General features: G+C 39.9%; 11 protein-coding genes and 1 long non-coding RNA gene across 18 annotated transcripts; 8 read left to right on the top strand and 4 right to left on the bottom strand.

The window, feature by feature from the left end:
* Positions 1-22199: 22199 nt before the first annotated feature.
* Positions 22200-25050, top strand: slc32a1 (solute carrier family 32 member 1). The gene is made up of 2 exons (XM_028576675.1): positions 22200-22586; positions 23714-25050. The coding sequence occupies exons 1-2, from the start codon at positions 22200-22202 to the stop codon at positions 24899-24901; spliced, it is 1575 nt and encodes a 524-aa protein (XP_028432476.1). The 3' UTR covers positions 24902-25050.
* Positions 25051-27175: 2125 nt separating this feature from the next.
* On the bottom strand, positions 27176-33648 carry aurka (aurora kinase A). Of its 2 annotated transcripts, none has more exons than XM_028575526.1 (9): positions 33355-33648; positions 32619-32705; positions 31006-31339; positions 30886-30928; positions 30599-30790; positions 29555-29693; positions 29141-29289; positions 28389-28563; positions 27176-28215 (listed from the first exon to the last, which is right to left on the bottom strand). In XM_028575526.1, the coding sequence occupies exons 2-9, from the start codon at positions 32679-32681 to the stop codon at positions 28033-28035; spliced, it is 1278 nt and encodes a 425-aa protein (XP_028431327.1). In that variant the 5' UTR covers positions 32682-32705; positions 33355-33648; the 3' UTR covers positions 27176-28032. The 2 variants fall into 2 exon arrangements, with proteins under 2 accessions (XP_028431327.1, XP_028431326.1); XM_028575525.1 differs by having other exon boundaries at positions 32619-32684.
* Positions 33649-34766: 1118 nt separating this feature from the next.
* prelid3b (PRELI domain containing 3) lies at positions 34767-42232 on the bottom strand. Its single transcript, XM_028576696.1, has 6 exons — positions 42050-42232; positions 39965-40133; positions 38422-38511; positions 37993-38063; positions 37787-37889; positions 34767-36073 (listed from the first exon to the last, which is right to left on the bottom strand). Exons 1-6 carry the CDS (start codon positions 42079-42081, stop codon positions 35957-35959), a joined length of 582 nt encoding a protein of 193 aa, XP_028432497.1. The 5' UTR covers positions 42082-42232; the 3' UTR covers positions 34767-35956.
* Positions 42233-43569: 1337 nt separating this feature from the next.
* On the bottom strand, positions 43570-47016 carry tubb1 (tubulin, beta 1 class VI). The gene is made up of 4 exons (XM_028576644.1): positions 46933-47016; positions 45928-46036; positions 45610-45720; positions 43570-45146 (listed from the first exon to the last, which is right to left on the bottom strand). The coding sequence occupies exons 1-4, from the start codon at positions 46987-46989 to the stop codon at positions 44008-44010; spliced, it is 1416 nt and encodes a 471-aa protein (XP_028432445.1). The 5' UTR covers positions 46990-47016; the 3' UTR covers positions 43570-44007.
* A 5115-nt stretch (positions 47017-52131) lies between these two features.
* On the top strand, positions 52132-84795 carry LOC114554090 (guanine nucleotide-binding protein G(s) subunit alpha). The gene is made up of 12 exons (XM_028575685.1): positions 52132-52879; positions 55715-55787; positions 61471-61525; positions 61723-61842; positions 66329-66426; positions 79880-79934; positions 80896-80969; positions 81272-81330; positions 81589-81709; positions 82531-82661; positions 83093-83160; positions 83743-84795. Exons 1-12 carry the CDS (start codon positions 52741-52743, stop codon positions 83887-83889), a joined length of 1140 nt encoding a protein of 379 aa, XP_028431486.1. The 5' UTR covers positions 52132-52740; the 3' UTR covers positions 83890-84795.
* A 3932-nt stretch (positions 84796-88727) lies between these two features.
* Positions 88728-106921, bottom strand: LOC114553559 (NLR family CARD domain-containing protein 3). 4 transcript variants are annotated; one of them, XM_028574766.1, is made up of 16 exons: positions 106828-106921; positions 106561-106701; positions 105670-105875; positions 102336-104145; positions 101346-101519; positions 100691-100864; positions 99584-99757; positions 98538-98711; positions 94618-94673; positions 94366-94421; positions 94146-94192; positions 92581-92798; positions 91204-91469; positions 90768-90884; positions 90485-90626; positions 88728-90255 (listed from the first exon to the last, which is right to left on the bottom strand). In XM_028574766.1, the coding sequence occupies exons 4-16, from the start codon at positions 103946-103948 to the stop codon at positions 90152-90154; spliced, it is 3315 nt and encodes a 1104-aa protein (XP_028430567.1). In that variant the 5' UTR covers positions 103949-104145; positions 105670-105875; positions 106561-106701; positions 106828-106921; the 3' UTR covers positions 88728-90151. The 4 variants fall into 4 exon arrangements, with proteins under 4 accessions (XP_028430567.1, XP_028430568.1, XP_028430569.1 ...); XM_028574767.1 differs by having other exon boundaries at positions 102336-104142; positions 106561-106891; XM_028574768.1 differs by having other exon boundaries at positions 90167-90255; positions 90408-90626; positions 106561-106895.
* Positions 106922-107250: 329 nt separating this feature from the next.
* On the top strand, positions 107251-108090 carry LOC114553558 (uncharacterized). Its single transcript, XR_003692345.1, has 2 exons — positions 107251-107602; positions 107818-108090. It is a non-coding gene; the product is annotated as an uncharacterized LOC114553558 (long non-coding RNA).
* A 938-nt stretch (positions 108091-109028) lies between these two features.
* On the top strand, positions 109029-129140 carry ipo9 (importin 9). Its single transcript, XM_028576527.1, has 24 exons — positions 109029-109358; positions 111578-111639; positions 111862-111948; positions 112117-112318; positions 112757-112845; positions 113105-113191; positions 113519-113638; positions 113854-113954; positions 114295-114353; positions 114476-114627; positions 114743-114841; positions 115438-115544; positions 116206-116345; positions 116590-116752; positions 118330-118556; positions 118899-119047; positions 119169-119297; positions 119471-119746; positions 121619-121785; positions 124945-125078; positions 125217-125336; positions 125939-126046; positions 126180-126256; positions 128269-129140. The coding sequence occupies exons 1-24, from the start codon at positions 109199-109201 to the stop codon at positions 128377-128379; spliced, it is 3126 nt and encodes a 1041-aa protein (XP_028432328.1). The 5' UTR covers positions 109029-109198; the 3' UTR covers positions 128380-129140.
* Positions 129141-131367: 2227 nt separating this feature from the next.
* On the top strand, positions 131368-140932 carry shisa4 (shisa family member 4). Its single transcript, XM_028576945.1, has 5 exons — positions 131368-131690; positions 134370-134547; positions 137514-137650; positions 137742-137933; positions 138714-140932. Exons 1-5 carry the CDS (start codon positions 131612-131614, stop codon positions 138752-138754), a joined length of 627 nt encoding a protein of 208 aa, XP_028432746.1. The 5' UTR covers positions 131368-131611; the 3' UTR covers positions 138755-140932.
* Positions 140933-141915: 983 nt separating this feature from the next.
* lmod1b (leiomodin 1b (smooth muscle)) lies at positions 141916-146561 on the top strand. Its single transcript, XM_028576880.1, has 4 exons — positions 141916-142022; positions 142209-142512; positions 143586-145346; positions 145436-146561. The coding sequence occupies exons 2-4, from the start codon at positions 142225-142227 to the stop codon at positions 145460-145462; spliced, it is 2076 nt and encodes a 691-aa protein (XP_028432681.1). The 5' UTR covers positions 141916-142022; positions 142209-142224; the 3' UTR covers positions 145463-146561.
* A 2337-nt stretch (positions 146562-148898) lies between these two features.
* On the top strand, positions 148899-155255 carry timm17a (translocase of inner mitochondrial membrane 17 homolog A (yeast)). The gene is made up of 6 exons (XM_028575743.1): positions 148899-148985; positions 150157-150256; positions 150869-150932; positions 151220-151348; positions 152515-152625; positions 154334-155255. Exons 1-6 carry the CDS (start codon positions 148960-148962, stop codon positions 154408-154410), a joined length of 507 nt encoding a protein of 168 aa, XP_028431544.1. The 5' UTR covers positions 148899-148959; the 3' UTR covers positions 154411-155255.
* Positions 155256-156417: 1162 nt separating this feature from the next.
* LOC114553888 (ras-related protein Rap-1A) lies at positions 156418-181241 on the top strand. Of its 3 annotated transcripts, none has more exons than XM_028575325.1 (8): positions 156418-156525; positions 163830-163923; positions 166459-166527; positions 166870-166926; positions 167858-167998; positions 172834-172977; positions 173058-173184; positions 180126-181241. In XM_028575325.1, exons 2-7 carry the CDS (start codon positions 163867-163869, stop codon positions 173145-173147), a joined length of 558 nt encoding a protein of 185 aa, XP_028431126.1. In that variant the 5' UTR covers positions 156418-156525; positions 163830-163866; the 3' UTR covers positions 173148-173184; positions 180126-181241. The 3 variants fall into 3 exon arrangements, with proteins under 3 accessions (XP_028431126.1, XP_028431127.1, XP_028431128.1); XM_028575326.1 differs by having other exon boundaries at positions 156419-156525; positions 163835-163923; XM_028575327.1 differs by lacking the exon at positions 156418-156525 and adding an exon at positions 156590-156737.
* The last annotated feature ends 22176 nt before the right edge of the window (positions 181242-203417 follow it).

The raw sequence follows: 203417 nt of genomic DNA, 5'->3' as shown, positions 1-203417 counted from the left end.
ATGTTTGTGAACGAAGCGTTTCAATCCAAAATGAGATGTTCATTATTATTAAAAACATGATTACAAAATGAATGCATGATGGATTTAATATCATCAGACTTAAAAACGGATCTGCATTATTTCAAACATTGACAGATGGTTTTTCATGCATAATTTGAAAAGAAAATCCTTCAAATAGTTTATCATGTTCTCCCTCAATTAAAGCACAGATATTTATGCCTTTATCATACCTCCAAGACTTTCTCTCAGCACAGGAGACATAAATCACACCTTTTTTCAACATGGCTGTTGTGTTTTTCTGAGTAAATACTGTATGTTTGATTCAGCCTCATTCACTCTTTTGTGAAAACAAAAAAAATCACTGAGCAAACCAAACTGCAGCCCCACCAGACAGAGCAGCAGCAGCAGCCAGCCTGCCAGACGCAGGCCCCTTTGGCCTGCTGCAGATCTAAATTACTGTAATCAGTGGATGAAAAGCAATCAGCAGCCTTGTATGAGCTGCTGGCAGAACGCCTGACCCCCGGCTCTCTCCACCAATCAGACCGCTGCGTCCCATTCACAACTAATCACGATGTGCACTCAGAGCTCACCTCACATTTGATGGAGGAAGCGCTCTTCTCCTGCTTTAGTCTTTGTGCCAGGCTGACCGGAGTCGAACGGATTGATGGGGGATGACGGTGCGAGCTGAAGCCTTTTCCGGTGCTCACATGTTGGCAGCCACGGTTCCCCTCCTGGCACTAGCTATAGAGGCTCCACCAGCGATGAGACAGTTTGCACAAAAGTAAAGTTCCAAATTTAGACTCTAATCTGCTGCTAATGATGTGTTCGGGTGAGGCAGGAAACGGATGAAAAACCATGTTCTGGTGTTATTTGAACAGATTTACAGGACTGTTCTGAGGTAATCACTGATGGAATAATAAGTGTCTGAGTGACTGGAGGGTTTGTGCCAGAAGGTAAAGCTCACAGGCTTGATTACCAGGTTCAAACCAGTACTAGTTTCTGGTAATGCGGGGGCTTTAATCAGCTGAGGAGGACTAATTGGTGCACAGGAGTACATACATCACCTTTTTCCAACTGAGCTACGCCCACTTCAAATGAGCAGAAAGAAAAAAAGGAATACAAAAATCTCTCGTGAAATAACCAAATCTGTTTTAACTTTGGCAGAAAATAGACTCCAACACTCACTGTATTGAGAAAATATGTTTCCAGGGCCTTTAACTGTACCCAGGAGAGCTCTAGTTGGGCAGTAACTCTGTATGCCAAAGAGCCATTTCTTTATTGATAAAGAGTGTGTGTGTGTGTGTGTGTGTGTGGGGGGGGTTAAGGTCATCAGTCTGATGACCTTAACCTGGTCATCAGACTGAATTGCAATTTAATTTTACTTCATTATTCATATCTGAAAAAAAATTCTGAGATGGACAGCAATTCAGAGACCTGGAGCCAGACAGATAGCCTAGAAATCTAGACGCACCAGCAAATTTATTTTGCAGCCAGGGGGGTCTAGGCACTCTCCGTTGGCATTCGAGCTGGAAAAACCAAACTCTGGTTAGGCCAATCACATCATGTATAGAGTCGGTGGGCGGGCTTATGGCTGCTGCTGCTGGGAACAGCGGTCTTCTGGAAGACTTGGAGTTAAGCTTTTCTTTGAGAAAAGAACAAAGAACGGCACAGAAATCATTCTTAAAAAAGGAAGGAAAAGGAAGAGAGTGTTCGGAGTTTTGCCGACCGGATACGGCAAACGTTTAATCTATCTAAAATATCTCTTCCTTCTTCATTGCTCTGCCTGGTTGTAGCGCTATCCTATTGCGTGCAGAGGGAATTTGAAAGACAACCATTTATTCCGCCCCTCGGATTGAGCCCTGTCAATGGTTCCCAGAGCCAACATCTTGATGTGGGTCTGGCTGGTCAGGCTACAGACAGGTGAAGGTTTTGAAACCACCAAAGATCCCTTCAATTCCACCCTTCTACTCAATAATCGTGTTTTGCTCAATGTCACTTCACTCAGATGTTTGAGCTTCACTGTGCAGAATTCAATATGTGCAGAGTTTGACAATAGAACATTGTTTTACATATTCATCCGACTAAATGGTCCAATGTGCAATATACACCAGTGTGAGGTGGAAACTTGAAAGCATAAGAAAACATCATGTGTCTGCAGATAAAACTTTTGAAATGAACAAACGTTGCACATTTACAGTATATATTCTGGATTTTGCAGGAAGGAAGGAAGGATGAATAGATGTATTTTGTTTTTGTGGAAAAACTGTACAGATTATTATTCAAAGCATGTAGTATGTTATGTCATAAAACACGTCTGGATGGGATCTTTAAATAACTGAATGATTAAAATGTGTAAAAGCTGATGTACAAAGGATGGAGGTCTCTGAAGAAAACAACTAAACAACTTTTGTGAATAACAGACGAGAAGACAAGAAAGAAGATGGGGGATGGCGGGAGCGCTTATCTGCCATGAACGAGGATGCCTCTGTCTTTGTCACATAACTCACCCCCCTCCTCTCTTATCTAGACTCTCCCTTTCTTACCCTCTGCGTCCTCCCCCCCTCACTCTTTCCCACCCTCTGCTCTCCGCCAGGGGTGTATCCCAACGTTTATCTCTACCATCCAGCCCCGGTGTCTCCTAGCAACGCAGCACGGATCATTTAACTGCCCCTGCATCCTCTGTTTTATCCACCCAGTTTCATACAATATGCCAACTGCCTTTATTCACATTTTCTGTGCTTTTATGGCCCTGAAACGACCCTCTGAGCCTGGTTGTTGGTGTGCGTGTGTTTTGTGTGTGTGTGTGTGTGTGTGTGTGTGTGTTTTAGAGTGTAGTTCTTGTCTCTCTGGCTTGAAGCACTCAAACCATATCAGTGCCACACTTGAGGCAGGCAGACAGGCAGGAGAGGCTGTTCTGTCAGGACGTGTCACTCCAGGATCCAGCAGGTGCACAAAACACACGCTAATACACACACACACACACACACACACACACACACACACACACACACACACACACACACACAATCAATGTGGGAAGACAGGACTTGGCCCTCGGTCTGAAAGGCCCTCGCAGAATCAATTAGCATTTAAATTAATGAAGCGCGTAATGAAGAGAGCACTATCTCCCCTGCAGAAAGCCGACAGACAGGCGGAGAACTGATTGTGAATCTGCATCAGGAAGACACACTGAAAGGAACATCAAAGATATTTAAATAGCCACTTCGTTCTTTTATTTTCAAAAGAAAAGTGTCAAATTAAAAGCAGAGCTGCTTTAAATAAACCTACAATATGTATGTTGTGTTAATATAATCACATTTCCATATAAAAAGTGCCATTACAATAACGCACATAATTAAAGATAAAATGATTGCATGGAAAAGGCCGTCTTTATCTTTCAATATCCATCAGTACAAATATGCTTAAAGGAGGCTGCTTCCGGTGCAGATAACCCTAAACTGATCTACTCAGGCAGATGGGAATTTGAGCTCATTTCAGCAATTCACAATGTATTTCTCACTTTAGTATAGACTATTTTTGATTTTTACTACAAAATTTATATTGTGTTGAAGAAATGAGGGAAACCAGCCCTGAAAGTGACAAAAAAGAGTAAAAGATTATCAGAGAGAAACATTAATATATCAGTAAATAATAGTTAGTTTAACCGGCAAGCTAACACTTACAATGTCAGCTATGATGAAAGTTAGTTGGTTTAATTTTAATAATTTAATTCTTCAGTTGGGTGCCATTAAACCATTGCAGAGGAGGAAGCTGGAATAAGATGTTACAATTAAAAGAACACCAGTCAAACATCAAGCAATGTTGTTGTTATCAAAAATGAGCATAAAAATAGTTAAATGGAAACTAGTGTTTCAAAATAACGTATTTAATGTTAAAGAAAACATATATTTATATTTCTTCTCACACTGAATTGTAATTATTTAACTAACTGTATTATTTATTGATGTATTCAGCTTCATTTGTGACTTGTCTTTTTACCTTTTACTGTCTATAGTCAGTTTCAGGGATCTATAGCAGCACCGTATTGTGGCTGAAAATGGTTGGTGTGTTTGCAGCTGCAGCAGCTTTTGTGTTTGTGGCAGCTGATGATATTTGTGACATACACACACAGACACACACACACAGACACACACACACACACACACACACACACACACACACACACACACACACACACACACACACACACACACACACTGGCATCACTGCCTCACTGACCCAGACAGACGCTCCATCCCCTGGGTCACTGCCAACATGTACATATAGAGACAAACAGTGACACTTCAGACTGACAGCCTGTCTCACAGTGAACAAATCTGACTGTATGTAACACAGACTGATGCTTGTGCTGTGTGTGTACGTGTGTGCGTGCATGCCTGCGTACACATGCTGACAGCAGCTACTGAGTGGCGCACAAACCTTATCGCTACAACACAGTGACAATGGAGAGCTTTTTGCCTGGAGCGTCAAAAGCCCCACTGAGGGAGGGAGGAGGGCTGTGCTTCCCTTCTTCTACGTGACTCATGGATCAAGGACCCCCACACACACACACACATGCGTCACTTGCCATCAAGACCCCCCCAGCACCTTACACACATATCAAACACACCCGTTTGCTCCAAATACTGTACGCCATCATATAAGATGACAATTGTTTTCTTTGAATTGCTTGTTACCATGGCATCTTCATCTGTCACCTCTATCCACCCTTTGTGTCCTCAACATCTGAGGAGAGGAAACAAGAAGAGAGGAAGAGAAGAAAGTTCAGGAGAGAGGAGGAGAGGAGGAGACAAAAGGAAAGAAGGAATTAGAGAAAGAAAAGAGAGGAGAGAAGAGGATGAAAGGAGAGGAAGAGAAGAAGGGAAACAAGAAGGAAGGGAGAAATAAAGAATAACGAAAGGAGAGTAGGAAAAGAGAGAAGAGGAAAGGAAATAAAGAAAAGAGAGTAGGAAAAGAGAGGAGAGGAAAGGGAATCAAAAAGGAGAGGAAATAAAGAAAGGAGAGGAGAAGACAAGAGATGAGAAAAGGAGAGGAAAGCAGAGCAGAGGAAATGAAGTACAGGGTGAGGAGAAGAGTGAAGGAAAGTAAAGAAAGGAGAGGAAAAGACAAGAGAAGAATAGCTGTACATGCTGCTCTGTCCTTCAGATGTGCCCTCAGATGTCTAACAGCTCCTTTGCACCAGAGTCAGAGTTGTTCCAATGTCCAATACAGAGCCACAAACTCAGCACACACCCTCCGACACACACCACGTCATCCCTGCATTGTCCCGGCTGCTTTAGTGAACAGCATGCATAGTGTAGAGAAACACACACGCTGCACCACTCCTTCCAGGGGGCTTCTCCTGACCACAGCATGGGGAAGGAGAGAGAGAGGGAGGGAGAGAGAGAGAGAGAGAGAGAGATATGTTGGCGGATAGTGGTAATGATGACAGTGGGATGCCAGAGTGTGTGTGTGTGTGTGTGTGTGTGTGTGTGTGTGTGTGTGTGTGTGTGTGTGTGTGTGTATCAGGGCATGGGACACCCCTGTGATCTCAGTGGATCTCAGAGGATGATGATGATGATGATGATAATGATGCTGTGAGTGCTTCATTCAGCCTCAGACAGCCTGCGACAGGGCCGACAGCAGACACAGAGGGTTACACACAGTGCTGTGAGATGCTGGGAGAAAACACAACTCAGCCACAGTATCTTTTATATATATTACTTATAAATAATTTCAGAATGGGGAGAATTATATTTATCCAACTTAAAGGATAAGTCTGGCAACAAATCACACTAAAAGACCAAAAACTTGATCCTGCTGACAAGTATTGTCTGTGTCTGTCAATCTGTGGCTGAAAAAAGTCCCCAACAAATCTAGCTACAACAGTGAACACATTTTTCTGAACCCCAAAAACACCCCCAAATGACCCTTTGTGTAATCAGAATTTGATCCATGCAGTCCAATAATCATTAAAAGGCAACTTAACGAACTTGTCTGTACTGACCTCCCATAGTTTGATTTCTCACCTGGCTGCAGTGATATAAAGGTGGACCACCCCATGATATCATTGAGATATAACAGAGCACATTTCTGAGGTGAAACAGGCTTGAAACCTTCAATCAGAGAGGGAAATAAAACACTGCTTCTCAGGCTGGTATTCAGTCACTATTTAAATGTTACGTTTTATATATATCCATGCCATTTATGCGTCCGAGGAGCAAACAGGAATTTAGCCAGAGAAATGTAGTACCGCTTCCTGCTGCTAGTCTGCAGTGTTGCCTCAAGCCTCCTTTTCCCAAAGTCAATCATTGCCTCTTTCTTTCTTTGTCTGTCTGTCTGTATACCCGAGACAATCTCACACGCACGCACACACACACACACACACACACACACACACACACACACACACACACACACACACACACACACACACACACACACACACACACACACACACACACACACACACTCCTCTTTCGCAGCTCTGCCTCCCAATTATTGTGACCCTAACAGCTACCTTTGAATATGGCCTGTGGATGAATTCACTATTACCAGGTCACTGCCTTGCAGCATATCCCCCTCTTGACACACACACACACACACACACACACACACACACACACACACACACACACACACACACACACACACACACACACACAGTCTCTCCACATCCAGACTCTTTCTAGCCACTGTCGACTCTAATCATCGGCCACCAAGGAGGCACAAAGCTTTAAAAAGAGAAGAAAAAAATAACCATGGCAACAAATTTGAGGCAATTTCAGTAATGATATGAATTAGACGCCAAGCTGAATTACAGTATGTTGGGCAGGGAAGAAAAAGCTCTCAGTTCTTCTTTTGAAGTGCCAGAAATAAGAACATGCTGCAGTTTGTGTTTACATTTACAGCAAAAAAATGACTTTTATTCTGTTTCGAAGAGGATCTGGTGATCATGCTTTGCTACGAAGACACTGTTTCTATTTTAAGCTGGATGCCACATTATGCTGGCCAAAATAGGACACACAGTCACTCACACAGAATGAATGTCTGAGCATAAATGGCAGCTGGCAAAACAGGCTTAGCCAAGCATGAAAATCAACATGAATCCCCACTCAGCTGGAGCTCAATGCCGTGATGCGGCGCTGCCTGCGACCCATGTCCACGTCCCCAGACACCCCTTCACACAGTGGAGTGGAGAGCCATGCCACTCCATGAGGCGGAAATAATGTCAGAGTATTTGAGAACAGAGCGGATCTTAGATGATCTACTAACTAACACTGTGAGCAGAGATACTGAGATAATCTCCGATACCATGTTATCTGTTGGGTGTGTTTTTATTACCTGAAATACCTTTTTTCCTTTTTTTTTTTTTGAATTGTTACACATTTATTACTCTATATAACTGTGTAGTTGTCTTTCACATAGTTAGCAAACATCACTAAATAAGCAAATGTTTCAAGTTTAAAAAAAAAAAAAAATAATAATAATATTTGTCCATTTAATCATTTGCATGTGTCAAGGAGGAACCTATTTAGTATTTTTTGAAAATACCAAATTATCAAAAATATCATGCATGTACACAAACACCCTAAAATATGATGTATGTACACATACAAACAGACCTTTATTTTGTTCTTTTGTTGAATGATGCAGGTGAACAAAGGGGGGGGGGGGGGGGGGGGTTAAACTAGTCAGTCAGGAGCAGAAGAAAACAACACTTATGTACTCAGTTCACGTCAGTAAGTGATTTGTTGTCACAGACATGAGCAGCCACATTGTAATCTAAGCACATTGAAAGCTGCTGTGCTGTTGGTTGGACGGGGAGTAACCAAACCTACCCAAAATTGTAACGGATTCTGTGAAAGGTATCTTCTCTACATAAGTTACAATTTTTGAAACACCAGTAAAGTAGGTATTAAATTATAAAAAAACATTCTTCAAGCAGGGACATCTGAATAAACTCCACCATCACATTGTCCAGTGAAAACCATACATCTCCAAATTTGATGAAACTGAAGGATTAAATAACCTATTTGCTCCTAGTTTGGACCCCAAAAGCAGATTCAGACTCAGGCACAATGGGTTGGAGTTAGTAGTTTTATTTTGTCTCAGTACTTGCAAGTGAAGAGAGTAAAACAAGGTGGTGAGGTGGCAATCCTGGTGAAAGCAGATGGTATCTGGTGATGGGGAATTTGTGGCAGGCAATGGCAAAGGATCAGCAGGAAGGTAGGCTCAGCTTAGGCAGGTGCTGGAGACGGAAGAGACACAGGTGAGGTTATTTTCAGCCGAGTCACAACAACGGGTCAAAATCAGATTCTTCACTGGAGTTTTAAGCCTGAGGAGTTACCACATGGAGAGCAGGAAAACAATCTGGCAATGAGCGAGTGGAGAGCCGGGTTTCTTATATTGGAAGTCAGGTGTGCCTGGTAACGACTGTAGAGTTACGCCCCTGCTGATGAGCACACACACACACACACACACACACACACACACACACACACACACACACACACACACACACACACAGGGGAGGAGACACAGGGAAAGACAGGGAAACAAACAGGAAACACAGGGGAATCCAGAGGTCACAGACCTTTTTCACAGGACAACAATGATATGCAACGTTTGATGGTTGCAGGAAAGGACAGGGAGTCAGTAAAGGTTATAGCCTGGATCAGTTTTGTCCCCCTTTCTTGTCTGGGCCAAAGCAAAGTGTTTTAGTTCATCCTGTCAGTGTGCCATTTTACACAGAGCCCTGCAAACTACTGCTCCCCTGCGCCATTTAAATCACGTTGTGCACTGCACTGCCTTGGGGTCAAAATTGTCCTTTTTGTAATTGCAAGAGCAAACGGTTGTTTTTAATAGCACCTTGCTTCTCTCACCATCCCTTTAACTGGCTTTAAACACACAGCGGTTTTATTTAGTCTGTAAACAAGTAGTTTTACAGGTTAATGTTAATATTTTAGAAATAGTAGAATTCTAACTCCCTAAGACCACATAATTGTGTAAATAAATATATTATATTATAAATCCAGTGTGCAACTTAATCTCTAACATGATCATCTTCTCCTAAAACATCCTATAATTTACAGTTGCTGTTCTGCAAAATCAAAATGGGGCATTCAAATCGAGATGGGTCTTTTCACTGTTTAGAAAGCACCAGCTGTACGAGACAGCATTGAAAGAAAGTGGGGAAAAGGAAAAAAGAAGAGAAGGAGAGAGTGAGGGGGGTGCTATTAAACTATTCACCACTCTACAATGAATTGCAGCTGTGGCTGCAGATAAAAAAACTGAGATTTTTTTTCCTTCTTTCTACGGGTGATTATCTGCAGTCAGGTGCCTGGGTGGAGGTATGATAACAAAAGAGTAGAGGGAGAGAGGACATGGTGGAAAAAAGAAAAGAAGAAAGGATAGAGGAGAAGAAAGAGGAAATATGAAGGAGACAATGAGAGTTAAGGACACAAGAGGCAAATGGTAGCAAGGATACCTCAAAGAGAGAAATAAAAAGCACAGGGAGGTCACTAAACTAACTAGTGCTGCAACTGATCATTATTTTCATTGTTGATTATTCTGACAATTGTTTTGATTAAACGATAAATCGTAGATTAGAAAATCCATCACAATTTATTAAATCCAACAGTCCAAAAGCCAAAAATATTCAATTTATGATGTAAAACAAGTGGAATGGACTTAAACTTAAACTTACATAATAGTATTATCAGAATAATTGCTGAATAGTTTTCTGTTGATCAAACTCTAACACTAATAGAGTAAAGGAGCAGACCGTGCAAATGAAAGCTGTTTCAATAAACATAACAAGACCAAGAGTTTACAGCTACGCTAACGGCTCTGTGGGGCTGCACAGCAGGGCTTAGAGCTAAATGGTAATCTCAGCATGCATCATGCTCGCAATGACTATGCTAACATGCTGATATTTAGCAGGTATAATGTTTACCATGACAACTGTCTTATTAGTTTAGCACATTAGCATGCTAACATTGACTAATTAGCAGTAAACCCAAAGTACAGCCGAGGCTGATGGGAATGTCATTAGTTTTGCAGGTATTTGGTCATAAACCAAAGTACTGGACAAATTTAAAAAAAGAAAGAAAGATGAAAAGTGGAAAAGTATAGAGACTACCAAAGTTATTACAATTCATCGTGAGGGAAACATGAATGTCTCAAACATTCTTCTAAAAAAAGACAAATATCAAGTTGGTGCTAAATTAAACATCACAGGATCATGAAAGTCATTGGGATTCATCCTCTGGGGACTGTGAATGTCTGGACAAACTTTCCATTAGTTGTTGGACCAGTCAACCACATCTAGAAAGTGCCCCCAGCTTGGCTAAAAACAAAGAGCAAGAAACTGGAAGTACATATTGACTGGAAATAAAAACTACAGCAACACCGCTGGGAGATACCACTACATAGAGAACTGTAAGATTGAAATGCAATAAGGCAGCAGTGGGAGTGAGAACTGGATCGTGCGAGGGGAGAGAAGAGTGCAGATATGAAGGTGTTTAATATTGTTTGCTGTTTATCTCAACTAAACCCAGCCGCACAATAGAGAAGATGTTATCTCGCCCACCTAAAGGGGGAGAAACATTTCAGATCATGGTGGAAACGTGATAAACTAGATTGAAGATTGAATTAGGGAGAGGTGTGATCTAATAGCTTGACTTCTGTTGCTGCAGATATGACCAGAAGAATATTTACTTCTTTTTACAGGAATGCCAAAGACGGGGCAGAACTGACTGGATGAAAGAGTAATATTCTAAACAGTGAATTAATGTCAACTAAAGAGGATTATAAAGAGGACCACTGTTTGCCAAGAGTTTTGGATGTACCGGAGTAGAACATGTGAACATTTTGCATTAAAAGTGACCATTTACAACGTGAGACTGTCCTTACAAAAAAAAAAAAAAAACATCAGTGGCTTCAGCAAATCCTCAAAAACGGCCGTTAAAAGCAAATAAGGACGTTGTGTAAGGTTGTTTTAGAACCACAAAGTGTACAGAGAGAGGAGGTCGAGGTGGATGGATGTGCCAACAAAACATTGGCCTTTAACACAGCAGACGGCTGTTCATTTCAGTCAACGTTTGTTTCTTTAAAACATGACCATGATCGTTCCCTTACCAAGTACTTAGGTAAAGAGAATATAAAGATATGTCTTTCCTTATACCTAACCAAGTCATATTGTGCCTAAACCTAACCTAATCTTAACCAGTGTGGATAGAAGTAGAAGTATTTCCTCATATAATTTGGAGGACTTGAGATTTTAGGTATAACATAGGTTTTGAGATCCTTCATTACAGGTAGCCACTGGTTTCAGATCATTTCAGCATGTACCACATTTAGAGATAAGTAACACATGTTTGAAAGTTTTAATCCAACAAAGGGAACATTGAGTTATGTTGTTGAGTTACATCTGTTTTGCAAATCATTCGGGGTGCGTTAAAACTGACACTTCTCTGCAAGTTGATTTTCATACCATACTGGTATGAACTGAAACTAATGGCTCCCTGGATGTTAGGAAACTAATTTGAAAAGAAGTAGTCTGCTTGTGGAAAATAGGTGGCAGTAATGCAGTATAAAGTATGCAAAAGATAGTTAATGGGCTAAAATGTGCAAACCCACCACCATAGTACGGTCCTTCATGTTTTATCGAATTAGGCCCTTGACACTCCCGTGGGAATTAAACCTAACCCTGTTTCCACTAAAACCACATTCAAGGGGCAAATGTGGAAATGTGTGTGCATACAGTTCTGCTCAGCTTTGTTAAACGTGAGCACAGTGTGCCCACTGGAGACCAAAACAAGAGGCTGTGGTCAGACAGCAGGGAGCCTGCTGATTTGTGTTTCTGTCAAACACCCAAAGATAGAGGCGATGAAGAAAAATGAGCGTGGAAATGGAGACGTCCTGCTTTGCATATCACAGGTTGCAGTTATTTTGAGCCAACATCTTTCTCTACAAATATGACATATATACACATAATATTAAACCATGGTCATCTTGTTGTTAATGTCAGGTGAGAATGTCTGCAGTATAACAATGGTTGCAACCAAAGGTGAGAGGAGAAAATGTTGCTGTAATAACCTGGCTAACATTAATCCTTTATATTGCATGGTTGTATTTGTTTGTTTATTAAGATCGCCATTAGCTTCTGTCTGTCTTAAACAGAAGCTACTCTTCCTGGGGTCTCGCACGGTAACGCTTGCAAATTAAGAAATATTCACTGATTATAGTACAAATAATGCCAAATGATTTTTCTGATATTAACTTTTAACATGGCTGTTTCTTCTAGGGCTACATACAAACATACACCAAAACGTGTACATTTTTTTTTTAAAAAGGGCTCCATGAGCTCCTCCTGCATCACTCCTGTTTACATGGCTAACATCTTATAATCATGAAAACTTGACTTTGAAAGGACTCTTCTGAGATGTAGCAAATCCCTGAATATCTGCGTGTTTCCTGCCTGGCTAGCTTGCCCTCTGCAGCTGTGCCTGTGTTCCTCAATGTTCTGCTTAAACAGTACAAGAGGGAGATCAGAAAGCAATCAGTGTTGAATTGTAGACACACAAGGAGAGAGCCTGAGGGCCGGTGTTGAGAGGAGTGAGAGAACTTGAGTATATTGACAGGTTTGTATGAGATGTGTTACTGCAGTTGCCCTCAGGGACGCAGCTCACACAACTCAGGCAGAAAAAAACAGGCTAGATTAACCTCTAGTCTGTCAATAGAAGTGAATGAGAGATGCTTTTGACAGAGTAACAGAAACATGTGAGTGATGTGTAGGACATTAGTCTGTTTTGATAATATTTTAAAGGCCCTGAAAATGTATTTTCCCAATTAGCTTTTAGGGGTAATTGTTTTCTTAATGAACATACAATTGTTTTTGCAAAAGTTTGAACAGTTTTGGTTATTTCACATGACAGATTTGTGTATTTGTTTTCTCTGAGCCCTTCTCACTGGCTTGAAGTGGGTGGGGCAATAATGGAAAAAGGTGATGTCACGTAATTCAGTAAACCAATCAGAATAAAGCAACATTTGAATCCAAATCTGACAACAGTTGGTTGGCTAATTTTGTAAATAGTGTATTTGTTTGGGGACTACTTTTACCTGCGGAATTAATACACATTTGGTGCTTTAGTGAATATTTAAAGCACCAGGAGGTGTGAGGGATATAATCAGACATAAACTACAGTGCCCAAGTTCTTTGCAATTAAGGTAAAATGTCACCAAGTGCAACAGTGCAGCTCATTGATGTGTTTTTATAGTTTTTTGGACAACAATAGAGGTCTATGGCATATAAGAACAAGCTGTATCAGACTTTGGATACAAGGGAACATTGTTCACTTGTTAGAAGGATCAATTCATTGTTGGTTTTGGATTTGTTGATAACAAGAACAATAAAGTGACATTGATTGAGAACACAAGCATTTCAGCACATTGCTTTTGTCATTTTATTTTATTACATATTTACTTACTGGGCTCCTATATCTCTTCTCAAAGCCATGTGAAGAAGTCGGCTCTATAAGAAGATTTGCAGGGACGAGGGGTTTAGATTAAACCAAGATTGTAGCGACGAAGCATTTCTGTCTGTTCCACAGCTGTATTGACCTGCTGTCTAAATATAGAGCCAGTCATTGGCCTGGTGTTGCAGAACAATTATAGCTCTTGAAAGACAAAAACACCTTTTGTAGCCGGGCTTCAGTATTTGTGCAATGCCTCGCACATCAGCCCAGAAATCAATAGTAACATCTATTCTCCTGCTGTGTTCCTGTTCCTGTGTGTGTGTGTGTGTGTGTGTGTGTGTGTGTGTGTGTGTGTGTGTGTGTGTGTGTGTGTGTGTGTGTGTGTGTGTGTGTGAGTGAGTGTGTGTGTGTGTGTGTGTGTGTGTGTGTGTGTGTGTGTGTGTGTGTGTGTGTGTGTGTGTGTGTGTGTGTGTGTGTGTGTGTGTGTGTGTGTGTGTGTGTGTGTGTGTGGGTCCTGTGGCTGAGCTCATGATAAGTGCTGGAGTATTTTTTTTATCCTGCTCTTGATTGTGCCGCTGACAATAGCAGTTAATGACAGCCCAGAGTGGCTGCACTGTTCGACTGTGGGGGGATGGGAGGACTCTGAGCGAAAAAAAAACCATTTTAAAAAGCATACATGGTTTTTAATCATAAACCTGTATGCAACATGGCCAGAGGTTGCCTTTATTAAGCTCTGAGCACTTTCAATGAGCGCTGCAAGTTTCAATTAAATCAAAGCTTTTTGAAGGCCTGCCGACACCATAGGGAGAGAACAAAAAGCTTTCAGCAGGTTGTGAACGTAGTCAATTGCAAACAAGATGTGCATTTCAATGAATCATTCAGGCTGAATGGGGAGAGGAAATGGATGGGTTATACTAATAAAAACACAGGGGTGCGTTAGATTTATGCTCCTAGAAAGAAACACTTAAGTAGCCTAAGTGAAATGTTTTTTTAAGAAACATGAAGGGAACTGAATGCAAGTGCCTCAAGGACATTACATATTGATTTTTGAAAGATATGAAAATATATCCTCAAATATATATTTTTGCTGATTTATTGCTGTAATCAGTAAACTGTTGTTCGGAAACACTTAAAGAGATATGTCTGTCTGTTCTATGATAGACAACAGCCAGCATCCGGCTTGCTTAGCTTAGCTTATCTTATCACAAAGACTGGTAACCGGGGAACCAGTTAGCCTGGCTCTGTCAAAAGTTAACAACATTTGTCTACCAGCACCTCTAAAGCATAGTAATAAATAAATAAATAAAACACACTGTTTTTACACCTCTGTTTTTGTACGGATTAAACAAACAAGATATCATCTGTTAGTGAACATTAGAGGTGCTAGTAGACAGATTTGGTTACCATTGGACAGAAACAGGCTAGCTGTTTCCAGTCTTTGTGCTAAGCTAACTAGCTGCTGGCTGCAGCTTCATATTTATGGCAACAGACATGAGAGTGGTGTCAATCTTCACATCTAACTCTCAGCAAGAAAGCAAATGAGCATATTTCACAACATGTCGAAATATTCCTTTCAGAGCTCAGCAGTTCAGTATGAAAGTTTGTCAAGTCAATATACATTTTGATACACATCTACAGTGGTGGAAGAAGTATTCATTCAGACCCCTTACTTAAGTAAAGGTAGAAATACCACACTGTAAAAAAATACTCCATCACAGGTAAAGTTCCTGAATTACAGAAATATTATCAGCAACATATACCTAAAGTTTTAAAAGTAAAGTTACTCCTTATGCAAAATGGCTCCTTTTAAAGTGTTACAGAATATTATTCCATGTAAGTTTTTCAATGCGGAGTCGATTTGAGATACTTTGTGTACTACTGGGTAGAATAGTAGCATAGCACTGCATCATATGTCATCATATGTTTTTTGATGTATAAAGTAACCAGTAACTATGAAGTAAAAAGTGCAATATTTCCCTTTGAAGTATAAAGTAGCATGAATGGAAATACTCAAGTATGTCAAAATTATACTTAGGTACAGAAATGAATAAATATTGTACTTAGTTACTTTCCACAAGTTTTGCTAGCTCTGTTTATGTTTTTTCCTCGTCTCTGTATGTAATTTAAGGAGTGTCTGTATGGAGGGTGTATGAATAAAAAAATTGTCTCTTAAAAGAGACTACCAAAAAGGAGAGACTATTTGAACAACTAGTCAGTAATTCACTTACACTATGAACTCGATAGTCTACATTACATGGATTGAAGTAATACATGGATTGGAAGCACAGGCTTCTATTATATGATACACACTTGAAAACACTCAGCTCATCTGGCAGGTCGTCCTGATGGCAAACTCTCCCTGTCATGTGTTATTGTGATTGTGTCAAGTACTGCAGGATGAAACACTGTGAACCTTTTAGCTCTCTCAGTAACAGTGCAGCCTGAGTCAAACATGGGGGAATCCCTGGGAGAGCTGACCAACATGTCGCTGCTCTCATGACATAAAACTTTAATGAGAACAAAACTATTACACATCAGCTAACCAGCCACTGAGGTCTGCTCCTTTATTGACTTGGCTCTGGGTGACAAGACCACACACACACACACACACACACACACACACACAATGAAAACACACACACACACACACACACACACACACACACACACACACACACACACACACAATGAAAGGAGTGCTTACTGTAGTGGTAGTAGATTAAGTGTGATAGATATTGATGGTTTTCCAACACTTTAACATACTCGATGCAGAAGACATGTTGCGTTACTACTCACTTGCACTTACAAATTAGGCCTATGTCTGACATAAATGATAGAACTGAGAATATTAGCGTTGTAGCCTATGTCATTAGTAGGCCATTTAAAACAATAATTAGGTCTGTTATTCCACATTGTATTTTATGTGCCCTGAGGGGATATGTGCACACCAGATAGGCCACCCTACATCATCTGCAGAATTTCAACATGAATTAAAAAAAGAAGAAAAAAAAGTGCATATCCAGGTCCATGTTTGTTGATGGCTCGAGATTTATTTATTTATTTTACTGTCAGTGTGTGAAAAATCGATGGCATAGCTTTGTGCCAGCCCCGGGCCGTGCAGGTCCCCGCGGACTGGCTCAGTTTATTGTGCTCAAAAAAAGGCAATTACAATGTTAATGTGTCGCAGCAGGAGAGTGAACCCGAGAAGCAGCACGTCAAAAGGTTGATGGAGAGAGCGGAGTCACCGTGGGTTAACAGCAAAACGGCGTCTGGGGAGCGTTTCATATCAAACACACGGAGGCAGAGAGGAATAAACTCACCTACAGATACAGTTTAGACTCTTTATTTGGCTAATACAAATCATTTGAGTATTGCTATTAATTAAATTGCCTAGTATTGGTCTTGAGATAGGCCTAAACGATAGATAGATAGATAGATAGATAGATAGATAGATAGATAGATAGATAGATAGATAGATAGATAGAGTAGAAGAATTTCTCATGCCATTTGTCACTGTTGTTCAGACAGACGCCATCATGCAGGACTAATACAAACCCCTCTCAGAGGAAGTCTCTCGGGAGCCCATAATAAGCCATTAAACAGGCGCATTAGGAGTAATGAAAAGGCTCTTAGTGGTTTATGTGTTGCGGGCCACCTGGATTTTTCTCTCTGTGGAAGAGGGCGGTGGCTGTGGTTGCCTGGTGCCTCGGGCTACAGCACCGTAGTGAGGGGAGGACAAACATTGGAGATAGGAATATGATGATGGCTGCATGTATAACAGGCTGTTTTCAGTTATGATTTCCAAGCACGATGCTATTTGTTCCAAAAAAAATGGACAATAACAGTCGGTAAAACGTCCATTGGTTATACAACTTTAGATGAGTAAATAAGAGGTTGCCTGATTTGGTACAGACAATTTTATATGGGATGGGGTTGGGTGAAAATTGTTTACAATTTCTTAATATAGCCCCATTTTGATCTCGTCTCTACTGTGCTTTCTCTAAAATGTTTCAACTCAAGTCTGGCTCCTCTGACTTCCTGTCGCGTCTATGTTTGTAGAGATTGAATAGCCTATACAGCACACAATCACTGTTATAACAGATTTTAATAATAAAAAAATAATAATCTCCAAGACAACTGAGCAACTCATTCCACCGAGGAAGGTCTGAAAGTGTGACTGAAAGTCTCACTAAACACCTAACAAGTGGACTTCGTGTTGTTTGTCTGTTCAAGAATGAACCTCCAAATGTAGTATAGCCTAAATCTGGTTTTGGGTGGAATTCCCTTTAAAGCTGCTGACTAAAAACAAACGCTGTCCGTGGTCCTGAAGTCTGGACTCCATCATGCCTCTGAAATGTTTCTCTCTCTCTCTCTCTCTCTCTCTCTGATTTCTAAACGATTTGCACAAAAGTGCTCAGCGCAGACAACGCATAATCTAGTCGATAACAGAGACTAGTGTGCTACCTGTGATTGTGATGCAAATGTTAATGGACTCTGAGGTCCTCTGATTAGCCTGATGTGGGCTAATTTCCCTCTACAGTCCCCAGAGAGCCCAGAGAGCCTTTTCACTGTCTCTTATTAATTGCTGAGTGTTGGGTGGTATGTTTCTGCCTCTCTGGGCTGGCAGACAGACGCAGCAGCCAGGCAGTCATAGGTTAAATGACAGGTGATGCCGCACAGGATGAATGCATAATAGTATATATATATTCTTTACCAAACATCTATTTGTAACATCGCAGCATTCGCAGCTCTTTCTCTTCCTCAAATACTCTTATCTTGGCGCAATCTGGGTCGTGCGTCAGACGATTCATGTAACACACATCCACCCACTCTTTCTTTGCCTGTGTCTCTCTCTCTCTCTCTAACACACACACACACACACACACACACACACACACACACACACACACACACACACACACACACACACACACACACACACACACACACACACACACACACACGGCATTAGCTTGTCTCACTGAAAACATTTAAGGATGAGGTAATGATAGTCTACAATGAAAGTCATTCTAGACATACACATAATTGCAGTCAAAGCCATGGAAAACATAAAATCCCGTTTACTCTGCTTTGTGCAGTGAAATATATTAGACTACACATTGCAGCAACACACCAACATGTCAACGGGCATATGTGTGGATCAGGTTTGTTTTTGTTTTATACGATTTGGGTTCATTTACGATCATCAATAATAGGTGAGTGTCGCAGTTTCTGCAGATACAGGCTGTGTAATCAGAATACTGATCCAGGATACATTATCCCCCATAATCGCGAAAATTAGGCCATTATTTTCGTGATTCGAGGAAAAGATGGGGGGTTGGTGTCGGCGGAGGCGGGGGGAGGGAGGGGTTACATGAAGGCGGAGAACCTTGTGCCAGCTCACCCATGTGTGTAATGTGAAAAAGGAGAGCCGGGGGTGAAATACGGAGGAGGGAGAGGAGGTGGGGGGAAATGTGGGTGGGAGTGGGTATACTGGATAAAATGGATTTGAGGACACGGTGGGATCACAATGCCATTTTGTATTTGACTTTTTAAAAATCAAGAAAGAAAGAATCCGGTGGATATCGAACATGCAGGTCAAACACAAAGCAGCGCGAACTCGGACAACACAGCTTTGATCTGTTATCTGTACACCGACAGAGAAGAAGACTCTCGTGGGACGTGGCACCCTGACCTTCTGATGACTCTCACAATGATGGGTGATAAACTGAGAAAATCACTTTCCTCCTCTCTGCAGGCGGATAACCACGCCGCTCCCAGAGATCAGAGACACCGTGCGTGGATGCAGATGACGTAGTAACTGTGATCAAACGTGTGACATCTTTAATTTAGGTCTGCGGAGAATCTGAAAGCTTATTGTTACATTTGTGTGTGAGGACGGTCTGAGACCTCCAAACCTGTTTAATCCATCAGTGTGAGACACTTATCCCACAATAATATATGGCGAAAGTTGACACGGTGTAACAGAGGCCTCAAACGAGCACTTATAAGATATATGTGTCTTCGTGCTGTGCTCGCGCATGTACGGGATTCATTACAATAAGACTAAATCTCATTGTAGCCAAACCTGATAACTAATAAATATTTTTTTTCCAGTATTATTATAATAATTATTATTATCATCTGTACACCAGGTCGTGAAAAGGTGTGCGCTGGTTGTAACCTGCTGGCCGCTGGTGTCAGGGCTGCTCTTTTCATCTTGCAGCACACTCCATCAGACAGCGCAGATCAGAGAGGGCTGCAGCCCGCTGATAACAGCCTCTGTCATTAACTCTTTCATTCTGAGCTGGTGCAGCCATTTTCGTTCCCACAACTGAAAATTACAACAGAAACACACACACACACACACACACACACACACACACAAAACGCACGCAGCAGGAGCAAGACAGAGCGATTTATTTTATGATTCACGAGATGCACAGGCCTGATACAGCTCGGCCTGCATTCCCTCATCAGAAACTGGGAGTGAAATCATCGTGGTGCAGCTTTGTTTCATAAAGAGTAGGCTATTACATAAATAAACGAACAATGAAGCCTTTGCCAGTAGCACCAAATCTTAGTTTGCACCAAAGGGGGGTTATTTATTCTACTTTTAAGAGGATTTTAGAATAATTAGGCCTATACTATTTTACAATACCAGTACAGACAGACGTATCTGTGGTGTTTTATCCTTCTTTAAATCTCTGTCACACATTCATATTAGGCCTCTCAAACTGATTTGTACCCTGGGCAAAAATAACGGCAGACTTTTGTTTATGAAAGTTTAGTCACATGACGATCACCGGTCAGATTATTCTTTTTGTTGTTCCGCTGCCTCACTGCTCTTATCAGGTTGCAACCTATTCAAGTAAACCAGGTACAGAGCTTTTTAATAGGCCATATCACTCTTTTATTCTCAAGTAGAAAGCAAATAGCCTGGATACAGCCACAGACCGGGTTACAGTATAGCTACTTACTGTATGTTAGTTGAGGCTATTTTAGTGCGCAGAGCAAGGCCGCGGCTTTGTATCATGGTGATGAACTCTGATACTGCAGCCTGAGGAAACAGGGAACAATGGCGGACACAAAGCACTAGTGACAAGCCAATGTCAACAATCTGTTTACAGCACTTTGGGCCTCGGCTATAATCACTTAGGCTACATTAACTAGAAACAAAATCACTGCAATTAAAGATTTTTATGACTTTTTAGAATGTGTTAACAAGACAAAAAAAGACAGTGAAAAGAAAGAGTCTAATCACCGTGTTACTTGAATTTATGAGATTTTTCTTTAGCCAGGCTCGATTAAAGATTTGTTTTTGTATGAAGCAGGAAATTATACATTCTATATTTGGGGTACGATTCGTTAGACTGTAAAATGGTGCAGTAGCCTACACTCGATTCCAAAGAAAAAAATAAATGCTAAATAAATAGTTTCACGTGAGTTATTCTCTGTCAACCTTTCTTTTCAAACAGGCGTTACCAGATTTGCAATTAACAAATCTCGTAGCATATAAACCTTCGTAGGCTATATGCATTTTTCGCAACGGAAACACCACCATGGCTCAGACTACCTCATCACGGGCACTCAATGAATGAGTGCATGAATGAATGAATGTCCTGATTGAAGACTTCAGCCTGAAAATCAAACTCCGTTTAAATTTGTGAAAAGTTAAATTGTATCCACTTTGAAAAGCTATTTTAAAATATGTGCGATCTCAAGTTATCTTACCATCAATTAGCAAAGACCAAATACACAAAATATAGTTTTTCCTCAACAAACGCAACACGGTTTTTAAACCCGATCCATGTAATCCCAGAAGCAACTTGGGTTACTATTTTTATGCTCCACGTCCTCTTCTCATTACAAAGAATAACTAATAAAAAAAATAATTAGGCTATATTTCTTAAAAATAAATTCCTAGTTTTGTATTTTATCTGGTCCAAAGAGTTGGGGTTTTCGTCAAATTCCACCCTTCTTTTATATGCGTAAAGTTATGCAGGATGTAAGGCCCCCGCAATGTCATTGGATGTCAGGATGAGGTATTATAGATTATGGGTTGGGGAAGGGATGGTGGGGGTTCTGCAAGCACCTCCCCTAGAAATGCAGCAAATCTCTCCCGTTTTCTCCTGGTGGGGCACTGGGAGGGCTGGAGACGTGCTTTGCATTGGCAGGCTGATGAGGACACGTGTCTCCTCCCTGCCTCCCCCCCGGGCTCCACGGTACCGCATTGGCATCAGTAAAGACACCTGAAAACCGGCAACCAACTCCTGGAAACGCTGCCTGCCACCTTAAAACCCAAAAGAAAACGATATTATAGGCCCTACAGAAACCTGTGGCTCGCCTTTCTTCGTGCGTAAAGCTTTTGCGCACACCGCCGAACTGCCTCAGAGACTGCCTCAGAGACTGAATAGGTGCGCTACTCGTCAAGCATCAGAGCGCAGTGCCAAAATGCAGAAACGGAGCAGCGACGTCTGAAGGTGACATGAACCTGGGGATAACCAAGAGCAGCAGGCGTACCTTGAACAATAAGTGGAGATAGCAACTGAAACCCGTCGGTGTCTTGAAACAAAACTTGCGCTTTTCCTCGTGGCTTTATCTAATGCAGAAAATCGAGAGCTGTCATCCAAAGTAGCATCACATTTTGACTGACTGGAGGAGAAAAAAAACACTAATTAAGCTGCAGACAGTTGCAATTTAGGAGAGGAGCGAAAAATGGCGACGTTAATCAGAAGCAAGCTTTCTAATAAATTGTCAAATGCAGCCACCACTGTCTCCAACAAATCCCAGGCGAAGGTGAGCGGGATGTTCGCCAGGATGGGCTTCCAGGCCGCCACCGACGAGGAGGGTCTGGGCTTCGCCGCCTGTGATGACCTGGACTACGACCACCGGCAAGGCATGCAGATGGACATTTTGACAACCGATGAGATGGGAGGAGAGGGGAGCGGAGAAGCGCTGGATGGGGACAGCCACTACCAGAGGGACGGCACCGGTCCACCAAACTCAGCCTCAAAAGACGGAGATCTGGTGAACGAGTTGACTGAAGCCAAACCAAAAATCACCGCTTGGGAGGCGGGCTGGAACGTCACGAATGCAATCCAGGTAAAGACGCACTTCACGGATTATAAACGGGCGGTTCCGGTGCTCTGTTCTAATTGGCTGAGGCATCACCAGAACAGCTGTGAAATTTGAGATAAACGCACACCTGCGACCGTATAAAAGGTTTATTAAAATATGCATGTTTAAAACACCAGATTCTATCCCTTTGAAGCAACTTCGTCTAGTTTTTAATAATGCTGTAAAAAAGATTAACCGGAATTACTTTTAGTTTAAGAATAAAAGATTTCTTGAACCCCAACTTATTTTATTTTTATATATTTTTATTTGAGCAATGCAGAGATTTCAGAGCAGCTAAGGCGTTAAGATGCGCTGAAAAAGGGAGAGTTGATGCCCTGTGACTGCCCCCCCCCTACTCCTCCTCCTCCCCTCAACACACACATTCTTTGTCTGCATAGTGATGTCCAGTGATACCTGCTCACCTTATACTCTGCATGGCAACGAGTAAATTAATCTATAAAAAAACACCATAATTTTTTTAGACTTTGAGCGTAGATATCTTGATCCTATTTCCCCCATCTTTTCGGATTACATTGGGGCTATTTTAAATGAATTGCAGCTATAACATGAAGCCCATGTACCAAATGAAGTTACGATGTCTGGACATACAGGCCTACAGCTTTACGCAACATATGAAGTGTAGGCTAATGAGTCACAATATTGTCTTGGAAATTGCATTTGCAGACAGAAATAAGTAGCATGAAGATTAGTATGTGTGGAGCAAATTTAATTTCAGAAAATACTGACCATCATTTAAAGTGCGAGGATATACTCGAAAGTGGAGTCTTCGTGTGTAGGCTATGCGACATAAATCCCTCGACCCAATGCCTTATCATGGCTGTGGTCATGGCGGTAACCATGACGTCAGAGTGTGTCTCCTCCAGTTCGTGGTGACGTCAGAGGCGGGCGGATGCGCTCAAAGCAAAGTGGAAAACCCACAACATGAAAACGGGAGTGACATCCACCAAGGCCCACGTTTTTATTAAGATTAGATTAATTAAAATATATATATGTTCAGGAATTCATAAATTATTAGGCCTACTACTTGGTGACCAAACCTTAACAGTTTAAGCCATTAACAATGTTTTGTGTCCTTTTTTTTATGGTTATAGGGGATGTTTGTTCTTGGGTTGCCCTACGCCATCCTGCACGGAGGATACCTCGGACTCTTTCTCATTATTTTCGCCGCCGTAGTGTGTTGTTACACGGGGAAAATCCTAATTGCCTGCCTGTATGAGGAGGACGAAGACGGGCAGCTCGTCCGTGTGAGGGACTCCTATGTGGACATTGCCAACGCCTGCTGCGCGCCCAGATTCCCATCATTAGGTGGCCATGTCGTGAATGTAGCCCAAATCATAGAGCTAGTGATGACTTGCATCCTGTATGTGGTGGTCAGTGGCAATCTCATGTACAACAGCTTCCCCAACATGCCTATTTCCCAGAAGTCGTGGGCCATCATCGCCACCATCGCTCTCCTCCCCTGCGCCTTCCTCAGGAGCTTGAAAGCCGTCTCCAAGTTCAGCTTGCTGTGCACGATAGCCCACTTTGTCATCAACGTCCTGGTGATAGCCTACTGCCTCTCCAGAGCGAGGGACTGGGCCTGGGACAAAGTCAAGTTTTACATCGATGTCAAGAAGTTCCCTATCTCCATTGGGATTATCGTGTTCAGCTACACCTCGCAGATCTTCCTGCCGTCTCTGGAGGGGAACATGCAGAAACCGAGCGAGTTCCACTGCATGATGAACTGGACTCACATCGCTGCCTGCATCCTCAAGGGCCTGTTCGCCCTAGTGGCCTACTTGACCTGGGCTGATGCAACCAAGGAGGTCATCACGGACAACCTGCCCCCAACCATCAGAGCTGTCGTCAACATCTTTCTAGTGGCCAAAGCTTTGCTGTCGTATCCGCTGCCGTTTTTCGCTGCTGTCGAGGTATTAGAGAAATCGTTTTTCCAGGACGGAGGACGTGCGATCTTTCCAGATTGCTACAGAGGCGATGGACGCATTAAACCCTGGGGGCTCAGTCTCCGATGTATCCTTGTTGTGTTCACCTTGCTCATGGCGGTCTTTGTGCCACATTTTGCCCTCCTTATGGGTCTCACCGGCAGCCTGACAGGTGCAGGCCTGTGCTTTCTGCTTCCCAGTCTCTTCCACCTGAGGCTTTTATGGAGAAAGCTGCTATGGCACCAGGTTTTCTTTGATGTCGCCATCTTTGTAATAGGAGGAATATGCAGCATATCTGGGTTTATCCACTCGATGGAAGGGCTCGTAGAGGCCTTCAGATATAACATACAAGAGTAAATGCAAGCCATTGCTGGAAGTAGATGTTAACTGCAAACCCCACCATTTAGTGAACAATTTAAACACGACTTGTCGGCAAGCGCAGCTCTCTGCTTTATTCATGCGTAAAAAGCGCGCGCACAACACACGCGGACATTTTCGCACTCATACAGTCTTGCATCAAGTCAGAAAAAAATGCGCGCATACACAGAAATAGATCCCGTGGTAGTGAAGGAATCCAATGCACCCACAACACACTATATGGACGATACATGTTGTAAAAAAAACAAATATGCGAACAAACGTACATATACATATTTTCCAGTGGAGTGAACGTTTACAATATTGACCTTAAACAAAATTGCAAAAAGGGCAGTTTTTTTTTTTCCCGTCGCTCTTGTGGTGCTTCCCCACATGAGTCTTCACTTGTATGTAACGCTATACGAGTTTGTGACGGACAGACTTTCGACAGCATAATGTGATTCAAGACGAGTTTTAAAAGGAAAAAAAATAGAAATGCTACTTTCTTCTATAGGTCATTTTCAATATGATTATGGGCAGTGAATGTGGTGTTAAGTCCAGAAAAAGCCTGTGGACACACAAGACGGAAAAATAACACAATGGCAATAACCAGCAGTAGAAACACATATGAGTGCATATAGAATATGTAAAAGAATAGCGAAGTTTCGTTAGAAATTAGGAAATTGGACCTTCCCCGAGCAGTTTAAAATACTGGAAATGCAAAATATCAAAGTACACAGCAGCTATAAAAACTATGCATTGAATGTACGATCGGCCTATTTCAGACACACAAAACATAATAAAACTGGGATATGGAAATGAAAAATTCCTTCAAATTTAGATTATCCTGCGTGAAAGTATTAATGCTTTGATATTTTTTTCTCCCATATTTTATTGAGCTTTTAAATAACAACATTCACCTGACCTGAGATACACATTCAAAGCCCACACCCTGGCCCAAATTTCAGCTAGATGGGGAACCCATATTGAAACCCTACACACTCAATTTGCCATAATGCTTTTTTTCCTCCCCATTACATTTGACAACACACGAAAATTCGGTGTCTGAAAATCTAAAAAAGAAAAAGATTGAAGAGGAAAATGTGCATACAGACATTTTTCATTCCGTGCAATCCAATGGGTCCTGTGGAAATGTTATAAAACCGTATGTGTAGTGTGTTATTGTGGTTACAAAAAGATGGAATGTATATCTCAAAGTCGTTATCATATATCGTGAAATTAATATTAAAGAATAAAGAAATAAGTGAAATTATATTGTAAAAATGTGTGTGGTTTTATGTAAAACGAAAAACGTTCAGAACATGTATTTTTTTCTCTATAATAAAAGACAGAAAATGATGAAGAATATAGTCGTATTTACATTTTTGATTTAATCGAAATTGAGAAGGCCAAGTGGCTTAGAAACAAATAACCATACAGTGTCCCAGTGATGGTGAGAGGGGGGCGAGAGTCGACAGGCCTCCTCTGTCTAATCAAATCCTAACATCTTTTTCTAGGCTATATATTCTAGAGTTCTGGCTATATATGAAGTGAAAGCACACGTTTTCCACCGGGCCTTGCATCCCTGCATGTTCAAATTAAAAAGTCATCTCAACAGACTTTCTGCTGCAGGCAGCATCAGGCCTTATGGTCGACCTGTTCATCCACAGTGTTGATTTTTTTTTTTTTGCCCAGACATCTGGACACACCATCATTCTCTGAGTGGGCTAATCTCCAGATGTTGAAACATCAAGCTCCCGGGTGCAAACAAATAGCGCGGATGGAATATCCAATTTAAACTACTAGCATCTTAAAAAAGAGCCAGCTCATATGCAACGAAAGGGAAACGTGATAACATATTTCTAATGTGATCACCGGATTAACAGCCTAGAAGCACAGTGAGGCCATTAGTAGATCAACATATTCGATAGTTTTGTTAGACGGTACCCAGACTTTAGTTCAATATACTAAATCAAGCCTATCTGAAATAATTATGCCAATTTCATAATAAAAAGCCAACAATTTATAGTCAACATATCCGTAACATCTTGGAGCCCAAGGAGAAACTAGCCACACACACGCAAATTCATAAATTCTAAAGATCACTAACAAAGTTATTAGACGAATTTCCTCCTATAATCAACTCCGACAGTTTTACTAAACATGATCATGCCGGGAGAGCCACCTACCGGACAGGAGAGCTATTGCTTCCAAACAGAAACAGTACAGCAGTAGGCCTCTCAGCATTATGGACATTAGAGAGATACCATGTAGTCGTTTTAACGAGATATCTTTATTTCATTATTTGTTAGTTTTGTTCAAATCTTAACACAAATTTCAGTCCCTGCCTCTAATTAAGTTGATCACGAACATTCCCTTCGACTTGTTTAAAAATATCAATGTCTATTCCTCACTTATCTGTAATGCAATCTTATGGATACAAGTCTTTAATTATTCAATTGCCAACTTTATAGTTCAACATTTTATTGTAGCAGAAATTTAACTGAGTGAAAGAGGTGACCCTGGAATTAATACTAACCAACAATCTAACTCCACTAGTATCCTGGCGCCATCTGCTGGCTGCATGACACTGGAAGAGCATAAAAAAGGTGGTGGTGGGGGAGATGGAAGCATGCTGCTCATTGGACATAATAGTACAAAGTCTTGCTTATCAAGTATTGAAGACAATTTACAAGAGCTTGAAATGCACATAAGACAAACATACTTAAATATATATATACACACACACACACACTGCTTAATTTCCCCAAGATATATATCCACGAAAGTTAGTTCTTTTATTTCAAGTAATACCATTTTTGAAAAATGTCAATAAAATTCTCATAATTACACAAAAATAGTGAAATATTTACAGGCAATAGAATGCCACTGTTAAGAAAAGAAAAGGATAAGAAGATTTAAAAAAAACAACAACCACAAAGTGGCTTAAGATGCCTGCAGACAAACATCCACATGCAGTGATTTTGTAGTCAATATAGTGAGACAAGCAGCTTCTGATAAACAGTTGCACACTGGTGTTCATGTTTCACACTTTGTACAGCATGTGTTCCGCACTACTCCGCCCTCGCACGTACAGACCTCAGGTGTTGGGTGGAGGGGAACAAAGTGGCTCACTGGGGGGATTCTTGCTTGTTCAGGGTGGTGGGTTTCTTGGTGGCGCTCTCAACCAACCAGGGGTGGGACAGGACTCCCTGGATGGACAGTCTGTGCATGGGGTTGTGCTTCAGCAGCCTGGCAACCAAGTCTTTGGCTCCCGCACTAATAGTGGACTGTGCAGGGTAAGTGTACTCCACCTGGATGATAAAGACAAAAAAACGGCACAAAGATTAAACAGCAATTATAAAACAAAATTGTAGTGCAGGCCTCCAAACTCAAGTGGGATGAAAAAGGGGACAGTTCTGAAACTTTGCGGCTCAACAATATACAGTATTTCAGTTGTTGGGGTGTCTAGCCATCTATGCTTTACCCTTGATATTTTGCGGTAGGTCTCCTCATGACTTTTCGTTTCAAAGGGGGGACTTCCAACCAGGAACTCGTAGCAAAGGACGCCCAGACTCCACAGGTCCACTTTCTCATCATGAGTTTTCCCCTCAATCATCTCAGGAGGCAAGTAGTCCAGCGTTCCACACAGCGTGGATCTCCTGAACACGGGAAGAGAAATGGATGAAGAAAAACAGAGTCTAGACAAAAGTGCACCGTGATATGACTTCGCGTAAACATGTACGCCACTTTCCTAAAGCAAAGCGGAGGGTTATCTGTACGCATTTTGAGCTATCCGCATGTATGTCTACGCTGTATATACAGCCGAAGGCAGTCTGCAATGTCACAGAGTAAACATACACGCCACATTCTAAAGCCACGTGGAGTGTTATCGCGAGGCTACAGTTTGGTTTAGGAAACGCCACACTTGGGTTGGGTTTAGGAAGTCAACGGAGGACAAACTGCGTTGATAAACACTAAAAAGAGAGTATGCATCTCGATAACACGCCAGTAACGGCATACGAATTGGCATGTCATACATACGCCACTTCATGAGATCAGTCTGAAAAGTCTAACATGAGCACAGACACTGATGCCAAACAAGTCAATTGCAAATGCAACACAAAACACATTACAATACTACAGTTTCACTACTACTAGGCTCTACGGATTCAATACTTCATTAAAAAAAAAGGTTAAAAACAAAAAAGGTGTTGTTTGTACAAAAGCACATATTACCTGGAGGAGGGTGTGTGAACAGACCAGCCAAAATCGGCAATCTTCAGCTCCCCGTTGGCCCCAAGTAACAGGTTCTCTGGTTTGATGTCCCTGTGGATCACCTTCTTGGAGTGGCAATAGTTGAGGGCATCGGCCAGCTCCATGATGTACTAGAACAGCACGTAACCATGGTGAATACAACATGCCTCACAGGTCAAATGTATTTGACAGCATCCTCTCAAACTTTGAAACGTTCAATAAACTCAACCACTGAACATGACTTTACTGGTATATGGAATTAGTATACAACTTAAATGAATGCATTAGTTTCCCTGAATAAAAATATACATGCGTTTAAGTTGGTGATGTCAATTGCTCGTTTGATAGCAAAAGTATATATTTGACAACTCAAATTTTACTTTAAGTGGCACTTACTGTGGCACTTCTGGCCTCATCAAAACATCCACAGCGCTGCAGCTCACTGTACAGTTCCCCCTTGGGTGCAAACTCCAGGATAAGATACACACGAGACGCATCATGGAAGTAACCGTAGAGGCGCAAGATATTCGGGTGCCTGCAGGACAGCGAGGCAGAGGAGCATTCTGGGTATCAAACTATTTCAAAAGAGCAAAGGCGAACTAAATGAAGCCAGCGGCTTCACAGAAGCTTTTACACATCAAACCAACATATTTATAAAAGACACATAATTTACCCTCCCCCCACAAAAAACAACCACAACTTCAGTTTGATTGAACATTAGTCTGGGGGGGTCTGCTCTGTATTTTCTACTGCACGAGAGGCGTGATCAACGGGTATAGTTCAAATGACTGTACGCAATTGGATAGTCCTTCAACCAATCAGACCAACGATCCGGGTGACGTAGCAGCGACAGCAGCATCAACAGATTGCTGGCATAGGGTGCTGTGCGTCGGTGGACAGCTTGTTGAATGTAAACAAGAAGCTGCTTGCAGTCGCTTCTCTATCGTCATCGTGTTAAACCCGCCAACAGCGTGCCCGGTGGATAAGCCAGTTTGTGATTGGTTCCTGCAAATTTGTAACGGAAGCAGTATATATAAAACATACAGGTTTCCAGCCTGAGCTGCAGGGAGAAATCAAATCGCCGGCAGATTGGGCTGGGTTTACCCAGTCTAGGATATTTCAGTATTTAGCATCAACTCCATGTGGCAATTACTGTCAATATTGCAAAGTTCTCTGCTACTATGTAGCAGTGGTTGCCGAGAGCTGAGTTGACTAGACCTTTCCATTTTTTCCCCTCTCCATATCATTTGAGTTGGTTTGTAACCGACCTCGTACCGGCCAACAAAACTAAGCAGGTTTGCCTTGCCGGCGATTCAGATATCAGGTTAGCAGCAACCAAACTCCCTTTAAAATGTAATAATTAAGATGACCTCTGGTCAGCCCAACTACAGTCAGGATTCATATTTGACATTACATCACATAATTTAAACAAAACATTACCTGAGGTGAGACTGGATCTCCACTTCCCTCCTCAGCTGGTGCTCCACCCCGGCCTTCTCTAGCTGCTTCTTGAAGAGCACCTTCAGGGCCAAGATGAACCTACTTTGTCGCTCTCTGGCCATGTAGACATTGCCAAATTTACCCTTTCCTAGGGGACGGCCAATGTCAAAATTCTCCAGGCTCCACCGCTTGCTGTGTGAGCAGAAATGTGCATAGTTAAACACAATTTCTAACCTTACCAAAGACTACATATGTAAAGAAGTATAGTGAATCACACTTAGACATACTCTGATGAAGAGGTGTTTGCAGAATCCTTCACAGCAGGTTTGTCTAACAAAAAATAAATAAATCACATTTTAGGATCCAACACCCACAATTGGTTTGTCCACATTTTGTATTATGCTTACTTTGGGGCTTCTCCAGCTTTGCCGGTTCTGTTGGTGGTTTGGCCGGCTCCAGGTTAACCTTGCGCACGTCATGAGTTTTTGGTTGGTTTTGTTGAGAAACACGTTTGGGCTGCGGTGAATCATGAGGAGTCGAAGGGTTCACATTCTGATTAGCGGGGTGTGTGGACTTGATAGCAACAGAAGTATGGGATGCTGGTTTCTGGTGGCTCATAGGCCGTTGAATGCGCTGAGGTCCATTTGACACACCTAGAACCCGATGATGTGGAGTTGGTGTAACTACAGCAATCTGTGACTGCTGTGACACTGGAATCCGCTTAGGCCCATCACCGTTTGTCTGCAATCAAAGATAATCAAACACTAAATAAACTGGCTCTTAAAAAAAAAAAAATCCAATATACTTGAGTATCGCAATATTTTATTTTGCAATACTGTATTGATTTTCAAAAATGCCATATTGATTTTTTTTAGTTTACTTGCAAAAATATTCATGTAAGACAGTGGTTCACATTTATGTTGTGTTTCCTGAGACCCAGCCCATTGACTTATGTCCACTGTAGTGGACATTTGAGTTTCATTCCTCTCCTTGGAATCTTTTGTGCAAGTCTCTTAATTCCTGCTGTACTGTACAGAGGACATCCTGGGCTTTTCAGTGATGTGTTATTTGATTGGCTGGGAGGCCGGGAACCGCCTCTATCTTTCAATCCAAAATGGACAGCATAGGAACAAGCACATTTTATGGAAAGATAAGAGATGAGTCAAATATTGTTTGTCTATGGTTTTGTTACTATGATAATCATACATTTTCTTGTTCATTACGGTGTTAGGAATCATATATTGAGTTCTGATAGAAACTACATTATGTATCTTTTGAAAAATTTGCCATTTTATGAATGTCAATTATAGTGGACATCAGGACTATCTTCATGTAAATAATGACTCCACTTCTACCAAAATTGTCTGTTTTTGTACTCAAATGATCCTGTTGTCCACTACAGTGGACATTCTTTAAATAAATAAAAAAATTTAAATTGCAAGTGTGGTCTGATTAAAAAAAAATCTCTAGTTTTTCTAAAATGATACTTTAAAAAAAAAAAAAAAAAAAAAAATCCAAATATATCACCTTACGCACAGTATTGAAATATATTGCAATATATTGAATCGTGATACACATCGTATCGCCAGATTCTTGCCAATACACAGCCCTAATAACAATGAAGCCTCCCATCTTTTCTCTATGTGCTTTGGTCCCTAACCATTTTATTAGCTGGTTAAAACACTCAATGGATTCTTCTTTGACAAGTAGTTAACCCAATCCCGGTAACATTTGTATTGGCTCTTAAATCCTAAACCCCCAATTCTGTTCTATTAACACTCAACTGTATAGCTATACGTTTGGGTTTCTGCCTGTATGTGCATGCCTGCTCATAGCCATGGATCTGGTGTTTATCATTTTATACCTGTAAAGTGTGCAGAGACTGTGGTGTGCACTATAATTTTAAGTTGGAAGCTTAACGTATCAACGTCAACATACAATGACAAAAGCTCAGAAAAGTCAGCAGTGATTTTACATTTTTCCCACAATTGTATAGTTATGGTAATATGGTATGCCTCACCTTCACTTCGGGCCTTGGAATTTTCATGTCCTTTGTCAGTTTAAACCTGGCAGAAGACTCCATTTTCTGGAAGAATTTGTAAGGTTGCTTCAATTGGAATCAAGCAAATCATAAACACTTAGTATAGGGTTTAGAGCAACAACAACAACAACAACCAACCAAAAGGTCAAGTCACTAACACAAATATAGTAACGTTAGTTATTAAACCGTAGTTAGACACTCTAGGATAATTTTTTCTTCAGCTACATCGTTTCAATGTACGAAATGAACATTAACTGCTGGTGTTATTATCACAATGGTTCCCACACATTTTCCATTTAAAAATGTCATACTTTTCAAACTTTACTAGTACTTTACTAGCTAGACTTCTCGGTAACGTTAGAAGACGAAATAGATTTTGCCCTTCAAGGTTATGGCTCACAATTGCCGCCTGCTCCATGCTGTAGCAATAGTCTGGAAACAAATATGTATTATTATTTTTTTTTTCATACGGTCTTTTCTATAACGTAGCTAGCTAACATATCCAGACCTGGAAATTCACGCTGCCGGAGACGTTAAATGTTACGTTAGCATGGGGCATCGCGTGGCTAACTTTACCCATATAGCTATGAACTTTACCGTGCGTTATAGACTAGCTAGCTAGAACGTGAAATTAAGAGCTAAGCTAACATTCGCTTTTTGCTAACCATAGCATCCAAAACAATACTATTGATAAGTATAAGATAACTTTACTTACCTAAATATGCTATTGTACAACGACCGAGAGCAACGTCCCCGTTAGCTCTCAAGCAGAAAGCTTCACCCTCGCTAGCTAACGTTAGTGGTTAAAGTTACCTCGGTTAATTGTTATTTGTGGCAAACGTTACAAAAATATTCAGCGCAACGTTAACAGGAGACTCCTTTCAAAAGCCGGTTCAATGTTGTGCGGAGCTAAAATCAGATAAACACGGATCGAACTATAAAGTCATTCGTATGCAACTTCAAATATGGGTGGCTAACACTTCCCCAAACACTGCTTGTTTGATTTCAAACGTCCCTCTGTTCAAAACCTTTAAGTACACCACCGCCTCCGATTGGCTGAGAGAATGCTCTGTGCTCGCTCACCATTGGCTTACGCGGGCTGTAGCGTCACGTCAGAGGGAATCCTCCCAAACAGCAGAGGGCAGCAGCAGACAAGGCTGAGCTCTAGCCAAGGACCCTTTAACTGAACGAAAGACGGAGCAGGGACCTATTATGCTATGGGGACCCCCCTACTACATGTATTGTATAAAATTAACTGGGCCTAAAATAACGTGTAGGGTGGCCTAAAGCCTTTATACATACCTTTTTAGTTAATTCAAAGTGGGCTATAGTCACATTAAGAGACTGATACAGCTGCTGCAAACTGGCCAACACCTGGATAATGTCCAATCCATAAGTATGCGCCGTAATGTAGGCTAAGCTAACGTAAGGTAACGTTTCAGGAGGTGTGTGTATTTCAGTAGTCATATTTTTATACAAAATGCACTTAACACAAATAAAGAAAAAGGAATGGCACACATCGTACAGTTAATAATTCAAATAACTATATTTTCAACCATTCACATGACATCACACTTTTGTTTTTCTCCTGCCAGTAACTTTAAAACAGCAACATATAATCGGCATTATACAATTTTTTACACTACTTCTCGATATGAAATTGCAAGTCTAGCATTTGGCCACAGCGTGGCAGCATGTAACAATTCATAGAAAGTGACTAACATTAGATGAGTGCAGATGTACTGGCCGACACCTACTGTAGGTTTGTAGACTAATAATATAGAGGAGCACCTGAGGAGCATACCTTCACACCCCTCAGTTAATAATGACTTTTGGAATGCATTTATTGAGAATCTCTTGACTGAGCCTCCCAAAGGCAACTACTGAAGCTATTATTTCACAGAATCATATGCAGTTGACATACTATGTTTTCACATAGACCATATTGCTACTTGAAAATAATATTTTTTTTTATGAATATCCACTCCATGTTAAATATTTCTTACATTAAATGCTAACTCAAAAACGGAACATTTAATTTTCTGAAATTATTTGATTTCCTCCTTAACAGTAACCAGGCCTTTTTATTGTAGGACCTAATTTGAAGAATTACTGGCAAAGATCTTCTATTAAACAGGTTAAAATATTTTCATTTTATTGCCACATTCTGCCGTTGGTAACACCATTTGTTTTTCAGTGGGCACCTAGACAAAAATGCACAAATTACAATTCCTAACTAAGCATGATATGATATTTTTTTCAACTCACTACTTCTCTTAATAAATATTCCTGTTACAGGTAAAAAAATATATATTAAAGAAACTAAATCTTTCTCCATCACCACACTGCTGTCACATTTAGAAAGACCTTCTCAAATGCCAATTGTCTCTCAAACAGCGATACCAAAACATTCAGCATCATCAGCATATGTGGCAGCTTTTCTTAGTTAAAATAACTATTTTGTAAGTGCACATAAAAGTAAAAGCCATGGTTTCAGCCTTCACACTGACAGGACGTGCTGAGAGGACTGTGTTATTAAGAACAGTCTCGTGCGTATTGATAAAACTGTTGGAGTTATACTAACACAGCATTTGAGAAGGTCTTCTCCATTACTTAAAAAACATAAATATGGTAAATATATTGATCCTACATTTCACTTAAATACCAACAATATTAGTTATCACATAATTACAAAATACAGTTTATATTCAGGCTTACATACGTTGCCTGGTGCAGTGTCTTGTTTTAACTGAGGTCCCAGTAGAAAACGTTGTTTGGCGATGGCTCCTTAACAGAACTAAACCTGACATTGAAACATTTTATTGGCGTGTCACTGTCGATGTTCATTTACAATCTTGACACCCGAAACCCCTTCCATGTACCCCATTACACTCGACTCCTGCCTAAACCACACATTGTTTTCTGCCATTGTGTCTCAACAGTAACGCCTATACATCTCTCCATAACTTTGTTTTCTTATGACTCTATCGCTGTAATAAGAGAGTTAATGTCAGTGGACACTTCTGAGGTCATTTGCAAGATGAAAACACAGCTGGCAAAGGGTGCTGGACCAAAAGTGAGGTGTCTGCTTTGGCACTTTTCTTGTGTTTTCAATTCATCCAGTGCCTTGAATACCTCTTTGCTATATGTTTCTAACCCCACAGATAACAGTGGTGTTTAAACTTCAGTCAATCTAATGTAGATAGTAAAGTATATAAGATCCAGAGCACCAAAACGGCATCAGAGCATCATAAAGAGAGGCTGGTTGGACTGTTGTGAAGTTTCTCTCAGACGCTGCTGCAAAAGAAAGGCAGGTGTCATTTCTCAGTGACTGCAGCGGCCATAGGGGTCCGTATGGTCCCGCGTGCTGCGGCTGCCAGCTCCTCGATCTCTGCATTTAGGCGCCTGATTACCCACTCCATGGCTTCACGGCCCTGATCAAGAACAAATAAAGCATTAGTCCATAGGAGTGACTATAAAGAGAATTACATCAAACTGAATAGACAAATGACTAAAATAATAAACAGGATGATTTAAGGGGTAAAGGGCAAAGTGCTTGTGGGATTGTCGAACAGCATATGCAACCCACCTCCACCTCCCACCTTTTAGATGTCAAATTTGTGAGGACAAAGTCCAACAATTTCTGAAACTTTCTGTAATCAAACAAGCACGTACACTTCATGCAGTAATTGCAGTGTGGAGATGAGAAAGTATCCAGGGTTTGGACATGTCGTTTTCTCATATTTCACACTACTTCCATCACTTTTTGTATGTACAAACAAAGTGCAACCCCATAAAGCCATTTTAGGAAAGATTCTTTATAATTATGCTCCTTAATCCCTGTAGTCATCTTTCCATCAACGTATTTTTATGTGCATTTTGAAGTATCGCATTACAAAATGTTGACGGAAACGGTAAAATTCTGAAAAATTTGTCCTCAAATTCGCAAAATAAGTTTTTACGCTCGCTTGAGGTGGTTTAAGAGTTTTAAGAGTTAATGCGCAAAATGGGAGATGGAAACAGTTTTGACGAATAACTTGTGTTGTAGCGAACATCAACTCCAATGATAATAGTCCCGGTATCCATCGGATGGGGGAAGGATCGGAATACACAGTACGCCGTACACTTGAGGCACAAGAAGCGTAGTGGAGTTGCGGTGCGCTATAGCCGGTGCCTCAGCCACGTCGGGTAAATGGACGAATTGGTTCAACAGCTTGAATCGTATGGCCTTGCACACCGCGTATACAGCGGTGTACGGTTGTCTTATTGACACCAAATGTCTCTGCCACAACCCTGTATTCTGCACAGGTAGCCAACTTGTACAATGCTACCTCTCTCCATTTAGCCAAAGAACTTAGCTTCTAAACTCTTTGATTTAGCAAGCCGGTTTGCAATCTACAAACATGCGTAACGTCAACTAGTTTATTCGCTCTAAACCAACTGATTGAAACGCTTCTAATTACCTTTTTCCTTTTTTTTTTAAAGTTTGCTTTAAATTCGCTTGACAATTAGATGGAAACATGACTAGTGTGTTGTACTCAATAATGATATAAGTTTTCTTGTTAATACTAAGTTCCGGTACACAATTACTGACAATCTTTAAGGTTTATGTGTGTGTGTTATCCCTTTTTGAATGATTATTGTGTGGTCTCTATGATAGCATGATAGCTGGCTTTTCTTTTGCCTTCACATGTGGACGGACAAAACATTGTATGAACTAGTTTGTTAGGAGCGTACGTCAGCCTTGTAAAAAAAATATAATTCTGTTACACAAAATTCTGTTTATTTTTTCAGACTTTTTTCAAATTGTCTGTTTTTTCTTGTGAAATATTATTTATGTTTTTTTTTTACAATTTGAGGGCGTGTAAACATCCATTAAAATAAAACAATCTGAAAAGGACAAGTTACTCCTTGGCTGAACTGCTCACAACTGACACTTAAAAAGTAAGTAAATAAAAAAAAAAACAGGCCTGTCTTAAGCCACATTTGTCAATTGGGCAAAGATGATAATTAATGTAATTTAAAGTGCAGGACCCAAAAAATAATCAGTCAGATATTTAGTTTAACATTTGTCATATTGGGAACTACCAGAAAAGGGCCTCATGCATTGGGTCCTACCTGTAAGACAGTTTTAAGAGATCTCTTACCTTTCCAGCGTTAACAGAGATTGTGCTCGCCATAACTCCCTCCAAGTAACTGCTGAGACTGACTCCTTTTACAGAGATGATCGCCTCCTGGGTCAGTATTGTTCTAGTGTTAAAAGAGGGTTACAAAAAAATCATGGTCAAAATGGTCAAATGGCTTCAGAAATCCATGATTCTTCAGTAAAAATAACCGCTATGTAAAAACGTACTTGTCTTTATCCTCAGGATGTGGTTTGTATGTTAACTTTTCATCCACAGACACCAGGTTTGTGAAATTAATCTGCAGAGGAAATAGTAATATTGTTAAGATACTGTATAAAATGTTTGTACAGTACCACAGCCTACAGCAAGAGCTGTCAGACAAGTCTCAAAACAGCATTACAAACCTCAATTGTTGAAACGTAAGTTATCGACCGGTGGAACAACCAAGGCTTCATTCCAGAGAGATTTCAGCATTAATATTAAGCTTATGTGTGTTCAGACTTAGATGGGTGTGTTTGGTTGACATATTAAAAAAAGGGTTTTGTGGACAGATAAAAAGGTTTCATGAGCCACACTACCAGATTGATTGATTTCAACATTAACCCAAAGGTGCCAGAGGAGGGTGTTGATGGATGTGTTGTGTCATTAGTACTCACATTTGAGGACTGAAGTTCAAAAATCTTCTCTTTGGGATCCACAACCGTGTGCTCCTGAACATACGTGTATGTTCGAGAGTTACCAATGATCTGAAGACAAAGAAAGAAGCACACTTTACTACAAAGTGAAATGAACTGCTAAAAATTGTAGATGTTACTCAATCAATGTTCTTTTTTTGTGCAGCATTTTCATTTTTTCAAAATGGTAACTTTATTTATTCATTTATTTATTGAGTTACTCATTTGTTTATTGTTGTGACACAAGTAGACAAAGCGTTTTGTCCTGTATGCAGTTCATACACAAATCATCTGTTTACCTTTATGAAAGGTAAAATTAAAAAAAATAAAGATTTCTGTATCTGTATGAATCTGATGTACTACCCCACTTATAGACAAGCATCTGTGCTAGCTTGAGTTGCAATGTAATACAGGGGTTTCTGTCATTTATCAATGATAAAAGAGTGATTTTTTTTTTCCTTCACAAAGAGTACAGAGGGAAATTGGCGCTGCAGAAAGACACGCTGCATCTAGTTTACACTCACACACTGAGGCTCAGGAGTGATTTGCTTTGAGACAATCTGATTAAGGGTTGCGCTCTGTGTTATAGACTGTCCTTGGAATTAAAGGGGCTGCTATTCATAGATGTCACTGACGACGAGCCCTTTCTCAGACACTGATTAGCCAACGTTTACATAGGCTAACACATGATGTAAGTTCAAATGGCCTGTTGCAGAAATCCAGAGGCCTCCGTCACTGCTTTCTATTCTAGTGACCTCTAGTGATAACCCAGCAGACAGAGATGGAAAGTTACATCACATGCTGTTGTAGGTTACATTTCAGCAATGACAAAAATGGCACTACCGTGTCTTGTACAACACGAGCCATAGCAATGACAAAAATGGCACTAGCGTGTCCTGGACAACACGAGCCATGGCACACAGCCATGAACTCGCCTCTGAGCTCGTCACCAACCAAGTCTGCTGCCGCTGCCCCTGGACAGGAATAGCCTTGGGACTATAGGTCACGGAAGGCTGGAAAGCATTAACCTGCACTATCTCCCACGTCAAGTCATGTGTTTTTTATTTAGAGTCATGTGTATATTTCAAGTGTGACCAAAGCAGTTAAACTACAAGGTTACTGCTAGGGCTTCACGATATGAGGAAAATATCTAATTGCGATTACGTTGACTGATATTAAGATTGCGATATGATTCACGATATAAGAGGGAATGATCATTTTTGTATCGTTATTGTCATTTTCACCCAAAAATAATATTTAAAAAAAGGATATTTTCTTTAGTCCGTAGGATAGGGATGTGTAGGCCGAGACGGCTCTGCAGCACCACAACACTTCATTCAGAATGGTTTGACACATATTTTGCCTTTAACAAATATTGCACCTCTCTGCAATTTGGATATTGCAGTAGTCCATATTGCGATTTCGATACAATTGCAATTAATTGTGCAGCCCTAGCTACTGCAGAGGTTTTTAAGACTAGACTGCAGACCTATACTGCTGACACAGTTTGGGATTTGAAACTCACAGATTTGACTATGGATGGAAGACCCCACTCTGTGCTAAGCAGTCTTTTACTGTGGAGGCGTCCCTGTTTGTCGATGCCTCTGTCCAAAACGTCCACTCCGATCACACTGGGGTTCATGGGGTTGGGATACTTCTGCATAGCAGCCTTGGTCACTGTCTCCCAAGGATGGCTGTGGAAGAAAAGTAATATAGTAGTATACAAATGCACAGACTGACTAACTGACAATCTGACATTGAGTTAAAGCGTTTATAGACATGTCTTTACGATTAAAAGTGACAAAAGTGAAAACAAAAAAAACTGTGATATCCAACTGGACTTCTTATTTTCATGATAAAAACTGAATACCCTACAATCTTAGTTAATAATACTGATGTACTGTACGTATTTCAAGTACAGTTTCAAAGTAGGCATATTTGTCCTTTACTTAAGTCTTTCCATTTCATAGTACTTTGAACTTCTTCTCCACTACATTTCAGAGGGAAATTTGGTAATTTTGGCTCCATTACATTTATCTGAGGGCTGTAGTTACTAGATACTTTACAAATTCAAACTTTACATACAATCATCTCATAAAATATGATGCATTGGTAGAGATTAAACTATCCTATGGCATATGAAATAGTAGAAAAAAATTTGACCAACCACTACAACAGTAAAATGCATTAATGTGGCAGTGGTAATAATCCATTAATATGCATAACTTAGCGAATACCAGCCTACATGTTGGGCCATTTTTCTCAGGTAACATTACTCAATGCAGGACTTTATCTTATGATGGAGTATTATTACAGATATTAAGATAAGATAAGATACACCTTTACTGATCCCCATTGGGGGAATTTGGTAAAAATTACAATTTTTCACAAGGATTTGAACTCATTAACTTCCACTTTTGTGACAATTTTAGCAAATTAACCGAGCTGAGGGCACAACAATTCATTCAACAATCTCATTACTATCAGGCAATTTTTTTTTAAATAGCAATGTAATGTAAAGATGAGTCGAATGCAATGATGTATTATTATTACATCATCCATGCATTCGACTCATCTAAAATGATTATTCGGTAGTGGCATTGAGAGGTGGAAGGTTGCCACGGAGACGCGTGAACCGCGTGAACGCGCCAATGTAAGTGACGCAAGCAGACCGAAGCAGTCACGGCAAAAGGAATGTAGGGGAAAGGTCGCGCGCTGGGATTAAATGCTAGATCGCACCCGATACATGTGTCGACGTCATCACGTGAGCATACTGCGCAGGCGTCAATTTCCCGTCCGTCTTTGCAGGCAGACTGTACGGAGTATATAGCGGCAAATTCTACCGTAAGAAATCACCAATTAAGGCTTCTAAACCGAAAACTACACACCTGGGCATGTTCCTGAAGAAATGTTATCCGAAATGGAAGAGACAGAAACAACATCGGCAATCAAGATTACAGGTTTCCATGACCGCTCTAACATATAGCAGTGGAAAGATTGTTAGCATAGCAGCAAAATCACCAATGAGGCTTCTAAATCAGAAACTACACAATTTAATGTGATCCGAAATTGGGGAGAAATGATTAACAACATCGGCTACCAAGAGTGTATGTAAAATATAAACTGACTGGTGTTGAAGTTAAAGTGTGACCGCAGTTGGGTGCGATCTAGCATCTACCCGCGCGAGGGGTTGGCCCTGACCGGCTGGTTACACAATTTGACAACGCTTTTCTGGAACGACAGTCGTGCATCCCTGATTCACATTTCATACGCTTTTACATTTATTTAAAAAAAATAAAAGTACGTTACTGCGTGCCTCATACAATATTTCGTTGAAAGAAAAAGCCACTGACTGGAGGGAAATCTGGCTACCGTATGTGACGTTATAGTTAGTAAGCTTCTACTACTAACGTTAGCATACTAACATATGTATAGTAGTTAGCAGCGTTTTCTTGTTAAAGTTTTCTGTCATAAACCATGTGTGTGTTCACCGGATTAAACACGAAGCCTGCAGAACCAGACAATGAACCGCCGGACCATCTCTAACACATCACCGGACTAAAACGAAATTTACCTATCTTAATAATAGACTTAACGTTAGGCTACTTACTTAAATGTGTGCTCTGATGCCCAGATCTTCATGGTTTAACTAGCTAGTTGACAGATGCTACTGATGCCGGAGTCGAGGCGCAGATAAGCCGGGAGGTAGACTCAATCACACTGACTGAAATCAGTGTACCAGGACAACTGCAAGTCCCCTCCCACTGTACCACAGCAGTCACATGGGGAGTGTTTTATAGTTACGCATTTCCGCTAGTCTACATCATGCCGCATTAGTCCACTGACGCTGTGTGGACAGCTGAGAGAAATATAGGCCTATTTTATATTTAATTCGTCACTTGACGAACGACTAAAACTAGATATGAACATCGCTCTTCTAATTAACCTACAGCATGCAGTAATATGTCCTATTCACTAACCCACTACAGTATGGGGATATCAGCCATTTACTATGTTGCACAATTCAGCTCAGTGAAGGTTGAACGTTCTCTGCAACCTTGAATGAAGGAGAGACAGCGGGCTGTTGACGCAACAGCATCAACTCAATGGTCAAATCTTTATGCATAATAGCAAATGTGGGTATTTCTCTAATATATGTAGTCAATGTGGGATATTTAGGTGCAATATTTAATGGGTTATTCATTTTTACTCACCACTGCTGTTAACACCCGCCTGTAGAGAATAACGTTAGGCTAAGATTTCTATAATATAATTTACAGAAACCAGCCTTGATGATTTTCCAACATTGTCAACAGCGAGTCGGGACATCATGAATCAGAGAGGTCTTGAGATGATTGACAGGATAGGGAGGACAAGCAGGAAAAAAAACATGTGTCTGCTTTAGTTATGCTTGCTTTATCAGACTTTCTTTTAATCTTAGCTTTTCCTTGTGATGTACTTAATTAAAAAAAAGATACAATAGAAGTAGCCTATATTCTGTTTATCTGAGAATGACAGCTCATATATAATAATCTGTGGTTACACTTGATACAGCATTATTAATGCTGTCTGTCTGGATCAAGTGAGTATTGGCAAAAGTGATAACTATTTTTTTAGTCACATTTTGTTGCATATTATCCTGGCATATATAATATTAGAGTTTAGAGCTTCTATCCCCTTTTGACCTCATTGCCACATTGTAACTTTAAGCAGATTGGCCTCGGTGAGCCAATACTGCATGAGTCACCATAACCAATATTCAGATGTGGGTTACATGCAGTACATTATCTTTATTTGTGTATATGTGTGAGTAGTTGATTTAAGAGCAGTTGTGCAGACATACCCACGTCATGTGTGCTTATCTCAGATTGCAGACACTCTGGCCAAGTTATGTGTAATCTCTATGTCCCAGACTCGTAACAGTTGTAGGAAACTGCGTGACGGCCTTGAACGGCTGTCACTGTCACTGTGCTGTCAGAAACTACTGCCTATCACTGGAGCAGAGTTTAGTTACTTTTAGTCCAGTTTAAGTTCAAATGATAATACTCAATGAAAGAGAAAGTATTTTGGTAGTGTTTTAGTGTTATATTAAATGTACGCTCAATCCTTAGAAATCATTTTTGTTTTTACTGTTTTTAATGTCTGTCGTAACTTAAGATAAACTCAATGCAACATTTACTGTAGGTCTGAAAGAAAATATTGGACAAACAGTGTTAACATCACAATTTCATTTTTATGGCTGTGGATTATATAAAGTTTGCGTAACATAAAAAAAATCTATATATACATGCACAATGTCCACAATTTTCAAATATTTAATATAAAAGAAAAAACTTCTCAAAAGCAAAGCGTACAAGTCATTTGAAGAATATAAAAGACAACAAGCACTATTGTTTAAATATGTCACAGCATCTTTTATCAAGTAAAGGCTGTCTAAATCAACCATATATACCTAAATTAAACTAAAAAATAAAATTTCCTTTTCAGACTAACAATCCCACATATTATCCATATCCTTTCCGACAAGGTGTCAAACATACACACCACACTGTATGCCCTATACGTCTTCTACTCAGCATCTTTGCTCATTTCAGTCACTGTTTCCAGTTTAACTTCCATCTTAGACTGAACCATTGCTGTAGCTGGTAATGCAGGTCCCTCCACTTCTTCCTCCTCCACTTCCCAATCTAGATCAGCGGTGGCATCTTGGTACTGCTGGTACTCTGACACCAGGTCGTTGAGGTTGCTCTCTGCCTCAGTGAACTCCATTTCATCCATACCTTCCCCTGTATACCAGTGGAGAAAAGCCTTCCGTTTGAACATCAGGGAGAACTGCTCGCCCACACGCCGGAATATCTCCTGAATGGCTGTGTTGTTGCCGATGAAAGTGGAGGACATTTTGAGGCCTCGGGGTGGGATGTCACACACGGCAACCTTGACGTTATGTGGGATCCAGTCCACAAAGTAATTGCTATTTTTCAGCTGCATTGCAAGCATCTGTTCTTCTACCTGTTTGGTGGACATCCGACCACGGAAGATGGCAGCAACTGTGAGGTACCGCCCCCTCCTTGGGTCGCACGCCGTCATCATGTTACGGGCATCAAATATCTGCTGGGTGAGCTCAGGCACCGTGAGGGCTCGATACTGCTGGCTGCCACGGGGCGTCAGGGGGGCAAAGCCTGGCATGAAGAAGTGGAGGCGAGGGAAAGGCACCATGTTGACAGCCAGCTTTCTCAGGTCTGCGTTGAGCTGTCCAGGGAATCTCAGAGAGGTCGTGACCCCGCTCATGGTCATGCAGACCAGGTGGTTGAGGTCCCCGTAGGTCGGCGTGGTCAGTTTTAGCGTGCGGAAACAGATGTCATAGAGGGCTTCATTGTCTATGCAGAAGGTCTCGTCTGTGTTCTCCAGGAGCTGGTGGACTGACAGGGTGGCATTGTAGGGTTCCACCACTGTGTCAGAGACTTTAGGGGAGGGCATGACACTGAAGGTGTTCATGATGCGGTCAGGGTACTCCTCTCGGATCTTGTTGATGATGAGGGTTCCCATGCCAGAGCCGGTGCCACCCCCCAGTGAGTGAACCAGCTGGAAGCCCTGCAGGCAATCACAGCTTTCACTCTCGTTCCTCACTCTGTCAATCACCTGCTCCACCAGCTCCGCTCCCTCTGTGTAGTGGCCCTTTGCCCAGTTATTCCCAGCTCCTGAGTTCCCTGTTACACCAAAATAAATAAAAATCCTCTCACTTTTCAATAAAATTAGACATATAAACACCTATTGCAAAAATGAAAATATAAAAGAAAGTTGCGCCTCTTCTTTATAAGTGGAATGTTGCGTTGAATTAAGATCTCAATTGTATGTTGCCAGTTAATATGTTTCCTCTTCTCTTTGGTTAAATACTTGCAAGTCCAAATTAGGTGATGTTTTTTTTTTTCAATTTGACACATTATGTGTTCTTTTACGTGTTGACATTATCCTCCGCTCTGAGATTTATGAAACATTTTACACCAGTTCAGAGGCACCAAAGCATCAAATACAGCTCTACCGCGAGTGTTTATAGTTTAGTTGTGTCTTTCCTTTTTCACATATTAATAAAAAATGCCTTCAAATAAGCCATAAAAGCAAGACAGTTGTAGCAGGTATTCCCCAGTATGACTGTTTCGTTATTTGTCTCACCGTGGATGAAGTTGTCTGGCCTAAAAAGAGCCCCGATGCGGCTTCCTCTTACACTGTCCATCGTACCAGGCTCCAGGTCAACAAGCAGGGCCCTGGGGACATATTTACCGCCTGCAAACAGAATGTAAATTAATTACTTAAATATCTGGAAATGTGCATCCTGAACTTACGTAGGTCCTCACTCTTTTGTGTCAAAGTTTAAAAACAGTATTATTTAAAAATAAGAATTGGTAAGTGATAAACCACTATGCTCATGGAATAAACTGAATAAGTGTCGGCTGTTAAATGAACAGTGTATGTACAGTAACCTCTTCTTACCATGTGCCTCATTGAAGTAGACATTGACCCTCTCCAGTTGGAGGTTGCTGTCTCCCTCATAGATGCCTGTTTCATTGAGCCCATGTTCTTCACTGATTACTTCCCAAAACTAGAAAGACAAAGTGGGAAATCAACATAATAACATCAACAGATTAACGTAAAATAACAATAATAATAAGATATAACTGTAAGAGTTTAGCTGTTTAAGAGATGAAAGAATTTTTCAGATTATTAATGCACAGCAAATATCAGACAATTATCTTTCTGTGGTTTCACACTTTTCACCTCTATGTGTTTATATGGTTGCTTATATGGAGATTTTATATGCAGTTGGGCATAAGTATAATTGTTTTATCTGTGTGTACCTATTCAGTCAGTGTATGGCGGCAAAAACTATGCTTACCCTGACTCTTTCTCAGATAAATACATGTTAAAATGCATCCCAATTTATTAATCTGTGGCACTTGTTCTGACCAGATTAAGAATATCTGATGTGCATGATAAAATAATAAATATACTTCACAGAATAACTACTTGATTACTGATTCTCATACAATGTCAAGCAGCATAATATGTTACTTTCTGTATTATCTTGTAGTTCCTCTCTCTTGCTTTGTGTTAGCAATGATAAAAAATGTCCCACCCATGCCAGCCTCGCTTTTGCCCTTATCTTTTCCTTGAATGCTTGACAGTGTACACCCTGTCAATCATCCCTGTGTCACTCACAACTGTTTGTGGCACCATGCAAAGGAACAGTGCATGTCAAAAATATGCAGCATCTTTTTAAAAAGTAATAAATAAAAAAAATAAGAATATATATAATTTTAGACATACTGTACATTAAATATAATCTTAAATACTTACATTAAAACATTTCCTCATTTTATCTCAGCTAGCGTAACAAAAAAGGTAATTGTCTTTCTAACAATTCACAATTCAATAACGTTCAATCACCCACATTATAACTTTAACAGTGAAGAAGTATTTTATTTATTTATTTTTTACCTTTGAGCCGATCTGGTTGCCGCATTGTCCAATTTGCAGATGTACAATTTCACGCATGATGATCGGGCTACAGTATAAAGAGCGTCTGAGGGTCTCTGATAGGCTTTGGTCTTCGAACCAGTCTTTTATACAGCACCAGGAATGATGTCATCAGTGATGTCAGGGAGTCACCTTAGTCAATAATATTTTACTAACTATGAACTTAGCAGAATAATAATAAACAAATAAATTATTTTTAGGGGGGTCTGCCATACTTTTATACTCTTTAGGCTAGATAGGCCTAAGGAATGGAAAAGACCTGGTAATTGTGTAAAACTGTGCAAACTTTAACAAACTTCATATTATCTCTTTTGTTAATACTGTATATCATACATTAATGAATTATCAACTGCTGCAGAAGAAAACAGTTGGAGCAATAATGACAAAACAACATTATTATATTGGCTTTATGTGGCTCAAACACATCTGTGAGCTGTACCAGTGAGCAAAAACAGGAAGGAAGTGAAGAGAAGATGAATGGAAGCAGTGAGTTTCTCTGGCTAGTGTCAGATAACATCCATTTGTGCTACATTACTGTAATATTAGGCCATATACCTGATATTAATGGAGCTAAAACAAATGGATGTTATCTGACACTAGCCAGATAAACCCACTACTATATACACACAAATACAAACATGTTATACCATGTCTGACACAAAGGAATAGTGTTAAACAAAAATATAGAAACAATTCACTGCCTTTTCATAACAGACTTTTGATAATGGATCCCATCCATTTTCCTTTCTTAAAGGATCTGGACGTTACAAAACGTAAGTTTCCATATTCACCTACTATGTCTGCATTGGTGCAACAATAATGAAGTAAACAGATAAGAAAGATGCTACCATCTAGAGGGCTATCACAGGCATAACAAGATACCATTCGAAGCAGGTATTGTCTTACAGACAGACGAGTTGATTTACACAGCATTTTGTCATGTCAGGATTTATTAAAGGATTCAGACTCCAGTCCACCTTTTCTCTAAAGTCTTTTAGATCCAACACGTGAATAAAGGGACTGATAACAAATGTCTGATTGTCACAATAATGCGTTAACATGTGGTTCAGATTGTTATATTTTAGATCAAATAATAAGAATATAAATCAATCTTAGCAGGATGATTAGACAGTTGATTATTATGCCTTGTTTTTAAGCTGAATTTTTGGTCTTATGAACTTAGAAATAGGCTCTTTTTTTATGAAACATATGTTTGACATGTCACAGTATGAAGCACAGGGTTACCATTACAAAGTGACATCAGAAAAACCCAAATACATAAAATTGTCTTATATTATTGTAAGGTTATTTTTAAGTGAAACGTTTATTTGGATGGTAGATAGTAGTAAATAGATCGATAGATCGATAGATAGATAGATTCCAGTGTCCTGTAGCTCAGACATTTAACATTAATTTTAAAGCAAAGTCATAAAAATAAACAAAGAGATAAGGTGCAAATAATAAGTACAAATGATAAAATGTGCCAATAAAAGAAAAAGTACAAAGAGATCTAATGTGGCAGTAAAAAGCACAAAGAAATACACAGAGAGAGAGAGAGAGAGAGAGAGAGAGAGAGAGAGAAGCCCAGGTCATAAGCCCCCTCTATTGGCTGTATTGTTAAAAAGTCTGATGGCTGATGAAGTATCTCCAACATTCAGTCCTGCAATACAACCAGATGAGCCGTCCGCTGCAGTTGTTTCTCTGGCCTAGGATGTTGTAGAGGGGGTGGCTGACATTGTCCAGGATGGTCTGCACCTTGCACCGTATTCATCTCTCCACCACAGTCCCCGTGAGTCCAACCTCCTGCCAAGCTGAGTCAGTCTTTTTTCACCAACTAGTCCAGCCACCTAGATGTCAACACTGACTGTTAAAACCTGTAGCGTTCCTCTGCATACGTCAAAGGACCGAAGCCTCCGTAGGAAAAACAGCTGACTCTGCCCCTTTCAATAGAGGGCATCCGTCTAATTAACTTCAAGATAATGCATCGCTTCTATTGGACTCCCTCCAGATTGTTTAGACTTGGATTAAAAGACACACCAAATTGTTGGAAATGTAAGTCAGTGGACGGCCAACAACTTTCATGTCCTATGGTCCTGTAATAAGGTCCAGGAATTTTGGACCGGGATGCATGATATACAACTGTATACCGGGCTGTCGGACTGCAGGGACCCAGGTTCCATTCAGCCCAAGATTATTTGTTCTGGGAGATGGGTCAAACTGCGTGTCAATCACTGCTCATGCACACGCATTCATTCTCCCTTGTGGGGGAAGGGGCTTAGGAGACCGTTTGGGCTTCAGCATAAAGGGGGGGAGGGACTGAGAAGTTGTAGATGTTCAAATTCTTTGGCTAAATCCTGGATCTTCACAATCCTACCTACAGCACCTTTAACTTGCTTCTAAGATCTATGTAATTACTACTTTTACTTCAGTTGTCTGTTGGGGTTTATTAGAGAGCCACAGTAGCATTTAGTGGTCATTGATGACCTTTATGTGTTTTGCCCTGAGCTTCTTTTCCTTGCCTTTTGGGCATACCATGCACAGTGTTTGCATGCTTCTGAGAATTAAAGAGGAAGAATCCAGGGAGTCATTCAACAATTCAGATCACCATTAGGTTAAGATGGATTTTATTCTAATATTCTATAACTGAATTGGTCAATTTAATTAATGTTGTGACTGTTTTGAATGATAGTTCTTGCAAACTCTCCAGTCATTTCAACCCAAATTTAGCGACTAAAATGACTAAGACGTCAAGGTTTATCACTATTTCTCTCATCAATAAAGTATTCTGATATCCAACCAAAGATATTGGAGTCCAGATCTCAAATCTGAGTTTTTAGTTATTCTTAACTTTTGTTACATTATGTAGAAAGCTGGAGAAATTGATTCAATAAGGGATTCAAACCCAAATTAAGATTTGATCAAGTGTTATCAAACCCCAACATAAATAATAAACACACCTAATAATTTTGCTTTTAAATGTTCTAATAGTTATTTTAAAGTAATAGCCTATAAATAAGAAAATTAAAACGCCTTAATTATTTCTGTACTTTGACCGTTACTCTGTCTAGAAGTCCTGTTTACTTTTAGTATCAATGGGCCTATTCTATAATTTATTGGTTTTAAATGTTATTGATGAATGCATTTTGGGTTGATAATCATTTTGCTTCAAAGAGGGCGCCTCTTCCCTTTCTGTAGCTCTGCTTCACGCTCCGGGCAATCATGTGATCCGACCCTGCTTCATTCCAGATGCGTCAAGCTGCAGCAAGGAGGAAATAGGAAATACTTCAATCTAAACTTCTTAAACTAAAAGCACAAAATTTCTTTTGCCTCGATGAGACCAGTTACTGTAATGGAAGAGGGAAGAAGAAAAAGAAAGTTCCGCTACACAAATCTGTACTCATTATTCAGACTTTTTTCATAGTCTTTAATTATTATAATTGAATATAATTTTTATTTAAATGAAACCGTCTGCAATGTTTAAAGGGGAAATTTATTTTTGTTGGACCTAACAACTCACATCTGAAACATGACAAGAGACCCTGACCCCCACCTAGACACTGTTTTTTTCTTTTGTAAGCGGCCAAAGACCAAAAAGGTTTGGAACCACTGGCTTCATCTTGAACAATGTATTTGAGGATTGGGACATTGTTTTTAATAATTAGAAAAGTAACTAACTGTGAAGTACAATATTTGCCCTTTTAATAGTAGTGGAGTAAAAGTACAAATGTATTTAGTTACTTTCTTCCGTTGCTTTAACTTAAATTAAGGATCAGGGTATTTCTACCGCTGTCAGGAAGTCCATGAATGAATCCCATCTTTTCGTGACTTATCGGTATTTAATCAAATCAATCAATTCAAGTTTAATTGTCACATACAATTTATTTACAGTGATGTAGAGTGACATTTTCAGATGCCTTCCTCAATAATCCAACTTCATAGTTGTATGAGAGTTGGATTTTTTTTTTTTTTAAGATTATTTTTTGGGGCTTTTTAGGCCTTTATTTCCACAGAACAGATGAAGACATAAAAGGGGAAAGTTAGGGGGAACGACATGCAGCAAAGGGCCGCAGGTCGGAGCCGAACCCGCAGCCGCTGCGCCGAGGAGCACATATGCGAGAGAGTTGGATTTTTTTGTATTCCAACCATTGACATATGATTCCAACAGAGTAATTCTGTATATTATTGTGAAAGTTCCAACCGGAAGTTGAAATTCTCGTCACGCGAAGCTTGACCACGGTCCTTCGTTCCCAGGGTTCCGTGAGAGCCGTTTGCCCCACCCCGCCTCAACGCTATCTCTCTCAATATACAATCCTCAGAGAAAAAAGGGGGCAAAAATAATTTAGAGTAACACCGCAAAGAAAACCATTCTTGTTTCCCCGAGCGGTTCACCGGAGCAGACGCGGCCTCTCGGCGGTGAAACGTAAACGTGTCGCCGCTGGACCAGTGATTGAAAACACCGCGGTACGTTCATGTATCATGCACATGTAACCCTAATCTACCACACGGATTCAGAGGGAATACAAAAAACTGAGAGACTTGACAGCGGGCTGTACCTGCGCCAAACGACAATATAGCGGAGGATTTTTTTTTTCCCACGAATATCACCTGAATGTTGAGGTATATTCAAGGACATCCAACTGCCAAAAAAAAGAAGCTTTACGATGTGAGGAGAAATACAAATTAACGTTACAGAAAGAGGACGGCCGTTTTTTGGGGTTTGGTCAAACCCTCCGAAAAAGCAAGCTCCAGCATCTGTTGACTGGGAGAGGAAATCATTTTGACATCGGCTAAAAACTGGATATTATTGATAAGGTTGCTAACATCAACGACTACAACTCCCCCCCTCCCTCCCCTCCCCTCCCCTCTCCTCTCCTCTCCTCTCCTCTCCTCTCCTCTCCTCTCCTCTCATCTCCTCTCCTCTCCCCTCCTCTCCTCTCCTCCCAAAAGAAAACCGTGTACAATGTGACGGACTTGCAAGACGGTTGTGATAGAGAAAGAAGCCCCATTGTAGCCTGATGATTCACATGCCGTCATTTTAAAAGGAAATATTTATTTTTTATTCCCCCCCCCACCCGCCCTCTGATGTGCTTTGATTAGTTGGATTGCCAACAACATCTAAAGATAATAACATAAAATATATATCTGGGGGGGGGGGGGGTGGGGGAGGTCGAGAAGAATATGATATTGTGAGTGGAAATGAATTGAATGGCAGTGTGAAATAACTGCCGAAGATGGGCTCCAGAGGAGACATTTGCTAAGATAATTAAATAAAATAGCGTGAATATATGTATATGTGTTTTTAAAGACAAATTGAAAACACATTTAAACAAACAGGAACACCGACGTTCATTCATGTACATTGCAAGGTTGGAAATTTCACATCCACTCATTAATGTTGATGACTTCATTGCGGATTTACAGCGAAAAACACAAGAATCAAGCGTCTGAGAGGGCGGCATCGTTGCTCCGCTCCTTTTTTGAGTGATCTCATGTTGATAAATTGCCAGTAAATAGCCACATCCATCCATAAATATTGTGCCAAAGCCTGGTGGAGCCCACTGTCTACTAACGGGTTTACATCTTGTTTCATCTGGCAACATAAATGCCACCCATTTTGAGACGGGTGTTCCTCTGTTGGGCCAGTCTAGGAATTTAGGTTTGATTGATTTGCTTCTGATCAACACCCTCCCTCCTTCCTCGCTCCCTACACCTACCTACCTACCCACCCACCCGGCATCCCCCTGAATCTATTACTGGGGTTTTGGGAAGATGGGCTGTCTTGGCAATAGTAAGACTGAAGACCAACGAAATGAGGAGAAGTCACAGAGGGAAGCCAACAAAAAGATAGAGAAGCAGCTCCAAAAAGACAAACAGATATACCGGGCAACTCACCGGCTACTACTATTAGGTAGGTTTTGTGTGTGTGTGTGTGTGTGTTTTCTTCTGTTAATACAAATGTAATAGCGATTGTTTCAGATTGTACCCGTTACTTTTTTCCCCCAGTGAAGCATCAATATATGATGCAATGACATGATGTCACTACACCAGGTTTTACAGTGACACAGGACAGTTGAAAAGCTGCTGCATTCATGGGTTAATATGGAGCATGATTACAGAACATGTGAGAGATGGTGGACAGACAGATGGACAGCATTTGTGTGAAGGCAGCATGCAGAGGCTGGGAGGTCTTTTCAGACGTACATGACAGCACAGGCTAACTGTGTGTTTGTGTGTTCAGTGTGGATTCACCTTGAGTCATTTAGGCCTATAGACTTAATGTTTGATGCTATGTTTCAGACTCTACACTCTTCTTTGCTTAATCCTGTCTACACCAGCTACTGGACAATGGGTATTCTAATCAGTCGTTAACTATTATTAATTTTAAAACATGCCTGTTCGGAATGGGACGATTGCTTGGCCTGTGGTATTGCTGCTAGCAGCTTTCTTGAGAACCGCTCATCCACAACTACAAACACCTGCCATGACATAGTTGCATCACATACCCAAGTCGCAGCTACTCAGTCAGAAACACCGGTGAAATGCACTCTGCTTCACAGAAAAAAACCACCAAGAGCAGCCTTCATCATTAACCAAGGTAGGCAACTGCCTGGGGGCCCGAGGTAAAAGGGCCCCAAACCGCTTTAGATTTATTATGTTTAGTCATAAAAATATTGAATATGTTACTAATCTAAGTCTAGGGTTGGGCATCGTTTGGATATTAACGATTCTGATTCCAATTCCGATTCTTCCTTTCGATTCCGGTTCTTATCGATTCTCGATTCCGATTCTTTGAGGGGTGGAGTTGAAATGGGTCACATGCTTATTTTCACAAATAAGAGGAAAGTTTTATTTTGATTAAATGGTGGTTTGCATTTTTACGGGGCTTTTTCAATGTAAAGTAAAGCCACACTAGAGCACTGCTTACTGTGCTCCATGGCTGCAACACAACAAGCGCCTGGCCACTACAGAAACCAAAACTTGCGCATGTTAAATTGGGAACCCATGATCAGATTTGAAACCAAATCTTCCAAACAATTCCAATAAAGAAACGATTCCGATGGAATCGTAATTTTTAAACGATTCCAAGTAGGAATCGGAAGGGCCCAAAGAAGTTAAAATACTGCATACTGTGGCCGGTTGGCTCAGTGGGTAGAGCAGGCGCACATATACTGAGAGGTTTATGCCTCGACACAGAGGTCTGGGGTTCGAATCCGACCTGTGACGATTTCCTGCATGTCTTTCCACTTTCTCACCTAGCTGTCCTGTCAAATTAAAGGCGAAAAAGAATAAAGGCAGAAATGCCCCCCAAAAAAAAAAACCACAACTGTATACTAATAACAGGAAAACAATGTACTACTACATTAACTTGACAGAGAAATGTTACTGGTTACGTTGCAGATTCAGATTTTACTCAAAAAAATGTAACAATTAAAGCTTTTGTGCATAGTTTCTGTCGCCCCCATGAGGAATTCCAAGTAATGACAACAACACTGTCAGCGCGTCCACATGATACAAGCCTTCCGTGATCGTGCACGCGCCCCCACCCCTCCTCCACGCAGTTGCTAATAGCCAAGGAGGACAAGGCGGATAAAAAAAACAAAACATGATGAACTCTTCAGAAGTAATTATTTACGCTCAAGCTTCTTCATTTGGCAATAGCTTGAATGTAACGGACGTTCATTAATATCAAAATGTACGCACTAAAGCTTTAATATAAAATGCAATATTATTTATTAAACTATCCAGCATTTTTTAGAGTTGAAAGCTCCACCTTGACCCAACGGTAAATACTTTTAGGTACATTGTGCTGATAATGCCTCTCTTTCACTCTTCACTTGAAGTAAACATTTAAATAAAAGTTTTACTTCAGAAAAAAAGTTTTGAGTTGCCAAGCCTCTTGAAGTACAGTGAGCAAATTAGGATTACTATTAGGATTACTATCTTCCCTTGAAAGACTTACACCCAGGCTCTAAATTGCAGGCCTGTAGCCTAGCTCCTTGTGTCCAGTCTAGGCTTTCTCTTTTTAACTGTAAACATGTGTGACCGTCCAACACATTTTATCATGCCGGTATCATGGAAAATGACATTTTCTTGATTCTTAAAAGTATTTCTCCAACACTTCTCCTACCTACAATCTCTTACCTAAGTGAAAGAACAGATGTATTATCAGCAAAATGTTACTAAAAAGTATTAAAAGTACTCATTCTACAGAAAATACATCATCTTTTAGATTGTTAGCACTGATGCAACAATGCATAAGTAGCATTTTGCTGTTGTGGCTGGTCGAGGTAGTTTTCCTTTTTTTGTATTCCTTTTTTTGACTTTTCTCTTGTCTTTGCTACTTTTATGAAATAATGGATTAAGGTCATTTTGGAGGATAAATGTCTTTTTGGTGGAACTGCTAATAATTCAATCAATGCTAATGTGACAAGGGACCCCAACTACACAGTTTTTTGTAAGGGGACACAAGCTAAATAGGTTGGGAACTAATGTTACTTAATATTCAACAATGCATTTTATAAGCTTATCATGTAAAATCTTAACCTGAAAAGTAACTACTAGTAACTAAGACCCCAAAATGCCTAAACCTTCACAGATCCAGTACCCAACAACAAGCTTAAAAACATAATCCACTAGTTTTAGATGGATCCCCATTCTGTATGTTTTAGTCTGTGCCCTTTTGAAGAGGTTTTGTACTCTAACTCTTAAGAAACATTTTTCTGTCCTCTTTTTTTGCTTTCAGGGGCTGGTGAATCTGGGAAAAGCACGATAGTTAAACAGATGCGAATATTGCACGTTAATGGCTTCAACGCAGAGTAAGTGTTGGTTTCCCTCCATGTTTTATTCTATATCTCTGTCGTCAATCACACACACTCATACAGAGCACTTCATCACTGGACCACTATAGACCGTTCTGGTGGTTTTATTTACAGAATGTACCTGAGAAACTGATAATTAGGATTTATTGGGTGATATGTGCGGGATCCGATGTGAAAATATTTTGTTGAGCAAATACCTTGATGATGTGGTGATGTTTTGGGGAGGACTACTGGTGCATTCACAAGATACAAATGATAGACAGGTCTATTTTACTCAACTAGAACAGTAAAATGAGTTGGTTAATTTGGAACTTTAGTGTCAGCAAATCGTCAAACAAAATGCCAATTAATGAAGAAACATCAGGACACAGTTTCAACAAACAGCATGACTTTTAAAAGACATAGATATTAGGGGTGTGCAAAAAAATCAATTCACATTCAAATCGCGATTCAAGCTTTACCGATTCAAAATCGATTCATAGAATTCCAAAAATCGATGCATATTTTTTAATTAAAAAAAAAATTGTATCTCTACTGCAATCACATGGGAAAAGTAACTACATTTACATACTGTGAATCGTGAATCGTTTTTGTTTTTTTTAACCGAGAACTGTTTTTGAATTGAATCTTGAGCATGAAAATCAATATCGAATCGTGACATTTTCTGAATTGTGCACCCCTAATAGATATTGTTATAGATCATTGGATAGAAAATAATCAATTGATCATTTGAGTTATTTCTCAAGCAATCATGGAAAATATTCCCTGGTTTCAACTTCTCAAATGGGAGAATTTGCTGTTTTTATTGTGTTTTTAAATATCATATTCATTCAATTAATATTACAGTTAACTAAATGTCTTTGGGTTTGGACTGTTGGACAAAACAAGACATTTGAAGAACTTGTGATGAGCTTTTTTTTTCACTATTTCACTCTTGAGAAAATAATCAGTAGATGAATCAATAATGGGAATAACAATATTACAATGTTCCAATCCTAGACAATATTATATCCTCATATTCATAATATCCATAACACTTACCTTTTATCCTTTACAACACATGCATACAGCCAGCTCCAATACTAAACATAGAACTAACAATAATCCAAGTATAAAACATCTCACCATTCTTGTAGCTAGAAAAAAACGTGTCCTCTTAACGTTATTAGCAGGAAAACATCAGATGAATTTCTACACATAAAAGGATCTTCATTGACTGAAACTGATCGCCTGGCTAGTTAACAAATGTTTGTTTTTTCCAATTCTATTGACATGAAGGGATAGACTCTTTCTTAGTTTTTATTTTTTATTTTTTTTTAACTATCTGATATGAAGTTAAATATTTTGGGCAGATTTCTGTAATGTTTTGGAGTAAATACTCCCAAGTTTGCATGACACAAGACGAATGCTTTATCCGTTTCAAGTTTTCATGGAAACCTTTCCCTGGATGTTTTCAAGCCCCCCTATCTTGTGAATTTCCGAAAACTCAATCCCAAGTTGATGCAATGGAAACAATTGTCCCATTTTTCTATTCTTAATCATCTGTTTCCTAGAAAGGGGTTTTAGGGTAGGAGCATCATCATGTGCTTATTTTTGGGTCATGTTGAACAGATGCTCCTCACAGACCCAGACGCTCTGGTGTAATGACAAATCCACAGTTGGCTGTCACTCCCCAGAAGCGTTAAGCTCCAGGGTTGTTTGTGCTCTTTGGGCCCGGGGGAGTTCACCTTGCTGGGTTTCCCCTCTGGGTGCAGGGCTGGCAGCGCCAGGTGCTGGGAGGATGAGGAGGATAAGGACAGGGAGAGATGATGGGGAGTGACACAGTAATAGGAGAGATGAAGGTGAGAGAGGGGCAGTGTTTTTTTGTTTTGTTGTGAAGGTCCAATGTGAGGAATGTATTCTTTCTCTCTCTGTCATAATGTGGTCGCTCTGAGTGAAAGAAAGGAACGAGGAACCGAGAGAAGCTCTCTAAAACCACTCTTACAAAGTTCAAACATCTCCTTCCTTTAAGGGAATAATCAGACTGAGGGTGTTTCTTAGCCATTTTGTTTAGTAATCTAAAATGTTAAAGGGGCTGTACTTGATATTCAGAACAAATGCAGCAGTAAACAACTCTTTGCTATATAAAGATATAGTGGAGTAGTAGCGTCCTGAGCAGAGAATGAAGTCACACTCCCTCTGTGTGTGTTGCAATCAGTGCTTCTCTGTTCTTTGTTTTTGATAGCCGGTCCGGTCTTGTTAGTGCATGTGAGTGCCTTGTGCGTTGGTGTCAGATGCCGAGGGCTGTGACAAAGAGTCGGTATTTGACGAGCTTGGGAATGGTCTGTGAGAGTCATGTGGAGGCAGTCCCAGAACCCTTTTTTTCCCCCCCTAAATATCGAGTACAGCCCGTCCAATCATTAGTTCCCCTGACTTTGAGAACTTTTTGCAGTGGAGTCAGAACTAATACATTAAAAAAGTTGCAAGAAACTGTTGTGTTAGAGGATCTCTATTTATTGTGAGAAAAATATATATTGTATAATAGGGCTGCAGGTAACGATTATTTTCATTATCTGCTGATTATTTTCTCAATTAATCATTTGGTTTACAAAATGTCATAAAATGGTGAAAAATGCCCGTCAAATTTTTCCGGAGCCCAAGGTGACATCCTCAGATCTTGTTTTGTCCGACCAGCAGTGTAAAACCTGAAGATATTCCGTTTATTATCATAAAAAAAAGAAAAAGAAAACCAGATGACATTCACATTTCAGACCCTGAAACAAGGAAATGTTTGACAGTTAATTCAGTTGTTTATCAAAAAACATTTTCTGTCAATCTACTAATAGATTAATTGACAAATCCTTTTGTGAAAGGAGTTGTCTGAAATGTTCTTTCCTGAAGAGTTTATTCCAAAACACTGTAGCAGTATTATCAGTTCAAAATGTTTATTTCCTTTATCTTATCTCATCACAGGTCATAATTTTTCAGACTTTAAACTTTAGTTTAGTCTCCATTTTAGTTTGACTGATCTCTTGCTTATATAACAGCTAAACCAGAGTAATGTATATAAATATACCGTCATGTGTCACAATCCAGCACCAAATGTCTGATGGGATTTTGGCTTTATTAAATTATGCTGTAGCTTGGTTGTATTTGGTGGTATTATTAGAGTTGTGATGCCGTTTTTAACCCTGATAATCAGATTGAAAGGTTATTCAGATTCATATAATTTAGGGCTGTGCAATTAATCAAAATTTAATCGTGATTATGATTTTGGCTCCCAATGATCACAAAAACAGAATAATCGAGAAAAACAATTATTTAGCTCATTACGTTTTGCAAGTAAACTCTTATTTTCTCTTGTGTTCTGAATGAAAAAATAAAGTTTAAATAGGAAAAGTATTTAGGTAAATTTCCCAGTTGTATGTGTTTTTTTTTTTTTTTTTACTGTTGATTTATTTAACTTTTTCCACTGTTTTTTAAGCTCAATAATTGCAACATCTTTCCAGAAGTCAACAAGTAATCGTGTTAAATTATCGTGATTTCAATATTGACCGAAATAATCGTGATTATATTTTCTTCCGTAATCGAGCAGCCCTAACATAATGTTCATTTTCTATTTGAGAAGGGAGGTTATTTTGTTTTGATTTGCTTGAACCAATCACAAGCCTGTGACATATCTGTCCCACTGACGACTTTTTAACATTGGGAGCGGTGGCCGGGTTGGGTCAGTGGGTAGAGCAGGCGCACATATACTTAGAGGTTTATGCCTCGACGCAGAGGTCCAGGGTTCGAATCCGACCTGTGATGATTTCCTGCATGTCTTCCCCCTCTCTCTCCCCTTTGTCACCTAGCTGTCCTGTCAATTAAAGGCTGAAAAGCCCCCAAAAAATAAAAATAAGACAGTTGGGAGCGACCAATACTGTTTTTTTCAGGGCTGATACCGATTGTTATTAGTTAATGACCGATTAACAATATTTGAAACCGATATGCATTTCCAGTGAAAATGTCAAAATTAAGATTTTGGAATGTCACAAACTCCAACACAAAACTTAGTTTAAATGCTTTAAGCAATTATTTAATAAATTAGAACTTTCAACATAATACCCAGTAAAAGATAGTCAGACAGTGTTGTGGGCGGCGCATTAAGTCAGACTCAGTGGTGAGTGAAACCGTAGCAGAGGGACAGACACAGAGCTGTAGCGCAGCCAAAGTAGCACACTTTTTAATCAATTACCTTTATCAGTTATCAAGCAGATAAAACGCCGATATAGATAATCTGCAAACTGCCAAAAAACGGGCTGATAATCTATCCCCAATTAAAGCTGTGGTAGCAATTATTAGGAGCAGTTAACATAACGTTTTTCACATCAAAACAAGAAATACGTAGATACAGCAGTTGCTTTTATATCTTCTGAAAGCACCAATCGTCATCCCACAAACATTTTTATATGATTTGATATTGAAGTATTAGGTTATAGATATCATGACAGTATCACCCAATACTAAAAGACAACCAAGATGCTCACTAAGAAAAGAGAGAATTGTCCTTAAGAAATATATATTTCTCCATTTCAAGGATGAAACTTTGTTGTCCTCCACAACATCCTAAGTCAGGGTAAAGTTTCGATTACAGCAGCATGCAGCGATGCAGCAACACTGATGGTGTTACTATTTCACAAAAGTAATTTAAAACGGAACACATTCATCCATGCTCTTAATTTGAAGTCCTCCTGCTCAACATGAGTATTACAGGCTGCTCTTGTCGACAACATATACTGCACAGCCCTCAAATGTAACACACATGGGTATGCTTAGTGTTGCTCTGATAAACTGAGTTATTTTGCTTTGGGTCATTCAGAAGAAATCGCACTATGCAGTTACTTAATTGTGTAAGCAGCTCTAAGGTTTGGGGAATTTCAGTATCAAATCTGACTTGTCAAACTTGTCTTTTGTCTGGCTTCTGAAAGACCTGTGTGATGTTAGACCTTTACTGCTGGTATCAGTGAAGCCCACAGATTGCATAAACTTGAGTGCCATGCTGTGTGTATATGTGTTTGTCTTTAAGATAAAAAGTGGACGACAATACGGAGCATATCGTATTTGCTAATACTTTGGATCCTACGTTTTGCTCATGGTAGTCTGTAGTTAATATTGGACTTAAAAACACCCTACAATGTACAGTAACAGTCCGTGTTGTCCTCCACATCCCCACTCTGCTGTTTTCTGTTTAATAATGTCATTGCCAGAGTGAAGACAAGTTCTGCTGTTCTCATTCGGTATCAGCAAGTAAACAAAATTCAGGAGTTGCACTCGGTCAGCCAAATAAAGGTATCTGTGCATCTGGAGCAGCCATAATACTGATGTCGGATAAAATTCACCTCCAGGCTGACAAAGAGAGGTTTATGTTAGACAGCAAATCCCTACCAAAACCTGCTGGCACTAACACAGAAAAATAACTGTTTCTTCTAAATAAAAACATATTTTAACTTGTACAGCTACGTTATCCATATTTGGATTTACAGCTGATATACTGTATATCTCCATGGAGCCATATTTTGGAAATAATAGAAATATGTTTTTATTAGCATCAAAGTGATTGACCTTTTTGACTGTTGATATTCGACTCGAGGTGATAGTGCTTAATTCTTGTAATTTATGCTTTTGTATAATAACATGAACCCTTCTTTGTTCTTTACAGGGAGAAAAAACAGAAAATACATGATATTAAAAACAACATTAAAGAAGCTATAGAGGTAAGAATGTTTTGTAGTGCTTTTCCCTCCATATTGGGAGCAATGATGACAGATTTGCTAAAAGGTTACAACCTGGAGTCCACAATGCAGTCTGTAAGACGTAAATGTAAACTAAAAAGGGTTGAATATTAACCCTGTTGTGGATTTTTCTAACAAATTATTGTATTAAGTTTTCTTCTTCTCTTTCCACCATCCAGACGATTGTGGCTGCCATGACTACGCTCACACCGCCATGCCAGTTAGCCTGTCCTGCAAACAAATGCCGAATCGATTATGTCCTGAACAAAGTAAACCAGAAGGATTTTGAGTTTCCTTCGGTAAGTTGCACCTTCAGTCCTTGGGATCTATTGACTCTCTGACTTCTGCACTACTTTGTTTCCTTTTTTCAACTGCAAGTCCCATTTTATACTAATAATCTCTTAGTCTAATGTCATCTGGATGCCTATTCAAGTGTAGTATCATTAAAGTATCTCATCCTATTACCAAAGGCAGTATTTGGCAACAATTTTGATAGTCAACTAATTATTTAAGTAATGCTTTTAAAACAAAAATCCCAAAACATCTATGGTTTCATCTATGATATTTAACTGAACTGGATTTTGGACTGCTGGTTGGACAAAACCATACATTTTCCACTATTTTCTTTTAAACATTAAATAGACCATATCATCTATTTGTTAAAATAATGGGTAGATTAATTGATAATGAAAATAATGCTCAGCTAGTTGAAGCCCTAAATTTATATCCCTTTCCTACTTGCCAAAAAAAAACCAAACACCCACTAACATCTGGCTTTTTTCTTTAGTGGGAAAGATTACAAGCGGCATTCACTCCTGGAGACAAATGACTGCACTAGTCACAGTATTTATCGGCTCCAGCTTCTATCTGCAGTGATGAAAACATGACACCGGGGTGGATATGCAAATTTTCGCCCCTTTTCCGACGTGATGCTGTGATGTGCGTCGTCTCCAGTGGGAACCTTTGTTATCTCAGCCACAAATTCTGTCCGTCTCCCTCCAAGCAGCGCTCACACATCGTCCTAAATTAGTCGGCCAGGAGTTTAAAAGAGAGACTGAATAAGTGAGTAGATATAAAAAAAAAAAAAAAAAAAGTTTTCCGGCGCGTATGTGACGTTGAACGTGACACACCAGAAAGAAAAACAGATAGGCATACTCATCTGCTAGCTATTGCCTATTTTTGCCTGTATACAACCCACATATACACGCTTATTTTGGTGGGAAAATGTTTTAGAATTGAGGCTTTTAACGGTTGCTTAATCACAGTCTAAATACTAATTTTCAGATTCCATTTTTATACATGTTTTTATTTTTTCAGATGTTTGTTGTGAAATTGGTCTCAATGTCTCATTATGACTGCTTTTAAACGTCATGGAGTTACCATATCTAGCCTGCTAAATAGGTCCCCCGGCAATTTGTGCTATAGATGAGTATGGTACCTCCCACGGCAGCCTTTATGAGTCCGCCCTGTGTGTTTGCACAGTGATTAGGTAATTCGCAGGTGTGCTTCCGCTTGGGAGGCTGTCATTGAATGAGCCTCTCACCTGAGAGATCCACACTGCCTATTAACACTGATTGTCTGTAATAACCCTAAATGTGTCTAGAGGGACCTGTCCTCCAGAAACACTGAGACTCAGAGGGATTTCCCCCCCCCCCTGAGCTGCAGTCTGCTCCCGGCGGCCTCTCAGAGATTCACTGCATTGTCAGAAATGGTAATAAGACCATAACCGATTTATGATCAAACTTTTCGATTTAGCTGAAACAATCAGTCGAGTAATGGATTAGTTGATTGACAGCAAACAAACTGTGACAGTTTTGATGATTTAGTTAACATTCCCCCTTCTTAAAAGTGATATTTCTCTGCTTTTCTCTGTTTTTATATATTTGAAAATGTAATATTTTGGGGTTTGGGACTGCTGGTCGAACAAAACAAGACATTTGAACACGCCATGTTGTGCTTTAGGAAATTGTGATAAACCAAGTAATTGAGAAAATAATCAGCAGATTAATAGATAATGAAAAAGATCATTAGTTGCAGCTCTATTTAAAAAAACAACAACAACATAATGTTCGGTATATTTCAGTATATCAATAAAAGATCATGACCAGCAATTCAAAACCCCAATAAATCAAACTATGATGATTTATTTGAAATCTTAGTCAACATCAAAGGATTTTCAAAGATAAAAGCATGCACATGTGGAAACTTTGATTTGATATGTTGGTCTAAAAGAAGCATGTTTCTAAAATGTAAAGAGTGATATGTAGCTTTAATCAATCAGTGGAACAAACATTTAGAGACTAGAAATTACATTTAAGCTGTGTTTTTTTAATATGGGAAAGGTTACGTATAGAGGAAGAAGAACACTGTGTCCTCCCTGTGTTTTTCCCAGCAGGATAGCTTCAGTGTTTAAACTGGTTGTTTCCACCATATAGCTTTGTCTTTAGCAGCTGAGTTTACAGTAAAAAGTGAGTGTATTTGCGTGTAAGCAAATACAGGTCTCCTGATATTGTCTCTGCAACTTCATGGCAAATTTATTATGCGGGCCTATTTCAAGCTGACCCTTCCCTCAGGCTGTCAGTCAGTCACTTCCACTGAAGAGGGAAAGACCAGCACTCACTTTGATCTGAAACTGAGTTTTTCATGTGGGGTTTGGAGGGTTACAGCACGGTAACAGTTGTTATTTTAGATAGTGATTTCAGCACAATGATGGCTGGTTACCTAAAGCAACGTTTAATAGAGCATCGGTTCCCAGAAGCAAAAGGTTTGGCTTTCGATTCTGCCCGTGGATGGGTGGTTGTTCAGGAAAGAGAATACAGTATAAAACTAGTTTATAGGCTCAGCCTCTCCTCCAACTCTTCCACCCGCCTCCTTCTCAGCCCGCTCCCCCTCGCCTGGCCTTAGGGCCCACTTGAAACCAGTTGAACTGGTTGACTCTGCCTTTAGCAGAGGAGAAAGAGAGAGGAAGAGAAAATAAGCACCAAGGCCAAGATTGAATCTCCAAAGTCTTGATTTCCTTTCAAGCTTCATTTCTAATCAGTAATCCTTGTTGTTATTATTCATAAAAAAAAGTCTCCTTAAATGTTAATAATGAAATGGATTATGGCCTTTATGCAAGATACATTTTTTTAACTCGGACCGATTGCTGCCATGCCCACCTACAATGCTCCCAGTGTAGTGCAGTGACAAGTCATCGTAGTCAAGTTAGAAGTTAGTCAAGTGAATTGTATTTATTGTGAATAGCTGGAAATCACAAATTTGGCTTTTATTTTTTTTGTTATTATTTTTTTACAACATAACTGTTCATAAAAATCCTTGATATGGATCAGGAGAAACCACAAAAAATCCTTCAACAGGGAAAAAAAGACATGAAGTAGATGTTGTATAAACAGAATCACTCTCTGAACCAACGTCATGCTGTAGCAATGTTTTGAACGTTGCTTCAAAACTATGAAGGGCATTTCTTTATGCATTTCCTATGTCTGAAAGAGTTGAAAAGAGTGAGATTTGCCCCCCAAAACTTTGAATATCTCATAAAAAATTTTAAATTTTAAAACCTCAATCCCTACATACAATATCGGGGATAGCAACCTCTAATATATCACCTGGTAGATTACTCAAATGACATTTTCCTCAGCTTCATTTTATTAATGCAGTTTAATTCAAATTGAAGCGTATAATTCTGCAGCGTGTTTTTGTCTGTCTTTTTTCACACAGGATCTCAAAGTAGCTATACATAGGTAATTGGTTAACTCATTGATCAACTTGCATTTCCTCAGCTTGTATACTAAGTTATACCACTCTGTCTGTAAACCAAACCCCCTTGTACCTCCTCTTGTTTTGTAATATGATAAGAAAATATAACTGACAAACAACTCTGCTAGTTTTAAACCTCGTCCCATTTATCCACCTCAGACATCACATCTGCTTTTCCAAACTTGTTTATATCTGTCGGTAACATGGTTGTCACTGCAAAACCTGCATACTCTCAGTTACATCAAGTATTTTAAGGGTATGCAGTAAAACTCTATAACTCCTAATGGCTTGTTTGTGCTTGAGCAGGTTGTATGTGACCAAGTGCAGGTCGTAGTGAAGGGATAGGCCCCTGTGTAGTGACAGCCAAGCCTTGTGTCCTTACAAAGCTCTCCATTTCTTCATGAACTCGGTGAACTGTTCTGGTTCCTGCCTCTGTCAGAGCCCGCTCATCTGCTGCTCCTCTCCGAGTCGGCCTTAACTAAAAACTGAGTATCACTGCCTCCCTTCATCTGTCCTTAACGTTTTCACCAACTGAGACTCGGACAGGAAATACCGTTTTAAGCCAGGGACACAGATATCATCCAAAGATACCAACCAGCAACAACGTTTTCCTATATTGCCATCCACCAATGTGTAAAGTCGATCATTTGTTGTGTGCTGCATTCGGTATAGTTTATGTATGATAATGAACAACTTTTTAACACCATTTCTCTTCACACGTGTGAATGAGCAACCTGCAGTTTTACACTTGGTTTTTTTTCGTATCTGTAAGTTTGAAGGCCAGGGACGGCGGGCGAACTTTGCGTCGTGTTCAGTGGGTCTTCACTGTAACAGCATTTCTTCTTCTCTTTTCTTTTCTCTTCTCTCTCAAAAACCTAGAGAATAATGCTTTGCAAGATTCTTGTTTTACTGACACAGCTCTTTTTGTGATATCTTATCTTTATTTCAGGGATCCTAAAACGAGAGCCTGACTCGCAGTTATTTCTGTTGTGGTATGCTGTTGATATAAACCCCTCTTTCTCTTTCCAGGAGTTTTATGACCATGCAAAGATCCTCTGGCAGGACATGGGTGTGCGGTCCTGCTGGGAAAGGTCCAACGAATATCAACTCATCGACTGCGCACAATAGTAAGTCTCTTTTTTTATCATCAATCAATCAACATTTATTTATATAGCAATTTACAGCAACCAGCAGGTATCCAAAGTGCTTTACATCAAGGACCAAGAATAAAACAACATAACATACAATAAAAAGAATGAAACAACGAAAACTAAAATCAGAACAGGAGGAGGAGAGAGAAATTGTCACACCACTACTACATTCTAAAAGCCATTCTAAATAAATAAGGTTTGCGTTTTGATCCAAAAAGAGTTACATTTGTAATAGTGCGAATGTCAGGGAGTAACTTGTTCCAGAGTTATATCCCCTTTTTTTTTTTTTTTTTTTTAACCTTCATACATACATGTTAGCCTGGTGGTCTTTGAATTCAGAACAGGATTATAATTAGGCTATATGTTGTTTGTAAAGCAGCAACAGTAATGTTTACAACAGCAAAGTCGCAATAAAAAAACTCTAACCCTCACTGGAAACATTCTAAAATGTCAATAACATAAATAATATTCTTGACATCAAAATACTGAGTCAAGTTCAGAAAGAATGCAGATTCAAGAGATTTATGTGTCACAGACATCAGTCAGTATCAGTTATTCATCCTGTCCGGTGACATCATCGACGTGCATAATAATTAGCCATGTGAAATTACCGCTGAAGGAGGGAGAAGGGGCAGGTTTGTCTCAATTTATAAGAATTTGCAAAGATAAACAGTTAGACTTTTGTGAAAAGCTTTTGTTTTAGCTTGTCACAATTCGTTATTAGCCAAGCTAGCGCGCTGTGCTTGTGTAAAACATAACGACAGTGGATTAAAAATATCCCTTTAAATATGTCTACATGTTTATACAGGTGTATTGACTTTTTACTCGTGAAGGTTTTATTGCACTTAATTAGGCTACGCTCAGCCCCGACAGAGAGCAGGGTGAGGCTGCAGCGTGATAACAAATACTACAGTTTTGGTACCCATCCCTAAATAAAATGATTTTCCTTATTCGTTGCGTCCATGTGTTCATCGCACATATTCAAATCGCGCTGATGATAAAAATACGATTTATCTGGCAGCACGCTGTGGGGTGTTTGGTCGTTTTAGCATGTGGTGAGGGCAAAGTGTCAGTGCATGCTGTGCTGCACACACAGTGTGTCTGTTGTAACTAGTGCATAGTGCGATTGTTATGTACAAACATGTAATCCAGTGCAACAGTGTGGCTCATTGATGTGCTTTTAATAGTTATTAGCCATGCTGGAGGCTTGGCACTAGGGATGGCAATGTTGGTCTGTCAGTCTACCACTTTGGTCCAGACCGAAATATCTCAACAACTATTGGATGGACTGCCATGGAATTTGGTACACAGGATCTTTTCATGGGATCTATTGACAATAAGAAAAATATAGATTATCACCAGATTTATCCTTATCTATTTTGTAATGCTTGATAGGGGTGGGGATCACCAGAGGCCTGACGATACGATATCATCACAATACTTATGTCACGATACAATATTATTCCGATTTTAAACATATTGCATCATTCTGCAATAAATTGCAATTTCTTACCCTTTTCCAACTTCTGATTTTTCCCAATTATGTCCCCAAAAGGAAACCTTGTCAACATTTGTTTTATCCAAAAAGATACATTTCCCTGTTTGTTCATCTCACTTCAATTGTATTGCTGCAAAATGGGATTGTCAAGCAGACAAACTGACCAACAAATATATAATAATAGAGAGATACTTGGCGTCTGTGTATTTGTACAGTTTTGCCAGGGAAAATATCGCCATACTATACTGCATTGATTGTCCCTCCCCCCCCTCCTCCAGTGCTTGATTGCAGATTGTTCCACTATGTGTTGAACAGCTGTAAAGTTCCACTGTTTTGCACTGGAAAAAAAGAAGACCTTTTTATCAGGTTGCAGTGTAGTTAGCAGTCTTGCCGAACATCTAAGACAGTGGAGTTTGTATATGTGTCTTTGATTTGTGACAGAGATGTCGTCCTAGCCCTGCTGACTCTTGTCGGTGTTTTGCTTATTGAAATTATTTGTCACAAAGGCTGAGACATGTTATTTTTTTCCCCAAAAATCTTCAGCTTCCCAAATCTTCCTCGACCCGGCACTCCCTCCTTTATTTAAAAACTCTTGCGTTCTTTCTTTTCTGGTATTTTTTTTTATCCGCCTTTTGATCTCAGTCAGGCCTGCCTCTGTTATAAGGCATGCAGTGGTCACAAGAAGCCAGAGCTCTTGGAGGGCTAAGGCTTGCCGACTCTCTCTCTCTCTCTCTCTCTCTCTCTCTCTCTCTCTCTCTCTCTCTCTCGTGTGTGTGTGTGTGTGTGTGCGCCTTTGTGTACAGTATGTGCTAGTGCTTCAGCATGCATGTGTGCTTTTTTGGTCTATTTAACTTCATGCAGGTAGAAGAATTTTTAATATCCTTTAAATAGTAATTAGTAAAAGTATCCATAAGAAGTAAAAGTCCTGCATTCAAACTCATTCTTAAGTGCAAGCAGACTAATAGTAACAGGAAAATGTACTTAAAGTATCAAAAGTAAAAGTACTTATTCTGCTGAAACATTTCCCCTGTGAGTGGCATATTATAACATTATGAAATTATAATACTGAGCTATCAATTTGTAAGTAACATTACACTGTCCTAACTGGTCGAGGCGGAGATGGTTTTGACTACGTTATGTAAAGTTAGGAAGTTTAGTCCAGTTGTTCCCAACCTAGGGGTTGGGCCCCTCCAAAGGATCACAAAATAAATCTGGGTGGTCATGAGATGATTAATGGGGGTTGGAAAAATAGAGAGGACTAAGTTCTGCCATAGAACTTTGTTTTCTTAATTGGGACTTTTCTGTAGTATTTTTCATTTTTTTTTTGGTGAATTATTGAGTCCGACGAAAATTTAAATGAAACCACCTGAGAAATCATTGTGTAATGTGAAATCATTCTTTGGTGAAGCTGCTGCTAACTAGTTAGCTGAAAACTAACTGGTAGCTACAGCTCTCAAATAATGTTAGTGGAATAAAAAGTAGAATACTTCCCTCTAAAAATGTAGCGGAGTTGTAGTATGAAGTACACTTAAACTGCACACATGGCCACAGGTGTTTGGTCACTTATGTGCATGTTACATAGGTTTTATGTCGGGAGGTGGGGGGGGGTCAGTGCAGAAAGTACAGGTAAAATGATGAAGAAATGTGATTGTTGACAGAGAGAATTGCGAGCTAACAGAGACAAGGATTGAAGAGACGTATTGAAATAGAGAAAGAGAGGGCTTCCCTGCATTGCGGGATCTCTCCTCTCCTCTCCTCTCCTCTCCTCTCCTCTCTCCCACACCCAGCAGCCCCAGTGTTATGGATGAGATGCTGGGCTGGGTGGCCAGACCGGAAGTGCTCCCCTCCCCCCTCTGTGTGCTTATGTAAACGGAGAAGCAGAGAAAGAGAGAGGGGAGAGCTATTTTTAACCCAGGCAGGCTGCAGAAGGAGAAAGAATGAGCGAGTGTGTTAGGAGAGAGACAACTTCAGCATTGTTGATGAAGGTTGTTAGCATTAAATGAAAATGTCAGCCTTAGATAGCGCAGGAAACGTCAGGGCCACCCCATCCACCCCCGCCTCTTTAAAAAAAACTAAAAAACACTGAATTATATCATCCGATTCATGTCATGATAAAAAATAAAAGGGAAGAAGAAGTTGCCGTGCCGGTCATGCTTTGTTGTCTCTGTCTGATGAGAAGGAAGTCATTGGCTGTGTTTTTGCCTCGTCATGCTCCTTTTATGATGTGTTATTGTTGTTTTCTATCAACACTTCCTGACACCTTGTATGGTCACGCACTTTGTTTGCTAGGATGTTGTTCTCCTTGATTACATGAGGATGTGTTGTGTTCAGTTGACTGTAGGCAGTTCACATATAAAGTCCAAACAGCGTGACTGTGTACCCTAACAGGACAGAGGCAAAGGGCTTTGTTTAGTCGCAGAGGAGGAGGCCTGTTTGTAACGTTTCTGTTGTTTTATCCATTCTGAGATCATAGCATTGCAAACTTATCCTAAAATATTCTGTCTTTTTCCCCTGATCGTAAATCACTACTGAGATCCTAAGAAGAAAATAGTTTCTTTTCAAGAAGCCATGCACAATTGAAAAAAAATTAAAAACATTTACATGTAAATTAAAGTCTTACAATCTTTTCTTTTTGTATTTTTAATGTTTAGACATTTGATTAATACTCATTTTTCATTCATTGAATACATGCACTACTAAATACCTATTTTAAAATGACATACTGCCGTAGTTGGCATAATCAGGATTATAATAGCATAATTGGTTATTACATATTTAGCAATAACAGATTCTGACCTGGTTGACAAATGTGATTTTATATAATAAATAGTATAATTAATTATAATTATATACAATTGTATATATGCTTTTTGTCCTAAAGATGTTATATTGTATTATGTAATTGGCAACTATTGGTAATTGATTAATTGTTTGCACAAATGCAAAACCGTCCCTCAGTCCCTGGACTCTTGTTGTCACTGTGAGGTTTCCAGCAGAGGCTTCAGGAAGTTATAGTGTCTGGCCAAAATTTAGTCTGGCACATAACCTCCTCGCAATACCAAAACCACATTTAGTTTTTTGTAAGAATTAAAGAAACTAATGGAATGTGAAAATCTGTGAGCTTTTAGAGGTAGATGGGTAGGCTGGTAGGCAGATTTTGTCCAGAGCCTGTTTCCAGTCTTCATGCTAAAGCATTGCTAACTAGGCCTGCACGATTAATCGTTATAAAATCGCTCTGTTCGCGATTTTATTTTTAAATGACTTAGAGTTAAAAAAATTTGATTGGACAGCTGAAGAGATGAAAGGCAAGCAGTTAAAGAGTATGATAAGAAATCATCGTTTTTGATACTGTACTTAAATTGGCAATTGACAAACTCCATTTCTCTAGAGACTGAAGCTGTAGCTGCAGCATGTTTATAGACATGTTTTAATTATGTTAAGACATGTTCAAGGAGTTCTATGTCACTATTTTTGGTAGCCTACTGTACTTAAATGGCCAGTATGTACTTTATTTATTGAAGCCTCTATGTTTACAGGCTTGTGGTGATGCGCAATGTGCTATAGGTGCCAAAAAAATGTTTTGTCATGGTTCATGTGTGCAACAAACATTACACTTCATGAGAAAAAAATCGTGGCAGAGAATCATGATATCAATTCTAAGCTAAAAAATCGTGATTCATATTTTTCCCCGAATCGTGCCGGCCTAATGCTAACCAGCCACTGGCTGTAGCTTCATGTTTACTGTAGACATGAGCCTGGTATGATATCTTTTTTTTTTTTGCCTTTTTGAACTATCTACCTGTAATATGTTCTTAAATATGCAGTGAACAGTAACACATTGTATATTTGTTTAATGTGCAACGTATATGACATTTAAGGTGTCAGAGCAATTTATTGTTTCATTTGATTATATGAAGGACTTTTTGTCATGAGTTGGTAGCTTCTCTGGCCTGTTTAATGGCTTTGTAGCAGGTGTGGATTATAGTGAGATGTCCTACCTAGTCAGCCTTACTTTGCTTTATTAAGACTTAATGAAGCTATATTCAATAATTTTACAACACATTTTATTTTGTATCACAAACAGTACAATATACAGTATATTGTTATACTTTTTTCCCCAACCCTACAATTTATAAATAGTAGGGTTGACAAAAAATAAATAAAAAATGCCAAATATTATTTGGTTCCAGCTTCTTAAATGTGAGAATTTGAGAGTAAATTATTATTTAATAATACAAATAACCATTAGTTGTCAGTTATATGGATACTTGTCTTACTCTTATTATGCACCCAGCTTTGGGAAAAACGAGCTGTGGATTTTCTTGATTGTAATTTTTAGGCCTTATTCCGAGATTTTATTAAAGGCTTCAAACCAACTTTATCAGAATAAATAGATTCATATATGGTATGAATATATTTGGCAGAACTCTCCCTCACCAGATGTTTAGAGAAAATTGAGAATTGTGTATCTTGTGTAGCACGAGAGGAGGAACGTGACTGAACGTCCCCATAAATTCACTATCGGAGTCTGTTTGTGTTATGTGTCGCCTGGCTGTGATACCAGCCGGTGTTTATTATCCGTCGATTATCTGAAATCTCGTCCCAGCGATAATGTGCCGGAGTCCCCCTGATTTACTTCTCTGGCATCCTCGCTCTCCGTTCTCCCTTCACTTCTCTCGTTTCTCCTTCCTCCCCCGTCTTTCTCTCTTTCTGTGAAGTGTAGTTGTGTTTCTGCAGGGACAGAAAATGCCTCGGATTGAGCCTCTGACTCATCGCGAGGATGTATGGAGCGAGTGAGGGGAAGAAAGAGAGAGAGAGAGAGAGAGAGGGGAGAATGCGGGATGGGCAAAGACAAACCGTTTTTTTGGGGGGGTTGTAGTGTCATAACTTTAGCGTGGCGTGATTCTGAAATGGTTTGAAGCAGCAGACGTGCTCTTGTTGAGCTGGTGTGTAGCATGAGTCAGGTACATTTTGAAGTGTTTCAGGCGAGCGAGATGGTTCAGACAAACTGCTGCTGTAATCTCACTCTATTGTGATTTTCTGAATGCTGTGTGTGTGTTCAGTGATTGGGCCGCTCCCAATGTGCGAGTTTTCCTAGTATTAGTTTTACTCCTTTCTCCTCTTACTGTATTTGTCTCTTTTTCAAACACTATTTGCCTGTTTTTCTTTTCTCTTTCATGTAGCTGTTCTGCCTGGTCTTATGTTCTTCCCTTATTTTTTGTCTTTTTGTCTGTTTCATTCAGTCTTTTTTTTCTCTCCGACTTTCTTTCCGTCTTGTCTTTTTTTTGTTGTTAATTCTTAAAAAAAAAAAATCATCAAAAATGTGTCACTTATTCTTCTTTTTTCCATCAATTCTTGACTTGATTAACCTGTTCTTTCTTTTTGGTTTCTGTCTCTTTCTGTTTGTCTTCCATTCTGTCCGTCTTTCTTTCTGTCTTTTCTTTCGTTAAGTCTTTGATTCTTTGTTCATTTTTCCCCTTCTTTTCTTAACTTCTTTGATTTGTTCTTTTCATTCTTTTGTTCCTTTTTTTTCTTTCTTTCTTGCACTTCTTCCTCCTCTGCATTTCTTTCTGTATCTCTTTTTTTCTCGCTCGGTTTCTCTCCCCCAATCATTCTTTCTTTTTCTCTTCTGTCTGTCTGTTGTTCGTTCTTTCTTCTTCTCTTCTCTCCCTGTCTGTCTCTCCCTCTTTCTGGCCTCACTCCAGTCAGCACAAGATTTGGAGCCGATTGTCTATTTATAGCGCCTGTGGTTCTGTCGCCATGACAACCAAGCTGGAGGCCAGGGTGCCAGGGAGCTATTTTTGGAGCAGCGCTGTAATGTCAGACACAGCCTTCTCTCTCTTTTCTTTCCTCCTCTTTCTCTTTCTGTGTGTGTGTGTGTGTGTGTGGATCGGCTAGTGAAGCTTTTGGTTTGGTCGGCTCTCAGTGTGAAGCGTTAACATACAAAGAAGCAGTAAAGCCCCTCGACTCGTTCCGCTTGGCGGGCTGTGCACGATCTTTTCCCTTCTTGAGAAAGTGCCAAGACCATTTTCTGACTTTTCTGACGTAGTGATTCTGAGGCTTGTGAAGCTTCAGTTTTCTCTTGTGCAGAGTCCGATTTCAGTATCATGAAAAGACAGATTCAAGTGTTTTTAAAGTCACTGTTTGCAGTGCTTAAACTGGAATTTGCTTTGAATTTCCAAGTTGTGCAATTTAGCTTCACTACTTTATGATAATGGTACAGTTTAATGAACTTCTTGTTGAGGAAGAATTAGTTAAAGCTGCTCTTTTTAGGGCATTTAGTTACACGTTTCCTTTTACTTTTTACATGTAGGCTTATGGTCTTAACAAGGGTAAGGGCTAAATGAAATAAATTAATTAAACTATTTTGGATTTAATAATGACTCATCGCAGATGTATCTAAGGACAATCTATATTGTCCTTTTCTATTTTTTAATCCTCCTACCTGTTACTTAGTTTTCTTTATGTAACATGAACAATTGCACTTTTTATGCTGAGCTTCTTAGCCAAATTTGACTGGGTTCGCTTTTTGACAGAAATATTACATTTGTTTTCTTTGTTGATGAGCAAGCCTTTGTTTAAGATGATTTTAGTGTTCTTTTAAAAGGAGATGATGTGAACGTAAGAATAATTTACTTGTTGAACTTTGAAAATCTGGGAGACATAAATGGATATTGGCAGATGTAGAAAGAGAAACTTTTTAGGGAGTTAATTGTGTGTGTGTGTGTGTGTGTGTGTGTGTGTGTGTGTGTGTGTGTGTGTCACATTAAACCCTGCAAGACACATTTACACTAAATATTGTTATTCCAATTAATTTCTTGTTTAATGGTAAATGCCGTGTTTTTAAATCAATGACATTGCCAAAAGCTTTTAGAATATGTTCACATGAAGTGGATATTAAATTAAACGGTCAGTAACTTAAAACATTCCTCTTAAACATGCTCAGGTTATCTTATTTATAAAGTGTATGATTTTTTTTTTTTTTTATCCAAGCAAATTAAGGATCCCTAACTCAGCATATTTTCCAGTCCAGCTGTTGGTGTGGAGGCCAGACGTGTCGACCCTGTTGTGCGGCTCAGAGTAGCCTAATCCCCGTGTAGAGCTGAAGATGTATACTAGCTCATAATCAGGGTAATCCTTTGTCCTAATACTGCCACTTTAACCAGATGAATACATTATAGGATAGGGTAGGATAGGTAGCCTGTTATGTCCTTCAACATGGAAAGATCTCAGATTGATATTTGATTGTTGGTGAATTATTGCCACAGAAAAAAAATCCCATATTTACTTGCAACCTAATGCTGTTATTGAGGTGAAGACGACTTGTTTCAGTACATAAATTCCTTTTTTAATTTTCGAGTTTGTGAAGGGGATATATTTAAAAAATGTTGCTGTTTGTGGAAGTGTAGTAGTAGTAGTGGATATTTTCAGAAGAAGCTTTAGCGTCTACATAAATAAAGAAAAGAAAAAAGTTGTGAAATTACATTTTGTAGGCTTTTTATTTTTTCGGAAATTGTTAAGTCAGAATTTTGAGTTAAGTCTAAACTTGTGAGAAAAGAAAAGTGTCCATGGTTGTTTATGTTTATACACCAATAAAATCATTACATTCAAATTTTTTTTTTTATGTATATAAAAATGTGTCCATTTTTGTTTGTCCTACATTAAACCCCCCAACTATTGTATTACCTGCAGACCAGCAAAAATGATGCCAAAGTTAAAAAAGGAGTAAAAAGTTATAAAAAGAGTAAAAAGTTATAAAAAGGTACTTTATCTTTTCTTGTAAATATGCTGGGTTATTTTCACTCACCAGACAAGAGTCCTGTTTATATTTACAGAGTTTAAGTCAGCCTGTCTGCCACCCCAGAATAACCCTGAAAGGTTATTCATAACACAGCAGACCTCTATGTTACTGGGGCAGCCACTATTTTTTAGTTCAACTTACTAGGCACGGTTATTATTGGCACTTCTCTGAATTGCTAAAAACTGAGCGATGTGTTTGTCCTGGGCGTGTTGCCGCCTCAGACCGGAGCTGTAGATAAACAAGAGTTTGGCCTCGGCAGATGTCGGTCGTAGCCAGGTTGTGTGTGTGTATGTTCGTGTGTGTGTTCTATATGAATATCTGTGTCGGTGTGCATTTGTGTAGAGATATGCACATGGGCATATCTTTGTTCCCCAAACTGTTTGTCCTCTTCTGTTTCTCTTTCAGCCTCATACGGCTCTCTTCTTCCTGACTCAAGTGTCTTTTCCCTTTGTCTGTCCATCTGTCTGTCCTGTACTGTAACGTCCACAGACCCAGCCCCCTGTTCCTCTGTGTGTTACCTGCAGCCCTCCTGTCACATTTCACCCCTGCCTGCCACATTCCTAGTTATCTCAGAGGGGGTTACATACCTTTGCCCTGAGAGGCAGCTACCATTAAGCGTCTTGCCTTTCTAGTTATAAGAACGGTGGGCAGACGATGAGTCACACCAGACAGCCGTGCAGAAATCAAACAGGGTGGGAAATATGTAAGTTTGTCTGTTAGCAGCCAACTAAAAAAAAGTGGTTCCCAGCCTGTTTAGTTTTTGTGTTTAGGTTTTTTTTTTTTTTTAGGAAATGGAGTTGGTAAGCGTTGCCCTGGTGTATCTTGTCTTGTCAGTTTAGTTATTGCCACGTAAACAATCACTTCACTCATTATTATCATTATTATAATTATTATTATTACAATATTTTTCCTTTTTTGGTGCAAATGAGCGCCTCTGCTTTGTGATCCTGAAGCTTAATATTATATTTCATAAAAATGTAAACTTAAATAATTTTCTGACATTAGTAGAGGCATTCTGTATTTCAGTTGAGGCGGTGCACCTCGGCTATAATAAACTGCCGGAAACCTTGCATTAAACATAAAGCAATGTATTACTACTGTTATATCTACTTGTTTTGATCCGTTTACCAGAAAGTATTTTACCTTTTTACCTTTTTTTTTTTATTTGAAATCATTTTTAGAGGCCCGTCGAAAATGTTAGATATGTAGTAATATCACAAGGAAATACAACAAAGATTACAGGCAATTCTGAAAAATAATAATAATAGTGTTGTGAAGAAAAATTTGTTTTTTTTCTGCTTTTCTATCACTTTAATTGTCATTGCAAGTAATCAGGCACTTGTTGTCATTGGACGATATTCTTTACAAAGAGTATGACTTAAACAGTGGTTGGTAAATTAACCGAAATTGTTAAATAGGAAAAGCAAATAAATAAAATGTAACTCAATCATGTTTCCACCATGGCCTGCCAGTCAGTCTGCTGTAGTTTATGTTCCTGTTTATCCCCAAAACTGACTTGAGATGGCACTTTTGATCACAATGGAATTGAAAATGCAGTCAGGCAGGTAGTTTACCTATCAATAACACGTTTGTGATTTTTACTTTGTTGTTCATGTTTTAATGTTCTGTGTCTTAGTGTTTTTTGAAATGTGGAATTGTAAAAAAGGAATTGTATTGGTCTTCATATTGCAATAGTTGTGGGCCTGTGTAAGACATGACCAAATTGAATTCAGGGACTTTTGACGTGCGGAGTTCCCCAAGGCTCAGTTCTGGGGCCTCTTCTGTTCAACATCTACATGCTTCCACTGGCTCAGATTATGGAAAACAACAAAATAAGTTACCATAGTTATGTGGATGACACACAAATTTACATAACCTTATCGCCAGGGAACTATAGCCCAATACAACAATTAAATATGTGCATTGAACCGATTAATGATTGGATGTGCCAGAACTTTCTTAAATTAAATGAAGAAAAAACGGAGGTGGTTGTTTTTGGAGCAAAAGAGGAACGATTGAAAGTCAGCGCTCAGCTTCAAACGACAATGTTAAAAACAACAGACAAAGCAAGAAATCTTGGTGTAGTCATGGACTCAGACCTAAATTTTAAAAGCCACATTAACATCATTAAAACATCAGCCTATTATCACCTTAAAAATATATCAAGGGTTAAAGGACTTATGTCTCAGCAGGATCTGGAAAAACTTGTCCATGCTTTTATCTTCAGTAGACTTGACTACTGTAACGGTGTCTTTACAGGTCTCCCTAAAAAATCAATCAGACAGCTGCAGCTGATTCAGAACGCTGCTGCTCGAGTCCTCACTAAAACCAAGAAAGTGGATCACATCACTCCAGTTCTGAAGTCTTTACACTGGCTCCCTGTGCCTCAAATAATTGATTTCAAAATACTTTTACTGGTTTATAAATCACTAAACGGTTTAGGGCCAAAATACATTTCTGATCTGTTACTACATTATGACCCACCCAGACCTCTCAGGTCGTCTGGGACAGGTCTACTTGTTGTCCCCAGAGTCAGAACTAAACAGGGGGAAGCAGCGTTCAGTTTTTATGCTCCACATATTTGGATTAAAACTCCCAGAAACCTGTAGGTCCGCTGCAACTCTCAGTTCTTTTAAATCTAAGCTAAAGACCTATCTCTTTGATGTTGCTTTTCTTAAAATAATCTATTTTATTAACTTTAATTTCTTATACTGCACTGTAACTTTTATTCTTATACTGCACTATCCATTTTATTCTTGTCTTTTAATGTTTTTAATTTGTTTATTATTGTTTTTAATTGTTTTCTAACTGCTCTTTAATGTTTTATGTAAAGCACTTTGAATTGCCCTGTTGCTGAAATGTGCTATACAAATAAAGCTGCCTTGCCTCGAATGATATTAACACTATAAGACTTATTTAAAATCCGCCGTGTAAGTGCTTCTGTAGATGGTTCTCTTTGCTGCTAACATGTAGTTGCTTCACCCTTCATACAATAGTTGCCACTTTAGCTTAAAGATGATCACCAAATTCCTCTGAGTGTTGCAGCATTCACCCGAGTTCAGCCCACTCCTCTTTCCACTATCGTAGCGAAGCAATTCCTCTTCTTCTTCCTACACAATGTTTCTTCTGTACATCTGAAAGTACTGTCAGGACTTCAGGGACATTAAAAACTCTGGCTTTTTTGTCTTTATTTGTGTATATCTTGTAACATAATCCAGCAATCTCAGTCTGCTCGTCTAACGTATTGGACATGAGGAAGAATGTTTAGACAGTTGGTTTAACAAAGACTTTAACAAAAACTCACTTCTTCATCCCGGGATGACATGACAGAAATGCTGTGTTTCCTTGACAGATACTCATATAAACGTTTCTTTCTTTGGGCCTGTTTTGAGTCCTGACTTGTTGCAGCAGACACCCCCCAGTAGGTAACCCTGATACAGTCATTACGAAAGCTTTAGGGAAGCTAACACACACCTTGAAAAGCAGTAGTTATGTAGGCCAGTTCATCGGAATAATTAACATTCATTTGGGTAGGAGCTCTGCAAATCTGATCTCACCGTAGTAGGCCTGCCTTCACACACACGCGCGCGCGCACACACACACACACACACACACACACACACACACACACACACACACACACACACACACACACACACACACACACACACACACCGATGTGCACATACAAACACCTCTCCTCCTGTGGAAGTATTACTACAGCAGCTCCATTGATGAAGCTCCTCTGGTCTGACAGAGCAAACGGCTGCTGGTGACTCAGACCGGCTGCTTCTGATGTCAGTGTGAATTAAAACACACGCCACCTGGTGGCTGCTCAGGGACTGCTGTCCTCCATCTTTCTCTTGCTCCCACTTGTGTGTGTGTGTCTCTGTGTGTGTGTGTGTGTCTGTGTGTGTCAAAAGTGTCCAGTGTGGTTGCATCCACAACATAAATATATTGCAAAGTTGCATTTGGCCAGTTGAAATGTTGACATGTTTTACTCTGTTAGTATGTATATACTATTTTATAGTATTATTGTATTATTATATTGTTATTATTGTATTGTTATTATTTGTCTGCAGCACAGCAGCTAAGATCTAACCGGCTGTATTTCTCCGTTCTTTTCGCAGCTTCTTAGACCGGGTCGATGTGGTCAGGCAGAATGACTACACACCCACTGATCAGGTGACATGTTCAACACACCAAACACTTGCAATGTTATATTGAAGCACTCTGCCTACATCTGTGCTCTATAGTGCTAAAACAATAACGTCAATTAATTGTTTTGTAGATTGACAGTTGTTGTTTTTTTTAACCAGTTTTTAGAATCGATTAATCATTTATTAATGTATCAAGATAGTTTGACATGTCACAGCACAAAGACCACGGGTGTAGAGCTGTAACAATTCCAAATTTGACTGAACATTTAATTGTCTCAGAAATAATTGCGATTAACAATATAATTGTCAATGTTAGTCAAATTTAAAAATTATTTATGGGTTACTTTTTCAAACAATAAGTTTTGAGTGAATCTCAGGATACATATTTTAGTTGTATCACTGTAATTTGACCCAATAATGTAATAACACATTTAAAGTACACAGCCTATGAAGTCTGTTTATTATCATAAAACATCATATTTATTTTCTTAGATGAACATAAAATTGACTATTACCATCAACAGTTAAACCCCTTAAGGCTAATGTTAGCAATTAATTGCAGTTAAACAAAGAAATGGCGATTATGTAAAATAATTAGACAATTATGTAATAATTGTTACAGGCCTACACGGGTGTAGATCATAAAATGAATGATGGTTATACAAAGCTGGGAAATTGTGATGGCCATTTTTAACTGTTATCTGACATTTAAAGTCTGCTTTCTTTATACAATAGATGAACGATCTATAAATTTAAGTTTAATCTGTAAATCATAACAGTACTTGTTGTCCATGAGTTTATTTTCTCCATATTCTTTCTTTTCCTGTTAATAATCCTGTCTTTAATACCTTGTTATCCTCCTCTCTTGACACTCTTATATCTACCTTCCTGACATCCCTCTTCTACATCTTCTGTTTTTAAAGCCTTTTTCTTTCTATATATTCTTTAACTATCTAACGCTGTTCTGTTCTGCCGCTATTTTTCAGGACCTGTTGAGATGCAGAGTACTGACATCTGGGATCTTCGAGACACGATTTCAAATAGACAAAGTCAATTTCCAGTGAGTTACCACAGCGTTTTCTTTATTGCCACGTGAGAAACGTAACTGTCAAACAAGAAGTAGTTGAAGTATATCCACAGATTATAAAGAAAAAACACCTACTCTGCAAGAAAAACATGGGAAGAGTAAATAATAAACCTCATGAATTCGTGTTTTTACGAAATGTTTAACTTTGATTTGATTGCGAAGGTCTTGTTTCTCTTCACTATGCATCGTTGTCATGTGATTCACGTCCCTTATTCAGTATTCAAAGTACTTTCTTTAAAATGCAAATTCAACTTTTCACTTCATCCGTCTTACAGTATGTTCGATGTTGGCGGTCAGAGAGATGAACGTCGAAAATGGATCCAGTGTTTTAACGGTACAGCGTTTGTAGCTTGGACTGCTTTATTGTATGGATGAAATTATTCATGAATTACTGAAAAATAATCAGTGAACAGCAGTCATTGACTGATTCTTCTTTTATTATTATTAATTTGTGTCCATTTGTTTTCTAGTTTTTGCCAGATGCATGTGTCTGTGTTTATTTAAATCTAAAGGTGTGGAGAGTGTTTGGTAGTTTCAACTCGTCTTTGTTGTGTTAATGGTAGCCTATGGTGTTTTGGTGTGTGTGGCACAGATGTGACAGCTATCATCTTTGTGGTGGCGAGTAGCAGCTATAACATGGTGATCAGAGAAGACAATCAGACCAACAGACTACAGGAAGCCCTCAACCTTTTCAAGAACATTTGGAACAACAGGTGAGAATCGTAGAAACTAGTAGTTTCTACTGTAGCGATGGAGACATGAAGGAATGACTGTTGGTTTGGTTTTTGATGATGTGCGTGATGTTTTTTTTAATTTTTTTTGCCACACTGATGATCGTTAACAACAAACCCAAGTAGATGTCAGTTCAGTTTCTCCTGTCTGACACTGGTTGACATGCTGTTGATGAGTGGCACTGTGGCACTTTCTATAAGTGTGTTATACCTTTTTATACCATCTTTTTCCTCTATTCGTCTTTTGAACCAAATTTTAGTTCTGTACTTTTTTTTGTTGTTAGTTGTTTGTAAAAATAAATATTAAATGCCTTGTCTTAAAAATAAAGCCACACATGCTTCAACTTGTACAACTGGGACCTTTAATGGCTGTTAATTTTACTCTGTTTAGATAGACTTCAAAAGTCTATTTCTTTGGTCACAGATTAAGACATTTCTGTTCAGTTTAAGTGTGCACCTTAATACCACAGTATCACTTCAGTGCTATTCAGTGGCGGTTCTAGACCATTTCAAATGAAGGGGGCCAGGCTGGGCGATTTTAGGGGTACCAAATATATTAAGCACAAGTGCTTAATATATTTAAGATTATATCTTTGGGGATAAAGGTGGGGTTAAAAATGTATGAAAATATTTGCCACAGTTAGGGGGGCCAGATAGGGGTCTCTACGACTCAAAGCCTATTAAAACATAATGCCACTTGAAAAGCAGGGACTCTCCAGCAAGTGACCTGTAATGTATTTTGTGTCCGAAACGAAGGTCCAAAGAAATCTGGCACTGAACTCGTTCTTCATTTCCCTCCACAGGTGGCTACGGACCATTTCGGTAATCCTCTTCCTGAACAAACAGGACCTGCTTGCTGAGAAGGTTTTGGCAGGGAAATCTAAAATTGAAGAGTATTTCCCGGAGTTTGCACGCTACACTACACCTGATGATGGTAAGAGTTGGACACTGATTTCTGTGGGTGTCCAATACATAACATATCCATTTTTCTGTGGTTGTAGCCGACCCATTGAAATGGTTTAGTGTGGATGATGAGCCCCATTGTGTCAAAATACAATAATCTAGTTAGAAATAAGCTCAGGATTAAACTGCATTTAGCGGTTTAATAAGTGTAGTATAATAGCACATTACATCAGCTATCTGCCCATATTGTAAATGAAGGGCAGGATTAACCTATAGAGAATACATTTTTTTCCTTTTTATAAACAAAAAGTCATGACAAATAATGTTGGTCACAAGGTTTCATTAAGTAATCCTCATCATTGCCAGCTTTACCAGTAGCTCCTGTTCAGCAAGAGGAGCGATGTGTTTAATAGCTCAGTGCAAAAATGACTTTATTGTGACTCATTTCTTCTTCTCCAACAGCAATACCAGAGCCAGGTGAGGATCCCCGCGTCACAAGGGCAAAGTACTTCATTCGGGATGAGTTTCTGGTATGTACAAAGCTTGTGTTTTACCTGTTTGTATTTGATCAATTTCATCATGTATGTTTCACATTTCCTGTTCACAGAACAGTGTATGTAACACAAGGACAAAAACCTAAACTGACACATTTCGGTTGTGTTGTGTTTTCTATGTCCTAGTATGGCTATTTTACAGCTGATTTATACATTTATGTGGTGTCACTTCATTCCTTTTTCACACTGACTGACTCTTTCAAAAAAGGATTTCCTTCTTAATTTTGTTACATCAGTTAAGATGAGTTGGAAGATGTTTCACCAGCAATAGACTGAAACCAGAGTGGATGAAGTAAACGAAGATGTTAGGTTTACTGTCGGCAGCTTTTCCAAACCTATATGAAAATTTTAATCTTTTGATACATTTAGATTTTTTTTTTTTGGGAATTTAGACTTGATCAAACCGACTTAACAGTTGAATTGTAAGAAAAAATATTGCAGTATTACAGTATTCACTTTTATATAATTAACAGGGCTGTTGGCGTGAATCAGACATATAAAGGTTTGGAGCCACTGATCTACACCACTAACTTGTCTGTACTGTTGTGTCTTTTTCAGAGGATCAGCACAGCCAGCGGGGACGGACGGCATTACTGTTACCCCCATTTCACCTGCGCTGTCGACACAGAAAACATCCGCCGTGTCTTCAGTGACTGTCGCGACATCATACAGAGGATGCACCTACGGCAGTACGAGCTCTTGTGATGGGCAGTGGCGTCCGGCCTACTTATCTACCTACCAACCTACCGATCTACCCGGCCCCACGGCCACTTAGCCAATCACGCCCCTCCACTTCCACCAACTTCACCAAACAACTGAGCCCTCCCCTCCATCCTGATACAACTCCTATTTCTCCCGGTTACACGACTTCAGAAAAACAGAACAGTGGAAAGACTTTTTTTTATGTTTAAAAAAAGGAAACGCCGTAAAGGATACACCAACATTAGCCAGGACTGACTGCTGTACTTACAGACTGGAATCCCTCAGTGCAGACTATCCCTTATTTTATCTCTTTCTCTCTCTCAGATATATGAACACGCACACACTCGCAGGTACACACACGCACACTACAGAATAAGACATTCAGAGCCCTTGGGTTTTAATGTCTCCTATCGCACACACACTCAGACCAAGTTGTCCTGCTTTTACCAGTTGGCAGAGGCCGAATAAAAATAATGCTTTCTGAGAGAGGAGGAGTTCATTATTATTCACTGCGTGCTGAAGACGACGAAAGAGGAGTCGGAGGAGAAGAAGAGAACAATGGACGTGGAGGGAGGCAAACTGATACAGAGGAGGACTGTGAGCCTTTTTGTTGTCCGAACAGATGGACTAATTGACTAACGGTTGCCTGTGGACGTGAGCGTGACACGAACATAAGACCACACGGCTCACATGACCTGCTCTTCAAGAAACCAATGGAGGAAAAAAAAAAGGAGGAAGAAAAAAAAATAACATTCAATGCATACCAGTGAACTTCATGCAGTGCAAAAAATCCAAGCTATATATATAGATATTTATATATGTGTGTATATAAATATATATACATATATATAAAAATATAAATATTATATATTCCTGTAATAACACAAATCAACTTTTAAGTTTTTGTTAGTTTTACCCCATGTTGTGTGTTGGTGTACACTGTGTGTGTGATCTGCCTTTGTGCACCATTTTAACCCCCCCCCCCCACACACACACACACACACACACACACACACCACCACCCCCGTGACCCTGCTGCTATTTGACAACCACATATGGAAAATAAAGTTTAATTTAAAAAGGAAAAAAACAACACTAGGAAAGCATGAAGAAAAAAGTAATGACTTATCAAGACTGGATGCAACATTTTTACCTGGGAACACACACACACGAACACACACACACACACACACACACACACACAGACACAGAGTAACAAACACACACAGTAACAAACACACACACACACACACACACGCTCCAGCCCTTATCAGTACCCTCTCTGACGACGCCCCCCAGCACACACCTTTGGTCCTATTCTCTCACCTCTCCAGTCCCACTTCCCGTCCCTCCCGGCTTTAAGTATGTCTGTCTTTATTTTACTGCTGGACTATTATTCTTGTACAGACTGTAAAATGTATTATTTTGTACAACTTTATTGAAGAAGAAAAAAATAACTTGTAGAAGATCCCTGTGCCTTGATCACGACTGTACGTGTACAAATGAGCTAATATGTAAGTTATGTTTCACTGCGCTGTACAGCTGGACGGGTCCGTCCCACCTCGTCTGTGCTGGCTCACCCCTCCGCTGGAGGCTGGGGGGAGGGGCATCGGGGCGGAGGCCTTTTTTGTCGGTTGCTTAGTTTCCTTTTTCCCCACATTTGTTTATTTGTTTTGCTTTGACTGTCCTCTGGTTTATATTATAGGATTTTTAAAAAAAGAAGAAAAAAAGATAATCCGACACACCACCTTAATGCTGTGTAGTGATAGATACTGAACCCTAACACAATTTAATATATATAAAATATATTTTATGTGTGTGTGTGTGTGTGTGTATATATATATATATATATATATATATATATATATACACTATACACGTATATCTATCTCCCTTGTAAGCTGTCCCCCAGGTTTCCTTTGCTTTCTGTCAGTAACATCTGCATACATTTTTGGAAGGTGGCGATTCTGGGTGCAATGTGATGGGTATTAATTTTTTTTTTTTTTTTTTTTTTTTAGCTTGAACTCTTTTGAAGGAGAGGGAAATATCCAGTTGCAAAACATTGCTTGTTTCTACATAAACCAAATTCTTTTTGCTTAAACAAGAAGAAACGGTTTTATTAGTGTTTGGTTCATTCTGAGGCTGAGTGTACTAGAGCCTCTCTACATCTACATCACAGGAACTCAGCTGCCAGTTTATTCGGAACACCTGTCTTAAAGTATCGTGCAGTAAATCCTCTCTTTATGAAGGTTATAATGTTCTGTAAGAGGTGTTAGACACACCTCTCAGCAAAACTTGATACAATTGATAACAATAAAGTTTCTTTATATAGCACTTATCCAAACTACATAGTCCTATACAAATACAATGTGAGAAAAGTAGACACAATTTAGATCAATTAATACAAGCAAAATTTTCTTACCTGTATACACAAATAAATGGACAAATTAAATAAGGTAATGAATACGTGTTAAGTGATTTTAAAATGGGATACAGATTTTCGCAAATCTGAGTTTAACTGCAGCCTCCAAAATGACAAAGTTGAATCAACATCTCTCTAAACCGTTTTAACAAAAAGCTTCATGAAAGTTGGATTTATTGGCGTACTGTGTAGACTGCTTTAGTTTTAGCTATGTATACCTAATAAACTGGCAACTGAGTGTAATCTAATGTGTTTTTGACACCCATCAGTCTTTAGGAATATTAACTTTTGCCAAAGTCACATCCTGCACAACTCACTTTTCACCACACATGGGATGTATTGTACTGGAGCACGTAGACGTTTTCATCATTTCTGATGATTCTTCTGTTCCATAAACTGACTGAGGATTTTTGTCAGAGATACAAATATGGCCTCCACCATGGCCTTGCTATGCAGATGACTTTAGGGCCTTATTTCTCAAGTCTCACAGAGTTGGATTGTTTACGATTATACACTTATTAATCACTATAGTTTGAAAGACAAAACTGAGTCAGAGTATTGTAGGTCTTGATATCTTGATATACTGAGGACATCAGGCAAGGAAATGGGACATAATCAAAGAATTTTAAGTTTTAAGGGCTACATAGGATGTACTGTATGAGGTTGTAGACCAGATTTATATAAAACAAAACACACTGACTGGCTTTCCTGGAACATGTTATTGTTGTAATATCCAACTCTATAATTATTTGACTTCTTAGAGAATTGAGTTCCCAGGTTTGCTTCTCTTGCTTAGTCAGTAAAATAACTCTGAAAGACACACAGGTGCATAAATATCAGGGCACAGGTTATTAGATACAGTTAAATTGACCATTAGTTCAGTCTTATTGCACATTTGGCAGGTGTGTTTAACATATCTAGGAAACAATAGTCCTATTACAACCAGGCCTGTACATGCACTTCTTATTATGGCACATTGTGTATTGCGAAAGGATGTTACATGTTATACAAATGCCATCCAAACCATATCATGATCTGATGATTGGCTGACAAGCTCCTGGATGAAGAAAATTCAACACCTGAGAAGAAGATCCCTCCTAAGATTAGAAAATGTAAGAAATGAAACTATGGAACACTATGACCTATGGTCATGAAGGCTGGGTCATGACCGAAAGAACGAGATCCAGGGTACAAGCGGCCGAAATGGGTTTCCTCAGGAGGGTGGCTGGCGTCTCCCTTAGAGATAGGGTGAGAGCTCAGTCAAGGAGCTCGGAGTAGAGCCGCTGCTCTTTGCGTCGAAAGGAGCCAGTTGATGAAGAAAAGGCACGTCCACCTGGGAGGAGGCCTCGGGGAAGACCCAGGACTAGGTGAGGGATTATATCTCCAACCTGGCCTGGGAACGCCTCGGGATCCCCAGTCGGAGCTGGTTAATGTTGCTCGGGAAAAAGTTTGGGGTCCCCTGCTGGAGCTGCTCCCCCCGCGACCCGACACCGGATAAGCGGACGAAGATGGATGGATGGAGAAATGAAACTAGAAATATTTGCAGCACACTGAAAAGACCCAGAGACGTCTTGACCATGACAGTTGAAGAGGAAACAGTGTGTGGAATGCTCGTCTCCCGTTGGCGGAAACCTTGCTGATACTCCCATCTGTTTCCTTGTTGGAGCAACAGGATTATGAGGTGAAGCTGGTAATTCCTCCTTCAGTAACAAGACCCACTTCCAGAGTGACAATGTGTGCAGGCTGACAGTCACGCCTCACAAAGAATGGCACTGTTGTTTCACAATGGTTTCAAGCCATTTGTGTGATGTTGAGAAAATCAGGACTAATCTATCCACAGGGTAGAAAACAGTCTGTTTTCTGTTGACTTAAACTTTGAAATACACTACATAGTCAAAGTTATGGGGACACCTGAACATTACGTGATTGAACATCTCACTCTTAAACCATGGGCATTAACATGTTGCTATAATAATCTACACTTTTCTGAGAAGGATTTTGGAGCCTGGCTGCAGGAATTTGCGCCCATTGAGGTCAGCCACTGATGTTGGGCGATAAGGCCTGGCTCACAGCCTGCTTCCTTATTCATCCCAAAGTGTTGAATGGGGGTAACGTTAGGGCTCTGTAAAGGCTAGACAAGTTCTTCCATATGGGATGAATGTCATAGTTCAAAACTATAAAAACAAACAAAAACTTTGTAGCTTGAAATCTTATAAAGGTTTTGTAAGATTGAAACTGAAGGCTTGCATAATGTTTTGATAGGCTGAGAAACATTTTGCATTTGAGTTTTCCTTCTTCACAACTGCAGCACCCTGTTTACAGTGATTTTCAGACTTTCAAAATGGGTATTAAGGTTTGAAACCTTGTAAAAGGTGATCTGAAAGCTGGTGCGCATACGTTGGAAAAAAATAAATTCAGAAACATTGACCGGAAATCTTTATTTGTGGATGTACATTTGCTCTCATATTGCAGACTGTTCTTACAGAACAGTTAACTCTGAAACAGTTGGAATACATTCGCTCTTGACCCATTGTTTGCTCTCTTGAGTGCAAAGTAGGAAAACTGAAATACAAAATATTTTTGCAGTGATTTTAATTAGAAAAATGTTTATTAGAAATGTATATAAATAAAGATTATTATTATTAATAATAGGATTTGATATTGAATGAGAGGATGAATCAAGACATCTACACTCCACTGGACATTGCCTGTCAGTCTTTACCCTACTACAACTTTTCAGAACAAAGTTACAAAGTGCTTAACAGCTAAATAAAGACAGAATCCAAAACAAAACTACTAATAAAAGAATAAAATAAAAAGGGATAAACTTAAAGTATATAAGATATCAAAACAATGGAATTGATAATTAGTTTTCTATCTAGATCTTGGAATCTGTAAAATGGGAGGCATCGGAGGATCTCAGGAAACACTAGGCTCATATGGAATTGAACAATAACTGATATACTCAGGGTTTAGTCCCATCCGGGGCTTAAAGGCATAATATGTAGTGAGTATCGAGTTTGCAAACACACATGGTTCAAAGTTGGCCCCTCCTCCCTGGCTCAACAGCCCAGGTAGAGAGAGAGCGCAGTGGTGGTGGTAGTGTCGTACAAAGCAGTGAATCAAAGGAATACAAAGTTATTTTCTGATTGTCTCGCAGCGCTTAGGTTCTAAAGCACAAATAAACACACCCACACCTCCGTGGGAAGGTGCAGCATTGTAGGATTAGTGTAGTGAATGGAGAGCTTCAGATTCTTCAATCCATTACATATACCTTTAAAAAAGGGATAATTCAAATCTTTAAATCGATTTGAAAACGCAAAATGTAGCCATGAAGCTAAAATTGGAAGTGTAGGTAGTCTTTTGTTAGAGTTAGTAAGGAGTCTAGCACCAGCATTTTGAAAGGTTGTGTTTGATTAAGCATGAGATGGGTGAGTTACAGTAGTCTAAACCAGTGGTTCTCAACCTGGGGATCCTGAACCCCAAAGGTGTCACAAGATCATTTCTGGGGGTGGTTGTGGATGAAAAAAAATTAAATGACATTAAAAACGAGGCTTTCCCGGCCAAACAGACAGCAGTTTATAGAGATTCATCATCATCAACATCACACTCCACGGTTTCTTGCTTTTGCTTCAGCTTAAGTTCAGCGCTGTGGAAAGGCCTGGATCCACCTCACGGAGATCAGCGATCAGAACAGAGCAGGCTTCAGCTCCCTTTCTTTCCACCGTGTCCATCACTTCTACTGCTTTTTCTGCTTTGGCTTTTGTTCTGGCTGACTGCATTTCAGCATCATTCATCACGTGAAGCTCAAGAAGTTTATCCAGAAGCTTGTCCAGAACAGGTTCAGACACTGTCAAGAAACTGTATTGGACTGGTGTGCAGCTTCTTGTCACTTGGGACGCCGTCCAATGCTGGGACCGTTCTCTGTGGAATTTCCCCTCTTGGACCTCAAAGATAACCAAGGGAAAATACTTTTACACAGAGATCTCTTAGAAATTTCAAAATTGTAAAATAACCTGAAATTAAAAGGTCATGTTTTTATCTGCTACAGCAACATATCTGCTCTCTAAGTCCCTGAATGTGCAGAAGAGCTACATACTGTATCTATTCTCTTCCGGTATATGGCTGAACTCTGACATCAGGTGGAGTGCTGCTGCAGGAGGGTGACGTCTTTACCTTTCAGTAACACTTGACGTTTCCAGATTACTTTCCTCTCCTGGTCCTGAACCATTAAAGTCACTTTCTCCGTGTTTGTAGTCAGGAAAACTTCAAACGTCGGATGCAAATTTGGTCCATACTTGGAGTGAAAGGGTGCAGACTGAAAACCAGTAGCAATAACTCATTTTCAAGCCAGTCGTAAACATTTTCATCTGGTAATTCCCCGATTGTGAATCTACATGCAGCCAAAATTGTATTATTGATGATTATGTTTATAAGAATTAAAAGTGACTTGACTCACATCAGGCTGTATCGTGAAGCTGTCCGGTTCACAGTGGACACTGTAACTTTGACCGAAGCCGAGGTAACATTTGGAAACGGCTGTGACATACTCCGCACCTCGTCGTTTCTTTTCAACCTTTAAGGAAATTTTTTATTAGTTTAGTTTATGCTCAGATAGTAAAGACAATTTTATGTATAGAGCATTTAAAAACAACAAATGTTGACCAACGTGCTTTGCAGATTGAGAATCACAGTCAATTAAAAACATAATGAGGACATTTACAAAAAACAGGAAGTATCACAAATGAAACTGGCAGACAGAAAAAAAAAAAAAAAAAAAAAAAAAAAAAGAGCCTACAAACTAAAGATTTACAGTTCAGATTGATTTACATTTTTACCACAACACGAGAAGCAAAGTGTGAATCACCTCTGTGGAAACTGCCAGATAGCTTTACCTCATCTAGAAGGACATTGTTGGGCAGCAGCAACACATCGAGTACTTGATGCCCTGCGTACAGGGGTCGGAGGAACAGCAGAACTTGGCCCTCTATTGGCAGGGTCATGTTCAGAAACCTTTTAACGAAATCCCAGACCAGGCCAAAGGCAGCGAGGTGAGGGACCTTTACGACAGCATGAGTTACTGTAATCTCCAGCGGCTTCAAGATGCTCATTCCGTCATCGGTGATGTGGACGACAGACAACAGGCCGTCAACAAGCAGCGCTGGAAAAGCAAAGAGCTGAAGTTGAACCTTTACATTACTGCTAAAACAGTAGCATCTCTACCTAAACCATTTCTTACCACTTATCAACACTGGAGCCTCCCAATGATGTACCAATTTGCCTCTATCCTTTACCTATTATTTTTAAATTTATTATTATTTTTCTGTCCCACATGTGGTGTGTCTGGATGTGTGCATTTAGTGATAAGCTCCATTATAATTTTATATACAATACCGTTTGTATTCTCCTGCCACGAGAGCTTGATTACAGTCAGATGTCTGAGAGCACTACTCTATGTCTGAATGGTCTTTGGTGCTTTTAGGTTGGAGAAAGTCCTCTTTACAAATGGATGTTATTGAGTGAAGGGTTTGTTTTGTACATGGAGAACCAAGCGATGTACAATGGTTTAACCAGACTGGCAACTGAAAGGGCAAAAAGACAAAGATAGCTCTGAGCAACAGTTAAATGAAAACTGCAAGCCATTGGTTAAAGAAACTGGAAGCTTACCATCAAAATGTGTGCAGACTTAAATAGAAACAGGTTCCTGTTTCGGTGTGCATAAAGTGCACAATAATGCAGCCTATGACAAGTTGGAATTAAGCTCTTCTTCAAACTACAATAGAAATAGAAGGTTAGTCTAGGGTTCGCACTATTGGGACATCAGCTGTGACATACTGTGGACTGAAAAATCTGTTTAAACCTCTTCAATCTAACCTCTGAGTAGACTGCAGAGGACCCAAAGAAAAACCGACTCAACTTGATATTTAGAGCACAGCTGTGTTTCAATAATAATTTGCCTTTCTGGCATTTATCACTTAGCCTTTCTGGACTGGAAAACAAATTCAAAACCCAAGGTCCAACAGTATTTTCCCATCCCGCAACACTGTGGGGACATCAACTAAATGGAAGTTTGAATCATTTCTTTCAAAAACTAAATTTCAAATGTAAATAATACATGTTGTGTCTGATTTATGTATTTATCTCTGTTCAAAGAGTTATTATTGAAGGAAAGAAGAACATCAATATGACAGCTATGTATGTTTTTCAATGCTACAGATTAATATAACATAAACTAATTTATGTTTTGACGCTGTATACAGCTATGTCTTTACCATCCTTTGTTTCACAGTGTGGGAGGTGGAGCTGAAGGACAGCAGCATCCTCCGAACACTTGATGTTGAACAGCGGCCCTGCAGCCTTCTTGCCAGCTGGTTGGAGGAGGCTCTGATCCCATTGGACAGTCCTGTACAGCAGCTCCGCCTCCTGAGCCATAACAAACACCAGTCTAGTCAAACTACACTGGAACACACCTGGACCAGGACACCTGAACCTGTAGGACACCGAAGGGACAAATGAATATAACAAGCATATATTGAAGCCGTGCACCTGATAGCCATTGCTAACTCCGCCCATACAGTTGACAAATTCATGCAACGCTTCAGAGGAAAAGGCCGTCTCACCGTGCGTTCGTGGGCATCGGAAAAACATTCTTCCCAGTGAAAACGTCATCATTCACGTCACTTTCATGTGGGGATCAGAGGTGGGAAACTGGGGCTAGATTTTGCTAACAGAGTTTCCCAGTTGGTGACGCGTTGTTGACAATTCACGTACCGAAACATGGCTGACGATCGTTCAAATGGCCCAACAGTTGTTATGCCAAACGCCAATATAAAAGAAGAACACGCATCCCGACCATAGACCGTAAAGAAGCACATGAACGCTGGCAGTCGGAAAAAACAACGTAATCACGGGGGCGGTCCTGATATTCCCAGGTGGCATGAACGGACCATCTTCCCTCTAAAAACACATTTCAATATAAAAGGGAAACGAGAGGGACCCAAATCTCCGGACCCCTTCGTTGCCATATTCCATCCATCCACCAGATGCCCTCGGACATTCCCCCCTTTCCCCATCACCTCACTGCCCCGGCCATCTTCACACCTGTTGTCACTTCCCTCATCTGCTCTGCCGTCGCCGCCCTCCTCCTCACCTGCATCTCATTTCCTCGTCAGCCACCCTCAGGTCATCATAGCTGCAATGTTGCCTCTTCGGGTTTTGCGTTTAACCCACCTGAACCAGTACGGGAAACCCAAGTTTCTCCTGATTGTGTGGCCAGCACCTTGCGTGGTAGCTCGCTGCCATTAGTGTGTGAATGAATGAGAGGCAAAATATATAAAGGCTATATAAATGCAGCCATGGTGTCTGCATGCCGCCACCAGTTCATCATCTGGTGTCGAGCTGGCTGCAAAGCCTTTAAAGCATCCACCTCCATGTCTGACCCGTTTGTTCAGTTTGTTGAACTGCCTGCATTAACAGCTGCTGCAGCCATCAGCCTCTCACTATTTGTTTTGTTTGAAGAAGAACAACATGTATTGTGTTCATTGACCGCTGATGGTTAACGGACACGGGCAGAATGAGGCTCTTCAATGAGTTGAAGGGAAATAAAGAGAAATTAGTGTGCATGGTGTGTGCACAGTTTAATGAATCAGATTATTTTATATGGACTTTACACAGTTTTATAAATAAGGTCCATACTGCTGTGACTGCTGGGTGCGTTCTGATTATTCAACCTATAGTGTTCAGCTTTGACTAGCTCGCCACAGACAACAGACCCTTCACACAACTTGACAGACCATGAAAGACGTTGGAATAGTGTTTTGTCATATTATAGGATTACCTGTATGAACATTCAGTTGTGTGTTCAGGTGAGAAGGATAATGGAGCCTGGAATTAACGAAAGGAACAAAGTGAGTTATTTTAATAGAAGTCAAGTTAAAAATTAAATGAAAACAAACCACAACTACTCGCCCTCTGCTCACTTGGTACAAATTCCTTACATTTTGTCAGTGGTGAAATCTCAATAAATATACTTCACGCTGTACAACTGCTCCTCTCACCTTTCTGTAATCCTCAGGCAGTATGGTTTTCACATCCAGTTTGACACTGGAGTCATCTGATGGAGAGAAGTGAAGGAGAAAGAACAATGAACACATGAATCAGGGTCAGAAACATTAGCAGGCAAAATTCTTAAATATTTTCAGCTCGAACAAAAATGGAATTGACAAATATTTTTGTTATAAATGGAGGACGTACTCATTTTAAAGTAAAATAGTTTGATGAATGGGGAAATTTTTTTTTTCAATACTCACTTTTTTTGTGTTTCTCAGCTGAACTTGTCATCTGTCTAATTATCTTGCCATTGATCCTGTAGAGATGAACACAATCCCAAAGGTTATAGCTCAAGTTTAAAATAATTGTTTGTTCTTTGAGTAAGCCAGCTTCAGAGTCCTGACATGAGCCAACTGATCTAATGCTTTGTATTGCATCACATCTTTTCTGCAAAAACTACAACTGACTGCAGCCAACGTTCTGAGCCTGATTAGAGGAAGTAACTAGTCCGTCTAGATCCAAAACCATAGGAAAACAAACTTTTTCACTCGCTGTAAAATCCCACTTGTCGGTTTAAAAGTGGCAACCGACTGTAAAATGTTGCTTGGCTTTGCATTGTCAGTTTGCATTTTATGGTTTGTGGAAGAATGAAAGAAACGAAACATAAGATGAAAGAAAAGGAGAAACTGCACTCAATGGGTAAAATCACCGATTTGTTGTGCTGAAGGTAGAAATGGAGGGATACCCTACTGTTAGAAACACATTAGGCCGGCTGCACACTGGCTGCGTGGCGTGAGTGTGTCAGCTGCGTGGCGTGTCCGTTTTTATTTTGGCTCCCATGTTAACAGGTTAGAGCTTGCACACTGTCTGTGTGACATGCATGTCTCAGGCGCAGCTTGAGGCCTAGGTCTCCAGGTTTTTACATACAGTAAATGTAATTTAAAAAAAATAAAAAATAATTATCGATTTTCAAATAGCCTATTGCACCTGTCAATGCTGAACGAAATATTCTGTAGCATATTTTGCCGTCAATAGCCTACTGCTGACGTTGTCTTTGCTGTAATCAAGTATGTATGTATGTATGTATGTATGTATGTATGTATGTAGTCAGTGAAATGCGTTAACGGCATTAACGCAAACCCATTTTAACGGCGTCAATTTTTTTATCGTGAGATTAACGTTTGGACACTCGGGTGAAGAGAGGGGCAGAGCTGTCAACCGATCACCATCTGGTGGTGAGTTGGGTCAGGGGGTGGGGGAAGACTCTGTACAGACCTGGTAAGCCCAAACGTGTAGTGCGGGTAAATTGGGAGCGTCTGGAGGAGGCCCCTGTCCAACAGACTTTCAACTCACACCTCCGGCGGAGCTTTTCGTGCATCCCTGTGGAGGCTGGGGGCATTGAACCCGAGTGGACAATGTTCAAAGTTTCCATTGCTGAAGCTGCGGCGAGGAGCTGTGGTCTTAGGGTCTTAGGTGCCTCAAGGGGCGGTAACCCACGAACACCGTGGTGGACACCGGTGGTCAGGGAAGCCGTCCGACTGAAGAAGGAGTCTTTCCGGGATATGTTATCCCGGAGGACTCGGAGGCAGTTGCAGGGTACCGAAGGGCCCGAAGGGCTGCAGCCTCTGCCATGAAAGAGGCAAAGCAGCGGGTGTGGGAGAAGTTTGGAGAAGACATGGAGAAGGACTTTCGGTCGGCACCAAAGTGCTTCTGGAAAACTGTTCGCCACCTCAGGAGGGGAAGGGGAACCATCCAAGCTGTGTACAGTAAGGATGGGACACTGTTGACCTCAACTGAGGAGGTAATAGGGCGGTGGAAGGAGCACTTTGAGGAACTCCTGAATCCGACTAATACGCCCTCTATGTTAGAGGCAGAGCTGGAGGATAATGGGGGATTGTCGTCGATTTCCCAGGCGGAAGTCACTGATGTAGTCAAACAACTACACAGTGGCAAAGCTTCGGGGATTGATGAGATCCGTCCAGAAATGCTCAAGGCTCTGGGTGTGGAGGGGCTGTCCTGGTTGACACGCCTCTTCAACATTGCGTGGAAGTCTGGGACGGTGCCAAAGGAGTGGCAGACTGGGGTGGTGGTTCCCCTTTTTAAAAAGGGGGACCAGAGGGTGTGTGCCAATTCTAGGGGTATCACACTTCTCAGCCTCCCTGGTAAAGTCTACTCCAAGGTGCTGGAAAGGAGGGTTCGGCCGATAGTCGAACCTTGGGTTGAGGAGGAACAATGCGGATTCCGTCCTGGTCGTGGAACAACGGACCAGCTCTTCACTCTCGCAAGGATCCTGGAGGGAGCCTGGGAGTATGCCCAACCGGTCTACATGTGTTTTGTGGATTTGGAGAAGGCGTATGACCGGGTCCCCGGGAGATACTGTGGGAGGTGCTGCGGGAGTATGGGGTGAGGGGGTCTACTCAGGGCCATCCAATCTCTGTATGACCAAAGCGAGAGCTGTGTCCGGGTTCTCGTAGTAAGTCGGACTCGTTTCAGGTGAGGGTTGGCCTCCGCCAGGGCTGCGCTTTGTCACCAATCCTGTTTGTAATATTTATGGACAGGATATCGAGGCGTAGTCGGGGTGGGGAGGGGTTGCAGTTTTGTGGGCTGGGGATCTCATCGCTGCTCTTTGCAGATGATGTGGTCCTGATGGCATCATCGGCCTGCGACCTTCAGCACTCACTGGATCGGTTCGCAACCGAGTGTGAAGCGGTTGGGATGAGGATCAGCACCTCCAAATCTGAGGCCATGGTTCTCAGCAGGAAACCGATGGAATGCCTTCTCCAGGTAGGGAATGAGTCCTTACCCCAAGTGAAGGAGTTCAAGTACCTTGGGGTTTTGTTCGCGAGTGAGGGACAATGGAGCGGGAGATTGGTCGGAGAATCGGGCGCAGCGGGTGCGGTATTGCATTCAATCTATCGCACCGTTAGAAGAAAAGAGAGCTTAGCCAGAAGGCAAAGCTCTCGATCTACCGGTCAGTTTTTAGTTCCTACCCTCACCTATGGTCATGAAGGCTGGGTCATGACCGAAAGAACGAGATCCAGGGTACAAGCGGCTGAAATGAGTTTCCTCAGGAGGGTGGCTGGCGTCTCCCTTAGAGATAGGGTGAGAAGCTCAGTCATCCGTGAGGAGCTCGGAGTAGAGCCGCTGCTCCTTTGCGTTGAAAGGAGCCAGTTGAGGTGGTTCGGGCATCTGGTAAGGATGCCCCCTGGGCGCCTCCCTAGGGAGGTGTTCCAGGCACGTCCAGCTGGGAGGAGGCCTCGGGGAAGACCCAGGACTAGGTGGAGGGATTATATCTCCAACCTGGCCTGGGAACGCCGAGGATCCCCAGTCGGAGCTGGTTAATGTTGCTCGGGAAAGGGAAGTTTGGGGTCCCCTGCTGGAGCTGCTCCCCCCGCGACCCGACACCGGATAAGCGGACGAAGATGGATGGATGGATGGTGAGATTAACGTTCTTTTTGGCCCAGCAAACTTTGTAGTTTACACCGGATCTAGCTAGACTGGAAACAAAACAACATGCACGCTGCACACACTTGTTTGCACTTGCTTGCAAGCCGGCCAAAGAGTAGGACATACCAGTCGCCGTTTTGAATGGGGTCCGAGGTCCGGTGCTAATATAGCACCGGTGCCTTAACGACAGTTATCTACCGGACCAAATAGCAACGTGGATTTCGGTGCCTTATTTAGGTGCCACTTAGATGCCTGCGCTTCTTTCCTGATGCTCCGAAAATGGACGTTAGAGGGAACTGAAACATTGCCGCACAGGAGGCCAGTCAACACTACACTTAGCAGTAGGTAACTTTAGCCTACAGTTAGCTAGCAGCTGGATTAAACACGGTTAAAATGTTTACAGCTAAACGGTGTAAAGTGTCTGTATTTCACTGGAGAGGACTCCAACACCCTTTTCCCATCCAGTGGTTGTTTTCACCGTTTGGGGTCCTTTTTTTTTTTTTTTTTTTTTTTTTTTTTTTTTTTTTTTAGATCCTTTCACTCACTCACACACGTGTACAGACAAGGCTAGCAGCAGCGCTGCGTCAGACACATTTCTGGTGTGCAAAGACAAAAAAAGCCACGCAGCCGCCACGCAACAGAAACGCCACAAGTGTGCAGCCGGCCTTAATTGCCATGTGTTTATTAAAATACAACTGAACCAGCATGGACTGAGTTGGACCCCCTCACTGACCTCAGAGTTTCCAGTCTACAGCGTGGACTCTCCACAAGAGCAGACAGCAGCTTCAACCCAGAATCCTGCAGCCTGTTGAGACTCAGCTCCAGCTCTCTCAGACTGGAGGGGTTGGACCTCAGAGCTGAGGCCAAAGAAGCACAGCTGATCTCTGACAAACTGCAGTGCCACAATCTGAATAGAAAAAAATTAAATAAAAATCAATGAAATGGATTTATTATTCGATCAGATGTGTTCAGGTTTTAAATGTGTAGCTTGACATTACTATGTCCTTAGTTAATTTATCAATTAACTTGTCCATAAAATTAGTAGAGGGACTTTGCCATTGTGGATCATCATTACATCAGACTAACCTGACTCCACCAGATGGATTGCTTCGCATTTGCTCGGCATATCCATCTGGGAACTTTCCGTTGGAGAACTTTTGGGAACGGGCGAAAATCCTGGTTAGCTGATTGGATAAACCATCTGTCTATCACCACCTTTGTTAGACGGGCCAAATCAAACAATCAGATCAAACTCTTGCCGAAACCAGTCGGGAGAAGAGCAAAAACAATTTCCTCAGAGAAAAGCCTCCAGTGGCGTTTTTTTTTCCCTCTTTTTTCAATGAAGGAATAATTTCTAATTCGGATAAAATATGCGCGATAGCTACGCTCATCTCATCCGTGGAAGCTGCCATGTTGTTTAGACTAACAGAAACTTCGTTGCGTCACACCTAAACCCGCCTCAAAACCAACGCTGATTGGTCGGTCATTTGGCGAACGGCTCCAAATTTTCTCTACCTCAAGATGCCAGACTGATCTGAGAGTAGAAAACTGGAGCTCGCGAGATCAGGACGGTCTCACGAGGATAACATCAGACTCCTATTTTATTATTTAAGAAAACACATTGAAATGGATGGAAACCAAAGAAATATTTCTACTTCAGAAAGTTAACTTCATCACATTAAAACAAACAGTTCAGATGATCGTCTGTATGCAGACTTACATTGTGTTCAAATATTAAAGATAAGATCTCAATACTAACAAAAGAGTCAGTGAACTGACCTCAGAGTGTCCAGTCTACATTGTTGATTCTTTAGAAAATCACACAGCAGCTTTACTCCCGCGTCCTCCAGCTTGTTGTTCTCCAGGTCCAGCTCTCTCAGATGGGAGGCATTGGACTTCAGAGCCGAGGCCAGAGAACTACAGCTAATCTTTGACAAATTGCACCTCCTCAATCTGAATAAAGAATAAATGATTTAACTTTAGAAAACAATTTTCCTGCTTTACAATCTTACAATGTTTGAGTATCTGTTCAAAGCAGAAGAAGGTTTCGAAGGTTGAAGTTTAAAAAAGGGAAAATCCAAACACCTGAACCCAACAGAATGCAGGTTAAAAACTGTAAAATAAAAAAAATAAGAGAAAAAGAGGTCTCCGTAATATAAATTGAACACTGTCGTAAAATCCTATCAGTGTTTAGATTCTTCTGATGTCCTGATGTTTAATCAGAAATGGAGGAACAAATTATCCTAGCAGTCTTTGGGCTTCCAGAGCTCGGTAGTACCTCATTGTTTGTACAAAGCCTGGAAGCTGCAGTACGAACACACAATTATAGTCTAGCTAGCGGTCTCGATTTACCCTATGGGTGGGAATCACGATACAATATTACTGCGTTTTTAAACATATTGTGATATATTGCAATTCATTACCTTTTTACCAACTTCAAATTATGTCCCCAAAGCAAAACTTTGTCAACATCCGTTTTGTCTAAAAAAATAAATATCTCTGGTTTGTTCATCTCACTTCAATTTTCCCTCTAGTAGACTGAAAAAGCAATTGATCTTATTATTTTAGTACCAAAAGGTTAAATTCTCATGTGCAATTTATATATTAAAAAGATCCATACTTTGTGTCTGTGTATCAATACAGCATTGATTTCCCCCCACTCCTAATTTACCCTGCAGAGATCTAAGGAGCAGTTACCCATAGTCCTCATAAATCCACCGGAGTTTGAAATGACAACACAAAAGGAAGGGGAAGGTGAAGGACATCCGGCGGAATTTCCGGCGGCACCGGAGCAATCCCGAAGTGAAACATCGTTGATATAGTGTAGTGTCACCACAACTTTCACAAACTATAATCTCAACCCCGAAGTAAAAAATGATGTCTGACCTCAGAGTCTCCAGTCTACAGTGTATACTCTCCAGAAAACCACACAGCAGCTTCACTCCAGAATCCTGTAGCTTGTTGTTGCTCAGCTCCAGCTCTCTCAAACTGGAGGGGTTGGTCTTCAGAGCTAGGGCCAGAGAAGCACAGCTGATCTCTGACAAACTGCAGCCCATCATTCTGGATAAAGAATGATGTAGATAGAAATGCATTTATAGTCCGATCAGATCTCTTCAGTGTAGTGTGTAGCTCAACATTACTATGCCCTAATCAATATGCTTTTTCCTAACTAGTAACTTTGTCATTCTGTTATTGTGGACCACCATAATGTCAGCAATGGTGTAGATACAAATAAATTAATGATCCAAGCTCAAACTGTTTGCAGCCTGTTTTATCTGCTATCATCAGCTCTCAAACAACGTTTATTACTGTCAGCCTCATCAGTACGGATATCATGTTCACTGACTGATGGGACCACAATGTAAGTATGTGAACACTAAAAAACTCAATTTCCTTTCTCAACTTTTCGTTACTTTATAAATTGTTTAGCCATCCTGAAAGACAGAACATGTTGCAGGAAGTTATATTTCTTTGTGCTCAGGCAAACCCAGAAAATGTATGAACCAAGTATGTGAAACTAAGTCAAGGATTTGAAATGGACCTTAGTGTCTCCAGTTTACAGTTGGGACTCTCCAGACCAGCACACAGAAGCGTTACTCCTGATTGCTTTAGGATGTTGTCAGTCAGGTCCAGCTCCCTCAGATGGGAGGGGTTGGACTTCAGAGCAGAGGCCACAACTTCACAGTTAGTATCTGTGATTCCACAGCCAGAAAATCTGTTATGATACAAATTACAAAATATGTAACTATAAAAGAGGACACTTTATATTTAATTCATGCACTGGATGACAAAACAGTTCAACATATCTGGTTTTGGTTAACATTGGCTCTCCATGTCAGTGGTTCAGCTGAGCTTCTATATTTGTTTCACATGAAACAATAATGATGTATTTTTTACACCTGCAGACTTGTAATTTTTTTTTCTTGAATCTTAAAAGATGAAGAGAGAGAGTAGTAATGTCCACAGTCGGTCAGTGTGATCTGATCCCATGTCAGTCTCCACAAAGTTAACATGAGGTCATGTTGACTGGAAAACCATGTTTACAGCTCAGTGAACAGTTACAGTTGGAAAGAGGATCTCTCTTTGTCGGCTACCTGCTCCAATAAAGTTTTTATTATTTATTTCAACATAATATCATCAGAAAGAGGTAAGTGTATCAGCATCTTTTTTTTTTTTTATTCTATATTTCTGTGTCCTTAGTTTAGCCAGGAAGGGCCCATTGAGATATTCTTCATCCAGGGAGTCCTGCTCTTAAGCATAGTGGTAAAAAATAATAAAGGACTATGTGTATGTCTGATTATTAAAAGAAACCGTGCTGAAAGTACTCATGTAATGACAAGATGCTAATGACAACTTAACTGATAACTGTAAAATGTTGCATTTGAAACAGCTTTATGACAAAATACAACGGACATATTTTGCAAAAAAACGGAAGGAAGACAATTTAAAGTATAATACGAATTTTAAAGTTTTTAGTGGAAGAAGTTAAATAATCTACACCAATTTAAAAATTTATTATATATGGACTTACACAGCCTTTCTGCAGTTTGTCACAGCTGGAATCAGTCTCTCTCGTCCCCAAAGTGTTGTGGTGTACTGGTGCAGGTTCAACTCATCCAGAACCTCCTCCGACAGCTGCAGCATGTAGACCAGAGCTGAGCAGTGGATCTCAGAGAGTTTCTTCTGTGATCTGCTCTTTGACTTCAGGAACTCCAGGATCTCTTGATGTAACGAGTGGTCGTTCATCTCCATCAGACATTGGAAGATGTTGATGTTTTTGTTAGGAGGCATCTCATCACTTTTCATCTCCTTTAGGTTGTTGATGGCTTTCTGGATGGTTTCTGGACTGCTTTCTGTCTGACCCAGCAGGCCTCCTAAGGATCTCCGGTTGGACTCCAGACAGAGGCCGTGGAGAAAGCGGGCAAACATGTCCATGTGGCCATTTTCAACTTCGAGGCATTTCTTCATTGCTCTTATCAGGAAGTCATTCAGGGATGGGTAATCATGATCATTGCCATCACTGTTGTCATTGTCCCAGTCTTTTCCCAGAAAGTTCTTCAGTACCTCCGTGTTCCTGTTGGTATAACAGTAGAATATGTAGATTGCGGCCAGAAACTCCTGAACGCTCAGATGAACGAAGCAGTAGGCGGTTTTGTTGAAGACCACATGCTCTTTTTTGAGAAACGTTGTACAAACTCTTGAGTACAGAGAGGACTCTGCCAAATCAAGACCACACCGTTCCACTTCTTCTTGGTAGAACATGGGGTTTCTTTTCTCCAGCTGTTCAAACGCCAGCCTCCCCAGCTTCAAAATAACTTCCCAGTCCGCCTCCGTCAGCTCATGTGGGCTTGTCTCCTGTTCTTCATCATTCTTCCGCTTTGTCTGAACCAGCACAAAGTGAGAGTACATGTCAGTCATGGTCGTGGGCGGCACTTCTTTGTGGTCTTTGGTAAACAACTCTTCCAGAACTGTAGCAGTGATCCAGCAGAAGACTGGGATCAGACACATGATGTTGAGTTTCCTGGATGCCTTGACATGTGAGATGACTCTACTGGCCATCTCTTCATCAGTGACTTTCCTCCTGAAGTACTCGTCCTTCTTGGCCTCAACGAAGCCTCGTACTTCTGTTACCCTGTCAATACATGCAGGAGGGATCTGACCTGCTGTTTCAGGTCTGGAAGTTATCCAGATGAGAGCCGTGGGAAGCAGATTCCCCTGGATGATGTTAGTCAACAGCACGTTGATTGAGGACATCTGTGTGACATCAGAAACAACCTCATTGTTCTGGAAATCCAGTAAGAATTTGCTTTCATCCAGGCCGTCAAAGATGAACATAATTTGACAGGTGCTAAGCTTGTCTGGTTCAATCTGTTCTAATGTGGGATGGAAAAGCTGGATCAGCGTGAGAAGACTGTACTCCTCATCTTTGATCAAGTTCAGCTCCCTGAATGGAAGCGGAATCATCAGACTGACATTTTGGTTTTCCAAGCCCTCTGCCCAATCCAGAGTGAACTTCTGCACCGCAAAGGACTTTCCAACGCCAGAGATGCCGTTCGTCAGGACGACTCGGATGCTTGGCGGTAGGTCACGTTCGGAATTAAATACGTCGCGGAACATGATTGGAGTGTCTTGGATGGTCTTCATCTTGGAAGCTGTCTCAAGCTGCCTTACATCATGTTGGGTATTAATGTCGTCACTATGTCCCTCGGTGATGTAGAGCGTAGTGTAGATCCTGTTGAGGGTTTCACTTCTCGTTTTATCAGTTCCTTCAGTCACACATTTGCATCTCCTCTTCAGACTGATCTCATGTTCGTCTAAAACCTCCTGCAGACTGCCATCTGCTAAAACAAAATGTTTCACCAAAGAAGAACATTTAGAGAATCTGGGGATTATTTTTATGACCAAAATTACAAACAAAACAACAAAAGCCTCTTTTTTATTTCATGAGGTTTATAAAAATCTTAAAAGGGGTGATAGAATGCAAAACTGATTTCACAACGGGTAAATAGGACATACATAGAAGCTCAAAGTCCCATTGACACCCCTTTACTATGAAAATCTCATATTTTGAAACTGCCGCTGAAAAACGGGCGAATCTCAACAAAGCTGGAAGTTGACAACCTCCCAAAAACCGGAACCTTTGTCAGCCCATGGGTGTATTAAGAGAACGGTCACATTTACATAGGCTACACAACTGACCTGAGATCAGGTAGTCTTCTGAATCTAGGTCGCGCAGATCTCTGCTATTCCATTACAAAATTCACTTCTGAAACTTTTGTAAAGCTCAAATATGGGCCACTTTACGAAAATGGATGGCTAATTGCAAATTTTGTCCGACTTTGTGTCGGAGTTCAGCGCCGGTGCTGCCTGTGTTGCTGCCTCGCCGCCCAGCCTGCCTTCCTTCACAGACCCCGGCCTGCTATGAGGTACTTGGAGCTCCGTCACGACTGGCAGCCCACAGCACTCCATACCCGTGCAAAGTCACCGTCTCTTGGGCTAATAGACAACTAAACGCTGGTGCTCTGACAGAGCTCCAGGGCCTGCAACTCCCCTCTTCCTGCTAGCCAAATTCCCAGTGTATGTGAGTGAGAGCGCGGTCAGCGAGCTTGTTACACCAGCAATCTCTTACCACAGGTTTCAGTTAATCTTTTAATGTGTGTAATTATAATGTGTTGAGTTATTTAAACAAAACGATTGGGGAAATAAACGCCGCTTGTCCGCGAGTCTCATTGAGAGAGCCTGCAGGCCGGGCGGCGAGGCAGCAACACAGGCAAAACAAGTCTCAGAAGTGAGTTTAATAACGTAATAGCCCGATAAACAATGTATAACTTTGCAGTGTCTGAAATATGAGACCTGCTGTCGAGTCTCCCATGTGTTTCTATGTAGTTTGCTCAAACCAATCAGCATGTAGCTCATTCTGAATATTCATCAGCATACCATATTTGGAAGAAAAGCTCTTGTTCCAAATAGAGCCATATTCACAGGGTAGTTAAGGGCATAATAAAATAGCATTTGGGCAATTTTTAGCCCAACCAATGTTACATACCCCATTAGGAGACCTCAAGGAACAGTGTAAAATACCCTATATAATCATTTTATCACCCCTTTAAAAAAGGGAAAATTAGGTTGTTTTTTTCAACCCGGACCGTATTTCACCATGCATTTGTGTCTAAGTGACTAATGGGAACAAAAACCTTTGAAATTGGTCCAGTATTGAGCGAGAACGTAAGACACAAATGCATAAGAAAATAGGGTTTAGGTAATAGAATACAGAAATTTCCCTTTATTGACTGTGCTGAAAAACACAACAAGGAGAATCCGGTTTTCAGACATAATGCCATCAGCAGACAGAAGTACAGTCTTACTTTGTACAGTGCCGTTTGTTTGGGATCTTCTTCCACACTGGGGACAGGTGGATTCTGCTGATGAAGCAGACTGGTCCCAGTATGTGATGCACTGTCTGCCGAACCAGTGTCGACAGCTGGTAGAGACTGGATCCTTCAGGACATCCTGACACAGAGCACAGCAGGACAGCAGCTCCTCCACAGAACCATGAGTCCTCTTCTTTTCTCTATGGAAAAACAAACACATTCTTTCTCAGCTCAAAAGTTGCCTGCAGCTCTTTCCCTACATATACACTACAGTTTGGAATCAGCTGCTCATATTGATCCTCTTCTTTCCTTCAATAATAAACTATTTGAACAAAGATAAACACTATAACTAATGAAATTATTCAAACGTCCATGTACCTATACAGTGTTACTGATGGACCTTGGATATGTTTTCCAGTCCAGAAAAAGCTAAGGGACCCTGCACCATTATTGATCCACAATGGTGCACTAAATATTGCGTTAGTCAGTTTTCTTTGGGCCCTCTGCCGACTACCCAGTGGTTAGATTGAAGAGGTTAAAACTGTGATTTGACAGTTACACTATGTTCAGCTGATATTTCAACAGTGCCTAATCTGGACTACAACCTTCTATTTCTTTAGGAGTTTGAAGAGCTTTTGCTAAAGCAAACGCTGCCTGTTAACTCCAACTCTCCACTTAGGCGTGCCACAAGCATGCTGTGATGTCTCATCAACCAGGAAATGAAAAAAGGAAGAAGAATACGTCGCCTTGGACTCTAGGCCGCCGATGTTTTATTTTATTTAGGTATTTTTTGACATACAGTACAACAGACTAAACAATGAATCGGAAAATAAACAGCAGCTTAAGCAATAATGAGAGTAATCTTTATTTGCTAGGAACACTCACCTTGCCTCAGCCAGTCTGTTTTCCTCCCAGTGCTCTCTATCGAGTGTAAAATGGAGTCTGGCAGTCTGACTTCATATTTTCACTAGTTTGCTCCTCCTCCCTTCGGATCATAATCAGCTCTATTGGCCAGGTGTGGGAATACTGAGAGGAAGTTAAACAGTTTCAAGAATACTTTAGAGGACAACAGAAAACAGACACAGCCAAAAACAAGGAAAACAAAGCTGAACAAATGTAGGTAAAATGAACATTTAACCATAATGTTCATACAAGTAGGTTCAAAAATTGCGTTGTCTAGCAGCTCCGAAACTCTGAAACAGACGATCTTGCAGGGACATGTTTGCTCTCTGAGTGCTGCAGTGGTGAAAAAGGAAAACTCAAAGGATTATTTTTTTTTCAGCCTTTTAAAAACAGTATGCAAGTATGGAAGAAAATAATGACCATAAATATTTGGATTTTATAGGCAAGTGAATACTAAATCCAACCACTGAATACTTGATGTTAAAATGGAAACACCGGTGCATTGATAACACTGAAATGTTTTATTTTTCAGACAGCAGTTGAAAGCAACATTCCCCGCTCCACAAGAGGGAGCCAGAGTTTAAAAACAAAAACGTACGATATTACGAATAACCCTATGGCCACGCCAAGACCCGCCCTTCAATAGCATTTATTGGCCAGGCGTCCATGACCCGAGGTGAAATGCCTAAACCCAACCAATCGAGCTGCTTCGTAGGGCGGGTCTTGGCGTGGCCATAGTGGGATCCGTAATGTCGCGGGTCGAACGCATGGATGTGTAACAAGCGAGAAAAACAGCAGTGAGAGAAACAAATCAAGATGTTGAGGAGCAGGAAGAAGAGGGAGAGCCAGAGGAGTCGGTGGAGGTTGGAGAGAGGGCATGTGATGAAAGTAAGGGCTCTGACACAAAGAGGGAAATTCCAGAGGGTGAGGAGGATGAAGAAGAGGGTGAGGAGGAAGAAAACTACAGGGACAGAGAGAGGAACAGCCAGAGTGGATTTATGTGGATCAAGTACTGCACCATGAGGTTTGTGATAAAGAAGGTTCTTACTATTTTCAAAGCAGTGCAATTACAATTTCATTGTAGGCCTACTGTGTGTCCTTAAAATGGTGCTTTCTGCTGTAAATAATTTTTTGTGTCAATATGGCTCTAATTTTTTAAGTAAATAATTGGCCTACATTTTGAAATGAGTAAATAAATATTGTAGTTGTGCCTTATGTTTACTGTACATCTTTCTACAGATATCAGCAAGTCCAAGAATGATGTACCAGTACAGCCCAACTTGAATATATTCCCAACCATTTTGATCAGGGACAGAAGACGGAGCTTCAGGCCAAACTGCTATAATCTTCATCCATGGCTTGAGTATTCTGTCATGATGGACTCTACATATTGCTATGCATGTAGACATTTTTCATTTTTTATGGCCCTACCTCTCTTGCACCTGCACTCACGCTTGTACAAAATAAATGTTTATATGATTTTAAAGTAAAATAAAGTTTATACTCTTTAAATATGATTTGTTGCCATTTTTTAATGTGCCCCTCTGGTTAAACACTGGCCCCTCCTTGCCCCCCCCAGTAAAATTTGTCTAGAACCACCACTGGATGTGTTATAACAAAGATTATCTATGAACTCTGATCTAAAACGTCTTTCTTTTTTTATAAGCAGAGACTATTTAGAACCAGTAATTATTATTAGTAATAATAAAGAATCTTTGATTATAAACTGGCCAAACGCAAGTATTTTTTCCCAGGATGGTAAAGGCATATCCCGCCCTACTCTGCATTTGATTGGCTGTGTCTGACTCACTGACATTACCCTAACCCCAGCCCTCCACTTGTCTAAACCTAACCAGACTTCGTTATGGAGAATCTGTGACCTAACCAACCCAACCAATGAAGGCAACGAGTACTAGCCTCAGAGGGAGAGTTTAGGGTTAGAGTTAATGAGAACATTTTCATTTTTCATGAATGGGATCAATTTGGGTGTTCATAAGGAGCAAGCTTACCTCCCCTTTCTCTGCTTTGCCTGCCCAGAGAATTTGGCCTGCCCATTAGAAAGAGAGACATCATGGCTTTCAAACGAGCAAAGTGGCTGTTGGTCAAGGCCACCCCCCCCCACCCCCCCTCCCCCTTTTCTCCTCCTCAATAGCTACAGACACAGAAATGGCACATAGCCTACCAAAGAATTTCTAATATAGCCGTAGACCGGTTTTGCACATACTAAGGAAAGCTCATCGTTGGACTGGCTCTAGTGGCTGTAATTCTGAACCAAGGCTGAATTTCGGGAAAGAGACTTCAGATACAGTATTAGGGGACCACTGAGGTCTATATAAAAGCATCCAAAGAGCACCATGTCATGGGACCTTTAATAAAACTCACTAGAAGTTGGTGTCATAGTAAAAGACTAGTTCCAGAAGGGGGCAGCATTGCAACATTCAGGATACAGGCTGCCATAAAACTCCAAAGAAGAAGAAGACAACGTTTGTGCTTCCTCCCGCAAAACCCCGCCTCCATGCATTGGCGCGCTTCACCTCAGGCTCTGGCTCTCTGCTCCTCCCCGGGTGGCTGTGGTGGTGGACTGACTCTGTAGCGGGCTCCGGGTAAAAACACAGCAGGCATGAGTGCGGCGGGTAGTGCTCGGTCCGGTTCGGCCGCTGGCCCGGTACAGCAGGGACTAAAAGAGGCTCTGATAGAAACGCTGACGGCCATCCTGTCCCCGGTTCAAGAAGTGCGCGCCGCCGCGGAGGAGCAGATCAAAGTGCTGGAAGTGACAGAGGGTGAGTGGTAGCCAGTTTCTGAACGCTAGTTTGAGGGAGTTAACAGGGGCTAGCTATCCGGTGTTGTCACTGATTAACGGCGTGGGCCTTTTCAAGCACCATGCGGACAGCTATTTGCTGCTTTTACCAGTGCTAACTTTGGTTGTATTTTGCTAGGATGAGAAGTAGCTAACAGTCGAAACGTTAGCCGGGAACTGTCTTGGCCCCCGGGAGGCCATATTTTCAGAAGTTACTTATGATGACCAAGTTAGCCTCAAAGCTCGTGAAAAAACGTGCTATCCTTTCCTGAGCTTCTAGGTGGTTGCCTTTCCGTGCTCAGACTGACGCGATCGGACAAGTCACAGCTAACCGTGCCAAAAGTGCTAATCGTTAACGTTAGCTCGTAAGTTAGTTACATTAAGCACATGGGGGACTGTGAGGACCCCGGCCTCAACAGCACAGCAAAAGTGTGGACGCTGGTTTATTCTTCTGCTCCAGTAAAAACATTCAGTGAAGTTACCTTCTCTTGCCCGTTAACATAATGTGTCGGAAACTAGTTAAAATATTGTCATATTGTAATATAACGTTAATTATACACAGTAACTGGTCTCGAGCGCATTGGAATCTGATAACGTCACCTGGAAACGGGGGAATGACAGCAACAGATCCGTTAGCCACCTGAACTGTTGCTGTCATTTTATCATTTATTCAACGTTTATACATCTTTTTAAGGGCGACAGCATTCATGTAACAACCGACTTCCAGATGTCCCAGAAGTAATGTTACTCCCAAACTGCATCTTATTCATTAAGTCCACAATTGCTATGGCAACCCACGAATGCCCGACGATGACAGTTTTTTCCGCGAAAATGTCTCCCAGGGGTTTCTCCCGCGTACCCCCCCTCCCCTGCATCACCATTAGGATGCACATTAAAGAGAGGGAGAGCTAAAGAAGACTAATGTCCCAGAGCCCATGCGTACATACATCAAGTCCATACTACTGAATATAAGAAATTCCTACATAAACATAAAAGTGCCTGATTTGTGCATTACTGCAGTAACTGCCCAAATGAGCTTTCTTGTTCAAGTTGTGTGTGGATTGAGTTAAAATGAATGTTTCCACCTGTATTCATCCATCTTTTAAATGATTGATGTATGAAAATTTAAATGTAAAATTATACCAGCATGGGGGCACCTTGTGTCTCAGGTTTATAATTATTTAAAATCAATGTAAAAGTGTTAGGACCGAAGGTGTCAGAAAGCCCTGAAAAGATCTGGATCCTAGAATAGTGTGATTTCTCTTATCACACTCTAAGAAATTAAACCAGTTAAGAATCCGCTGGCAGGCAAATAAACAATTGCACAAACCCTTTTCCTATTCTATTATTTAGTAGCAACACAATTGGTGTTATTTCAGTTGTAATTGCCAATAAAATGGTTGTAAAAGGTCTCAATACAGTTTTCACTAGAATTTACAAGCACCTTGTACATGAACTGGTGATTGGTTGTTGTATTTTTATTTTGATAAAGATCTCAATTGGGGCAGATGGATACAGTACCTAGTAGCTGTCGCTTATACGCACTAGACTTTACATTGTCTGTCCTGTGATCCTCGCGTCACTGGTGAAAGGCTAATGGTGCACACTGTCTGTTGGCTGTACTGCAGTGTCGCAGCGAGGTCGACCCTTTCCGCTGGCCCCTCTCTAAGGCAGACGCTCTGTAGAATCGTCAGCACTAACATTGTCTTCTGGCGCCTGATGTCACTCTTAGTAAAACCCAGTGAGAGCGTGCTGGATCAGGGCTGAGGTTGATGCTGATCCTGAACTGTATTTATCGCTCACACTGTGCATGCCTGTCAGCCCAGGTTCAAACCATTGTGCTCTGTTACCTTTTTTATATAGCTCATGGGTTGTTGCAATGTTGTTAGCCTTGGAACCAGTTAATATCAATGTTGTCATTTATTGTAGTTACCAGGCTCACAACAACATACCTAGACGTATGTCCTATTTAATTCCAGCTAACAGACCAGGAATATATCGTTTAAATGTCAAAGTGAAAACAAATGATTGAAAAAAACTTAAGCAATGAACACCTACCCCTACAGAAGATCATTGTATCCACACAAAATGTATTCAAATTAGTATTGAGTCGAGGCATCTTTGGCAGGGATTATAGCCTTGAGTCTGTTTTTAAATGTATTATTAATTAATTTAGTCTTTTTCGATATGTTCATGTTGTAGAGTTTGGTGTCCATCTGGCAGAACTCACAGTTGATCCTCAGGGAGCGCTTGCAATCCGTCAGGTGAGTATAAAAAGACATTTGCAAGGGAGCAAATGATGTCCAGCCCCGACATATGCATGTCAAATAAAGGTCCCAGTTATTGATTATGATCTGCATGTGTGTTTTTATTTATAATTTTATCCCTATCTTTGTATACATGTACAACCTTTATCACTATGTGCATCTTAACAAATATATATAATATAATAATAATAATAATATCTGTCTCATTTGTCTTTGCAGTTAGCATCAGTCATCCTGAAGCAGTATGTGGAAACTCACTGGTGTTCCCAGTCAGAGAAATTCAGGCCTCCGGAAACTACAGATCAGGTAAACCACGCTTCATCTTAAAAACACTTCTTTTGTTGGCTTCTGCGAGAAGTTTTTATTTATTTTATTTTTTTTTTCATCTCGAAAGTATTCTTGCACACCATTTTTATTTGACCTCAGAGGGCATTTTGAACCAAATGTTGTCAAACCCCTGTCATCCCCTTCCAGGCTAAAGCCGCCATCAGGGAGCTGCTGCCAAGCGGTCTGCGGGAGGCGATCAGCAAAGTCCGCTCCAGTGTTGCGTACGCCGTGTCGGCCATCGCTCACTGGGACTGGCCCGAGGCCTGGCCACAGCTGTTCACTCTGCTGATGGAGATGCTTGTCAGCGGAGACGTCAATGCTGTGCACGGGGCAATGAGGGTCCTAACAGGTATGTTTATGTATATACACATAAAAACACTAAAGCTGTATATGTTTTTTTGTTTCTTTTGTTTTCAGAATGCAGTGCTCATAGTAGAGTATTCAGGGGGAAAAAAAAAATACTGCAGAGGCAGTGTTAATATTTAACATTAATAATGTTTCTAGCACTATTATCAGTGCCAAAAGATGAGTTTTTTTTTTTTTTTTTTAAAGTTACGAAATATCTAAGTTGTATCCATCCAAACACTGTCATGTTGTCTGCCATCAAATTGATTTTGCCAACCTGTCCTATCTTGTCTCGGTTCACTTTTAGCATCTTTCATTTCTGATTTCAAAAGAAGTAAACACTTGAGGGAGAAATCCTCCACCTGAAAAATAATAACTCTAGGAACATGTGTTTTTAAATGTCTTTTTGTTAATGTAACAACCTGTTGTCTGTTATGTCCAGAGTTTACTCGGGAGGTGACTGATACACAGATGCCGCTGGTGGCTCCGGTCATCTTACCTGAAATGTACAAGATCTTCACCATGGCCGAGGTATTGCTACAACTCTATCACTACTGGTCAACAAGAGGGTTACTATATATGTTGGCATAATACAGTGTTTTACTGAAAAAACACAGTAAAACAGTTGAATTTTCTTCAGGAATTATTTGCTTTTTTTTGGATGCACGCATTTTGTCAACCACTAGTGGGAACGGTCCTATTTTGTGTTACTGATAATATCTTTAATTGTTCTGCAGTGTGTTTGTCAGATAAGTTTCAGCTTCCTTTTAATGTTCCTTGACTGGCACAGGTGTACAGTATTCGTACCCGATCTAGAGCAGTGGAGATATTCACCACCTGTGCCAACCTCATCTGTGCTATTGAAGAGCTTGAGAAGGTGAGACAACAAGACATGTTATGATTTTTAACCTAGATATTATATGCATAATTCCATAATAAATGTAGTTTGAATTAATTATAGAAAGACTTCAGTAAAAGTCTTTTGCCATGGAAAAACTTTGAACGTATTGAGTTACAGTTGATAATTTACTTTAAAAGAGAGACTGTTTGGAGATTTATTTAAAACAGTGTTGTGAAATTGTCGTAATGTTGTGTCACATTTATATTTTGTATTTTCTACAGAAAGGAAGTGACATACATGAGTAGCTTGTCAATACCGTGTCTTTAATGTCACTGTACTGTGTGTGTTGTGTGTTGTTTCTAGGGTGCAGCCAAAGCGTTGATCTTCCCTGTGGTGCAGCAGTTCACAGAAGCGTTTGTGCTGGCTCTGCAGATGCCTGACGGACCCTCATCTGATAGCGGTCTTAAGATGGAAGTCCTCAAGGTGAGTGAGTCTACAAACCAAAGACTCATTAAGTTAGTTGCTAAGCGTGAGCCTAAAATATATATTTTTTGTTTAATTAGTAATCCAATTTGCAGTTGGAGTCACAAATTACAGTGTTTGTCGCATTGTATTTATTTACCCAAGAAACAAGAAGTGGTTTGTAATTATTTTAAAAAGTGAGGTTTTAAATCTGTCTTTCTTTCCTTCTTTCACAGGCAGTAACAGCGTTGGTGAAGAACTTCCCCAAGCCCATGGTGTCCTCTATGCAGCAGATATTACCCATTGTTTGGAATACACTGACTGAAAGTGCAGCTTTATATCCTTTACAATACCAAAACTGCGTATTAGCTAATCATTTATTGCTGGGATAACAACTGCTGGCTGTGTTTTAAAATAATCATTTAGACCAGTGAATGAAAACCGCTTCCATTTGGGTTGGAAAAAAAAATATGATTTGATAACTACAGGTTTCAGTTCCTTTTTTGGCATTTGTGGGATTGGAGTTTGTGGCCTTTTGATTGCAGAACATCCTTCTAAACCACAAATCCACCTCATTAGCTGCTCATTCTCTTGCATAGACTTTCATTTTGATTCTGAATTTCAAACATCACCTTTAATGCAATAAGAGCAAGTGGATTCCTTAACCACATGTTCACTTACGTGAGAACAGAAGTCAACTACACGGAGGAAGTGGATGACCCTGTAGACTCGGATGGTGAGCAGAATGCTTTCACTGCTAACATGTCTTTGAAAGTTTGCAGCATTTTCATATTATGAATTTATCACTTTTTTAAGCACCTTTTTTAATCTTCTGATATGATTGGCTCATTTTTGCAGGTGAGGTTTTGGGTTTTGAGAATCTGGTTTTCAGCATCTTTGAGTTTGTCCACACGCTGCTGGAGAACAACAAGTTCAAGAGCACAGTGAAGAAAGCCCTGCCCGAACTCATCTATTACGTCATCCTGTACATGCAGATCACTGAGGACCAGGTGAGGAATGACATTAACACATGAGGGGAAATGGCTGTTTGCATAGATGGAAGTATTGGTGTAAATATTTAATGTTCATGGCGATTCTCTGGTGTTTGCCCTCTTGTTTCTTTAGATTAAAGTGTGGACGGCAAACCCCCAGCAGTTTGTAGAGGATGAGGATGATGACACCTTCTCTTACTCTGTCAGGATCTCTGCTCAGGACCTGCTGCTGGTGAGATGAAAACCTACAATTCAGAACAAATCTGTGTGAAGAATGTGATGGACAAAATGCAACATTTTAAAGCCCAAATTAAACTAACCGCTTTGGTACATCTTGTGCTTTCTTAATTTTTGTATAAATGTATAGCTGAGTGAGTTTCCTTAACCTATCTTTTAGAATAAAAAGTATCTGAGGGTGCGTTTGGTCTCTATCTATCTATCTATCTATCACTATTTATTTACAGTCTGGTCTAAAAATGCTTACTGTTTCTACACATAGTCCTGGAGAAATATGCCTTCTTGCTCTCCTTTTTCCTTATACAAATACAGCCTCAGCAAACACACAAGGCATCTGTTGCACCATGTTGACCTAGTCCTTGAAAACAACTGCAAATGGTTGTTTACGTTATTGTGCACAGTGATTTATGTGGTGTTGAAACATAGGAACACTGTGGTCATGTATGTAAAAACAGGGGTCATAAATATAGAGCATTGGACAGGTTAGCAGTGGTTTCATAGCAGCTCTTTGGCTCATCGGCTCACTTTGCTGGACTCGGGTCCACCCTGAGAGTGTGTATAATGATGGTAACCTTTGACTTTTGCTTGCAGGCTGTTGCTGCAGAGTTTCAGAATGAGAGTGCAGCAGCGCTGGCAGCGGCAGCGACAAGACATCTCCAGGAGGCAGAGCAGGCCAAAAACGGTGGCAACGAGCACTGGTGAGGAGAGACTCTACACTAACACTTCTCTGGCTCCCTATCTGACTACATCTCAGTGTCTGGTCTATAAAGCTATAGTGCGCAACTATTTTATATTGACGAACGTCGGTTACATTCAAGCCAATGCCAAATGAGTTGATACAAAGCTAATTAAGACTATCAGCTCCACACAACTCTCTCTGTATTTCTGGCTGGTTTAGAAAATATTGTAGTCCGGCGACTTTCCACGTAGAAGCTGGAATGATGTGTTTTAGGTCACCGCCGAGAAAGGACAACAGCAGCGCTCAGCTTTGGAGACAAAGAGGACATACAAACTACAAGATAATTACCTCTTCTGAAAAGTCCATCATGTTTTTTTTAATCCTCCGTGTTAGCGACTGTGTGGAGGAGGGGTGGGGCTGCGATCACAGAAGGCTTGCATCACGTGGTTGCTCCAACAGTGTTGTTGTTGTTATTACTTAGAATTCCTCATGGGGGCGACAGAAACTACGCTGTAAAGCTTTAAGACTTTGTTGAATTTGAGCCCCCGTTCCTACTGTAGTGTGTGTGTGTATATATATATATATATATATATATATATATATATATATATATATATATATATATATATATATATATATATATATATATATATATATAACATTTTTTTTAATATATACAGGTGGAAGATCCATGAAGCCTGCATGTTGGCCCTTGGTTCTGTCAAAACCATCATCACAGAGAACGTGAAGAACGGTCGTATCCAGTTTGACATGCATGGTTTCCTGGCTAGTGTTATCCTCGCTGACCTCAACTTGGCAGGTGAGTCCTAGTCTGACCCTCAGAAGTGATCAACCACACGGCACGACTTTCTGAAGCGTATGGTGATTGTTTTCCATCCTCTGCAATTGCCTCAATTCCTCAAAATGAAGGAACACAAAAAAGAGAGAGATTTAATTATTGAATGAAAATTACACAATATTAAATAGTTGTTTCTCTCTCTGACTTGTCTTCTCTCTGGTTGTTCTTCATTGCCGTCTCTTGTTTTTTGTTTTCCCTTGAGCAGCAGCGTCTCCGTTCCTCCTTGGCCGGGCTCTGTGGGCGGCCAGTCGCTTCACAGCAGCCATGTCTCCTGAACTCATCCAGCAGTTTCTCCAGGCCACCGTCAGCGGCCTGCACGACAGCCAGCCACCCTCCGTTCGCATCTCCGCAGTCAGGGCCATCTGGGGGTGAGCAAGCAGTGTTTTTAACTGTGCTGACACCCAAACACACAGTTCTTGTGTTTTTGTGATTTAACACAGCGAGCATGAAAAACTATCTGAAAGCCAGAAACCACAGTAGCAGTTAGTCTGTGACAGCCTCAAGACACCTGGATCTTTTCAGGGTTCATGCTGAAAGTATTAAAAAAACAAAAACAAACCGATATTCCTTCATAAGCTTTCTGGCAGACTTAGCTGACAATATAAGGCTGAACACATTCTGAACCAACTATTAAGCATCTTGGAAAACATTTTGAAATTGGACAGACTGATCATGATTGCATTCACGGCTGTACGATAAATATGAAGCTACAGCCAGTTAGCTTAGCATAAAGACTGGAAAACAGATGGAAAAAGCTAGCCTGGCTCTGTCCAAAGGTAACAAAATCTGCCAGCGCCACTAAAGGTCACTAGTTAACATTTTATCTTGTTTGTATGTCTTAGCCGGACGCATTGACTTTCTGGAGTCTTGTTGTCAACATGAGGTTGCCAGGTAACAAGAAGTTGCTAAGAAAAAGTCCAGAGAAACAGCAACTTTTACACTTTGATTTTGCACGTGTTAAACAAGGTGTAACATGTTAATTACTGAGCTTTAGAGATTCTGGTAGAGGGATTTTCTGACCTTTTGGACTGAGTCAGCTTGTTTTTTCACGACTTTATGCTAAATAAGCTGCTGGCTGTAGCTATATTTACCATTAGGGCTGGGCAATATGATGATATATATCTTCAGAACGATATATAAAAAGGTCTATTGTTGTAATGTTTCTATATCGTTTCTGTCGCAATGTCGAAAAAAAATGGCAGCCAAACTGCGTTGATGGCAATATTTACGTCATTTGGACAACACTTTACATTCTGATGCATGGTATGTTCATTTTGCACTACAGTTCCTAATACTGTAGTGCAAAGTATGTGTCAAGTATTGAATTCAGACGGACAGGAGTAAACTAAAATAGGCTTTACCATTTGGTTATGTCATATAGACAATTTATTTATTTATTTATTTATTTATTATGTAACCAGAAAACATGCTACATTGTGGAGAACACTGCATTTTAGGAGTTGAAAGGGTTACTAATAGAGCTGTACAATATATCGCTTCTTTTATCATCATCATTGCGATATCAACAACTGGCGCAATATGCACCTCGCGAAAGTCTGCGACATATCCTGAAAGACACTCAAAGATTTTTTTTGTGTTAGTTAAAAGAGAACCTCAGTAGAAAACTGTCACTTTTTTAGTGCTGCCTTTTTTTATATTCAATTCAATGTTCAATTTGTTCAATAAAAGAATGTTGGAAATTATTTCCTTTTTTGTTTTAAATTCAACAAGCAATTTGTTGTATTTTAGCAGAATACTGAAAGCAGCAGAACGGAGTACATTTTAATATCTGTTTAGCTATCGCAAGGAATATTGTTATCACGATATTCAACAACGTTATCGCGTATTATCCTCCTATCGTGCAGCCCTAGTTACTAACTGATCAACAAGATGTTGGGTGGATGCTGTCTGTTCATCAATGCCTACAATTCATGTCATTCTCCAGGTATTGTGATCAGCTGAAGCTGTCGGAGAGCACACACGTCCTTCAGCCCTTCCTTCCCAGCATCCTCGAGGGACTGGTCCAACTTGCCGCCCAGTTCAGCTCCGAGGTGCTCACCCTTGTCATGGAGACTCTGTGCATCGTCTGCACTGTCGACCCGGCCTTCACCACCAGCGCGGAGAACAAGATCTGCCCCCTCACCATTGCTATTTTCCTTAAATATAACAATGGTATTGCTATAGCTCCTCTAACCACTTCCTCTATCAGACTTCTAATACTTTCACACAGTACTCTAAATTTCAACATTTTTTTTTTTTTTTCTCTCTCTCTCTCTAAATGTGTCCTTTTGTCGTTTCAAAGTTATATCGAGGACACGTGAATTGACATGGGACTTAAAATTTCCCAGCTTGTCTCTAATATTTTGACATGGATTATCTGGAATCCCTTTCTGTTAGCAAAATGTAGCACTTTTTTTTGGGGATTTTCCAGAGAAGACGTAGAAAGAGAGAGACGCATGGTTGTGATTTGTCTCTTCTCTGTTCTTTTTGCCCTATCCTGTCTTTTCTCCTCAGACCCTGTGGTGGCGTCCCTGGCTCAGGACATCTTCAAGGAACTGGCACAGATCGAAGGCTGCCAGGGCCCCATGCAGATGCGTCTCATTCCCACGCTGGTCAGCATCATGCAGGCTCCCTCCGACAAGATCCCCACTGGACTCTGCGCTGTAAGTAGATACTGGCTCCTTGATATTGTCATCTGATATCATGTTCTATCATCTGAAACTTCACTTTGTCTAGATATGGCACCTTTTTGACACTTTTGCTCCCCCTCTGTCTGCACCACAGACGTCTATTGACATCCTGACCACAGTTGTCCGAAACTCCAAACCTCCTCTCTCAGAGATGCTGGTGTGCCAGGCATTCCCTGTGGTGGCACAGTGCACCTTGCGCACCGATGACAACACCATAATGCAGGTGAACCCAACAAAGACACAAGCACATGAATGCACCAGGAGAAAAAACATTTCAGACAATGTTTCAGGACTCTGACATCTGACTTTTTTTTTTGTTTGATGTCGTGGTATAGGTTTTAAATTTCATTCTCCTTTTTAACCTCTGCTCTTTCACCATTTTCCTCCCATCTCCAGAATGGAGGTGAGTGTCTGCGGGCGTATGTCTCCGTCGCCCTCGAGCAGATCGCTCAGTGGAGGGATGAGCAGGGGCACAGCGGCCTCTGGTACGTCATGCAGGTGGTCAACCAGCTACTGGACCCCCGGACCTCCGAGTTCACAGCCGCCTTCGTCGGCAGGTTGGTGTCCACTCTGATCTCTCGGGCAGGAACCCAGCTCGGGGAACAGCTGGACCAGATCCTCCGAGCGATTCTGAGCAAGATGCAGCAAGCGGAGACTCTGAGTGTCATGCAGGTAGGGGCACAATGTTGATGTGTGTAGGCATGGGCTGATTTCAAGGTATACCGTGGTTTGAAAAAGTTAAGGTTTCAAAAACACTAACATTTTTCGTCATACCGTTCTTAAGTTATGAGCTGTTTTTTTATGAGTAGTCAAGTAGAGAAACTGCCGTTTAGAAATCCTTCTCCCTGCCAGTGTGCAGTGTGTTTTAAAAAAACAAACACATGGGGCCCTATCTTGTACCCGGTGCAGCGTAAAGACCGTCGCAGTTTTCAATTTCCCGTCCAGCGCCCACGTTATTTAAATAGCAAATGCACCTGCGCCCATCTGTGCACCCATGGGTGTGCTGGTCTTTCAGGGAGGTGTGTTCAGGTGAATTCTTGGCGTATTGCCATCTTGAGGCAGCGGGAAGTGATCGTGCCATTGACCAACAAAAACCTGGTCTAAAGTCAATAGCGCAGCATTTCATTGTTATTTTAACAGCTAATTAGTAAAATGCGCCTAGGCTCAGCGCACACACACTATGCTTGTTACACACACACACACACACACACACACACACATACACATACACACACACACACACACACACACACACACACACACACACACACACACACACACACACAAGGGAGCGCAGCAGCACACAAACATGCAAAAGATTACAAATGTATAATATATACCGTATTTTTCGGACTATAAGTCGCTCCGGAGTATAAGTCGCATTTATTTAGATTATAAATACAAGAGTTATTCAACTACACAATAGCACACAGAACAATACGCTGAATACGGTAGGTGTCCGGTATGTTAACGTAACACATTAACTGGTTTGAACTATACAATAGCACACAGAACAACTAGCTAGCAGGGCGTGGAGCATGGATGGATTAAAAGGCGTGGAGACGTAACTGCACCGTGAACGAGCCCCTCCCGACTCGTTCCTCCAGCTCTGGCCGTCTTGCTTTCAGCCCACGATTAGCCAATTAGCTTTCTTTGTTTTCTTCATTGCAGTAAGAGTCACCTTTTCGCCAGTCTCCCTCATAAGTTTCTCCCTCATTTCAAACTCATTCTGCTGCTCGATTACCGTTTTCGGGGCTGCATATTTTACTACCTGCAGTTTGTTATCTCTTTTCTTTCTCAGTTGTCTTTAGGAGGAGCGTTCTAGTTGCCACAAGCCTAGAGCGCCCTCTCGCGGCTGTAGGTAATGTTTTCAGTATGAATTAACATGTAAAAACATGTTAAATTATATATATTTTGATATATAAGTCGCACCTGACTATAAGTCGCAGGACCAGCCAAAGTAGGAAAAAAAGTGCGACTTATAGTCCGGAAAATACGGTATATAAATGTTGCGGTGCAAATCCTTCATCATAATAGCAATGCGCCAAGGTACAAATGCGCCTGGCTTTTAAAGGGAATGGGAGATGATACTCTGATTGGTTTGTTTTATGTTACGCCCAAAACACACCTTTTGAATTAATGAAGACACTAAGTACAACCCTTTTGAACCATGCGTCCAGCGCATCGACCTTTTTTTTTTTTTTTTTCCACTGTCAAACTAGCAAAAGTGGATTTGGACACGCCCTAAACGCACCTGAGCCATGCGCTTCACGCCATGCACATAGATTGTTAAAATTGGGCCCATTGTGTTCAATGGAAGAACAAAATAAAAGAAGTCGTTTTACCCAGACATTTAAAAAAAAAAAAAAAAACAAAAAAAAACATTTTAAAGCTGTAATTGCAACCGTGAAACCATGATATTTTTGCTGAAGGTTATCATACCAGCCCATGCCTAGATGTGGTGCTGTTACTTCACCAACAGGCTGAACCATCGAAACCTGTTGATGATGTGTTTGATAAGCTGGTCATTGTTCTCTCCTGTAGTCTTTGATCATGGTGTTTGGTCACCTGGTTCACTCCCAGCTGGAGCCTCTGTTGGAGTTCCTGTGCAGTCTGCCCGGCCCGACGGGGAAACCTGCCCTGGAGTTCGTCATGACCGAGTGGATGAGCAGGCAGCACCTCTTCTACGGACAGTATGAGGGTAAAGTCAGGTCAGACAACATTTCCATTCATCATTTATATTTACAAGTAATTGTTTTTACTAGAGATGGCCCGATACCACTTTTTTGCTTCCCGATACCGATTCCGATACCTGAACTTGCGTATCGGCCGATACCGAGTACCGATCCGATACCAGAGTTTCATGTATTTCATTATGTTTTAACCGCTGTATACTACTATCCCTGTATGGATGTGATATGATTTCTATCTTTGTTGTCGGTCTGGCTCAGGTTAAACTCTTTGTGAAACATGAACAAACACAAACTATAAATGCCACAGAATTTTTTATTCTCCAGTTTGACAGTCAGTTATAACGGAAAAAGAACATAAATAAACTACTTTAATGTAGATTTTCTTTAGGGCTTTATTACGTGGTATCGGATCGGTGCATAAACTCCAGTACTTCCCGATACCAGCGTTTTAGGCAGTATCGGAGCCGATACCGATAATGGTATCGGAACATCTCTAGTTTTTACAACATTTTAAAATGCAAATCCATAAATAAATTGAACCTCCAGCCAAAGGTTGTTTATAAACTGCTTGCTAATGCCATCAGTCCATCATCTTTCCAAAACTGACAATCACTTAATCACACCTACTTGACGCTGTGATTGGTCAGCTGTGTGTTAGCAGGGTTTGAACTTCTCTCTCTGGTTCTCTTTTTCTCATTCTTAACACCATTTTTTTCTATCACTTTGGATGTGTACAGATGAGTGTAACTCTATCAATGCGTTCCAAGCGAGACGGTTTGCAAATGTGTGAGGTTATCCCCAAATTTAAACAACTGTCACTGCTAGTTTTCCCCGACAAACTACTTCTCATAAGCATAACTCAGCCATTAAACTGAAACTGCTGGCACTGTGGCTCTGCTATTGGATGATACTGGCTAGGCCTGGTTTGTTTTGTTTTTTTTAACAGTTTTTTTGTTAGGTTTAATCTTAGACAGGCAATAATTGGCGGTTTCTGCTTCCAGTACAGCTCTGCTCTCGCGTTTGGCCAGAACTGAAATGACTCAGATTGGACTATGTCATAAAAAGGCTCTTTTATTTATTAGGGCCCGATTGAAACTGACTCACCAAATTTGGCGGTTGCATCAAGTCTGGTGAAAATTTACGTATTTTAAGGGTTTCGGGAATAGGCACACAAAAATGGCTCGCTAGCGCCCCCTAGAAAGTTACAAAAATTTCTCATGACGATGACTCATGAAACTTGGTACACATATGTAACATGTCAAGATGTACAAAAAACTTCATTAGAGCCATACCCTAAACCCAACAGGAAGTCCGCCATGTTTAATTGAAAGTTTGAAATAAGTGTGCGATTTTGGCCATTTCCACATGTCGTACTTTAACGAATTCCTCCTAGAGATTTCATCCGATCAACTTCAAACTCGGTCTGTACCATCTTAAGATGTTAAAGATGAAAAGTTGTTAAAAGATAAACTTTTCATCATAGGGCGTGGCCGTGGCGGGGCGGCCATTTTGTGCGTTTCGCCACCAAAACAGGAAGTGGATGTAACTCGAGTGTACGTTGTCCAACTGGCTCGAAACTTTTCAGGATTCATAAGAGTCCAACCCTGAGGACAAATAAAGGCCGATTATTTACTTGAAGTCATAGCGCCCCCTAGTGGAAACAGGAAGTAGGCCTAAAAGTCAAGGTGCTATACTTTAACGAACTCCTCCTAGAGATTTCATCCGATGGACTTCAAACTTGGTCTGTACCATCCCAACACCTTAAAGATGAAAAGTTATTAAAAGAAAAACTTTTTGTCAGACGGTGTGGGTGTGGCGTGGCGGCCATTTTGAGTGTTTAGCGATGAACAAAGAAGTTGTTGTAACTTGAGTGTACGTTGTCGTATCTGCCCGAAATTTCTCACGATTGACAAGGGTCCAGGCCTGAGGACACCTACAGGCCAAAATTGAATTTTAGTCATAGCGCCCCCTGCTGGCAACATGAAATGCACCTTATATGACAAACATCATCTGATTTACATGAAACTCAGAATGTGTGGTCTACATGTGATACTGAGCCGCCCCCTATAATATGACCATGCCCACTTACTCAGGCCACACCCCCTTTTATAACATTTGAACCGTTTAAGGTAGTCTTGTGTGAGGTATCATTGAACTCAGCAGAGACTGCCTTATTCATTGGTGATGGTTTGGCCTGCCCCCTATGATTTAGCCACGCCCCTTTTCACAGCTAATGAACCGTATGACGTAGAGTCTTGTGTGAGGTGTCGTTGAACTCGGTGGGTAGTTCCCTTTTCATTACTTACGATTTGCGGTGTCTGAGTGCTGCGCGAATGCACGGTCGCAAGGAGCGGCGTCCGCCGGTAACCCCGACGCGCGCCAAGGCACGAGGGCCCGTCCATCGCTGCTCGCAGCTTTAATTTTTCTTTTAAAGCAGCAGGAGGCAGAATGCAAAAAATGACAGAATTTGAAGTAGAGTGAGACCTCTCCCTGCAGCTTTCTCGCTCTTCCCACTCTGTCCATCAAATCAGCAAGGCATATGCACCGGCTTCATACAGTAACGTATCATCCCAGCTCGAGTGCTGCGGCTTCAGCCTCTGGTACTAATAGCAGACTAATGCTGCCATCCGAACAAGGAGACGCTGGGAGATGTGTCACAGGAAATTTAAACATGGCAAACAAGCAAATGTTCGTGCTAGGCTAAAGGCTAACCCTAGCAAACCAGCTCTCGCTGTTTTCACGGCAAATGTCCGCTGCCTGGACAATAAATTTAGCTACGTTTTCACACAATTTCGTTCCTCTATGTACTACAGTACTGCACTGTTTATAGATGGATGACACTTAAGTCGCTATCTAATATTTTAACCTTAAGTTAGCTGCAGCCCTGAGCCTTTGGCTACAGTAGGCTGAACTTTCACTGAAGGAACACGCACACGCATCTGCATTGGTAGAACAGCCAATAGGAACGCTCTCTCTAGATTTTCTAAAGCCTGAAAACGGAGCCAAGGAGGAGGTGCAGAAGTTTAGTTTTCTTAGACCACTTGAATAGCAATATGCTGAAAGATTATTATGGAATGTTTAACCAATAAACTGCCTCCCCAGCTTAAACTATTTTTCTTTTCTCCACGTTTGCCACATATTTTAAACTTTTGTTGTCTTTGTTTTTTTCCCCTGCAGCACGGTGGCTCTCTGTAAGCTGCTGCAGCACGGTCTCAACACGGACGACAAACGTCTTCAGGACATCGTGGTGAAGGGAGAAGAGATACACAGCCCTGAAGACGGCATCCGCACACGCTCCAAATCAGCAAAGAGTAAATGACCCGCAGATAGTTGAATCTGTACATCACATTCATGTCCACACAGCGATATTAGGAGATGTAACGTGCGTGCTGTTAACATTGAGCTCTGTGTCTTCGTGCTCTTCCCTTTTTTGTATTTCTCCTCCACAGACCCAGAGCGGTGGACCAACATTCCTTTGCTAGTGAAGATCTTTAAATTGATAATAAATGAGCTGTCAACTGTAGTGGAGGCAAACGCCAGCAGGGGGAATGCAGGAGACTGGAGTCAAGGTGAATACAAATAATACTAATGCTTTGATTCAACCTGTGGCTTTTTGAGGCACATGAACACCATTGAGAGGCTTGAACCTTTCTGCAGATGGACCTCTGTGTTCTTGTAGTAAATTATTGGCGGAAAGTGATGTGATCAATAAGTCAACCTAAATGTAAACTTCTGATCTGGAAGCCTTTTTTTATTTATTTTTTTATTCGTCGCCAAGGGCTCCGAGTTCTCATGGTCAACCGCATCAACTGGTTTGTGTTGGTTTCAATAAACTTGTAGCACAATAAACTTTTCAGAACCATTTTAGGGTCATTTAATAGATCCACATCAGAAGTGCAGGTGCTGAACTTTGGCGACCTACTGGATTTAACCCATGCTGATCATTTATGAGCAAAGTTTTTTGGGGGAATCAATCAATCAATGTAATGTTCCCTCTCAGGTCAACTTTTACTACAAAATAGTTGCGACAGTGATTTTTTTATTTTTTTGTCATGTATGGCAGGTGAAGCCCTGGACTTGCTGAAAGATTGCAGAGTTATTGTATTAGTTGCCTGTAAACTATAGAATAGGACAGCAGACATTTTCAATCACCAGCTGTTGTTTGTCTCAGATTCCAGCGGTATGTGGGAGGGGGAGGATGAGGGGGAGGATGAAGAGGAGGAGGATGAAGGCCTTGCGGGACAGCTGCTTTCTGATCTTATCGCCTCCAACAAATACGGTACTAGTATCGCCCCAGTGCTTCAGCTATTCCTATATTTTTTCTTCAGTTCCACTTCTTTCTCATAGTTTTACCGTAGAACTTTGTTTCCGGGCACTAAGTTTCCGTATCCTGGTGTGTTCCTGTCTTACAGATGATGATTATTACGAGGACGATGAGGAGGATGATCCAGATGCTTTGAAAGACCCCATATATCAGATTGATTTGCAGGTATACTAACTCTAAACTTTTAGTTCCACATATTTCAAGTACTTCCATTTGTCAGGTAGCAGCAGGGAATAATAGGTCAGGACAGTCCTTCAGCTGGAGGAATGCAGTTTAAAGGGGTGATAGAATGCAAAACGGATTTTACCCTGTCATAGTTGAATGACGACAGTTCGGTGGTTAAATAGGACATACATATAAGGCAACAATCCAGGCAACACCGGCGCAGTCTTACCAAATTTGCAATTGGCCATCAATTTTCGTAAAGCAGCCCATATTTAAGCTTTCCATAGTTGATTTCTCGCATAAAAAAAGTTTCAGAAGTGAATTTTGTAATGGAATCTGCGCGACCTAGATTCAGAAGACTACCTGATCTCAGGTCAGTTGTGTATGTAAATGTTTGGGGCGTGACCGTTCTCTTGATACACCCATGGGCGTGACAAAGGTACAAGTTTTGAGATGCTTACGTAAGCAACTAGCTTTGTTGAGATTCGCCCGTTTTCAGCGGCAGTTTCAAAATATGAGCTCTGTCAGGGCAGCGGCGTTTGGTTGTACATTAGCGCAAAAAACGGTGACTTTGCGCGGGTATGGAGTGCTGTGGGCTGCCAGTCGTGACTGAGCTCCAGGTACCTCATAGCAGGCCGGGGTCTGTGAAGGAAGGCAGGCCGGGCGGCGAGGCAACAACCCAGGCAGCACCGGCGCTGAACTCCGACACAGTCTTACCAAATTTGCAATTAGCCATCAATTTTCGTAAAAAGGCCCATATTTGAGCTTTATATAGTTGATTTCTCACTAAAAAAAGTCTCAGAAGTGAATTTAATAACGAAATAGCCCGATAAACAATGTATAACTTTGCAGTGTCTGAAACATGAGACCTGCTGTCGAGTCTCCTATGTGTTTCTATGTAGTTTGCTCAAACCAATCAGCATGTAGCTCATTCTGAATATTCATGAGCATACCATATTTGGAAGAAAAGCTCTTGTTCCAAATAGAGCCATATTCACAGGGTAGTTAAGGGCATAATAAAATGGCATTCGGGCAATTTTCAGCCCAACCAATGTTACATACCCTATTAGGAGACTTGAAGGAACAGTGTAAAATACCCTATATAATCATTCTATCACCCCTTTAAGCACTTTGCGGAAGATTTGTGCTATTAGGGGTGGGTGTTATGGTGAAAATCATCTTACAATATTTTTAATTTTGTGTTGTGATGTCAAAATATATTGTGATATAGTCAATTTTCTGGAAAATCAATTCAGAAACTGTTTATGGATATGGATGGAAGTAACTACATGAAAATGTCTGTTCCTGCTTATAACTGACAAATCCAGGAACTTCACTACTTCCAGTATTGCCATTAGGAGTCCTGCTCACTTTACTCGCAGCATTGCCTAATACACAGAGAGATATTAAAGTGCTAGCCGAGACGGTGTAAACCTCATGGCAAAATCTCTGATGGTAGATAAATCTACAAGTATATATTGTCTCTTGGTTTAATCTGGCGATACGATACGTATCACGATACATAGATCACGATTCAATATATTGCAATATATTTCGATACTGTGCGTAAGGAGATATATTGGGATTTTTTTTAAAGTATACTTGAGAAAAACTAATATTTAAAAAAAGACATGATGTTCATAAAAGTCAAAGAAGTTTACTTTAGGTAAACAATTCAGTACACAGAAAATCTAACTGCCAGTTTGGGATTGTGGTTTACAGGTTCTTAGTGAGCAAATTTTTATATGCCAAAGTTCAGCCATAGCTACATTGTTAGCTTCCAGCAAAAAGTCAGGTACTGTTAGGCAAGGACACTAGTGGTGTCTCAGCATAGCCATCTAGCAGTAGGGGGTTTAAACACAACATAAACGTGAACCACTGTCTTACATGAATATTATCGCGTGTGTGTATTTTTTACGTTAAAAAATATTGATGTAAGACAGTGGTTCACGTTTGCCATAACACTTCTGCCATTATAATTGACCTGCACTGTATCACCTGTCCTTTCCCAGGCTTACCTGACAGACTTCCTGACACAGTTCGCCCAGCAGCCGTGTTACAGCATGTTCTCGGGCCACCTCAACACCGCCGAGAGACAAACCCTGCAGTCTATAGGCCTCTAGCCCTGCCGTCTGCCGCTCCAACACATCTTCTTCCATCTAAGCTCTCTCCTAATGCCCCATCACTTATGTGCTCATGATGAATTAATGACATAGCAAAGAAAAAGGAGAAATGGGATGATGGCCCTGGCGGAGGAAGGAGCCGGGTTAAAAGAGATGGACATGCACTTGCCCACAACGCCCCTGTTTCTACGTACTCGTGATGGGATGAACGACTTTGCAGATGTTAAAGCGATGAGGATGAAGAGGTGAGAGATTGCCCAGGTCTGTTCCTGAAGAAGGTCAGAGGACTCGCCATTTTAGAGTAATTTCAGACTGGACGAAAGGAATTGGAAAAAAAAAGGTTGAGGCTTTACAGTGGGACAGGCAAAACATTAAATATGAACGGACTATTTTGCCATGTCCTATTTGTAACTTAGCCTGTTATTTTTTTGTTTCTGTATAAACGGAGTAAAAATGCAACATAGAAAACCCTTCCAAGAGACTTTACATTGATTGAAGGAAAGTCAAACAAAAACCAACATCGGGATCTTTGGGGAAGGGAGAGAAACTTCGACAGCCTTTTATTCCAGAAAAACATTGACTGTTTCCGACCGGAAATGAAAAGCTCTTCGACCAGCTGTCATGTCTAGGGCTTTGTTGGGTATTTTGGAAATTCACACGGTTGCCATGGTGATTCACCGCCTGTTCATTTCCTTGTACATCCATTGAAATTTGGGATGGAGAAATTTCTAAATAAAAAGTCCCGAAAGGACATTTCCAGATTCCTCTCTTGTCTCCCTAAGCTGTAAATAATAATAAATGCAGGTTCTTTTAATCCCATTTTTAATTAAATCGGACATTAAAAACTTAAAAATACATGTTCTTTCTACTCAGAGGATACAATCACTTGTTACGCCGTCTCAGACTTGCATCTTACTGTGCTGCATACATTATTTTCCCCCTATTTAGGGAAAATGAAAATGGAGTGTTCAAGGTATATTTAGCCTTTTTATAAGCAATATATAAACATTTAACACATTGTTTATAAGACCCTTAAATGTGGTTGTAAGCTAATAAAAAAGGACATTAGTGTACAGTATTTGTTAGCAATTCTAACTTCTGTTTTATATCCTTACAACTGTTCTACTTTGTCATTCATTACCCATTTATACAGCAGCCTCCACTTATGGATGCACACAGGAGTTAGTTGTTGACAAATACATTAAAGGTGCCGTAGGTAGGGTTGTGAAGAGCCAGGAAAAATGTGGACATCGACAACTTCTCAGTCTCTCCCCCCTTTCCGCTAAAGCCCAAAACGGTCTCCTAAACCCCTCCCCCCTGATTGGTGCATCTGAACAGGGAGCAGTGGATTTTTGCAACTCTCACTACAGGCTGTAGGTGGTGCCAGAGGAGCCAGATTTTTTGGTTTTTTTAAATTACCCGTTTCATATAGTTCTACTGGAACATAGGGTCAGTTTCAGCAAATATGACAGAAACTTAGTTAGTTTTATAAAGCTTACCTACTGCACCTTTTAATGAACACTTATATCTGCGTACAACTACATTATAATGTGTTATAAATAATTTAATAAATGTTTATATACTGCATAAAGTGAAGTGTTTATGTTCTGGTGTGACATCCTTGGGACAGATGTTAACATGTGCATGATGAAAGCATTATTGTTAAAATTTGAATGATAAAACTGCAGTGAAAATAACAATCCATAAGAATATAATAAATAGTTGATACTTCTGTTATGCGATATAACTATTTACTGATAAAACATGAACCTAATGCTACATTTTGTCAGGCTGAAGATGTTTTAAATATTAAAGACATAAATTGCCTTAGAATTAAAAAGACCACATCACGTATCCAGTTTAAGGGTGTGGAAGAGTGGAATGTGATATGTTTCAGGAGAATATTGGTAAGAATATGGCCAAAATACAAAACTACATTATACACTGAATAATGCATCTTCTGCACATACGGTATACCCAAAATAAATTGTAACAGTTTGTACTCAAGGCAGAGCCTCAATGTTTGACTTTTGTCTTGAAAGTCAAAATGAATAGAACATGGATTTTACAGACCCTGAACACACCCACGTGTGTTTTACTCACTTCAGGTTAAAGTTGGAGGTGCTGTGCCTCCAATGAGTAATGGTGGCTGAATTAGCTGCATCAGCTTTATTGTGCATCTTGGCTCACTGTCACACTGGCATGACTTACTGGGACACCGTCGATAATGTTTATGGTAACACCTGTGCTTTTCCTGCTATGACAAGTCCAAATGCTGTGTAAAAAAAAAAAAGAAGACTTAACAAAAGTGTAACTTCAGACACTGGTGCAACAATACATTGTGCATATGCTAACACGGACCTCAGAAGAGGTCTAATCAGGCACAAGTGAATGTGTGTGTGTGTGTGTGTGTGTGTGTGTGTGTGTGTGTGTGTGTGTGTGTGTGTTTATGCTCAACCTGAGTTTTTAATTTTTAAATGCAAGGCACCTCTGGTTTTATAATAACATACAGCAGGCTGAAAATGTTCCACAAGGGGGAGCTGTTAGCTGTTTTCTTCTCATTGTATTGTTAGTCCTTGATACAGAGATGGACTGACTTTTTACAATGTTATGTCGCCTATGTACTCAAGTACTACACTTAAGTACAATTTTGACAGCATATGATATGCTGTATAACATGATGCAGTACTACTAATCCGTAATATAGTAGTATACAAAGTATCTTAAATTGGCTCCACATTGATGAACTACAAACTTAAAGTGCTCTTACATTTATGTTAATAATACAAACAGAACATAATAATCTATATAATAATTTGAATGGAGTCATTCTGCATAATGATACGCCTTTTGATGATATGTACTTTTACTGAAATTACTTTTTGAATAGTATTTTTAGACTATAGTTTTAAAGGATCTGAGTACTTCTTCCACCACTGCCTTAGCACAAATGTCATAGGATGACTCGGATTTAAACGGCCTTGTTCTTCATGGTGAATTTCGTTCCCGACGTTTCAGGCAGTACATGAAGGCAACACCATCCTCGTCTCGTCCCGGCTGAACGGCGTCACAGACGCGATGTGTCATTTCGTAGGATAAATTACCGCTTGTTAAAGCCGTCCCGTCTCCTATGCTGTTCCCGAGCCAGGATCATGTCTGTGAACGACCGTTAGTCCGGTTATATTTGTACATCTTTAGAATATCGCTCGCTTAGTTTTGAATTAGGACGAGGATGATCTTTCCAGCGGGCAACATGTCCCTCATTGCGCTGATTTTAGCGCTGCTCACCATCGTCCTCTGCACTTCTCAGGGTAAGTATGGATCTTCATCCAGGCCGCGCGCCGCTAGCTAACGGGTTTGGTTTAAATGCACATCCCTGTTAACGTCTGTTCCGCCTACATGGACGTTATTTATTTTAGCCGTTACAAGCAGACTCTGGCGGTTCCTGCATCGTCCTGCAGCCTCACAGCAGGCAACAGGATCACATGCTGCTTTCTGGCTGTTTAACATAACCTAGATATTTATTTCAGGCCTGGATAACGGTTAACGGTAAACCGTTTGCAAGTACTTTTTTGCCCTAGGATGGCGAAGGCATATCCCGCCCTAATCTGCCCCTGATAGGTTTACTCTGACTTTCTTTACCCTAATCCTAACCAATCCCACTCCTCTTGCCTAAACCTAACCAACCCAACCAGGGCAGGCAGCGAGTGCTAGCCAATCAGAAGGAGAGTGGGCGGGTCATGCCTTCGCCATCCTAGGAAAAACGAAATTGGCAAACCGTTCACAGTTTAGCGCTTATGTATGTTATTAATAAACATCCATGGTTTAACGTTAGTGTCCGACTACATTTAATGCTAGAATTCATTTGTTCAGTCCTATGTGAAATAGTCTTATGTTTTTGTGTGTTTGTTTAGCTAAATTATTCGGTTTTTTTTTCGTGTTTGCAATTTGCCTAATGTCAACATTAGCCTGGCAGTGTGTTTTTGTTTTCTAGAATTAAAGAATAACTTGACAAAACAACATAGTTTGGCTTATCTGTGTCTTTGACAAGCTAGTAATAAGTAAACAATTACACACTATTGGAGATTAATGCACACAAAAATAGAAATTATATTTAAGGCATATATTTTAGATTTTTTTTTTTTACCACCAAGTTTGCTGAAAAATAAATCATTACAAGGCAATATGTACAATACAATATTGCAATAATATCACAATTAATTGTAGGTGTCATTATTTTGCTTTTATTTAACTGTTGTTCAACAAGACTGCATACAGTAATGTAAACAACAACACAAAAATACTACACAACGATAGATTTTGTAATATCAAGGCTAATATCAAATGGCAGAATAAGTATTCCCGATGCCAAATCTCAAAGGGCATGATCCAAAATTAGTCTGAACCGTTTCAGGAGCCAAGTTAGATCTTGACTCAACAATGTACTGCAGAAATCCTCTAATGAAGTTTCCATCAGTTTAGTACACTCAGAAAAATCCAACAAGGAAGAGCAGCTGCCTCCCTCAGGATAAATGTTTGTTTTATGTATAGTCGAAAACACTTAATGTGTCAGTTTTTTCCCCAGACATATAAAACTCACATAAAATGTATAAGTTGGTGTGACTTTTACCACCCTGCACAGGTGGCTGTAATTTAGTGTGCCTTAAATTCTATGTTGTGGAAAAATAATATTAATACTAGCTAGCTCCCTCCAACTCAATTTAGGACTTACTATGTGTTCATCCTCATGAAAGAAGTATGCAGAATGTTTATCAGTCAGTATGTGAACTTTAGTCTCCCAAGAGACCACAGAACTATAACATAATTAAAAAAAAAAGTTCATGATGTGTAGTTCTTCATTAAATTGTCCTTTACAGTGGCAAAAATAAACATGGGTGGGTCCAGGTTCTCAATTGTGAGAATTGTGCTGCTTTTTTATGACTTTTGGTGGGACAAAAAAAAATGTTTTGCTGATGTCATACTTAGAGATGGTCCGATACCAGTATTGGTATCGGCTCCGATACTGCCTAAAACGCTGGTGTCGGTATCGGGAAGTACTGGAGTTTATGCACCGATCCGATACCACGTAATAAAGCCCTTAAAGAAAATCTACGTTAAAGTAGTTTATTTATGTTCTTTTTCCGTTATAACTGACTGTCAAACTGGAGAATAAAAAGTTCTGTGGCATTTATTGTTTATATTTGTTCATGTTTCACAAAGAGTTTAACCTGAGCCAGATCAACAACAAAGATAGAAATCATATCCCATCCATACAGGGATAGTAGTATACAGTTGTTAAAACATAATAAAATATATGACGCACTGGTATCGGATCGGTACTCGGTATCGGCCGATACGCAAGTTCAGGTATCGGAATCGGTATCGGGAAGCAAAAAATGGTATCGGGCCATCTCTAGTCATACTTAGACTGTATGATATTGTGACAAGCATTTTTTTTTTACTGTTGTTTACTGTTGTTTTTTACTGTATGCTTTATAAACCAAACAATAAGTTAAATGATAATAAAAAATAATCCATAGTTGAAATTTTAGAATAAATACATACACCTCACTTTGGTCCTAATTCGTTTTTAACCTCTGCCACAGTGAACTGTTGAATAATGCATTTTGACTGTCTGGCTGGAATAAGAAATCTGTAAAGAAAGAAGAGCCAGAACATGGTCAAAATAAATATTTATTCTCTTGAAGGCAGAACAAAGCAGTGTCTGTAAGTGAACCAATCAATAATTTTCTCAATTTGAAAATGTGCGTTAAAATGGAAATGACAGCATGTCGGTAAAACAGAGATCGTAAGGAGGACTAAACTGAAGTTTGACCTGCTGCTCCATTCCTTTATTCTCTCTCTCTCTCTCTCTCTCTCTCTCTCTCTCTCTCTCTCTCTCTCTCGCTGTCTCTGCTTCCTTGTTTCTTTTTGATCATCTTCCCTGTAGTGTCATCCCACTTACACTTTGTGTTATATTTGTTTTGCAGTCGGTGCCAACGAGGACTGTCTGTGGTACGTGGATAAAAACGGCACCTGGCACAACGGCTTTGACTGCCCTCTCATCACATTTTGCTGTGGGAACTGCCACCGGCGCTACTGCTGCCTGGACGCCTTTAAGATGATCCCCGAGAGGGAGCAGAAACGCTGCATGCTCTTCCAGTTCAGGTGGGGGCAGCAGCAGGGTTTTATTTTAATGACTTACTGTATTTATTAATTTACTGAACCCAAAGAGTATGTCTTTCTGTTCACAATTCAAGGCTATCACTGCAGCATCACATATCCTTCATTTTCTGGTGATTACAATTGGTTGCCGCAGTCTGCTCAATGAGTTGTGTCCTCTAACATCTATGAACACAAATCCATCCATGCAAAGTACACACTATACTGACAAATTAATAAGTAAATACAAAGCAAGAGGCATTCAATTACATCATTGTAATTCACACTTTACAGATATGGGGGGGGGGGGTAGAAAGAGAGAGAATAATACCTACTATAAATACAGAAAAATTACTCATAATAATTATAAATGTGGGTGTAATGGAATGACAGTATGAGCTTTTCTAAATAGCTCTGGGTTTTGAAATGTTGGTCAGATAAGATAAGGAATGTCACCGTGGGCTCCGACATAGTGGTGAGGCATTTTCCTATAATTGTCCCACATTTTATAAAGTAAAAGATAAATCAGAAAAATATTGTAAAATACTAGTACAGTTCCCGTTGAAAATGTGCCTGTTTAAACGATTACTTGGCCTGTGGTATTGTTGCCTGTAGAATTCTTCAAAACCAAATTGTACTCCAAAATGACTTACAGAAAGACCCCAAACCACTTAATATGCAACTCCACTGTATAGCCTACTACTGACTTGCAGTACAGGCTACGTCTACATCAGAGGCAGACATTGTACTACTATATTTACCTGACAGAGAACGTTGCAGATTCAGAATGTAATCACAAAGTCAAATTTGAAATCCATCGGACTAACGGTTCAAGAGATATGGGCATAACGCACAGACAGACAGACGTTCCTGCAATTTATAGATAGATAGAAACATTACATGCTAAATGTATTGCAAAACATGTTTAAATTAGTTTTTCACATTATTAGATAAATGTCATATAATGCACTATTATAGCTCCGAAGTGATTGCAACTCTGAAACATCTTGCCTCCCAAAATGATAGAAACGATAGAATACTGTTTTTCTGGAGCTTGCTGTCTTTCACTTTCTTTATTAGTGAATGGAACTGTCATCATGTATATAATGGGTGTCATTATGTGACCTAAGTGTGGAACAAGCGGTTGTATTGCCAAGAGCCTGGTCCATTCGTTGCTAAAGACAGTGAGAGGCAGTTGAAAGAAGCATAAAACAAAAAGTTTATAAGTGAACCTCATAACATCATAAGATCAACTCTTTTTTATCCCACGCTGGAAAATTCAAGTGTCACAGTCACAAAAGTAATTACTAGAGAAGATGAATAGTGTGGATAAAAAACATAATTTGTCATCTACTGGCTTGACCTTCAGTTGATTCTTAAAGCAGTCACGAGCACTTGGAGAATAAAGTGACACAAAGAGGGTTTCAGGTCAACAATGTTCTGAAGGTTTGATGAAACCCACTAGAGTATACACATGTTGTTCCAGTCATTTCTGAGGTGGGAGTAGATAGATAAGGGGCACCATTGGAAAGGAGCATTGGTTCAAGGTTGGTTCACACAGATACATCGTCTGGGAGGGAAACATTGTAACAATTTATTATACAAAGTCAGATGAAAAAGGCTAGGTTCAGAGTTTGAACACAATGTAATGTAACAGATTTACAACATAATTTATGCATCATACATAAATAGTAATATTAAGAAGCAAACAAAACAAAAATAAAACAAAAACTGCACTGGAAGTAATGGACTTTGGTGATGGGTTAAGTGTCTAGTGTGTGCAGATATCAGATTTAATAATGGTGTATATATCAACATTAAACAGTTGCATCACTTGACAATGCTTTGTGTACAAGGGATTTAATATAAATGGGAAGGAAATTGTATAAACATATATAGAAAATGTTGTTCACCATCACCCTGCATTCTGCTTAAAGTCTGGACTCTCTTCAGGGCTCAACACTAACTTTTAAAAGTGGCTGCCAGGCTTGCAACCAGGCAAACAATACGGTTGCCATTTTTAGTCACCTTATATATTAAGTAATTAAGATGACTATGCAGTTATTTGTCAGCCTAATCATGAAAATGTGACATAAAAGATTCAGAATTTACACAAATTTCTTTTTAGTTTTTTTTTTTTTATTCAGGTTTACATGGTTCAGTTGGATCAATTTGCACATTTGTTTGTGATGTTGACGGCTTAGTCAGTCAAACGACTTAATTTGCTTCGCTATTGTCTCTAAAACAATTGCCTTTTTCACACGTGAGTAAATGCACCGTACAGATTATTTTTATTTTTTAAAGATATTCATTTTGTCATGTACTTGTTGCTGTCCCTGTTTTTTAACATGTTAAAAAGGCCAAGAATTGGTTTTCCAATTTCTCAAAATGGTTGCCAGTTGCAACAGTTACTGTCGAGCCCTGCTCTTAAACTGGCCTGTTCTCATGTCCCATTGGCTGCATTTAACTTAATGACCCTGCTTTGGTCCCGACAGTGTAAGATGTTCTCATTAGGTGTTCCATCAGCTATCCCCTGTGAGGTATCGTGATAACACTGGACTAAGCAAGTGTGTACCCCGAGAGACTGCAACATGGCACTAACCATCCATCATCCAGTAGCGAGCAGACAACCTGCAGCTTATTTAGCCCAGTGGGCGGCTGAGCTGAAATGGAGGGCTTTGTTGCTTGACTATGAGGCGATGGAATCTGGTAGAGAGACAGAGAGATGCAGGGTGTGTGCGTCATTAACTGGGACGTGCTTTCAGGGTCAGTCTGTGGTCAACAGTGTGTCTAAATCAAAAGCTTCACATCACAGCCATTTCTACTTTAATCCTCCTTTAAAGTGGGTTGTAATTAGCGAGATAGAGGGTGTGGTGGGGGGGGGGGTGGGAGGATCAACGTGAGGCGAGATGATCAAAGTAAGAAAGGAAATACTTTGTAACTTAAGTCCTCTTCTCTCTCTTTCTTCTCAGCCCCACCACTTTAGCTAGCATTGCCTCTTCCGTCCTCCTGTTTGTGGCGATCATTGCGACCATGGTCTGCTGCTTCATGTGCTCCTGCTGTTACCTCTACCAGAGAAGGCAGCAGAGGGGCAGGACACCTTATGATGGTGAGACCTCTACTCTTTATGTCCATGCTCCTGCAGAACACCACAAGGTCATAGTTGTCCTTCACAGCGGTCTGTACTTTTTGACCCACAGTCCAGCAGATCCCCATGGCCAGCTATCCAGTGGAGCCCATGTATGATGCTTATGGAAAACCACTGGGACCTTCTGAGTATCCCCATGCAGGTTATCCAATGGCGCCCCTGTACACTGGCATGCCTCCGCATTACCCGATGATGCAGCCTGGACCTTATCCACCACACCTGATGGATCCTGCATACAGCCAGGGTAAGAGTAGCATTACATAATATGTCCATATGTTGTTGATCTGCTCTAACAACAAAATCTAGTCTAAAAAAGACTCAACAAAGACTATTTATTTATAAATACATAAACCAATGCAAAGAAAAAATGTGCCAATATACTATATAAATACAAACTGTGTTACCTACTTTTGGGAAAGTGAAGTGGCTCATGCTTGTGTTTATTGCTATCAGCCCTGGTGGATGGTGATGCTGTTTTTTTACGTCCTTTGAACAAGATATTTTAACAACCACTGGACAGATTGCCATAACATCTTTTGAGTATTTAATTGTCCGTAGGGTGTTTGGATGAACCCCCTGATCTTTCCTGTAGCACCAACATCAACATTTACACAAGGAATCCCCAGAGGGTGAACACTCTCTTTTTTTGGACGCTGCCCTCTAACACCACCAACAGTTAAAAAAAAAAAAGTCAACTCTGATACAATATATCTAATTTAAAAAGCAGATAGCAATGAAATAAGGTGAAATTTGCACATTTCATGCTACCATGGGCATACGTTCCTCTTAATTCAAATGACTCCATGTTCTCTCCACTAGTGCCATCACAAATCTTTCCATTTTTAACAACACTAGAGATGGCAATGTTAGTCACCACTTTACTCCATAACTCCACAACTATTTGTGACATTTTTGAGGATGAGTCCTACTGAATTTGGTGCTTCTTTTTTTGTAAACGATTCCTAATGTAGTTGTTGTATATGAAGTTCTGACTTTATTCTGTTTCTACCTACTTATTTTTCAGCCCCTCCACCTTACTCTCCACCTCAGTATCCTGGTCATTGATGGGCTCATCTACACTACACACATGCACACACACAGAGTGCGAAACAACCGCAACTGAGAGAAAGGACTGTTTCAAAAGGAGAAGGCAGCAACACTCTCTCTCACACTCCAACACACATGCACACACTCAAACGCTACAGCTTGACTAGCAGTGGTTTGTCTGTTTAAGAGAACTGGAGGCACTTTAAGGTTTTTCTATGTTTATTTACTGTACAATGTTGTCCTACTTTTCTGGAGTATTTACGCAACTCAAATTGTGTTCTGCAACCAGACACCTGATTGCTCCCGGCGGGTTTTGCAGAGACGTCGCACCATCCCTAAAGTGAGGAGGTATCTGGCTGGTGTCTCAACTCCGTGCTGCCACTTGTGCTCTGACACACTTACCTCAAAAACAGGGTGTCACCTTACAGAACAGGGGTCAGAAGGGGATCATAAAAAATGATAACGCACTCCCTCTTTATTTATATAAAAGGCAAACATGCTTTACTTCCTCACTTTTGTTAAATTTTTATGAATTGATACCTCCCTAAGGCTACATTCTTGGTCATACACTCTCCAAATATGATGACATGATGTCTTTATTTCTGTTTCTGTTTTTGATTTTATTTTTATTTTTTCCATAATGTGGTAGAGACTAAAGTGAAAAATAAACAGCATGTTTGATTAAAAAGGTGACATGTATGTTCAAAGACGTGTGACACTGTCTTAAATTTGCAGACGGCCTAAAGGATTTCATGGTACTCCTAATTACGCGTAAGAAGCCTTTAGTCACCTGCTAGTTTCAACTTTGTCTATTATTTTATGTATCTGGCTCGACTAATTTACTTCATGGTAGTATATTAGCTGCTTAATTCTAATATAACATCTCGACATCAGCATGCTACCCCAGTCAAAGTTATCTGTTCTCTCTTGCTTTTTTTTCTGGTTTTAAATGAATTAGAAGTCTTTAGATTAATCCCATGATGCCATTTGGTATGTTTTCCAGTGAAATTCATGTTAAATTGTTATTTCTTGTAACATATCATGTCAGGAGATTTGCAGGTCATGCTGCTTGGTTTAAACAAAATGTCCCGCCTTAGAAAAATTAACCACAACGACAAAAAAGGGATTAACTATTTAAATACATATTTTGTAAATCTGTTCTTCAGCTGAATATTTTATGATATTGTAACAAGTTATTTTAAACATAATGTATTGTTATTGTAACATAACATATGATGTTTTAGCATTTTTGACATCTTTCCATTTGGTATTTGTTATTATTGAGGTTACCTTTTTCTGTGAATGGGTTCTCCCCTTGTGGACTTTTGGTCAGAAAAAGTTGATTTTTTTTTTCTGACCACCTCACTTTAAAGTACCAGTTTGACATTTTGGGAAATATGCTTATTTGCTTTCTTGTTAAGCGTTGGATGAAGAAGATCAGTACCAATCTCCACAGATATCATGGTATCGATCTTCTCATCGTTACTCTTCAAAAAATCTGATCGGTGTATTTCCCAGAATGTCAAACTATTCCTTTAATTCACACTTAAGGTTTCGGGTTCCAGTGAGGTCAGGGCCTGTAACCTGCAATATTAGTTTAGCAGTCTAGTTTAGCATCTTGGACAGCCCTGTGCTTTTTGGAACTTGTAAAACATGACATCTCAAGCATGTGTTGTACAGTAAGATGTCTGACTAATGGGTAATAATTATCTTTATTCAGGTGTGATGTATCTCAACCTCAAAGTCAAATGAAATAATACGCTGTCCTCATGCTGATCAGAGAAGCCTAAAGCTTTTCCTCGAGACATACTGCTGTATCTTGTCTCTTAAAAAAAAAAAAAGGGAAAAAAAGAACTATGACTGCTAGTTTACGGTATAAATTGTTTCCTCCCATGGCGACGTCCACTTGTACAGATTTGTTGAGCCTTTGTAAAGCACAGAGAACACTGGACTTTTCTTGGTAAGATGCTTTCATATGTAGTTTGACATAACATTTGATCAATGATGTTTCTGTTTGTGCTTCTAGACCAACTCCATGAGTGTGTTTACTGAAACTGACATCAGTTGGAAAAATGACTTGTCTAGATCTATGGTGTTTTGTCTGTTGTCATATGGATTGTATGACATTGTAATATAAAGTGAGTGAAAAGTTTTTATTTCTATTAACATAAAATTTAACTTTGGAATGTAAAAATACAACTGTGTGATGTGCCTTTTTCTTATGAAACATTTGAAAAAAGGGGGGTTAGTATGTGTTTACATCATTTTGACCACTAGATGTCCATAGTTACTCCAAAACAATGTTAAATTTGTTCATGTTTGGCAGAATTGATTCATTTTGTTATCACAAGCAACATCTAATCCAAAAGAAATGTGTGCTCCTAAAAACCCTGTTAAATTAAATATTCATTTGCATATTTGTGCTCAAGCTATACAAGATTTGTATAGAACTTGTATACAACTTACAACTGTGACACATGTACATTTTACATTTTTATATTTAAAAAAATTACACAGTCCATTTGCACACCAGGCCAATGTAGCACTTTAATACATATATTTATAAAAAACAATTATATTTTTTCCTGATTTGTACCCATATTCTAATTTTTTATTTAATTTTTTCATTTATTTACTTTGTTGACATCTTCTATTTACTTTGTTCACTTTAACAGAATATTCTTCTAAAATCATCTTGACTTTCTCTCATTTTAAACATTTGGCTACTTTCAGGTAGTCATTGGTTTTTAATCTAATACATGATTAGTGCAGCTTAAAAATATACCAAGTTTTTGAATTTTAGCGTCTTTTGTGTAATAAACAGCGGGATATTAGGTTATTCTTTGAGAGCCTCAAGAGTATGCCAACCTGCATTTCACTATATTGATTGAACATGTGAATCTAGCATAAACGTTCCAAACAGAAACACTGATGTTCTCACTGTGGCAGAAAATCTAATGTGAAATTCTGAACTGCTAAAATTAGATTCATTACTAAACAAAAAATTAGGAACTGCTGTCAATATAAAAATAAATTGTGTAATAGGAAGTCTGTGTAACTCTGCTCTGGCAGCACTGTAAACTTCAGCCCTTCCCATTACCTTTAAAGGAGTGTGTACCCTAAGCTAAATAAGGACATGCACTTTCACAGGATTTTGAAGAATGTCCCAGCCTCACAGTCCACTTTGATGATGCGAGGCTCTTGCAGTTCATCACTGCTACCCCTCACTGCAAGACTGAGAGTCCAGCCTCTTTGCATCAGGATTGATGCCTCTGATGTCTTTTTGGTGAGCGGGACGCGACAGGACAGCAGGACACCAGCTTTGGCCAGCTTTGGGAATACTCAAATTTTCACCATAGGAGAGAAATTACTAAATAATCAGATTTAAATAAAGAGATTTACTATAATAACACCCTCAGCCCCTCCAAAGGAACCAAATTTCTCTATTTTTCTCTACGGGCTTTTACCCCAGATTTTTTTAGGCAACCATGTCCAGGAGAAAGGTGAGAGGCCTGACCCGTACAGGCCGCCAGGTCAGCGAGGACCCAGACCTGGACAACCTGCTGTCCACCCTCTCCCCTGAGGAGATGGAGGAGCTGGAGAAGGACATGATGAAAGTGCCAGACATCAAGCCAGAGGATGGGAAGATCATTGTCCAAGGGGATAGCCAAGCTGCGCAGCCACCTATGAGCAACAATGTCCGGGACGCTAAACTTGACAGCAGACAGGAGAGTGACCGAAAAGGGAGGCTCAGTGAGAGGGAACAGTCATTTGAGGTTTGTGAATGCTTAACTTATCTGGGTTAGTGGAGCTTTGATTTGGATTTGACCTTTTACTCTCTTCAGATGTTTGTATTTGAACAGTTTTTCATAAAAATGACCAGCAGATGGGTGACTTTGGAGGAGTGTACCGACAATGTACGCACTTACGACTGATAGATTACGTAACATCCACTGTCCCCGAGGTATTTCTAATGATAGCTTTAATGTGCTATCTTTCATTTAGCTTGAAGCAAAGCGCCAGCTGGACCCCATGTCCATCAACTCATAAATAGTGTAGAGTTGGCTTCTGTGCCAGGAAAAATATTGTTTTCCACTCTTAAAGCTTGCTGACATGCATTGGCAAACAGCATCAGAAACACACCAAACCATTTCTTTTATTCCTGTGACATGCTATAAAAGAGCCCTCCTTCTTTTAGTGCCAGGGAGCAAGGGTTCTTGCAGTTTGTGTATTTAAAGGAGAGGCACTTCAGTCGATGGAGCGGAGGCCCTGCGGAGCTTCTTAATCCCGGCCTGATGGAATTCCTTGGTTGATTGCTCCTACGCTCACTGCCTTTTAAGGATACATCTGCCAGGGCCATGGCCTCACACAGCAAAACAGATGGAGACTAACAAATCAAACACTTTGCAAGGTACTCATTGCAAATGTATCCCTGTACTATAAAAAAATGGCTCCTTTTCCCTTTGCTCACTGTAAACACACATGCCATGTTGTGTCAGAGAGAGTATGCATGTTTACAGTGAGCAGACGGACAAAGAGCTGTTTGACAGTAAAGGAATACAGTATGTGCATGGGTATTAGGTGTTACATCATACTATACATACTTTACATGAATTATATACTGTATGTTTGCAAATTCTACTTTATAGCCCAATGACTGATTTTAATAATGGCATTATCATGGCCCTGTTCTGTATCTGTTGTGATTTCTTTTGGTTTAGGGCACTACATTTGTTGACACTCCTTTTTGATTACACTATAACTGTTTTTGGTATTGGCATATATTTAACTGCTTTGCTTTCAGACATAACACTAATATCATTTTATACTCAAATATGTCCTCCTGCAGGGTGAGACAAAGAAGGAGAGCCGGAAGCAGGCATATCTGAGGAAGATGGGCCTGAGCCAGGAGGGGAACGACGACGTGGCAGTCGGGACAAGACAAGCTAGTGTCTCAAGTGAACGAGATATTAAGGTGGACGAAAGAAACAGCAAAGGTCCCGAAAGTTCGAAAGAGGAGCGAAGTCGGCTTTCGAGTAGATACAGGAAGCAGGAAAGTAGAGAGAGTGAGGTGAAAGAGGAGACCAAAGAGAAGGAGAAACAAGAGGACAATAAGATAAGAGACAGGAGAGAAAACAGAGAGAGCACAGGTAGCAAAACAAAGGATATGATCTCTAAGTTACAGGAAAAAAAGGATGACAGCAAAGAGAGGAAAGAAGACTGCAGGAGAAGAGATGAGAGCAAAACCAAAGACATTATCTCAAAGCTACGAGAGAAACATGAAAAGGAAGTCGGCAAGGAAAAGGAGAGAAAATCAGAGAGTTTTAAGACACAAGGACTTGTCTCTAAAATGTTGGAGAAGCAGAGCAAGGCACAAGACAGCCCGGCTCCAGAGAGTAAATCAGAAGAGAAGAAGCCCAAAGCAGAGGAGAAAAAAGCTGAAGATAAAAACAAGCCTGATGTCAAACTTGAGCGACAACCATCGGAGAGGGGCGAGGTGCAGGTGAAACATGACAAGGCAGAGAAAAGAACAGACAGAGAAGAGCTGGTTAACCATAGTGACCACGTGAAAGAGAAGGAGAAGAAGATTAGCACGGAGAAGAAAGGAGAGGAGAAAAAAGACAAAGAGGAGAGTAAAGGAAAAGTTCAAAAAGTAGAGGAAAGTGAGAAGCCTGGCAACTGTGTGGCCAAAAACACCCCACAGAACAAGGCGAAAGAGGAAGAGGAGGAGGACGAAGACTCAAGCATGTTTGATGAGCTGATGGAGCAGGTTCGGAGCAACGACCCCTCCCTCACTGAGCTCAACGTCAACAACTCAGAAGTCATCAAGACCAAAACACTCATCGAGTTTGCAGAGGCTTTGCACAAGAACACCCATGTTAAGACGTTTGCTTTGGCTAACTGCCGCGCGGACGACCATGTGGCTTATGCCATCGCGGGCACGCTACGCAGCAACAAGACTATCACCAGCATCAATGTGGACTCCAACCATCTCACTGGCAAGGGCATCCTGTCTCTGATCCAGGCGCTACCACACAACTCCACACTGACTGAGCTTCGCTTTCAAAACCAGCGTCACGTCTGTGGCGGGAAGACGGAGATGGAGATGACCAAGATCCTGAAGGAAAACACCACCCTGCTTAAACTGGGCTACCACTTTGAGTTAGCTGGACCCAGAATGACTACAACAAACATACTGAGTCGCAACATGGACCGACAGAGGCAGAAGCGCCTGCAGGAGCAGAAGCTGGCCCAGGCCAATGGGGAGAAGAAGGGCACACTGGAGGTACCCAAGGTGGGTGGTGGAGGATCTCTGAGAAGCTCGCCCAGAGCTTCCCCCAAACCTTCTCCCATACCGTCACCTATGCCATCACCAAAGCTGACTCCTAAAAGAGGAGCTGGAGGTCCGGTTCCACCTCCACCCCCGCCTCCTCCTGGGGGTGGACCTCCACCTCCTCCGCCTCCTATGCTGGATGTAGACGCCCTGAGGAACTCTCTGACCCCGGTGTCACAGAGGAAGCTGGATGGAAAAAGCCCAGGCGGTAGTAAGAACTCAAGGGACCAACTGCTTGCCTCAATCAGAGGAAGCGATAAGAAACAACTCAAGAAGGTATGTATGATTGGTTTATGGATTTAGGTATCTTGTGGTGGAGCAACAATAATATATCCTCACATACTTACATTTTATTTTTCCCACAGGTGCCGGTGCCAAAGTGGTTGCAGTAATATTTCCTGTTGGAATATGAAGTGAATAAGAAGAGAGAGGGAGAATAGAGATGAGATAAACTCGACACTCCTAAGATGCAGTCAAAGAACTGCGCCGTGGGACGGATGGAGAAAGTGAAACATGAGATGCCCATCGGTCGGATGACTAGCCCTCAGTATGAGTTCTCCCCAAAAACACTGGACCAAAAGGACTCTAGGGAGAATGGGTGATGCAGGGCTTTCTATTAGCTGACTGCATAGAGTGCCTTGAGTTTTGTGGTTGTTTGTCTTAGTACATATTGACGCTTTGCTGGTTATTTGCACTAGATAATATGAAGCCGATCATATAACATGTTGGCTTGTGTATGCATCTGAATATGAGCGTGGTGGGAATGTGTGATGAGCTTATTAAGATTTATAAATAACTTTATAAAATTCTAATAGACAAAAACTTTTATCAGTGATATAGTGGACATTAATTTGACCATATATTTTTTGTGGTGAGGAAATCCACGTTTTACTTGTAAGTTGTAAATCTGTTCAAACTGGGAATTTTGAAATGGCAGAAATATCAGGGAATTAACTAACATGGCGGCCTGACTTAAAACAATCTGGGTAAGAAAAAAAGGTCATGGTGGTCTTTGTGTGTCTCATTTCCAAATCTCAAGACATCTCAGGCAGGGTTTAATGGATTGGAAAGCACCCCAGTGGAAATCTTGGTGCATGATGAAAGAGTTTGAGCATGGAAATAATTACAGAATGCATTTTTATCAGGAAGTGCAAATTGCTGTCCTTCAGTATCTGATGTTATTTTTTGTACAGAATCATTCTGCCTTGTTGTTTGAATACCTTACAAAACTTGTAATGTAATACACCCACATGTCTTAACCTTAGGGGGTTTTGTAAAACCATTACTGGCTTATATCAACCCTTCTGTTGATGTATGCCATACTTATAAGTGAATGTCATTTCAAAAAGGAATTTAATGTGATAAAAATCAGAGAGGCACTTATATGTGCACTCTGTAATGAAGGACTCTCTTTCATATCTGATTACACATGCTTTTCTTACAGAGCCTGTATGTCTTCAATAAAAGATTGTGGTATGTTTGCAATGACAATGTTATGCCTGGCTGATATCACATTGAGAATATGTACAGTATATGTAAAATGAAATACAACTGAGTTGATTTATGCTCTATATGCAATTGTTTACTGTTAATATTTATACTCATTCCACTTCTGATCTAGCTCTTGCTGGGAAAATATGCACAGTATATACAGAACCATACATAGATATGTATCAATAGCAACAATTAACCTGCAACATAAACAGATTTAAAGGACTCCTATAATAGCCTACTGCATGTGCATTCTGACAACTTAAGTCAATTTAAAGACTCTCTCCATCATTAGCTACACTCATTTACATGCCTGTGTCTCTGCAACCAGAAATGAAGAACATTTCTTTACATTAGATGTCAAAAGCTGCAGGGAAACAGTGGGAGCTGTGTCGTGTCTACCCGCCATCATCCTAAGAACAGCACCAGCAGCAGCAGCAGCAGCAGGCCAGTTTATGGCTCCTTCGCCCTGCCTCAGCCTCTGCGTCCATGAAATGCCCATATTTGGGCATTTCTCAATGAAAGCTTGCTTTGCAATTCATTCCTTTCTTGTTCCTAATAATGGGATGCAGGCCAGCGGTCTGTCTCCCGGCTGTACCCTGACCAACGGAACTGATCTCAGATGGAGGAAAAAGAGGGGAAGGAATGAAAATGTTGAGATTACTGGTTGTTCAGCACCAACAAAGGGGATCTAAGGAGAACTTGGTGATCATTTGTATTCAGAAAGTAACTCAGTGGACATTCTTATATATTCACAACAGGTATACTGTAGTTTCATTTAGTCTTTAAGTTGATCGTATATTAAGGTTCTTTCCTCTTTGTAGCATGGCCAAATTAACTGCTATAGGGGGCCACTACTGACCCCCATTTCCTCGAATATAACATAAACCCAGTTTGCTGATTTAAAACAAATGTATATAAACAACATGTTAGCATGAAGACATTTATATTATTAGCTGATATAGGTCAGCTAATATAACAAAGGTCTTCAAACAAGGTTTTGACAGAGGAACAAAAATCTGTTAATAAAACTATGGTGCAATGTTTTGTTCTTGCGGCGTTACCTGGGAATGAGAATGGACTGCACTACCTGCATGCTGTTATTGACTGGGGGTTACACACCCACGTGGGCCCAGAGCCTCTTTGCTGACACCCATAAACGTCCCGCACTCAGAAAAATAGTTTAGCACCGCCCATGACGATTCTGATTGGTTTAAAGAAATACCAATAAACTTGAGCATGTTTTCCTCCCATCCACGAATACTGACGAGTGAAAACGTTACCATTCACGTAACGTCCTGTGGGAATCAGAGGTGGGAAACTCGGGCTGGATTTTGATACCCGAGTTGGTGACGCGTTGTTGACAACTGACGTTTGATGGAGGCGACTTTGGTTAACTGAACATATTTCAATGATAATAAACTGTTTATTGTGGACAAATGCCTCTGCCAAGAAACATACACAGACATAATATGTTTAAAATTATTCATAAATAGGCCTATGTATAAAAAAAAAAACACATTATCCGTGTCTTTTCTTGTTCTGCAGATAACACAAAAAAACACCTGGTGATGTGCTGTTTGGATGCTCGCATAAGAAAACAGTAGAGAATCTTCTGTTATTGTGGCCTCCATGTTTTCACACACCTGATCCTCTAGGCTATGGCCAACCGTTGGTTGCAGTCATGCAAAAAGTTGTTATGCCAAACGCCAATATAACAGAAGAAGAAGAACACGCATCCCGACCATGTGAACGCTGCCAGTCAGAAAAACAACGTAACCAGGGGGGCGGTGCCTGTTATTCCGAGGTGGCATGAACGCAGCATGAGTAGCTAGACTCTCCTTCAGCGTGCTCTGGAGGAGGATTTGGCAAAGTGTGGCTACTAAATCTTTGCAAAATACTAGTCTTGCTGATCTACATAATAAAATCAAGTGGACTTGGAAATTTATTTTTTAAATACAAAAAAATGAAGTAGTTTATATAAAGGACTAGTCTGCTCTTGCGTTTATCTACATAATAATCTGATGCAAAAAAAAATGCCTAGATCAAGCACGATATTTTTCATCAGTGTCGGTTCACCTCCATCTCCCCCTGGGAGTTTAGCTACTTTGGACCCCCAGGGTCAACGGTCAGTAGAGAAACACTGACCTTAATAAATAAACAACTGCTGTTGAGTACGGGGTCGCCATGTTATGCTAAAACTCACAGGATAGCAAAATAACAAGCTAAAAGTTTCCATCCAGATTATAACCTGTTCCCACAATGTAACATCTGTTCCTAACCTATTTGTTTAAAAACACATGAAATGCTCCTTTAAGAAATCACCTTATGTTATTACGTCAGATTGTCAATAAGCGTCACGTGACGTCAGAGGCAGAGGGAACAGTAAAAGAACAAGATGGAGGAGTATGCCAGAGAACCATGGTGAGTCTTATAACCAGATCAAATATATTTTTTACCTTGTGTTTTTACTACGTCATCTCTTTGAAGTTACTAGCACGTTAAGTGTGTATACTTATTTTTATGGTACAACATGAGGTATAATCCAAAATATCTCAAATCCTGTTTATTAACTAGAGTTAGCACAAATGCTAACTTTACATATACATGTATTGGCGGTGTGTGCTAGCATCAGACCATGGTTGCTAAATCACGTTGTTAGTGACCTTGTCGGTTCACTCGCCTACATGCCATTATATTTAGTTAATTGACTCCAGTCACTGAGTCTACAGGGTGATATATGATCCACAGTTAATGTCAAGCGCCGCTGTGACAATTTTATCTGTTCGGTATCAGTCAAGGGTTTTGCTTAAGCATATTGTTAGGCTAATCAGTTAGCCACCTGTGTGCTAACGTTATCTGTCGGGGGCAGCCCGAGTATTGCACAACAATGTATCTGGACACGTAACGCTGGTAACTTAAAGTAATAGTGTCGATATGGATTCTATGTCGTTTATCATTGTACACGTTTATACCCATATCCTGCTATCATGCAGTATGCATGTTGTCCCCGTGTTCGCGTGGGTTTCCTCCCACCATAAAGACCTGCATGCTAGGTAACGTTAACTGGAATTACAACTTGAGTTGGTCCCCGGGCGGCGGTGCACCGAAATCTTTGACCAGTCGAGATCAGTGTCCTCCTACCTAAACCTGAATCAACACCGGACTATGGCTGCCCACTGCTCCTAATTACATAGCTACATTTCTCGTATGTTTCTCATGTGTAAAAATGTATTTGGTAAGTAAAGAAAATATATTATTACATAATGTAATAATTGGCAATAAAAGCATTTTCTGGAAATTAATGTCTGCACTGCTTGCATAATACTAATTTCAATGTAACCGGTAGGCCTAGCTTTTGAAATAAATGAAAAATCTTTCTGGATAAAACTCGCGCTCTTGAATGTCTGTTGCGGGCGAATAGAAGACATAAATAAGCTATTTTGACACTAATTGTTAGGGCCACAGCCAGGGCGTATCGAACCGAGGAAGTTTCATAACGAACCAAACGTCCTGTGCCGAACGTTACAGCCCTACTATGTATGTACTGTACACATGACAATGACATTTGCTAATGGCTATCTTGTGCTTTTAGCCCCTGGAGGATTGTGGACGACTGTGGGGGAGCCTTCACCATGGGAGCTATTGGAGGAGGAATTTTTCAGGCAGTAAAAGGCTTCAGAAACGCACCCTCAGTAAGTTCAGACATGTAGCTTAACATTATTCTTTGCTGTAATGTCTTAATAAATTATGGTATCCTTATACAGATCATACTACATACAATATGAGATTGGTTGGACACATGGTTGAGAGCATGCGCTATACTATGTTTTGTCATTGTCGGCTGATTAATAGCACAGTCAACTCTCTGCAGAGATGTCATTGTTTTAGCTGCTTTATTTTATAACATTTACATAATGTTAACAGGGCACTAAATAATCTAAATTACTTGTATCTTTGAAAAAAGAGGAAACTTAATGTTAAAAGGCTTGATGTTAAAACAGGAAGAAAACCAACAAGAGCAGTAAAGTAAAATTTAATTGAAAATTAAGATAGTTTTTTCTTATAAATGAATGAGATGTTTTTTGCATGACATGGAGCTTTTCAGTTTTTATGCTTAAAATATATTATAGATGAGGGTCTAAAGTACCACACGTAGCAATATATCTGCCATCTTGGGAAAGGTTATGGTATATAGCATAATCTGTAATGATGTATACACAAGCCCAAATAACAATGGGTTGTACTGGTGATGAGTTGACATGGAATTTCCATTGATCTGTGTTGGTGTTTGCTCTCTCTTGTAGGGAATGAACCACCGAATGAGAGGTAGCTTGACTGCCATCAAGACTAGAGCCCCACAGCTTGGAGGTAAGAATAACTGCTGAATTTAAATATTGTCTGCCTGAAACTAAAAACCTTTATCTTAAGTATCAAATACCCACTCTGTGTTTTCACCTTTGCAGAGAAAAGGGACTGTAGTCCGCTTTGTATTATGTTAATCACTGTTCAAGCCTACAGTTGTTGATTATTTGATACTTAAGAAAGACATTTTGGGTCAAGTATAACTTGTAGTGAAGGCAAAATAGCCTAAAAAAGTGCAAAGCATCATCTAACTGTTTTATTGTTGAACTTATGTGAATCTTTTTGGGTTGCAGGAAGCTTTGCAGTATGGGGAGGCCTCTTCTCCATGATTGACTGTGGTTTAGTAAAAGTACGAGGGAAGGAGGATCCCTGGAACTCAATTACAAGTGGGGCAATGACAGGAGCTATCCTTGCTGCAAGAAGTGAGTAATCTTAGAAGAAGCTGGCAGTTAACAGTCAACAGATAGCACATACATGCCAAAGGAAACAATGATGTTGCTGTTTGACACTGAACACAAAGTTTAAAAGTAATCCTACTCCTTTATCAAAACTACAGTGTGCAAAGACGCATCAGTAAGACTGATCAATGGGTGGCTACAGTTTTGGAAAAAGTGGAAATGTTTTTGCTTAGCAGGTTTTTTTTTTTTATAATGCCCGAATATTTTTGTTACTGTGCTTCGAGTAAATATCAGCTTTTTAGAGAAGCACTGTGCTTGTCGCTGACTTCTTCTAAACTGTCCAATACCAGTAGAGGAAGTGAGAACTTAAAACTGTCCGATGTCCTTGTTTATTGGGCACACAATTCCTCCAGACTATATATTTACTGTGCATCATTATGCAACATCAATCTCCATTATTTGTCACATTAAATTTAAACTTAACTGCAGCCATGTAGTTCATAAGAAAATCTGAAGTCAACCTGTGGTTTCTGAAAATCTACCTTTTTTCTGTAGATAGTTCTTCACCAATTATAATTAAATGTTTTACAACTGGATGTGGTCGTGATTGACAACACTGACTAAGTAGAGTTATTGAAATTGTGTGAGGTTGGGCTGTTTGCAGTATTTAAACTTGAAATGAACATATCAACATCATTGAAAAAGAGGAACTGGAGTTGTCAAGTCTTTATTAATTAATTTGAACTACGTTGTAATTAGATCCTACCGTTATTTTCCACTCGCACTGGTGTTTTCACTTTTTTGCCTGATTAGACCTCTTTTTAAGACTGGAATTGACATTTTTTCACTGTCCTGTTCATTTTGTTGCACTTACTGGGGGCAGGAAAACACCATATTAGTACTTGGCCTTTAAGGTAACCTTGTGTAATTCCCAGCAAGGCTCCACCTACTAGATCTGAACACCGGTTTAATTAGGCAGAAACAGACACCTGTATGAGTGTGCAGAGCCTTAAGTTATGTAACGTCAAAATGGGTGCTTTTTAAGCTACAGTAACATCTCAACTTCCTTGTTTAATCTACGTGTGTGTGAGTGATAGATATACATACATACATACATACATACATACATACATACATACATACATACATTCATTCATTCATTCATTCATTCATTCATGGTTCCTCTGTAGATGGACCAGTAGCCATGGTAGGCTCTGCAGCCATGGGAGGTATCCTGCTGGCGTTGATAGAAGGTGCTGGGATCTTGCTTACTAGGTTTGCCTCTTCACAGTTCCCAACTGGTGAGTAATCTTTCTGACATTGGAAGTTTGTGTCATTAAATGATTGGAGACGCATTGACGGATAACACAGGCTGATGATTTTGTATGTTATAAATCTACCTCCTTTACACCAGCTATTAAAACCTTAATATCAGAGGTCAGCAAGTCAGCCAGGTATAAATGCCTCCGTAGTTGTGAAAGATGACCTCTGCTGTGGCAAAGAAAAAGTCCTGTTTCACCTCTGGTTGCCCTACACCTGACAGCTTTGTCTTTGTTGACTATACTGTGTAGACACATTAGTCTCCTCTCCACCTGCTAGCATGCTTTGCACAAAAAGCAGCGTCTAATCCCGATGCATACTATAACATGGAATATAAATACGTGTGCGATATATGATATCTATATTTCTAAAAGTTTTGTTTTCAGCTTGACCACCTTGTACTTTCAGTTTAACCAGTGGGTTTTAAAACAATTTTATAAGACATTGTGTGTCACAGATGTTTCCTCACCTACAGAATGTCTTTTTTTATAAGGTCAAACACAAAAGGTTTAACTATCTAATGGCCCTATTATGACTGGAAATTCACACTGGAAGAGAGACGTGAGCGGCGCGCTAGTGTTCTTTCATTCAATCTACGCCGACTCCGTTAACATCTCTGCCTTTCAGTCAGCAGCAGCTCCTGCGGAGCTGAGCGGCTGGCTCTAACCTGCCTTCACTAGGCTGACTGACCGCAGAAATGTACCGAACCAAAATAGTTTTAATGTGGCTCCATGGCAGTAAATCGACAGTGTTTGTATGTATTGATTCATTGATTTTATTTCCCCTCCCACCGTAGCGAATACGGGGAATCTGCCTGTAGTGAAACAGACACACACTTACACAGACTGGGAGCCTTGACCAGTCAATGTAGATACGGTTAGTAAGTTCAAAACACATATACAGCGGGATATTTGTGTGATTTTTAAACAGCTGCCTATGCAGATTCCGCTTCACTGATCACGAAAAAATTACACTCAAAGCGGAAAAATTTCATTTAGGAAATGGAATACGCTATTTGTTCCGTGGCGCGCGATTGAGAGATGTCAAAAACCTATTTTTTATGGCAGTAACGTGGTTTGAATGACTTAAACTAATTTTATGCATAAGAAAAAAATAATAATACTGTGGCAGCCCTAAAAAGCAGTGCCATCGTTAATGTTTTTAATTCAAAATACATAATTACACATTGTACAAAATTGCATATCTGCAGTTAACCTCTAATAATGTGTCTAGATACAAATAATATGCAGTACTAACTATATACTTGGAGTAATAGTATATTGTTTTGCAGTTTGTATACAAGAATTCGGTGTTAACTGAGACAGTGAATTAATTAATGAATTAGTGAATGTTTTTTTCCCCCAAAGATTAAATAGTTTATTTTTTATATATACATTTGGTTTTTGGACTGTTGGTTGGACAATATAAATAAGTCAACTTGGGCCTTGGGAAATTGTGATGGACATTTTTCACTATTTTTCTGAATGGTTTTATGCACCAAAACGGTTAATCCATTAATTGTGAAAACAATGTGCATATTAATAGAAAATAAACATATTCATTAGTTGCAGTGCTACACCACATTCTTTATCATTATAATTTATACTTATAATGTAGGGTATTGTCTACTTACCAACTAACAGCTAACAGCTGTTCTCACTCTAAAGTTTACTTTTTCTTTCTCTCCAGGTCCCCAGTTTGCAGAGGAACCTGCCCCTGCTCCCATGCCCACCCCCTCCTTTGGAGACTACAGACAATACCAATGAGAGGACTCCCCCACTTCTTATCCACTAGGCCTTTTTGAATTCCTTGCTGATGTTACAAAGAAGAAATGGAGATGTCAAATACCACACATCAAACAGTAGCACCCAACTTAATGGACTGTGTCAGACCAGTGAAGGACAAAATACATCTTCATTTTCCATCTTTCAAGAGCCATGTACAGATCTGCCTTTTTGCCATTCTCAGCCTTGTCAAGTGCATCCGTTTCACCTTACATCGCTTTAATGCAGACATGCGGTGAGATTTGTGTTTGATGTTGGATGGTTTGTGTGGACGAGGTGTGTTTTTTCTGTTTTGTTCATATACAGTATGTACTGCATGTAACCCAACAAGTGGAAAATCAAGAGAGACAAGCTCTGTTGAATCGAACAAAAACACATCACACATGGGACATCGTGAATTATATACTTATGTGTATATACAGTAAAGGCTTTCTGTTTGTCTGTTCACTTATGTTAGTCTTCATTTGCCTTAAATATTGTCACCTGCTTGGGCTGGCCGCTGACATTCAGCTGGCCTTTTTTATTTTATTTTAATCAGCGTTATGAAGGCAAACCCCAATCAGATACAATGCTATCCCTGCAATACGGATTTGTGTCAAAGTGATTTATTTATTTTAGATTGTACAGAGTTGTATCAGATAATTCATTTTTATGTGATGGCGCTTTTACATTCAACACAAAGGTGTGGATAAGGCTGCCAATGACAAAGGATGGCTTAGGCAGTACAAATGAATGGTGAAACTCAAGCAAGGGATTGATGCATACTGTATGAAATCTGTATTATAGAATATTCTATGGTACAATAAATAAATAAGTTGTTTAGTGTGTCTGTTGTAGTCTTATGAATACATATATGCAATTAGTTCTGGTCTAGCTCCTAAAACTTTTTTTAAGTGTTCTGTGTGGTTACAGTCACCCATAATTTGTGCTGCCTGGGCAGGATTGCTCATTCTCCACTAGAGGGTAGTCCTCACAAACATCCAGACCAGCATTGCTTTTTTTTTGATTGGCCATAATTGTGTAACAGTCTTTTAGGATGTGTTTACAAAAGCCACATAAGGGAGCACTTTCCTCTCACATATTTGTATGTTGGTGTCACACACACCTGTTATCTGTTTGTAGCCCACTCTGTGTAGTGACAGGTGAAGGACGCTGGATGAATAAGGGGGTAGGGAAGGGAAATGTGGGGTCAGGTATGGTTCATTTCATGGCAGAGCTGTACACTTAATCAGAATAAATCACAAAAAAATTGAAGAATGAAAAGAAATCCAGAACAATAAAGATAAAATACAGTAAGATCTTCCTCTACATGACACACACCTTAAATATTAGGTCTGAAACTGCAACTAACCGTTAAAAGATTTTAGTGACTAATCTGGATATTTGCAAATTATCAGATTCATTGTCTATCAATTGACTATTTGATTAATAGACTAGACTTTTCAACTCTAATTAGGATTAAGAACAATGTTAACAGCTTTTAAAAGAAATGTTGAAATGGCGTGTCTGTTTGAAACCTGAAATTTACTAGAAAGTTGCTTATGACTTGGACTTGCCCTCAAGGACTCCATACTTGATTTTGACTTGCACGAAAAGACCCCAAACAGCTTGGTCCACCCCCCTATTTATTGTGTAAGTTTTCTCATAGGTCACTACAACATGTGACAAAAACATCAATTCTAAAACATTTCGGCATCATCTTCATTAAAGATAACAAGACAGTTCTGTCTTCACTCTCAATAAGGCGATACAGTCTTATATTACCAGGACATAAGATAAATGTACTGCAGTAACATCAAGAAAAAAATAATTCCATAAAAAACAAAGGTAGTAAAAAATGAAGTTAATAAAACTTAACTGAAAGGTAGGCAATATCATTACATTTATCAAATAAAAATGAAAAAAAAGTAATGTAGTATAACAACACTCATCATTACTGTGCAGCCCCGTTATCATGCAAATGATGCGGTGCGAGTGGCTGATGTGTCATGCCCTTTTAAGAAAAATGAGAAATAGTCGGGAGTGACGTCTGCTGCGCACAGAGGCCGGAGGCAAACTGACACTTGCGGAGCGGCGAGAGACAGCGAGCGAGAAACGGTGAGTGGAAATGCCAAACTTTATTGGATGCTAAACGCGGTCAAATAAGTCATTTGCTTGGGAGCACGTCGAGTCGACACATGCGGGATAATAAGCAGATACAGCGGGGTGCACGGCGTGTGTTGTACGTGTCGGATAAATGAAAAGAATTGTCCGCAAGTACAAAACGGAGTGTGCACTCCCATTTTAGTCAAGGCCAGGCGGAAGGGCAGGTAACGTTAGCAATCTGGTCTTTCCCGAGCAAATACGTCGTGATGCGGGTTGATTTAAAACCTGCCAAGTCCGGTTGACGTTTGAGCTATGCAATGCGCTGGATTGCAGCGTGTTTCTGACAACCTAGCTGTGTTTTGATTGTACGCCGAGGAGAGGAATGTGTCGGCTAGCTAGCATGCTTGCTAACGAGCTGTAGCTAGCGGTTGTGAAGTGTCGGCGGCCCGTCGCAGGCAGTTAAAGCTAGCTAGTTAGCGGCATTTTGCTAACAAGCTTGATAACGGGACACAGTGTAGCTGCTGGTATGGAACTAGATTGTTTGTGGACAGATGCTGTTCTCGTCTGCCTAGATGAAAGATTATGGTATTTGAAATATTTATCTGTAATTTGATTGAGGTTATGGAAGCTGAGGGTGTGATAATCACCACGCACTGACGGTAGTGTTACTTACTGCTCTATGTGAAAGTCACAGCCACAGATTGTAGGGATTTAGCATGACCTGGAGTGATACGCATATGCCACTGGCGTAAGCAAATTAGGTAGATTCACAGTGAGATAACCTAAGAGCTCAAATGACTTTCTCTTGCCTGGGCTAAGCTTCATGCCAGCCTGTTGCAGGATATTTCTGCTGCAGGGACAGTGGTTTGAAACAGCAAAGGTGTGTACTCCATCCTCGAACTATAAACACACAGTAGGTCAACTTTATGGATTGTTACAGTTTCCAAGTGAATTAGACATTTCTGCAAGGAGGATAACTGGGCTTTTTTTTTTTTTTTTTTTTAAACCCTGTGTTAACTGAAATTCTACATCAGCCTCATCCTGTGCCCTGAATCTCTTCATAGCCCAGGTCTGATGATGAGCCACATGCTTTAAACCCCACTTCCTCCCCCTCTATAAGCAAGCCTGCTGTTTGGAGTCTTGAACAGGAACAGAGACTGGAAGAGGCTATTTTAGTAGGTAGCTACTCCTTTTCCATCCTATCAGCATGAAGCCTTCTTACGCTGGAAAGAGGATGTGGTTACAAGTCAAGGCCTCAGAAACACAGATGCATTCGGCTGATGGTGCTCGTCAGTTACAGATCTTTGTCATAATTAAGTCACAGCCAAGTTTTGTGTCCTGGGCGGCAGTTTTGTTCTGACTCATGGGGGGCATTTAGGTTGTGGTAGAGCTGAAAAGAGATGTAAGAGCTATTCAACTAGGTAACGGAAGCTTTTGATTTCTTTTCTCTTTTGGGTAGAATTTTGATAGAGAAGATTGTGCAGGATATTTGACACCATCTTCAGAGCTGTGAACAAATGTCAAATTGCCTTAAGAGTTAACATCAGAAACATCCTCATTTCTCAAAAGTCTTGATTAGCCGAATTATGTTAATGCAGTGTTATCTATCACACGTAAAGATCAGCTTTTAAAATGAGTTGCTGCTGTGAAAACGTAGCATTTTTTTTAAGCTCTTGTGGAAACGTTTTATTTTACAGGCTTGTAAATTCCACATTTACTAGGAAGTTTCCTAGAAATAACTGATTTGGCACTAATTATAGATGAAATTAGACAGGGTTCAATTGGTATACTACCAATTAATTATTCCCACTTAGTGGCTAAGATAGCTAGTCTTTTAGATGGCACAGCAGGTCAGCTGAACATGCAACAATGTGCAATTTATCTACAGTCAATCATGCAGTTTAACATAAATAAATTGTTTCTAATAATAAAAAATAATTGATTATACCATTTTAAAATTAGTACATTTCAGCTTGTGTTTAAATGGAGTTGGAAAACTTCTCTGGATTTCAACAGCTGTTTTTAATTTTTTTTTTTTTTTTTTTTTTTTTCTATAACGTGGACTAAATAACATAATTCTTTCCAGGGAATTTTCAAGACATTAGGATATAAGTAAATATGTTAGCTGTAAAATAAAGCGCTGTGTCTTCTTTACTCAAGCCCTTTCCTTGACAGGTTGTCTGCTGTCAGTAGAGTCTGGGTTATTCCCCTAAAGTTAGTGGGTTTCTTATGCTAAGCTCAGTGTGAACAAGTGATGTGAACTGTGGTTGTGGAGGAGGTAATGAGTAACCAGAAGCTTATCAACATTAAAGAACACTCCACCAGAACAACTATTAGCTCACTCACTCTGTTTTTGTTTTTCTACCCTTAAACCTCAAGGGGATATTGTTTTTATATATCAGTGTAGTTCCTGTAATTGTCATGCACGCCAACAAACAAGCACATAAGAAGATGACCCACGAGTCGGTATCATGCAGCTAGCTTAACCAACGGATGTGTGCATTTTCACCATCCGCACTGGGTGGAAGATACAGAGGGCAGCTGTCAATCATACTGCCCTGCTGAGTCAGGCTCTGTGACAGCTCCATTGCTGTCAGTTCTTCCTAAATGTTGTAGTTTAGCTGTGAAGCCCTCTGCTCTCTAATTTCAGTTTCCTCAAGTTTGAGACATAGTTTATCCAGACGCATTTGCTGTATATTCGTGCTAGCAACACCACCTCTTCCAATTTACAGCCTTAGATGGATGCATACCTTTGACTGTAGAGGGTGAGTGATGCAGTGATGTCATTGTGGAGCATGTTTTCTGTGGCATGTGGCTGTCCTCGCTCCTTATTTGCTGGGGTTACTACGAGTTTGTTTTGTTGGAAATGACAGTGTGTAGTTGAGGGCAATGGAAAGAGGGAGAGGTTTGTTTTTTAAAGGGAGATGTCCTTAAATGGCCTTGTGTGTGCATGTGTTTGTGTGCGTCGTGAGTGTGTAGGCAGACGTTTGAGAGAGTGCAGCGTTGTGTGTAGTTTTCCTGGTATGAAGTTTGTAGAAATGGTGTCAAAGCAAGAGCATCCTTTTTAAGCCTTTTTATAGAAAACGCAGTTATGAGTGGGATGCTCAATAAGACCGAGACAGGTGTTGTTCACTAATTGAATATGAAGCTGGATTTTTGAGCCTTGATTAGTTATGTAGTTTGAGTTTGGGAAAGTGGTATTTGTGTCTTGGCAGGCATCAAGTACAACCACTTTGCCCTTCTCAAGAACATAAATTAACACACTAAAGATGAGAAATGTTGTCCTTTACTCCTACTCTTGCCTTTTTTAAGTGGAATAATGTTCAGTGGTGCACTTAAACTTCAACAAAACTAGATTGAAACTGGCCTAGGCTTGACTATGTATGGCCAATGTGCTTAATTGTGGCCAAATTGTTGCAGCAATGGTGTCTTTATTGTGAATTCCTGGATATTAAAAGTTTGTCTGCAGTGGTCCTAGTATTTGTGTACTGAAGTAGCATATCATATCACATGGTTAAGCTATTTTTGAGACTAATAATTGAGGACTGCTTTTAATTTGATATGTAACAATATAATCATGCTATTTTCAATAATGTATTGTTCTGATTACTCATCTAAAGTGTTATTAATGATACTTTGCTGTGCAACCTATGATACCTAGGTTGCACAGCCTCAAATGTTTGTCTGGAGGAGCTGCAGCATTTATTCATCGACAAACTGAAACCTACACTATAGGGGTGTGTCTAGTCTCGCTTTGCCAGACCATCCACACACTGCGGAGTGGAGGAGGGTCTGCCTACTCCACATAGCATTCTGGGATGGGAAAAAAGGTGCTCTGGTTTATTGGCATTTCTTTTAGTCTATATCCTTCGCGTTTCACTTCCAGGATTGCACCAGTGTTGCAGGATACTCTGCTGGATGCATGTATTTTCCGTTTCCTTCTGCTTTCTTTGTGTTGGAATTTTAAATTCTGTGGATTTATGAGGACTATTGTTGACTGCTCCTCTGATCTATGCATGGTAAATTGAGACAGCTAGCTAGACTATCTGTCCAATCTGAGTTTTATCTCCCAAGACTATTTTGCAGCAGCTCTGTGCCGAGTTTAGCACCTCCCATGACGATTCTTATTGGTTTAAAGAAATGCCATTAAACCAGAGCATGTTTTCCTCCCATCCCAGAATGCTATGTGGAGTAGCCAGATTCTCCTTCAGCGTGCTTTGGAGGAGGATCTGGCAAAACGAGACTACATTTTTTCAAACCAATCACAATCGTCATGGGCGGCACTAAACTCTGCACAGATCCGTTGCAAAATAGTTGTGCTGAGAGAAAACTCTGATTGGACAGATAGTCTAGCTAGCTGTCTCAATTTACCCTGCAGAGATCTGAGGAGCAGTCAACAATAGTCCTCCTAAATCCACCGGAGTTTAGAACGCCAACACAAAGAAAGTGAAAGGGAACGGACATCTATGCATCCAGCGGAATTTCCTGTGGCAACAGAGCAATCCCGGAAGTGGAACATCAAGGATATAGACGAGGGTGTGTCATATCGTATCGTTCACAATAATACAAGGATATTTCTTAATATCATTATTAGAGCTGCAAAGATTAATCAATTAGTTGTCAGCTCTTAAATTAATCACCAACTACTTTGATAATCTATTAGTCGGTTTGCGTATTTCTTTAAGACAAAAGTAAAAATTCTTTGATTCCAGCTTCTTAAATGTGCATATTTTCTAGTTTATTTACTCCTCTGTCACAGTAAACTGAATATCTTTTGAGTTGTGGACAAAACAAGACATTTGAGGATGTCCTCTTAGGCTTTTGGGAAACCCTGATCCACATTTTTAACCATTTTTCTGACATTTTATAGACCAAACAACTAATCAAATAATCTGATGTCGTTCATCTGCATGCACTCTACAGATGCTGCTAAGCCAATGCATTAAAACAGCAGTGACAGCAACCACAATAACCGCATATTGAAGAAGTGAAACAGCTGAGTGATTGGCGATAGCGGAGGCAAATGCCTGAGTGCTGTGCCGATTTAGTTTTGAATCTTATCTTCTCTTCTTCGGGTAGTTGGTTACCAAACTTGATATTAAACGTAGGCCATAAAAATAAAGACTACACAATGCACTCACAATTTTTTATTTATTAAAAATAACATGTTTAAAAAATTTTTTTAAATAAATAATAAAGTTGAAAGGCAATAATACAAATGTAGGTATGAAACATGTTCATGCTAAATTATATCTTTCTAATCAGAATTTGCACAACTTTATCCAATTTTCTACTTTTTATTAACTTTTAACTGGGTACATTTTTTTTTTTTTAATTCTTTTTAAAAAAAAATGTTAAGCTTAGATGAACAGCATACGCTTGTGGCAGGAAACAACTACTTTTAATGTGTGGAAGACAGGATTTCCCTTAGCATTTTTATATGGAGGCACCCTGCCTCTCCGTGAATAAAGAGGGGTCTCCTTTTATTATCAGAATAAATTGTTAACACATGTCCTGTAAAATGCAGGTAAATCACTTTAAACTGATCCAGTTCTTTTATTTTTTTTAATTCTAGGTATTTTTTTATACCAACGCATAGATTGGAAACCAAGGTCCTAATGGATATGTTTGATGTACCTCAGCTTTGCTCATCCTTCGGGGATTTTCCTTAAGCAAGGGCGGGAACAGATCAAATTTGACAGTGTACTTTTTGAAGGAGAAGATGTCCTCCATAACGACTTCCTGAAGCAGTCCCATAATAATCTAACGGCAACTGTCACAGAGCGGGTTCCTGGTGTCATCGGTCTTAGCTAGAATCAGTCCACAGTGTCCATACAAGAACCATGACATGTGGATAGCTGCATGTGAGGCCTAGCCTAAAGTATGACACTGTTTAACATCGTATATGTGACACTGTGCACGCACTTGACTCTGTACTCGAATGTTTACACGAGAGTGCAGCAGAGACTGTTTGCATAGCGCTCGTGCAGCCACGATCTTTTACTTTTTCCTTCCAATGGCTCCTCCCTGATCATGCAAGGAGATCTTCTCTTTGTGTGTTGAGAATTAGTGAGTATGAATTATTTACAGTGAGTCCGAGCTTCATATCCAACCTAGTCAATGCTTGTGATTGAAGTTTGAGGTTCTTGGTTCCTTTGTCCATTCCCCTGAGTATTTATTTAGTGTGCTGCAAAAAGAATAGTGTAGGAGGGGATCATCTGCTTCCCAGAATGGCTGCCGTTTAGCTTTTATAATAGTTTGAAAAAAAGAATTATTTATCAAGCGAGGTTCTACTTTCTCCCTGAGACCTGATTTTTTTTTTTTACTTGAAGACACTTTCTGATTTTTAACACAGCCTTGATGCCAACGTGCTGCACAAAAGGCGACGTCCAAAACCCGAAGATATTCAGTTAACAGTCATAAAAAGAAAGAAACCAGATCATTTTCACATTTGAGAAGCTTTTTTTTTTTAAATTTTTTTTACAATTAACTAATTGATTAATTGACTACTATATAATAACTAATCATTGACAGACTTTTCTTTTTTTTTTTTTTTTTTTTTTTGAATAATTTACGTTTTGTAGTCTAAATCAGTCTTTTGCCAACAGTTGATCATCAGCTTTTACAAAAACATAATTTCATATGCAGCCAGTAAGTTAACAAAGAATCAGGAATCCCCCACGTCACCCAGCCACAACTAACCCTCAGTGTAGCAGTCTCGTAGTAACCCAATTGGCTAACCCAACTGACTATGCCACAGTGTGTGCCAATGATTTGAAGCCTCTGCATCCCTAAAGGGATATTACAGTGATTTTGCAATTTCCTCCCCATCACACTTTTCCCTCAGATGTTTTCTGTCATTAGTCAAACACACTGAAACTATGTTGCTTGTTGTACAACACCAAGAATGAGTGAGTGACTAAAACATTTGTCAGCAGGGTGTGTTTTGGTGTGTGAAGGCCAGATGATTGTGTCATTAGGAGGAATATCTGCCAGATCCATGTATCATCTCCCCTTCTGATCCCTTTAGTCCCCCCTACACTCATACACACCACAGCTGGTTTGTGTTAGAGAGGGGTCACATACTCCTACATTAACCTCCTCCACCCTGAAGCAGCTCCACGTATGGGTGTTCCCTCTATTGTTGTGCTGCTTCTTGCCCATAACCTCCAGAAATGACTAGAATCCTTCCTTTCTGGCGTGGAAAAACTCAGACCAGACTGGGAAATTCCTTTGTTTTGCTTGAAAAGTGAGTTTTTTATCTATTTTTGCACCTTTCTTATTCCTCCCATTTTTGCTTTTGCCCATTTGTCCAGTGCAGACTGTTGGGCTGTCCGGTGAAGCAAACCCGCCATGCGTGAATACAAGCTAGTGGTGTTAGGCTCTGGAGGCGTGGGCAAGTCCGCTCTGGTAAGTATTCCCTACTGAACCACTTCCTTGCCCCCCCCTACCTCTTAACATTTCTTCAGTGTGTTGCTACAACGTTTTTTGAGAAAACAATGTTGTTAAAGAATTTAATTAAAATTTTTGTCACAGGGAGCCACAACACCACAGATGAAATTATCCATTTCCTCATTTTTTTACTTAAACTATTTTTGCTTTTGCTATACTATTTATTGATAACATGCTTGCGTCTCCTGACAAGTGTCCAGCTGTACCATCCTGTAGCACAGTGTTATACACTACAGTTTTTTTTTAGATTAGCTATGTGTGCTGCAGGATTGTCTGTCTGTAGTTCCCATCCATTTTTTTAAGGATTGCCATTGGTTCTAGATGTAGATATCAATTTCACCATTTTAAATTAAGCACGGGCCAAAATTCTGAACTTTTATGTATTTTGTTGTCATTACAAAGTTGTCCAGGGACCATGAATGTCTGTGAAATGTTGCATGCCTTGCTTAGCTAACTTTGACCAGGTGTGGAAGTCAGGTTAATCCCTCAAACTGGCAGGCTGACATGTTTAGACCTTAAGATGTCAGGTGAACGCTTGTCTACTACTTGATGTAACCCAACCATTAAGCACAGTGCTTAATGTAGCACTAGTTCTAACTAAGACTCTTTAATTTGCATATGCATGTAAGATGAATCAGACTTTTTCTTGTATCGTGACCAAGGTTTTAATCGTCAATGAAAACAAACGAAATAACGAAAACTAGGTGGGGAAAAAACATTGTTGTTAACTGAAATAAAAATAAAAACGAGGCATTACAAAGAAACAATAACTAACAAAAAATGTAATGTCTGTTTGGGAAAACTAACTAAAATATAATAAAATTATAGCGTAAATACGATATTTTTTTCCGCAAAGTGAGAGCAGTTCAGTCAAAGCCAAATATGACATGTCACAAGTAGTTTCATAGAAACCGGCTATTTCAGTGAACAGTTGCAAAATCAAATGAATAAATAATAAACGGGTTTCTTCACCTTGTTCATGATTAAATGCTCAGCTGTTCAAATAATATAATGTAAACAAATACTGTATAACAGGAGTACCCTTTTTTTTTTTTTTTTTTTTTTTTAAATAAATCAAGGCTCCATAAGGTGCACATTTAAATAAAAAAAATATCTTTAATAAAAAGCCTGTAAAATAAAAGAGGCCAATCCAAAAGGAGTCAGCAGCTTACTTGGAGCAAGGATCAAATTTGAACTATATTGATATATGCGACATGGTCTAATTCCATATCTCATTTAAAAATATATTGATATATTTTTTATATCGATATATCGCCCAGCCCTACGTTGACTTGGAGACATCAGCAAATATTGTATATATGTCGTTGGTAGGGCTGGGCGATATGGAGAAAATCTGACATCACGATATTCTTGACAAAATCGATATTGCGGCGATATTCTAAGGTTGACAGTTGGTGCTTTAACAAAATACTTAGATTTTTGATAAATAATCATCAGTAATGTGGATATTATGACTAAGTGGGTAAAGGCAAATAATAGAACAGCTAGAACAGTCTAAGTTCAGAAAATGACATCACTTTACTGTAATGCAGCCTTTAAAACCAGGAAAAGACAACACTTATGTTATATTACGAAATCCAAAATCTAAGACGATATCTAGTCTCATCTCACGATATTGATATAATATCGATAAATCGCCCAGCCCTAATGTCTTTCATAGAGCAAATAACGTTATATCTTTCAGAGTTGACATTTCCGACCATAGACAGTATACAGTTTCCGACTGGTAACCCAGAAATTCCAACAGTCCATGTTAAATTGAACACAACATAGTCCATGCCCTTCGCCTGGCATCATGGCGGTACCGAAAGTCTTGACTTCAAAAAGTTCGCCACTTTACTCGAATCAGAGTTCAAAACACCTGTTGATGTATGTCTTCTTTAGTTCATTGGCTAGATAGGTTTTTTTTTTCCTGGCACACGTCACTTACACATTTTGCACTTACTGCATCTTGTGTAGACTGTTTACATATTTGTGCTCCTCATCATATATACATTTTATGTACCGGTGTTATTGTTGAATACATATTTCTAAAATAGTATGATGTTTTTGTTGAGTTATTATTACACAATACTTTTTCTGACCTTTTTGAATCTTGCCCCTGATAAATGACCCATATTACAAAAAAAGACTAAAAGTAACACTAAAACTAATATAAACTAAAACTAAGCATTTAAAAAAAAAAAAAACTAAACTAGCAAACCCGCTTTAAAAACTAAAACTAAATTAGAAAACAAAAAGTCATAACGAAATAAAAATAAAAACTAATGAAAAATGCAAAACTATAATAACCTTGACCCTGGCTGGTCTGACTGGCAACATCACAAACATCCTCTCCTTCAATGCCTGGCCGAGTTGTTGTAATAACACGGCAAGGACACATGTCACTTTTTGCCATTCTAGATGTTTTGTTCTCATGGCCAGGAGGACACATTGATCTGACGTTGGCTTGCTCTGTATCTTTTCTTACAGACAGTTCAGTTTGTACAGGGAATCTTTGTGGAAAAATATGACCCTACAATAGAAGACTCGTACAGAAAGGTGAGTGTCCCTTGAGGGTGAAGAGGGGGAGGCAGAGTGCTGGATAGGAATGAGCTGATTGTTAGCAGCTGCTCTGCAGCTTCACGTCATCATATTGTGCTCTTTTCTTTCATTTAACTTCTATTTCTCTCCTGTTTTTATTTATTTCCATATCTGTCTTTACATGTATTATGTCCTGTTTCTAACTCCTCTCTTCCACTGTGTTAGTGGTCTCTCTTGGTTTGTATTGTATGCAGTATTTTAAATAGGGATATGATGTGCATGCCCATTTACCTGAAATGTAGCTTGACATTATCTGTTGCCATTGTTTACATTATCTGTTACCATTGTTTTCTCTTACAGCAAGTGGAGGTAGATGGGCAGCAATGTATGCTTGAAATTCTTGACACAGCAGGCACAGTAAGTGAACTGTATACCACTGAAACCTCTGTTGATACCATGTATTAATGTGTATAAGGACCCCCGAGTCCCTGTATTGAACACATTGAGGAAATCTCAAAACATCAAAAAAAAAGAACTAGAATTGCATTCAAACATTTTACCAGCAGATATGCCATCTAGTTATGACCTGAGACACTGTTATAAGTTTTTCCTATACATAAATGTAGCATGCCCTACCTGTTATTTTGTAAAGACATTCATCCTACTGACTTTGTTCACTTTTTCCCTAGCGTCACCATAAAGTTTACATTTGTGGTTTTGAGTATAATTTCTTGACAACCTTTGGATGAATTGCCACGATATAATTTAGATTTATTTGGTGCAGATTTTCCTGTTTCTGTTAAGGGAGCAAATAAATAATTTTACTGATTCCCTAACATTTCATCTATTATCATCATAAGTTTAAAACTTTGGTTTATGACCAAATAACCACTAAACATCAGCATGCTGTGAGGATTTAGCTCAAAGGCAAGAACAGTCACAGCATGGCTGCAGTCTTGTTCACGTTTGAATAGATCTCTCATTTGCCCAGCACAAGTATGCTTGAAGACTGTGTAGGAGAGTGTAAGGTAATTCTAGGTATGTTGATGGTGCAGAAGCAACATATACATGTTCATTCTTGTTTGTAGTGGAAAGTCAAAAGGTTGCTGATAGTTTACCCACACTCTACAATGCTGTGAGTGTGCTATGCAAAGACTTGACAGAAATCCAGCAATTCCACTGCACTATATCTGTCACTGTATGTACTGAATCTCAGAACAGGTCACAACACTGTGATTTCCTGTTGTGTAACAGACATTTACAATAAATGTTCAACAGTTTATAAAATGCCAGAGAACACATAACAGAGCTCATAGCCTGTCTTTCCTCTGTTTTTCCCGCGTTTTAGGAGCAGTTCACAGCAATGAGGGACTTGTACATGAAGAATGGCCAAGGCTTCGCCCTGGTATACTCCATCACAGCACAGTCCACCTTTAACGACCTCCAGGACCTGAGAGAACAGATTCTACGAGTAAAGGACACCGAGGATGTAAGTAAACAGTATGCACTCATAGGGCCGATTTATGCGTGAGCTTCCGCCGTAGCCTACCTAAGTGGTCTGAGGTTTATACTTCTGCGCTGGTGTGTCTGCGTCGTTCTAGCGTATCTCTTTAAGAGAATAGCAGAGCCGGCATGTGTGTATGTGTGGTAGAGCGAATGAGAGTGTGCTTCGGAACGTGTACAGACTCTAGAGGCATAGATTGAGAAACAAAGTGTCCCCTGTGCTTTCTGATTACGGTCGGAAAGCCTGAGCAGGAAAAGTTAACCCTCTCCTTGATTTCATGTTTTTTTTTTTTTTTTTTTTTTTAAGATTACTTTTTGGGGCTTTTAATAGCCTTAATTGACAGGATAGGAGTTACATTTTTGGTGCATGTCAGGCGGAGGGTCCGTATCTCTACGTACGTACCTATGGCTTCGATTTAACGCGGAGCATAAATTGGCCTTTAGGCTTACAAGAAAGTTACATCAGCTCTTCCACATTTTCACAGAACTTTTTCTCATTTTATTTTTATTTTATACCATGGTTGAATAGGTTGTAGAAACACAGATGGTGGTAAACGGTACAAGTACAAGCTCCCCACTTCTGTGTTCTCAACCACCTACATTGTTCATCCTGATTGCACTGTTGCTATGGATACCATTCAACACTGTAATCACTGCATTGTATAACAGTAATTTTAAATTTGTATTCCCTCGACATAATGCACATGGTGTCACAGCGTCATTTCTGTGTTGTCTGCAGAGTGAAAACAATGAGAAAGCACTTAGTGAAACTTGTGTACTCTACGTAGCCTAGCATTAGCTTATATCAGCGTCACGCAGGTCTCTGTGGTTTGATTACTTCATGTGTGTTTAACATGGACACCAAGCCAAAGTCCCCACTAAGCAAAGAGTCCCGTAACAAGTAGGGGAGTGTCTTTGTCTTACTAGTGCATGTTCAACCCTCAGTCTTGCTTTTTACATGCATAGATTGTGGTTTTTCCCTCCAAGTCTGCCCCTCAGCCTGGATCTGTAACAGTGCACATTAAAAGAGCATGTCATATCATTATTTTCCTGACCTGCACATTTTCTTTTTTCTATATCTCTGGTAAATTGTGAGGCTGTAGAGTGAGTAAGCCCTCCATCCCCTCTCTGTTGGGGCAGATAATGCGTCAGCAGGATCTCAGATGCCCTTTTTTGGTGATCTCTGGAGGGAATGAATGTTTGTCTCTCTCTCTCTCTCTCTCTCTCTCTCTCTCTCTCTCTCTCTCTCTCTCTCTCTCTCTCTCTCTCTCTCTCTCTCTCTCTCTGTGTGTGTGTTCCCTGTCAACCATCTAAAAAGCCCCTTTGCAGCCTGGTGCTCTTTTCTGTCCCATCTTTCTGTTAGTTATTCTCTTGCTCCCCTTCCTCTATATCTGTGCCAGTATACTCCTGTTGCTCTGGGTCTCTCACCCCCCCCTTTCTCGATGGCTTGCCTTGTGGTCTTACTGTGGTCTGGCACTCTGTGCGGGTCATTGGACTGTCAGGGATGATGTGCAAGGAAAGCCTCAGCTCATCAAAAACACGCTGCATCGTGAGGCTGTGGTACTTTATTAGAGCCTACGTGGTTAGGGAACTGAGGTTAGCCTCAGGCTAACGGATGGATTGCATGATCAGTGGCTCCTCAACGTGCAAGAAAACAGTTGACGTCCCTCCTTTTCTTTAACTGTGTTTTCTCTGTATATATCCCCAGTTTGTGCTTATCTGAGTATAATGGCCATTCTGTCAGCTATCAGTCCACTGGTGATTTAAGCCTATGATGACTGTGGCATCTGTTTATCTTTCTTTGCCCCTTGCAGGAATGCACAACCAAAGGAAATGCTTAACATGTTCTCTTTTTTTCTTTTTTCCACCCAAGAGGACGGATTTCTTATTTGGCTTTCAAGCTATTGCTAAAGCACACATTCTAGTTGCTGCCGCAGCTGTTCTCATTCTCAGCTCTTCCACGCACCATTTACTGCAAAGCTGGCAAAATGTACAGAAGCATTTGATATTGCCAAGCTCAATTAACAAGCCCTTTTAATGACTGTACATTAAACACAGTAGGGCCAAATTCCATCTCCTTAAAAAAGTTGTTAGGAGAGAAGAATAAAGTGAGTGAGCAGTCGCCAGTGTATTAAAAGCTCACTCCCCTTACTTACTTCCACAGTTCTTATGTAAGAGAGGTCTTATGACTTTTCCGGGCCATCTCCGTCTCTGCTTATGTGACTCGGATGGTACTAATGCCTGACTCCATGCTTGTGACTCACTGCTCCATTTGGAACGACTGGCTCCATTTATTTAAGCTACTCTATACTCCCCGATTCTGTGTTCCACAATCCAATGTCTAGCATGCCGTTGTGGGCGGGACAGGACCTGTCTGTAGCATGTTAACTGGGTCTGAACAGATTCTCTGTGGGCTGCATGGATTCCTAAAGTAGTCTAATGCTGCCTTGTGTGCTGCTGACACTGAACATTTTTCTTCCCTGCATACCTCCATCCTACCATCCCCTCTCTCCATCCTTTTCATCCCAGATTGGCTCACAGTTTGTGTTAGGAGGGCATACCACTGGTTCTCCCAGGGCTCATGGGAATAGTGTCGTTCAGCAGTCCAGTGTGAGGGCTTGTTTGGATATCAAACATCAAGCATCAACCTCCATGGGGTTAAACTAAACCTCACAGTTTTCTGTCGTCTGCCCAACAGCCCAGAAAGACTGAGAGAAAGAAAAAAGGACCCTGGAATATTCATCCTATGCCTTCAAAAGTATTACATTTTCTGGAGGAGCGTGGCTGTCAAAACGACCTCTGGACAGTAGACTTGTGGGTGGGAGGAGGGTCTCACTTTTGAGCAAGTTAGAGCATGTCAGGGTACTACCATGTTGCTTACAAATATCTCGTTTTTCCAGACCCTGGATGTCTGGGTGCCGTTTCTAGACAAGGACAAGGGAGCGAAGGCAGGATTTCTCATGCATGGATTTATTTGTTGCAGTCCCACCACAAATAGATTTCCCCCAGCTGATGTATTATTGGCGCCTGTTGTGTCTGCCTGCAAAATTCCCCACTAGTTGATTATGTCTCTTGCTTGTTAAGCTGCACCACAAACACAAATATCCTGTGAACCCCTGGAAAGCTGAGACAAAATACAGAACTCTTCTGCAAACTTGAGTCTTGATCCTCTTTCTGTTGTCCTAGAGTGGTGGTGGTATAGTAAAGTTTAAACCAAATGAATGCAATCCACACACACAAACACTCAGTCTCACACTATCATGTAATTCCAGCAGCCGGAGCCTGGAATCCAGCTGAAATGTTCGAAAACATTCAGGAAGGAAAGCGATGTTATCCCAGCTGGGCGGGGCTGCCCTGACTTCCTCCAGGCCGGCATGCTCCCTAGATAGACGGTCAGGAAACAGCAGGCAGGATGAGACGCATCCCGACACCCTGACTGCCCCGACTCTGCCCACTGTGACAGTTGGGGCTGAAGTTTTGCCCAAAATATTTTCGCTTCCTCAGAGAGTTTTTTGTTATTAAAACCTCTGACTTGGGGCACAAAAGAAGAAGTGTTGGGTATTTGGGAGATTCCAAAACCAGCTGCACATGTCAGTGGTTATGTTTTCTGGTTGTGTTTTCAGTTTAGGATTTCTTTTCTAAAGAAAGGAGAAAAAAAACAAAACTGCATTCATTGCAAGTTTATATTGATTTTTTTTCTTTTGCCTTCCCGCAGGGATGGATTGATTTCTTGATTGTCTTTCAAATTGAAATGAATGGACTCCTTAGCTGTTTAATAAGCATGTCTCCACTCTTGTACTTTGTGGACGCAAATTAGTTCAGCATTTGTTGACAAATATTGTCTTGTTATTACTCTCACTTCGTTCCAGTCTCAATGTCCATCCTTGGCACTGGACGTCACAGACTTAAATGTCCCCAGTGTGCTCCACAAATATGTGTGAGTAGGGTTGGGCCTATAGGGTTAGACTAATTGTTGTTGTTCTTTCAAGGGGTAGGCAGCACCCTGTAAAGCATTTGGTTTATCGAACATACTGATATGTGTGCAGGCAACAAGATGCCACTCAAAGCTTTGTCTACAGTAGTACAGCAGTCACTGCCACGCCAGTTAATTCAGATCGGTTTCCATCAGTTTGTATTGCATCTTGTCTTTGATATTGCCAATATTCAAGATTTATGTAGAATTTCTGGCATTTCACACACATTTTGCATTCACAACTTCAAAATGCACATTAAAGCAGGTGAATGCAAACATGCACTTTGATGCATTTAGGAATTTTGGATAATTGTGTTAAAAGAAACACTTTTTAATGTGTTCTGAGTTGTATCTTAAAAAAAGGATGATTTTTGAAATTCGTACTGAAACTGTGACTAGTGTCAAGAACATTTAAAATGCTACCCTGCTTTAACTCTCACTGTCCCACCAACATTTTTCCATCTCCTATTTTCCGTTACTTTCTGTTCAAAACACCCTACTTTTTAAAATTCTCATTTCTATCGTCTAACTCCTTTTCCTAATTATTCCTCTCTACTTGTCCCTCCTTTTCTCTATTTATTTTTTATGGGCTTACCACTTAAAATAATGCCAGAGAAATTGGTGTTTTGATTAGCATTGTTCATTGCTTCAAATCTATTTTTCGTCTATAGGTGATGACAATTGATGTATTCATTTATCCCCAATGTTATACAAATGAACTATTTTTAAAAAGGAGAAGGCTACATTTTGGTTACATGTATGAAGTCAAGTCTAGTTCATTTTTATAACGCACAATCACAAACTTGCCTCAAAGGGTTTCATACTTACTTTGTTTTGCTTGTCCTCAGGTGCCGATGATCCTGGTGGGGAACAAGTGCGACTTGGAGGATGAGCGTGTGGTGGGAAAGGAACAGGGCCAGAACCTGGCCAGACAGTGGAACCACTGTGCCTTTTTAGAGTCCTCTGCTAAGTCAAAGATCAACGTCCTCGATGTGAGTACACCCAGAAACAAACCAGTGGTGAACGTGCAAGGAGTGCTTGTTAAATCCCTGACAGTTTATGTCTTTCTTAGATCTTCTATGACCTGGTCAGACAGATAAATAGGAAAACGCCAGTGGAAAAGAAGAAGGCGAAAAAGAAATCCAATTGTGTCCTGCTTTAAAGACTCCCCTCCAGCCCCTGCAGCAGCTCTGAGCCAGGTGTGTACGTCTTTAATTGTATACCCCATTGTCACATAGTGTAAGTCATAAAGACCTAGCAGCTTACCTACTGTATTCATGAGGTCATGATGCATAGGCAGGCCGTCGGGTTAATTATTGTTACATAATAGCTTTCTATGCATCTTGGATGGTACTACTTACATCAGTTGCAGTTATCATTCATCAGTCTATTACGGGTTTGTTTGCCTGCAGTAAAGAATAGGCAAATTAATCTGTATAGCCTAATATTACATTGTCAATGGTGGTTACCAGGGCTGCAACAACAAATCGATAAAATCAATAAAATTCGATTATTAAAAAAGTTGGCAACAAATTTCATTATCGATTCGTTGTGTTGCGCAACTATCACGCCACTCAGTTGTGGAGATAAAAAAAAATTGAGTTGTGCGCAGAGAGGAGCAGCGCGGAGCGAAAGAAAAGAAAAAAGAGCAGAGCAGGGTAGAGGAAATACGGAGAGAGACGTAACGTTGTTCTGAAACACACGGCGGAGGCAGAGAAATCCGTACGACCCAAGTCATCCAAGGTGTGGGAGCATTACACACTAAATTAATTGAACGTGTTAATTGCAAGATAAGCAAAAGCGATACGGCATGGCACGGGTGCACCACGGTGATGAGTAAACCTGTTGGAGTCCTTGATGAGGAGGAAGGGAGTTCAACAGCAGGGTAAAGTCACTACACTATCCTACTTCTGTTCCGTTTTGAAGTGAGGAACGTACCGTCCCTCCAGTAGCTCTTCTAGTGCTGGTGTGGTGTTTACTCGTTATCCAGCTGACTAGCATGACAAGCTAGCGTTAGCTCGTTAATAACAGTAGTAAAGCAGGGGTGGTATAGTTTGCAAGACTAAAGACGTTTTTTTTTTTCACTCGCCTTGCGGTTATGTATATATTCTGTGCTTTGTCCCATATCAGTTATTGTTGACAAATATATTTTTGTGTGTTGTATAAATGAACTTAACTTGCACTTACTACAATGATGGTAATAAGTGTGTGTGTGTGTGTGTGTGTGTGTGTGTGTGTGTGTGTGTGTGTGTGTGTGTGTTTTTGTCTGTATCTGCTATTTGGGTTACTTACCTTTACACAACTATTAACTGAAACAACAAGTATGTATTCAAAAATCAAAAACATAATCGACAGATTAATCAATTATTAAAATAATCGTTAGTTGCAGCCCTAGTGGTTACTGCTCCTTTTTACGCTTTCTAATGAGGACTTGAGCACATAAGTAAATTGGAGAAACTTTGTGAGGTGCATTTCAGAGAGAGGCCCCCCCCCTCCAGGCAGATACTACGGGTGGGAAAATGTAAAAAAGAAATAATTAACTTACTTGGTCAACAGCGTCAGTTTATTCTAAAGATGAACTTACTTTTCACATTAACACCTGACCTGGATACATCTAACTAGATAGGACAGCTCAGATATGAAAGGGGAGAGCGAAGGGGAAGAAACTGTCACAGGTCGGACTCGAACCCTGGACGCTCTGCGTCAATAGAAGCTCTATACATGTGCACCTGCTCTACCAACTGAGCTAACTAGCCACAGGACCCAGTATATGTTAACATGTTTTTGTGTCTAGTTATTTCAGTGCAATTTATTGGTGTTGATGGCAGTGGAATTCTTCTCTATCCTGGGTTAAAAATAGGGCTGCACAATATATTATTTTTTTAATCGTCATCGCATTATCATATGGCGCAATAAACGCATTGCGAAAGGCTTCGACATGTCTCGAAAGACACTCAGGGATACAGTATTTTTTTAGTTAGTTGAAAGAATATATCTGTAGAAAACTGCACTTTAAAATATAACTGTCATTGTTTTTTAGTGGTGACTTTTATATTCTAATCAATGTTAACTTTGTTTAATAAAAGACTGTTGGAAAGGATTCCTTTCGTTTGTTTTAAATTCTACAATTGGTTGTTGTATTTAGCAGAATACTGAAATCAGCAGAAATGCTGAACTTTATTTATTCGTTATTGCGATATTCAACAACATTGCATATTTTCCTCATATTGTGCAGCCATAGTTAAAAATGTAGTCTTTGTCTGAGATCAAGAACTATTCCGCGTGAAAACTGATCAGTCAGACATCTTTTTCATAAATTGCATGTGTTAGACATGTCTTGTCACTTTCTAAAAAGGACTGCAGTTGTCATCCTGTGCATTTCTTTGATGCTGATTTAAGTTACAGATCCAATAAATGTTTTGGGGCAGGCTGACACCCCCCCTGAGTCAGCCTTCAAAAGCGTGAAGTGCTTTCATTAGCAATTTCTTTTTACATTTTCATTGCTGTTGAATGAATGAATGACTGAGTCACTGTATGATGGCTGGAATTAAACATGGACCTCAGCAGACTGCAGCAGCTGGTTAGGTATGAAGAAATCCAAATCTGTCATCAGGTTGTTTCCCAGGAAAATCCGAATCGCTTCTTCTTTTTTCATGTTTATTCACAGCGTTTTTTGTAGTGTGACCGGATACTGGTAATGAGGAAGTCTGACAACCGACTCGAGCTGTAAACCAGGCTGCTTATTCCCGTCAATCCTTCCAAACAGAGAAGCTAGTCTATTAATTTTAGACTGGCCTTCACTGATATTTACGGTTATTTACTGTATGTGAGGCAATAAATAATCTTCATCCATACGAGGTGTTGGATTGCTGCTTGACAGTACATTAGCTACCATCCCTGCAGCCTCTTTGATAAACATACCTTACCTGCCTAATTGTAAGGACATTTTTCTAGACATGTTATTTTAGCTTGAGGTTCTCAATTTGAACAAAATCTTCTGTTGCTGATTTTCTGGAAAATCAGCTGAGAAACTATTATAAATAAATGTATAACCAGGTAGCTTATGTCTTTTTTTTTTTTTTTTTTTTTGTTAATTTTGTAAGTTAAATACCTGATCAAATCAATGTACCTCCTCACATTGTTGCAAGGTTCCTATAATGCCAAAATTACCGTAAAGCTTATAGATTTGCAAAAATGACCATAATGGCCTTTTAACAGAGATAAATGGTATGCTATAGGTTCTTGGTATGAGCAAGACAAATCTCTATCATCTTGCAGTATGTATCATCATATTGGCCAATTCTAATTTTGACTGCTAGTCACATTAACCCTAAACCCACTGTAGGTCAGAGGTCGCTATGAGCTCCTGATAAGATTTAACCCACCGCTCACCAACTTAGAAAGTCACAGTAAGAATGTTTCCACCCTGATGTGGAAAGATTCCTTTGAAAGATGAGTTTAGGTTCAGTCAGTTGAGCAAATCTTGTGAGATCTCATGATCTGTGTCCAGCCTCATAGGGAGATTACTTAGTCGGGCCTCCAGTATTTCCAAACAATAAAGGTATGAGCCTTACGGGGTCACTATGCTTGGAAAGAACCGTTCCCCATGGCCACTCTCATAGGCAGGGTGAAGAGCCGGACAGTGTCTCTTAAAGGCGTTGATGGTGTTGCACTCGGATGTACGTGCTAAAAGTGAAGAGGTAGTTGTGTGAAGAATAAAAAGAGAGAGCTTGACAGAAGTTCAAGCCTTGTCTAGGGGTGTCATTTTTGGATTGTCAGTAGAAAGTTACCAATATTCTAACTAAGGCCTCAACATTTTTTGTGTTTGATACAGGAGCCTCTGTACACAATGTATTGGCCTGAATTCAGTTTGACAGCCACTGTTTGGTCAGTGAAACTAATGTCCAGCAGGGTGGCAAGATGACTAGAGAGAGTGTTTAGGGCTACTGTCCTGTAGCTCACCCTCCTTTCATCTGAGGGGACAAATAATTTCTTTACAAGTATCCCATAATCATAATAACTATATTCTCTGCTGACAGTATCCAAACATCTCTAGAACTGCAAAGATTAATCGATTTTAGTTTTCAACTCTTAAATTAATCGGCAACTATTTTGATAATCGATTTGTCGGACGTCATCTTGGACTTTTGGGAAACACTGATCCGCATTTGTAACTGTTTTCTGACATTTTATAGACCAAACAACTAATCGAATAATCGAGAAAATAATCAACAGATTAAGCGACTGAAAATAATCGTTAGTTGCAGCCCTAAACATCTCCTCTGCTGAATCTCCTGTATTGTTTCTGGATCAAAACTGCTGCAGGAGAGAGACCATTGCCTTTGGTGTGATCACTTTATTCATCCCCTAAAATCTGTCGTCAGCACCTCCTATAGTATACAGGGCAGTCAGTATCAAAACAGATGAGTAATGCATTCTATACTAGACGGTGGGATCTTTGTGCAGTGTGCTAGCATTGAATAACAAGCATAAACAGTTCATTAAAAATGTACAGATGTAACAAAAAGTGTGGTTTGGTGTCTGTAATAGGACCTCTTTGTTTAGAAATTAAAATGGGTGTAGCTGAACAACTTACAGTTTACAAGAGTTTTTCAACCGCTTTAGTCAGAGTACCATTCCTCAGAATGCCTTACAATCACTGTTAACACATTTCGGGCAGTGTCGTCAGAACAAAACTTCAGTGTTGCCAAAGCAGCCAGCAGCAGAGATTTTATATCTACTTTCACTTTTAACTTTGAGGGAGGGAAATAAAAAACTTTGATATTACAGATAACACGGGATTAGTGAAACAGACAGTACCATTGTGGCCAGCCCAGACATCAGGGCCACTAAACCACCCACTGCGTTCCTTGTCTGAATCCATCTGTGTTGGTCAGTTAGTGGTCCAGTGTGAGAGTGGGCCCTGGGGCGGTGTCTGCCACTCCTCCCCACCCCCCCTTTTTTTTTTACACACTGGCCAGCCCAATGAACCAACACTAATGGGATTACAGCCCCACTGTTCCACTGCTCACAACGCACAAACTCATACACTGTAAGAGAGCGAGAGAGAGGTTACAGTGCCAGCCTCGTACAGGACAGAGAGAGTTAATGGGACATTTCACTTTGTACAACATGGGCATTTTCCAGTTAACTGACCTCATGAGCCGCCATTCTCAGATTTTAGCTCTCACTGTATTTACTGGTAGTCAGACAGAAATTGACAGGGAGCTCATATATGATATGATGGTATATTGATTCTTAAAGTGCAGGCTATTAGTATTTGCAAGACTTTTTAAACTTGGAATTTGTTGGACATGCTGGATACAGGGAGTTTAAAAAGAGACGGTGTGTCTTTAAAGATCTAAATGTAACTATTTATTTGAGAGAAATCTGGACATACCTTACAGTCATCTTTTAAAACTATTTTTGGCACCTACAGCAACAGGGCCTTTTATCTCGTAGCTTATCTGCACAATGTTGAATCAGATGTTCCCACATGTTTTATCACCGTAATATGTGACTTTGCCATTAGAGTTTATAGACTTCGTAATTGAGCTCTGGGTTGTCTTTTAAACTTTGAAATCTGGAAGTTAACTTGGATGTTGGTTCAGCTGAGAGTGTTGTATGCAACTCTTTTAACGGACTTCACAATAAGCTCTTTTCAAAGCAGACTGCCACAGCAGCGAAAGCACGGGGGAAAACCATTGACATTAGTTATGGCTACTTTCCAAGTGCCCCAGTTGGTCGTGCCGGTGATCTGCAGTAGCATGTATAATAGCATGGCCCTGGAACATTTCATTGGAATGCAGCCATTGTTAATCTTGTTAATAACATCTGTGCTTTGTAGCTATCACAAGTCAACGTGTCGGCTGTGAAAAAGCTCTATTGGCTTATCTGCACCTCGGCACCCTGAGACCAGGCAACCGCACTCACTGCCCAGTTCAATCAGGAGAGACTTCATTTAGACTGAACAATCCATTTGAGAAGAGTCTTTAGCAATGAGACCCCATTGTGACGTGGTATATTTAGGGGGTAGTGATGATATAATGGATCAGCGTGTTTCCCCGTGGGGTCTAGACACTGGTGGTCAAGAAAAGAGTTAGCTGAAGGCCTGGATGATGGCATGAGGAGCACGACTGGGTGCTGATATTATGAACACTGGGGGTGAAGCGGTGGAGGATGGTCGCATCCGTTTGTACTGAATAACTGAAAGCAGCAGAGAGGACAACCGATTTTAAAGTTTGGCAGCAAGGATGTAATTGGCTAAGAGAGATTGTGGCAAGATCTGGTTGGACTATACGGTGATCTCCGAGAGAGAGAGATCTTCCTGATTAAACTTTCACTAAGCTTCGTTTGGATGGTAGCATGCCCAGCTGAGTAAGCACTTGCAGGATTATTATGTGTTCCGCCCTTAGACTTTGCTTTTGGTAAAAACCTAAGGCCATTAGTTTGACCTAAAAATGAAGCAATTTCATAAAGAGTATACAGACAAGTTAATGTATTTAGAATCAGTTTAATCAATCATTTGTATGTTTAGTTACTTATTGTCTTTCAAACTCACTAAAATTCATGTTATTCAGCTAGTACAATAATTAGTGCACATTTGATTTCAACAGAAGAAAGAATCGCATTTAATATGTATGCATGCTGAATCCATCATGTCATGAACTTTTTTTTTATTATTTTATTTGGGGTGTTAGCCCAGACCTTTTTTTTTTTTTTTTTTTTTTTTTTTATACACATCATACATGTCCAAAATATGGAAGATGTGTAGCTGCTGCAGCTTCCATATTATTTTTATTGATGGTAACTTAAATCAGTTACCAGCAATAAAAATAATATGGAAGCTGTGACAAAGTCTTCACACTTGGGAACATTTGTGCATGGCCTCTAATTCTTCCATTCTTCATATATGTTTATATGCATGCCTGTTTATCCTGGACGAGTGATCTCTCTTCTGTTGCTCTTCCTAAAGTTTCTTTCATTCTCTCGCTGTCTGTCTCTGTGTTTTTTTTTTTCTCCTCTTACAGATGTAATGTCATTAACAGGCCACTGGAGGGAACTGACATTTTGTAGATGGTGTTTTGTAATTCCTAGTCAAGCTATGAAATGAGGACTTAACCACTGTGCTGTCTTGCAGAAATGCTGTAATGAAGAACTGTTGCCCTGATTGGAACGTGCCAGCATTCCAACAGCCCCACCCCACACCCTTCCCCTCCCTCCATCAGCCATAAATGGTGAATCAGCTGACTGAACTGCTCCTATCAAAGAAGAGGATGATCTACGCCAGAGAGAGAGAGAGATAGACAGAGAGAGAGAGAGAGAGTAAAGAGAGAGAAAGAAAAGACCGTAAGGGAGAGAGAGAGAGAAGACTCTGGTCTCTCACCTCTGAGGACCTTCCTCTGTGTCTCCGTTTCAGTGTGAACCCTGAACGAACAGTCTCCATTTTCTGCACCAACAAACACCACAAACTTATGATGATGATGTTAAAAAGCCTCTGAAAGTTTTAAAAAAAAGTGTCCATGAGCTGCCTACATGGCCAGAGTGCAGCCCCCTTATTTTCATTTTTTGACAGTTTAACAAAAAGAAAAATAACAGCGTTAAAAAGAAGGAAAACAAAGTTAGAACTTGGATTCAGTATTTTTCATCTTTTTCAATATCGTATTTGAAAGACATGGAAGTTGACCTCTTTTTAGTTGTATGATTATAAATATTCTTCAAATATGAGCATGACAAAAATGCATCAGTTATTAAGTGTAGATGTTTTCAAGTGAAATCAAGTGGAAGAGTGAGAATTTTTTTTTTTTTTTTATAGCCATACACCTATTCTCCATGCCTGTCATGTCAGTGATGATAGATCAAGGTCTATAATATGTATTATTTTTATTCTATATTTCTTTGTTCGCCCTGTTGTTCATGGACTTCTCTTCTGCGAATATCTCTCTCTGATGTGACTTAATTTTATACTCAGTCACTGGGATTTCATAGCTCCCATAATATATTCTAATGCCATTTTTTGCATAATAATGCTTCAGAAAAAAATGGGTCTTTTATAGAAGAAATATGGGGAAAATAAGGATTGATTTCTATGTCTCTTGAAGCTGAAATATATTATACTAAACCAACTCTAATAATGCTTCTTGTGTTTTTCTGTCAATGATGTTCCAGCTTTTATGGATTATTAAAGTACATTTTAGTACATTTTCATTATATTGGTCAATGTATTTTTGTGAATTAAACTTTTATCCAAAGCGGATTTGACTTATTTGAGAAGAGTGGAAATTAAAAGGTGTCCTTTTAAAGGATTGGAAACTTCATATGGAACAAAAATAGGCATTGCATATTTACATTTTGTTAGCTATTAAGTATTCATAAATATTGATTCTTTACAGTGAAAGCTGTCTGTTCATTGATTAACAGATGGCAGAGAGAAGACAGTGTTGTATTACTGTATATGCACTGTACAACTAGCTTATTTAAGTGTATTATGCCCTGCATATGCCTTACTTTCAATGTCCACTAGGTGTCAGTATATAAAAAGAAATGAAGACATTCAGTGAGTTTTAGTAATTCAAAGCATACACCCCACCAGTTGTGTAATGTGGAATAATGGGACAATTAATCACAATAAAACTGGTGCATCTTTTTCATGATGATTTTTCTTTACACAAAAACTTGCGTATTGGAAAGAAGGACCGATGGTAACTTTATTTGTATTGAGCTGGTTCTGGTGCTTTGTACACTGAGCCCCAACAGCCTGGATTCATTTTAGTTTCTCACCTTGAAGACAGGGTTTTCTGTAATCTTTGCTCACTGATTTCCAGTGCAAAGAAAAGCCGGAGGGATTTAAAAGTCAGAATAGATGAAAGGTTAAAACATTAAATTCAATGCGATTTTTGTTCACTGAAATAAGTTTGTTTTTCTTGAATATTGACTTGCGAAGACCTCTTACAATTTAAAGGTTGAGTTCATAAGCAGTAAAACACCTTTATTCACTTCTACACAGTCCGAGCTTTTGCTGCTACAGCCTCACTTTATCTGGTCCATTGGTATGACCAGTAGCTTATGGTGGCTAAAGTTAGCTAATGGTGTGTTACACTATGCTTGAGGATTTGTAATTATCTTTAAATTGTCACTTGTGGCCACACCTGGCTGCAGGTCATTAAGAGTTATGTTTCTTAATTATTGCTTGGTCTATACAATATCAGACTAGTAAGAAGTTACAAGTCTTGAAATCACTTGTTTTGTCCAGCCAACTGTCTGAAACCTATACCGTAGATATTAGGTTAACGATAATGAAAGCAGCAAATCCTCACAATTTAGAAGTGGGAACTGGTGGCATTTTTGCTTGAACTGACATGATTAGTCAACTATCAAAGTAGTTGATAAATTGACTAATTGTTTCAGCTCTAAATAATGTGATATAGTATGTTTTTTTTCTGGTAAATCAATTGAGAACCTTTTTTTTGGCTGATCTAGCTAATTAAATACCTGACAAATTAAGGCATCTCACTGATGCAATAATTCTCACCTCATTGATTCACAACTTTGTCCACAATAATCTAATACAGCCAGAGATATATTAAATAGATATTTACCTCAGTAAAATGGTGTGGTAAATATATATGTCATATCATGGTACATATCTTAAAATCCACCCTACTGCATGTTACATTCTGTAACCCCAACCACAAGGCTCTGTGTTTTGCTAGAAATAACCAGACAGGCCATGAGCACGAGCACTTCTTCAAGTTTTTTGAAAACTTTTTTTTTTATAGAGGAGAAAAGAAATGCTGCATCATCTAAGCTCCTAATTTCTCAGAGGGGGACGTGTCAAGCAGAGGAGGATGCTAAATGTCTGCTGGTGAGAACTGTGGAGAAAGGATTATAACGTGTGACTCACTTCATGTTCTTGTTTTTTTTACTCTTATCACCTACACTGCAGCCTTGATCGGGTCCTTAATCCCTTTAGCGGTTGAGAAGCGGAGTAATACCAAAACATTTTTGCATTCATTATCCTCTCTGTGAGATAATGCCTGCTGTCATCCTCCAGACTCCCCCGGTCTGAGGTTTCTTCAGCTTCTCCAGGTCCCCTCGGAAAAAGTAGGAAGGCTGTTTGGTACCAGGTGGGTTCGCGTCAAATCAAAGCACTCTCTTTTTGGGTCTTACAAAACGTGATCCTCCCGAGTATACATCTATTGGGAGCTTGTATAAAAACATGTTATAATAAGCTTGATATTTTACATGCTGTTACACCGTATTGCCAAAAGTAAAGGGACACCCTTGTCCAAATTACTTTTATGGACTTTGGTGTAGGAACTGTTTTCATGATGTGGGAATCTTAATGCTGCAGCAAACAATAATATTTTAGTGTGCTTCCAACCTTGTGGCACAAACCAACAGTTTGGGGAATACCTCTACCTGTTTCAACTTTACAATACCCTGATGAACAAAGGGAAGTTCATTAAGAAATGGTTTTGGTTTGAAAGAACTAAATTGTAAGAGCAGAGGCATAAATGTTGCAATTTCCAGCTTCAGGTTTTACTTAAAAACACTTGTCAGGAGTAGGCAGACGTGTCCAGAAACAACAGCTACTACACCCCAGGTGTGCCACCAACCTTGTTGACTTTGAGACAGCAAGATGAAAAAGACAAATGTTGGACAATATACAAAAACATAGAAATAATTTAGCAGAGTACATATTCGTATAGAAGTATTTGCCATAATCAGATATAACCCTGCCTTGAACAGTGGTCTAAAAGCATCTACTAAACTGCATTTGTTTACAATGATGTTGAAAATATTGGGTGTTGATAAGTGTTGATGTTTTATCTTACAAGTCAATGACTAGATTAAGCAGACCTGTGACATCACCGGCCTGAATGATGCAACTGAGCAATCAGGTTTACCCGGTATGTATTAGCTGTTGTTTCCTGACAACTTTATCTGCTCTTCATTAAGGTTTTAAAGTTAAATTGAAGGCTTGGAACTGCAACAATGCTTTTTTGGAGTAACTTTAATTTTACGCAGGTTGTATTACCAGAGGATCTGCTGGTTTCGAAAACTTGACTGGCTTCCATCTCATCCAACACCTTTGGGAATAACTGGAACTCTTATTGCCCAACAGCAGTGCCCAATCTCACTAATTCTGACCTGAATGGAGAATGAAGGTTGTTATAGCAGCATATTAAAATTCATGGTTTTGGAATGAGATGTTCAACAATCTTTGATAGTTTTTTACAATCACTTTGCTACTAATTTCAGAACCTTGACGTAATTTTTCAAAACTCTAGACACAAAACTCACAACCAATGATCAAAATGCACATTTTTCAAAACTCTAACACTTTTTTCAATTGCTTGGATACAATGCACATAAACCAAATATCATTTGTTCATTTAACAAAGATCACCTGTTCAATATGACACAACTTAACATCGAAGTACTACTATTTCAAAAAGCAATTTACACATTACATTTTAGATAATTGTCTATTCATTCCATTACAATCATCTAACTATCAATCGATACAACTACTCAAAATGATTTAGTTGAAGTAACGGTTGCATTACTCTTAATGCATAATTGTATGGAAACAGACAAACAATATTCCATGTTTAGATCATGAAAGTTTCAAGATAACGAGATTCACATGTCACCAATTAGCTTGGATCATGAACCAATTAGACTACATCATCTATGGATGTAATATTTCATCATCATTCTTTACTGTAATGTACTACTGTTTATCAGACACTGTTTCTATAGTACCATGTACCAACTTTTCAGACTCTTTACAGTATTTACTGCACTGTATGGATTCAGGCCCTTGGAATTGCTTGTCCAATTCTGCCAACTTGTTACTGATGATTGAGATATATAATTTACAGTCATGTGAAAACATTAGGACACCCACGCTAAAGTTGACTGAAAAGAGGAATAAAAAAAACATCTATTGCAAATTGATCTTAGTGCCTTAATTAAAAAACTGAGGGAAAATCCAATCTTTAAGGACACCAATTTTCTTTGTGAATGAATAATGTATCGTAAATACAGTTTTTTACAATCACTTTGCTACTAATTTCATAACCTTGATGTGATTTTTCAAAACTCTAGACACAAAACTCACAACAGTCATCACTTGTAACACAGGCTATCCAATGTTCAAAACATTGGATTGTGCATTCATATCTCTAAAGAAGTCTTGCCCTTGCACAATCACTGGTTCAAAAAACAAATATATTGTGAAATACCATTGAAACATTACTTTAGATCACCCACACACAAGCTACCCATAATTTCACTGGGTCATCGTTCGTACAATCATTAAATATTGTAGTACAAAATAGGTGATACATGTTTCATTATGGTACTACAAGTAAATACATCCCTGTAAAAGTACTGCAGTAGTAGAGAGAATACTACAGACCAATGTGGTATAAGTATATATATATATCCAGGTAAGTCGATTGAGAACAAATTCTCATTTGCAACGACAAATCACACACATATATATATATAGATATATATATATATATATATATATATATATATATATATATATATATATATATATATATATCATACCTAGAGATTGGCATGGTTTGATTTCAGTTAGTCTAATAGATGGTTTCATTTGCATATAGAGATGATTTTATGGAGTACCCCATGCCAATCTCTAGGTATGGTGAAGGGTATGTGATGATGTGGGGGTTATGGTGAAGGGTATGTGATGATGTGGGGGTATTTTAATGCCAAAGGCCAAGGGAACTTCATCAGGATGCATAGTATCCTGGATCCATGAAATAACTGGCCTTTAAAAATAAAAATCTGCCGGCCTTTATGGGAATTTAACATAGGGGTGTACTTATTTATGCCCCCTGTATTTTAAGGAAGAACATTTATTTACGATACATTATTCATTCACAAAGAAAATTGGTGTCCTTAAAAATTGGATTTTTCCTCATTTTTTTAATTAAGGCATTAAGATCAATTTGTAAAAGATGATTTTTTTATTCCTCTTTTTAGTCAACTTTAGCATGGGTGTCCTAATTTTTTCACAACTGTAAATTATATATCTCAATCATTGGTAGCGAGTTGGAAGAATTGGACAAGAAATTCCAAGGGCCTGAATCCATACAGTGCAATACTGTCAATACTGTAAATAGTCTGAAAAGTTGGTACATGGGACCATAGAAACAGTGTCTGGTAAACAGTAGTACAGTACAGTAAAGGTAGTACATGGGACCATAGAAACATTGTCTGGTAAACAGTAGTACATTACAGTAAAGAATGATGATGAAATATTACATCCATAGATACTGTATTCTAATTGGTTCATGCTCCACGCTAACTGGTGACAATGAATCTCATTATCTTGAAACTTTCATGATCTAAACATGGAATATTGTTTGTCTGTTTCCATACAACTATGCATTAAGAGTAATGCAACAGTTACTTATCATTTTGAGTAGTTGTATGGATTGATAGTTAGATGATTGTAATGAAATGAATAGACAATTATTCTGAAATGTAATGTGTGAATTGCTTTTTGAAATAGTAGTACTTTGATGTTAAGTTGTGTCATATTGAACAAGTGATCTTTGTTAAATGAACAAATGATCTTTTGTTTATGTGTATTGTATCCAAGCAATTGAAAAAAGTGTTAGTTTTGAAAAATGTGTATTTTGATCATTGGTTGTGAGTTTTGTGTCTAGAGTTTTGAAAAATGACGTCAAGGTTCTGAAATTAGTAGCAAAGTGATTGTAAAAAACTGTAAATAAATGTTCTTCCTTAAAATACAGGGGGCATAAGTAATACACCCCTATGTTAAATTCCCATAGAGGCAGGCAGATTTTTATTTTTACTGTAAAGGCCAGTTATTTCATGGATCAGGATACTATCCATCCTGATAAGGTTCCCTTGGCGTTTGGAATTAAAATACCCCCCCATCATCACATACCCTTGACCATACCTACAGATTGGCATGGGGTAGTTTCCATAAAATCATCTCTCAATGCAAATAAAAACCAGCTATCAACTCAAATTAACTGAAATAAAACCATGCCAATCTCTAGGTATGGTGAAGGGTATGTGATGATGTTGGGCTATTTTAATTCCTAAGGCCAAGGGAACTTTATCAGGATGCATAGTATCGTGGATCCATGAAATAACTGGCCTTTAAAAATAAAAATCTGCCTGCCTCTATGGGAATTTAACATAGGGGTGTACTTACTTATGCCCCCTGTATTTTAAGGAAGAACATTTATTTATTTACGATACATTATTCATTCACAAACAAAATTGATGTCCATAAAGGTTGGATTTTTCCTAATTTTTTAAATTAAGGCATTAAGATCAATTTCCAAAGATGATTTTTTTATTCCTCTTTTTAATCAACTTTAGCATGGGTGTCTGTCTGTATGTCTGTTGTCATTGCAAATGAGAATTTGTTCTCAATCGACTTACCTGGATAAATAAAGGTTATATATATATATATATATATACTTCTACCACATTGGTATGCAGTATTCGCTCTACTACTGCAGTACTTTAACAGGGATGTATTTACTTGTAGTACCATAATGAAACATGTATCCCCTATTTTGTACTACAATATTTAATGATTGTACGAACGATGACCCAGTGAAATTATGGGTAGCTTTTCAATGGTATTTCACAATATATTTGTTTTTTGAACCAGTGATTGTGCAAGTGCAAGATTTCTTTAAAGATGTGAATGCCCAATGCAATGTTTTGAACATTGGACAGCCTGTGTTACAAGTGATAACTGTTTTGAGTTTTGTGTCTAGAGTTTTGAAAAATGACATCGAGGTTCTGAAATTAGTAGCAAAGTGATTGTAAAAAACTGTAAATTTGGTGATCCTTTTGCTTTTCCTCTGGTTTTGTGTGAAATGTCTCAACAGCTATTGGATGAATTGCCATGAAATGTGGTACAGACATTCTTGCCCCCCTCAGGATGACTTTGAATTTGTCCAGTTATTTGGTTTATGACTAAATACCTGCAAAACTAATAGCATTCCCATTAGCCTCAGTTGCACTTTGAGATGGTGACTCCAAATCATGCAAGTGATGTCCTACTTTGATGTATGCAGTGTCTTCTGAAATCTAACATCTTTCCCTCAGAGGAAAATATATTGTTTTCCGGGTGTTACTATCTAGCAAAAAGTGACCCCTTTAGGTGGCTGAATTACATCTTCAACACAGTTTGAGATCTTTATTGTTCAATGGCACCATAAACCACTCTCCAGGTTTGCAACAATAAACTGGGATTGATGAATTCTTAAAGAGGACCTCCAAACAACAGCCAGCTTTCATCCACTCAAGGTCCCTGAACCTATTATAAAATATTATATATTTCTTCTGTAATGTCATCACCCTATCCCCTACACACACACACACACACACACACACACACACACACACACACACACACACACACACACACACACACACACACACACACACACACACACACACACACACACACACACACCCTTCCCCTTGCCAGATCAATTAACAGATTAGTGGTTGTGTGGGATAGATTGAAGGCCCGGGCTCAGGATATCATCTGAGTCTAATGCATTTTCAGGAGAGGGAGTGAACATGAGCTTCACTGTCCGGGGAATATTGACAGTTTGGAGTGCAAGGTTACGTTTGCCCTCTGAGGATTCATCATCTGCCATTTCCTGTCTGTAATTTATTTATTTTGATGATGTACACTGATGCTATTGATGTTCAGGTAATTCTCTAATATTCCACATATTTTAATGCTAGGTTACCCCTTTGCTAGCAGACATTTCTTCTTCATACTGTGTATGTGTTTCACAGTAATGCACATGTTAAAAGATGCACAATATATTTCTTAAATTCCCTTTCTTTTGTCTCTTTTTTGGAACCATTTCTGTGCAAAATGGTACTATTCATTTGCTTTAGGTTTCTTCTGTACTACATTTTCTTAATCAAATACACTGTATATGCCATTTATATATTAACTAATAATATAAAATGCTTTTTATATCTTTGTTTTTTTCCCTTCATGAATTGTTGAATGTATAATTTTCTATTAACATGGGTACTCTGCCTGCTTGTCATTGCGATAGCACAGTTCTGTAATTAAAACAAAGGGCTTCGGTGCTAATTAGCAGTGGCACCTAATTGAAAATGGATGATGTTTTCCCCATCTCTATTATTACTTTATGTTTGCATTAGGAATAAGAGGCAATTTGTTCACAGCATATTCCACCTGTGTTTACACAGGCAGTCTGTGTCTTTGTTTACACTCACACATAGCTGCACATATTTGTGACTTGACTGTTCAGACAGCAGTGCAACTTTTCTAATTATGACAGCCGGTGTACAGAAAATTGAAGGCATTGTAGTTCAGTCTTGATATTATTTAAAATATGTTAAATTTGTTACAACAGTTTAACCTGTTGTACTTTTAAATAGTAATGGTTATGACAGCTGCAGTTTCAGTGAATGATGACATTGTCTCCACTTTTGTGCTGCTCACTTTTTTGACATCTCCAACACATTTGATAGCAATTATTATTAAATTATTCTTAACAAACTACAGTATTTAGTTTGAGATGATGTTGCACTGAATTGGTTTCAAGCTTATTTTACAGGGAGAAGTCACACTTTGGTGGGTGATGGTGTTAAATCAAGCTCATCAGTAATGGCGTGCTGCAGGGGTTTATTCTTGGTCCATTACTATTTACATTACACATAAATAGTATTCTTCCTAACACATAATTCAAAGTCTATTTCTGTGCAGATGATACAATTTTATGAGCCACTTGCTCCACTCCAGGCACTTCAGTCTGCTTTACAGCAATCCTCTCTTAATCATAGACTTATTTTGCTGATAAGACCAAGTACATGGTGTTCTCCGCCATCTACTTTAACTTCTACTTCTTCAAACCATATCAGCCAAAAATTTTAAAAACAAATATTTCTGAATATAAATCAAAGGCTGTTGGCCTTTTTCTCTAACCCTTAAAACAGTTTACTTTTATGTCTGTACTTGATTTTGGAGATATTTTGTACTGTCATGCTGCCCCATCATTACCTCAATGTATTTTGCTTTTATCACTAATACAAATTTTAAACTCAATATTGCTCTCTGTAACACAAAGTTGGATGGACTTCCTTAGATGAATCATCTTATGATATTCATCTATAAAGCTCTGCTGTTAAAGATTCTAACTACCTCACATCTTTTCTCTCATTTAAATGTTGTAAATTGAGTACATGATCCAAACCATTCAAAATGTATATACTAACCTTGGCAGAACTTGAATTTGTTGATTCTTATTGGAGATATTTACTTATTTGTTTGTATGACTAGTAAACATTTGTATTCTATTTTGTCGCTTAATTGTTGGGTGTCTGGGTTTTGTTGCTCTTGTATGAATTAGTGATTATGAAAAGAGAAGTTTCTACCCTTTGAAATGCTGCACACTTCAAGTAGTCTTTTAAAGATATGAAACATCACAATTCACCTGTAAAGGAAGTAAGTCCAGTAAGCATTCCTGATTCATGGCCTGTACACTTTGTGATGACAAGAGAACATTGAAAAATCAATGGTAATGTGTTTAAAAACCAAAGTGGCAGCCGCTCTTCTGGGACCTTTCTGCGTCTGTTGGCTTAAGTTCCAGTCAATTACTCTTAGTGATACAGTACGTCTCAGCAACACTGTGCGTCTAGAGATTGTGCTAATGCATCACAGCCTCTAATAGTAAATAAAAAATGGCTCCCATCATCTCACTTTGAAGAAGTGGTATCATCACGATCATCAGACAAACAGACACAGCTATTGTTTAGAAGAAAGCCTCTTCAAAATGGGTGTATTTATGTGGAGATGTTTCACCTGAAACTGTTGATAACCAGGAAGAAAAGTAAGTGTGAAACTGTGAAAGAGTAAGGAAGCAGTAATATCTTTCTTTCAAAACTTGCTGTTTGTAGAGATATTCAACAGACATTCAGACTAAAATCCCTCATAAAAGAGGATGCTTTGTTTTACTCCTACAGAAATGTAACATAATACAATAAAACCTTTGCACCTGTTTTAATCAAAGCCTTTGATTTTATCTTAACTCACTCTTACTTTTTCTAATCACAATTGCTCCTTCTACCTACATTACTGTAACTAGTTTAGGCAACTTTTTGACCATGAGAAATGACCTTGAAAATAGTAGTTTGACAAAACAATCCCAACCCATGATCCATGTACTGGCTTTTACCAAAGCTTCTAACTGTATCACAGTAAGAGTTTGCTTAGTTGCCATTGAGATGGATCTGTTGAATTGTGGGTTCAGCAGCTGTTATGATTTCACCCCAGCACTTTAAAAAGAAATTATATTACATAGACTTGCAGGACTGATGAAGGTTATTCTAAGAAATGTGGGCAATTACTCACAAATACAAGCATTTGGAGGCACCAAAAGATGAAATTACAGCACAAGACAGAATAAAGACTAACCACAAATGTCTGTGGTTGTGACGGCACTCTTAACCCATAACAAGACTAAAAGAGTCTACAGCCATGCAACCATGTCTGTGAGGCTGTACTTAGGTACAGCAAACTGTTAATGTTAGCTGCTAACACACTGATGTTTAGCAGGTATAATGTTTACCATTTTTCACCCTCTCAGTTTAGTGTGTTAGCATGCTAACATTAGCTAATTAGCACTAAACACAAAGTACAGCTGAGGCTAATGGGAATGTCACTAATTTTGCAGGTATTTGGTCATAAACCATGCAAAGTATTGGACATATTAAATATTTTTTTCTGATGATGGCACTAGATGGAAAGCTAATGGAGTTGCTTAAGTTATTACAATTCATCCTGGAGGAACCATGATTATATGATGGTATAAAATTATATGATAAGCCATCCAATGATTGTTGAAAAATTTCACTCATCACAAATGTCATAGTGGCGTTAGAGGAAAATTCAGAGGGTCACCAAAATCAGTAGGACTCATCCTCTGGGGACCATCAATACTGGTACAAACTTCCATGGCAATCCATCCAGTAGGTGTGGAGATACTTTAGTCTAATCTAGACCAAAGTGCATAGGTCCCCGGCCCTGTGCTTTATGACCCAGCCATCCTCCCCGACCTCCCTACACAGACAGAGCGGCCTTATACAGCAGCAGTCAATGTAGTGCATACAGCAATAAATACATGGAATACATTACAGTGCATTAGTTCACGTAGCTATGTGCACGAATGGTTCAAGAGAACAGCCTACAAAAACATGTACTGTATGACCAACGATCTATTAACATAAACATGTTTTTCTCTACAATTCGTCAGACTCATGAAAATATACAGCTAAAACTCTTTAAGGGCTTACAAAATAAGACAAATCAATTCATACACTAATTAATAATGTTTGTAATCAGGCTTGACTTCACACAAACAATGCAAATTGCAGTAATAATTATAGGAAAATGCAGCTCTTGTTCTGTGGTACATCCTGTGTGCAAATCTCTTTCTTCTTTTTCTTCTTCAATAAATTAGAGCACTTTATAATAAAACATCACTGATGTTTTATACAGTGTGTGTTTTGTGTGGTTATTCAAGACATCACCATGCTTGTACTGTAGAGGCCCTTATGGGAATTTCTCAACGCTGTGCAGCTATTTCTGATGTTTCTTGCAGTATGTGTTTTTAAACATTTTCGGATTCAAATTATATCTTGCACATCCTAACACCATCTGATCAAACCTCCCCTCCTCCATAATGCATGATGTCATTATTCATTCATCCATCATTGAATTTCTTCTTCACTTCAATCGCCTGTAACTTCCCAACTTAATTTGTCAGGTAAAACCTAATTAGTTTTTTTCCTGCTGTATTTGCATGCCAGTGTTTGGAGCATCTTTTTTTGTTTTAAATGCAAATCATTCATGAGAGACTCATGTTTTTCAATCCAGCAGCTAAGCATGTCTCCTCTGAAAATGTCAATAGCTCATTAGAAGAGGGCTCTCCTCTCTTGTTGTTACGGGACTTTTTTCATCATTACCTCATTCCCTGGTTACCAGCTCCCACATGTCTGTTACACACCACAGTGAGTGTGTGTGTGTGTGCGCGCGCACACGTGTGTGTGTGTGTGTGTGTGTTTGTGTGTGAGTGTTGATGTTTCTGTGTGCCTGGTCATTAGAGAGGAGGTGATGGCTTCAGTGATTTTTCAATATCAATTCCCTCCAAGGCCCTGACTATGCTGCTCCCCCTCTTTGCTAATCTAACCTCGTCCTTGCCCCCCTGTAATATAGTAGCAGGTCATTGGCCTGCATAGTTATTCATGGTGGTGAGGAGACTTCATCCTCTGTCACTACATTTATTCAGTGTTTTAATCAGTAACGTTTTTCTTTTCTTTTGTAATTGTTGTGTATGTATAAATGAATGAATGGATAATGTTATTATTGTGCCATGCACACAAAACGTATGCCCATCCCAAACGGGTTTACAAGACACCATTACTTATAGCAAGGGACCAGATACCAAAATAGCAACATAAATTAAACAAATACACCTTCTTGTCTTTTTTTTGCCATGCTTTAGAAACAAAATGTATGTATCTTTATTAGTCAGTTGGATTAATTGTGATCAGATCTCTTTTATGCTAATTTTTCTACTTTTCTACTTAATAATGTCTTCCCTTTTCTGTAATCTCCTATATTCTCTGATATTCTTCAGTGTATAATGGGTTGGGTTACTGCCTATAAAAATTGGTTCTTGTCAACATCAGATGCCATATTAAATTGTATCAAGGCAAAGCTACATTTCCTGCTATGTTATTAGATCATTTCTTGGTGCTAAACCAATTGGAGTAGTCTTTTTATTTCTGGTTTTGCATGCATTATATGTATTTTGTCTTGCAGAACATGTGTGTCACTAGCCAGGCACTACAGTAAATGAGATTTGACCCTGAGGTGATCCTCAAAGACAGAAACACATTCTTCATGAGGCAGCTGCTGACATCTGGCCTTTTGCAGACAGAGAGTCTAAGCATGGAGTCGTCTGCCTGTCGGTACAAATTTTACATGCTTCCTTCCTATTAGTCATATAGTCATATATGGAAAATTTTGCCATTAAACCTTCATAAGAACAAAACAGGATAAAAAAAATTAAGTGACACATACTATTATGACAACAGAACAATGTATGTTGCAGGACAACTGATAGGAAGTGGACTGTGTATGTTTTGAATCTCTGTGCCATTATCCACCTTGAATTGGAGTCAGAGCTGCAGAGCACTATGCCATTGATTTAAAATCCTAACAAAGGAGCATACGGGACCTCATATCATTACACGGCTTTATATTATAGAGATACAGGAGCTTTTTTCCTCATGGATGAAACCACATTAAGGGCACACTTAAGCTTAAGCTCATGGAGAGGTTCACCCTCTTGAGTATGATGGCCACTTTCTGCATGCAGTCACATTTGTGGGCTGACATCGAGGGGAAAATGGCTGGAACAATGGAAAAACAAGGGTGGGGGTTTGAATGGGGGATGGCTTTCCGCAACCGGGGAAATGCGGCTTGGAGCATGAAATCAGAGCCACTGGAGATGGCTGCTCTCTCATTGAATCCTGCTCTCCTGTTCTGCTGACTTGGAGGTTTGTGGCTGTAATGAATATCTTGCCTGGGATTGTGGAGGTTTCTCTGGGCTGCTCTGTATTCAGCTGCAGCTCAACACAAGGTAGACTCTATGACTCTATGGATGGATGGTTGGATCTTTTTTTCTCTTTCTTCTCTACTCCTTGATGAAATTCATTGCTTGTGTAATAGGGGTTTTATTGTGCGCTGACTGGGTTTCATAATCTGCTCTCAGTGCACGTTGGAGATAAATCAGCCCCCTAGAAAATCATCTTACGGTATAATTGCTTACACATCCAGTCCTCACCTAGGGTTTGCCATTTAGTTACACTGTGACTTGTGAAATAAGAACAGAAACACCAACAAATGTGTACTGCAATGAAAAAATATTGGTTTACATTATAGGAAAATTGATTCAAGAGTGTTTGCCCTTCAGGCTGTACAGTTTGCTTTCAAAATGTAAGGTTTGTCTTGAAATTATTCCTCAATGAGAAGCTGTTTTGTAGTATCTCTTTAGTTACTAACACTCATTAATGTATTCAGATTATTTTTAGATATTATTTTTGCCTTTTTTGTCAAGATCCACGACATATTCCGGTAATGTAATTAAAATGTCTAAGTGAATGTTCAGTAAACTCTTATATTTAGTTTGGAGGAAAGAGTTTGTTACCTTTCCAAAAACTAAAAACATAAGAGCAAAAATCAAAGGAATGTGTAGCTTACGTTTGTCTGCTTTAGCATAATTTGCAAACATGAGCATGTCCGGTTTCCCAACCTACAATTGTAAATGATCCTTCCAAGGCCAAGGAGCATTTAATATTACATTATTTTGCTGGGTTGCAGGTTACGTAAACAAAAACCTTCCCAATAGCAAGTATTTTTTACCTGACCTGGCAAATGAAAAAAACATTGGACCTTGTTAATTAATCATTAATACTGTGTTATCCTGTTGTATTTCTTCTTCTTTTTTGGATAGTGAGGAAATGCAGGCAGTGGAGAAAAACACATGAGGTGCAGAAAACACGAGAAATGTGAGAAACAGGTCATCTCTTCAAAACAACAAAATCGAGGTAACAGTGAAAAACAACAGAATTTGACAAATTAAACTGACAATAAAACAATAAAACAAAGAGGACTTTTTGTGTTTCTGTTTTGTCAAATCAGACAGAGGAAATCCGTTTATATGAAATTCTTCACTGGACTCTACGTTGTGAGAGAGATTGGAAGAAGCATGCACGCGCACGTGCACGCACGCACGCACGCACACACATGCACGCACTCACAATAACGGGAATTTCATCTCTGCGTCCCTATGTGGTTTTCTACTACACAACCAGAGAGGACTGAACTGAATACTGAGCTGCTTATTGGAGCATGATTACACACCAAAGGATCCACAGCTAAATATCACCCAGATGAACAGCCATTTCCCCACAACAATAGCTAATTGAACGCAGCACTCTGCCTCTCAGCGGCTGTGTTGGGGCCTATTGAAATGGTGCAGGTTGATATTTCTTTCAAAAGGGACTCTCAAGAACTGAGTATCCACAGCTGCTGTCTGCGTTAAGCGGCCTGAGTGGCCCTAATTTCCTGCAGTGTAACAGTGTAACAAAGACTGGATAAAATGCTTCTGGATAGTCACTTAGGAGCTGTGGAGTGGGAAGGATTTTGATAGATGATCTTGCAGAGTCAGATCACACGGACACATGATATTGCAGGCACAATGAACCTACACAGTTGAAGTGCTGTATCGAAGGGACCACTAGTGTCCAGACAGGCCAAGTATGAGTGAAAACACAAGTACATTATGAGAATGTATGAGTATGAGCAAATTACTGTCTTGATACACTTGTGTGTGTGTGTGTGTGTATGAGATGGCATTTTGAACATACTTAATAAAATTCTACATAAAGTCACCAGATCACTGATGATGTCATGCCCGATCACTCTTCAGAACTGTTTAAACTTGGACTTACAGCAAAACGATCGCAGTTATAATAGTTTTGAAAGCCATTTGTCCAAAAGAGGTTTTAATAAATTACGTTTTACTGACACATAGTGCTGTAATGAGATCATATTGCCTTTCGTGACAACACCCCAGTGCAGGCCACACTGTTGGTTTGTTGTTGCTGTTTTTAGGTTGTTTGCTATATTTGGATTGTTTGTTGTATTTTCTCTTTTAGTTAGGTAAAATGCAAACAGCTTCCCATACTTAGCTATCATAGGAGCTGCCTTGCTTTAATGTGAACAAATAATATGTGACCGATCCTGTGTTTTGAGCGGTTTATAATGCATAAAACACTCACTACTGTATACAGCAGGGAAAAGAAAGTAAAATGTGTGTGTTGGAAATAAATTTTTGGAAGCTGGAAATCTCAACACCTGGAAAATGCATCACTGGTCTGAGTCACTGGACTCGATCAAAGAAAATGTAACCTACACATTACATGTCATACCCCATTACAGTAATGTGCAAATCTAAGTTAAGTTTGAACCAAAATATTAAGTAAATAGCGTCTTTTGTTTACATAAGACCACCTATTTCTCCAGGTCTAATGTAACAGTTATTATTGTTATTATTATTATTAGTTAGGTGCAGCAAATCTGCTTTCATTGGAGCCAACTTGCCAACATCAGGCCCCCCTCTCTGGAGCATGTAATAACTCTGGAGATCCCTGCTGTGCAGAGTGTGTGTGTGTGTGTGTGTGTGTGTGTGTGTTGGTTCAGGTGAGCTTGCTGCTCGTTTGAGCCTCCAGGGCTCCAGGGCTTCCTGTCAATCTGTCTACTTCTATCACATCTTTATCTTCATAATGATGAGATACGGGGCTTTATGCGGGCTGAAAGTACTCTAATGCATTCACTCACTCTGGCAGGCACATACACACACCTGTACACAAACCGTTTTTTATCCGAGTACTCCAAATAGCATATTCAAGTAACTCAAAGCTGGAATATGGTGTTTACATGTGCAAAACAAAATGGGATATTCGAACAAGAATAAGAGTCTACAGCCATGCTCGCAGCTCTGTGAGGCAGTACTTAGGCACAGCCGTCAGCTAAATGCCAACTTCACTAACACAATGTTCCAATAGATGCTGATGTTGTTGCTAGTTAGAATGCTAACATTTGCTAATTAGCAGTAGACACAAAGTACAGCCTGATGGGGATGTCATTATTTTGGTAGATATTTGGTCACAAACCAAAGGACAAATGAACATTTTGATCTACAAACCCCAATCCCCCATTCATGTTAGTTTTCGGCCAAAGATTATATGTTTTGATGATATTATGGATATTATTATTATCCCTAAATTTCTTCTCTTTGTTTTCTCTTTGTGTTGGACTATTTGCTCACAAAGTTGTTCAAAAAGTGGTGACCCTCGACCCAGCCTCGCTTGTGAACAACCCAATCAGTTTCCAATTAACCTGTTCACCTGTGAAGTGTTCTAAACAGGTGTTTTTTTTTAGCATTCCTCAACTTTCCCAGTCTTATGTTGCCCCTGTCCCAGTATATTTTGAATATAGCTTGAAAAGGATTTGAAAATCGTTTTACACAGTGTCCCAACTTCATTGGAATTGGGGTTTGCAATTGTGGTGCTTGATGAAGAGTTGAGCAATCACCACAAATTCTACAATTCATCGTCTAAGGAACATGAATGTTTTGAGAATCCTTTCAATTGGGGTCAAAACATTTCCCTCAAAATCACAATTGTCAGCCTGTTGGTGGCGCAAGAAGAAAAGTCAAGACTCACCAAAGTCAGTGGATTTCATCCTCTGGGACCACAAATGTCATGGCAATCCATCCAGCGGTTGTTGACATATTTTTGTCTATATCAATGTAGTGGACCGACTTTTAGCATGGCTAAAAAAACTGATCATAGCAAAGACACGACTGTGCATGTCAGCGTATTGCACAGAATTTATATTCATTTAGAACGATTCATTTTTAAAATACTAATAGCATTAGCTATTAGCTAGCTAATAGCACTAGTAGCATCAAATCCAAAACAGCTCATTAATAACTTAGTAATTTGTTTTGTGGTGAAACTTAAGACTGTAAAATATACTTTTCGGACCACACAAATTGCATTACAGTCTGTGCAACTATGAGCACATTTTTCCTTAAGATGAAGACTTATTTAATAATGACCAATAACCAAGAGACAAACCCTGCTGCTCGTCCACAGACAGTAAATGTTAGTGGGATTTGGGAGCACAGAGGACATGCTGAAGGCAATTTTAAGGGGAAATGGACAGTTTCTGGTTCAGACAGTTCAGTTTGAAGCTCATTTGAATGTTGAAGCATGAAGAAGCTCTGGCTCTGCTCGGGGGGGATCCTTGATTGGTGTTTGTGTTCTGTGATTTCATGAGCGGATTTTGTTCATGTTCACAAATTGGGTTTGATGGGCATAAAGGAAGAAACTTGATTTCTTTCCGCCTTTTCTTTTGCTTTAGTGGCCCAAATAAGAATATGAATGCTTCTCCGCCTTTCAGTGTGTGCACGTGTCTCTGCTGAAGATGCAATGATGTTTAAAACTATGTCATCTGGTAAAATCCTCAGAGCACAGCCCTGGGCACTATCACCAACCACAAACTCAGCACAATTTCTGTTTGAGATTACCACCTTTGTTTGGTATTTGCCTTGTTAAAGATGAATACAAGTGAACATGTAAGAGGTTTGGATGAAAAACAAAGAGGTACACGGAGCCCTCATCATTTTCTCTGGGCCTCAGGGTATTGAGTTTATGGCCTGAGTTCCTGCTTTGTAAATAAATACCAAACAGCCACTGCTCTGCTTTTACTTCACCAAAGTGTGTTTTTAATGAATGTGAATCTGTGCTTGTGCATTTGCATGTGAGTGGAGTTTGGTACTTTTTTGTGGTCTAATTAATGTTTTAGTTGACGTATGTGTCTATTAGTGTGTTTGTGTGTAAGCATTTTGGGTTTGCTTTGTGTGTGTGTGTGTGTGTATGTGTGTGTTTGTGTTGTTTTCTTGCAACATAATGGAAATCATTTTACAGAAAAGCACCAGAATAGCTTCAGTATCCAGTCAAAGGGGACTTGTCATATTTAAAACACCATCTGCCTCCTTTACCAAACAAGAAATGTTAATAGCAACAATTACATCTGTCAGCGTTGTGTTATTATTAACACGTATTCTCTTGCTAAGTAATTGTTTTTGGACTGAAAAGGAGAAAATGACACAACATTTTTGCAAGAGTTGTCTGAAACAACAGGGATCACTCAGGGTGAGGAACAATGTGTGTGTCTGTCAATCATTTTACAGTGTTACAGCTCAGCTACGGCTGTGAGAAGGAAGACAGGCAACCTTTTAATTCAGACAGAGAAGCTGAAGGAGCGTTCAGGGGGGAAGGGAGCAGCTACAGGGGTTTCTTACTCTGTCACATGTCCTCCCTGCACCTTGTGCTGCAATCGCCTTTCTCTCAGAGTTGCTGGAGACATGATGAGCACCAAAAACACCCCATCTGCCACCACATCCAAATATGATCCACAAATGGTATCAGACAGCTTCAACAATGATGAAAGTCAAATAGCAAGGCATGAGAAAGTATGACAAACAAAATGCATCAGCAATCATAGATTAGGATGTCTTAGTTTTTAGCACTCAGGTGTCTTATTCAGTAAATAACATGAGGTTGACAGTAGAGAGTAGTAAGTTCCTTTACTAGAGTAGAAGTAAAAATAATACAATGTAAAATATACTCCAATAATCCACATTAGAAATCCTGCGTTTGATTATTATTAATATTATAAGCGTACTTAAAGAAAGGAATCATTTTGCAGAATGTTCCCTTGCGTACTGTACTTCATACTTAGTGAAGTAGAAGTACAAAGCGACGTAAAATGGAAATTCTAGTAAAGTACAAATACCTTAAAAATTTACTTAACTACAGTACTTGAGTTCATGTACTTTCCACCAATGGAAGTTGACAAGTCTAATATCTAAAAAATCCAATGTAAATATGAAAACTTGCCAGATGATTATAGGGGGTGAGACCCACAAGAGTCTGATATTAGCAACTCTGTGACACTGAAAACAGGCTGAACTGTGTTTTCCTGTGGCCTTGAGGAGCAACTGGTTAATAAAAGCAACAGGAGAGTCTGTAACACCACGAGTCCCCTGGGAAACGGCTGTCTCCACCAACACACACACACACACACACACACACACACATACATACATACATACATACATACCGTATATACATGCATACAAACATACACGGGCATGTAGTGAACATACACACATGGTCGTGTACTTGCACATTCATAACGACATACAGCCATGGGCATGCAGTCAAGCATGTGGGTAGAGCTCTCTCTCTCTATTAGTCACATGCACACGCACACGCACACGCACACGCACTGCCATGAGTCCATGAGGCTAATGTTTGATTACTCCACATTTTCTTTGTAATATTTTGTGATTACATTCTGATTCTGCAACATTCTCTGTCAGGTAAATATAGTAGTTCAATGTCTTCCTTCTGTAAGTAATTTTGGGGTACAATTTGATTTTGAAGAATTCTACAAGCAGCAATACCACAGGCCAAGCAATCAGCCCGTTCCAAACAGGCACATTTTCAACTGGCACTGTACTAGTATAATTAAATTCAGCTACAAGCAAGAGCACAAATGTCCTGACTCATTTTCTTGTGCAAATAGGGCAACATAAGCCTACAGTTAGAAAAGTGGATTTGTGACCGCAACGTATACACCAACTTGCAAAATCTGCGGGAGTTTATGAATGAGTAATGCTCTCCGATAGGGCATACTAGTGCCTTTGAGCAAGTCACACAACAGTAAAGCACTATGATGTTGCCAGGCAGCTCCCATTGGTGAATGTTTGTAGCTGACCTTAATATGTCCTGTGGTTTCGTGTCATTGCTGTTTTTCAACTACTGTGGCTCAATAAAGCTCATTGGACTCTCCTTATAGCTTGTGGCTGATGGATTAACTAATGCATTGGTTTGTTTGTAAAGTGTCATCAGTCCATGTATTGATCATACGACTCTTTGGTACTGTGAATAAATCAATTGGGTCTGGATATTGGGTCAAAAGTATAAATCACTGGACTCAAGTATGAAATCCATATTTCTTTGAATTTTTAGCCACACTGGCGGTGCGGCTCTTGGGATGGCAAAGTCAGTAGGTCGATCCACCACTTTGGTCGAAACTGAAATATCTCAACAATTGTCTCAAAGCTATTTTTAGCATGCTAACATGCTAAACTAAGATTGTAATGTTAAACAACCTGCAATGTCAGTATATTTTGTCATTTTAAGTATTTTAGCATGATTATGTTAGCATTTAGCTCAAAACAGCGTGGCTGCAGACTCTTTGTCTGGCTACATGCTTACTGCACTACTGGGCAATGGGAATTAAAGGACAATTCCGGCGCAAAATGAACCTAGGGGTTAATAACACGTGTACCTAGTTGACCATTCTCTGGGATATGTTTTCATGGTAATCAAATGTTTCTCTAGCTTGAAACAAGCTAGTGCACACCGCTGATTAGCTTAATGCTAAGCATTTGGGGCACTGGTAGAGTAAAAATAAATTGCTATTTTATACCACTAACAAGGCTCAAAATAGCACCACACTTCCACGGTAGCATAATGAGGGTCCCTACATGTAAACTGAAGCATTGAGAACTTTGTAAGTGTACAGACAGTTTATTAAAAAGATAGTTTATAAAGACATTACCTTCGGGTATACAGGCAATAGGCATCTTGGGAAAACATTCACGATCAGTCGAACGACGAATGTCTTTATAAACTATCTTTGTAACTAAAACTTTTAAACTATAAGTGGTTTTAGGCATGTAGCTTAAAATGATGCTACATTAAGTTGAAAAGTGATATATTTGTTGTGATGTCTTTATCTTAAACTACAGTATGTCTTGTCAGATTGTATTGCACTAAACCTTGTCACAAATATTATGAGCTGTGTGTTGATGTAAGCAAAAAGGACAGCGTTCAGTGGGTCATTGCTACTTCACCGAAAATTGTTTGGAAAAGCTTGTCACTGTTGGATTCCAACTGCAGTGACAGAAATATGAACACTTCTGGATCCAAGTCAAGAGATTCACCCACCACCTCATGCATTCCAGCTGTAATAGCACAGAAAAGGAAGCCTTGACACAGAAAAAAAGCCAGCAGAGATTGTAACCTAATGGGTTAGTGTTCCAGTTGTGTGCTTTTTTGCACCAGGAGATAATGTGATGTAAGGCTACACAACAGCGGCTTTCAGCCAGCAGTGTAACCGTGCCCTGATCTGCCTTCATATCGCTCATGCATTGATAGAATCTCCTTGCATATTCATGTGCTGAGGGAAAAGGATTTTGTCGCTCTGAGAAACTAGTAAAAGTCTGCTGTTAAATGTTTCATGGCCGTTGCTGTGCTGAACTTTCAGGATGAAGAAGAAGAATGTCTTTATTTATCCCGCGAGGAGAAATTCACAATTTTCACTCTGTTAGTACAACTGCACACACATTGAACACAGACCTGAATTACAAACATGCTCAGGACCTATACATGCTAAAAACACTAATGGAGAGATGTCAGAGTGAGGGTGCCCCGAGCAGTTGGGGGTTTGGTGCCTTGCTCAAGAGCACCTTGGCAGTGCCCGGGAGGTGAACTGGCACCTCTCCAGCTACCCTACAGACTGAGCTACTGCCACCCCCAGGGATAGACAAAGGGCAGGATGGAAGACGCTAAAGAAGAGACATGGTGGACATTTACATGACATAAATGTATGCGTCTGCTGCCTAAC

This window comes from Perca flavescens, chromosome 4 (genome assembly GCF_004354835.1).
Source record: "Perca flavescens isolate YP-PL-M2 chromosome 4, PFLA_1.0, whole genome shotgun sequence".
Lineage (NCBI taxonomy): Eukaryota > Metazoa > Chordata > Actinopteri > Perciformes > Percidae > Perca > Perca flavescens.
The sequence above is the reverse complement of the archived record's forward strand: the minus strand, read 5'-3'. Positions and strand labels throughout refer to the sequence as shown.

Coding starts and splice junctions, on each gene's coding strand:
- slc32a1 (XM_028576675.1), top strand. CDS start 22,200: ATGGCGACGTTAATCAGAAGCAAGCTTTCTAATAAATTGTCAAATGCA. Junction 22,587..23,713: donor ACGTCACGAATGCAATCCAG/GTAAAGACGCAC, acceptor TTATGGTTATAG/GGGATGTTTGTTCTTGGGTT.
- aurka (XM_028575526.1), bottom strand. CDS start 32,681: ATGGAGTCTTCTGCCAGGTTTAAACTGACAAAGGACATGAAAATTCCA. Junction 28,564..29,140: donor GTTCACACACCCTCCTCCAG/GTAATATGTGCT, acceptor TCCCGTGTTCAG/GAGATCCACGCTGTGTGGAA. Junction 28,216..28,388: donor CCTACCGCAAAATATCAAGG/GTAAAGCATAGA, acceptor TTTATCATCCAG/GTGGAGTACACTTACCCTGC.
- prelid3b (XM_028576696.1), bottom strand. CDS start 42,081: ATGAAGATCTGGGCATCAGAGCACACATTTAA. Junction 38,512..39,964: donor TTCCATCCATAGTCAAATCT/GTGAGTTTCAAA, acceptor CTTTGTCTTCAG/ATCATTGGTAACTCTCGAAC. Junction 36,074..37,786: donor TCTCTGTTAACGCTGGAAAG/GTAAGAGATCTC, acceptor GTTCTTGATCAG/GGCCGTGAAGCCATGGAGTG.
- tubb1 (XM_028576644.1), bottom strand. CDS start 46,989: ATGCGTGAAATTGTACATCTGCAAATTGGACAATGCGGCAACCAGATC. Junction 46,037..46,932: donor GCAACCAGATCGGCTCAAAG/GTAAAAAATAAA, acceptor TTGTCTTTCTAG/TTTTGGGAAGTAATCAGTGA. Junction 45,147..45,609: donor GCCAGACAACTTCATCCACG/GTGAGACAAATA, acceptor TTGGTGTAACAG/GGAACTCAGGAGCTGGGAAT.
- LOC114554090 (XM_028575685.1), top strand. CDS start 52,741: ATGGGCTGTCTTGGCAATAGTAAGACTGAAGACCAACGAAATGAGGAG. Junction 80,970..81,271: donor ATAGACAAAGTCAATTTCCA/GTGAGTTACCAC, acceptor TCCGTCTTACAG/TATGTTCGATGTTGGCGGTC. Junction 83,161..83,742: donor TCATTCGGGATGAGTTTCTG/GTATGTACAAAG, acceptor TGTCTTTTTCAG/AGGATCAGCACAGCCAGCGG.
- LOC114553559 (XM_028574766.1), bottom strand. CDS start 103,948: ATGAAGACCATCCAAGACACTCCAATCATGTTCCGCGACGTATTTAAT. Junction 94,674..98,537: donor TGTAGACTGGAAACTCTGAG/GTCAGTGAGGGG, acceptor TCATCTCTACAG/GATCAATGGCAAGATAATTA. Junction 94,193..94,365: donor TGCCTGAGGATTACAGAAAG/GTGAGAGGAGCA, acceptor CGTTAATTCCAG/GCTCCATTATCCTTCTCACC.
- ipo9 (XM_028576527.1), top strand. CDS start 109,199: ATGAGTGCGGCGGGTAGTGCTCGGTCCGGTTCGGCCGCTGGCCCGGTA. Junction 114,354..114,475: donor TGACCCTGTAGACTCGGATG/GTGAGCAGAATG, acceptor TCATTTTTGCAG/GTGAGGTTTTGGGTTTTGAG. Junction 125,337..125,938: donor TGCAGGAGACTGGAGTCAAG/GTGAATACAAAT, acceptor TGTTTGTCTCAG/ATTCCAGCGGTATGTGGGAG.
- shisa4 (XM_028576945.1), top strand. CDS start 131,612: ATGATCTTTCCAGCGGGCAACATGTCCCTCATTGCGCTGATTTTAGCG. Junction 131,691..134,369: donor CGTCCTCTGCACTTCTCAGG/GTAAGTATGGAT, acceptor TTTGTTTTGCAG/TCGGTGCCAACGAGGACTGT. Junction 137,651..137,741: donor GGGCAGGACACCTTATGATG/GTGAGACCTCTA, acceptor TTTGACCCACAG/TCCAGCAGATCCCCATGGCC.
- lmod1b (XM_028576880.1), top strand. CDS start 142,225: ATGTCCAGGAGAAAGGTGAGAGGCCTGACCCGTACAGGCCGCCAGGTC. Junction 142,513..143,585: donor AGAGGGAACAGTCATTTGAG/GTTTGTGAATGC, acceptor GTCCTCCTGCAG/GGTGAGACAAAGAAGGAGAG. Junction 145,347..145,435: donor ATAAGAAACAACTCAAGAAG/GTATGTATGATT, acceptor TTTTTCCCACAG/GTGCCGGTGCCAAAGTGGTT.
- timm17a (XM_028575743.1), top strand. CDS start 148,960: ATGGAGGAGTATGCCAGAGAACCATG. Junction 148,986..150,156: donor GAGTATGCCAGAGAACCATG/GTGAGTCTTATA, acceptor TTGTGCTTTTAG/CCCCTGGAGGATTGTGGACG. Junction 150,257..150,868: donor GCTTCAGAAACGCACCCTCA/GTAAGTTCAGAC, acceptor TCTCTCTTGTAG/GGAATGAACCACCGAATGAG.
- LOC114553888 (XM_028575325.1), top strand. CDS start 163,867: ATGCGTGAATACAAGCTAGTGGTGTTAGGCTCTGGAGGCGTGGGCAAG. Junction 166,528..166,869: donor TAGAAGACTCGTACAGAAAG/GTGAGTGTCCCT, acceptor TTTCTCTTACAG/CAAGTGGAGGTAGATGGGCA. Junction 172,978..173,057: donor CAAAGATCAACGTCCTCGAT/GTGAGTACACCC, acceptor TGTCTTTCTTAG/ATCTTCTATGACCTGGTCAG.